Consider the following 255,371-nt stretch of genomic DNA (forward strand, 5'->3'; position numbering starts at 1 on the left):
AAGCCCACTGCTGCTGGCTTTCCTCAGCACAGCATGAGCTTGCTTCTGCCAGAGAAGCAAATGTAAGCTTAATACCAGCTAAATAGTATAGTACATAATAGTGAGATCATTATCCCATCTTCTAGTCAGCTGACTTTGTAATGTGTAAACGCTTACAGGGCATATCAAATCAGACTGCATAAACTGTTGTGAAGTGGAAGGAACGATTCTGATTAGTCTAGCAGAGTGCAAGGCCACAGGAATTATATTTTGCTTCCTTTCCTCCATCAGGATTGAGGATGACATTCTGGACAATCAATATGAAACAACATTCCTGTCTAAGCTTAAAGGCATCCATCCAGTCTTTGCAACTGGTCCTCTGAGTTTTCCCCCCATGCTACCTGCCTCTCAAGTTTTCCCTCTCTCTGCCTCTGCCTTCTAAAGCAAAGGCTGTTCCATCATAGATTTTGCCTCCAGAGTCATTAGCAAATATTGAGCATGTTTTAGCAAGATGTATCCTGGAGAGACAGAAAACCCACATGACTGCCTTTATTCACTTTTCATTACTACGTGGTAAGGATGAAACAACAAGCTAATTTAGAAGAAGCATTAAAGAGTGAGCTTAAGTGGAGGGAGGAGGTGTAGCTTGCAATGTAGAACTCGAAAAGGCATTCAAGTGTGGGCAATGCAAATCTTTGAAATTGCTTCCGAATCCACTGTTATAGGTTACATTAGCTGCTAGCTCTATGGATTATTTTTATGTAATTTATTCGTTAGAATTTCTGCTAATGGACACTTCAGGATCATCCTCTGCATTTAATGTATATAATACCCATTGATCAGGTCATTGGTTTATTGGTTATCTTCTCTGCTGCCAAATGATTCTCTATAATTGTTTTTTTCATTACACATTTTTATTCCAGGAGTAGCTTCTATTGTGTCCCATTACACTAATGGAAATTATTGATATGGAAATTACTAGGCACTGAGCTTAAGAATTCTGAGGTACACCATCACATTGCATTTCTTCAAATAGTAGAACTGTTCTTGTATTACTAGTGGTAAATATTGACATGGTGGTGAAATTAGTTAATTAATTCAGAACAGGAAAGAAAGGAAAACACCAAATATTTTGCATAGCTATGGATACTTCGATAAAGATTAAATGTAGCGAGTTTGGTGTTTACGTTTAACCCTTTGTGTTGAAAATTCTTTTGCACCTCTGGTTAGACCCAAGAGTGTTTTTGATTCTATGTGCCACAAACATGCCCATGTGACAGATGGGGAAGTGTGGCTAATATCCATGTTGTGTTGTCCAATGTGGTAGCTACTAGCGACACAGGGCTGTTGAACACTTCAGATATGGCCAGTCTGAACTGAGGCGCATTGTGATTATAAAGTATACAATGAATTTTGAAGGTTTTGTATTTTAAAAAGTAAGATATTTATATTTATATTGATGATATCTTGAAACAATAACATTTTGAGTAGTTGATTTTAATGAAATATATTATTGACATTAATTTCACCTTCCCCTTTGTCCTTTTCTTTAGTGTGGCTACTAGAAAATATTTAATTCCGTATGTGGTTCACGACATTGGTGTGGAACAAGTTCTAAGTGGGGGTGTCTACCACTGCGCTGCCCAGCATGGTGGCAACTGGCCTCACATGACAATTATATTTAGATGTAAATTATGTAAAATCGAATGCGCTTTAAAATTCTCTTCCTCATTTGTACCGGTCACATGTCAAGTGCTATTGCCGCATGTGTCTAGTAGCTACCATTCTGGACGACACAGATAGGGAAGACTTACGCCATCCCAGAAAGTTGTATTGGAAAGTGCTGGTCTAGCCCATCACTAAGCAAACATTGGAACTGAGAGCGCCCCTCCTGAGCCATTGTCCATGGAGACTAATAGGATGCCGTGAAAATAACTGTGTCGTATTAAAGGTAAGACTGTATGTACGAATAGAGATTGCACGCAGTTGGCAGTGATAGTTATTAAATAAGGTATTTGTACTTGGAAATTCTAATCTGTAGGGCTGCTCAGGATACAGCTTCAGATGCGTTGTTTATCCTAATTTTGTTAGAGAAGATGTAAATCAGATGGAAAAAAACTGGAAACACTTAGAGTGTCTTAATAAGTTTTAGTGAACAAGAACTTTCATGTCAGCTTTAAGCCCCTCTTCATAGAGTTTTGGTGTCTGAGGTCCAGAAAAGTTTGAGGAAACAAGGCCTGTGGTCCAACAGCCAGAGAATAGCAGAGTTTTTTCCCCTGGGCCTGCTGCCTGAGACTAAGAGTCATGAGGACTGTATGTTTGTTTAGAGGTCAGGGGGCTGGGGGAGGAAGAGGTCACAGATTTTTAAATAAGCACTTGAGAAATTTCTATAAAGTCAAGAGTCAAAATTATTTTTAAACCAACACCCTCAGAATCACAAGCCAAAATTAATTTTTTCAGTCTCTCTTTGCTTTTGGCTGTGACCTCTTTTCCCTAGAGCCATAGAAGGCCTAAGTATAGTTAGAAAAATATGGGGAAGGAGGTAAAGGGGTCAATGAACTTGAGTTTCTCACTTTTTTTCTTTGGCACACTCTGTTTTTTTGTGATGGTGGGAGATGTTTGTTCAAACACATCTACATAAATGTAGATATGATGGAACCCCTTCTTTTGTTAGGCTTATTCTGTTTGTCCAGAGATGAAAATGTCAAGGGAATTATCCCTTCCTGAGTATCTTCATGTTGTTATTGTCCCCAGTTTTCAGAAGGGAAAACTGAGCACCTGACTAGTTAAGTCCACTGTCCAAGGTCACCATCTGGTTAGTAGCTAAACCAGAATTTAAATCCAAGTCTCTCCTGAAACCAAACTATTTGCTTTACCTGTCTTGGGCCCCGGAGGTGGGGCACATTGGGATTCTCTGCCACCAGTATCAATGTGGGTATAAATGAGTTAACACCGTATAACCTTTCTGAGGTGCAGGATTTAGCCTGTGAGAGTCTCCACGGACTGGAACAGAGGCTAAGGATCTTTGTTTTGTCACTGATAAATGATCTGCAGGCTCTTAATCCTGATTCCATATTCCTCATTTGTAAAGCTGTTGGCATATTTGCACTGAACAGATCGCTCTCTCTGCCAACTTAGCTTCACATGACAGTTGGGGATTTTTTTTGTTTCTTTAAGATTTTATAAAGCTGCGTATAAAATGGGAATGTTTTCATAAATGCTTAAGCATCTTTAGTGAAGCTAATTTATAGAATTTAAATGTTCCTCTCCAGCAGTTTAGACCCAAAATTCTCAGTAGTGGGGGTTTGTGGTCGAGAAACAGGAAACTGCTCTGTTTCATGGTCCATGCTCTACAATAAAAAATTAAGCAGCCTGAAAAGTGCGAGCCAGAGAGAAGTTTTTAGAAATTCTCTTTTCTGAATCTGAGTGATGGTGATGGACACCAAACCTGGATGCTTCTCTTCATTTCCCTCCCACCCCTCACCCACCCGCACCCCACCCTCCCCGGGGACTGGCTGCCATGCCTTGGACCTCTGGAGTGACTCAGCCAGCATGGCACAAGTCCTGGGCATGAAACCCAGCACGTTACTCAAGTCACACTTGCCAGCAGCTTACCTCACAGCCCCTCCCTTGGGAGTGTACCTTGGGACTAGCATGCCTGGGTGGCGTAGAGCCTGAATTGTATAACCACCACAAGGCCCTTTTGCACAGTCTGCTAGATTGCTTAGCACTTGGGCAAAGTCGGCAGCAAGGTTCCTGTGGTAAGATTTTCTGGAGCTACTCTCTGCTTCTATTTTATATCCCATCCTTGTCTTAGTGTCTGCTTTCATTTCTGAATTACGAGATGGCATGAAATCTGCCTTCTCTGTTCTCAATGGACACAGGCAGTATATAAATAAGTAGATATTGAATGCATTAGATGGGAGATCTTCTCCTTATCTATGGCTTTAGGATTTCAATATATACTTTTTGTACTTTGTCCCAAACCCTAACACGGAGTGTGTGTAGATGCTTCACAGGACAGTTCCAGCTGAATGCAGCCTCTGAAACATCCCACACCAGGTGTGAGACACGTGAGGGAAGAAGCCTCCTGACAGTTCCTGCTCTTAACATTTCAAGTCACCTCCAGCTATTCCCGTCTTCCTAGCGAAGGCCCCAGACACTATAGAAAGAGATAAACCATCCACTGTGTCCTGACCGAAGCCCTGCTCCACAGAACGCATGAGCCTATTAAAATGGTGGTGGTTTCGAAGGTGGCTGTTTAGGAAGCCACAGATAACCTCTGCATACACACTGGATTTGCATATGCGGCAGGGTCTCACATTCAGGCACTCAAAAAACCTTTACTGAGTGCAGATTAGGAGCCAGACACTATTCTGAGCATAATCAGTGAATGAAACACATAGACTTGTCCTCATAGTCCATACTTTCTACAGGGAGAAGAGTCAGTGTTTTTTAGAAAACCATTTTAAGTATGTTTCCCTAGATACAAAGGTAATAGTTACTTATTCTATAACATTTGAGAAATACAAAAAATGTTTGGAAAATACAAAAAAATCCCACAAAAAATAATCATCATGTAGATGTAGTGCATTATTACTCTCTATTGTATGACACACATGCGCGCGCGCGCGCGCGCGCACACACACACACACACCCACCTTCTCCAAACTGGAGTCATTATATATATTCAGTTTTATTTCCTACCATTTTTTCCCCATTTAGAGTATATTGCAAACTGCTTTAGTTGATGCAGGTGGCTATAACTAAATACCTGAGACTGGGTAGCTTATGAACAACAGAAATTTACTTCTCACAGTTCTGGAAGCTGGGAAGTACAAGATCAATTTGCCTGAAGATTTGGTGTCTGGTAAGGACTCAGTTCTTGATTCATAGATGGCATTTTTTTGTGTCCTGATGTGATGCAAGGGGCGAGGAAGCTCGCTCAGGTCTATTTCACTGAGGGCGCTAATCCCATCATGAGGGCTCCACCCTCGTGACCTAGTCATCTCCTAAGACCTCACTTTCTAATACTATGACCTTGGGATTTTAAGATATGAATGGGGGTGGTGAACATAAAAATTCAGACCATAGCATGGACTTTTCCCCATATCACTGAAATATGAGTTTTAATGGCCGCTTATTGCTCTAGACTATAGCAATATCACTTATTTAACTATATGACATTTTAGTTGATTCCAGTTTTTCACTGTGGTAAGCAACATCTTAACAACCTTATACCTGAAATACCTGAATCTCCACAGCATCTGTGATTAGTTGCTTAGATATAATTAGAGAAGTGAGATTACTGGTTCAAAGGGTGTTCAGATGTTCAGGTTCTCGATAAATATTGCCAGGTTGCTTTCCCGAAAGTTGGCACCAATTTGCATTCTCACCTGTGTTTTATGAGATGCCGCTTTCATACTTTTGCAAATGTTCAGTTCAGTATTAGAATGTTTCTAATCTTTGCCAATTTGTTACATTAAAGAACGGTATTTTATTTTAAGAACTGGTTCACTGCTTGGGTTGCTCAATCATTATTGGGATTTGTCTGAACTTGAGTTGTCATCCCAGCTCTGGCACTTCTAACAAGATCTGTAACATCTCTAAGCCTCAGTTTTCTTTCTGTCAAATGGTAATATTTATTCTGACTTCATGGGATAGTGAGTAGATTAAATATGTTCAAATTTATCAAGTGTGTAATACTGTGCTTGTCACAGAACAAATAAATGACAGCTATCATTATGGGTGTGATAATACAAAAGTGGTCAACATATAAGAAATCCCGGCCTTTTTTTCTCCGGGTCTTAAAGAAGGTTCTGATTGCATGTACTACATTATATTTTTCTCCCCTTCTTCTCTTCTGAAGAGGGGGCTTCCATTCTTTTTGGCTTTTGTGAATTCAAATTAGGAGAATGAGAGAGGAAAAGGACAAAGAGACACATTGTCCAGGGACAGACCACTCAAAATCCAGTGTCTAACGACAATCACTTAATTCTCTTGCACATGGGTCTGCTGTTGGCTATCAGTAGGCTGATCCCGGCTAGGCTCAGCTGAGTGGTTTTGCTTCAGATTGGGGGCAGATTGAGCTTGGCTCCAGGTTGCGAATGATGAGTTCAGGTCTGTCCCATGTGTGCTTGGTCAGGGGCCCACATTGAATGAGCAGACGATCCCCAGGTGGTGTGCTCATGGTAGATCATTGGCACAAACAAAGTCAACCCACAAGCACACGTAAGGCCTCTGCTCCCGTTGCATCTGCTGATATGCCACTGGCCGAAGCAAGTCACGTGTTCCAACCCAGCATCAGTGGGGTGAGAAGTCTCTTCTTCCCATAATGGAAGGGGGGAGGGAGTGAATATGTGCTCAACGAATGATCATAATGGTTGTTTCTGGAAATTTTCGGGAATAGGTTGCTAGACAGTGTGTGGTGCAAGAAAACTGGGAGAAAAGGAAAATTATCACTAGGTACACCAGGCACGTGTACCTAGCCTCTAGTTAAGCACTTGTAAATTACTTTTTGTCTGTCTGGCCTGGGTTTTATCAAATGGTACTTCCCCTTGGGATTGACCTTATGGTGTGATGGCTTCAATAGTGTCACAATAAGGAAAATAATTACTCTCTCTTCTACTGTCATGACTCTACACAGTTCTTTCTCTTTGGGTCTGTTAGGCCTTTCAAGCATTTCCTGATGATCCTATTTATTGTTCTTCCACTAGAAAAAGTATGGCTAGTGGTTCCCTAATTGTGATTTACCATGCAGAGATACAGTTTCGACAGGAAATGGGTCAGATGTCCCATTGCCAACTCATTTAAAGTAGGACAGAGGTCAAGTCTGAGAAAGCTTGGACAGGAGGGCCCAGGCGTGGAGACTGAAGGCGGCCAACTGGGCCTCGGTCATGACGCAGAAGCTCCAAATTCACTTACAGAGCCTTCCTGTGAATCAAACTGATGGTGAACACAGAGCATGACACTGACGAGACAGAGCCAAAAAAAGCCACAATGAGAGAGCCCACGCCATTTTAGTGTTCTTTATCATCTGCGAAAAAAGTTTCCCCTCGCTTCCCTGGAGACCATTACCTGGAACCTGACAGGAGACTAATCTCTGGTTGCCGAGTTTGCTTAGCTCTGCAGACGGCTGGCATATCACATACATAACATTACCCCACCTTCCCAGTAGTACAAGGAGCTTGTTAACAAATCCATCCCAAGTTTTAATTCTCACTCACTCTGACTGTAGGTAGACCAGCTGAACATGAATGTATCAGCTCTGTTTCTCTCTCCAAATGTTATCTGTCTTTAAGTTTATTCACACCATTTTTGTTTTGCTTCAGAGAAAGCAATGTTCCCAACCTCTGAAAAAAAAAGCCAAGCCAAGAAGAATCATAGACTAAATAAATAACTACACGAACTGTTTGGTCCTCAGCCTTCCTGGAGCTGTGGTGTGGGGCATCAGTGGCCTCAATATCTGTGGGGCTTTCATTGGAATAATGGGCAACATATGTGCTTTTAAAGATTTGAGTGTTTGTGGGTAAGGAATCATCTGTAATTCTGTCTCCTCAGGTCATTAGAAGACCTTTTTCAGTTTTTTTTAAATCTATGGCCAGATTGACTTTCTTTCTTTATTTCCATAAAAAGAGGGGAGTGTGTATATAAAATTATCTCTAATATTGTTTCTCTTTCACTCCCATCTCAGCTTGAATAACTGCTCTTTTTTTTTTTTTTTTTTTTGCTTTTCTGAAGTTCCAGTATAGGCAATATTTTCACATGTTTAAAAGCTTAGACTCAGGAATCGGATAACACAGGCTTGAATCTTCAGCCATCTCCTAGCTCTATGACCTTTAATAAGTTTTTTTCTTCTGAAAATGAGGTAAATGATAGGACCTACCTGTGGAATTTAATGGAGGCCTCCTTACTTGGTCCATGTGGGGTTCGAGCCATGGCTACAGTGGGCAGGTTCCCCACTCCTTGGCTGGGTCCCAGCTCCATCATCTCCTGAGTCTCTCAGCTATTGTGCCTCAGGGTCTTTTCCAGAGTGGGGGGCAACCGGGGAGTACAAAGATTTAATGTGCAACCAATGGGAGATAGAATGGACGAACATCTCATTCCCTGATTCAGTGGTCTATGTGCATCCCAGAGAGTCCACATCAGGATTAGCCTCAGTTGGCCACAGCATTAATCAGCTCAACAAATGCACCTTTTATTGACTTTTCTCCTGCCGTTCTCCCACTATCTCCACTCCCTCATTTCAGCTTCCCGGAATCATTTCCCAATAAACTACTTGCACCCAAGTCTTCATCTCAAGTTCTGTTCAAGGGCATCCTCACTATCAAGACTCTCAGTCAATATTTGCTATTATTATTTTTATGGAAGGACTTTTCTATGTATTCCTAGGAAGACCAATTTTGGAACCAAAATTTAAGGTGCGTGCTGAGATTTTTTTGTTTTTCTCAGTTGCTACTTTATTTAAATTGAGAAGTAGACAGACTAATTCACACTGTCTCATTTAGTTACACATTTGGCAAATCCCATAATATCAGACTGTCCCCCTGTACTGGTAGTTCATGCTTTCTGTGCTTCTCTTCCTGCCTGGCCATTTCTCACTCTCGTTTTGTCATATGGACTTGCTCCTGGCCCTTCCTCTAGACTAGAAGAGGACAGAGTCTGAGTGATTCATCTTCCTCTTCTCTTCTTGCACCCAGCTAGGCCTCTGCATATAATAGGCACTTAATAAATATTTGATTAATGAATGAATAGATGGATGGAGGAAAGGGCACTGAGACCTCCAAAACCTACTGCCCCAATCCTCCCACCTTGGGGATTTGATTGATTTGTCTGTACTGCTGTGTCTGAACTAGACTTGTACATACTAGTCCATAGATCAGGGAGGTCCTTCCTCTTCACGCATGAAAACCACACTATTGATCTGCTATCACCATGGAAGGTACTCAATAAAGAATTGTTAAATAAATGAATAAATGATAGTTATTTCCTATTTTCTTGTAGTTATAATCAGAAACGATATTCATAAATTGAGCATCAACCAGTTGGAACTTAGCCCCCTGCTTTGACGAACTTTTTTTTTTCCCTCTTTTTTTCACCCCTAAGTGGACTTTGGATCACTGGGAGGCCCAGAGGCCCCAGGGGAAGAGCTGGGCATCTGGGGTGATGTTGGAGGCACTCAAGAGGCTTAGTGCTATTTACCAACTGGTCCAGGAGGGTTTTATTATTTCGACAATTGGCAGTCTGTATTGGTGTATGCTGCCTGGATATTAGCCCTGGTTGTCAAAATTGGTGTTATGTCCTCCAAACTCTTTTCCCCAATCCCTTTTTGATCTCAAATACTTGCATGGGCAAGACAACTGAGCAGGATGCAGATTCCAGGCAGTGACCATAGACCTTTTTCCCCCTCAGGTCAAAGCCAACTGGCCCCTACCACTATCAACCTCAACTGTGGCTTCACTGGCACTGTGCTGTGAGATTTGAGCCAATTGGCCTAGGTGGACAGCTTCTAGCATTACCGTGGCCTGATCTTTTCCACCCTGGAAATTTTCATTCTAATGACTCTGGAGTTTCGCTGTGATCAGGCTCATGGCTATGTGCAGGGAGCTGAACATTGCAGGGTGAGTTGGCACACCTCTTTCATGGGCAAATGTCCTCCTTCCAATTCTCTTTAAATTCAATCCTTTCCTGGCTTGGCCACAAGGGCACAAGCTTTGCCAAGGTGACTTTATTATGTGTATCCCAGAGTATACGATTCCCTTTTGTGTACGTAGTTCTGTTTCCTGGAATTATTATTTTTAGTAGGATTGGAGTTGATTTCTGCCTATCTATTACTTTTCCAGCTGAAATGGTTTATTCCTTCAGTTCGTCATTTCAGGAAGCTTTGTGAAAACATCCACCCTACTCTGGGAAGGTTGTTTTTCAGAAGATGTTTCTGCTCTCAGCTTCTCCTCCTTCCAGGCCATGGTGAGATACAAATTACAGCTGTGATGCTTATTGGCTGTAGGACTTTGGGCTTAAATCTTGACTTCTCTGAGCCTTTGTTTCCTCAGCTATATAGTGAGGATAATGATAGGATAAAAGAGATCATGTGAATCAAGGGACCAAACAATCTAACATATTCATTCGTTTGTAAATATTGAAGGAACTCTTGCCACATGTCAGCCATTGTTCCCAGCCTTAGGGAGCTATGGTTTGATGGGAGAAATAATGCATTAATCGGCAATTAAGATACAGACTCATAAATCCTACAGACAGGGATAAATGCTCTGGTGTTACAAGAGCACAAGGGAATCTTAACTCAATCTTGAGGGCTCAGAGGGCTAGGAAGATCAGGAGTTAATAGTAACATTAGTTATAACTAGCAGGGTGCTTACTGTTTGCTAGGTAGCATGCTGAGCATTACCTCATCTAGATATCATAATTGTGCTAATCTTGTAGGGGTCTTAACCTCCATTTTATAGTAGAAGAAACCAGTTCAGAAAGGTTAAGTAACTTGCCCAAGGACACACAGCTAAGTGGCAGGGTCAGACTTTGAAATTTAAGTTCGATTCCAGAATCCTTGCTTTTAACCACTATGCAAATCTGTTCACACATGTTTCTGCTTAAAACCAACCATAGTGACTTCTTATTGCTCATAGGATAATGAATAAATTCCTTTGCATGCCCTCAAATCTCCTGTCTGCTCCTCTGGTCTCACCCTTCAGCCCTCTCTCCAGCCCAGACAGCCATGATAGTCAGCCTCAGCAGCAGCTCATAAAGGATAGACTTGGCTAAGTCTGAACTTGTCCTGTGGGCAATGGGAAGACATGGATATTTGCAGCAGATTGAGCGGGAGCAAGACGAGACCTGCGAGGCCAGTTAGAAGGCTGAAAGAACCCAAGCACAGGTACATGGAGATCTCAACTAAGGGAGGGACAGGAAAGGAGGGGAAAAGGCAATTGGATTTAAGAGATATTCAGTAGGTAGAATCTACACATAGTGGTGACTGATCACGTTGGGGAGTGAAGGAAGTGAGGAGTCCAGGCCCATACCCAGATGTCTGGGTCAAAGGACAAGGTAGAGGGTGCCAGCTATTTGTAAGGAGCTGTGATCAGTGCCTAACTGAAACAATACCTATAATTCTGTGTTCGCATTACGTATATGTTTAAGGGTCATGGAAGCTATAAAATAATTTCCCTTCTCTGTCCTTTTTGTTTCTCTCTTCCACACCGGGTGTGGGAATTTACTGAAAACTCAGTAAACAAACAAACAAACAAACAAACAAACAAACCATCCTCTCTGCCTTCCCTCCTGCAAGCTGAACTACAAACCCACACAGCACTAGCCCCAGATTAGGCAATCAAACCGCACAGAAATTAAGGTTTTAAACATTAAAATCAATCAAACCCAAAGAATCAAGCTTGAAATGAAATGGTGTTTAAAAGAAGTAGGCTGAGGCACACTGAGAAAAACAACTTAAATTATTAAAGTGGAGTTTTCACAGTGCAGGGAAAATGTTCCAATAATGTCAGATCAAAAATGTAAATCTGTTTACCTTCCAGATGTTTTTTCTGAGTGCTCTCATTAAAGTCTGCTACTTACCTGTTTGTCTATGAACAAGAGTCGGTTACTTAGGGAAGGTAATCAGACCAGGGTGTGCTAGAATCATTTTCTCGCATTGTTACTGAATGAATATGTCCTGTGACTTTTGGCTTGTTAGTTAATTACTGTATAAATTTCCTTACTGAAAATGGAGATCTTATTCAATTTTGGGTTTATCTCAAAATTCAAGTGCCAAATGTTCATGTCGTTTAAAAAGATGGTTACTTTTTCTCTATTCATTTTCCTCCATCCCTTCTTCTTGACCGTGTGGTACATTTGTAATAGTGAAATGAAGACATTAAAATCACTTTTATATTAATCGACTTTGATGCCTAGAATATAAGGTTAAGTGGCTTCGGAGACAGAATTAGTCAGATGGCAGAATCGAGAGGAAAAATGTGCTTCTGATGTGAGTGGTGTTCAAGTGGACTTATGTTCAACTATGATGCAAGGAACACGGATGGGTCATGTGCTCATTTACCAAATAAAGTGTCATCTATACCAATGCTGCTTGAAGGAAATATATTGTGAGCGCCAAATGCAAACTACATGTGAAATTTCAAATTTTCCAGGAGCCACATTAACAAAGTAGAAAGAAACCTGTGAAGTTAATTTTAAGATTATTTTACGTAATCCTATATATCTAATATTTCAACTTGATCAATGTAAAAATTATTGAGACCTTTACATTCTTTTTTGTATTGTCTTTGAAATTCCATCTGTGTTTTCTGCTTAGAGCATATCACAATTCAGAATAGCAGCGTTCAGGTTCTCGATGTAGCTACCTGTAGCCACATGTAGCTAGTGACTGCCATATTGCGCACAGTGGATCTATAAAGTTCAAGGTCAGTTTTCCCCCTCAAACTGATAGACCAAGAGTTGGTTTATACACTTAACGGAATCCACTTTTCCCCCTTGTTCCAAATGAGTAAGGAAAAAAAGTGCCTGCGAGGAAAACTGGCAAAATGGCTGTTGATAAATTGCACATTAAATTCTTTTTCATATAATTGTTTCTTGGTTCCAAGACTGGTCGCAAGTGAATAATCGCCCTTTTAAGGGTGTAGACAACTTCATTCAAGAGGTAGTAAAATTGAGGCATTTAAAAACAAGTAACAAGCTGCATTGCATTTTTTTTTTAATGAGAGGTAAAATTTTTATCCTTTCAGATGGTGCAAAATTTTCATTAATAAATGTCAGTAGCTCCCTCGTCCGCAAGTTAGTGACTATATTAAACATGAGTTACAAGAACTCTGTTGGTTCCCAGCAGTATTTTCCCGTAGATTACTCTGGCAATTTAAAAAATATATATATGTACATTTGGCAGCTCTGGGATGACTTTAATTTCTAGCTGGGAGAACTCTCATGCTCAGCATATTTTGGGGGTAGGACTGCAATAATTAGATGCATCCAGAAAAGTTTTCTGAGAGTTGAATTGTATTACACAATAAATCAAGTTTTATTTGATGCACTGAGCATCTTTACCTTTCTAGCCTCAAACCCAGTAAACACATTATCTTTCAAGCTGCACATATATTCTGGATTTTATGAATTGGGAGTGGTTTTGCTAGCAAAGGCAGGAAGGTTTAGTATAGTGATGTGTGAATCCTTTGGAATCAAAAGGATCCGGCTTCAAATCTCAGTTATTTCTTGGGTAATTTTGGTCCACTCCTTAAAATCTCTGGGCCTTAGATTCCCCATTCATGCAAAGGAGATTATAATAACTAATTCAGAGATGGTCATGAAGTTAAATATCATCATAAATGTACAATGTCTGAAGCAGATACTTGATTAATGATAATTCTCTCACACTGCCTTCCCCAGGCTAACGGGCAAGTGAGATTCAATGATGTTAAGTGTTCAGTCTCAGTGTTTGCGGAAAGACTTTTGTATTAGTTATCCATCATGTGCAACAACATATTTCAAAATGCAGTGGCTTAATACAACAAACATACATATGCTCTTTCTGTTTTTCTGGGTCAGGATTCTGGGCACAGCTTAGCAGGATGACACTGCCTCAAGGTCTCTCATGAGGCTGCGGTGAAGCTGCTAGCCAGGACAATGGTCTCTTCTGAAGGCTTGACCCAGGGAAGATCTGCTTCCAAGTTCACTGTGCGGTCGTGGGCAGGATTCAGTTCTTTGTGGGCTGTGGGACTGAGGGCCTTAATTCCTCACTGGCCACTGACTGGAGGACTTTATAATACCTTGCCATTTGAGCCTTTCACCACATGACAGCTGGCAAGTGGAAGAGGGACAGACAGAGAGAGAGCGAGCTTGCTGCATAGTGAATTACTCTGAAAATTAGTGGCTTATAACAACAATAAACATTTATTATCTCTGATGGTTTCTGTGGATCAGGAATTTGGGAGCGGCTGGGTGGTTCTAGCTCAGGGTTTCTCACCAAGGTTATAGTCAGAGGCTGGGGCCAGAGGCTCCATTTTCAAGATGGTTCATTCCAACGGCTGCCAAGTGTGCAGGAAGCTCAGTTCCTCCCCATGCAGGCCTATCCACAGGGCTGCCTGAGTGGCTGGTATTCCTCAGAGCAAGAGATCTACGAACGAGAAAGAAACTGCTATTCTTTTTGTGACCTAGCCTTGGAGGTTACCCGATGCCACATCCACAATGTCCATTGGTCACACAGGTTGGCTCCATTCAGTGTGGGAAGGGACTACACAAAAGCATGGATGCAGAAGGCAAGGGTCTTTGAGAGCCATCTTGGAGACTGGTCACCACAGCAGTGGCCTTGTAATATGAGCCACAACCAGGACCCCAGCCGCAGTTACCTTTACTTGAGCAATTACCATGTATAAGTACTGTGCAGAAGACTCTACATACATTATATCATTTAATCCTGACAGCAACGTAAAGATCCAGGTGTTCTTAATATCCCCATTTTACAGCTAAAGGAAATGAAGGCTTAGAGAGGCTGATAACTTGCCCAAGGTCACAGACTTAGTATATGGCAAGTTAAAAGAACACTGGAGGAAAACTCAGACAAACCTGAGCTCAAGTCCAGCTTCGTGCTATTTTTACCTATGGTGTTACTGGAGCTGTTGGGAGGAGTAAGTGAGAAAATGTATGGGCACTACAAAACATTATACCAAAGTCCACAGAGAGACAAAATTCTTTGTTCTCTCCTTCAGCAATGAAGCCATGTCAGAACACGCATCCAGGGCCAGAGTCTCTCACTTTTGGTGAATAAGAGATGTAAAGCACTCTGGTTTTGATTTTTATTCAACCACCCATGAAAAGGGCTTGAGACGGACTCCCTGAGACCTCAGTGATTAGCATTGGAATCTATTATGTTTTCTGGAAATTGAGAGGCCTGTGTTTTTGATAGACTTCTAAAGAACTGGAAAGTAGGGGAATAATAAAGTATAATGAATGGTTTCACCTCCTGCCTGGCTTATGCAGTGAGGAGGTTGGGAATGAGTCAGTGCACAAAAACAACAATTGAACTTAAAGAGGGCTTTTGCATTTGTCCAAATGATTTTAATGGCATTAATGTATTTAGAAGTGTGTGTGTGTGTGTGTGTGTGTGTGAGAGAGAGAGAGAGAGAGAGAGAGACAGAGAGAGAGAGAGACAGAGAGAGAAAAAGAGAGAGAGAGAGAGACAGACAGACAGATAGACACAGAGAGAGAGAGCCAGAGGGAGAGAGAGAGGTGGAGAGTAAACCAGGTACACCAACCACATCTTTCCCAGAGTTGAAGTTCATGTGCCCAAAGGAACCTAAGGGAACAAGAACAACAGCACTGGATTAAGGTCATGGTCTTCCATGATCCTAATATTTGAAGGCAGATGAACAGCTGTAGGAGAAATTACTTGACTTCTAGGGTGTCATTATTAAATGTCAGGGGCCTTCCTCCAACTTGTTTCCTGGAAAAATGCACATAACCACATACACCTGAAATTTTGCATATAATTTTAGGGGCTTTAAAACTTCCCAAAGCTCATGGAATGGTCTCCCTGGTGTTCGTGGATCCCAGGATAAAAACTCTGAATGCTAAATCTTTGGGAGAATTTATTTATATTTTTTACACTTGCCAAACTACTTTGTAATATGGAGCTTGCTAAACTTGCCTACATCACATCACATTTTTCCATTACCTTGAACAGTCATTGGTATTTTTAACTTTTGATGTGATCCACTTTAGCTTTCATGTTTCCAGACTAGAGCAGACAATTAAATAGTAAAGACACAGACTCTCAGCATCTTTGAGGTTGTCTCCAGTGCAGCTTAAATGGGTCGTGGGCATCTCCTCTACAACCTCCCTCGAAAGTAGTGTGGGCACCCACAGCCTCTGGCTGCCTCCAAACAGGTACAATTTATATAGAGTAAAATTCACCCGTTAGGGATGCAATTCTATATATTTTGACAAATGTGTAAAGTTGTGCAACCATCACCATCGTCAAGATGCAGAACATTCCCGTTGCTCCTCAACTTCCCTTGTGCTCCTCTGCATTCACCCTTCTCCCCTAGGCTCAGACCCTGGTACCTACTGATATGATTTTGGTCCCAATAGTTTCGATTCCCTCCTCTCTCCATATCTGATAAAGGAAATCATACACAATTTACCTGTTGGGGCCAGATTCTTTCTCTCAACATGCTTTTGAGATTCATTCAAGTTGTGTTAACTGATATAGCACAATTTGTTTATCTGTTCACCATCTGATGTGCATTTGAATTATTTCCAGGTTTTGGCAATTTATTTTTTATAGCTTTCTTGCGGAGCAGGAGGGTGGGGAGGAGTGGAGAGTGGAGCAGAAAAGGGCCATCGCAGTCTTCCGCCATCTAAATCCTTTGGGAATTTTCCACCAGTGCGGTCTCGGAGCGCCAAATGCTTTGGGGCAGCTGTTCTTTTGTGCTTTTGGCGTCTGCCTTTATAATTACTTTCCTTTTCTGCAAATCGGGGCCCGAACGTTCCTCTGGTCTAGGTAGACAAGATCCAGATGAAATAACTCACAGGGTCAACGTTGTGTACCTTGAAGGTGTTAGCCTTCCTACTCCTCGCCAGGTTCACTGACCATCAGTCTCACCTAGAAGTTTGTTAGAAAAGCAGACTCTCAGGCCTCACCCCACACCTACTGAGTCGGCATTTTAACAAGATCCTCAAGTGTTTCGGATGCGTATTAAAGTTTGAGAAGCATTGGTCGTTTTCCAGTCTCTCCACTAAAAATAAAATACATGTTTTCTCATCATATTTGGCCCTTCCTTCCAACTTTTTCTTTACCTTCCTGTCGTAAATTTACTGTAGTTGAGTAAAGAATTCAAGTTTGAGTCTGGGGAGTGGGTGAGCACCGCATCCTCGGAGGATGGAGGAGGAAGGGGGAGAAAGAGAAGGCTGAGAACAGAGCTCGGGCCGCTAGGAGATCCTCACAGCCAGAGGGGCGAGGAGGCGAGCGGCCGAAAGGGCCAGCCCCTCCGCAGCCCCGCGGCGGCCTCTCCAAAGCGGGCCGCGGGGTGCAGGGCGCGGGCCGCGGCGCGCAGCCGGGACGCTTGCAAAACTTCACGGAGCGGGGCCGGGCCGCGCCGGGCCGGGCCGGGCCGGGCGGGCGGGGCGGAGGGCGGAGGGACAGCCGGGGGCGGGGCCGGCGCGGCGAGGGGCGGGGTCAGCGCCGAGGCCGCAGGGGCAGCGACGGCGCCGGGCAGCGGGAGCGGCGGCCGCGCCATGTGGCTGCTGGGGCCGCTGTGCCTGCTGCTGAGCAGCGCCGCCGGTGAGTCGGGGGGCGTCGGGCGAACTTCCTGCGGAGCGCGGAGCCCGGCGGCCGGGCTGCAGTCGCGCGCCTTGCCCGCGCCCAGGCTGCGTCTCCGGGTGCGGGTGTGCACGGAGGGCGGACCCCGCGCCGGGCTGGCGGGGACCCCGGCGAGGGGCCGCGGTGGGGTGCGCGCGGTCCTATTGTGTGGGCGTGCGCGCCGGCTTCTGCTGTGCTGTGTGTGCGCGGGCGGGGCTTTGTGTGCTGCGGGGCTCTGGGGAGCCCGGCAGCTGCCCCGATTGGGCGTAGCTCGAGTGAGTCTGTGTGCTGTGTGTGTCGGGGAAAGGAGGAAGGAGAGGGGAGAGGAGAGAACTCTTCCCCGATCTCATCTTCCCAGACGCCCGGGTGCTCGGTGCTGCCCTTAGCCTCCCCAGGGCCTCTTCCCAGGTCCCTCGGGTGCACTCTCAGGCCTCAGTTTTCCCACCTGGACCGCGCGGGTCGGGTGGTATTGCCTCTTCCTTTTACTCCTCCTTGGACTGTATTTAGTTTGGGCAAAGAGATGAAGCAGGGCAAGACCTGCGAATTATTCATCTTTCCCGCTGGTTCTGGAAGTAGAACATTGATATGTCAAATGGCCACCCCCACGCGCCCCTCAGTGGGCGCCCTGACTGGCGAGGTGCCCTGGGAGAGGACCCGGACTTCATCTGACAGCCGTTTGAATTAGGGCATCGCGGTAGCGCGTGCATCCTGAGGTCCTGAGGAGCAGAAGCCTCTTTCCCTCCCAGACAGCGTGCTGTTCCCAGGAACTTTTCTGCTGATGTGGGCACGCTCCAAATTCCAGCCCGGGAGCCCTTCCTCCTCTGTCCCTGCCCGCCGGCCACAGCTGTCAGCTGCTCCTCTTTGGCTCCGCAGGCCCTTGGCCCCCTGATGTTTATTTCTGGGTAGCTGATGCTCAGAAAGTGGGTGACAGGGCCCGGTGAACTTTCTTCGGCAGAAGCTTGCTTGCCTGTCGTTCGTGCGATCCGCATGTCTAATTTATGCCTAGTTTTCAAAAAATGCTTCTAGCTACTTGCCTCGAATGCGTCTTTGGTCGTGTGTTTGTTGGGGAAGTTGAGGCTCACTTCATTCTGAACTATCCTCCTCCCCAGGTCTGCACTTTGAAAGAGAAATCTCCCTCCTTCCTTGAAGTCCCTAGCCATCCTCAGAATCCACTGGGCAGCACTGCCCACCCCCCCCACCTGTGACATCATCCTCACTCCTCAGAGACTCCCTTTTGATGTCTGTGAATTTGCTGTGGCTTCCAGTGAGGGTCAGATACTTCTGTGGATTTTTAACCAGGTCTGGTGAGAGTGCCGTTTCTTCTGAATTATACTGGGCCACCCCAGGGAGAGAGTTCCAAGGGGGCATTGGCAGACACCTGTTGGTTCTAATGACCCTTTGGAAGCAGTTAGAACAGGCAGGTTTCCAGGGCATCTCAGGCACGAAGACCTGCCTGGATTAACACTCTCAATATGCATAGCGTGGTGTGTCCCGTGATAACACCCAAGTGGGACAGTCTGGACGGCGGCCCTTGTGTGTATCCTCAGAGAGGTGGCTCAGTGGAAACTATTTTTTGTGTCTCCCAATTGGTCCTGGTTGCTTCAATTGAGTCCCCCTCTCTGTAAAAATAGCTGTTAAGTTAATTTTGTCCTTCTCTGGTCAGTGTTGGTTAACATGTGTATGCATATAAAATAGAGCTAAAATAAATAAAATAGTCATAGTGGGGAGGGAGGGATTAGGGGTCACAGAATAGCCTAACTGTCCCAGGTAGTGGTTTTCCATTATCTGTGGTCATTGAGCCTGTGTGGCTTCAAATTACCTTTACCATTGCTGGTTTAGAAACCTCTAGGTAGGTTGAGGTGTGTGCACGTTTTGCGTTGCAGTAAGCATCTCCTTTTAGCATGCATGCTACTTTGACCCAAAGTCTTACGAGAAACAGGGCTGGTCATTTTTCCTGATGCTGGCTGGGTGCCCTGGACTCTCAGCTCAAAGAGAAGCCTGCGTGGTTCACTTTGCAGTTCATAGCAGGACCAGAGACCCTACCTTTCTATCCCACCTCGTACTCCTCAGTCCTCTCCTGGGAAGCTGATGGAATGAGAGATTGTATAAACCAGTACCTGAGATTTCTGTCTCCCTTTGATAGTCTGAAGAAACCTGGGGTCAAAGTTGATCCCCAGTCTGAGTCCCCAGACTTTCTTTGTAGGGCATGAAGGCCACTGACATTCCCAGAGCAATCTGGAGGCCTTTGTTATTCAGGAAACTTCTCAGACACCTTCATGTTTTTTTTTTTTTCTTCCTTTGTTTTTATTGTTTGTGTTAGGGAAGCAAAGCATTGATCTTTGGCTATTATTTTTTAATGTATCCTGTGAGAAAGACTCAGCCCATCTGACATTGTTTTTCCTTCATGTGGTGGCCTTGTTGGGTTTAAGTGCACTGATGGTGGGACAAGTTTAATGGTGGCCATGCCCTGTGGGAGGCCATCTTCTTACCTCCTCCCAGGCTGACCTTTGCTCAGACTCCCTGATAATTCTCTTTTTGTCAGTGAAAAGGCTTGATACTCCCCAATGTGTACTGCCCGGAGTGTGGGTACTGACATTTTCTCCTGGAAAGATTTGCTTAATAGTGTTAGCGGGTAATTTTATTATTATTATTATTTTTGCTAGTTGAGTAGCTTCATGCAGCCCAGGCCAGGTAGATCAGACTTTGTACACCGAAGTACAAATAAACACACCTTGTGCTTTTTATCTTCAAAGAGCTGTGACAAAGGCTCCCCACTGGCGTGTGAGGTGTTTTCTTCCTGACAGGCCACTTAGGCCATTTACCTTGGGATTAGTTGGGGAGGGACAGAGACCTGAACAGAAGAGATCAGGAGGGTGAATTTCCGCCTCCAAGACAGGCTCAGATACCTTTTGCCCAAGTCACCAGGGTAACTTGGAAGCGTGCTTGTTATCATCACCACCTTTGTAAAAACAGTTTAGAGAATCTGGGGATTGGGAAAGTTAATAACCAAATAATACCCTATAAAGACATGGCCTTTGCAACATTGCCTGTTTGCATGGGTGAAGCGGGCCAAGGAGTCCCTCCCTTATCTGTGGAACATCTCTGCGTGAGTTGCTTTGCTCTGCACCGCCACTTTAAACTCATGATCTTGCTGAGTTGCTGTGGCAGGAAGTCCTTCTATGGTTTGTTAGAAGGCATCCATGCGGGGTGCCAAAGGAAGGACTGAGGCTTGGATTCTAACTCAGGTTTCTCTTGGCTCCTAACCCGGGTTTTTCCCACTATTCCCAGGCATCCTGGACGGGCTTCCATGCCTTTCCTCCCACGTGCTTTTGTGAATTAACAGTAAATGAGATTGTTTCCATAAACGCTCTCCTCCCCAGATCTGTTCACTTTGTGGTCACTGCTCTGAACTCACTCAGCAGTTGGTGTTTTTGGTAAATACATAAAATAAATCTCAATTCTTGAGGAAAGGTGAAACTTTTCAAAATAGCACTGGGGCTTGTCGTGTACATGGTGAGGAGAGACCACAGGCCACCACTGTTGGGTTTCTTGACTCGAGTTGTCGTTATGCAGGGGTTTGTCTTCATTCATTAAGCTCTATAGTTATATTTTTTTTATATGTTTATTGTATTTTACAATTAAGAAGTAAAAGATACTATATGCCATGGGAGTGACTTAGAGTGATGGAACTGTTTTTAGCTATGAGATAGCCCTAGGGACAAATCTGTTTTTGGTTGTGGAGTTTTCTTGTGTTCTCTTTCCCCCTTTCTTTCTCTCTTTGCAATATTTTGGAAATGCTTGGGCCGTCTTAACTGTGCAGCTTTTTTCTGCCAGTGCCTTTACCTGACAACCCGGGAGATTTTTAAGATGGCTGCGTGTATGTGTGTGTGTGTGTGTGTGTGTGTGTGTGTGTAAGTGCCTTTCCTTCATTGTAATTGTTGTAAAAGAATTTACTCTCTTGCACGCTGAGGAGTGCCCTTGAAAATGTTTCCTGGGAGAGCAGCCAGGTGCTTTGAAGATGCAGCATTTGCTTCTCACATCCTTTACCTGATGTTTAATATTGCTTACCAGAGTAAGTGGACTTTTGTGGCAGGGAAACTGCTCAGTCCGAGGGATATTATTCATTTCAGGCAGGATTGTTAGGGTTTCTGGAGGTGGTTGCAGGGATGGGATTACTCTGGTACAGGGTTTTTCTCAACCTCTGTGCTGTTGACATTTTGGTCTGGATCGTTCTTTGGGGTGTGTGTGTGTGTGTGTGTGTGTGTGCGCACGTGTGTGGCGGGAGGAGAGGTGCACTCTGTCCTGCCATTGTAGAATATTTAGTAGCATCTCTGGTTCTGGATGCCAGTATCAATGTTCCACCCACACCCCTAGCAGTCACGACAACCATATCTCCAGATGTGGAGGGCAAAATCACCCCCAGTTTAGAACCCCTGGCCTAATGCAAGCAAGTCCCCTCACCTAACATCTCGAGCATCATTACTGCTTATCCTAAAAATGTCTTCTGGACGCAGTGGGTCAGGATTGCACCCTCCTCGGAAGGGTCTTTTAGACATCAGGTTTCTGCAGCCCCACAAGTTCAATGTGAAGATACAACTTAGCTAGAAATGCCCTCAGCACTGACTCTTGCTTCTCCTGGTGTCATAGTGAAAACTTCTGGAGTTTTTAGATTGTAGATTTATTTGGTTTTCTTTGAAGAGACATGCTGAGAAAGCAGGTGAAAGGCAGGTGGTACCCGACACCAAAAGCCACCTGGTTTTCTGAATGTTAAACTTGGGAGGTCCAGCGGCCCTGGGAGGTAGGGAGAAGCTGCCTGAACATTTGCCTTTGGAGTCCTGCGCTGAAATCTTAGCCCTGGAAGTCCCCCTTCCTCCACTCTACAGAGCAGTTATTGTTCCCTTCAGCTCCCCATTCCCTCCCCAGAATTCCGTTTCCCTTCCCATCAAAGGGCTTTACAACTTGAGTCAGTTCTGCAGGTGGTGGGGAAAATCATCTATACTAGGGGTAAGTTGGTATTTGAGAAATTTTCATCGTATGCTTTTTTCTCCCTGGGTCTTTTAAAAGTTATGCTCTGTCGCTTTATAACACGTGCATGTTTATCACACTTGGATTCTTTAAGAGACTGTGCCTTTCAGCTGCTGTTTCCCTTTGTTCGGAGTCCAGCCTTCCTTGAGTTTCCTTACTTTCTTCTCTCCTCAGATTAGCAACGTGCATTGTCTGCTGCTGTCTTGTTTTGTGCTTGAATTTGCAGGAAGAAAGGGGGCACCGAGAAGGTGGATGCTGGGCTTGCAGGGGAGAAGTGCCCAATGTCTTAGAGCAGACACAAGTGCCTGCAATCGTGCCTTTTTCTAAAAGCCTTCTCCAGTGAAGAGCTCCAGCTTCCCAAGCATGTGAAGATTTTCCCTTTTGATTTGGAGTAACTAGAACATTCCTCTCAGAACTTCATCTGGCTGTTCACTAGCATGGTACCAACTCTGCCACATCCAGACACTGTGCTGTGTTTAAGGGTGTAAGGGTGTAAGTTGTTCTTGGCTCTTGAAGAATCAGATGATCCAGTGTTGTAAATGGGGTTGTTTAACTTCTTCCGTTAAATGGGAAGGGCAGAGATACTTTTCCGCAAGTGGCATCTTGGAAGCATTCCTAAATGTGAGATGCACTGATGGATCTGTGACCTCAATGGGAGTACAGATGTGGGCAAATGTGGATACTCCCGTCTTTGGGGATATTTAATGGGTGGGTCATTCTGGAACAGGTTTCAGAGGTGATGACCTACATCCTAGCTTGCATCTTTAGCTTTCCAGGTAAAATGTTGGGGTAGGTAGGTATACTGGCGCTCTAAGACTCTTGTAGCTACTCTTTGTTGGGTTTTGAGATTTGAACAAGATATTTCTTCTGTGGCTTGTGGGCAACAACCTTCTTTATCTTATGTCTCGTTGGCCGGTCTATCCATCTGTCCGTCCGTCCATCCATCCATCCATCCACCCACCTATCCAGCCTCTCTCTCTAATCTATCATCCATCCATCCGTCCGTCCGTCCGTCCGTCTGTCTATCTATCTATCCATCCATCCATCCATCTATCTATCATCTTTCCTTCCTTCTTTTTTAGTCCCGAATCCTACTAGACCATAAACTCCTTGGAGGCTGGGGTCATATGTGAAATGTATACATCATATTTCTTACTTTTTTTGTAATGTCTAGGAGTGCAGTCTGGCTACCACTCATTGAAGATTTACTCTGTCTGGCAGGGCACCAAGACTGGACATGTATTATTTTGTTGTAATCTTCTTGCAGAAAAATCATTAAAAAAATAATACATTGAATATGTACTAATTATAAAAATTTCAAACAAAACAGAAGTAATGACGGTTAAGCATTAAAATCTTCTTTCATCCTCCATTTACATTTCTCTCCCCCTTTCTAAATTACCAGTAACTGTCTAGTATGTATCAATTTAGCTCTAATATGGCTTTATACACATACTCACAATGCATGCACACTCGCAGTTTAATGAGCTTATACTTGTTCATATTTGTAGTTTTTTGACTTGCTTTTTTACTTAAATACAGTATTTTGTTCTGCTTTGAACAAGGGATTGGTCACATCTGCTTCTCTTTAGTATAAACAGTTTTGGGTATTCCAAAGTTTTTGGCATTTTTCACTCACCTTCCCATCTGTCGCTCAGTTCGTGAATGACGCCCCTCTGTTCTCTGTTTCAGAAGCAGAATGCAGTATAATGTCAGCCCTCTGTGAGTGTCTTCCTCCCTTAAGTCCTTTGACGTGCTTGCTTGGCTCTTGCTTTGCAAGAAAATATGGAATTGCAGTCATTCTTCCATGACAGATATATACTATTACCAGATTTACGATGTTTCTTTGCCTTCTTGTGTATACAGTAATTTTTCATTTTAATGCCAAAGTTTAGTGATTTTTAAAAAAAGACATTCTACATAGCAGGTAAATACAACTTTTGTAGTACCAACAAGGGATAGAGTTAGATGGAAGTAATGAACCATGAGTGGCTGTGACCAAGTTCACCCAGTCACTGTCCATGACCACAAATTCACAGTTTCTGCCTACCCTGTGCTGTCATAAGATGCTGTTGGCTATTGGACATATCCTGATTTCAGAGATGTGATAATACCAAAGGCATGTGTCTTCTTGGATGTCTTTCTTTCACTTCTTGTGTATCTAGTCATTCTTTTAAAAACAGCTTTAAGGACATCTTCCAGTATATGTATATACTTTAATATATTTAATGCTTACTCTGCTGATAAATCTTATTTCATTTTCATAGCAGTTTATTCAATAAGATAATATGCTCTGCTATGTTATAGATGAGGAAACTAGAAGTTTAAATGAGTTGTTGTTTTTTTTTTTTTTTTCAGCTCCCAGACAATAAGAGGTGGTTTCAGAATTGGCATGTAGATCTGCATAACTGAAACTGGGCTTTTAACCACTGACTTGCCTGCTTCTTTGTAGAATAGACACTCAGGTACCATGTTCGCTGGAAGAAGGAAGTACCTTCTTCCTTCTAGCCTGTTTAGAGGATTCCATCAATGGGTAGTGATGTTGGTATTGACTTCATGCTTATCCTGTTGGATAGAATGATAGGTTAGAGAGCCATTGGAGTGTGGGAGGGTCATCCTAAATTGATTTTATTCAAGTGGCCTGTCTTTAGCAGATTGAAACAGATGTTCTGCCTTTTCCCCCCTATGGGGAATTTGTCATTATAGGCATTTAAATTGGCCTTCACAGAGGCTGGATTTATTTAAAGAAACAATAACAACATTAAACAAATTACTTCAGCACTGTGAGACTTGCATTTGAGTATACCAATGATGGAGAATTTCCCCCCCTTTGTTGAGAATATTTTGCTGAAATGCCAACCAAAAGCAATTTGTGTGTGTGTGTGGGGGGGGGGGGTCAGTACTTCCTCAAACAGTGCTGGGTGCCAAACAGAAGGACCCACTCTTTAAACAGCCTAGAGATAGGTTATTAAGGCAAAAATAATAGTGCTGATTATAATGCTTCATGTAAAAAGAAAAATTTCAGTTTTTTCTTTCTGATCTTGATCTTAAGCTTACATGGTTCACATATGAGAGAACTTTTTCCGAACTTACTGTGGAAGGTAAATGTTCATGTACTGCTCTAGAAAGAAGCTAGAAATAATTTGCCCCATATTGTTAACCCGAAGTCAAGGGACTCTTGTGGGTAGTAAGTCATGCCTTGTGAGAAAGTAATGCTGCAGGTCTGTAAAGTATTAACAGCATAGGCAGACCAGAATGAGCCCCAGGATTCCAGACTCTCCCTCCTTCTGTCCCTCCTTCCCTCCCTCCCTCCCATGTTCTCCCCCGAAACCAGCCTCTCCTTTTAGTGCATCACTGTGCTATTAGGAGACCATAAGTTGGGTGAATATGCTGATTCCCATATCCAACTGTGATTTTTGACAGATAAATAGCACAGTGTGGAGCCAAGGGTTGTCTCTGGCCTGGAAGAGAGGCCACAAAGGAGGGCGGCCATTTAGGTTATCCTGGAACAGGCCCTCAGCAACTGGAGACATGGGATTTATGAATAACTTGATTTAGAAGACTTGCAAACCCAAGGTGCCGGTGTTCCACGTGGGGCGTTTGTGTGTCTGTTGGCAGAGAGAAATGAAAGCATAAGGGGTGTTTAATTTTACTGTGTTAAAAACCCCTTTTCATTATTACAAGGCCCAGTGAGGTTAGCTTTGGGGATATCAGAAGTACGTTGTCTTTGATGGGTGTTACTGGAACGTTTTCGTCGGCTCTAGTCTTGAATCAGAGCAGTGTTCTCCGGGAGTCATTAAACTAATTGGACATGGCTGAAAAAGGAGCCCTAGTCACACTTGTAGCGCCACAGTCAGTTAAAAAAAAAGTCAATTGGTTTGGAAAGTTCTAAATTTAACTTGTTTTTTATTATAAAAGTAAAATGGGGTAGTTTGAGGAGGAGAGGAGAGTGATTAGCAGCCTGGGGTGTTTCCTCAGGAAAATTTCATCAGAAAAAATTTGAAGCCACAAAAAATTGTTAATGCTAAGAGAAGCCAGAACAGAACTGAATAAGGGGTTTCAAAAACAGATTTTATAAAAGCACAGGCCTAAGTTTGATGAAGAAGTATGAGAGGAGCAACTACGCCTAATTGGCGGGGGCCCAGAGAAGCAAGACCGGATGGAAGTAGTTGATGCTAACTCCTGTAAGAGAGAGAAAGTTGGAAAGAGTGACTTGCAGAAGGAGTATTCTGTGTTAATAAACAATAGAGCTGCCCTCATAAATGTTATAGAGAAACTGTAAACATTGGCAGAATCTACGAAGGCCAGCAGTGATGTAGAATGATAAAGGTTTAGCACGTCCAAAAGTTCATTTATGTTGTCCAGGTAGATGGGTAATGATGATGGAAGAAAAGCTAATGGATGTCGAAAATATAATAAGAACGTTCGGCTTTTGAATAATAAACATACCGGAGGAATTGGAGATACTCAGAAATCAGAATATGTATTCAGGGAAAAGAATGCTATCCAGAATTGAGGATCTTTTGAAAATACTGATAAAATGTGACTTGGCAGCAATACCGAACGGAAAAAAGAACTCTTTCTTTCTTGTGTAATTAAAGTTCCATGAGGCAGGATGGGGTCTGTCATGTTCTTCAATGTCTTTCTTATTTGCTATTATATTCCAGCACCTCAGTCAGTGCTTGGCATAGTGTCAATCATACAATAGGATTTCCTGTAAGTTACCTGGAAGGAATGGAGCTGATCACTGAAGATAAGTGACTGTGACTTTGAAGAAAGGAAGGAATTGAGGGAGAAATGAAATTAACCTGGCCAAGCCACGTCTGCCAACACATTGTTTCTCCTCTAGATTTTAAAACAGTCTCATTTTCCTCCGAAGACCTGCAGAGATCTTTACCAGAGATCTCTTTGGCTTAAAAAAGGCAAAGAGAAAAAGGCCTTTGAGAGGGAAATGGATTATAAAATTAGGTGGTAAGTTAGGCAATATCTGGTGAGACTAGCATGTGGCATATAAAAAGGATTTCTGACAGGTTAATGGGAACTGCTGTCCATCTGAATTCCATCTGAAGGGGGTTTGTATAGCTTACTTAATGAGTAGTGAAGTTACCAAGAGGAAAAAGCAAAAACAGCCTCTTTATGAAGTATCAGTGTTAAAAACGTTAAATAATGGAAAACTTAACAGTTATCTTTTTGTCTAATTTAAAAGGAAATTAAAATTTGCTGTTGAAGCCACACAAATGATTCAGACAAGGAAGTGCGTTAATAAATATAATCTCAGAGGGAAATGGAAGGTTATATATCAATTATAAAACCAGAGGTAAAACAAAATGTCACTCTTATTGAAAAAAATTACCCATCTACTCATTATAGGAGTCACAATAAAAACCAAGGGATATAAATAAAATGAAAAGTTAGGGGAATAAAACCCATTTTGCAAGGGCTACTTTTAAGGTATCAAATAAATAATTTCATCGCATTAAGCATTAAGATAGATAAACAGGATTACTGCAAATAACAGAAGGGTCGTTAAACACATGAATATCTGATAATCTCACATGAAAAGACATGAAGAATTAGGAACATAATTAAAGCGTGTCGAAGGTTCTTTGAGTATAAGATTAGCTAGTGCTTGCCAAATTTTGTAAAGTTAAAATATTTGGAGAGTACATACTTTTAATGTCTTGAAGAAAAAGTCTTTGGGAATAGGGAATTGCCAGATCTAAAACGTGCTGGTGACTTGGTGATAAGTGTCTGCAGTTGGGAGTGGTAGGTGAGAATGACTGGTTCCCCAGGACACCCTCCAGGGGGCCCTTCCTCCCCACACCTGCTCCCGGGGTTGTGGAAATGCTTGCTAATGGAAGCTTTGAGGATAAAATCCTCCCTGCTAATGAGATGAGAAGGTCAATCAGGCTTCCAGTTGGGCTTGGTGAGCCTGACACCAGTGGCTGCCCTGGGTGTGTCTGCGGGTGGGAATTTGCAAGACTTGTCTAGAGCCTGCCTTGGATAGGAAAGAAGGCTTTGCAAAAGCTCTTGAGAAGAAAATGCTTACTAGAAAAAGTGACTTATACATCAGTATGCTAAAGTACTATGCAGACAGAAAGAAGGATGCTACAGACCTGTGCTCTCCAGTAAGATATCCACTGTTTTATATATTAATCAGCATTGATATTACTTAAATTCTTAGAAAACATTTTCCTGGCCGAGTATAGTGTATTTTCTCCTTTAGGATTACTGTAGAGAGATTATCATGTAGAGCTTTAGGTCTCCAGGGCAACAGCATCAGCATCACCTGAATCAGTGTTTTAACAAGATCCTCAGGTGATTTGTGCACACCTTAAAGTTTGAGAAGCCCTCATGTGGTGGCTAAGAATACAGGCTTTCCAGGGAGTCTGCTTGGGTTCAGATCCCACCCACTACCTTAACCTTGCCCAGGTTTCGTAAACTTTTTTCAACCCACTATGTCTTCATCTGCAAATGGGAATAATGATGGTCCTTACCATGTGGAAATATTTTGAATGAGATAGTGCATGTAAGCCACTTAGACTTTATAATCGCCCACTAAATGTTATTTATTTTAATAATTATTCAGGTTTATTATAACAATCTGGGCAGATATTTAGAAAAACATAAGTTACAGTTCTGCAACCTAAAGACTGTTACTGTGTTGGTTTATTTTCTTAGATATTTTTATAGTTTTGATCATACTAGGACTATAACTCGATGTCTTGTTCTTTTCACTTGTGAATATAGCTTAAGCATTTTTTCTTAGTTAAACAAATCTGGTAGAACAAATGGTTAAACATCACAGAATGGCTGGGTGTATTTTTTGATGTTAGCTATAAATACCATCTAACACAACCAGATCAGTGGCCTGCTTGCCCACAGCTTGTTTTAAAAAACAAAATCATAGGGGGTGACATTACCTGCCTCATTTAATCCTACCTGGTAGTTGGGAGGATCCAGTGAGAATGGTGTTTGTGAAACCAGCTAGCGATAGGCAAAATGCTGTTCACATCCGTTACTGTGAGTGGTTGGTCCTGTTATGCAGGAAAAGCCTAGAAACATAGTTACCCAGTGAGTCTACAATTCCTCTTCTAGGATTTATTTCTGATCCATTAGTTTGAGATGTGTACAAACATTCAGACACGAGGATGTGTGTGGAAGCGAACAAAATGCTCACTAGAAAAGGGGACATCACATCAGTATGCTAAATATGCTAAAATAAGCAGGATGCTACAGACCTGTGCTCTCCAGTGAGATACCCACTGGCCACACGTGGTGACTTATATTGGTTAAGATAAAATGAAATCAAAAATTCAGTGTTTTAAATTTATACCAGATGTATTTCCAGTGCTCAGTAGCCCCTTGTGGCTCTCTTATTGCACAGTTAAGACCTATCGCATTTCTATCATCTCAGAAAGTTACTTTGAATAGTACTACTCTTGAATAATTCCTAAATGGACAGAAAATTCTTATGAAGCAGAATGATTCACATTTGTAGCGTGATTGAGAGGGAGAAAAGGAAGAGTGGGTGGGAGGGAGGAAGAGAGAGCGCGAGCGAGCAAGAGCCCGGAATTGCCCCTTGGTGCTTGGGGCACACATGGTATTTCTTCATCTTTCTAAATTCAGTCAGATCTGGCTCTGATAGCTGTCATCACCAGCAGCTAGAGATTTGGTGTCAGTTATGGAGCCTCTCTCCTGGGCGTTCTCTTAGAACCCCTGGGTGCCTGACCACACTGGTGTTTTCTTCCAAAGCCGGTTGCCTAGCATTGACCTTCTTGTCTGCCAAACACTTTAATCCACCCCTTTCCAGAAACTACCTTCCCCCGATTTGACAGCACTGACTTACAATGGTTGGAGGGATAGTGTTACCTATGGAGGGAAGAGGTTGAAACAATAACAACAATGAAACGGATTCGTTTGCTGTGCTTCAGTCTAGTTTGCAGACGCTAGTGGATGCTGCAAGTAACGGGGCTCTACAGTGGTGGGACCCTCCATCCTCACCCGCCCCTAGCAGCGTCAGGCTTTGGGGCACCCAGGCCTCCGTGGGAACATCTTCCCTTGGCCTTGCCAGTGGGGTCATCTGTGAAAAACCCATGCCCTGACTTCCTTGAAGATGGTGTTGGTGCCCATGTGACCCCTGTTTCTTGTTGGGTTTTTAAGTACGTGATTCTGGCCAGCTTGACTGAGAAGGGATGGTGTCTCCTGGCTCATTCCTTTTCCCACAGCTAAATGCAGGCTTTATGTATGTAGTGTGAGCCCTTGTTTACTGTCTGGTCTTACTGTTGATTTAGGCCATGCCTGTGTTTGCACAGTTTCTCAAAGAAAGCTTCCTATTCACTCTTCAGCACCCTGCCAGTGAATTGCCCCAGTCCAGAAAGGTGGCCTCCCATATGCAGCTCCCAACCACAGAATTAATCTCACTTTTTTTTTTTTGACTTGATTACCACAGTAAGTTTAGTTAACATCCATCACCTGACATAGTTACACATTTTCTTCTCGTGATGAGAACTTTAAAGATCTACTCTCTTTCACATGTACAATACAGTATTGTTAGCGGTAGTCACCATGCTGTGCTTTACATCCCAGGACTTATTTATCTTATAACTGGGAGTTTGTCTCTTCTGACCACCATCAGCCGTTTCTGCCTCCCCCACCCCACCCTCTGGCAACCACCAGTCCCGTTCTCCAGTTCTCCGTTTCTGTGAGTTCAGCATTTTAGTCTACAAATAAGTGAGATCATAGGGATTTGTTTTTCTCTCTCTGACTTATTTCACTTAATATAATGCCCTCAAGGTCCATCGATGTCATTACAAATGGCAGGATATCCTTTTTTTTTTTTTTTGTGGCTGAATAATATTCCATACTCTCATTTTTTCACGGCTGCCTCTACATCGAATTTGTTCATGGTAGGCTTAACACATAGTATTCTTATGCTCGTTCTCTATACTTAAGTGGTTATTAAACCTAAGTGACTGTAAGAGTAACCTGGGTATTTTAAAATATATCCTTTGTAATTACTTTAAATTCTGGTATCTTTCAAATAATGTAGAAGAATCAAAAGTAACATAAATACTAGTGTACCAGTCACACAGCTATCAGATTTTATCATTCGCCATTTTAATTCGGATTTTTTAAAAAGAAAAATATATTACAGGTACTATCAAAGACTTTCTCCCTCATTCCCTTACGTTCTCTTCCATCCAGAGGTCATTACTACCCTCAAGTTGGTGTTTATCCGTTCTGCCCATGTTTTAATCTTTAACACATTTATGCACATCTACATCCAACACATAGTATTTTAAAGTGTACATACGTGCTATCATGCCGTGTATACTTCCGAACTTACTTTTGTTCATTTATTCTTATAATTTTAGGCCCGTCCGTATTGCCACATGTAGATGTACTTTTTTAAACTGCTGCAGGGTATTCCATTATATAAATATACTGCAGTTTGTTCATTCATCTCTTAATAAGACATATGACCTGCTGTCGAATTGTAAACAACAACAACAACAAAAACAAGATGTTTAGGTTGTAACCATGTCTAGGCATAGTATAGTGAAACTGTGCACGAGAGCAGGACTTTATCATACTCTCGAAGTAGAATTGCTGGGTCAGAGGGTTTGCACATTATCCGTCTGCCTAGATTTTGCCAACTTACCCTCTGAGATGGTGCTGCCGATTTATGCTTCCATTAGTGGTTTATGAGAGTACCTTTTCCCCACATTTCTTCTGATATTTGGAATTAAGAGCTCTTAATTAGTTTCCCAAGGGCGCAAAATCACAAAATGGTATCTTGCTGTGGTTTAAATGTCCTTTCCTCTGATTGCTAGTGAGAGGAGTGTGGTAGGCTGTGGTCGGGCCTCCCTTACCCTCACCCCCTGCCCCACTCCAGGTCCCTTAATTGAATATAGATGGAAAACCAACAAAGCTGCAGAGAGCCACTTTCTGGACCTCACTTCTGATGGGGGTGTGGGGGAGCAATGCCTTGGAAGGCAGGCTCTAGAATCAAATGGTCTGGGTTCAGATCCTGGCTGTGTGACCTTAGGCCCGTTACAGAGTCTCTGTGCTTCTGTGGACTCTTTCTTTGTAAAAGGGAGATAGGATAATGCTAGCCTTGTAGCATTCTTGGGGGGAATGGATGAAATCATGCGTGCCGAGTGCATAGCCCAGTGCCTGGCAGTTTGTCTACACTCACTGCGTGCTTCCTAATCCATGCTCTGAGTGGGTGTGAGGGCTGGGAGTGTCTGTCGTTTATGTCAGAATCCCCTGTGCCTTGCCCAGTTTGGGCTCTGAAATGGGTTTTGGTGAATATTTGTTGAGAGAATGTGCATTCCTACTTATGTAAGTGCTTGTTTGTACAGGACTGCAGGCTATATTAAGACTTTTGAGTTTTATTCTAAGAGCAATGAGAATATTTTCAACCAGGGACTACTGTGATCCCATTTGTGGTCTTAAAACAGAGATGAGGACTATTGGTCCATCTGACATATTTAATGCTGAGATTTCTGGTCACCAGGTACTTGAAACCAGGTACTTCTGAGTCATTTTCCCACTGACTTTTACACTTGATCTTAGCCAAAAGGCAGAGAAGCAATCACATTGAGTTTTAAAATGTATTCTTCTCATTTTCTCTCTCCCTGAGATATTTTCCCCCTCCTTTCTTGGTCTTTCTGAAATACATTCAAATAGCTTTTTTTTTTTCTTTTGATGCTGCTGAAATACCCAGGTATTTGGGAGTTTGCATTTGATCTTCTTTAAATTCTGGAGGGTATGCTCCTTCATGACCTAGGACACACTGAAGGGTCAGTGCTAAGTTAGAATTTAGAAACAGAATTTAAGACATGTTATAGTTCTGCGACAAGGTCAAATGGCTCATCTCAGTCTGATTTGCCTCTACAGGACACCTATTTCCATCCTAACTTTTGTATTGGGGAGGGTATACACACCTTCTGGGGCCATCCTGTGACTAAGTGATAGATGGTAATTTTCTGCAAGTTGGTTCTGCTCTAACTTCAAGGGAATGAACAACTGGCTTCTGGGAGGTTCGTATGTTTCCGGGGTTCTCAGGAGCACCTCCTTTTGAATGAGTTCCTAAGGTGAATGAAAGAGCCTCCAAGATTTTGAAATGGAAATGCCCTTTCTGTAAGTCCCTTTAGAGGAAGGTGCAATGACTGTTCCCTTTTCTGTTTAAATAATTTTCATTTATGTGAGTGATGGAGAATGAGAGCAGAATGGAAGGAACTTGAACTCTCCATGGACTTGAGTTATTTGCATACATAGGGCAGCCTAACAAGGCCATTTAGTGGATTTAGAAATGAAGGGGGATGGAAAACAAAGCAGAGGGCTTTGTAAAATAAATAAATAAATAACACTGCCACCTGGAAAGGGTAACCTGAGTGAAGGTAGGGAAATAATGTGGTAGAGACTAAACCAAAAGAAGGCATCATCAAAACGAAAGAGATGTAACCATCTATTTTTAAATGATCTATTGGGGATTATGTCAGTGGCTCTTTAGAATAACTATTTATTGTTCACTTACTTGTGAGGTACTGCGGCAGGTACTGTTGGATGTACAGAGTGTCCTCTTGACCTTAAGTAATTGTTTAGCAGGAGAAGAAAAATGTGCAGATAGGTCTGAGCAAGGAAGGCATCGTGCAGTAATGTGGAGAGCGATGGAGCCCCAGGAGTGGCACAGACCAAATGCTGCCTGAATGCTGAGAGGACCCCTCACCCTCACTCCTTCTGGCTGATGGATAAACAAGGATCGTGAAGGAGGGTCCTTGACATGAGCTTGGAGGAAGAGGTAGAAATCAGGCTGGAATTCCAGGCTGGAATGAGCAGAGGCTGAGAGGTGGGAAAGTATGTGTCTAATTGGGGGGATCCACAAAGATTACAGTTTTGCTGGAGTCTCAAGGAGAGGGAGGGGGTAAAGCTAGACCGAGGGCATGGTCCGCTGAAATGCTCGTCCTACTTAACAGAGTGTCTGTTGCTGGCACTTACTGTGTCCCCAGCACTGTGAAAAAGTGCTTTATGCACAGATTTTTGTTGAATCCTCTCAAGATTCTTGTGAAATAGGGACTGGCACCATCACTCTACCCAGTAGAAGATGGACTCTCGGAGAATCAAAGCAACTTGCTGGGTCCTGGGCAAGAGCAAGGATGTGGGCTCTGCGCTTGCCAGTTCCACAGCCCATGCTCTCTCTCTGGTGGCTGGCGTGGTGACAAGGACCACAGACGCCAGCGAGAGCTTGGGCTTGTGTGCTTGGCTTCGGGAAGGCTTTGCCCTGATCAGAGTGGCCTGGAAAGCCTGGGTTGGCCCTTCGTACAGAGGCTCTGGTGTGTGAAGAGGTCCAGTCCTGGGCTCGCAGATGCCGGCTGGATTGCAGACCTCTGAGCGAGCAGTGGCCCCTGAATGGCGAGAACAGAAGCTGGGTTTGAAAATTAGGGGTGAGAGGCTGAGCTGGGGAGGAAGAGGAGGCAGCCCTGCGTCGCTGGTTCACGTGGCTGGGTGATTCCCAGACTTAGATTTTATGGACTAGGAAAATTATGAAAAATAAATAAACTAAAAAGGTTGAGTCAGATGAGAACAATGAACAAAAATCACTGTTTATTATATCACCATACCTAAAAGAAGTCACGTTTTAATACAAAAATATAGGAGTGGCTCATCCTAAAAGAACAAAGCACGGTCCTTTAAGTGGAGTACGTTCAGTTCTAAGAACTCTTAGAAATCGTTCCTTCAGTTTCTAAATCCACTGCTGACCAGTCAGCTCTTCTCTGCGGACCAAGGTGTTCTCGCAGCATCGTCCGGGAGCCGCTGAGCACAGGCCGTCCTGGCCTGAGGCGTGACTGCACAGGTAGCGAGCCGTCGGGCAGAGGCTGGGGGCAGTGGGCGGAGGTAGGTACGCAGCGTTCAGGTGTGTGGGCACTTAGGATTCGGGGAAGGGTCTTCTAGGGCAGGGAGCCCCGACTGTGTGGAGAGGAACTGGGAGGCGTCTTGTGAACCTCGGAGCGGTTGGGAAGTGCCAGAGGGAGGAGGGAGGCAGGCGAAAAGGAGCGGGGCAGAGCTCGCATCTGTGTCGCACCTGCCAGGAGCCCATTGGGAGAGACGCTCGCTTGACCCGCGTGAGAAGTCCGTGGGCAGAGGCGCTGTTACTCCCGTTTTGTGGGTGAGGACACTGAAGCCGCAGGTCTCTGACGTCCCAAAGTTGCCTCGCAACAGAGTCGCAGAGTTGGGGTTCAGATGGAATCTGACACACTCCTTTGTTTCTCTGCCCGGGCCCTCGACTCTAGGGTGGCATTGGCGTGCTGCTTTGGAACCGTTCTGACGACTGACTTAATTTATTTGGAGTAACAGCAGTGACACGTCGAGGGGATTCCGTGTTTCCCTTGGGGGCGCGTGCGGCTGGTCGTCTTGTGACTTGGTGACCGTTTTAGCTGGTTATATTCCTAAAGCACAGCCTTGCCGTTTGGCAGCTGGCAGATGGGACTGACCCTATCGAAAGGCAGATTTCCGTCGTACAAACAACGCTTTTCCTGAGTACATCCGGTACACGCACCGACCCCTGGCTCAGCGTCAGGGTTTTGTACACAGGTCTGTGTCGTGGAATCCATGTGCCTTACACGAGGGTGGCAGCTGGGGCTCCTGTTTCTGCCCCTCGGGACAGTAATAGGGCAGCGAGAGGGAGAGAGAGCCCCCGTATGCCAGGGTTAGAACCCTGGCCTCCGCCTTCTCAGTCCAGGCTCTTCTCACCTCACATCTGTGCAGGCTTCGCCTCCCCCTCATCGGCACGGACCCCCCAGAGGGCTTCCCGGAAAACTCATAATGGAATCTTTGAACAGCTGCCCAAGGACGGTTTTCAGATTTTCAGCTATTTTTCTCTCGTAATGGAAGCTCTGTCTGGCTAGTTGGTTAATGGGTCCCAGGTTCTCCCAGGCCACTTACTTCCTAATTTTCAAGCATTATCCTTGGAGAAAATCTGCCCTGCGGGAGCTTGTGACTTAATGAGCTCAAAGTCAGTCTCAGGTTGTGGGCTGAAGCTTTGATCATTGGCGGCAGCCGTCTTGGTTTCCACAGAGAGTGGGAAACGGGCCTGGCCCGTGACTTGTTCATCGCTGCCCTGGTCGGACCATCTCTGCTTGGGAAGAAGCACTGTGCAGGCTGCTCAGGATTCGCCTCCGCCCGGGGCTCCGTCTCTGCATACAGCCCGTGGGGCTTCCAGGGCTGTTGCTGGAAGCTTTAGCTCAGTGGGAAGGCAGCCAGATGTTGGAACCTGAGGTGCACACCTTGAGTAAACCCTTTTCTGCTTTTAGAGCAGCCCGTTGGGCCCCTTCTTGGCAGACCCGCTCCTGCTTGGGAGGAGGCATGTGGGGCCCACGTGCATGTGCAGGGTTTCCTCAGCGAGGTCCACTGATAAAATATTTACCACAGTGACTTGGTATCAAGCCCTGGTTTGTTTGTTTTAAAAGTCTTAACAACACATCGACCATCAGGATGTCGGCTCGTTAACTTTTGGTTTCTTGCCTTGCGGTTTTTGTTTTTATGAGGAGTGAGGAAGCCAGGCCTGATCTGGGCCAGAGCCTGCTACGTGGGAGAGAACTACTCCCTCGTGTGCCTAACGAAGACGCGATCGCCCACGTGCTGCGTGCTTACTGTGTGCCCCCCACCCCCAACCCAGCAATAGTCTTAGTGCTTTGCGTTGTTTTCGCTTTAATTCTCTCATAATCTTGGAGGTGGGTTGATTTGTGTCCCCTGAAAAGATATGTTGAGGTCTTGGTACCGGTACTTGTGAATGTGACTTCATTTGGGAATGGGGACTTTGCGAATGTAATTAGTTAAGGTGAAGTCATACCGGGTTAGGGTGGGCCCTAATTCCAATGACTGGTGTCCTTAAGAGGAGAGGACACACAGACACATACAGAGGAAGATGGCCACGTGAAGACAAAAGGTAGAAATTGGAGTGATGTCAGCACAAGCCAAGGAACTCCAAGGATTGCCAGCGACCACCAAAAGCCAGCAGAGGGGCAAGCGTTCTTCCCCTGGAGCCCCCCGAGAGAGCACGGCCCTGCCAACACTTTGATTTTGTACTTCTAGCCTCTGGAACTGTGAGAGAGTTGATTTCTGTTGTTTTAAGCCACCCAGTTTGGGATAATTTGTTAAGCAGCCCTAGGAAACAGTGCAGTAGGAATAGCCTAGAAGGGTAGCAGCCTCATTTTGCTGATGAGCAAACCAAAGCTCAGAAGCGTTACGTGTCCTCCCCCAGGTCACGCATGTGCCTGTGTGGAGACAGGCAGATGAGGGGGTGGTGCTGCTGAGCGCGTGCTTTCAAGGTGACTTCCTGGTGCCCGTTATCTAGGACACCTTAATGAGCAATTAGGTCTCAGAGGGACGTCACCGATTGCAGTTTAGATCTGCTTTAAATCCTGGATCCAGCTGGAAATTTCCTGTGTGTGGCTCTGGGGGAAAGCTTGCTTTTGCTGAGGCAACACAGGTGTTTTCTGAACAAGGGGTCTAAGGATGGGGTAGAGGTGCCACATCATCTCTATGACATGACGTCTGTGTTCAAGGAGGCTCATAGATAATCAGGGACCAAGCCTCATTCTACAGAGAGGTTAGGGAGTTTGCCCGAAGTGCATCTGTAGTTGGAAGATGGAAGAGAAATAACAAAAGGGTGGCTTTTCTCCCTAATATGTCTGATCTATTTCCAGCCCTCCTGTTATCTCCGTTTGAACTGCCACTCCCCGCCCTCACCCCCATTTTCGGCTGGGAGGGGTTATGTGTTAGAAAGACATTATTCCAGGGGGACACCAGTGAAGGTTTCTGTTGAGGGGAGTGCCATAACTTGTTGGACACTGTTATGGCTGAATTGTGCCCCTCACAATTCTCATGTTGCAACCCTAACCCCCGAACGTTGGAATGTGACCTTGTTTGAAGATAGGAGCTTCAGAGAGGTGAGTAAGTTAAAATGAGCCTGTTAGGGTGGGGCCCTAGTCCAGTCACACTGGTGTCCTTATAGGAAGAGGGGATCCAGACGCACAAAGAAACATCAGAAATGCGTGCACATGGAGGGTCTCATGAAGATGCAGTGAGAAAGTGGCCATCCGCAAGCTGGGGTGAGAGGCCTTAGGGGGAACCAAGCCTGCCGACGCCTTGATTTTGGCTTCGAGAACCATGAGAGATAGATTTCTATTATTTAAACCCCCAGTCTGTGGTGTTCTGTTATAGGGCCTGAACAGACTACTGTAGACATTTCAAAGATGAACGTAATAGCAGTGAGAAGAGAAGCATGGATGGCGGTGACCTTGTGGGCATTCAGAGGAGACTTGCAGGGAAGAAATGAAGGTGGTCTGGACTAGGGCGGTGGCCACAGATAAAAGTGGACAGCTACAGGACAATGTAGAGGTAGAATCCACAGGAGCTTGTAATCATTTACTAGGGAGGGGCAAGAGTGGGAGAAGGAATGTGTAGGAAGACCCCAGATTTCCGCCTGACAGATGGTGGTTTTGTTCACCGGGATACAGGGAACTCCAAAGGGACCTTAGGCGTGAGGATGAGGAGTCCGAGCTGTCAGTAAGGAGATGTTCTGTAGGCAGCTGGATTTCGTGTGTGGAGCTCAGAAGAGAGATCTAGGCAGGGATGCAGATTTGGAAAGCGCCAGCTTCAAGCGGGCAATTAAGTCTTGGGCTCCAGTGAGATAGCTCCTTGTAGAAGGAGAGATGAACTTGCTGAGCACAAAACTCTGAGACTCTCTAGCTCTTCAGGGAAGGCGCCACCAAAGGTGACCGAGAAGGGGAAAGGCCAGAGCGCTGCGCTGGGACGGAGGGGAAGGCTATTTCAGGACTGAAGTTGAAGTGGAAAATAGAGATTGGGAATAGTTAGCACGGAGATGTGGGCGGGTCATCGGGGGTGTTTAACGCCCCAGAGGAGGGTGTTAAAGGAGGAAGGACAGAAGACAGGAGGAAACACCCCGGCTTCATTTTTTTTTAATGATTTGTTTTTAAATTGGTAATGTATACGTATAATGGCACAAAAATTGAACAAAATACAGTGAAAACGTAACTCCTTGTCCCATCCCCTGCTGCCTCGTTACTCAGTTTACCAGTTACCACTTACACCATTTCTCCAGCCTAGACAGAAGAAGCCAGCCCTCAGACCCTGTGTGTCCTTCCAGGGGTAGCTGTTTATGTTTATGTAATGTATGATATATGAGGTATGATATGCGATACGTGATCTATAACATACAACATCTATATATGTTTATATATGTAATTATATATAATATTGTGTATGTACAGTCTAAATTGAATTTCTTCCTATCACCTGTACTGTTCTACAACATGTGTATATTTATTTATTTGAATTTTGCAGCCATCCCTTAGTCTCTTCCCTGGAAGCACCTCTGTTTTTTTTGTTTTTGGTTATTATTGTTGTTTGTTTAATAAATACATTTAAGAGATCTCGCTATTGGAACAGAAAGAGCCGCCTCATTTACTTGTGTGGTTCATGGCATTTTTGATCTATGTGGATGTGCCATAAATTAGTTCATCTATCTCCTGTTGGTAGGTAGGATGATTTACATCTCTGCTGTGACTAACAGTGATAGCCCACAGCCTTACACACGGGTTACTTTAAACACCCGTAGAAGTGGCATTGTTGAGTTCAAGAGTTAAGTGCGTTTGATAATTTGGTAGTTGTGCACAACTGTCCTCGGGAGAGGCAGTTCCCAGTCTACTCCCTGACTAGCCGTGAATGAGGGTGCTGGCTTCCCACAACTTTCCAGCCCACTGTGTTGTCAGACATTTGATCATAGTTATTGTCCCATTGTATTGCTTTTATAACGAGTGAGCATTGTTTCAAAATGATCTGTCCTTACTGATTTGTGGGAGCTACTTATATGTTAAGGATGTTAGCCCTTTGTGATACAAGTTGCTGATATTTCTTACTTTCATTAGATTTATTAATCCTTCTTTTCTAGATGAAAAAATTCCTCTAGATCGTCATATCATACTTAGGCCTTTCCCTGCTCCAAAATTACATATCAAAAAACTCGTGTTTTTGCCTTGTGATTTATTTTTCATATTTAAATCTTTAATCTTGTTATGTGAGTCAGGGATCCAACTTAACTTTGTTTCTGGATGGCTACCTATTCGTTCCAGTCATTTGTTGAATAATAATCCCTTCCTGCCCGTTGACTTGACCTGCATTCGATTTTTATTGCCGTGTAACAATATTATGACAAACTCAGTGTCTTAAAACGGCACACATTTGTTATTTCACAGTTTCTGTGGGTCAGGAGTCTGGGCACCGCTTAGCCAGGTTATCTGCAAGGCTCCCTCCCATCAAGGTGTCAGCTGGGGCCACAGTCTCATCTGAGGCTAGACTGGGGAAAGATCCATTCCCAAACTCACGTGGTCGTTGGCCGCATTCACTTCCTCGCAGGTAGCCGGGTCGAGGCCTCATCTTTTTGCTGGCTGTCGACCGGAGGTCAGTGTCAGTTCCTTGCCGTGTGGGTCCCCGATGTACAATCTTCTGTAACACGATTGCAGGCATCCTGTCACTTTTGTTACTCTGGTGATTGGAAGCAGGTCACAGGTCCCGTCCACGTTCAAGAGGATGATCAGAAAGGGCGTGACACCAGGAGGGGGAGATCATGAGGGGTCTTTTTAAGAGTATGTCTGTCACCCTACCTTTATGATACTTTAAATTTCCATATATGTTTGCATTCATTGCTTTTAAGGAGCAAGTAGAGGAAGAGAAACTCGCTCAAAGACAGGTAGGAGGTAGGTGCCGTGGAGCTCCGCTTACCTTTCCAGAGCCCTTGGCCTTGGACTCGAACCCTGGCCAGTTTCGGACTCTTGTTACTCTGAGCCCCTTTGGCTGCATTCCACGGCCACACTTGATACGGGTCTGCCCGCTGCCTTCCTGTCCACACTTCACGTCTCCAGGTCAAGATAACCTAGCGACTGCTTGTAAATAGTGGAAGTTTGTGGCCTCGCTTCCGTGCCTTTGGCCCTGGAATTCAGTATTTTATTAGAGATTACACTCATATGGATGGATATTACTTTCTGGCTGCGCCATTGCCTACCTTTAGATGAAATCAGGTCTGTTGCTGCCACTCGAAAATGTTATTCTGGGAGAACGCAGCAATAGAATAAGTCGTGGGGTGTTTGAGGTGCAGTTCCTTTCCCTGAATTACAAGAGCTTGCAGCACAGGCCTTTGGAAGAAGGGCGGAGACCCCGGCAGCTGAGTTCTCTACACTTTTGTTTTCCCCACACTTCCTTCCGGCAGTTTTGTTACCTATAGTCTGTGGCCAAAAAGAAAAAACAAAACCCATTCCCTTTCTCAAAAGTCATTACGGACTGATTGGCCTGCTGGGAGTAGAGGATTTGAAGAGTCATTAAAAAACGATGGGTTAAAGGAAGTTAACAAAGAACCCCAGCAATAAGAAACAGTATGTGAACTAGTGTGCTAATGGTGTGATCTCTGGCACAGGGCTTCGTAGGGCGGAGAGGCAGAAGATGATGCGGTGATTCTTGATGGGGCGAGGGGGTTGGAACCTCCCGGTGGGCGGGGCCAGGGAGCTGGCCCGGAAGAGGAGGGAACATTATTGAAAATGTGGAAGGATGTGAGACCAAACAAGAATTTTAGAGTTGTTTGGATGTGCCATTGGTGGTAGAGACTTCTCAGAGCAAGTGATTAAGGAATCGAGTGCCCAGACTTAGGAGAATGGCCATTGAGACGATGCCTTTCTTTCGTGAGGCTGGAGAATCAGTTACTTCAGAAAGAGGACCATTTTGATATAGGTAGGAGGAGTTGGACTGGTGTGGAGCGGAGGAACTTAGGTATCCTCTGCTAAGCACTTCATGGCCCACGGTGACTGCTCGATACCAGCCATGCCATCTGAATTCCAGCCTGGAGGAAGGAAGGAGACACTAAGCAGAATGAGGTCCCTTTTCTTAAGGATCCTTTCCTGTTCGTCACGCACAGTACAGAACTTCTCTTTACATCCTGTTGGCCGAAGCTTAGTCACACGGCCGCATTCTCTTGCAAAGGGGAAGACTGAGGAAAGTGCGTAGGTCAAATTGGGAGTCCTCTGAGCAATCAGAAGAGGAGAAAACACATATAGGAGGATGTATGCAGGGGTTAGTGATGAAAGGAAAAGGACCAAATCCCAGAGTTTTACTTCTGAAAACTTGTTGTAGGACAAGAAACAAGTTTCTCGTGCCTACCCTAGGATGGGGTGGATTGTGTCACTGAATTAGTACATCAGGGGAAAGTTGTCACATCTTCCCAGGCAGCTTTGAAAGAGGAGTAAATGCTATATTGGGAGAGCCCAGGTCGGGAGACACACGATAAGGTGCCTTAAGGTGGGTTAGGGAACACTGACGGTTTAAGCCTGGACCCCACGCCCACTCTGCGGTGCGGAGGCCAATTTGCAGCGTTTCTCGTGTGAAATGTGCTCAGGATGAGGGTTTTTTTTTTTTTATTGATTTAAGAATGGCTTGTGATGCAGGGTCGCCTGGCTAGCTTGAAATAAGCAGGAGTTCTTACAGTTTGGGGGAAAAAGGGAAACAACAGGAAAGCATCTCCCCGATTGCATCGAAGGCGAGAATCCAGACTGCAGCCATCTGTGAACTGGATTCCTACCTTTCTCCAGTCTCCTGCCTGCTCGAGGTTTGCGTGTCTGCAATACAGAGCTGCTCCAGCTGGTCCTTGTCCAGGGTGGTCCAGGGTGGGCCAGGGCAGTGGCCTCATCCTGTTCGTAACGTTCCTGAGACATGTGTTTCATATCGAAGTGTGTTAACTGTTTCCCTGCGTGCATCAGGTCTGCTGTGATGTACTGAGCTTCTTGGTTTAATTGGGACTGTTTCTCACACATCTGTGGGTTCCCAGTGCTGCTCTGCTTGGTATCTGTGGTTGGACCCAGTACCCTAGATGTCAGGTCCCCTCTAGGTGTCAGTCCTGAAAGGGTTTCCCTGTTTTCTTAGCCTCCTGGTCTCACTTAAGCAGGAGGCACTTCTTTACCTAGAGCAGATTACTGAGCTGGAAAAGCCAGTTAAAAGGTAAATTGATCGCCAGCTGAGTCCCCATGAGTCAGCTCATTGAAAAATGTAAATTTTTACCGCCCACTTTCAGAGTCGTTTCTCTTAACAGTCCAAGCCATGGGTTAGGGGAGGGAGGAGTTCTTTTAGCGTAAATGAGGCTTAGCCTTCCAGGGGTATAGCTTTTGACTGCTTCTCTGAAGTTGGATTTGTTTTGAATTTTGTTGACAATTTTTCACATTTCTCCATTATTAGTGAATACTAGCATCACAGATTTGGAAATGACGGAAAGGCTTCCTGCTCCTAGCTGTTTTCGTGCATTCTCTTGTGTTCGATTTTTCTTACCACCCATTGAAGAATTGAAGAATGCCCTACTTCGGGTCTGGGGTGTCTGCCTGGGGTGTTAGTGTCACAACCGTGATGAGGAAAGGCCAGAAGCAGAAGGTCCCATATGTAGAAATTGGCCTGGTTGCTAAATCGTGGGTGGGGGAAGGGCACCAGCAACAGGGTGATGTGGTTTCTGCTTTGTACATACTTCAGGAAGATTCCAGATGGGACAGGGAAGGTGTGAGAGTTTGGCCACAGGCCAGACCAGGCAGAAGGCTTTCCTGAGAGAGGTTTGCAGGAAAACACCCAGTTTCAGCTCCCTAATTTGCTGCTTGATTATCTTGGCTAGTTTGACTTTGGGAACTGAAGTTGCATTATTTAGCTCTGAGATGTTGACGGGCTGAACTATCCCAGGGTCTGTGCAAGGATGCTCTGCAGTCTGAGGAAAGGCATGGGTTAGGCCTCAGGCAGTTAGAGTTGGACCTCTTGGCTTAGTAGAGCCTTATTTATGTTAAATTGTTCTTTTTTATTATAGCCACTTAAGTTTTTTTAATTGAGATATAATTGACATTAGTTTCAAGTATATAATGATTAAATATTTGTATATATTAAAAATAATCATCACAGTATGTCTGGTTAACATCTGTCACCAGTTACAAATTTTTTCCCTTGTGAGGAGAGCTTTTAATATCTATTCTCTCAGCAACTTTCAAGCATACAGTATAGTATTATTAACTATGGTCACCTTGATGTATATTATACCCCCAGGATTTACTTATTTTATAACTGGAAGTTTGCACCTTTTGACCACCTTCACCCATTTCTCTCCCCTTAACCCCCTTCCTGATAACCAACAATCTGTTCTGTTCTCGGTATCTTTGAGTTCGGTTTTCCCTTCATTTTTAGATTCCACATGTAAGTGTGATTATACGGTATTTGTCTTTGGTTGTCTGGCTTATTTCATTTAGCATCATGCCCTCAAGGTCCAATGGCAAGATTTCCTTCTTTTTAAGGATGAATAGTATTCCATTGTGTGTGTATAACGTTTTGTTTATCCATTCATCCATCGATGGACATTGGTTTCTCCTGTATCTTGGCTATTGTGAATAATGCTGCAGTGAACATCGGGGTGCAGATACCTCTTCAAGTTAGTGAGCTTTGGATGCGTTTGAAACTGTGAGTCTCAGAGTTTCTGGTCCTTTTGTTTAGGTTGTTTGCTGTTCCTCTGCCTCTTCTGAAGGCATTTGGATAAGCAAAATTAAATTGAGTCAAGTTAGTTCAAGTTCTTTCCTATGATCATGCTTCAAAGATAATTGATAAGATACACTGGACCTTGTAGCTCTTTCTTTGCATAGTAATTTTGTGGTTGATATCATACTTGGGACAAGGTTCTTGAACCAGTGGCTGTTTCTTGGGAGAGATCTGGTTTCTTGATTTTAGTCTGGCTCTCCACTCTTTTACCAGAAATACCCTCTTCCCTTCTTATTAGCAAATGTTTATCAGTGTAGAGCTTTATCAAGACTGTTAGATAAAGGTCTTATATCTCTTCTAGAAACATCTAAGCTAGCTTTCAATGTCCTTTAAAATTACAAGGTGATGGAAATTTTTTTTAAATGGAGCCTCTTTATTGAGCCTTAATTTCCATTGAAGTATTTTTATAAGATTTATGACTGTGTTTAGTAACTGTCTAATGATATCTTTAGTTAGTATAATGCTGATTATCCAGGCAATTCAAAGTAATTTATAGTTATCCCTTATTTACCAGGTGGCAGATAGTATCCCCATTTTATTGCTGAAAAATTGAGTCTTCTTACAAGAAATAAATGACACATTGATGTGCTAATTGACTTTATCAGGAAGGGCATGATTTTGTTAGGGAACAGATCCACCTGTGATTATGTGGTTGATTTGAGTTGCCCCTCTTGGAAAATGGCTTACCGTTTCTCTCTATATATAAAATAGAAATTCATATTCACTTAGCTTTACCACCGTGAAGGTTAATGAATGAATGTGAACTTTCTTAAGTAGTTTGGGAGGATGACAGAATGAGGAGTGTTATTTTATTAAGGGTAAACTTGGGTTCTGTTACTGGGCTTTGTGAAGGCCCTTTCCAGTTTTCTGAATGTGGATGTCACAGGTGCCTGTAAATCTCATTCTGTTTACTTTCCGCCTAATCAAGCCAAGGACTCTTTTAGAATATTCCCCCACAGACCAGATGTTTTGAAACAGCTGTTACCAACCCACAGTAATTAAATAATAATTTGTATTGTTAAAACATTAATGAAAGACATTTATATAACTATTGAGAGATTTAATTTGAAGGAAGGAGTATTGTTGCCACACTAATAAGGTTTGATTTCAGCCAAGAACAAAGATATTTGATATGCTAATTGCCTGGCATTTATGCAAATGGACGAATTTGATTGGTCCTTTTGAACTATTCCTGGGAATGGTCCCTATCCCAGCCATCTGGGGACCTCAGTTTCCAAGCTGTTGATGGAGACCCCTCCAGCCGCTGCCGACCCCAGGGGAGTCAAGGCATTCCTATTTGGGTTTTGGTTTTCATATTGGTTGGGAAACCTCATATACACAAAAAAGTCTGGACAGTCTTTCTCTCTGAGGTCCATTGTCTCCTTCCACCCGGGACTGGGTGCTCGTCAGTTCCCGGCTCTCCATCCTCAGGCTCGTTAGGAAAACATGGAAGGCAGCAGGAAGGCAGAGGAGAGGGAGCATTTTACAGCAGCGACTTGGGACTGGACCCAAGCTGTTTCTCAGCTGTGCAACTTTGGCCGTGTCACTTAACCTCTCTGATCTCGTTTTTTCATCTGCAAAATGGAGGCATTAACTAACTACCTCAAGTGGATGGTTTGTGAGGACTAAATGGGAAAACATTGGTAAAAAAGGGGCGACTTAAGCTAGTACTTGGAAAGGCTCTTAATTGTTAAGAACAGAAAGTAACTCATGGAGTTACCCTAATGTCCTGGCGGCAGGTGACGTCCTGTTGAAAAGTTTGTTCTCACATCGTCATTTTTTTAAGCATACATTTCTCTAATGTTTGTTTAGTTATTCCTGATGCTGTGACCTTCACTCCTCCCTTTCAAGAGGGAAGTCAGTTTCAGCGGGGCCCTCTCTTAGCCTACACTTTGCCAAAGCTGCCAGTGGCACAAACAGCCCCCTGGCAGGTTAGACTCGGAAATCCAAGGATGCTCGGCCTCCCCCGGGTCGCCATTGCCGTGACTTCGGCTGTGAGCAGGAGCCAGCCGTAGCTCTGCTCAGCCCAGGCTGCGAACATGGCGTGTGAGGGTGTTCGAGCACACTCTGGTTGCACATCGGAAGAGCTGCATTCTCCACTCTTGGTTCTTCCACTGAAAGCTAGAGAAAGGTCACTTCTTCCTTGGCCTCATGGCCTGGGGGTTGGCGCTCCGCTGCCCTTCTGGCATCAGTTTCATCTCCTCAGCTGTTGTGAGTTGTAGCAGTTAGTCCCACCTTCGGGGCCGCCTCCTTGTCTTAGAAGACAAGGACCATGTCTACCCTACGTTGAGCATATTGGGTTAAATAAAATATCTGACTAAAATGAATTTTACCTGTGCCTTTTAACTTTTTCTGTAATGTGGTTACTAGAAACATTTAAATTACATGTGTGGTTTGCATTATATTTCTTTTAGACAGTGTAGGTTACAGTTCCCTTTATCCATATGGTGAACTTCATGGACCTGCCTGGGTTGTTGGGCTGGGTTGAGGGTTGAGGATTGAGGGTTGAGGGCAGAGGTGGGCACGAAATGCTCTGAATGGCTAGCTCATCTTCCAGATGGTAATGCTTAGACCCCTGTAGTAGGGTGTAGTGAGTTGAATGATGGCCTCACCAAAAGATATGTCTACCTGGAACCTGTGGATGTGATGCTATTTGGAAAAAGGTTTTTGCAGATGTAATTAAAGGATCTTGAGATGATATTCTCGGTTATCCAGGTTGGCCCTAAATCTAACAACATGTGTCCTTTTAAGAAGAGGAGAAGACATCAAGAAGAAGGCTATGTGAAGACAGGCAAAGATTGAGGCACCGTATTCCCAAGCCAAGGACGGCCAGAGATTGCTGGCAGCCACCAGAAGCTGCAAGAGAAGCATGGAATGAATTCTCCCTCAGAACTTTCAGAAAGAAACCCCATACCAACACGCTAGTTTTGGGCTTCTGTCCCCTGGAATTGGGAGCGAATAAACTTCTGTTGTTGAAAGCCACCTAGTTTGTAGTGATTTGTTAGGCAGCTCTTGGAAACCAATACATTCAACCAACAGTTCGTTGATTTAGCACATAAAAGCCCATTCTGTACTTACACAAAGACCCTGTAGGTGAGGTGATAGGAATGGGGAAGAGACTCTACTCTTAGTTACTTCATCCCAGGCCAATCAAGGCTCCATGCTTGGAACATTGGCACAGCAAGGGAACAGTTTGTAGGAGTTGTCATGTGCTGCTTTGTCCACATTTCATTGGCCAGAACTCATCATGTGGCCCCAGCTAACCTGGGAAATGGGGCAGTGGGGGGTAGAACAGATGGAATGTCAGATGAGTACTACTCTGCCACAGATAACACAGACAATACCTGTTGATGATGCGCTCATCGAAGCTGAGTAAAAGCTCAGGCATAAGTAATGCTGGGCCCATTTGCTTGATGAAAAAATGAAGGCCCGAGCCTGCATGTCTTTCTCTCTCATACCAGGCTCTCTTCCTCACACTTTGTCTGCACTTAGCAAATGTTGGTTGAATTGAATAAATGAGGCATTTAAAATCTGTTCCAATTTTTGGTCTGATTGACAGTGCTTGTTCTCTTAGAATATTCTTGCCGATAGAATTGTCTGCTTGGGGAATGTTCATGGTGGAGATGGGTCGAGATCCAGCTATGACAAGTTATTGTATTTGGTTAGTAAGAAAATACCAAAGCCATTGCATTTTTAAGGGATCTTCTTAAAACCTCATGGGAAGACCACTCTACAGACACAATAGCAAAATTTGATGCCCGTTAGCTAGTAGTTAGGGCACAGGATTTATTTAAAAGTTAGACAACCTAAGCCTGACTCCTGGTTCTTCCACTTGCTCTATATGACATCTTGAGCTAGTTACTTCATCATTCCAAGCCTGTTTTCTCACCTATAAAACAGGAGATGAAAATGCCTAGCTCTCGGGGTTGTCATAAGGATTTTATTGACAGCTGTATTAATTTTTCAGGGCTGCCGTGACAAATTAACACAAACCGAATGGCTTAAAAAACAGAAATTTATTCTTTCACAGTTTTGGAGTCTAGAAGTCCAAAATCAGCACGTCAGAGGGGTTGATTCCTTCTGGCGGCTCTGAGCGTCTGTTTCCACGCCTCTCTCCTCGCTGCTGGTGGTTGCCGTCAGTCCTTCCATCCCTTGGCTTGTAGATGCATCACTCCAATCTCTGCCTCCATCTTCACATGGCCTTCTCTGTGTCTGCATCCAGATTTCTCTCTTACAAGGACACCAGTCATTGGATTAGGGTCTGTCCTGATCCAGTATGACCTCTTCTTTACTCGATTACATCTGCAAAGACCTTCTTTCCAAATAAGGCTATATTCTCAAGTACTGGAGGTTAGAACTTGAATATATCTTCTCAAGGGACACAATTTTACTCACTATGATAGCATAGGTAAAGTACTAACACAGTATGCATACAAACTAAGCCTTCGATAAATAATAGTTTTCATTACTCTTCTGAGAATATTTGGGAAAACCTATATGGATGAAACTTCCTAACTGAATTTTGCTGTATTTTCAGACATTTGAGGTTATAGTATCAATAAAACCAGAGCATTGTCTGTTGTTGTTTTTGTTTTTGTTTGGTGATGTACAGCTTTTATTTTTGCAATACAGTGCTCTTTTAGAGTATGTATAAGAGCTGCCATGCATCTCAATTACATAATATGTTTGGCATTTGGCTTTTGAGAGACTTTACCCCAGTGCTGTCATGGTTTCCTTCGGGCACTTTTGTCTTGCTTAATGATGCAAAACAGAAAATGCACACGAATGGTTCCCCAAAATGAGGCTTGTCGTTATTGCTTCTCTTACCTCCGGGGCTCTAGACTGCAGAAGCTTATTCAATGCAAGGCAATGAGCGCTCTAAATCTCCCACCTCCATAGATTACATTCCATATTACCCTCGAACATGGCAAAATTAATTGTGGCCAAGGCAGGGGAGACAGGAAAACCTATAATGGTTCATCATATTTTGCAGGCTTTGTGAGGGCCGTAAATTTAAGGCATATAGGAATTGTATTTATTCCTTAGACTTCACAAATTTGTCACCTTCCCTCTGTCTGAGAACAATGAATTCTTTAAGACAATAGGGTCTCTGATTTTGAAGTAGAAAGAGGGGCGTGGCATGGAGCCCTTCCCAGTGTCCCAGACCATAGAGCTGTCCCTCTCGAGATTCTTGGATCACATGGCTGTCAATAGCTGAGTTATTAACGCCAGGGGCGCTGGTGGAAGGGGCTGCTTCTGACCATTGCCTCTCCTCTGACATTAGCTGTGTAATAGCCTCAGTTGTTTGAGTCACATTTCATATGGAATAGTTCATAACTTGAGCAGGGATGTGTGTGTGTGGGGGGGCGTGGAAGGAGCTCATAGTGACCTCTGACTATGTTTCATGAGTGTCCTTGTGTTTGAAACCTTGCGATGCAGGAATTTACATCTTGGGGTTGGATCCGTCTTGGAGCCAGCTTAAACAAGGAAATTTACTCACAACTGACTTCTCTTGACCATTCAACAGCCCCTATCAGCATGGAAAGGCCCCCCGCTGCCTTAATCCATTTGGACAATGAAAATGTATATTCCAAGGGTTGAGATTCCCAGAAATGACAGGTCCTTCACAATGACAGCGAAGCACATGTGGCCGCAGATGCCCTGGTGGCTATGTCAGCGGGGATGCAGCTTCGATTCAATGATCTTTATCTTCTTTTCCAAAGTGAAAGTCTGTGGATTGATTTTTTAAATCACAGAATGGTGTAACTGCCTCTCAGTAATCCTGTAGCCCACTGGCTTCAGACTTCATTGACAGCGACCCATAGAAACACATGTATATGTCCACACAAACTTTTGTACATGAATGGTTCATAGCCATGTTATTCATTATAGCCCCAAATGTCCATCAGTGGATGAATGGATAAACAGATGCATTATGTGCAGGCAGTGGAGGCTCGCTCAGCCATGAAAAGGAACAAAGTACTGATGTAGGCTATAACAGGACTGACCCTTGAAAATGTTATGCTAAGTGAAAGAAGCCAATCACAAAAGATCACATTTTTGAATGATCCTGTTTATATGAAATGTCCAGAATAGGTAAGTCCCTGAAGAAAGAAAGTAGATTGGTGGCAGCCTAGGGCTAAGGTGGGTGTTTGGGAAGAAGTAGGGAGCGACTGCGAATGGGTATGGGGTTTCCTTTTGGGATGATGAAATGTTTTAAAATTGATCGTGGCGATGGTTAAAATACCTCTGAAAATAGCAAAAGCCGCTGACTTTAAATGGATGATCTGTGTGGTATGTGAATTATATCTCAATAAAGCTGTTAAAAGTCAAGTTTACATGCAAACTAGAACATTCATATAAAGTTGAATCAAAACCTACTCTTCCTGTGTCCATACATCCTGATTTATTCCACTCCATTCCCAAATTGATTCCATACCCACACTTTTATAGATTCCTTTCTGTTTTTTACAGATGAAAAAACCAGAACCACCAAGAAGTGGGTTCAAGGTTACACGGTTTATTGGTGACTGAGTCGCAGCTACAAACTGGGTAGTCTCAACACGCATTCCACTGTGCTAGCCAGGAGGTTGGGTATTCTTTTGAAAGATTCGTTGGAATTTAGGATTTACAAAAGGTAAACAAACACCTTCGCCTTGGGATCTGAAATGGTTAGGGAAGCTCGGGGCACAGAGAAGGGCTGGACACCTGGTTTTTCATTAAGCACAGTATTCGATGCATAAACACTGCATGGACTCAGCTTATCCAGGAGGCCCCCCCCCCTTTTATTTTTTCAGGCAAAGACGCTATTTGCTGAATATTGCAGAATAGAAACAGTAGAAATTCCTAGCTGCCAGGCTGCTAGACCTTCTGTGGAAAGTAAACTTCAAGATAGGGGATGATAGAAAATTAGGAAAAATATAGGAAATTAGGTAGAAAAGAGGAGTTGAGTTCCCTTATGGCTCTTGAATTAGCCGATTGGTATTATTAATTAATTGTGCCCTAAGTACACAGCGCTGGCTGGAGATGCAAAGGAAAGAGACTTTTGCAAGGGAAAACGAGGGGGAGTAGAGGTACCCAAAAGATCCTGGATTAGTGTAGGGGCATGGCACGTTCTCTGCCATGGTCATTGCTGAGCCCTTAGGAGCCGATTCAGACCTGCCACCCCCTCCCATACCTGTGAGAGGCCATTTCATGGTCATGGCTATTTATTCACCAAGTTTTGTTTGACACTGGACAGGTCCCTCTACCTCCTTAGTTAATTATTTGCACAAATATTTGCTTCTTCCTGGCACAACGGTTTCCATGTTAAAAGGACGCTCACATGGATTTCAGGGTTTTCTTTTCTCTCTCCCACTGTGTATTTAGTGCTGGTAAAAGGAGTCCGCCTCAGGGACAGAAAACCTCCAGTTTAGGGAGTGGTCTGAGCTGGCCGTGGCAGGGGTGGTGGCAGGAGGAGCAGTGGCCTGTCCTTCCACAGCGCTGGCCTTCTGTGGGGGTCCCAGACTCCCCTTTGTACCTAGGAAGGAAATTGGCATTTTCCGGTTTTTGGGACAGCTGTGAGAACCCAGTGCGTGTGTTTCAATGTAGGGTGGAGATGTGTTCCTTGATCAGGAATTGATGTCCTTCCTGGCCTGTCTGAGCCAGCCAGGGGCAAGGAGCATGCTGAGGGGAATCGAAGCAGCAAATATAAATAAACATTAATGAAACAATAGCAGTCATTTTTGGTGTGAAGCCTCAAACTCTCCCAGCATCCCGGCATGCAGGCGGAGACGCTGCTGAGATTTGGCGGACCCGCCTCAGCACCTGACCCCTTCATTTGCTCATTGGGTAGCACTGGGGTGTAGCGTCTCCCTCTCTAAGCCTCGACTTTCTCATGTATCGAAGAAAGATCGTAATGCCCTCACCTCGCGGGATGACAGACAGCTGAAATAAGGCAATACACACATAGCATGTGTTCTCTGTGCTCAAAAATGATAGCTGTTTTTATGATGAGGTGGCAACTTTTCACAGCCCCATTTGACAGATCAGGAAGTTGAGGCTCCAACAGCTTCAGTTTGCTCAAGCTACTAAGTCGTAGGGCTGGGCCCTGATTCAGGTCTGTCTGACTCCAGACCTTGTGTTTTTTTTTTTTACCACACAAGTGTATTCTCTTCACTTATCATTGGAATCTGATGAATGGCTGAAGATGTTAAGTTTAGAGAAGAATCCGGGGCAGTGGACACTGCTTTTTCAGATGTACCGGTCTTCTCAGAAGGGGGCACACGCTCCCGGGAGACCTCAAGGATGTTCGCTGGAGGAGAGCGTTCACGCAGAATGTAAGAGTGGACCTGCCTAAGCCTCTGTCTCTAACTTCTTCCTCTAGTCCCAGAATTACTGAGACTGAGAAAAGCTGTTTTCCGCTCCCTTTTGAACTGAAGCCCTCTGAGCTGATTTTTTTTTCAGCTGCTCAAATGCCTCTGTCATTTAGTTTCACTACATGTGTGCTTTCTGTTCCTCTTCTCTGTTAGAGATTACAATCTGTGGTAGCAGATAAAGGAAGGCCTTTTTCCTTCCTCCCTCTTTTTTTGATGCTTGTGACATTCCCAAGGGCTCATAAGTGTTGGATGCATCCAAGAAATAGAATAAACACGTTTAATACTAGATTGATTCTCTGAGGCCCTCCCCAGTCTTCTTTTCAGCCATGGCTTACTCACTCTTTATCAGGTTTGTGCACTCAACTATGTGAAATCATCACTTAGTGCCTGTTGGGCAGGCTGATCAAAAACGAAAACAAAAACTGAAAAAAACAACCCTAGAGTGAACTTCTGGAGAGGATTATCCTGGATATTCTTGGGAAATATCCTCTCTGGTTCCAGGGAGGTCAAAGACGTGAGTCGGGGGGCCTGTGGTTTGTAAAAACAGCAGATTCTGATTGGAGCTTTGGTCTGATGGTTCAAGGAATCCTTTGGACTTAGTGTGGCAATAGTAATAGCAATTTAAAGTAGGCTCATTACTGGAGCATTTATTGCTTTTGTTCAAAATGGCCCTTCGAAGTCAGGCCCTATTAAATACAGCAATTTAACTGACATTTAGCGTCTTTAGGGAGATAAATTATCCTTTGGCCTGGTCACCTCCACTTTGAAATTTGATCATTGGTATGAGCCCTGGGAGAGTAGTTCAGGCAGATGGGTTTGCTCGTGGGAGCCCACGCTTCAGTCATTCGTCCAGCACACGTGTAGTGAGGACCTACTCTGTACCTGACACTGTGGAGCCCGGGATATGTGATGAAAGTAAAGCCCTGCTTTTAAGGAGCTCACAGCTTTTATTCACTCATGAAACTGATTGAGCACCTACTGTGTACAGAGCCCTGTGCTTGGCATTGTGCAGGAGACAGACTCAGGGCAGAACATGTGACCCGGAGCTGAGGCCATTACTAACTTATGCAGAGCACAAACTTGGAGTCAGTTATCTGGGTACAGCCCAGGACTAAAAATACTGGAACTACATGTTATGAGAGATACAGGGAAATGCTGTCAGCAGGGAGGAAGGAGTGAGTCCATTGATTGGACCGAGGAAGGCTTTGTGGCAGAGGTGACATTAACGGATCCTTGAAGGATGTCCTCTCTGATGAGTCAGCTAGAGTACTTTTAAAGCAGCAGTCCCCAACCTTTTCGGCACCAGGGACTGGTGGTCCTATCAGAATCTAACGCCTGATGATCTGAGGTGGAGCTGAGGCGGTGATGCTAGCGCTGGGGAGTGGCCACAAATGCAGATGAAACTTTGCTCACTCGCTCGCCACTCACCTCCTGCTTGTGGCCTGATCCCTAACAGGCCACGGACTGGTACCCGTCCGCAGCCTGGGGCTTGGGGACCCCTGCTTTAAAGGCTACTCCTCGGTAGCTTCTCCAGAGCTGAGGCTCTTCCGCTCCCCGTCTTTTGATCTTGCATGGTTGCCCCTTCCAGGTATTCTTGGTTTCCCTTCACACACCCATTGTGGCCCCCTCCGACCCACTGCTTCTTCAGGGCTTTGTGTCCGTACCACCCCAGGCCTCCCTCAGGCTCCTCCGGCTCAGCTCCCATGGCTCACTGGCCGGCCTGTGCCCTAATTCTAAAGACCCAGAGGGAGGAATGTGGGCCACCTGTTCATCTTTTCTGACCGCATCGTGCATGTCACCCCATCTTGAATCGATGGCCCCCTCTGGTTCAGTCAGCAGTGGTCAGAGTCCAGCATAAGTGACAGTGGTGACCTGCTGATCAGGGGCCCTGGGCACAGCAGTATTTAGAATGGGTGAGCCCTGTGTCCTCTGGACCCAGCACTGCCACTCAAGAGAATGTCTGCCTGTGCCTGCAGAGACACCTGCAAGGGCGTTTACCACAGCTCTGTTTGCTCTAGTGGAACGTTGGCAATGTCCATCTGAGGGGGCTGAGTAAATAAGTAATGGCACTGTCATAAGGCGGAGTGCCATCACTAAAGGGAATGGGCTGGATCTTCACACTGACATGGATCATGGATGGCGCTCTCAAGACCTGTAGGGTGGGAAAAGGAAGGATCTCTATGTCATGTGCATCTTCAGTGTATTTTGAAACCACATAAAACAGGATTGTCTGTCTACCCAATCTCTCTCTCTCTCTCTCTCTCTCTCTCTCTCTCTCTCTCTCTCTCTCTCTCCCCCCCCTCCCTCTCTCCCTTCCTCCCTCTCTCATCTATCTAAAGTGCGTGTATATATATGTAATTATGCATACATACCCATAGTATATGTAGTGTGTATATACACACACACATGTATAAACACTACTGAATTACACATATGTGGTAAAAGTAGAAGACAGAAGACACCAGGACTGTAGTCCTCTCTGGGGAAGCAGAAGGAGGTTGGGGTAAGGGTGGCTGGGAGGGTGCTCTCAACCATTCATCATCTCAGTGGTGGTTTAATCCTTAAAAAAGATACGAAGTATGATGAAATGTTAATCTTTGTGGATTTGAGGGTCTGGGTACATGAGAGTCTATTATGTTAAAATCTACAAATGCTTGAAATATTTTATATTGTTAAAAAGTATGTGTAGAGAACGGGAGATTATGTAGGATGCCCGGAACTTAGTTCGTGGAGAAGAATGTCCCTGATGATACACGTAGAAGAGGGATATGGACCCGGGTCATTCAGGCGGTGGATATTCTAGCTGGGGGCTTCAGGTCCTCAGCATGAAAAACGGCTGAAGGGAAGAGCTTGGGGCCCCCGAGACTGGGAGGTTAGCTGCCACGATGGCCCAGGCAGAGTGGATGGGGCCCGGACCTAGAGGGAAGGGGGCGGACCTGGTGAGGACAGATGTGGACGATCACATTCAGGGAGCCCTTACTTATGCTGTGAACGCTGGCCACGGAGGTCGCGGGAACTGGTTTACGCAGACTAGGGCTGTGCGTTCTAGCTGTTCAGTAGTACCTTCTTAGGAAACCGTCGGGAAAAGAAGACTGCGGTTGGGAAGACGGCTAGGAGAAAGATGGCTCTGAGGAGAAGGCAGTCATCTGCCAGTGCCTGACCATTCAGACGTCGGTCCGTAACGTTTTGTGATCTGAGTGTCATGTAGACATGTTTGAAATGTAGAGTTTCTGTTACATTGCCACGTCACACATTACGATGCCACTTATTACAGAAAGAGTCCGTAGGGGAATTCTCTAAATAATGGGTTCTGTTTATGCGTCACTGTGTGGCTTCTTGATCAAGGAATATCTTTCGAGTTATTAGGGGAAACTGTCTCTCCATAGTCAGAGCTGAACCTGCTTTGACTGCAATGGTCTCCGCCTCTATTAAAATTCTGAAAAATAACATTTATTGCTGTTCTTACTGTTACTTGTTGTTGAAGATGCAATTAATCAGAAAGAAGAAAAAAATCGGTTAATCTACTGTTTGGAAAAAATTGGTGTATTGTCTTTTCAGACATGTTAGATATGTGTGTGTATAAGTTTTTAAACTTAATTTTTTAAACTTTACAAATGCTGAACATTTTTCTATTCATTAAGACATTTTATTTATTTTAGTTTATCCTCAGTCTTCTGTATCCTAACTCTATTGGTCAGTATAACTTTTATGAGCTTTATTTTCTGTAATCTTATTATGAAAATGATGGGCGTGTATGTTATTCATTTCCCAAGTTAGGACGTCTAGTCTAAATACCGATTGATTCTTTGAAACCACACAGTGTCCCTCTGGACTGGGGTGCTTGTCCCCTAGGCCGATTGCTCCCACTTCTCAGTCTGTCCCTAGTCCTTTCATGCCAGTCATAGTGGCTGTATTGGATTATGTTCAGTAAATGTGCCATGATTTTTTAACCTCTCCCTAGTGCGGGTTATTATTTTGTTTCCAAGGTTTTGTTTATTATAATAAGCACCACTGTGGATAACATGTTTCTAGCTATTATTCATGTACATCTATAGTCATTTCTATAGATCAGAAACATTCCCAGAAGTTCCACAGCCATATGTACCCCCCGATATCGAATGGCCAGGAGCAGAGACAGTTACCTGGCACTGACTCCCACGAGGCAGGAGCCGGGTCGCTCACTGCTTTGCGCATGTTCTCACTCCTTCCTGTGCTGTCCTTATCATTCCGTTAACAGCCAGAGTAGCGACTCCTGCATTACTGTTACTGTTACTGCCCGACTGGAAGAGAACACATGAGATCGTTTCAAAGGACCCCATCGATACCCTCAGTGATCATCTCCTCCTGGTGCCCCTTTATTTATTTATTTTTTTTTAAAGCTCTGGCTGTTTGCCTTAGCACCCACCCAAGGTCACACTGGGTCTTCCTAATCTGGGCATCAGGCTCCCCCAGGCTGGGGAGGGTCCACCAGAATCTCAGCTGGCTTTAGGATGATGAGCCTCACTTCACAGTAAAGGTCCCAGGAGGTAGGAAATGTTGTTCCAGATGAATGGTTTTCACATGATTTTATCCTGGCTCGCTTAGGTGGGTCAGGGCCCCCATGGCACACCTACCCCATTGTTCCTCGCTTTTTAGTAGAAAAGAATTAGAGAGGGACCACCTAAGTATTTGAGGTGGTGTTTATGCAATCGAAGCTCACAGTCACCCTACAAATTTATTAATCTAAGGACAGCCATTTCCTATACAACTGTGTCAACTTTATTTATGAGCTTTCTGGCAGAGTGTAACCTTGCATGTGTTATTAGGTTACCATACACATTTTTATTAGGTAAAACCATACACAGTTCCAATTAAGACAAAGAATGTGCAATTTCCTGAAGTCGGGATTGAGGTCATAACCTTGAGTACTCAAGAATTCCAAGTTTAATTAATCCGCCAAATTATTATTACTAAGGGGAAATGTCCTATCAATATTAGATGTGACGAGACAGCGATCTGGCTGTGACAAGTCACTCTGGAGAGAGCCAAGCCTGATCTTAACTTATCTGGCTGGTCCAGGGAGTCTCTCCTATCAGACTGCACATGTCCTCTCTGGAAGCCAGCCACCTTTTCTCCGCATACCCTCTTTCTTCGCAAGTGTAGACTACGCTCAGATTTTATGGAAGTGTGCGTGTTGCTTTTCTTTCATACTACCTGTGTTTTCTCAGCCTCGCTTTCTTGCTAAAGTGGAAGTCCCTTCAGTTGGGAGGCCTGTGAGCTTTTCCCAACTGAGTGGCATTGGAGAGACTTGGTCTTCTAGTAGAAAGAGTCCTGTCACGTCTTGCTACGTGAACGAATGGGGTGTTATCAGTGTCTCTGACTCTCAAGAGTCACACTCAAGGAGAGCGCATCATCTTAGTTCGGCTTAGATCATGTGGCCTCTCCCTTTGGCTGGAGAGTGTAGGACTCTTGATTATGGTCCTGTTAAATCATAGCCATTGAGGGAGGAGCAATTCCAATAAAGGAGGAGAAATGGATGCTGAGTAACTTAAGCAAAAAACCACCCTCACTGTCCCCTACAGCTGTGACTTGAAAATGGTCTGCTCAGTCCCCTTCCCTCTGGAAGTATGAGCTCTAGGACCTTTTGATATTTTCCTCTGTCCCCAGCAGTTTGGTCTTTTTAATCTTTTTTCTTCCTAAATCGTGTCGGCTGCATAGTTAGCAGAGTTAGGTCTAACTCACAGGATAGGGTCTCAGTTTAGAGGGGAAAGCCTTGAATTTAGGAGGTGTATATGTTAAAATTTTGGCTCTGCTACTTCCTGGTTGGATGATCTTGGCTCTTCCCAGCCTTGGTTTCCCCATGTCCTCATGGTGCAATCAAGAGGCTGGAACACCTCCCAGAGCCGTTTCGAGAATTAAATGGAGCAGCTTGGCGAAAGCGCTGCCCTGTGTGCCTAGGACAAAGGAGGCGCTGAATCAGTGCGTGGTGTGGCCGAATGAGCCTCGGGGGCTGGCCGACCCTGGCCGACCCTCGGTGATGCTGCCGCACAGACCTGGCTCCCCTCCTCTCTGACTATGTGACCTCGGGTAACATATTTAACTGTCTGAGCCTTGATTTCCTCCCCTGTAAAGTGAGCGCTGGTTCCTTCTTCTCTCACGTGGCCATTTAAAGATGCAGGTCTTTGTGTGCCTCGCTCAGTGCCCAGCACGTAGACAGGGCTCTGTTACATGGGGTGAAATTTCCTGATAGGCTTGAGCCTGTGGATCCAGACCTCACTTCTCGTTGCTCCTGTGCTGCTGCACCTGGTGCCCGTTCTCCCTCTTGCAGGGGAAGTAGCACTTGAAGTTCGAAAGGGAAGGAAGTGCTGCTAAGACATCACCACCTGCCGAAATTTTGCAGCCCTCCTGGCCGCATTCTCGTGTCCTCACGCTGATCAGTCTAACCTCAGCGCTACACAGTGGGCTTCAGTGACTCTTCAGTCTGTGGGGAGAAAGTTAACAATTCACATCCCAAGACCTTTGGAAAAATTCCACCTCCCCACCAGGCATTATTTATTTATGTTTTAATTTTCGTAGGTGACTCCGAGTTGTTCGCAGCTCTCCCAAAAGTGCCGAGTAAGTGGAGGTAGTACATGCTCCTGAAGTAATTAATGCACTTTCTACTAGCAAGGGAACGTGTAATTTGCAGGAATGTGTGTCAGGACCCACCCTGCTAAATTTATACCCTGTAATTTGCAATGTTCGCTGGCACCAAATCGGCAGATTGGTGAGTCTGGCCTACCTGCTTTGCAATTATATCTGCTGGCTGGTATTGCAGGATTGAGTAACTGGGAGACGGAGATCTCAATCATTTAAGTAAATTAGAAGCGGCTTCTGGGACCCATCCTAGATTCTATAGAGGAGGCTGGTTAATGATGTTTCCTTTGTGCAAACTTGAGAGGCTCTGATTAGGGCAAGGAAGGGAAGAGGCCAGGATGCAAGTCTAGCCTTTCCTGGTTGGGTGGACCATGGACCTTGGGAAAGGAAAACACAGAACCACCGTAACAGAGGTGGTTTTATAATGGGCCCTGGGGAGGTTCTCGTTTGTTTTTAAACCTGGACGTCACTTCACAGCCTTTGCAGACCAATGATTTTTGTAAAATCCTCATACATTCTCTGTTTTGGGATACCTGCTGGAGAATCTTTTGCGCTGACATGCAGGCTTCTTGTTCTGTGGGTAGGTGGGAGGAGGGCGTGAGATGGCTGGGTTTTCCCATGGTTGTGTTTTTGTGGCTAGATGAAAGAATCCAGCAGAAGATAAAATGAAGTGTAGCACCCCAACCCTGGTACATCTCCCAGATCCTTGATTGCTCCAGTGCTACCTTGGGCGGACTGTTTTTTACCTCCTTGAGCTATGTCTCTTCATTTGTGAAATGGAGCTAATGAGTCCTTTGATTAAAGCCGTTATAAATATTAGATGTTTGTAAAGGCATCTGGCACATGGCGAACGCTCAATAAATGGTAATTATCATCAGTGCTATTTATATTTGGGGAGGACATACTATTTACCAGTTGTAAAGCTTGGCTACACAAACCTGGCAGAACTGGTAAACAAATTGGGTGGAATCCTTTTATTCTTTCAAGAAGCCTTTTGTGTATGTACCTGGAGGCCTGGAAATGTGGATTGGATTGGATGTAGTTGGTACTGGGGATGGGCATGGGCTTGTAGCTGAGGAAAAGGTGCTCAGCCCAGCTCCAGGGCTCATTGAAGAGTGTGGGGTTCTTATTTGGCCTTGGGACTTCATCAAGGCTCAAAAAATATAAGGAGGAATTTAGAATCTGGGGGAGTGGGGTGGGAGAGAGACAGAGATTCACCGATAGAAAGATAGATCGATTGATTGATTGGTTGATTGTTCCCCACCAGGAGTTGGTCGTGGTCAGGGACCGGAGCTTTAAATGCTCCTAATGCAAGATCAAGTTTGGGAATACATGGACAATTTGTGGGTTTCCCAGTCCTGCAGGGTGAGACAAAATGAATATTCTGTATGTGTGTGTGTGTGCATGTGTGTGCATACATGTATGATGTGTATGTGTGTGTGTGTGTGCATGTGCACACACATGTGTACCAGTGTCTCCTTCTACTAAATTTTTATGGGCTGGTACACTGCAGCTGGGAAAGGCCCATGTCTAACTGGCCAAATCTTAATAAGCGTGTTCAAGAGAATCGAGGCCTTTATTTTGTCTATATAACAAATGATTCTGTTCTTATTGACTGTTTCTGCAGGAAGCCGTGCTGTGCGAGGTAGAAGCGCTGCTTTGTTTTCCTTGTAGGCTTTCCAGCTTGGACTTCTATTTCCACTGAGGCCTTATTTTTGAAAACATGTTTGCGCAGCAGAATTACAGCTGTGGAGCTCATAGCAGTCTTTGGTTATGAATATAGTTTATGCAGTGTTTTTATTTGTTTTAATTGACCGTTCTCTCATCTTCCTTTTTCTCCACGTGGACTAGGTCATCTGTCTCCCTCCACTGTGTTTTCTTCTGCCCTCTCCAATACTTGAAATCCAGGCATAAGTACACACCCTCTCTCTCATCCTGCTTCCTGGCATCTAGTGAAATGGGTTTTGTACTGTTCTTGTGCTCCTCCCTTCCCCAGCTCCTCTGTGTGGCTGCTTCTCCCTTTTTCTTCCTAGAACTTCCCTGAAGAGTTCATTTTCTTATCTTGGCATCACTTCCTAGGAAACTCCCTTTTTGGCTCCGAGACCTTTTTGTTTCGTGAAATCAAATGCTTCCCAACTACAGTGTAGGTTCACCAGTTTGGCAGCAGTTGGCGTTGGCAGTGCCTTGGATGAATTGCATATGCAGGATTTGGTTGGCTGTCCTCGTCACCTGGCTCAAAACAAGACGAAGGAAAAAAGTACAGAAGGTAGTCCTGCATTATTTTTCACTTACATATCTGAAAAATTAGTTTCCGTTAGAATAAAGGTGGAGTTTATTTCCCCTGCCAGAGGTTTTCTGTTAAAAGGAGTAAAGCGGAATTGGGAGGATGAAATGAAACTCTTTAGGAAAGAATGGCTCTCCCACCCCTATTCTAATTCCTCCTGCGACCCCTCACAGTGGGTTTGGAGCTGCTGAAATGCAAATGCCAGTGCCATTCACTGTTAGTGATTTGCTTACAGAAGGTAGCAGAAATTTAATCCGTGCAGAAAATGCTATGAGTCACTTCATCTCCTGCAACAGCTTCTTTACTATTATTGCAGAAAAGAGCACATCGAAAGGCAGGTCTAGAAAAACACTTTCCAAAAGATGGTTTTATTTGTCTTACAACGCAGTCATTTTCCAGAAATTGTAACCAGTATCAGGAATTTTCCAGCTTTACGTATGTAGCCACTTATTCCTCTCCGATTCTACTCCTTGCTTTTCTTCTCTCTGGTTGTCTTTAGGGTTTTGGAGATTGGAAGGAAACTGGTCAGAATTGTTTACAGGGTGCTCAGGACTGCTGTAATGCCACCAGCGTAGCAGAATGTAATCTGCTCTGATGTATTTGGGTCTGGGTTATCTGAACGCTCAAGTTTGGAGCCCAGTGTAGCTTCCTTGGTGGTTACAATTTGGGATGGCCTGTCCCTTGCTCACATGTGCACGCTGAAGAAATACAAACAAAGTGCAGCATTAGCCTGAGCAAAACATATAACTAGGACAATGGACCCACTGCCAAAAAAGACCATCTGCTGTTTTCCAGAGCCAGAGATTGACGGCTTGGATGTCTCCTCCTCCAAATAGTCAAAAGAGACTCAGTCCATTTACTGATTTTAAGTTTCACCAGCCTTTGGTAGCATTTCTTGTTAGAAGGGGGGTATATGTTGACGTTAGTAAAGTAAGGCCCACTCCTTGATTCCCAAATAAATGCCTACGATTTTTCAGCAGCGTCCAAATTGGGTTTTCTTACCGTTTCCCCACCGCTGTGTCTCTGTCGGGCTGTCAGATCATCCTGCCTGAAGCATTACTCATCTCATGTCACTCTCCTGCTCAAAGCTGAGGCTGGTTTCTCCCTCTGACCAAATACAGTCCACACTCCAATACCTGGCTTCTAAAGCTTTTCTCAGCTTTCCGTTCTTCTTCATGACCCTTTGCCTTCATGTCTCCGCTTAGTTTAATATTTCCTTTGCGACGCGGGTCTGCATGTCACCCACCCTACAAAACCAGGCTGGTTGAAAACCGTTTCGTGAAACATTCCACACGCCGCTTCCCTGGACTCAATCTCCCCCTCCTCCGTGATTCCTGCATCCCATTTTCTACTCCTTTATTATGGTCCTTGTAACTTCAGTCTCTATAATGATGGCGACTTAGGTGCACACTCCTCTCTTCTTGTCAGCTGTGGGCTTTGAATGTGCTCAAACCTTATATTCCCCACAACCTGAGTATACCAGGCGCTCGGTAAGTTCTTTTTGAGTGAATGAATAAATGAATCAGTTGAATGAATGCTTTCCACAGACAGCACGCGGTAGGCAACGGGTAGCTATTCAATGTAAGTATCTTGTTCCATGGACCAATGCAGTGGCAGAATGTCATTGTTAAGGACAATGGTGGCTTAAGTGTTTTAGCAGTGAGAACAGTGGTTGCCTATGATGACCAGTTTCACATTTGGATGGTCCCCCAACACTTCAGATGTGTAATTAAGTTCGAATTTGTGGATCAGAAGTTTGGTATTTCAATAATACTCAAATTATGACTTTGAAAGGGTGGAGAGGTTGCCAGGTGGGAGGGGGTTGGCAGATGGGTGAAAAAGGAGAGGGATTAAGAAGTACAAATTGACAGTTATGAAACAGCCACAAGGATGTAAAGTACAGCATGGGGCGTATAGTCAATAATACTGTAATAACTCTGTATGGGGCTAGGTGGGAACTAGACTTATCGGATTGATCACTTCGTAAGTTATAATAAATGTCTAATCACTATGTTGTACACCTGAAATTAATATAATATGTCAACTGCAATTGAAAAAGAATTTAAAAAAGGATGGGGAAAGAACCATAGCAGTTTTAGCTCATGTGTTCTTCACAGTCAGGTGCACTGATTTAGCTGTTTGGGGAACACAGCGGTGGCGAATAAAGAGCACTTTGGGGAGCCCGCGAGTCCTTGATTTGCACCCTAGTTCTCATTGCCTGGTTTGTCCTCTTGACCTCAATTCCTTCACCTGTAAAATGGAGATAGAAGCTACTCCTCAGGTTTGCAGTGTGGATTCAGTAGCCAGCACAGAGGCACAGGGGCACTTCATTAACGTAGGCGCCACTTCTAAGAGACGTTCCAGGGGTGTCAGCCACTGGCAGTGTTTTTCATAGTGTGCAGAGCTGTCTAAACCTGCTCTTTATTGCTATTGTCCTTGATGGTGGTTTCTTATGACCGATTTTAATTAGTAACTTTAGATTGTTTTTCTTCTATAGTCTAAGTTTAGGAATTCTTCCTTCCATATTCACTAGAGGTTAGGAATTCTGAGTGCTATATCTCTGCTTAAAGATGTAAACCTATGCTAATTTGGAAACGGGGGAAAATAAACTATGGATGGAAAAGATGGAACAACCCCCCTCCCCCCCCCAGCCTCCATTTTCTGGGGGCAGAAAATGGAAGTTCATGCAATGTTTACGTTCGTACATCTCCATTATAGTTCTGAGGTTACTTGTTAACTTAGAAATATAAAAAGATGATTTTATTTGGCATATTTAGAGATAAAAGTGCTGTTCTTATTTATTTGTGTGGACACTCAGAGAAATGTTTTGTTTTCTAAATGTTTATGAGCTTTCTTCTTTCTCGTTCTGTAAGAAGTACTAAGGAATAGTGCCTGATTCACGAGTTCGGAAAAAAAATAAACATTTTCCTAAAATCATGCGCTTGTTAGCAGGGTCTCTTAGCCTCTTGGCAGCTACTTACACGCAGGGGCTTCGAAGTAATGATGTCTGTTTCTTTGGACAATGTTTTTACAAAATCTCTTCTCTTCTCTCCTCATAAGTTTGTAATCCTCGAGCAAGTACATTTGAGGCTTTTCTTCCTGTCTCGGAAAGATTTCAAAACGGACCGTTGTTGCCGATATCTCCCCGGGCAGGAGCCATCCCCGGCCGGCTGCCCTATGTTTGTGTGTATCTGCTAGGATCTGCAAGGCCCTGGAAGATGCTGATACAAGGCTGGGTTTGCTGGCACCCTTTTTTTAACTCTTGATAAAGAGACTATTTTTTTTTTTTAAATTCTTCATTTGGTTCTTTCTTTTCCAGGCTTTCTCTTGTGATCTTTAGGTATGTGACTTGCTGCTGAGCCGTGGGTCAGTGATTCTTGGGCCTTAGGTATTCCTCTCACACCTCACTGCCTCCATACCCTGGAGTCTGAGCTTTTCACAGCCCTTTCCATGTTTACACAAAGTTTGGGATTTTTCTGGGGGTTGGTGGGGTGGTATCAGGAGATTGGGTTGCTCTGGGGCTGAAGTTTGAACAGAAACTATTTTGTGGGAACGCCAGGAGCTGATTAGAAGTAGGGGATAAAGAAGGAGGGAAGGAGGGAGTGGCAGGGAGGAGAGAGAGAGAGAGAGACAGAGACAGAAACAGAGACAGAGACAGAGAGAAAGAGACAGAGAGACAGACATATAGCCGACAAGGGGATGCTTGACAGGAATATAACGCAACCGTGTAGAGAACATGGATGGGTGGTGTTGCCGACCTGGCCTTGAATGAAATGCCGTATTGTGGCATGACGCACCCAGTTGTGCCAGGAGAGCGGAAATCCCTCGGAGGGTGCAGTATTCAGACGTGGGCTGATCCCCCCCGATGACAGTGGAGTGCGCTTAGAATCAGAGACTCCCCTTGGCTGGGTGGTTCTCCTTGCCTGCTCCTTGCTCTGTGGCGGTGGCAGGTACCTTGCTGGTGGGCTAAGATAAACCTTCCTTTCCCGGAGCTGAGGCCCCCCCGCTCCCTGAACATCTGGGCAGTGGCGACTTGGCAGTGCCTCTCTGAAAGAGTGATTGTAGCAAAGGAGAGGGAGAAAGCCAGCTTCAGACTTCCCACTCCGCCTCGGGCAGAGATCTACCTTCAGTTGCCTAATTTATGGGCTCATCGAACATAAATCATTCTGGATTGCTTTCCTCTCTGTATACTTTTCTATAAAGTTTACGTATTTCTTTTTGTCAAAGATGAACGAAGCACCTTTTTATTTAACGAAAAGGGGGAAATCGTCAAACTAATCACATGGCAAAGTTCATTGAAGACCCCTAGCATCCCTGATAGCCAAGAATAACCTCAGAGGAGTTTGGGGAGTGAGGTGGGAGGTGATGAGAGATGGCATTGACTTCTGGGAGAGTCCCGCCCTGGTTCAGATCTCTTTTGGAACAAGAGCTGGAGCAACTGTGCAGACTTTTCCAAACACTTCCCAGAGGCTTGTTCTTCAGCCAGGTTCAGTAGATGGGACTACAGAGCCTTGTGCCAGGCCTGAGAAATGTGCATGCTTGTGGCTTATCAGGGTGTGGTTGATGCCATTTTGGGCACTGGGGAAAAGAGGTAGGATTATTTTGATATTAGGGGAAAATGAGCAAATCAATTGAAAATAAATGCCAGACCTTCCCCCCTCCTCACACTGCCAGCCCCCTACCCGCCACCAGGGTGTGGCAGGGTGGACTCTCGGACGTGGCGTGACTTGGACCAGTGAATTTGCTGGTGGCTCAGACGGTGGAGGGAAGAAAGGAGAGAGTCAGCCCGGCTCCAGAGAAGACGCTTATGAGCCAACTACGTGTTCAAAAGATTTTCTGTAATTATCTGAGTAAACTTTTTCTAGAAATTTAACGTACATACTGAAAAGTACACAGATGTTAAGTGGGGAGTTCCTTGAGTTTTTATGAAGTAAACACATCTGGGGAAGCAGTGCTCAGATCAAGAAACGGAGCCTTATGACACCCCAGAGCCCTCCCCATGCCTTCGCCTGGTCCCCCACCGCTCAGACCGATTCCCAGTGTCGTAGATCACTTTTGCCTGGTTTTGAACTGGCAAGAATAAGAGTGTCTGGCTCCCTTTGCTCAGTGTTAAAAAAAACTTCTACTTTCCACCCCCTCTTCCAGGAGGCGGGTTGTGGGATGACCCTCCACCCACTTAGGTTTCAAGGACAACTCTGAAACCTCGGCGACGAGACACCCCATCAGCCTTGGGCTGCGGGCTCCAGCACTCTCTCCAGATGCCCTTGAATGAGCTCTTTTGTCTTTCAGCAGAAAGCGTGGCCTGATGCCACCTGGAAGATCCAGTGGCGTGAAAGCGGGAGTCCAGTAAGCCTTAATTGTGGGCTTAGGGCGGGCGCAAGCAGGCCTTGGAGAGCCATGCCACATCCCTCACAAGAGGACAAATTCTATTTCTATCCCTTAATCAGAGCCCCCAGGACCCCCACAGTGACCACCAGGGTGGGGGTCTCTTGTGGGGAGGAGGGAGTGGAGACGTGGCCAAGGGGAGGTGGCTCATGGTCTCTTCTGTAGAATATAGAGATGTGTGTTCTGAAAGGGAATAATAAAAGGGAATGTAGGCCTTAGGCAGCTCCCCAAAATAACTCATTGAGGAGCAGCCATCCACAGGTTTCCCCAAATGGTTACCTGTTCAGAAAAAAAAACAAAAAAAAAACAAAAACTTTTTGTTTGGGACAATTGGTTTCAAACCTATGTAAAAGTACTCTTACCCAAACCTATTTCTCTTAAGTTTCAAGGAACGTTTTGTCTTTCTTATAGTTTATAAATTGGTGAGTAAGACAACCTTTCCCTATTGGCTTTTGCTCTTCGAGTTAATGGAGCCAGTCTCTCCTTCCCTCTCTCCCTTCCTGCCTCCCTCTCTCCCCGCCCCCCCATGTTTGTTTTGATAATGAGCAGTGCTGTGCAATGCCTCCCCCAGGTTCTCCAGGCATATTTACTATGATGATATTTTAAGAAGTTATTTTTGAAGCAAAGACACCAGTAGAAAATATGCCCACATTCTTCAAGGACCTCTCGGTTCCTTTGCTCGGAGTGTATGTTCTAGGACACTGCAGATGTAACCGTAAACGCAGGTGCCTCTAAATGATCACATACGTCTCTAGGGATAAATAAACAAAACTGGATTACGCTGTACATGAGCTGCGGCTTGCTCTCCCCCCGCTCAGACCTCATGGTAGGTGTTCTTCCATGTCAGGGCCTCTGGCTCCTTCCTGGTTCTTAGAGGCTGCAGTTTTCTGGTATGGATATGCCATAGCACATTTTCCCATCTCCCTGTTGGTGGACCTTGAAGGTCTTTTGAGCTTTGACAAATAGTGAAAACAAAAAAAGCCTTCTGCAAGTTTCTCTATACATTTATATAGTCTTAAGGCTAGATTAATAAAAATGGAATGGGTGAGTCCAAAGGTAAGGTCGCACGGGATAGTGCTGGGTACTGTGGGGGGCTGCGGAGAGGGTGGGGTACCAGTTCATGCCCTCGCCAGGAGCAGGACAGTGCCCGGGTCCTCTCGTCCGTGCCTGCTCACCATATCATCCATCTTTTTAACTTTTGCTGATTAGGTTGCTTTACCAAATGGCATTTCCGCTTGCGTCTGTTCCGCAGCCAGTGAGGTTGTGCATCTTTTCCTTTATTCGCATCTTTTCATTGATTGGCCCTCTTTATTTTCTGCGACATGCTTGTTTATGTCCTTGATCCCTCTTTCTCTTGGTTTGTTTACAATTTTCTTATTGATTTTTAAGGAGTTCTTTGCAATTAGGGACACTGAGGAGTGTTTTAAAAGACACGTTTAGGGAAAAAACCCATCTTGATTGGCATTCCTGGCTTCCAAGCGCCATAAAAGATCAAATAGTCTTTTTTTTGGCACTGGTTAAAGGCTTTAGTTTTCTGTTTTGTTTTTATTTAATTAGGTGATTTTTTTCCTCCTGGCAGCAGAGTGCCGGCTGTCTGTCAATATATTATCATTTGTGCGGCGCGGGGTGGATCGTGATGCGAAGTGGACAGTGAGCGGTGCCAGGCAGGGTTTGGCTCCTGGCAGAGCCGATTGTCATGGACATTCAGCGAGAAGCTGGATCCTTTGCCTCGTTTCTCTTAAAAACCGTGGACTGTCATATCTTTAGCATAAAGGCAGCTGATCAATAAAAGAGACAGGGAGGGTCTCTTGTGCGGTGTTGGCAGCTCCGGTTTGTTAGGCTTCTTTATTCCACTGGCATGCCCTAGATCGGCGTTGCTTCCTTAAACCCTCTTGGCAGGTTCCCGGGGAGCCAGTGTTCTTCTCTTCATGTCCAGAGCCTCTGGAGGGTTGCCATGTTTCCTATTGGTAAACAAACTGGGCTGTTTGTTCAGAGGGTGGCGGGGCTGCCAGAAACGGCGATAGCCGGCAGCCGCGTTCCCCGTGCTCCCTGTGGTGATCGATGGCAGAGGCGGACCCTTGACCGAAGCCCTCTCAGGCCCCTTCCTTCTGCCAGACCACCCTCGCTGCCTGCAGTGGCACAGGGCTTGCTTCTTCGCCTGCTCTGGGTGACAATCCCAGCCCAAAATGCCACTGTCTTTGGTGCAGCTGTCACTACTCCCTGGATACAGAGAGAAACAAACAAAGGCCAAGAGTAGGGTGCTTCTGGTTTGGGAATCACTGTGGGGAGAGGGGAAATCAACCTCCCTGAGATGGAGGCCTGAAGGCTTGACTGGGGCCGCCTCCAATGCAAGGCAGAGCAGAAATAGTGGGCTGGCTTTCGTGGGTGTTTTCAGCAATTAGATGCACCTGGACCTGGTTCCTCTCTGCAACCCTTCCCCCACCCCCATAACCTGTGTCCAGCCTTGATGTCTTTTGAGCTGTCTCTGAGGAAATGGGTCATCACAGAATGTTGGATTAGCCTCCTGGGCAGTGATGTCATATATTGCCGATAGCCCAAGTCATATGTAGATTGAGTCCTTGTGCCCAGGAGTACTGGAGGCAGGCTCTTCCCTGCTGAGGTCATGGTCTAAAGTATTGGGCTACTTTTGACTTTTTTATGTCCAGAGCCTCTGGAGGGTTGCCACGTTTCCTATTGGTAAACAAACTGGGCTGTTTGTTCAGAGGGCGGCAGAATTATTGGTTTAAACTCTAGCTAATCTAGAGGTGACGATGCCATCTTCCATTCCTCCATTCATCCTACCTTCCATCCCTCTGTGGAGTTGAAAGGGAGACAGCTGAGTTGGAGGTTGAACCTCATGGGAGATGAGGTGGCTTATCCAGGGAGAGCGTATCTCTCTCTGAAGCAGACAGGAAGCAGAAGTCTGAAGGCCATCAAGGGAGGGGTGGAGGGAGAGGAGCCTTTGGAGGAATGTTCAGAGAGCCAGCTGTGGGTGGGGGTGGAGGGGTGAGGGGTAGGGTTGGGGGTGGAGGTGTGGAGGCTAAGGGAAGGGAGTTTCAGAAGGAGGGAGTGATCCAGTTGGTCCAGTGCAACAGAATTGTACATAAGGTCGAGATTGAAAAGTAAGCTTTGGACTGAGCGATTGGGAGGCTTACTTTTTGAGGACAGAGTCAGGAAAGAAGAGGGGGCAGGAACCAGCTGGATGTCAGGGGATTCAAGGTGGCACAGACTGTAGGGTTTGAACCTATTGAAAGCTTAATCATGTCATTGATTGACTTCCGTCCAGTGTGTAGGTGTTGAGCTGCCCCCGTTAGCACTGCAGTGACCTGAGTTGGAGCCATGCTGTAGAGCATATTTGATTTATTGCAAAATCGTTTCTTAACGAGCGGATTCCTTCTCCTGATCTCTCATCTCACCTGGTAGGATTCTGTTGTGTTCAGTTTGAAGCGCATCCTTCTACACTTGAGCTCACCCTTCCTCTAAGGATTAATCATGGACTATATGATAATGGTATGTCTGGTGTAATGACGTGTTATGTACCTATAGTACACCTAGTCTTTATATAATAGTACATCTTTAATAGTGAATAATAATACCATTAACAAATGAACTCTGACTAATCTTATGGCCTCTATTAGTGTGTGTGTGTGTGTGTGTGTGTGTGTGTGTGTGTGTGTATTTTTTTCTTGAAAGGTTTTTGTGAGTGATGGACAAACAGCCTTTCAGTTACCCAGGTAGCTTATCCAGGTTGCACTGGGTCCATCTCCATTTTATAGAGGAGGAATGAGAGACCGAGGCACTGAGGGGTTAAGCCCGTCCCTGAGCTGGGAAGGAGTGGAATTTGAATTCAGAGTCTGTGGGCCACTGAGTGAGACAAGCCCTATAATCCCTCTTTAATTTTTAATTTGCTTTGTTTTGTGCACTGTCAGAAGCTAACCTCCGCGATCTGGAAAACCCGAACAGGTTAGTCTGCACGGTTCCAGCCCTTTGATTTACCAAATCCGACAAGTCTCTTGCAGACGCAAATTGCTCCCTGGGAAAGTGGTTCTCATTTAGATGTGCATACAGAAGCGGGGAGTCCAGCAGTAAATACCCAGTAAATACTGTCAGACGCTGGCGCTTGCTAGATGTACAAACGTCATTTGCTCAGGAATCAGCTAATTCCTCATTACGGAGGGCTCAGCACCAGGGCAGTGGGGTATCTGCATGAGCAGACTGCAGAAGTGAGATGGACCAGTTTAATGGCTTAAAGCTGCTAAAGAAAATGTAAAAAGAGGCACTGGGTTACTGCACATTCCCGCCTTGCTTGGCGATGCCAGTTTCATGTGTTTTATTTTCCTGGCAGCATTCCTCTCCTAATCGGAAGTGATAAGCCAAACCTGCTGAGACATGATGGAAGGCTGTGGTTAATGGCAGTGAACTGGAGAGGACCATGTATTATAGGGAAGGGGGAGCAGGTCAGATTCCTGGCCCCTTGGAGGGGGTTTTCTCCTGTCCAGGGGAATGCAGGACCAGCCGTCTCCCAGCGGACGACGGGGCAGGTCAGTTCTGATGTGCAGAGGGGCAGGGACCAAGTGTCATCCAGGCGCTGGAAACCTGGCCTCTCTGGCCAGCTCCAGCCCCACTTTTGGCCAGGCTGGTCGATCTGTGGGTCTTGGTCTCTCCGTATTTACAAAGGAGGAACTACCTTTGCCACCTGCCTGGCAGGAATGCTTTCAGTTCTTCGGGGGGAAGAGCCCTGGTTAAGCCCTAGGTGTTTAGTTTAAATGCTGAAGGATGTATCTGGGACAGGCAGATGGTGAGGGTTTGCTTGCCATGAGGACTGGGTATGAGTCCACATGAACGAGAATACCAAATTGAGCGTTGAAACGGAACGCGGATGTCGTCTATTACCGCCTTATTTTACACACGGGGAAACTGAGGCCCAGGGAGATAGAACGACGCTCCCAGATTCCAGTGGTGAATCCCATGTGTCTTTCCCTTGACCTGCTTCATAACCACCTGGTCTGGAAGGTGGGGTCATGGTTACAGTTTGGCTGCTGTTCATGAGCTCGAGGAATGATCTAAGCAGGGCTCACTGTTTCCCAGGAATAACCAAACCGAGGCTTCGTGTATTAGAAGACACACAGCCGGATCGCACTGTGAGCTCCTTAACTGTGTTCTTACAACACAGTGTCTGTCCCCACACTATACTTTCTTGGACCTAAGTGACCATGGGTCTCAGCTAGCCAACCTCATTTCCAGTAGGCTTACCACCTACCTACCCAGGCTGTACCCTTTCTAGGGAATCAAAAAGAGAAAAGGGACCTAGCCTTGTCTGAGTCCCACCGACGGTACCAGCTTTATGAGGGCAGCCAGGGAGCGTGTGCAGATGGAAAGAAGGAGCAACAAATGCTGGTACTAGTTATTGAACCCCAAGCATATGCTACTTATTTACTTTACTTTATCCCTTTATCTATTATAGATAGATAGATAGATAGATAGATAGATAGATAGATAGATAATATTTCTCTATACCTTAGCAACCCTGCCCAGGAGGCAGGGTTACCCCAGTTTTACAGATGGAGAGTTTTAGCTCAGAGAGGGTAATTCACTCATCTGCAGTCACATAGCTAGTTATAGTGACAGGAGAATTGGGCATGTGGCTGTGTCAAATCACAACCTTGGCTGCCTCAGCTACGGCCACCTTTGCTCTGCCTTCTGCAGCCCCATGCTGCGGGGCCAAGGAGACAGATGGCGGGGACTATTCTGAGAAAGCCAGCATTATTGTGGCTCTTCCCGCCCTTATTGAAAAAAATATCTGACCTTCTGGTCAGGCCTGGGTATTCTTATTTTTGGAATGTCACAGCTTCATAAGTTGGGTGGGTAAATCTGTCTCGTGAGATGTGTTTATTTTTTCCCCGCACGATCCGCTGCTACCCTGCAACTGTTGCTGCCTTTCAGAAAATGAAAAGAGTTCATAATAGACCGCATCTCCCAGATGGATGTCCTCGCCTTGGCTGTTTTTTTTTCCCCCCAGTGTGAACACTTGCCTCCTTTTTATCTCTCATTCTTTTATAGTTGATGGGGTTTTTGAAGCTGGAATATTAGTAGTAAATGGTTCCATATGTCTTTCACAGGTTTTTCTCAAATATTAGCATAATTTTTGTTGTTTATAATAAATTTTATTAATGAAACTTTTTTAAAGGATGGAGAAAAGCACCAGGAATCACATAAAGAAAGCCTGCGTGCCTTCCACGCAGCTCCGTTGAGTTCTGCTATTTTGTCTTGCTTGCTTCAGGTTGTTTTGCAGAAAAAGAGTCTTCCAGTCTCGAAGTTCATTATGTACCCTGTGATCCCATTGGCCAGAGTGTAACCAATCTCTTGAATTTGATATTTTTCTTTCCTGTACCTTTTCAAAACTACACTGAAGTAGTAATTTTTCAAGCTCGATTGAAGTGATACTCTTCAACTTGTTTTTTTCCACTAAGCATTAGGTTTCTCAAATTTTTCCATGTTATTTCGTGCCATTCCCAGTTGAGTAAATTGAAGCTCTGAGTAGTATTCCGTTGTGTGACTGCACCCTGATTTTTCATTTATTTTCTTTTTGATGAACATTGAGTGTGTGTCTTGCAGCTTTATGGCAGTAGCAGTGCTGCCGTGAATGTTCTCAGGCTCTTGTGTCTGGCGCATTATCCCCCAGGCAGAGAGGTGCAGGAGGGGTTCGGCTGGGTGAAAGGGTAGGAAGCGTCTTCAGCTTCCCTGGGAATTGCCAACTTGCTCTTCTGCGTTACTCTCCCACGGACAGCCTGTGAGTTCCTGTAGCTCCACATCTTCTCACCACTGGAGATTGTCAGACTTAAAAATTTTGCGAGTCTGCTGGGTGTGAAAGAGAACTTCCTTGTTTCGTTAATCATTCTTTGACTGCAGGTGAGCTTGAGTGTATATTAAGTGGCTGTCTGAGTTTGCTCATCAGCGACAGTACCTGTTCATGTGCTCTGTCCAGTTTTCCACTGGGTCGCCTGATTTTTCTTATGTAGTCTCGTATGAAAATCCTAGATATCGATCTCTGTGGGTTATATACGTGGCAGATACCATCTTCTAGTTAGTGGCATATCTTTGAAATTTGTTATCGTATCTTTTGATGCAGTTGTACATTTTAATGTGGCTGTATTTACCAGTCTTTATGGCCTGTGCTCTTCCGAGTCTTATTCCAGAGAGTCTTCCTTACTCTGAGCTCACAAAGATATGCTTTTGGACCTAAGTGAAACTCATTCAGCTTTTCCGCCCTCATTCCTTAATTTGCTTTGGTATTCTGTGCTCCCTCTGCCTGGGTGTCTCTGCATAGAGGAGAATATAGGCTGCAGAACAGTTCCCCGTGACCGTAGGAATTATTGCAACGGTCCCTGGGCAGATAGGGCTGGGCTGAACTTGGATTCGGAGCAAAATCCTTCTTCTTGACCCGGTGGCTGTTTCTGAGAGGTGCTAAAGTGCAGGGTTGATTGGCCCTCTCACAAGCCTGGCTTATCTGCAAGCCTGATAAAATTGGTCATAAAGTTGTCCTCTTCAGTGTAGCTCCACTGCTTGATTTGAGCTTCCTGCTGCTGCTGCTGATTAAAGCTGAAAAGACAGCGCATGGGGGACAGCTTCTGCTCCAGATTCTCGCCCAGGCCCGACATGCAGCCGAGGACACGAGTGTGTGTACGAGCACTCGTAAATGTTCACACGGAAGTCCTTCCTGTCTGCCCCTTTCCCCCCAGGAGCTCAGGAGATTTTCTGCAGACCCAGTCTCACTTATCCATTGTATTATGCACAGAAACATAAATGGATTCCAGCAGGGTTTAGATAAATTCACAGAATTAGGGACTGTGAGAACGGAAGGGTCCTCAGGAGCCACCGCGTCCATTCCCCGGCTCAGTCAACAAGCATTTGCTGAGTGACTGCTGGGTTCCTGGCACTTGTTAGTTGTTGAGGACACAGCGGGGAACAGGACAGCCAAAGTCCCTGCCTTCCTGGTGGGGGGAGCAGCCATTAAACCACAGGGATCATTTCAGAGTGTGGCGGGTGCGATGGGTAGAGAGGACATGCCTTCGAATCGGCACTCTTGCCGTTTTGCCGTTTTAGGCAGACCCACCATCTTCTGCTCAGAAGTCGGTAAACCAGGGCCTATGTCCCCGACCTAAGAACAATTTTTAAATTTTTAAATGGTCAAAAATAAAAATTAATCATCCGCAATAGATTTTGATAATAGCGAACACCAACTTTGAACCTCAGGTGAAATGTCACCCCCTCCCCCCACACACACACAAAAGGATTCCATTCTTCTCATTAATAGAACTCTATTGTGGGAAAATTGTTCTCAGTAAGATAATATTTTGAATTTCATCAATAAACATTTTGTAGGTTTTTTTTTTTCTCTCATATGAGTCCTTATACAATGTCTTTAATTTGGCCACCTGACCTGCGCAGCCTGAAATAGTCATTCTCTGGCCGTTTATAGAGTGTGCAGGCCCCTGTTGTAGTCGTGTGACTGTGGGCAAAGGACTTCTTCAGTCTTTGTTTCCTCCTCTTCAAAACAGGCGTGGTGCCTGTCGTATAGAGCTGTGTTGATGGACTGAGGAGACCACTGATGTTAGTTAGACTTCTGCCGTGGGGAGAGCTTCCGCAGCTCTTGGAACTTCCCCAGTGAAAAGTCGGTGATGACCGGGTTCCAAAGGGCTGTTCTGGGGTGGGGTGGGGGTGGGCGGGGCTCAGTGCCCACCTCTGTGGGTTGGCATCCTGAGGAGCAGTGTCCTCCAGTGCTGCTGTCCAGCCCCTGAGCTTGGACCTTGGACCTTGCTCTGGCTACATGCTGGCAGCTCTGTAAATCTCCACGACGTTAATGTCACTCCAACATAATTTTCCTCATGAAACGCAATGAAGCATAACTAAAAAATGTAAGTAACAGCTTCAGGCTCTTAATGAGGCTATAAATACAGGACAAAAATAATTTATAAAGCTATTTCCTGGTAAAGAACTATCCTATTCCTAGACTTTTTAACTTTTTTTTTTTTTTTTTTTTTTTTTTTTTTTTTTTTTTTTGCTTTTCTCGTTAATACTCGCCACCGGCTTTCTTTGGCAACTCATTTTAAGAAAGAAACAAAGCATTTATCATTTAGTAACGGTTGCTGTTTTGCATTTCACGGGAGAAGCAAACAAGAAAGCAGCATGAAGTACAGATGCTGAGGAGACAGCTAGGCTCACTCCCTGCCCAGGTGACTTGCTCCGTCCATAATCTGTCCCTGCAGTAAAATACTAGATCTTCCGTCAGGGTCGGCATAAAGATGATACACCTTATGTGTAAATACGAAATCTGTGCAAATATGAAATCAGTAAATGGGCTGAACCATGAGTCATTTTATACTTTCTCGCCAGTTTCTTCTTTGAACAGATGGGTAAACGGAGGCTGGGGCTGCTGGAATGAGCTCACGGGGCAGGGCGCTGTGTAGTCTAGACGGAGCTGGAGACCTGGCTGTGCTCAGGTGCTTGGAGCCAGCAGCACATCCTCACTTCAGGCTCGGACATCCACACGTGACTGCTCCCTTCGTGGTGACAGCCAGCGTGTTCCCCTTAGCAAGACTCCAGCAGGAAGCAGTTTGTTCGATGGGAACCAAATGACTCTGGAAAGTGCTTGGGACAAAAGTCTCTCATTCCATCCCATGCCGATGCCACCATGTGGAGCCGCCTGGAGTTGAAGGGACCCTTAGGATTTTTCTAGGGTGTTTACAGTAAGACAGATCACTGCAGACCAGCTCCCTCGGCACTCGACACGTGCCTGAGCATGGCACGTGTGTGTGTGTTTGAAGAAGCGAGTCAAAGGGAAAGCAGATGGTTGTTTTTAGTGACCTCATAACATTATGTCTGTTGGCACTAGGCGGTGGGAAGAGGTGTGTTAATTCTCCGGGGCGTTTTTAGGGAAGATCTATTTAAGATCTTCAAAATGGAACACTAAGCTGTATGCGTCTGTGCATATGTTTATGTATCTTGCTTTGTTGTTCATGGAGCCTGCAGGCAGGCTTGTCAAGGAAACAAATGAGAAAAACAAAGTTGATTGGACAGAAATCTGAAAGCAGGGCCTGTCAGTAGTTTGCAGATGTTAGTTTTCTGTTGCATCATGACAAGGGATATCCCCAAGGGTGGGGGGAGGGACAGAAGATTGTCAGAGGGGGCTGTGGGAATGTGGAGGACTCTAGCTGCTAGAATTCCCATTTCTCAGCTGGAAAAGTCAGCATCATTAACTGCCTGTTCCAGCTAAGTTTTTGCAGTTGTCCCAATCTTGCTTGGCCTCCTCATCGAATATAAATTTGTGGGTGCCAGAAATTTTGGAAGAAGCGGCCGTAGCACGCTATTTGCCTTTACCCAGTGGGGGAGGACTTGAGACTTTTTTTTTTTTTTTTCATTCTTGGTGCAGATGGTATAGTTATTTTAAGTAAGTGATGTGGTGCAGTGAAAATGGGTAACTCTTTTTCATTTTTCAGCTTAATGAAAAAAAGAAAAGGGAGGAGGAATAACCCCAGCTAGCCAACTTTGTGCTAATGCTTGTCTTTTTGGATTCTAAATGGGTCCCAAGACACTGAGATGAGATAAATATTTCAGCCAGTAGAAAGTCCTGCTGTCGAGCAGAAAAGATTTCTCACCTCTTTAAAAGCAGACAGGGTAGTAATTTACTTGCACAAATGCAGACACCCCCATGTACCTTATTTTTAACTATATATGTACAGATCCCACTCGCCTTTGAGGAGGATGAGGCAGGGGGTGAATAGAACTTTCTAAGGAACAGTGCTGGGGATGGGATAAGTCAGTAACACTTGGTGTTCGTCTTCGAGCATCCACACGTGTTTATTGGGGACATACTGAACACCAGAGTGAATGATGCAGAGGTGAATGAAGTAGTGCCTTCTGCCCTCCGGGGGCGTGCAGTCTAGTGGGGAGGTAGTACAGATGCATCAGTCAGCACAAGGTGGAATAAAGGAAAACATGAAGCACCACCAGAGTGAAAAACAAGGGGGACCAGTTTTAAGTTGAGTGTCAACTCAGAGGTCTCAGTCCGAGTAAGTGATGTAAAGCTGAGGTCCGAAGGATACGTGAGACTAGCCAGGTGGATTAGCTTGCTAGGGCCACCATTACAAAGTCCTCGGGATTGGATGGTTTAAATGATAGAAATTTACTTCCTGACAGTTCTGGAAGTGAGAAGTCTGAGATGAAAGTATGGGCAGCGTTGGTTTCTTTTTAGGCCTGCCGTCGTAGCTTGCAGATGGCCATCGTGTCCTGTGTCTCTTCACCCGGCCTCCCCTCTGTGTGTATCTGTACCCTAATCTCTTCGTATAAGGACCCCAGCCATATTGGGTCAGGGCCCACCCTCGCAGACTCATTTCATCTTAACCGCCTCTTGTAAGGCCCTGTGTCTGAATTCAGTCTCATTCTGAGGTACGAGGGGTCGGGGCTTCAACACATGATTTTCGAGAGGACACAGTTCAGCTCATAATACTGACAGCACCAGGTAAAAGGTTGGCGGAAGAATTGGGGTCACTGAACAGCATGAATGGAGGCCTCACTGCAGGAGGGACATTCTGAGGAAATGGTTGGGAATGACTTTGCAGAGGTAGGCAGGGGGCCAGATCATGCCAGGCCTTGTAAACCATGGCGGGAGCTTTAGATTTACTATAAAGGCACTGAGAAGCCATCAGCAGCATTTTAAAATCTCCCTCCTCTGTGAGGAGATGGAACTGGGGACAGCGAGAAGTGAAAGTTGGAAGGTTGGTTTCAGGCAGGATTTCTCAGCCTCGGTTCCACGGACCTTTCGGGCTTGGTGGGTCTTGGTTGCGAGGGGCTGCCCCGTGCACTGCAGACACTCAGCAGCATTCCTGGTCTCTACCCACCGGATACCACAACCAAAAATGTCTCTGGATCCTGCTGTATGTCCCCTCAGGGTGAGGGGTGCATGTGTGCAAAGTTGCCCTGTGTTGAGAACCACTAATTGAAAGGGGACAAGAGGTCATGGCAGCTTGGATTGGGTGGTGCCAGTTGACCGAGGCACACTGGATGAGTTTGAGGAAGATTTTTGAAGACAGAATCAATGGGACTTTAACCTTTCTTTGCCTTGGATTCTCCTCGTGCTTTTTAGTGCGATGATCCTGTCACTTCTCCCAAGTACAGGCTCTGTGCCCCCTGCATACATAATGAAGTTGCTCAGAAGCACACGAAGAACGTGCCTCTGCGTTATCATTCACCGGGCTCTGGGGATCTCTGGTCCTGTCCGTGAAGCTCTGAGCCTGTGGCTGGCAGGACCACCTGCGTGTAACAGATGCGGTGTTTAGTCTCCGCATCACACCCTTTCCTTTGTCGAGCCCGTGTGCCGCCAGCCCCACCGACTCTCAGAGCAAGCGCTTTGGAATCTAATCTGGCCCAGGTTCTGCCTCCAGAAATCTGAACAAGATTTCACAGTTGCGGTGACTTTTCCAGGGGACTTCCCTTTGAGGAGCTAGCTCTACAATAGCAAGTGGAGGCGATTTCCCAACAAAGCAGAGTGGCAGTTGCGTTCCAGAGCCCTGAAGAGCCCCCTGTGTGCTGGCGGAGCCCAGAACAGTCGCTGGGAGACAGCTGCACTGCGTGGGATTTTCTGGGTTGTGCACTCCATGTCTGGCCGGGATCCAGCACCTGCCTCTCCTTCTAAGTGTCCCCTTTAATTCCCACTCTGCCATCCTGAGCCCTCCCTCAGAGACAGTGACTTGAGTTCATGTTCTTCTCGGGGTGGGTGGTGGCTTTCAGAGTCCAGTCTTAAGAAGGATTCTGGTGTTGAGTGTGGGCTCAACGGACCAAGTGCTATGATTAGTGATGTCTGACTTGGTGATGGAATTGGTGGTATGCTGGCACTGTGTGTTTGCAATTCCTGACGATCACAGCTGCATGTTTTTTTATTCCAGACCCTTCACTGCCCTGGGTTGAGCCTTTTTGCATTGTGCCTTTGCTGTCTTTCTCTAGGCCTGAAGGGCCCTCAGCGTTCTATCTCTGTATCTGTCAGCATCCGCTGCAAATGCCACCTCTTTTCTGGAACCTTTCTTCAATGCCTTGAATTTTAACTTTATCTTAAGAACAGCGAGGAACCATTCTGTGGCTTTTTAAAGTAAGGGGAGAGGTCATGATGCGATTTGTTTTTTAGAAAAGTCACTCTGGCCACAGGGAGGCCAGGTTGGGTGATTGTGGCAGTAACTCTGCTAAGCGATGGTGGTGACCTGGGCTGGGGTTATGGCTTTGGAGACTAGCGTTCAGGACTTGGTTCTTGCAGAGGCCCCTCACTGTAGCCGCTTTTCTAGAATTCTTCCGTGAACTCTGAAATAGGAAAGCTCGTTTTCGGTTGAGAGACGTGCATGTATGTTATTAGCTGAGTACAGTGGTGCAGCTGGTCTGCGGTGATCTCCGTGGCACCTGGGCTGATGTGGTGCTGCTCACCTGTGACTGTGTCCATCCCAGGTAGTTGTTGCCCACTTGTTCCAGCTGTCCGATAGGTTCAGTCTCACCCCAGTAGTACCAACCATACCCACGCAGCAGAGTAAGTGCTCTTTTCTGCCTAGTGAAGTCAGGAACACTTCAGAGGGACGGCAGCATTGAGGTTGTATGCTAACAGGTGTGTAGAGATTTACTAGGAGACCCCCATGGGTTAAAGGGCATTCCAGGTAAAAAGAACAGCTCTTGTAAAGGATAAGGGCATGAAAGACATGACGTTAGGGATCTGGAATAAGACGCTTCTCTTTGGCAAAGCTTGTGAAAGAGGATCGTGGGCCTTGCTCTCCCTCTGCTATGTCCAGGCAGGTCTGGTCACCCTTCTTAGTCCATGGCAATAAAACCATTAGTACCTGGTGTGCCTTTCCAGCCCTGTGTTTCATCTCCACATATTTAGGACCTAGCACAAGAATCTGGTCATAAATATGCAGTAAATGCTCATGGATGACTGAGGAGAAAGCCCTGGGGAGACAGGCCTTTTTCTTCTTTTCTTTTCTTCTTTTCTAAGACCATTTTACTTCCAGACGGCCCCTTATCTCCCAGTCATTGGTCGCTCTGTCTGGGAATGATGGGATTGATCAGATTCTGGCTCCCTCGAACATCCGCCCCCAGGGTGCATTGGTGGATAAATTCCGCACCCCGCCCCCATGTCCTGGCCTTCGCTGCTTTCTAGAATAAGAGTTAGCACTTTTGGGGGAGGGCGCTGGCATTTTGCAACTATTTACTGGAGTTTCATCTAAACTTGGGGCTTGGTTTTAAACCTCCAGGAACTCTGGGCAAGCAGTTCAGTGACCTTGGAGTTCCCGTGGGACTCAGACGCCTGACTTCAGTTTCAGTTCGGTCTTTTCTCCCCGTGCAACCTGAGGTGGATCGATTTTGTGGGCTGGGGCTTCCATTTTCTAAAATGAAGTTATCTGCCAATATCCACTTGGCCCAAGTTCAAGGATTCTGTGATTGTAGGGCCACAGAGTCGGAGACCTGGCGGGAGCCCGCAGTCCCTACTGCTGGAGGCTTCGGGAGTCCAGGGCACCATCACTACTGTCTTGAAACCTTCATTTTCAGTCACTGATGATGGCCAGGAAAAACATTTGGATTTTCAACTAATCCTTTTGACAGAGAAAGCAGTAAAGTCCATGAACACCTAATATGTGCCAGGCACCCACTAAGGGCTTTCCCCGTATTTCTCCCTCAAGTCCTCTCAGAATCCCCAGGGGTAATTTCTCATTCCATTTCGGCTGAGGCCGAAAGTGGTCAAGTCACGTACGGGAAGCCTCACCCACACAGCCCATGCCACCATGCCAAACCAGAGCGCTTTCGGTCGAGGGGCTCGGGTCCTTGCCACCTTCGCCGCGCCGGCTGATCTCTCTGTCCCCTCTGCCCCACAGAGAGCCAGCTGCTCCCTGGGAACAACTTCACCAACGAGTGCAACATTCCGGGCAACTTCATGTGCAGCAACGGGCGGTGCATCCCGGGCGCCTGGCAGTGCGACGGGCTGCCCGACTGTTTTGACAAGAGCGACGAGAAGGAATGCCGTGAGTGCGGGGCCCTGCGGGGCGGGGACGGGGGTGGGGCAGGGCGCGGGGGTGGCGGAGGAGGCACCATCCGTCACACCCTGCGGGGGGCGGGGGGGCCGCTGGCCAGCAGTCTTGCCCTCTCCTCGCCCAAGCTCGTCCTCAGAGGAGCATGGCCTGTGCAGAAACAGGGGTCTTGGTGGGGATGGAGCCACAGCTGTGGGAGAGCAGAGGACCCCTCCACCAGTCTCTCCTAACCCTCACTCTGCGGGACTGTCATTGCCTTCACTTTGCACACGAGGAATCTGAGCCCCAGAGGTTATGTAGCTGCTGCAATATCTACCAACCCAGAAGCAGCCGACCTGGATTTGAACCCAGGGCTGCCTGACCCCAAGGCTCAGGCTGGTAACCATTTCGCACATCTCATACCTCATGCAGTGTTCTTGACGGTTAAGTACCGTGTAGCATCATGCCAGGGGTCAGGATCCAGCATGGAGTTGGTACTGGCTAGAAGTAATTTGCTTCCACGTGCTGCTTTCCTCTGCCCAAAAGACCTGGGCATCATCTTCAAATGGGTACCACCAGGGCCTTAGCGGGGAGGGAGGAAATCTCTTTGATCCTTGCCACCCCGCCTCCTTTTCAGTCTCTTATCTGTTTTGTGCCCCTAAAATATATGTGAGATTTGAGTGGGCGGTAACCTACGAGACAGGAGGCCCCGGGCTGTGAGTGGAGGGGCATGAAGGGGTCCACTGCCCCTGCCCCCTGCCCATGCCCCCTGCCCATGCCCCTCTTCCTTCCCAGAGTTTGGTGCCACAGAGTGAGCTCAGCCATGGCATCCTGGCAGGTAGGAAGCACACTTGATGAGTGCTGAGACCTGGGGTTGTCTCATGGGTGGCTTCCTGGGGACCACACAGCTGTACAATGGTCCTCGCCTCTTTCCTGGGCTTTGGGCAGTGGTCCACAGGGCCTTTCTGACAGGAGAACTGCTGTCTCTCTAGAAGCCAGCTGAGAATATGGCTGAGGATGGCCCAGTTATTTGAACTTTTAACAGAGCTGGTACTGGGATTTGGGGCCCAATCTGTTGACCCAGGGGAAGGAGCACTGAGTTTGGAGTCTACCTCCAGAGCCAACCACCCTTGCCTTTGTGGTATGCTCCTGGGCGAGCTGCCCACTCTGAGACTGGCCCCTCACCTGTGCAAGGGGTCCAGCATTCCTGCTGTCTACCCCTGCTCTTCAGAGACGTTTTGGGGGGTGTGGATTGGGAGTATGTTCTTTGATGGGAACTGTTTCATTTTGTTTGTTGCATGATTTTTTTTTCTGACTAGACCACTATACATAATGCATTTTTAGTTTTGCAGAGTTTTTAGAAAAGTTTTGTGTCTATTTCCGCCTTTTCTATTTCTAGTGTGGCTTCAAAATTACTAGACATTTGTCATTTGAGTATCAAATGAGATAGCACGTGTCCAGTTTTGAGCATTATTAACACTATACAAATATGCAGAATGACCATTTTTAGGAAGAGGTATGTATTTGAACTCCAGTAAATGCAAATTGTCGTTCGAGGAGAAGGGAATGACTATTCAGGACAGATACGTTTGGAAGAATGTGGGGCTGGGAGTGGAAACCTGTTTTATTTCCAGCTTTGTTGGTACCAGCTGTGTGATATTAGCGTCCTCTGACATTCAGTCCAGAGCCGTGATTTCAGAATCCATGTGCAAACCGGAGGGACAACATGGGATGGTGCGGGCAGCTCCTCGGTTTCGTTCGGAACAGTGTCACCTTGGCTGTTGGCCATCATTTTTTTCCTCCTCATTTTCTACCCTTAACCCCCAAGTGTAGTGGAGACTTGATTGACATATATGTAGTCTTTTAATCAAAACATAATTTTAAAAACCCATACACACAAACAAACACATGCATTGAAAAAATCCTCTCTGTTGCCCTCTTTGTTGTTGTTGTCTTTAAATGATAAAAACAGAACGCTAGAAGGTTTAGACAATAGAGGGAAGGAAAAGAAGTCATTTTGTAAAATCAGTTCTATTTGCATTTTTAAGTTTCTTACGTATCGCTTTCCGGTCTAGGAGTCTTGGGAGTGAGCACCTGGCTGTCCAAACGTCATCCACCCTTCCGCCCTACTCCTCCCTTGCTATGTGGTCTTAGGAAAGTTACCAGCAGATTCTACAGCTTAGCCTTTGGAGGCTCGCATGAGGATTCCTTAACCTCCTGGTGCTCCAATTCCCTCCTCTCCAAAATGAGAATAAAAGGCTTCTAATAAGTATCGCTGTGAAGTTCGAATGCACATTACGCACACAGCACAGTGCCTGGGCGTGGTGGTGACTGGTAATCATGAAGCGTTACCTACTGGTCAGTCTACACAGCCCCTTCTGTCTGGTGGTTGTCATGGGGACCTATGATTGAGTACTCGCTTTTTTCTGCCTCACCTTGGGGTCCCTTTGCCACATTACCATATTTAGCATTTATAATTGTTGCTTTGTGAGGTTTCCTACTGTTCCATCAAGCGGATGCACTGCTGTTGGGTGTTTAAGTCTCTTGTTTTTTTACTTCGCCGATCAAAATGTTCAGTGTCCATTAAGGAATTTATCCATACCCAGAGGACACAAAGACTGTTTCAGCCAGAGCCAGGATGGGCTGACCTGAGGTCTCCAGGGGACCCAGTGGGCCATCTTTTCAAGGGCACCCCAAGGTTTAGAATTTGTACCACCTCCTCTGGTGTCTTGCCCAGAAGTTACAACACCCTTTCTTGGATTCCTTAGAACAACTCAGTACTTAACGGGGAAGAGAGTGAAGGCGGCTGATGGTCTCACCATAGAGGGGTGATTGCCTCAAGTGCCCTTTGAAACAGCTTTGGTGTTTAGGAGATAATGTACTTAAACAAGGAGAATTCTTGCCGTTTTCAAGGAATGAGAGAAGAACCCAGAGAGGGGTTTCATGGTGGGGTGTGAGGCAGTGAGTGGCTTATTCTGCATCTGTGGCAGAGGAGAGATTTTTGTAAGATAGGGAAAGAGAAACTTTTTTTTTTTTGTCATAAAGGTAATGAAATAACATATTGTAAAAATTTTGGAAACGATGATAAAAAAACAGAATCACACAGAGTCACTGTTCTAACAGAACTATTAGCATCTTAGATGTTTTCATTCAGGCATTGCCCAGCTATAATAACCATGGACATACAGTTTTATATTTTGATGTTTTTTTCCAGGTAACATTTCAGCATTTTAATATTTTCTATTTTCTATGCTTTTAAAAATAGTTCTCTTTACCATTTTTATTGCTTAGATAAATAGTCCATTCATTCGATACAATATAATTGATTTACTCATTATTTGGCATTTATGTTTCCAGTTTGTCACCCTTAGAAATGGTGCTCACTGTTGTGCACATGAGGGTGGGCGTGACTCCCCTTTGGGAAACTCTCTTAACCTAATCTAGAGTCTCAGAGAGGAAACACTGGGTTGAAGGACAGAGGCCTTTGCGGGCCCTCGATACAGACTGCCCGCTGGTCCTCCTGCAAGTTGGCACCAGCTTTCGCTGCCACCGGCAGCGTGTGAGAATTCCGACTTTGTTTTAGTCTTTAGTCTTGGAAGTATTGGGTAATAAAAAAATATCTTAAAACTTTTTTTTTCTGGTTTATGTAATAGTTTGAAAACAGCAATGTGTTTTAAGATTTATTTTCTATTTTCTAAAGAGTTTGAATGTTTTCCCATACCCCTGTTTACTAGTTGTATTTCCAACTTTGTGAAATATCTATTAATGGACTAGAATAAATTTCCATCTGGGTTGAGTCATTAAATTTTCCGCCTCATGAATCTGGGGAACCTCTCTCTCTTAGAGTTTTGAGAGTAGAGGCTCATTTTGGGATATTTTGAGTGTATTTCTGCTCTTGATTAGTGCCGTGCCCTAAAGGGTTGTTTATCTAAATAACTTTTTTTTTTTTGTAATAAAAGAAATAGAGATGTGTTTTAGAAAAAACAGGGAAGCATCATGAAAACACTAATTGTGATGTGCCCTTACTTGAGCTTCCTCTGGGCTGCACTGTCGCAGACACGTTATGTTATGTTAACTCATTTGATCGTCACAAACCTTACGAGGAAGGGACTGTCATTATCTCCAGATGCGGAAAATGAGCCACAGAGAAGTTACACAGAGCTTGCCTATTGCTCCAGAGAGTAAGTCCTCTTCCGCTTCCTCCTCCAGGAACCACCAGTGGGCTCGGCCTTTCTCTACACAGATCTGTGTTACTTTACTGAATGAGGTTTTACTTGATGTTATCATGACTAATCAGCCTGTTTAAAAACATTAAGAAATGTTGCTAATGTTTTTTTCTGTGTCAACAATGTCTGCAATGGCTGTTAGTCCTGTGAATCTCTGAAAGAAGAGACCGTACTTTCATTCCTGCCACTTGGTGTAATAATAAGATGGCAGCCCAAGTTTCCAGAACCCACATGTGGCCTGGAGTCAAGAGCCGTAACATCTTCTTCCAGCTTTGTGTTGGATTGTAGCTGCCCTTTCTGCATCCTAACTGGATGGGGGAGAGAGTGTGGAGGTTTGAGATCTGTGTCACAAGGTGGTTCATTTCCTTCTTGAGAAAATTATGTTGATTCATATCTTTGACCAAGCATGTACAGGTGTGTGTGTGTGTGTGTGTGTGTGTGTGTGTGTGTGTGTGTGTGTTGGGGGGGAGGAAGAGAAAAAGAGATGGGGATAAATTCAAGGATCTTGTCAAATGATAAAATTTTGGTGAATCTCAAAGCCCAAAGACATCCAAATAGGTGCAAAAATGGAATTTAAATTTTATTTGCTTTTACTGTTCCCAGCCATTTCTTGAGCATGACTTTTAAGAGGTCAAGTATGATGGCCAATCCATGAACTAGGGTTGAGAGGCCAAGTTTGGAATAACGATCACCAAGAAATATAAAAAGGGGAGAGTCATGGGGGCAGAAACGCTTCCTCTGTATTTTTCATCGTCCTTCTCATCTTCTGCCTCTAGGTGGCGCCACACATAACATTTTCTTTTAAACCTGGTACCACCACAGGGCAAACAGAGATGAGGGAAAAAACTGGATTCTGAGCTCTTACGCTTTCCAAACTTTAGCAGTAATTCAGTTATTTCACCAAGGAACCTAATGTTTGGCTCACACACTATGCCCCCAAGAAGTTCCTGAAGTTCCTGAAGGATGGATATGGTTTGGTTCTTCTTAGGCTGTTCTGTCTTTTCTCAGAGAATGCGATGGTGAGAGCTGATTTTCTGTGGCCTGGGAAGGCAGCTGTCCATGAACTGTTAGATGCAGCCACAGTGGGGATTATTCCTTATCCTTGGTTGTATGTAAAGCAAAACTGGCAAAACTCCATTGTTGTGGGTTGACTTGTGCCCCATCCTCACACCTCTCCATTTATACATGGAAGACCCAACCCCAGCACCTCAGAATGTGGCCTGATTAGGAGACTGGGTCTTTATAGAGTTAATCAAATGAAAATGAGGTCATTAGGATAATATGACTGTGTCCTTGTATAAGGGGGGAAATTTAGATGCAGAGATACATGCAGAGGAAAGAAAATCTGAACGGATGTAGAGAGAAGATGGCCAGCTACCAGCCAGGGAGAGAGACCCAGAACAAATCCTTCCTTACAGCCCTCAGAAGGAACCAACCCTGCTGACACCTTGACTTCATACTTCTGGCTTCGAGACCTATGAGACAATCCATTTCTGCTGAAGCCACCAGTTGTGGCACTTCCTTATCACAAACTTATCCTGGCATCTACCCATCGTCTTGCTTGCTTTTAAACATTGTGACATAGTGAATGACAGCTGTCCCACAGGAGGGCGGGCATTCATAGACATCCTGCTGCCATTTTTTTTCTTTAACAATTTGAAAGTAAGACTCTTATTGCTGTGGGTTGAATTGTGTCCCCAAAAAAGATATGTCAACACTCTAACCCCCGGTACTTCAGAAAATGACTGTATTTGGAAATGGGAGCATTGTGGATGTGCTTAGTTAAAATGAGGTCACACTGGAGTCGGGTGGGCCCTTAATCCAGTAAGACTGATGTCCTCATAAGAAGACAGTGTGGAGCTATAAGGGAAGAAGGCCATGTGACAATAGGGACAGAGAATGGAATGATGCAGCTGCAAGCCACGGAATGCCAAGAATTGACAGCTGCCACCAGAAACTACAAAGAGGCAGGGAAAGACTCTACCCAGAGTCTCAAAGGCAGTGTGGCCCTGCCGACCCCTTGATTGCAGACTTCTGGCCTCCAGAAATGTGAGAGAATAAACTTCTGTTGCTTAAAGCCACTCAGTTTATGGTACTTCCTTTGGCAGTCCTAGGAAACTAATATACTTCCTGGGGACAGTTAAAGCCATTTGGGTTTCAGTGGCTTGGCTCAGCTCAGTAGATGCAAGCCTTCTTTTATTAACCTCCCAGTCCCCTGCCATAGTGCCAGGCCTCCGCGGAAGAGTCATGCCCTCCATTTCTGCTCGGGCACACTGCCTGGTCATGTGATCGAGGTGTCCCTTTTTTCTGGGTCTTGTTTCTGGCAAGCTGTTGCTAAGTGCTGAATTTCAAAAGCCTTACTGAAGAAGTTGCACTTCACAAAACAAAACTGGCTCTTAAAAGGGTCTAGAGAATATCACCGCGGTTTAGTGCTGTGTCTGCTCAACACTTGAGAATGAAAACGCACCTTCCCCACGGCGCTCATCGTACAGAAGAAATCCAAGACCTGTGTGTGTGTGTTAATGTTGCCTCTTTCCTAACTTAGTCATTTTCTTTGTATATTTGTTTTTAAAACATTTCGGGTAATACCGGGCATGCCTCCCACTTCACAATTTCTTCCATCTCAAATGCGAAACCATAAATTCTGTCCTTAAGAACTGGGGTTTGTGGGGCAGACAGGGCTGGATTCTAACCCCAGACTTTTTGTGTGACCTCTGGTGACCCCTGGTCACCATTTTCCCTCAGTCTACACCTTTTTCCTCCTCTATAAGATAGGGATAACGGCAGTAGCTACTCCAGTGGTATGTGCTATGCCCAGGCCATAAGCCAGTTAGAAACGAGCTGGCTTTAAGCAGTAGGCCCTGTTTCCTGGTGCAAACAGGCTGAAGATCAGCTCTGTTGAACTACCGAGCTCTGTCCTAAGTCTTAAATGAGTTATGTGTGTGGGGCTTGGAGCTGGGTGGCTGGTTTGGGTTAAGCATTAGGGAAATGCTAGCTGACATTATTCCTTCAATAAATGCTAATGACATTATTCTCAAACCCAAGTCACTGTGACGTTCCTGACTGGGGCAGTGCTAGAAATCACACTGCTCTAGCCAACCCCGGGCCCGGCCTTCCAAGAGCCACACTTTCCCTTGTCTTCCACCCCTTCCCTTCCTGCTCTCACTTTGAAAGCCTGAGCCATAGAAACACCTTCCTTGGCTGGGTCAATATCTTCTTTTCACTTGAGAGAGTCTCGAACACACAGTCATGAGCAGTTATGAAATTCTCCAGCTTAGAGCCCCAGGGAGCCAGCCAGACACTGAAACTGGTACAGAAGGGAAGGAAACAGATATTTGGGGGCCCGAGATGAGCCAGCCAGGCGCTCTGGGTCCCTGGGGGTGGGGGCTGGGTTTGGAGGTAGCTTCTTTGCATTCAGTAGGGGGACCTCTGAATGAGTCTGCAGTTGTCCCCCACCAACCAGAGGGGCCACCGTTGGTGTGTTCCCAACTCTGCTGGAGCCCCACACAGTTAAGCACCTGAGTGGATTTCGATGATGGTATTTTGCTTCATGGCTTGAACTGTCTTCTCCAGTCTCCACCTTGATTACGCTGGACTGAAACCAGAACTGCTCCCTGCGGCCCCTAAGGTCTTCGGTCTAGAGCTTGTAGAGGTTACAGACTTCCAGATCCTTCCCCTGCCTCCAGATGTGCTCTTTGTGCCTGTGCTGATGGCGAGGAAAGACTTGCAGTACAGATGTTGGAAGCACAGCATAAATTCCCAGCTTGTCACCTGACAGCTACATAGAGTCACTTCCGGCTCGTCAGGCTGCACTTGACCTAACACGACTTTGATCTTGTGTAAACTTTTCCTAAAAGGGGGGAAAAAAAGTAGCCGTTTGAAGATGCCAGCAGTTTTATACGAGATAGAGAAATGCAAACTGTTCTGAAACTCTCTGGGTATATTAGTTCGTTAGGGTTGATGGAACAAAATGCCCCCAATGGATGGCTTAGAACAACAGAAATCTATGCTCTCACAGTTTGGAGCTAGATGTCTGAAATCATGGCGTCAACAGGACCATGCTTTCCCAGAAGGCTATAGTGGGGGGTCCTTCCTTGTTTCCTCGCCGGCATTCTGTGGCTTCTTCTGCTTGTAGATGCAACACTCCAACTTCTGCCTCTGTCCTCACGTGGCATTCTCCCTGTACATCTGTCCAAGTTTCCCTCTTCTTGAGAGGATATCCGTAATTGGATTAGGGTCCACCTTAATCCAACATGACTTCATCTTAACTTCATTATGCATGCAAAGACCCTATTTCCAAATAAGGTTGTGTTCACAGGTCCAGGACGCAAATAGCCAGCGACACTGGGTACCTGTTGGGAAGACGGGGTGCCCCGTGCATAGCAGCTTCTACAGGACAAGGCCTTCACACTCAGCTCCGTGCCTGTGGGTGCTCACTGCATCTGTTTGGGAATTCCATTGTTATTTACGTTACCCTCGTTTTATATAGCATAGTGGTCATGGAACAGGACCAGGTGTGTCAATAGAACAGGAGTAGTTTGGAAGCCTGGGAGGAGTGTTTTATATGAGAAAATAAATTAGTAAAAAAGAAAAGTCAGCCATATGTAGTCTTAACTTCCGTCACCCGACACCTTGATTTGGCCACTTCCATGGGGAAGAAAGGACTCTGAACACCAGTCCGTGCTTGTGGCCACCTGTGAGTCTTCTGTGCCTTTAAAACCCAGGGGGATGGGACGTGCAGTAACTAAACTGGTGTCTGCAGCTCTCTGCCTGGCAGTCCACCTGGGAGGAAGCGGGAAGGGCCCCCGGCCAGATGGAACAGCCGTGCCTTCTGCACAAAGACACTAAAAACTCAAATTAGTTGCCAATGTTTCTAAAACTTGCACATAAAATTGGGATTATCAGGTTTTCTTGAAAAGTCAGATTTAGCATCTGGATACTCTGCACTCAGAAAACCTTGTTTCCGCCCTGGTTCTGGTATGCATTTGACCGCCTTGCTCATTCGGAGGCCTCCAGTATTTAATTGTGACCCGCACCTCTTTTCTCATTTTCAGATCTCGGAGATGCCTCCTATAAGTGACGGGATCAAAAAACGTGGTGTCCAGGTTTAATGTTGTTTTTTTTTTTTTTTTCTGAGTCGTACATAAAATAGTGGCGAACCTCACAATCGGGGGCACCTTGGAGTCAATGAAATGCATGTGACTTTCTCTGATCGTTAACACGGGACATTTCAACCAAGGGTGCCGACATTCCCGAGCGGGTAGCCACATACCACGCGTGTGCGTGGCCCTCCGTGTGCCGTGCTTGAGGACAGGAGGCGGGTGCAGGGCGGGAGGGCACTGGCTCCGAAGCCACACCACCCGCGTTGCATCCTGGCTCCATCACGTGTGAGTTGTGGGACCTGCGCAAGGTACATAAGCCTCAGTTTCTTTAACTCTCATGGCATTTTTATGAGGCTCGAATGAGCTAAAACCTTGAAAACCCTTCAAACAGCCCCTGGCACATAGTTAAGTGCTCAGTAAATGTTTGTACTCTTAATGGCAGTGCAGAGTCTCGTTTTTGGTTTACATCCCATCTCTGCCACTGGTTAGTTAGTTCCCTTCTTGAAGCCTCAGTTTCTTCATCTGCAAAACGGGAGCAGGTCTGCCCCAGTCGAGTGTGATAATCTGATATGTCAGTGCAGACGGCTGGTGCATAGCAGGCACTTAAAATACGTGTTCCCATCTTCGTATTTGCTCCCTTCCCCTGCGATGCATTATTCCCCAGAGTTGCCAGAGCACTTTTGATCCAGGCTCCCTCGGGCTCCTGTGGTCATTGAGGGTGGGCTGGATGATGCTTCGTAGATTCTGTTGTCTGAGCTAGGGAAGGTGGACCATTTTGTTTCAGAAATATTGTCACTGTCAAGATCGGCTGCATATTAGTCAAAATGAGCATCTCCCCTTCCCTGAACCATTTTCAGAAGACGGGACCCTAGGACCCTGTGATAGCCCGATTTTGAGGAGTGTGTTGTGGGGCATCCTAGGATGAGGGAGCCCCAGGCCAACTCCATGGGTGACCTGCATCAAACCGCCATGCAAGCGGGCCGGGCATCTTGTCTCTCCATGCTCTCAAGCCCAATCAGCCACCGTCACAAAGTGAGAAGAACCGGACTTTCTACCTGGGGTCTTAGTACCCCTCCCTTGGAGCTGGGACAGAAGACCCCAGACTCTCTGGTTGGGGGAGGAGCAGAGGTAAGGCATCCTGGAGCCTAGAAAAAAAAACTGGGAGGAATTTGTCTAATTTAGTGTCTGCCAGGAGGAGAGCAAGACTTTTACTTCTGAAGCCACCCCTATCCCTGCTGGTGTCATTTTAATTCTGTTTTAGCGTTGACACTTGCATGGCATCTACCGGAAACGCCACCAAGCCCTTCTGGTTTCCAGCTGCTGTTTGGGACCTACCCCTGCTTTCCTGGAAACTGGCAATTGAAATGCATATACTGTCACCACCTAAGCTAGTGGCATGGAGTCATCTTAAAGCCAAAGCCATCTTTTAAATCAACTCTTTTGCACAACTGTCAGTCTCACATCTCGCCAGTCACTCCTGCTGTCTCCGGAAGTGCGTCGTCATCCGCAGTGTGCACTGCCCTTCCCCCACCTGCAAGGGGGCATCTTAATGAAGTGGCCCGAAGCCGGGAGGCTCCGTGTGCCTGTGTTGCTGGGATGAGCGTGGCCAGGTCACCTGGGCCCCTGCCGTTCAGGCATGGTCTCATTGCCAGGGCTTGGCTGTAACTGCAAGATGTAGTCAGTGGTAACAGGCTCCGTAATTGCTAATAAAATTTAAATGGCTGCAAAACTCACAGGACATCAAAAAAATTTTTTTCCTTGGCACATCCAAATCTTGCTGATCCAAGTTAAGCTGTGACTGTGCAGTCTTTTTATTTTTATATTTGTATGTAGATTTGCACTTTCATCTGCGACACCACTAGTTTGCAGTTGCCTACTGGCTTTTAAAAAATTAAGGTCTACAGCCACGCCACCCTGAACGCGCCCAATCTTGTCTGATCTCGGAAGCTAAGCAGGGTCAGACCTGGTTAGTACTTGCATGAGAGACCACCTAGGAAGACCAGGTGCTGTAGTTGTTATAAAAAAATAAATAATAATAATAAATTCAGAGTCAGGTGAGAAAGTAATAATTATAGAAAGAAGATGTGATGCATTCATATAATTCAGGCATGTGAATGACCAGAGAGATTCTTTTGCTTTTGCTAGTGACACTTGAAGATTAGTTTTCTAACAGTTTAGAATGGGCGGAGGGTCTCTGAGGTTGAAAGGTGACTGTATACCCCTGTTGAAAAAGCATGTCAGTAACCTCCAGCTTTTGACATGGTTAATGCCATGTCCTTGGTTAAGATTGCTGCAACAGGACCCCCATGCAATGGAGCCACACAGGTCGAAAGGTTTCCTAGAATCAGTCGTTGGCGGGGAAGAGACCGGAGTAGGTCGCATGCATGTATTCCTTGATCTGCGCGCTGCAAAACTTCAGGTTAATTCCAGACTAGCACAGGGTCTCTGACTCTTTTGGAAAGGCTTAGTTTTCCTGTACCTGAGTTGTTATTTTGTCATTAAGGCCGTTGTTTGCAGAGGATGAGGCTGTGGAGGCAGGGAATCACTGTTTCCTCTTTTTGGTGGGATTTAAGTCTGCAGGGGATTTAAATCGTGGCTCCTGTTGTCACGGGTTGTTTGCTTCTTCAGTGTTTTGGGATCCAAAAGTAAAGCCCATGATTTTTACTGACTTGAGCTAAGAGAAGGTGCTTCAGGGGTGGGTGGGGCTTGGGGGGAAGTGAGTGACTCCGGTACAGGGGCTTTCAGGCCTGCATCGAGAACATCAAACGTCCCAGCGAGTGGGACGGGTAGCCCGCTTGCACGCGATTTTATGGCGTTCCCCTAGCACGACAGACTTCTCCCTTGGCCGTTTTGAACATTTTGGCCAGTGAGAGGGTCCCTCGTACCAGGAGCCTGCCCGTGGCCCTGCGTTTGTTCCTGAACCTGCATGAGGCCATCGCCTTTGCTGCACCGCATGCGTCGGGCCTTTTCCTGTTGAGCTCCTGGCACAGGCTGCTCCTCGACGCACAGCCAGATACAGGTGCCGGGCAGCGGGCCGGCGGCCCGTGGGAAGCTGAGCGAGGCTCTGTCAGATGACGGGGAGCAGATGGTCTCGGTTTGGAACGCGGTGGGCCTCCGCCGCCTGCTGCCTGACATTCAAAGCCAAGCCAGAGTCGTTCCCAGTTCCCTGGCACCGAGGACCCTGGCTAGGACGACGCTGGGAGGTGGCGGGGGAGAGGTCGCCTGCTGCCACAGGAGGCATGTGTTCCTGCAGTGCAGCGGTGACAGTGCCGGGCCAGGCACTGCGGCCACTTCGTCCCCCACCCCCGCACTCCCCCCACCCCACGCCCCGCCGCTCAGGACCCGCCCAGAGCTGGAAGTGGAGGCGAGGCACCTACCTGCCCCCTCTCCATTCCCCGCTTTGGCCATCTCCGGGCAGTGTGCTGGGACGTTGGCTCTCGTGGTGACTTGAGGAAGAACCCGTCTGGCCATCCTGGCTCTCAGGACGGGCCGCGGAGTGGCAGTTAGGACCCAGGCTCTGCCACTGCATTGTTTGGGTCAGCTGAGATGCAGACGCCGAGGTGGGATTCGGTGTCCGAGAGCTTTACTGGGGGTGGGGACAGAAAGCAGCGAGAGCGGTAAATGGGATTGGCATTTGTGGATGGACAGAAGGAAGGAAGGAGGAGGAGGAGAAGGGCAGGGAGGGCCTCAGACTGTAGCCCCATGAATGGTTTGGTCAGGCCCGTGGGATGTCCTGGAGCCAAGGCACCTTTTAGAGGAGTCTCGAGGGCTATACCTGGGACCATCGGTCATGCTTCCTGCCCCACAAGATCTGAGAGGTACATTTTCCATACCCCACAGACACTGATGAGCTGTGCTCATGCATTCCTTAATTCCTTTAACAAACATTTAGAGAGCGCCTCCTATGCGCTTGACACTTGGTGGCCCTGGGGAAAAATGGGGAAGAAGGAAATCTCGGTTTTACGAGACGCCTAAGACAGGTGATGGGTTAAATCAGTGAACAGGTATTTGCAGTGGGGACTGGTCCTGTGTGCTCGGGGATCCCACAGGAGGGACAGCTCATCTCACCTAGTGCATCCAGGGAGTGTCTGGGAGACACTGACTAAGCTGAGACTGGCAGGGTAGGGACAAGGTCACCCAGTAAGAGGTGGAAGAACTTGCAAGGACAGGGAAAACCCTGAGGGTAAGAGAGAGAGAGGTGGGTGTTGAGGCCCGCCTGTAGAAATTCCTGTGGCCGGTGGGAAGGAGCAGAGATTTTTAGGGGGTATTTAGAGATCGTGTGGTGGGGGCCATCAGACAGGGCTTTGTCAACCAAGGGAAGGACATTAGCTGTGTGCCCAGTGGTCAAGAGCCTGATGAGTTGGTCACTTATGCGCTACCACTTCCCCGCTGTGTGACTCTGGACAAGTTACTTAACTTCTCTGTACTTCAGCTGCTACCTTCGTAAAATGGGGTAGAAATAGTTCCAGTTCACCAGGTTACAAGGATTAAATGGCTCTCCGTAGAGCTCTGGGAACAGTGCCTGTCACGCAGTAAGCACTCGACAAAGGTCAGTGGTAGCTCTAGTCGTCACTCCATGCTTTAAATGTTTCCTATACAGAAGTCCAGATAAAACCGTCTTAAATGCTTACCTGCCATCATCAGACAGTCACCGACTTATCAAAATGACATGACTGATCAATTTTCTGAATGAATGAAGTGGTGTAGTGTTTTCTCGATGGCTCAGCATGAAGCTGCTCTCTACATGATATTGCCAAAAATGAAATTAAAAAAATAAGAAATAACAAACCTTAATAAGTAAGATTTCTCTGAGTTTTCTCTTGAACAGTAACTGAATGAAGTCCTAAGTTGTTGATCAGCTGGGGCTTCTGGGCTCTTAGGGACAAGCCCTCAAGCGCAGTTTCCTAAAGCGTGCTGGAGGGTCACCTGACACATGTTACTGTAGATTTGGGGATTTCTCAAAACCTGCCAGCACAGAACCTCCATGGGTGTTGTCCAAGGTCCAGCATCTTAACAAGTGGTCCAGGCGAGTCTTGTCCCCACTCTGAGATTCACTTGTCCTATGATTAGACTAAAAGTCTCAAGGAAAGAGGAAGTTACATAGGACAGCTCTTGCATGGTCAGCCTCTTTCCATATCAGGGGAGGAGGGGTTCCTGATAGAGCATCCCCTCTGAGAAGCCCAGGCAGGTGAGAAGCACCCCAGCTGGTATGTTGGCCTCCAGAGCAAAATGTGAACAGATAGCGCTAAGTAACACGACAGACATGTGCTAAGGGTTAGTGCTTTATTTGCTTTCAAGGGGCTTTCATGGGCATTGTCTCCTAGAGAGGGCAGATGGATCCGCAATGCTGTCATTGCACTGCCCATAAAAGAAATGCCTTTATGTGAGCCAGAAATGGAATTCTCAGTCCAGGGTGCCTGGCCACCAGCAATCTCAACAAGTAACACCAACAAGATTCCCAATAACAGTGGGTATCTCTGGAAGGTGGAGTAATGGATAGTTGTTCTTTCTAACTTATTTTTGCTTGGGAGGCAGGTGTGGAGTGCCTCAGAGTACAGAAGTCTGGCACAAGCCTTCCTGGATTTGTCCTGGTTCCTCTGCATCCTGGACAAATTAGTTTATCTCTCTATACATCGATGTCCTCATCTGTAAAATCAAATAGTGTCCACATCATAGAGTTTGAGTACATTTATACTCGTTAAATGTTTAAGACAACTTGGCCCTTTGTAAGCTCTTGAGAAGAATTAGCCATTATTAATAACATAATCTTCACATACATGCAACAGGTGGTCCTTGAGTGACTACAAAAAAGTGTAATGAGAAGAGCTGCCTAGATCGTAGACACTATGTGCGAAGGGTCTGGAATGTCTTAAGGACCGATAAGGATTCACTAGGATCCAGCTCTGACTTGGGGCCTGATTTTCCATCTCCGCAGTGAGGGAGGAGACTCCTCTCCGTGTTTCAAACTGTGCTTCTTGGAGTGCTGAGGGCTAGTGTCACAGAGGGAGAAAGGAAGGTGGCGGAGCACAGGAGACTTTGCACTTGGACTTGTCCGTCTGTGAAAGCAAAGCAGCTCCAGGTCTCTTAATGCCTAGTGGGCTTTGCGTAGTAAGATTTCATTCTGCAGTAAACAGACAAAAAGAGTTGAGTCCCACTGGGCCAGATCCCTAAGGAGCTTTTCCCCTGAGTCTCTTCTTGACATCTGTGATTCCAAAGATTGTGCCATAATTGTTTTTCCCCAGAACAAAGGTCACTTTTCACCTGTCATGTCTTGAGAGTACTCAGAAATGTATTTCTTATAATTAGACAAAATTTACTTTCTGAAACTCTTTTCGTGGTAGCTTTGGGGTGCCTGAGATGCTAACAACTTGTCCGTTTTTAGAAATGCTCAGGCTTATGATGATTTCAAGTTCCGGCTTCACAAATCGCTGGCCTTGTGACAGGGCAGGTCTCTCTTCCTGTCTGAGGAATTGACGTGAGGATATATGCAACGAGCTTTTGTGCGGTGACCAGTGTTTGACAGTGACACAGCTGCTCCAGCCATCGGAAGTGACCAGAGAACATCCGCTTGGCATCCTCTCCCTGTGGCCCAGGAAGGGTATTGCTCAGATAGCACAGCAGGCGTGTTCTTGGTTACAGACAGTTTCGAGGTGATGCCATTCGGATCTCCTTTCAGCGCCGTTGACCTTGTCAGTGGGTCATGGGCCCTCGGGAGCCAGGCCTTTTTCCAGGCAGAGGCTGCCTGGAAACATTGTATGAACATCTCTAAGAAGTTGTGGATCCCTCTTTAAAAACAGTCACCCTCATGCTGGCAATCACACACACCCACAGACAAGGCCGTGGACGTGGTTCCCATAGAGGCCACACTCTTCCCTCTGCAGGGCGTAACATCATAAGAAAAACATAAACCATGGGTTGTGTAATCATTCTCCGATGCAAACCAAGTCTTGGCAAGTGTGGAGGACCAGGAAAACAATCCATATGCGAAACATACTTTCTCGAGGTCTCTAGCATTCTAGTTCTGTGCCAGGTACCCCACCCCCTGCCCCCTGTCACGCATTTCAAAAATATTTTGTTTTTCATTTCAGACAGTGGAAGTACAAAGGCAGATTTGTTTCTTCACTTCATTTGCTGATTCTGCCAGGCTTTTCTCCCACTGATCAGCAGTCCTCCTGAAAGTCTTATATTTAAGTCTGACATTTAGGAAAATTACATAGGAACAGTAGTGTCATACCTACCCCGTGTGTGGCTGCAGAGCACAGGTGTAAAATCAAACCAAAACACACAATTTAGAAAACAAAACAGTGCCTCTGCGAGTGAATTCTGGAGTAGGCGGGAATGCCGCAGCTGACAGGGTAGGGGGGCGGACCTCTTTTTGTTCTCGACCCTGCGTGGTACTGAGGGCATGTCATTTTACGTTTCAAGCCTTCCTTTCGTTCTAAGTAGAAGTCTGCCCTCTGGCATTTGCCCAGAGATGCTAGTTACTCACAGGATTGACATTACCTCGTTGTTTGGCATCCCTGCTGATGGAAGAACAGAACTATAAAACAGCAGCAGAGGCTGCTGGATAAGGATGAAGATGGATGGATGGATGGATGGATGGATGGATGGATGGATGGATGGATGGATGGATGGATGCATGCATGCATGGATGCATGGATGCATGGATGCATGGTTGCATGGTTGCATGGATGGATGAATGGATGGTCTGATGGATGAATGATTGGATGGACGAATGGACGGACTGGTTAATCAATGAATGAATGGATAGGTGGATGGATGGATGCTTGTATGAATAGATCAGTGAATGGATCGATGGATAAAAACAGGGACCTCCCATTCTGTAACCGCATGCCTTCTCAGAAGCCTTTCCACGCCTCCTCCCCAGGCTGGGTTGATGCCTCTTGTTCGTTTTCCCATAGCCTTCCTCTACCTTTGACTTGTAAACACGCAGATAAGTAATGGGTGATAGGTACCATCTTCCACGTGACACTGGAAGCTTCAAGACAGCCAGGTTAAGATCTTGCATACATCTTGCTAACTGTTAACCTCACATCAAACAATATCAGCTCCTGGCACTTGGAAGATGCTCAGTACACATTTGTCGAATGAACCAATGAGAGAACAGTGACCGTTTACGAGGACTTGTGGGGGCACATCTTTGCATGCCTTTTCAGATCCCTCTCACACTGCTGCTCTCTGAGCTGGTTTTCGCTTACCAGGGAGCCAGATGGGATTGCTAAGCGGGAATAGCATTTCTCCCACCTGTAACACACACATAGCCTCACTCCCTCAGGACTTTCAAAGAGGTCACCTCACTGATTTGCTTTAACAGCCTGCCCTCATAGCCTCCCTTGCTGCCTCCCAAGACCCTCCTTATTAATGAATCATTCTTCCGAGGGTAAACATTCCTCCGGATTCTCTCCTTTCTCTTTGGATTCCAAGGGATGTGACCTCATCTAGGTAGAGTGCCCAGCGCTGGGGCTGCTATACTGTGAGTACTCAGTAGAAGCCTGCTTTGAGTTTCTCTAATTACTATTTAGTAATAAGGAACACGAATAGTAGCAGCAGCCCTGCCGTGGTTCCGGGTCACCTGTGGAATGAGGTGAGACTCCGAAGCGTGCCCCACAGAGCCTTCCCGACCTGGCCACCCGTCTCGTCGGCTGCAGCCTCTTCCCTCCTGCATGCCTCCCCAGCCGCCCTGTCTTACACCACTGTGCCTTTGCACATGCTGTTCCCCTCAGCGCCTCTGCCTTCCTTACAAGCCTTCGAGCCCCGTGGGGCCCCCCTGCCTCCCTCAGGGCCCAAGGCCAATGCACCCCTTCGTGCTTCTGCCCAGTCTCGGGGGTTCTCCTGATGCACGAGTCCTGCTGTGCCAGCTTGATTCGCGTCTGTGTCTGTGTCCCAGTCAGACTGTGAGCTCTCTCCGTCTTGTTTCATCCCTGGCATCGGGTGTGGCTGACACTCGTTGTGGACTGTGGCACTCGTGGAATAAGTGGATGTTTGAGTGACAGTGAAAATCAAAACCAGCCCACTGACGTAGAGGGCAAACTCTCCACATGTTTAAGATTATCTTTGCTCATTATGGATGAAAAGTTAGGCATCATCCCTGAGGCCTCTTCTACTGGCTGCTCACTCTCCCCAGTCTGGTCTGTTAGCAAGCCCGGTCAGCTCTACCTCTAGAGCAGTGAATCCCAACCAGGACTGATTTGACCCCCAGGGTCACTGGGCAATGTCCGGAGACATTTTTGGTTGTCACAGCTGGGGATGTTCTCGCATTTAGTGGGCAGAGGCCAGGGATGCTGTGAAATATTCTACAATGCACAGCACAGCCCCGCACACCGAAGAATTCTTCAGACCAAACATCAGTAGTGCAGAGGTCCAGACATCCTGGTCTAGGTGGGTCTGAGTCCATTCGCAGCTCTCTGTCTCCTTCGCTCCCACAGTAGCTCAAACCACTCTTGTCACCCCTTGGACTGCTCTTCCTACCAATTCTTCCACAGCCTCAATCCATTCTCCACTGGGCAGCCAGCCAGCTGATCTTTTAAAAAGGACAAATGAGGTCCCTTCCCTGTAATGCTTCCCATCGCAGTTAAAATCAACCCCAGACTCCTTAACCAGGCTGAGGAGGTCCTCCCCGACCTTGCTTCCGCTTCCTCCCACTCATCACACCCCCTGGCTCCTCGGCCCTCAGCTCCAGCCCCACCCCGTTGCCCTTCTTTCTGGTCTAGATTCTTTCTAGTCGTCTTCAACTTCAAAATTATTGACATTATTGACATCTAGGCAATTCTTTATTCGGGGGAGGGGCCTTCCTGTCCTGTGCCTTGTAGGATGCTTAGTAGCATCCCTGGTCCACGCACTAGATGCCAGCAGCACTCCCCGCCCCCCACCCCACCCCTATGGCCAAGTGGTGCCTGGGGAGCAAACCAGAAGAACTGGGGAGGAATCTGGCCAATTTAGTACCTTCTTGGAAAACAGCAGCTCTTTTATTTCTGATGTCACCAACCCTCCTAGATTTCAGGAGTTCTCAAGAAGTTTCGTTTCTTTCTTGAGTTATGTTCAGAGAGTCGTGCAGCTCATTGACACCATCTAATTTGGGGGGGCATTTTCATCACTCCCAAAGGAATCCTTCTGTTATTGATTTCTCGTTTTATTCCATTGTGATTGGAGAACACACGTGCTATGAGTTCATTCCTTTTACATTTACCGGGGTTTGCTTTATGGCCTGGCATTCGGAACCCCTGGAGAACGTTTCACGTGCACCTGAGAAGAATGTGCATTTGGCTGTCGATGGGTGGGGACGTCTGTGGACGTGCGATGGGTCTGCTCAGCGGATGGTGTCGTCTGTGCCTCCTGTCTCCCTGTTGACCTTCAGCCTAGTTATTCAACTCGTGACTGAAAGGGGTATTGACGTCTCCAACTCTTTATTGTTGAAATGTCTATTTCTCCTTTCAGTTCTGACAGTTTTTGTTTCGTGTATTTTGTGGCTCTGTTTTGGGGGTACGTATAATTATGTCCTCCAATGGTTTGATTATTTCTTTGTCTTTAGGAACATATTTTTGTTTTAAATTCTGGTGTTTTTTTTTTTTCTAATATTAATGTAATCATTCCAGTGCTCTTGATTTTAGATAGGTTTTTTTTTTTCCCTCTTCTTGGGGTATTCTAATGTACAGTCAGGATCGAGGGTTGGTGCTCCTGTCGGATAAATTAGAAGCTGAGGATGGATGTTTTGTCTTTAAAGTTAGCCCACAGCTGCCAAGAGAAGATTCCGGTGGGATGATGTGAGTCCCGTGGCTGGTGCCGAGGGCAACGTAGAAACTCGGGATATCTCCGTGAAAACCTCTCCTGAGCAAGATTGGCAGCGGGTTAAGTACTTTCCTCAAACAGTTGTGTTTTGTTTACCTCGTGACAGAGACCACGTTCTCCGGCTCAGCCTGTCGCGGCAGCCGGACAGCCGCCTCCCTCGCCCTGCGCTCTGTAGACACCGCCACACGAAGGACTGCGCCCCTGAGCGCCCTTGTCCCCTTCATGTCCCCACCTTTCATCTTCACATGACGGGCCTTTCTCCGGAGCTCTTTGCGAGGGTCACGGTAACCAAAATCCTGAGCTCCGAGCCCTTCTGTGTACGGGGATTGCGTGAGGAGGGACGGGTAAGCAGGACGGAGGCCCCTCTCGAGAGCTAGTGAGAAATGAGCCTCCTCTTCACAAGTCTGAAGGTAATGGACATGCACAGACACAAGGGTTAGTTTTAAGAAGAAAAACCTCAGAGTTTGTCAGGGGTCCAGCGGGAGGGAGAGAGCAATGCCTCTGAAAAGTAAGGCCTTCTTTGTGGCAAAGGTGACCCTCATTTGCCCAGCAAGACGGAAGGTGGTCTATGAGGTATTCTTCTGTATTCGTTTTTCTTCAAACCTGAAAACTCAATGTGATTCTCACATCCCTCCTTACCCACCCCTTTTTCTTAGTTTTTCACCTTCCCGCCTTGTTTTTCTCAGGAGTTGTCCCTTGGGTATCGCCTTTCACGGAGCTGGATGATGCCCTCCTTGAAACGCTCCTTTGAAGGCGGGCGCTGTTCTGGTCTAGCCGTGTCTGTTCCCACGTCTGCTCTTAATCCCGGGGACCGATCCACCGTCAGGAAGTTTTCCCTGCAAGCTGTGAAGAGCCTCCGGAGGCTACGTTATCTGACCCACATTTATTTATTACCTTTTTAGAGCTCTTTTTCCCTCAAGGTTTGTCTGTAGAAGAATCAGTTGGGGATTTCTGGGTTTCCTGCTTATAGATTCTTTGGGTTTTCATTGCAATATACATGCACACAAACACACCTTCATACCCACATGCACATGCATTAGAAATAGCCAAAATAAATAACCTAAAAAAACCCTTTAGGTCCTAAAGATAATTTTCCTACTCCCAAACTTGCTAACTTGTTTTGCCTTTTTTCTTATCCTCTTTTGTTGTTATTTTTTATTTTTAATTAGGTTTTACATTTAATATTATTTTATATTAGTTTCAGGTGTACAGAATAGTGGTTAGACATTTATATAATTTAGGAAGCGAATCCCCCGATTAGTCTAGTACCCACCTGGCACTATACATAGTTATTTCAATATTATTGACTATATTCCCTATGCTGTACTTCACATCCCTGTGACTGTTTTGTAACTACCAATTTGTGCTTCTTCATCCCTTTACCTTTTTCACCCAACTCCCTTCCCATCAGGCAATCGCCAGTTTGTTCTCTGTATCTAAGAGTCTGTTTCCGTTTTGTTTGTTCATTTATTTTGTTCTTTAGATTCCACATATGAGTGAGATCATATGGTATTTGTCATTCTCTATTTGACTTATTTTGCTTGATATGATAACCTCTAGGTTGATACATGCTGCAAATGGTTAGATTTTATTTATTTATTTATTTTTTTGTGGCTGAGTAATATTCCGTCGTATGTATGTACCACCCTGTCTTCATCCAGTCGTCTGTTAGTGGGCACGTAGGTTGCTTCCATATCTTGGCTGTTGTAGATAGCACTGCAGTGAACATAAAGGTGTATATATCTTTCTGAATTAGTGTTTTAGTTTTCTTTGGATAAATACCCAGAAATGGCATTGCTGGGTCATAAGGTAATTCTTTTTTAAATTTTTTGAGGCATCTCCAGACCGTTTTCCATAGTGGCTGTACCAGTTTGCAGTCCCACCAACAGTGCATGAAGGTTCCCTTTTCTCCATATCCTCGCCAACACTTGTTCCTGCCATTCTTAATAATGAAATTAATTTAAAGGGCAACAACAGGCACTTTGAATTCCCATATTGTTTATAGTCCCTTTCCTCCTGAAAGCCCAAAGAATATTACAGACTTAGCTCTCTTCAGTTCCCTCAGAGCCTTTTGGGAATGAGGAGGATATTTCCTTGACTTACAGAGTCTCACAATATCATTGTCCATTCATAAAGATTCCCTTCATAAAACAAACAAACAAACAAAAACATCTGACTCATTACTTTCCTTTACGAAGAAGCCCATTGGCTCGAAGAGTAAGTGTCTAACCTCTTGTCTGCCTCTCTCCCAGCCTCACCTCCTGCCACACGTTCTGTGTTAGAGATGCCCTGACTTCGCCCCGATCTCGGTATAAGCCATAGCCGCTCACAACTTGGAGCTTTCGTTCATGTCATTCATTTGTCTAGAATGCCCTTTCCTGTCCTTTCTCATCAACACACTTCTTCTAATCTTTCACACTCAACTAAAATAGCACTCTTTTGTGCCTTGTTTCCTGGGTCCTGCAGGCCGAGTGAGTCATACTCTTTGAGTTCCTCTTAAACTCAGGCCACCCCCTCACAGGTGGAGTGAGTGTCCCCAGCTGGGCAGAAACTGTTTCAAAATAATCATAATAAGTGATAAAAGTAATAGTAATAGCTAGTACTGTTGAATAATACTGTGTGATACTATATAACACTCCTACATAATACTGTATAGTATAATATCAATTAATAGCTGATATGTAATATATATAACAATAGCTAATATAATATTAACTATCACAACCAATGCTGTATTCCAGAGGAAAACTAAGCAAATGTTATAATGTCTCATTTAATCCCCACAGCTACCTCACAAGATAGGTACTGTTAATATCTTCATTCCCTGATGAGGAAAAGAAAGCACAGAGAGGTAAAATAACTCATCATGACTTATATAACCAGTAAGCGGTAGAACCAAGATTTGAATGGAGGCAGGCTGATATGTAACTCTGCATTCTTAACTACTATAATACGGCGTTGAAAGGCAAATGTTTATACACCTTATATAGCACTTATCACATCTCATTACAATTATCTGTTTATTGTCCTCTTCTTCTTCTTCTTTTTTTTTCATCATGACCAGGTGTTCCTTGGCTAGGAGCTTCTTGCTAGCTGAAGTTACGTGTGAATGTTTGATTCTCTTTGCAACCCCCACACTTGGTCCTATGTGCGGCATAAAGCGTTTGAGAATTAACATTAACGGAATGAACAACTGAAAGAGTAAGATCTTGTTTAAACATTACATTGGCTCCGCATCCTTTTTCTCTGGGCCATCCATATATGTGAAGGAGACCTGTTTGCAGCACCATGTTAAGGAAGGCAGGATATTATTGGATTCCTGCTAGATAGCAAGCATTGTGCTGTTTTCTCTTCATGCAAAATCTCCTCTTATTTTCCAGCCACTGAGTATATCGGTACTACCTTTATGCTCCTTTTAGAGGGGACACTGAGGCCAAAGGAGGTTAAGTGACTTGTTCAAGGTCTTAGCTATTATGTGGCAGAACTGGGGATAGAAACCCAGATGCTTATGAGCACTCTAAGCCCTCTGACTCTTAGTCCAAAGGGTATAGGTCCTGGGTTTGTGCCCCAGGTGGAACCATGATCTGGGCCCCAGTATACCAGGACCCGAGTGTATGCCGGGAGCACGTGGGAGGGGACACCCCGCCTTCAGAGATCCAGTTCTTGAAGGGAGACAGCAGTGTCCTTATGTAGGTCGGAGGTGGAAGTTGGCGGGCGGGGCGGGGGCAGGATTTAAAGAGGGGGAAAATACAAAAAAAATGTAATACTTTGTGATATTTGATCAATAAAACTTGATGTCCACTTCAGTGGTCATGTGGAATTGAACTGCTGGAACAAGCAAAGAGCTTTTTTGACCAAACAATAATGAATTTGTAAAGGCTGGAATTCCGGGTGTGGATTTGGCTTCCTGGGCTTTTTGTCTTTTGTTTAGAACAAGAATGAAAGACGTATTTTTTTTTCCCTCCTAGACTTCTTAGAGAATCTGGGCGTGGCACTTTTTACAAGTCTGTTATTTTATAAGGCCTTTTTTTTTTTTTTTTTTTGCTTTCCCGCTTCCAGCCATGAAATCTTTGTTGACTTTAAAAAGGAACCACAATTTGACATTTTACAAAATGTACTAGGGGACTGCATATAGTAGCAACGTCAGATCCCTTACTTTTTGCGAAGTTTTAGCCAATGATGGCTTCATGTGGTCAGTCACTTTGGGGGTGCATGCATGTCAATTCAGATTATGTGAATTTTATAATTTGATTTTTTTCTAATTTATACTTTAGTATGGCACTGAAAATTCTCACATCTTTAGCATGAGTTGAATTGCAGCTAGCTCATAGCACTATTTTTTTTTTTTCCGAGAATAAGGTTCTTAATTTTTTTAATTAAAGAAAAAGATACTGGGTACTTTTACTGATATGAGAAGCAGAGAGGGTTCACGTGGCCTCCCTTTCAGTTCTTCTGGTGACACATCGTTCCTGCATGTGCTGTTCCCACTTCCTGGCACAACCTTCGCTCCTCGGTCCCACCCGGACTGAATTTTCATCTGTGGCACAGCCATCTCCTGTGCATCCCCGTTCTTTGCTGGTATTGCTCTGGGTTTGTGAATTAATGTTAATGGAATGAATAATTAAATAAATAAGACCTCAGACTGTCTAAGAATTACATTGGTTTCACCCTTAGGTGTGTGTGGAGTATCTCCCCTGAGGCTGGCTTTCCTCTGAGAAGTCTTTTCTGACACCCACCTTTCCCCCTCCTCTGCCCCCCTGCCAATTTGAGATAGGGTGTCCTCTAGCTCCCCCATCAGAGCATTCACGGCACTGCATACAGAGGCTCACTTATCTGTGTCCCCTGTCACTTAGGGAGTGCTGTCGAATCGCCTCTCAAGGGACTCAGTGCCTGATGGGTAGTAGGATGCTCAGGAATATTTTGTTACTGGCCAAGAGGGGTCAGTAAAAATTCTTAGGCCCCTTAAGCCCTATTTTGTAAAAATAGGTAAAATATAAAGCCTTAAAAAGTGGTCAGAACTGGTTCAGACTTTTAAAGCTCTAAAAGTGCCTTTTTGCTAGGACAGTAACTGTTTGAATATGAGCCCACAGCTTTTTGTGTATAAAACAGAGTTATTCGTTTCCTGCACATGAACGTGGAGGAAGAAAGAACCTGCTGAAAAGGGGAAGGATCATAACAAGGCCTGGGGTTGCCTTGTGCATGGTAACTACACGATCTGAGATGTGAGTGTTAGACTTGACTCAAGGAGGGTGATGGTCAGAATAAGCCCCACATTGGTCCTGTAGCTAGAATTCTTGGCAGTGATGCTATCAGGAAGAAAGGACGGATGAGGTCATTTGCTTTCTGGGCATGAGACGTAGGTAGACTCTGAGTAGGGTATTCACATGTGTGTGTGTATTGGAATCCTCTGTGTGCTTAAAAATCCTCTGTGGAGAGAGACCCAGGAACGTGTGCCTTCACAAGCATTGCTGAAGATTCTGCTGCAGGGGGATCACTGACCCCCATCTTCATGAAAGACTGCCACATAGGACAGGAGATTCTGGAGAAATACTGGGAAATGGGACAGTCAGCAGAGCGAGAACCTGCCCTTTGTCAGCATCCTTAGATGGGAAAGTACAGCCTGGGGAGGTCAGCAGTGTGTCCTAGAAGGAGGGATGATCGGTGTGACTCAGGGCAGTCGGTCCCAGCAAGATTGATGCCCGACACCCAGTGCACATTTAAAAAGATGAGAAGAGTCATGGTTTCCTTGACAAGATAGGAATGTCTCCTACTCTGCAAAGTAATGAAATGCACAGATGTTAAAATGAAGCGAGACAGAGCTAAATGGAGAACCATGAGCACCGGCAGCAGGGAAGGACCGACAACATAAACCTGGAGGACCCGTGGGGTAGCCCCAGCCTGGGCGCGTCCAGGAGGATCCCTGCCAGCTGAGGAGAGTGAGTGCATCTCAGACAGTCCTGGGCGGAGGCCTTCCCTGCGGCCGTCTGTGGCCAGAAGGCAGTACCAGCTCCTCGGGGAGGAGGAAGATGATCAAAAGGATGCCAGAATGTGAAATATGTATGTCCTTTGACTTAGCGGTTATACCTTAAAGAAGTATTATACAAGTGGGGAAAATAACATAAACATCTGGATGTGCACTGTTTCTTGAAAACGCCCCAAATATCCACCACTAATAGGACCTGTGGGTACTGAGATGCAGTAAAATTACCCTTAACCATCAAAAGCGATGGTGTGGACCTGTAGTTGTCAACATGAAAAGATGTCACAGTGTATTTTTAAGTGACAAGAGTAGGATTCAGAATAGCATGATACTTCATGGGTGCATTGAACCAGATATACTCTGACTTCTATTGATTAATTCTGTCAGTAATTACTGAGTAACTTCTGTGCCAGGCACTGTTCAGAGCATGGAGAACGGAGCAACGGACAAGACAGTGGTCCTTTGCTAGCGAAGGAACCGGCAGCATCAGTGTTCCCTGGGAACGCATTAGGGGTGCAGAATCCCAGGCTCTACTCCAGACCCACTGCATTTTATTTTAACGAGGTCCTAGGGCTGTCCATTTGCACATTATGGTTTGCGAGACTCCGCTTCAGGAACGCGTCAACCAAAATGGCCACAGTGGGTTTCCTTTGGCGGCAGCAACTTGGGGTGATTTTTACATTTGTTTTTGTACATTTCTCTTGTCATTTGAATTTTTCACAGCGACTTATGTCTTGAGTTTACAAAGCAAGGATGGCAATTTTGCGGAAGAGCTTAAGGCTCCTGCTTCTGGTTATCTGGGCTACCGCCGGTACACACCGGCAGCATGCTGGAGCAGGGAGTGGAGGTGGCGGCTGTTGCTTATTTGGCCAACCACAGAGGTTTGGAAGAGAGACCCTGAATGTGGGTCTATGGCTGGGCTATGGCTGGAGCTGTTGCCTCAGCCTGAGAGATGCTGCAGGTCTGACGAGCTGAGATCATGGCTCTTCTGGCTAAACAGAGAGAGGCTCTGGCGTTGCAGCCCTCGTCCACCCCTTTTTTCGTGATTACAATGGGGAGTCTGGGTAGCAAGAGCAGACCACAGGCCCACACTGCATCCTTCATCATCTCTGAGGACCAGGGCTGCCATGAACCCTTTCCTTGTTAGATTGAGAGCCACAAGCATGCCTGGTGGAGATTGTCACTATCCAGGGCTTGGAGAGTTCTGGTCCTGTGGAAGAGGGACTTTCTTTCTCATGACCCCTTTTCTTGGGGTGTCTCCTGGATCTGATCCCTGATGTGGGGTTGGGCAGGGCATGACCCTGCAGCACCCTACCTAAAGCCTAGTGTAGCTGAAAGAGACTAGACTCGGGGGCATGAGGACTGGATTCCAGAGCAGCCTGATCCTAAATAGACATATGACTTTGGGTAAGTCCTAAGTGGCCTTCTTGGGCCTCAGTGTGAAATGTGAGAATGAATTATGGAATGAACCTGTGTGGATTACCTGCTGTGTTCCAGCTGTGTGCACGTCAAGATCAGGTCTTTGTTCTGAGGGTGTCACCGCCTGGCGACACTGAGGCGTCTCCCAGTTCCCTTCCAGTTCCGACATGCTCCCCAAATACTGCATACTGGACGCTAAAGCAGCTTTTCATTTAGGGCAGCGTTGAGCAGAGATTATTGCGCATATTCGTATGTCCTCCTTGCTGGTAAAATAAAAAGTTGGCAATCGTGTTAGTCCTTTGTCCACTTCCATCTAGTTTAAACATTTTTTTGTTTGTTTGTTTTACTGATCAGTGCCATTCAGAACTATAACAGCCAGGCTCTAAGGAGGGAGAGGATCAGGGAATAAACCAGCCCCCTGAAGAGCCCTGATCCCCGCCTTGAAAAGTTCTTGGAGAACTCCTTGCAAAGTGGTGAATTGAAATATAAAGTGGAATGGAGACCCCCAGCCCCCAGCCCTCACCGGCCTTTGTCGAGGTGATTTTAGACAGTCAGTCTTCTACCTAATCTCCCCTTTGTGGAAATGGGGGTGTGGGGGGGGGGGATACAGACTTTGTCCAGAGCCTCCCTGAGCCTCACAGCGGGCCATGCAGGCAGGCGGCCGACAGCTGCTGTCAGTGACTGGCTTCTCTCTGAGCCTCTGCCAGGCGCTCGGCTGGCCGCCTGCGATCTGCTGGCAGTTGCCTTAGCAGAGTCTGATGGTGCAGATGTAAATCATAACAGGGACAGACTTCCTCTGACAGAGACTGCAGCTGAGCATCCCTGACAAGGCAGGAAGTCTCATGAGTAATTCTTGAAGAAGGTGCAAGGGCAGAGCCAAAGAGCTGCTTAATTGAATGGTAGCTAATTCATTTATAATTAGTCATGTTCTCACTCTCTTTTCTCTTTCTTTGTCTCATGAAGGCTAGTCTTTTGGAGCTGGACCGAGCCTTACAAATATCTAAAGAGGCAGTGGAGCAGATGAGTCAAGAGCAAGGTTTGACATTGTTTATTAGCAGTGTCAAGCTTCTTCAATTCTGGGCCTCAGTCTTCTTATGTGTAAAATGAAATTTGGTGAGGAGTCAACGAGATGCTCTTTGTAAAATATAGGACAGAAGTCTTAGCCCATGCCAAGCATTCAGCAAGTGCTAGCTATTATTACCCATTCCCACTCCCTTCTTTTATAGGTTCTTTTGTATATTCAGCAAGTATTTGTTAGCTACCCGATGTGGGCACTATATAGTGCAGCTCCTTCGAAAGTGGTGAATGAAAGTATTCAAGTGAGAGTGTCTGTTCATCAAATAGCGCAACACAAAGTTGACGGCTTTTCCTGTGAAAGAAAAGGAAGAAAAGCAGAGTAACAGCCAGGGTAACTGAGGGCGGAGGATGGAGTTTCTACTGTAGACAGCGCAATGGTGAAAGAGACCTAAATAGATGGAGGAGTGAGCCATGCTAACCGCTGGAGAAAGGCATTCCAGGCAGAGGGAATGGCAGGTGCAAAGGTCCTGCGGTGCGGCTCGAGGAGGAGCCAGGAGGCCAGCATAGCCAGAGCACGGGGAGCGGGTGGGCATGAAGTCGTAGTGGTCCCCTGGGGCTGCATGGCGCTGGGATGGGGACTTTTTTAAGGAGGTGGGCGGGCGGTGCCATTCCGAATGGAGGAGTGATGTAGTGAGGTTAGGACGAAATGCTCTCAGATGTCCAAAAGCCTGTAGGCAGCCTTTCTTCCCTGATCCCCGACGGGCGACCTGCAGGGCTGATCCCTGTCACGTGCGCATCCGTCACTGGGTCTTGCCTCCGACAGTTACTACTATGGTGTTTGTTTAATGGCGACTTTCTGTTTCCCACATCCCTTCTATGGTTATTAACTGGAATTCTTTTGTAACAAAGAACTTTCCCTTTTCCCTCATTTACTTATTTATTCAGTAATTTACGGTATTCGTATGGACTCACAGATATTTATTTTACTCTCTGGGTTACAATCTAGTACTACTGTTTATTTTCTCACTCAGATTGTTCTAGCTTTGGCCACTGGGGGCACCTCCGGGTTGACTCCTGTGCCCGTTTGATTGAGCCTTCATTAAAGATTGAGCCCTTCTTTACTTTCCGGCAACACAAGGCACTCCAGGTTCACCTTGTATTTTCCCCCTGGAATCAGCCACTTATCCAAGGAATCTTGGTCTCCTCTCCTCCCCGCCCCTCCCCTCTCCTTCCCACCCTTCCATCTGAACTTGAGTTCATACCGATGTCTTCAAATCCAGTCCAGAGTCTCAGGGTTCATTTTAGCCTTCCTACTTTCCTCTGATAGTGAGAACTCGCTCTTACTATCTACAATATATTTACATATCTGTTCGACCCCAGTGCACACAAAAGGTAGTTTCTGAATTGCTTGTCCAAACCTCTGTGACAAACAAATATAACTAGAGTACTGTACCTGTGTGCAATTCTTTGTTTTCTTTAGCTTACAGAATCCAATCAACGTAATGGTTTGCTGGGCGGCTTAGGCTAGTTCTTTTCCTTCCCACCCCCTTCACTGTGGTGTTATTCATCTGCAATACAGTCAACGTTCATTCGTTGCTGTTTATATTGCATTTCGAGTCCGCGCACACACAAGGTTGATTTTAATTGTTTATTTTTTGAGTATGTCAAATGTCGTCATGGTTCTAAGCGTCAGAGCTCTGCAAATAGACACGGAGAAACGTGCAGCCTTCCCGTTGCCACCACCCGTTCCGTTTCCCCATCCTTTCCACCCCTCTCCCACCCACAACCTCAAGTAACCAACGTCTTTGGTGCCTGGCTTCTCCTCCTTGTATTTCTCGTGTACAGATGAGCCAATACATGTATATTTTCCTATGTCGCCTTCTCTTGCTACGTGGAGAGTTAAAGTACTGAAGATACTCTTTTGTGCTTTGTGTTTTTTTGTGTGTTCATATCAATACATAGAGATCTTCCATAATGAGCTTTTTTTAAACTTTGGTAACCAGAAAAATAATCAGCAGCCCAAGGATCAGCTTCAGAATGCTATAAACATAGTGATGATGATGATGATGATGATGATGAGTATAAATAACATAAGCATTATTGTTTAGTGAGTATTGTACGCTATGCTCTGTGCTAAGCATTTTCTATAGATTATTGCATTGAACCCTTCCTAGAGCCCTGTGAGATAGATGTTAGCTCCAATTTACTGATAAGGAAACTGAGGCTCAGTAATATTTAGAAACTTGACCAAGGTCATTAAAAATAAGAGCCATAATTTGAACCCAGACACTATCTCCCAAGTTTGTGCTTCATCAAGGGCAGACCAGTACCATTATACAAGTTCCAGAAAGAAACGTGGCCATGTGGGTTTTTAAAACCCAGGCATGTCCCGGGCCTAAAAACCCTCTTGATTGTAGATCAGCTGCTGCTAACGTTGGCATGTTGCTGATGCCAGGAAAATGAACGTAATTTACTGTTTGTTTGTTCAAAAAAAAAAAAAATGGCCCTTCCTTTTTGAGGACCACGAGTCCTGCCTGTCAGACAGGAGACAAGGGACACTGGGCGGGATCCGCTACCTGAGATGCAGTAATACATCTGACCTTACACCTCATTTATTGCCGGCCAGGGTGGCCAGCGCCCTTCACGGGAAAGTATGTTACCCCACAGGGCTGTTCGGTTGGTATGACACTCAGTCAAGCCCGAGATACAGCAGTTCCTGTTAAAACTGTTTGCACAGCAGGAATGGAAGAAGAATTTCTCGGAGTAGGAGTCTGGTTTCTGTCGTGAGAAGGGGCAGCCTTTGGCAGCGCAGTTGAGCGGGTTGAGCGTGTGACTTCTGGAGCCTGTGTGTGCCGGGGTTCTCACGCCAGTGCCGGATGTTCCAGCCGTGTGACTTCGGGCAAGTCACTTCACCACCCAAATCTCATCTGTAAAATGGGGATGAGAACTATACCCACCTTTGTCAGGGGTTCCCAAGACAGCCCCCGGGGTCAGTAATTTGCCAGGAGGATTCATAGAACTCGGCATATAGTCACACAGCTAATATTTATCACAGCGAAGAGACAAAGCAAAACCAACAAAGGGACGAGGTGCCTGAAGTCCAGGGGAAGCCAAGTGCAGACTTCCGAGATTCCTCTCCCAGTGCAGCCGCACAGGACGCTCTCAACCCCCCAGCAACGAGTTGTGACCACATGTGTTAAATGTTTTCTCTGGATAACCTTGTAAGACTCAGGGTCCAGAGGTTTTACTGGGAGCTGGTCACACAGGCACCCTGTGCCTGGCATGTACCAAAACCCCAAACGCACAGAATAAAAACGGGTGTTCAGTGTAAACTGTACCGTTTGCGTAATTCGTTTGGGTACAGTGAGCCATTCTGATAAGGGAACGGTGCAACCCCTCCCAAAATCCGAGTTCCCACGCAAGGGTTAACCCTGCCAGCAAGCCTTTCTAAGGAGAGCAGCCTCAAGCCTGTTAATGTTCATTTTTTTCTGCACACCGTCCCGTTGGGTGGTTGCTGGGTAGATTGAAAGATGTGATCCGTGTGAAGTACTGGCCACACCATCTAGTATCGTAAGCACGCACCCAATGTGGGTGATTACTTTCACAGTCAGGGAATGAATTTTGAATGGCACATTGGCACCCTAGGAGCGAGCTGCATCCATCATTCGTTTACTCACCCATTCCTTCCTTCCTTGTTCAGAACATTTTGATTGATCCCTGCTGGTGGGGTGGCTGTGTCAGCCTCTTTGGGATTTTTGAAGCAGAAGGATTTATTTAGCTCCTTCCTTCCTAGAGGATGATGTGCGTGGGCTTCCAGTCTGGCTGGGTGTTGGAGGTGGGTGGCGGTGGTAAGAAACTGTGGGAGACTTCAGGGTAAGTGTAAAAGGACCCATTTGCACACTGAGAGTTAGCGGGCTGGGTATGCAATGGGCAGAAAACTTACCCTGCTGCCGTCTTACTGTTTGTCCTGTGTCTCCCCCTGCAGCCAAGGCTAAATCGAAGTGCGGCCCGACGTTCTTCCCCTGCGCCAGCGGCATCCACTGCATCATCGGCCGCTTCCGCTGCAACGGGTTTGAGGACTGTCCTGATGGCAGCGATGAAGAGAACTGTAGTAAGTGTTGGCAGCTCGCACGCGGCGACCCCTCGTTCCTTCCAGCCGCCCACCGCCTCCAGACTGGCCCCGCTCACCCTCCTGCTCTCAGACTCATTGGCTCAGGCCTTTTCTGTTGTTACCCAGATTCTGTTCTTTACTTCTTTTGTCTGGTGTAAATGTGTAAATGCTCAGCTACCGTTTATCAGGGACTCTTCTGAGGCTACTATTGGGCGTTGGGCATACTTTGTTTTCAGTTCTGACAATAGCTCTGCAAATGCAGGTGTAATTTCCATGTTAGCAGATAAGGAATCTGAAGCGTAGAGAAATAAATGAACTCGTCCAGTGTCTCACAGCTCATTAAGTAGCAGAGTCAGTAGTTCTGGGCTCATTCAGACCCTCATCTGATTGAATCTCCCACGGAACACCTCAGGTTTATATACTTGCTTTCCTTCTTACTGTGAATCCTTTTTCTAAAAAAGCTGTTTATATATTTATCGTATACGTACTGTAAGAATGTTTTTTGAAAAAACATCCGAATAGTATAACAAGCTAAAGGTTTTGTCTCATGACCACCTCGATTCCTTTTACCTGCTGTGTAATGTTCCATGGTGTGAACACAGACACACACTCCCTCTTATTCTCTCCGGCCCACCTTACCTCTTACTAGTCTTGGTGTTGGCCTGAATACCTGCAGTCCCTTCCTGGCCAACATCCCTGTGTCCAAAATCACTTCACACGCGACAGCTTCAGTGACCTGCAAGTCACTGAAGGTCGCCGAAGGTCTTCCCACCTCTCATCCTGATTCATCTCTCCCAGCAAGTTGCTTTGTACCTGCTGCTGCTCGCTGCTCACTGTTTCTTCTTCCTTTCCTCTTCCATGTTTAGACTGCTAGAGCCTTCGGAACTGTGGTCAGTGCCGGACAAGTTTACACATTTATTTTCTATGCCTACCTTTTTTTAATGACTTTTTTCCCCCTGATTATTATAAAGAACTTGCAAAACATAGAGGAGTAGAAAGAGGGAAACAAAACTGCCCAGAATGAAACACTCTTATTATTCGGCTGTTTTGAGCCAGTCGCTTCTCCTCTGTCTCTCTCTCCCCCTCCCTCCCTCCCTCTCTCTCTCCCTCTCTCCCTCTCTCCCTCTCTCCCCTCTCTGCTGTGTGTAAGTAAGATGTCCTCTTTAATGTGACCATTTTCTCATGTTATTAATTGTTTTCAAAACATACGTTTTAATGACTTCAGCGATTGTTTTGATAAATTGATTTTCCCTTATCCCGTTGGTTCTGTTTTAAGTCCCTGAAGAAGAGGGTGGCTGTCTCCTGTGTTATTTATGTCTTTTCAAGGAACAGTCATTGCCGTACCCTCCCAGCAGGACACAGGGAGTGTATAACTCTCCCATGTGCCGTCTCCTGTTGCCTTATTTCATCTTCTGGGTCTCTCATGGCAGAAATACGGCAGAGCTGCTGGATTGTCGAATGGTTAGTAGAGTGGCTGAAACCCACCTTCGCGGGAAGGCTGCATGTCACTACCGTGGTCGGGGCCTGACTGAGCAAGGTGACTGTGCAGCGGGAGCGTCTGGCTTTGGATCTGTGTTTCCCCTAATTAAGCATGAGACGCGCATCCTACATGATCTCTTTGCACGGTCACTTCCTTGCCTCTGAAAGCAGCGCTGAGAGCCTGCTTCCTGGGGTTGTTGTGAGAATTAGATGAGATAATCTCTGAAGAGTGCTTAGTGTCGTGGCCGGCATGGAGCAATTGATTTTAAAAATATATAGTGACTTAAAACTGAGTAATTAAAGGGAGGACCATGATGACTAGGATTTTGCCTTTGGCTTAGGAAGTTCAAGGACACACTTCTTTTATATTTCATTTAGTGTATATCAGCTTGATCTCTGCTTTCTACTGTCCATGGGGATCTTACAATCTAAGGGGAGAATTTTATATATATCTATATGCATGTATACATATATATATCTGTATACATATACATGCATATAGATATATATCTATATATGCATATATAGATATATATATACCTGTATACGTATACATGCATATAGATATATATATGTATATATGTATATATATACATGTATATATGTATATATGTATATATATATCTATATGCATGTATACGTATACAGGTATATATACATATACATATATATATACCCACACTCATAACATACATACATAATACAGACTAGAGAGTAATCCAATGGCAGTAAAAAGCAAGTGTGACACATTGTAGTATGTACATTTTAAATGATGGTGTTATCCTACATGCGCTCTGCCTTAATTAAAGACTTTGTATGATTTAAATGTTTGGATATTGGTCTTTAATTGTTTAAGTGAGTAAATTATATTCATTCCAAATTAAATCAACAGGTATTAAGCCAGCATTTTCCTCTGGCCTATGTACCATTTTAAAATAGTGGTTCTAACTCACCGTTTTGAGAACTGGGAAATAAAAAGAAAGAATCTATCATGTATCCCCCCTTTCCTAAATGAATTATACTTCTGGGTTATTAAATACCCAACTTAGGTAAGTTCTCTTTTATCGAAGAATACCAGCTCTAATAAGAAGAATGAGAGAATTAGAGTGTCTCTATTTTGTAACCCTTAATTAAAAAATAGATCATCGATGGCTGCTAAATCCATTAGACGAAAAATTGATGGGGGGCTTTATACTGGATGGATCAGGATGAAAAATCCTGAAACCAGAAGTCAGTCTTTTCACAAACAGCTTTGAATCAATATTGTACCACTTCAAGTAGAATTAGAAACTCTGTCACTCTATGTATTTCTCTCTGTTAAAAACTCCAAAAGATAATGTTTTAATTTTTGCTTTAGATTTTCAAATATATTTCCAGGAACTCTAGAGAAGACGAGCCTATTGCATTTACCCAGATATTTACTGTTTTGGTTTCTCTTCCATCGTTCCTGATGTTCCGAGCCTAAGTCTCCTGGTATCGTTTCCCTTCTGTCTGAAGAGCTTCCTTTAAGCAATTCTTTTAAAGCAGAGCTGCTGGCAACAAATTCTCTGAGTTTTCCTTCATCTGTGAATGTCTTTATTTCACCTTCGTCGCTGACAGATATTTTTACTGCATATAGAATCCTGGGTTGACAGTTCCTTCAAGCACTTTAAACATGGCACGCCACTTCCTCTGGCCTCTGTGGTTTCTAATGAAAAATTTGCAGTCATTTAAATCGTTTTCCATAGAGAACACATCATTTTTCTCTGGCTACTTTGAAGATATTTTTGTCTTCTTTTTCAGCAGATTATAGTGTGTTTGAGTATGTGGATTTCTTTGAGTTTATCCTCTTTAGGGTTCTGTTTGAATCTGTAGGTTTTTTCCTTTTGCCATACTTAGCACATTTTCAGCTACTTCTTTAAATCGTTTTTAAAAATACTTCACTCTTTCTCCTTTTCTTATGGGGTTCTGATAACTTTATATCTTTTGTTATTGTCCCCAAAGTTCCTGAGGCTCTGTTCATTTTCTAATCAGTTTTCTGTCTTTTTACCATTCAGATTGGATAATTTCTGTTTGCCTTTGGTCAAGTGTACTTTTTCTTCTGTCATCTCCAGTCTGCTTTCAAGCACATGCAGTGCAGTCCTTTATTATTTTGGTTACTATATTTTTCAGTTCTAAAATTTCCTTTTTGGTTCTTTGTATCTTCAGCTTTTTGCTGAGACTTTGTATTTTTCCATTTGTTTTGAGAGTGTTTGTGATTGCTTGTTAGAGTATTTGTATAAGCTGCTTTAATGTCTGCATTACATAATTTCAGAATCTGTCTTATCTTGGCATTGGTATCTGTTGATCATCTTTTGCCATGAGAATTGAAATTTTTCATATTGTATCAATTGGATCAATTCTGGATACTTTGATCGTTATGTTTGGCATTCTGAGTTTTGTTTAAATCCCATGGAGAGTGCTTATATTTTGTTTTAGTAGGCAAATGACTCTGTTGGGTCAGGCTGCAACTTACTGGCAGCCCTCTGTGGGATGTGATTGTAATATTTTTCAAACAATTTTTGCAGTGCTGCTTGGGTCTGTCTTGCATGTACACCTCCCAGTGGTCAGTCGGGGACCCGCTCAGTGGCCTATGAGTTCAGGTCTCGATGTCTTCGGTGTGCTGATTAGGACAAAGCCCTGCATATGCAGCTTGGGGGTTAGCCTAGGAGTTCCTGAATCACTTTATGGAGTCGCTTTCCCAAGTACATTCCTCTCCATGATCTCTTTGATACTTTCTGGTTTCCTGGGACTCTGAGAGGGAAAAATATAAGTACACTTATCACCTGCTCAGTGATTTCAAGGATAGAATTTTGGTCTTCTTCCCGAATTGGCCTGCTCCCATTTACTTTTTAGAATCTAAAAATAAATGCTACAAGTATTCTGTCCAGGTTCATTTTTTTCTTTTTTTGCTGCATTCAGTGGGAGAGCCAGGGTGGGGTGTGATTACTGCGTCTGAACTGGAATTGGAACCTCCCACGAGTCAGTTTTAGCATTGCAAGAGACAACCAGATGCTATTTGTTTTTGCCTTCTGATATGACCTAAAAGGAACACACATCACCATTACGAGGTATTTCTACTTAAAACATCCAGCCTGAATCTGATTGAGCCTCCACATCTGTCTTAGTCAGTTTGAACTACTGTGACAGAATACCATAGACTGTGTGGCTTAAACAACAGAAACCTATTTCTCACAATTCTGGGATTCCAGGATCCTGGGTACCAGCATGGTCAAGGTCTTGGTGTGGGCTCTCTTGCTGTTTGTGACCTCACGTGGCCCTCCTTGGTGCATACACATGGAGAGGGACATCCCTTGGCTTCTCCTCATCTTATAAGGGCACTAATCCCATCATGAAGGCACCTCATGACTTCATCTAACCCTAATCATCCCCCAAAGTCCCCATCTCCTAATACCATCCCATCAGGGATTGGCATTTCAACATATGAATTCCAGGAGACATAACATCAGTTCATGACACTAATCATCAGTTTATAGGAAATTGAGGGCCAGAGAAACATGTTGGTGACCCCATGGGTAGACAGCCTGCCACATCCAGGATATGGGACGTTCTTCAGGACCCACTTTCATCCATTAATAACTTCTAAGGAAAAATAGAAGAAGAGAGAACCTGCGGATTGAAGGGGAGGGGGAGAGGGAAGGACACCATTTGCAGACATGCAGAGTTCGAGGTGAGGGGGTATTCGAGCAGAGATGCCCGTGAGGTATCAGGAGAAAGATGTTTATTGCTAGAGGAAAGGTTTGGGGAGCCATCCACAGAAAGGTGGAAGTAGAAGCAGTGACATTGGATAAAAGGCAGGCTCGGGTGTTGGATAGAAGGTCACCAGGAAGCTTTTATGGGGAGGAGGAAACGAACTGCCATCAGCAAACTGGCTCTGAGCTGAGTCTAGAAGGGTTTTGAAAATTCAAATCCTCTGATTCCTTAGAGGCTGGGAAAGGGCAAGCAGAAGTGAGGAATCTTTGCCTCTGGCCTCCTGCCTCTTGCCCAGAGTGGCGGCACGTTCCCCTCTAGCAGATGCGGAAGAGGTTCTAGTTCCAGATTGTGGCTGCATGCAGGTCTCGTGGGCATAGGGCTGCTGGGAGGGGCTTCATCCAGGGGATTCTGAAAGCAAGGCGAGAGCTTGCAGCTGGCCACAGGCAGACCTACTCATCTCCTTTGAAGGTCAGGGCTGTGAGCATTATTTTCCAGGCCACAAAGAGAGCAGTGCTCCTTAATGGGATGGATTATTTGCAGAGAGGCTTGAAGCCAGGATCCTTCTATCCTCAAACAGAGGAAGTCTTGGGGCAGCTCCATTTCCTCCGCTTGCCTGGATTCCAGAGGAATGGAGCTGAGAAGACAAGAGCCCCATGAGGTGGGGATGCTGGTTGAGGAAGTCAGCGACCCACTGAGGAATGGGGAGCAGATGGGAAATGCGGGGGCTGGTGACGAGGACTTTCTCATTGATGTATTTTGTCAAGAACTCTTTGAGGTAGAAGAGCGGTTGACTTCACAGACTTCGAATAAATTAAAGGCGACATTTCCTACATCCTGCCGGAGACAGATTGCTTCATTTCCTGCCTTGGAGGCGGTCAGTTGCTTTTGGGAGAATGCAGTGAGCCCTTGGTCTTTCCTTCAGATGTGGTTGAAGTAAACGCAGCCAGTTTAATTAACCACCGAGCGTAACCTTAACTCATTCCTCCCTCCCTCTGGCAGAGAGAGACGTTCCCTTTGCTGAGTCTCTGGGCTGGAGAACAGATCCTCAGATCCCAGAGTTTGTTGTGGTAATAACAGGAGCTTTCAAGTCCACAATTGAGTTTTTGAAGTTTACGCTGCAATTTTCTCAATCCTTGTTGAAATAAATACTGTAAAATACAATGTTGCTCTCCCTAGTTAACTGAGTTAAAATGATACATTTTTCAGTGACTGGTAAACTGTAGGAAGGATAAAGAAAACTTACATTTGGAGCATATTTGTTACTGCTGAAAGATTCAGAGACAGCCTTAAGTTCAAAGCATTTCCTGGCCAGTTTATGAGCAACCCCTGGAGAAGTTACTGTTTCGGGATCCTGGGTGAGGCTCCATGGGACCACAGGAATCCCTAAGACCTGACCCTCGCCTGTCCAGAGCTTACCGGGTTGGTCCGCCATAGTCTCATGTACACTCGCCCCGAAGTTAGGCTAAGCCTGGTAAGTAGCTGCAGAGGCCCTAGAATCTGAAACGAGCTGTCTGGGGGCTTTGGGGGAGATTTGCACTCTGGCTAAGTGAGTCTGCTTAGTGACTGAGCATTTATGCCTTGAAGGACCATTGTTGACAGGGATTTCTCTGAGATGTGTTGCATCTTGGCCTGACCTGTGTTTGCCTTTGCTGGGAACAGTGCAAGGCCATTCTTAGGAATGATAATTTTTAGACCAGGCTATAATACAGGATTGCCTTTGGCTCCTTTTAGAACTTTCTGGTTTCTTTTGAAACTATCTTAGGCTGCTGTGCTTGTGGAATTCTTAAGGTTGCTTTTTATAGCTTTTCTTGTTTCCTCCCATGGTTGTCAGCTTTTATTTCTTGCTATAGTTTGTCTGCAAGGTGGCAAGCAGCATCCTCTCGCCCTTCTAATTTGCTGTGTCCTTGGGAACCAGAACACAAACCTCACTGGAATTTACATAAACAGAGAATCAATAGACCCTGAAGCGGGGGTAGGGCTTGCAGGCAGGTCCCTGAGGCAGCTCCCCGCACTCACTCGAAGGGCATGAACACTGAGATGTGTGTTTTGATGATGCTAAGGCCTTTTGTTCTGACTTGCTCCTGGGTTTGGGGAGTGTTCCTCTGACATCCTCTGCCTCCATTTCTCTCCCCTGCATTGGGGGCGGGGTTGTGGGGACACAGTTTTATGAGGAGCTGTTGACAAGGAGGAATCTCAGGTGTGGTTGTTTACCAGCAACTCAGGTGCCTAAGTGTGAAAGATACAAAAAATGGGTGTTTGTTGCGGGCCAGGGAAAATTTTGCAAGGGAAGAATAGAAGGAAAGTGAGTGCTCACTGAACCATTTCTACCAGACTAGACTGTTAAAATTTTTTTAGTATGGTCTTTCAAACATACTGAAAAAGAAAAGTGAAATTACATGAACCCCCACATTCCCAACACCCTGTCTTAAAAATCATGTTATCTATAGTTATAGTATTGAAATTGTGTTAACTCTAGTTAATAATACTATATTATTAGTACATTATATTATAAGGATATTATAACTATTAACTATAGTTAATCATATCGTGTTATATATTTGGAAGTTGCTGAGTAGATCTTAAAGGTTCTCTTCACAAAATAAATTTCGTAACTGTGTGGTAGTGAATGTTAACTAGACCTTTCGAGGTGAACATTTTGCAATATATACAAATATTGCATTACCTGAAACTAATGTCAATTATATCTCGATTAAAAAATCGTGTTATCGTGTTGCCTGATTTGCTTCAGATTTTTAAAATAATAAGATGTCCCAAATATTAGAGGTCCGTGGTGATGGACCACAGATTTCTAATGTGGATCCTGTCCTTCTCCCTTCTCTACAGAGGCTGCCACTGTCCTGAACTTAGCATTGTTTCCTCCAGGGCAGATTTTTTTCCCTTCAGTATATATATTTTTATCCATCAAAAATAAATAGCATTCTTTTGCGTAGGTAACTTCATGCAAGTATTACAACATTGGACATGTTCTTCCGTAACTTATATTTGTGAAATGTATTCATCTTTGTCTCTGATTCATTCATTTTTCACAGATGTTCGGCAAGGGTTGGCAAACTATAGCTCCTGGACCAAATTTAGCCTGCTACGTGCTTTTGTAAATAAAGTTTTATTGGACATGCTCACGTCCTTCCTTTAAGAATTTTCTATGGCTGCTTTGCATGACAATGGCAAAACTGAGTAAAGACAGAGACATAGGCTGAATGGTTAGCAAAGCTTAAAATATTTACTCTCTGGCCCTTTACAGGAAGAGTTAGCCAACCCTTACTGTAGAATTCAGCCATAGCATTGTAGCACATCATACCCATTCTAATGTGGGTGAACATTTGAGTTATTTCTAATTTTATAAATTTTACAAACAGTGTTTGAGTGAATAAACATTTTTGTTTGGGATTCTCCCTGGAGTGTATGGCTGGCAGTGAAATCGCTGGGCTGGAGAGCATATGTCCCCTAACTTTACCAGAAATTATCGAATTGGTCTCCAAGGTGGATCCACCAATTTGCACGCCCACTGGTAGTCTATGAGACTTCCTCTCTTTCTGCTTCCTCAAATACCTTAAAATACTAACAACCTGGTATTTTAAGACCTTAAGTTTGGCAAGTCCGATGCGGTTAAAGTGGTACTTCATTACGGGTGACAGTCAACATTTTTTTTTCGTTTTTTTTATTGACCATTTGCCATTATGGGAATTGCCCAAGAATATGCTTTGCCCATTTTCCGATTGAGTTGTTTGTCTTTTTTTCCTTCAGAGTTATGAAAGTTCTTTATATATTCTGGCTGCTAGTCCTTTCAGTTTTATGCATTAAAACTCACCAGTGACTTGGTTTTCAGCCAGTCTGAATTCTTTACCGGAGCTGTGTCTTAGTCCCCAAGCCTTGGGCTGCAGACTGGTTCCAGTCCGTGGCCTCTTAAGAATGGGACCGCACAGCAGGAGCTGAGTGACGAGCGAGCAAGGAAAACCTCATCTGTATTTGCAGCTGCTCCCCAGCTCTGACATCGCCCCCTCAGCTCCACCTCAGATCATCAAGCATTAGGTTCTCATAGGAGCACAGGTCCCTGGTGCCAAAAAGATTGGGGACCACTGTCTTACAGTATAGTCAGTCTCAGTACATCTCGAAGATGTGAGTGATTTGTATATACACATATATACATACATTCTCACATATTCGTAGTGTGCATGTATGAACACGTGTGTGCACACACACATACATAAGTGACTCATTTTTCTTGAGAAGGTCTGCAGCATCTAACTTTGTGAGATTTTAAGGCTGAAGAAAAGTGAATAGTCGCCGGCACACAAGGTTGATCCAGCACAGCCTTCCCCACTACGGTGCTCACAGAAGCTTGCAACCACCCCATCTTGGAGCAATTAGTGTCTTCCCAAGGCTGTCTGTTTGAGCGAGCCGATTGTTGCTGATGCTTAGGCTGCATGCTCGTGACCCACTAAGTCCCAGAGAAGCCGAAGGCCACCGTGGTGGGATGCGACGGGTTTGGAGGGCTGCCTCGGACAGAAACCGAATGTGATTTGTGGTTTTGGGTTTCCCCATTTTGGTTTTGGCTGAAGTCAGACCTTGGTTTCAGCTTAATCAGGTTGAACCATTCTCTGGCCCACAGCAATTTAAATAATTAAAACTTCATTTTCAGGCCAGACTACTTTCGTTCGACTTTGTACTGGTCCGTCATCTTCAAAACTAAGAACACTGGCTTCCCCTATCCCTCTTCCTCCTCTGACCTTTCAAATCAAACTTTCTGAGTTGAATAGTTAAAAAAATAACTTTGCAATCCTTCAGGTTCACGGAGCCCTGTGAAATTTAAAGTCCTCGCAGCCATGATTTCTGTGTCTCTTAGCCATAGCTCAGTGAAGCATACGGGGGAGATCTATGACAGCTGCCATCTTGCAGTTAAGGGCCACTGAGAGACTCTGCAGCTGACTTCCCCTTCATCCCATAGCAATCTTCTGTGCTGGGCCCGGCGCCCGCTCTCGTGCTCTTCCCGCAGTGATTAGTTCAGATGTGGGCTCAGTTCCTCGCTCAAGATCCAGGATGCCCCCTCTTCATCATCACCAATACCTCTCCTTCAGAGAGGACCAACCTCTGGGGGGCCGAGACAGACATAACTGGGGGAGTGCATCTAATATTCCAAGGTCGTGCTGCATTTCAGACCCTGCTCTAGACGTTTTGTTACATGTCATCTCAGTTGATGCTCAAATTAATGCTGTGAGTGGCAGGAGCAGCTTGGCGGGCCGGCGACTGGCACAGCCACACGGGGCTCGTGCTTAGCTCAGAAGAGTGCCATGCTTGGGTTTATGCCCTGCTTCATCTGTATTTAAATAATTTTCGAACAGTTGGCCCCACATTTTTTTCAGTGTGCACTAGGCCCTCTAAATTATGTAGCTGGTCCTGTCCGCAGATCCAGAAACCGAGGCTCGAGAGGTGAAGTAATTTGCCCAAGATTATACAGCTAATAACTGCCAGAGCTGAGACTGGTGTAATTTCTACTTTGCCACTTCATTTATTAAAAATAGAGCCCCGGAAGAGCCTTGTTTGAATTGCACTGCAAGGAACAGGTAAGCGAGGTAAACTGCGCTATAGAAATACTGATTTTCCATGGAGATTTGCTTATAAGTAGTTTACGATGACCTCACACTGGCCAGTTTCCAGCCTTGTCTTTGACGGTGAGGTTGGGGGAGGGGGAAGGGGGGGAGTCATATCTGTCATTTCTTTTAAGGTTCCTGAAAGCTCCTGGAATAGGAACCCTGACAGGGAAGCCACTCAGGCTGACCAAGTGGGTCAATGGGCTTCTTTGGTTGCAAAGAAGAAATTGAGACCACTGAGTTTACTTGGTGAGCCACAAAGACACAGGAGGAATAGCTATCAGACCAGATGATGCCATCACCCTCTCAGGGAGAGACTTTTTCGAATCCTTGATCAGCCGCTTCTTCTGCCTTCGCTTTTCTCTGTGTGTCTCGTTTGCTCCACCCATTCTACTCTCAGCTCTCCTGGGACATTCAGGTTTGCCCAGGCCCCTCAAAGGCTGCTGGTCTGCCTAGAGGTTGACCCCCTGGGGCGAGGCGCTGCGCTCTGGCCATGTGGGTATGGTTATAGGATGTCAGCATGGTGACTTGGGTAAAAGGGGCTTTGAGAATGAGGCAGAGCGAGTCTTGTCTGTCCAGGTCATTGGCTGGTTAGTGTTCGAGGAAGGGCTCTGAGTCAGCCATTGTAGGTGATGAGCTCACTGCTTCCTGAGCAAAACACACTGCTAGCTGGAGAACCTTTTGGGGTGTCCCGTGGGGACTTGCTGGCCTCCCTGATGACCTGCTCTGTTTTCCCCTCACAGCAGCAAACCCTCTGCTTTGCTCCACCGCCCGCTACCACTGCAAGAACGGCCTGTGCATTGACAAGAGCTTCATTTGCGATGGGCAAAATAACTGTCAGGACAACAGCGACGAGGAAAGCTGCGAAAGTTCTCAAGGTAGGAGACGCCCGAGCTCTAAGACATGATGGCAGCACCACGCCGCAGGGAGAAAACAGCACCCACGCCCACCTCCAGATACAACAGCCGTCTTAACTTTCGCACTTGACCTTGCGGTCCTCGTACCATGATTTTAACTATGATGCACCTACCGTTCTGTTCTTCTCATGTCTTAAATATCAAATACACATTTTCTCTTCAATATTGGCATTTGCCCCTTCTGCCTTGCACACTGTCATGGTGCTCCACGGTGGTTTTCTGAAGTACCGCGTTGTTGGGGGCCATCGAGGTTGTTTCTTTCCATCGAGTTACTCGTTCAGGGCGAATTCCGCCGCGTGCGACATCTGCGTGGTTCATGGCTCCACCTTGTCATACAGCTGTTTGAAATTATTATTATTATATTTTTTTACTTTTCACGGCTGCTAGCATTGTCTGCACACGTCAGTTTCCCTGTAACACCCCAGGCATTCATTGCCATTCTGTTTTTTTTTTCTGTGTTTGCTAATTTGGTAGTCATAGAACGATAGTTCTCTAAATGCTTTAATTTGCATTCTCTGACTATGAGCGAAGTTAACATTTTCCCCCATGTGTTTGTTTACTACTTTGTTTCCTCTTGTGTGAATTGTCTGTACTCATATTGGGGCTCTCGGTCTCAGAGCTTTTTTCTGGAAGCTGAAGGATGCAGTTGTGAGATGGAAAGATGAGCTTTTTAGGGGACTCAGAAGGATACAGTGGGGTCATATCCTCTCTTGTGAAAACCGACCGGGTACGTTCCTTACTGACTCTTTTTCAGTAAGCATGTATTTTCTTCAACGGCGAGGGGAAAATGCAAAGATTTAAAAATGTGCGTCCATTTTAAGACATACTAAAAAGTATATATTTCTGTTATAAACTGGTATCTGTATGCAGTCTTTTTTCACTTAATATTATATTGCTGTGATTCACCCCTATTATTATTTGTTGGTACAGTTCATTTTCTTGACTGTTATTCAGTGTTCCACTGCTATAAAGGTACCGCAGTTTATAGGTTTAATAAAACTGTAAAAAAGAAAAGCCAGAGAAAGATGGTTAACTGGCTAACCCATTTGTCGGGAGATAGAATACATGAGATTAGCTCCATGAAGTTAGATGTAGGTTCTTTTTGAGGTCCTAGCTTTTATTTTGGTTTGTGTTTATTATGTTATTAAAAATGAATGAATGAACAAATGTGTTATGAATAGACCACTGGCGAGAATGGGTCACAAACCAGGGATTATGATTGATCCAAGTCTATACTCCGGAGGTCCATAGACAAGAAAATACAAAATATACATGAGCATAGACTTTGCCAAAATCTGTGCAGAGAATAGCTCTGGGAGGTGAGTCTTGTATAAAATTTGCCTCCGATTGTCTTTGCTTAGAAAATCCCCTCCTTGGGTTTTTGCTTCAACAGAGGGTCTCAGAGTTTGAGCCTCAGAACAGCAGCATCAGCATTGTGTGGGGAGTCCTTGGAAATGCAGAACTAAGGCTGCACCTCGTACAAGCTGAACCAGCTGGGGAGCAATCTGCATTTCCACAAGCCTCCCAGGTGATGCGAATGCACTTTAAAGTCTGTTCTCACTGTTTTACAGTGAGAGGTTTCTAATCTTGCCATTTGCCTAGAAATTTCTAAACTTCTTATCCTTAGACAAAGTTAAATTTTTATAATATAAAAGTATTGCCAGCATACCTCCTGTGGCATATGCCACCGACAGTGATAGATTCCAAATGCGGGGAAGAGCAGTCACAAAGTCAAGTAAATATTAATATAGAGAGGAGGAACTGAGGAAAATTTCACGTAAATATTATTGCTTACATAGTTTCTTATGTGTTTACTAGATTCACTTACAGTGCCCTGAGATGTTCAGCAAAAGGGCTCCCAAGTCTAAAGCTTGGAAGTTAGAGAGTTCGTCCTGATGGTTTGGACAGTGCCTCCCGACTCAGGTGCCTGTCTCAGCATGTGGCTGAGGTGGAATTTTGCTTGCCCTAAGAACTGTCCCTGGGTAGGCTGGTTAAGTTAGTATATCTAAATCCAGCTCATTTCTCTCTATTCATATTGTACTTTCATAATACAAACACGAGGTATAGGACAAGTTGGTGGTGGGTACGTACACCTGAAGCAAATTCCTTACTTGGAGCAACCTTCCTTAGCATCTCAGCTTTGAGCTTTCCGTACCCCAATGACAGTCCTCTTAGAAAGTAAGCTCTGTTTGCACATGCTCTCAGAAAACAAGTCCCATTAGGGTGTGGGTAACAACTGTTGGTTGCCATTACTACAACAGCTTCCGAGCAAGGGTGCTTATTGTGAAAGGGTACATTGTCATTAGCTACCTAAAAATGGGAAGCCTGCCTCATTTTTTTTTTTTCCTTTCGAGTCCCAAAGAGTCCTACTGAGTAGCAGAGTGTCCTGCACACAGTGGATTTCATAAGTGCTAAAGAGTGGAAAAGATCTTTGTCGGGTGTCGTGTTATTAAGCTGTGTTCAACGTGTACCCTATGTGGTATTATGTCGTATGTGTTTTTAAGATATGTGAATTCAAGAATCCACAATCTGTTAAAATAATCATAGTAAGTATGATTGTGATGGTTTAAATAAAGTAGATGATTCTGTTGTTCCCTCAGGGGAGCATGCCCTGCAGTGAGCGTGAGATGGGGGCCCGCTGTCCCCTTGGCCACCCTGCAGTTCTGCATCCGTCTTATGATAGGACATCCCCCTGCTCCACGTGTGACTCCAGTACTGAAGGGTGTTCTTTCCTCCTATCAGGTATCCTCTAAATGCAAACCGAAGTCTATGGCCATGCCACGCTGAACAAACCCGATCCCGTCTGATCTCAGACGCTAAGCAGGGTCGGGTCTGGTTAGTACTTGGATGGGAGACCACCTAGGAGGACCAGCTGCTGCAGGCATTAAAAAAAAAAAAAGGATTATAAACTGACAAGATCCTTGTATCTGTGAGGTCAACAAGGGTTGCCTCGCCTATAAATAAAGTAAAAAAATAAATACAAACCGATCCCTAATTTTGGTGCTTGAACAAAGGAACGCCAGTGTAACAGTGCTGGAGGAAAACCTGCCACATGGGCTTTTGAGACCCTGGGCTCCATGTGGTGTCTTCCTGAAGAATTTCAGAGGCATCTCAACTAGACAATACGTCATCTTGTAGCACATCAGATCTGACCCACTGTCAACATTCTTCTAGCCTTACTAATCGCCGGGGACTGCGCTCAGCACCCTCGATGTGCGAGCTCACTTAGTCACACTATCCTGTCTGCTTCTGCCAGGCCGCCAGTCCCTGAAAGATGCATCTTCGCTTTCGATTGATGTGGGAGAAGAAAATTATGTTTTATAATGTTTATTTTGATGGAGCGGAGAAAACTGGCTCTGAGACGGGAAGTACGGCGTTTGAAATGCTTCTCTTCTGACATGAAGCGGGCGCGGAAGGGCAGTGTCCCCACGCTGGCGACAGCAGCTCTGCGAGCACCGCCCCCGCCTTCTTCCGCTCGTCCGACTTAGTTCCCTTCCTTCTCCTTGGCCTGTACGGCCTGACAGTGAACTGTCAGGAATTGGAAGTGGGAATGGGACTGTGAAAGTGGTCATTACCATGCCTTTCTAGTCCATGCGGGATGTATTACAGGAAGGGGAACCCACTGAATTTTAATTAGGGCCTCATTGATTGGAAACATAACCTGTTTACCAGGTAATTCCAAAAGCGGTGGCTTTGGAGCAGGCTCGCATATGGATTTTCTGTTGCCTAGGATGTCTCTTTGGGGTGGGGGTACATCTGAGGGTCAGCAGGTGCTGCCATGCACGTGTGGGGGTGGCCAACATTCAGAAGGCCTTAAATATGTTGAATTCAGTCCTAATTAAACAGATTCTTTCCAACTTTGGATAAATGACTAAACGTGGCAGGCAGCCTTTAATGATCTCCACCTCCTGGGGTACACTCCCCGGTATAATCCTAATAACCCTTTGAACGCAATCAGGACTACACTGTGACTTGCTTTTTTTTTTTTTTAAATGGCAAAATACACGTAACATAAAATGTACTATCCTAACCAATTTTAAGGGTACAGTTCAGTAGTGTTAAAGTATATTTACATTGTTAATGCCTATCTCCAGAACTTTTTCGTCTCGCAAAACTGAAATTCTGTACCCATTAAATAACACCCCTCCCCCACCAATTCTCTCCCACCACCCGCCCCCACCCCACCCCCTAGCCCCTGGCAACCACTGTTCTACTTTCTGTCTCTATGAATTTGACTACTCTAGATACCTCCCGTAAGGGGAATCTTACAGTATGTCTTTTTCTGACTGGCTTATTTTTCCCTTAGCCTAATGCCTTCAAGTTTCATCCACATTGCAGCATGTGTCAGATTTCCTTCCTTTTTAATTAAGGCTGAATAATACTCCATTGTATGTCTGTACCACGTTTTGTTTATCCATTCATCTGTTGATGAACGCTTGAGTTGCTTCCGCCTTTTGGCTATTGTGAAAAACGCTGCTGTGAACATAGATGTACAAATTGTGACTTGCTTTTAACAAAGAGAATAGCGTCAAAAGTGATGGGATGCCAGTTCCATGATTAGATTACAAAAGACTCTGGCATCTGTTTTGCTTACTCTCTTTCTTACTCGTGCTGATGGAAGCCAGCTGCCATGTTTTAACCTGCCCTACGATGGGCCCATGTGACAAGGACCTGGGGAGGGCTCCGACCAGAGCCACCCTCCAGAGAACCAAGGCCTGCCTGTAGCCACCTGCTTGAGCTTGGAAGCGTCTCCTCCTCTGGTCCAGCTATCTGAGCCATCTGAGGCCCTAGCAGACACCTTGAGTGTAGCCCTGAAGAGGCTTTGAGTGAGAGCTAATCTCCCCCTGGGTTTCTGATCCACAGAAACTGTGATATAGTAAACATTTGTTTTTTTTTTTTTTTTAAGTCTCTGAGTTTTGGGTTATATGGTAAGTAGTCAGTCATAGATTACTTATACACGGAATACCTCTCAAGTGGGCCCCGATTCTGATCGCTGTGGTCACAGAGAGCTTATGAAGACTCAGGTAATGTGCGGGGCTCAGGCCTTCGGAGGGAGATTCGGCAGGGCGTTTGCAAAGATTGCTGTGACGTTGAGTGCCACCTTCGAGTCGAGCACCATGCCAAGCATTTGACGTATGTTTCCCCATTTAGTCCTCATGAAATCTCAGTGAGAGAGGTCCTTCTCACAGAAAATGAGCCCCATTTTCTAGATGAAGAACCTGAGGTCCAGAGAGGTTGTTCATGGTCGCGCCACATCTACATAGTGAGTAAGTGCTGAAGTCGGCATGGAACTCCGGTCATCCAGCGCATAAACCAATGTTCTTCACGGTTCTTCATGGCTCTCCGTCACACTGTGATACTGCCGTCTGGTCGTCACTGTGCTGGGACCAGGAACACCAGGCAGCCGGCGCAGCCCTTGGCCCTGCACGCTCAAAGGGGGCGAGGGGCCATGTGCGAAAGCGGGCGTGTTCTCCCTCTTTCAGTACTCAGGTCTTCCTTTCAGTGCGAAAGATTAATGAGTCCTTTCCACTTTTCTGCCTCGTGAGGAATGCTGGGATGTTAAGCCCATCCGAAGAAGCCGCCAGTGCCAGGATAGTTAATTGAGTATTTTGGCAGTTGGGTTGCAGTTTCGTTATCTTGCTTCCTGTTTTCTGGTGATAACGCTTAAGAAGAATCTGGAAAGTTGGCAGTGAGGTTTGGCACCTCACCAGAAGCTAAGAGACAGCTTTGTCCTGTTTCTTCTGTAGAATTATGTGTGCATGTGCGGTGTGTGTGCATGTGTATATGAGAGAGAGAGAGAGAGAGAGAGAGAGAGAGAGAGAGAGAGAGAGAGAGAGAGAGCGCGAGCGCACGCGCGAGCGTGCACAATTGTTACCAGCATTTTTGTTCATGGGCAGGTAATGGGGGTCCCTTTCTGCCAAGCCCTGCACTATATGCAGGGGATACGGAAGTGCTCTGGGCTCTTCTCCTGTTGTGTCCTTCCCCTCAATCCATGTGTCGAAGTCCTAAACCCTAGTGCCTCAGGATATGACTTCATTTGGAAATAGGGTCATTGTAGATATAATTAATTAAGATGGGGTCAGCCTGGAGTAGGGTGAGTCTCTAATTGAAAGTGACTGGTATCCTTATAAAGGGCAGATTTGGGCTCAGACACACACATAGGAAGAATGCTATGGGAACATGAAGGCAGAGATTGAGGTGATGTTTCTTCAAGATAAGGGCTGTCAAAGATTGCCAGAAAACCACCCGAATCTGGGCAAGAAGCATGGAATGGATTCTCCCTACGGCCCTCAGCAGGAATCAACCCTGCCCATACCTGGCATCCAGAACTGCCGTTTAAGCCATCGCTTTGTGGTGCTTCGTTACGGCAGCCGTAGTAGCAACTGGTACAGTCCCCAGGAGGTCACACTCAGGCAGGGCACAGCCATACACAGGTGCCACAGTAGACTTATGGTCAAGGGGATGCGAAACCACCAGTGAGTGACCGAAGTACAAAAGCACAGACAAGGACCTGTGAGGAATGTGTAGAAAAGGCAAACTCGGGATGCTCTGGAAATGAATGCTACAGGAATCTGTAGGGTGCGGAAGGCCTTCTTGAGAAAGGGGTGCTGAGCCCGAAACCAGAAAGATAAGGGGGAGTTCACCGGCTAAGAGGAGGGGCGGGTCGGAGGGGAGGAGGAACTACACGTCAGAAGATCCAGAATTGAGAGACTGCAAGGTGCATTTGAGGAACGAAGACCCACAGGGCGTCCTTGGGGTGGACAGAAAGAGAACACCAGGGAGGGAGCTAGAGTGATCGTGCTGGCCCGTGGACTGACTGGTGGCCTCCTGGAAAGCCACGTGAAGGATTTTGGGCTGTCTCCAATGGGCAGTGGGAAGTCACAGACAAGACATGTGGGAACAGTGGGAAGAGACAGAGAAATAGCTTCAGCAAGTATTTGAGACTAGCATTGCCAAGGTTCGACGATAAACCGGATGAGGGTGGCAAGGGATAGAAATAGCCCGGGGAGGTTCGCCATGGGTTCGCTAATTCTGTGGAACTAGAGGAACTGCTCTATTTTCCAGGTGTGCGTGCTTTTTGTCCTTCTCCTCAAGGCTCCCCACTAGGCGAGCTAATTGAGAGTAAAAGGAGCTTGTGCTTTTGGAAGAGACCTTTGCTTTCTGTTGTAAGAAAACTGAGTGACTGAGCAGCCAAAAGATCATTTCTGGAGAAATCATGGTGAGCAGTGAGATGGGAAAAGGGCTAATTTTTAGTTCAGTTTTTCAAATACGAAAGGAAGAGAGCTTTATATATTTTTTAAAATAGTCTGGATTTAGGGGATCCAACCAAAAATGTCACAACCTAAAATTTGATGGGCGGTCAATATTTACCATAAAACTCGTGGCCACCAAGTGATGTCAAGAGCTTTGTTAGAGGGGCCCTCAGAAAGAATCGTCACCCCAAAAGAATTCATTTGGCTTTACTTAGAATAAAACTGCTGGAGGAATGCAGAAGTCTTTCCCCGCCACCCCCCCCCCCCCCAACTTTTAATTTGAGCGTTCGAAAGCCCAGCTGGGCTGGGAAAGGCAGAAATGCTGACTCCATTGGAAGAAACAGATGGAGGTCAGGAGAGGTTGATTGCCGCCTCTCTGTACCTATGGGGTTTTCTTAGTAACTGAGCTTTTGCAACGGGAATTTGAGGATTTCTAAAATGTCCGTCATTTAGAAGCAAGTCAGAATGATTCTGCACTGAGGACAGTGATTGCTTCCTGACCTCATAGTCCCTGTAGGAATCTTCAGGGCTTTTAGTCTCCTCCATTCCTTGCACATGGCCCTCCTTCTCTTCCTCTCCTGGCTCCATCTGTCCCTTTCTCTCCGTGGCATGGGTTATTAGAGTCCCACATGGACACCTGGCAGAGTGTGCCTCTTCCTGAGGTGGATGGGCCAAGTTTTAGGGCAAGGGGACCAAATGTGGGACTTGCTGCCTGTCCTCAGGTTTGTTCTGCAAGTATTCTAAGCTGCAGGATTGCTGTGCTATATGCTGCTTGGTTATGCAAGGGACCTTGTCCGTCCGGTCCATGGAGAGCATGTGGCCCTCAGCTGCCCGCACCACCCCCAACATTTCTGTTCTCTTGACTCTTCCTCATAGTCATTCAAACTCAAGTCATTTGCAGAGTGCCTGCTATTGTCCAGCCCCACTCAGGTTCTGAAAGAAATACAGAGCTAGACCAGATCAAAGCAGCTCACTGTCTACAAGGGAGAAACATAATGCTCTGTCGATAATGACCCTAAATACTCTGATAAATGAGCAGTATCCTGTAAGAGACACGAGGACATGACTGGGCCAGCAAAGAATGACTGTTTTTCCTAGGGGAATATGAAATCTCTGCCCAGAGATATGAAATCTCCACTCAGTCTTGAAGAATAAATAAAAATAGACCCATAAGCAGGCATCAGGCCGAGCATCTAGCCAGAGAAAGTAGCGTATTCAAAGATAGATACCTTACGACTAGAGCACAGTGTGCATGTGTATGTGGGGTGGGGGGTATGGGGGCACGTGAAGCTGTCGGGATAGGTTGAGGCCAGCTTGAGAAGGCCTCCTGTTTGCATGCTTCAATTGGAAGGTGGAGCCAGAGGAGGAAAATCAAAAGAAATGAGATGCTCAATCCTGGAAAAAGAACTCACAGGAGGGCCTAATTATCAATGCACACAGTGAGAATTTGATTCTCTGCAGGTCTGATTGAGCTCTGCTCTCCCATGGGCAGAAAAAACCTAATTGAGACTTGGGGATACTGTACATGAATCTGGGGGATTATTATAGATCCTGTGAGTTCTCCAAGATGAGAGTAGTTTGGGAGGGCAGAGGTGATGGGAACAGTCTAGATATTCCCAACCTCCCCCTCTTGACTAGTGTCTTGAAAATCTTTCTTGGGTTATGCAATCCAGTAATTATCTTCTTTTCTCTTCTCTTCTCCTCCTCTCCCTCTTCCTCTTCCCTTCCCTTCTCGTCTTTTTCTGAGGCTGGCTCCCTGAGAGCTCTGTGGCCTGTGAAAAGTGGAAATGTGCTCTTGTGTTGTAAATATCTTGCCATACCCACCCCAAAACATTCCCAGCACTTCTTTCTCTCTGTTTCTCTCTGGAAACTCAGTGGGCTATCAGTCTGTGTAAACTTTGGTTCTAGAATGCCACAAAATGACAGTGATCTACATTCTCCTTCTATGAGTTTTCTTCCTTGAGATCTTGTGCCCTCTATAATGTCTGCACCACTCCAATTTGCATCAATAGGTCAGCTTTTATTGAGGGTCTCCTTTTGTAGAACACACTGCTCGGTGCTGTGTGAAGTCAAGAGAATTCCTAGGCTGCTCCATTCTCTAGTAGCTTATTTTTCAGTTGGAGAGGAAGACCAGGGATACACAGCCACCCCTTTGACTAGCACTACCAACTTGAAAAATGTCACGTTAAACATGAACACACCACATATTCTGGGTGCCAAGGTGTAGTAGATGTGTTATGTTAGCTGTCCTGTCCTCAGTTCCTTTTAGACTGTCCACTCAGGACCTTAAGGCAGAAGGGCCAGCCTTCTGCTCTCCAAGACTACTCCCAACACCTCAGCCACTGTCGACCCAACTATGCATGGACACCTGACCGTAGGCCCATCAGTTTACGGGCTGGCCAACAGTGTGTCAGAGTATCTCCCTCAAACTCAGATACTCAGGGCTGAATCAGCCTCAGGAGGCTCAGCAAACATGTAGGGATAGGATACAGCCACCTAGAAGCCACAGTTGGGAAGGGTAGAATTCATTGTAGAGGGTGCTAGTCTGCCTGGATGTGTAAGAGGCCGAAGGTAGCAGATGGAGAAAGTATTAGCTTTATCCTGGATGGCTTCCCAAGTCCCCGCTCTAGTTCCTATGAGGCCCGACGTCTCTACCTTCAGTGACGCTTCTGTGTCCTAGAGTAAGCCTTTCCTTCCATTAGAACTAACTTGGGTTGCATGAGATAATCTATTGCAGGTGCTCAGTGTCAGTCATTCATGGTGTCATGGGAGACGCATTACATACTTCAGACAAACAAAAGAGTGGGAAGATGGGAAATGTACAGAAAAGAAGGCTGTGTGCCAATCCCTTGGGGACCTTCTAGATCCAGTTTCTAGTGTTCCTTCTCTGATTCCTTTTAGCATTCGGTTCTAAAGTGGTCTAGAGATTCTCTATTAGTTAGGAAATAAGCTAAGCTGCTATAACAAAGAGACCACATTATACAGTGGCTGAAATAAGATGGTGGTTATGGTTTAAACAAGTGCCTTATACAAGTTGCCGTTTTTTACATATGACACCTCAGAGATGAGCAGCCTGGGCCAACGGGGAGCTCTGCCCGGCTCAAGCCTCTCAAGGCCACTCCATGGTCATTATTACCCAGACGTTGGGATGAAGGAAAAAAAGGGAAGGCCAGGCCATGGTTCATTTTTAAGGCGATGACCCCAGAGTTGCACACATCGCTTTTATTCATAATCCAGTGCCTTGAACTTAGTCCCTGACCGTACCTAGCTGCAAGAGAGGCTGAGAAATGTCTTCTTTATTGTTGTGGGTACTTATATGCTCAATGAAAACTCAGGAAAACCTCTTCTGAAAAGGTAGAAAGGGGGAATGGATAGACACTAAGGAATAATTAGTCACAGTCTCTGCCACAGACTCTTTTAAACTGAGCCGATAGTTCAAAGGTTGGTTTAGGCTAATAGCATGTCCTTTGGTTTTTTGCACTGACCACTTTGAGAACAGTCTTTTCTCTGAGTGTCATTAAATCACACAGCCTGAGAGGGAACACTCGGTGTACGCTTTGCCTCCTTGGGCCCTCTCAAACAAAATGTGTCTGAGCTGCAATGCTCTGCAGTGCCAACAGGAGAAACTGAGGCACACATGCAGTAGGGGCGACCCCCTTCGTCCTAAGTGTCTAGTTAAAGAGGTGCTGCAAGGATTTCGTTTCTTCTTTTATGGACCCTTTCGTTCTAAACCTGTAGTGACCCTTTAATGGCCAAGTTTTTACCTTGATTTTGTACTTTGATCAGGGTAATAGTTATTCTTTTGATGACAGGAACCTGACTTTGATTTTGCTTTTTCTATAGAAGTCAGTGGGCCGCAGACTTGGGTCACTTTGAATCTGAGGGAACTCTCCAAGGACATATTCTTTGTCCTCATTATCTGATTTGTTAGGCAGTCTTTCCCACCATGTGGCTCAGAACCTTTTATAGATTTTCCTTCCAACTCTTTTGATCAACTAGTGGCTGCCTACTTCCCTTCTGGAAATAAGCTGTGTATTTGTGGGAAGTGACTCTATGGTTCTTCCTCATCCCTATGCAATCCACAGCCCAATTCCTCTCTGACTTTCTGCCAACCTCAATGTGGCAGTTTTAAAGTACCCCCAACAACCCTTTGACTTTTGTCTCATCAAGAAGTGGAGCTTGTGTTCTTCCCTTGGAAACCGGGCCAACGTATGTGCCTGTTTTGACCAATAGAATCCAGAAATGATGCTATGGGACTTCTACGGCTTAGGATGTAAAAGGCTGTGCAACTTCCTCCTTGCTCTTGGAACACTTCCCCTTGAAAGCTTCAGCTGCCATGTAAATAGTTCCACTTTGCTCAGGCCACCATATTGTAAGGTAGCCCAAACTAGTCTTCTCAGAAGCCATGGAGATGCCCATGAAGAGAGAGAGAGAAGTGCCTGGGCAGCCCCTGGCTGCTTCAGCCACTGTCTGACTTCAAGAGTATGCGAAACCTGGAGCCGCAACCACTGCTGCTTCCCTGAATTCCTGAACCACAGTCACTGTGAGAGGTAACAAAATATTGTCGTTTTGAGCCATTACATTGGGGGATGATTTGTTTTGCAGCAGTAGCTAATAAGAACCTCAGTCGCTCAGAAAGCATCTCCCTGCACCATTAATCTGCAACCCAAGGTAGAGAAGCTGCTTGGCTCAAACCCTCCAGTGGGCCCCCATGCTTCCCAAGAGGACTTTCGTGCACCTTTATGTTCCTAGGCTCACTCGAAGATGGCCTTACACGTGTAGGCCAGTAAGGCTCTCAGGCCCCAGACTCTACTGGGTCATGTCTCAGTCGCAGAATGCTCTGCCCGGTCACCCCACAGTTGCATTCCCCAAATGACACCTCAGCCCTTCCTCCCCTCAGGCATAACCCACTGCACTGCGTGAGGTGCTTCTGACAGAAGCTGAGCCTGCGTTCCTGACCCACCAGGTCCTCAGCAAGAGACTCACACCTGGGGGTGGGGGGTTTGCCCTCACTGCCAGCCCTGTGCTCAGCGTGGGGGACACAGAAGAGACCATTAGCTGTGAGAAAGTTTTAAAACTCTGTCAGGCTTTGGGTATACATTTTAGGAACAAGCTGATTTCCAAGACCTCTCCATCACCTTAGCAACGGTACCAGCCATATTCATGATATAACACATTAAGAGCCCAGACTTAGCATGCGGTCAGTCAGTAGCTCTGTGACTCTGAGAAAGTTGCTTAACCGCTCTGAGCCTCTTCAGCCCCTCGGATTGCTGGAAGGAAAATGAGAGCAAGCCCTTCGCTCAGAGCAAGTACCCCTGAACGTGGGTTCCATTCCCCATGCGTCAACAGCCCCTCCACATAACCAACAACTTTTATAGCTACCAGCCTGAGCCTTTTCATCTTTGGAGAAACACCACGTGCAGAAGAATCAGCTGAGCTCTCCAGGGTACTCTGTCTCTGACAACTACCAAGGTTTTTCTCCTTCCACCTACCAGCAAGGAGCCAGGCTCCAGGCTTGGTTCCATCTGGCATCTTGCTTCCTGGTCTGATAAAAGAGGAAATAGCAGTGGAATGTTCCAGAGTGTGAAACCATTCAAGGATGGTGTGGTTGGAGCAGGGCCTTCCACCAGCTCAGTGGGGATGGGGGATGCTTAGGAAGGACATTCGTTGTCTCAAGTGTCTCAATAATGACATCCTCTTATTGTAACCGTCTTATTGGTACGTGATGGAGGTGAGTCTCGTGTTGCCCTTTGTTCATTCAGCAACCGTCATGGAGTGTTAGACACTTGGGATTCATCACTGATTAAGGGAGTGCCCTACATTTTGTGGTTCTCTCCATATCTAAAGAATGGCACCAGTGTAAAAGCTATGTGTAAATCTTGATTAGTTGAGAGGAAATCACTTTGATTATTGACCAGGAAGAACAAAGACTTCCCTTCTTATCGCAGGCATAACCTTTTCGAGCAAAAGTTGTGAGGTAGACTCTGGACGAAAAAGGAGAAAAACGTCTCTAGTGTGCTATCATCCATTCTAGACGATCATACTTGGAGACATTTGGGAAAGACGAGTTGCCTCATGCTAATTTATGGTGTGTTTTCTATTAGAATTGCAAAATTCACACACAGTCAGAGGGTGTTAAAATATGGCTTCATATGATATTTAATATATGCTATATTTAAAACTGGTATATGAACTGAAATGTGAAGCAAAGACTAGAAAAAACTCTACTAATTTGCTGGATTCCAAATTAATCTTGGTTCTGCTATTGTCTTTTTTTTTTTGTTTCCATCATTGTTCCTTATTGTTTTTCATGAAAAATATTTCAAATCAGAACCATGCCTTGGATTTTCAAAATTAGTCAGCCAGATTGAACCTGAAGCCTCTCCTCTCTCCAGTCAAGCTGGAGCTGAACCATCGTTGCCCGAGTCCCTGACTCCCTGCTCTGTCTGACGGTGTGACAGGAGGTCTGACAGCCAGGGCTGCAGCAGCGTCTGTGGGGCCGAGGTTCCTGGGGGCCCTGCCAGTTCAGGGGCCGTGTCAGTATTAGAGGAAATGCCCTAGGGGAAAACGGTGGTTTCTCTCTGCTTGGTTGACCCTGCGGCTCTCAATCTGGTGGTAAAATTCAGATGATTCTGTAAGATGTTTATATCTTCTGCAAAAAAGGTCTGGAAAATAGAATCAGGGTTCCGTGGAGATGGAAGTTATTAAAGGGGAAGGCAGTGTGGCCAGTGTCTAGGAGTGTTTGGAGCTAGAAGAGTACCCTAGAGAGTAGTTACGGAGATGTTTAACCAGCGTTAAGAAATGTAGGGGGGAGAGAGAGCATTGGAAAATGTTGGTGAGCTTCAGAATGCTGGGGCAGAGGGTGGAGACACGATGGGCATTTACTGGGTGGGGTCAGGGAAATTTAATACCCTTCGTCGTAGGGCACAGTCTCACAAAGCCAAGAATTGTGTCCCGCCCCACCCCTACCCCTGCAGAAACCCATAGCCCTCTGCTTGAGAAACTCGAGACCAACTCTTTCTCTTTATAAAGAGAAAATGGAAATGGAGGCCCAAAGAAGTAATGCGATTTGTCCAAAGTCACACAGCTTAGAAATGGCAAGACCGGGCAGGAACTAAACTGTTTAGACCCTAAAACTCAGGTCTTTTCCCATTATGCTCCTTGTTAAAGGGGAAAAAAGAACTTAGAATTATGGGAGGTGGGGGAGAGGGATGTGCTTGCTACTGGGAACAGTATTGGCACTTTACACACTGTGGCATTCGAACATGTAGATCTTCAATCAACAGAAGCAAAAAATAAATAAACAAAGGGTATGTGTCTAGAATACCTCACTGTCTGCCAATTGGAGGCTCTACACCGAACTCCATATTCAATTTGAAAGTCCTGAACACAACACCAGGAGGTGTTAGTCTCAAGTATATTGGTGTGTTTGTTTGTTTGTTTTTAAAAAACAGCTTTATTGAGATATACCCCATACACGTCACCCATTTAGGTGCACAATTCCGTGTTTTTGAGTTTATCCATAAAGTTGGACCGTTATCTAATTTCAGAACATTTTCCTCTCTCCCAAAAGAAACCCCGTACCCATGAGCAGCCATTCCCCACCGACCCCGCTCTCTCCTCCCTCCAGCCGACCCTCCGTCACTATGGATTTGCGTATTCTACACATTTCGTGTAAATAGAATCTTATAACATGTGCTCTTTTGTGACTGGCTTGTTTCACCATGTGGTAGCCTGTATCAGTGCTTCATTTCTTTTTATTGCCAAATAATATTCTATTGTATAGATACATACCACATTTTATTTACCTCTGGACCCGTCGATAGACATCTGGATCGTTTTCACTTTTTGGTTATTGTAAATAATGCTGCTGTGGACACTTGTACATAAGTTTTACATGGACCTATCTTTTCATTTCTTTTGGGTATATATACCTAGGAGTGGAATCGCTGGGTCGTGTGGTAACTCTGTGTTTACTTCTTTGGTTAATTGCCAGAGAGTTTTCCAAAGTGGCTACCACGTTAAGCAGGGTCTGATTGTTCCATATCCTCACCAACGCTTTTTGTCTGTTATTTTTTTTTATTTTTAACAGTCATCCTTGTGGTTGTGAAATAGTACCAAATTGTGGTTTCAACTTGCACTTCCTTACTGACAAGATTTCATTTTTTTATAGCTGAGTAATATTTCATTGTGTGTGTGTGTGTATATATATATATATATATATATATATATATATATATATACACCACAGTTTCTTTATCCAATCATCTGTTGATGGGCACTTAGCACTTTCTTAATGACTAATAATGTTGAACATCTTTTAATATGCTTACTGGCCATTTGCATATCTTCGAAGAAATATCTATTCAAATCTTTCACCTTTTTTTTTTAATTTGGGTTATTTATCTTTTTATTGTTGAGCTCTAAGGATTTTTTTAAACATATTCTTCAAACAAGTCCTTTATCAATAATTTGCAAATATTATCTGCCACTCTGTGAACTGTCTTTTTTGCTTTCTTGATGGTGTCATATGCAACAAAAAAGTTTTTTAAATTTTGATCAAGTCCAATTCATCCTTATTTGCTGCTGTTGTTTGTGCTTTTGGTACTGTATCTAATCATTGCCTAATCCAAGGTGCCAAAGATTACTCCTATGTTTTTCCTACGAGTTTTATAGTTTAGCTCTTCTATCCAGATCTAGAATGCATTTTGAGTTCATTTTTATGGATGGTGTGAATACATTCTTTTACATGTAGGTGTCCAGTTAACCCAGCCCCTTTTGTTGAAAAGGCTGTTCTTTCCCCCACTGAATTGTCCGGGTGCCTCTGTCTCTTTGTTTTTTAATAAATACACTATCTAGATTCCCTCAGCTGTATTTCTAATTGAGAGACAAGTTCACACTCCATGCCTTCTGGGGATTTATATTCCATTAGGAGGAGCTGAGAAAGGAGACAGAGCTGTGATGATATAGCAAACATTTTTTTTTTAAGTGGTCAGATCCCTTCCTCTTTAGATGATTTCATAATACCATGTACCTCTCCTTCATAAATCCATTGGCAATTTCTTTCAGCAGAATGATAATATATTTGACTCCACAGTTAATGGTTGTTGTAGCTGGAGTTATATTAGGTGGAAACTGTCATTTGAGTGTTTACTGCATGCACTTCTCTGGCCACTTTATACATATCATTCATAACTTGCAAGAACCCCATGAGGCAGTAACATTAACCCACATTTTATCGAGGAAGAAAATGAAGCCCAGAGAGGTTAGTTCTTTTGCTCCGGGTCACTCAGCGAGTAGGTGACGGGGTGGGGTTTGAACCCAGCAACACAGCACCCGACACCAGTCCACACTTTGAACATTTCCACAGTGAAGCTAACTGCCTCTCTCATTCACCGTTCTATCTTGGTACCCAGCACATAGTTGGCAATCAAGAACCATTTGTTGAATGTACAACTGGATGAAATGAATAAATGACTCAAAGAGTAATCCAGACAGAACAGCGGTCGCCAAGGAAAGAGAATTGATTTATGGGGGAAAATGAGAGGAATGAAATCCATAGATAGAGTTTGTCTAAGTGAGAGTGATGACTGCAGCCGAAGGCACCCGAAGGGAGGAACTCTTCAACAGGGTAGTGAAGGGGGGCAGGAGGAGTGATGGGCGCCGGGTTGCAGAGTCCGGGCTAGAATACAAATGAGGACCACAAACTTACATTGTAGCCCGTGGAGCGGTCTGTGTAAGGAAAGTAAGGAAATCCATCAAGTAAGTGTAGATGCCAAGAGCATCCAACCATTTAAAGGGCGAGCCTGTGCTCTGTGGGGTACAGGGCAGGCCAGCGAGGGCTCACTTTGGGTCCAGCAGCATGTCGATGGCTCTGAGAGGATGGTGTAGCATGTATATCAAATTATAATTGTTCTGGCAAAATGTTGCTTGCTTATCATGGAGTCAGGAGAAGCAATATCCCAGAAAAGAGGCATTTGCAGAAGTGTTCATGTAGGGAGAGCAGGGTGTTGTAAACGATGAAGGCTTGGTGGGCTATCTGAGGTGACTGATGCTAGGAATTTTTAGCCTCTTGCTTCTCTCATCGTACATAAGCCAGAAGGCGGCCTCCAGCTTGGAGGGGTGAGGCTGTGCCAGGGTGAGGGCATGGGCAAAGCCAGGAGACTGTCATGCTTACAAATGCAGTTCCTACCACCTGCAGTAATCACTAATATTGGGTACTCACTGTGTGCCGGGCACCAGTCCTTAGCATTGATACACATATTGTAAACAGCTGTGAGGAAATTCTCCTATTATTGTGATCCCTTTTTTACAAGGGGAGGAAAATGAGGCTAGGGAGATTGCATAGGTCATCACGATGGTTGCTTTTATGTGTCCCCTTGGCTGGGCTAAGAGATGTAACCAAGGAGCTGGTAAGACATTTCTAGGTGTGTCTGGGAGGCTGTTTACAGAAGAGGTTACTGTGGTCAGTAGACGGATTGAAGCACATGGCCCTCTGCAATGTGGATGGGCCTCACCTAACCCACTGAGGATAAGAAGGTAGAGGAAGGAAGGGGTCAGGGTCACTCTCTCTGCTTAGCTAGAAAACCCCTCTTCTGCCTTCAGACTCCAGGACATTGATGCTCCTGGTCCTTGGGCCTTCGCACTCACAGCCATATACCGTTGGCTTCTCTGGTTCTCTGCAGAGCATTTGGGTTTGGACTGGAAAGAACTATACCACCAGCTTCCCTGGGCCTCCAGCCTGCAGAGGGCAGATCGTGGGACTACTCAGCTTCCATAATCACTTGAGCCAGTCCCTCATAGTAAATGCCCATCTGTCCGTCCATCCGTCCATCCAGCCATCCATCCTCCTATTCATCCTGTTCCTCCGGAGAACTCTGACTGAGTCATCTAGTAAACGGCAGAGCCAGAATTTGAACCCACACTCTTGTGACCTCAGAGGCAAAGCTCTTAATGACTACATGCTAAAGACAATCCCAGGCCCCTAGGAGCTTACAGTTTGGTTGGGGTGATCAAGTGAACAAATAGTGACAAGTAAGAGCTGTTCTGTGTGACTAAGAGAGCAAGGGAGGGGTCTAGATGAGCAGTTTGGAGACGCTGTCCGAGGTGGAGCCCAGGTCAAGGGAATGGAAGTCTGGTGTGACAGAAAATGGAACGAGCTTGCTTCATGCAAGAACTGATGAAGTAACCTCTCCAAGACCCCAGTTTTCGCCTCTGAAAAACGCAGACCAGACCCATATCATTTATTGTGACTACCAAATGAGATAATGTTGCCAAAGAACTTAGTGTAGGGCTTGGCACTTAGGAAGCACTCAGTAGATAGTAGGTGCTATTATTCAATATTGTTGTGGTTATTGCTATCATTAATATTAAGCAGGCACTGTCTTAGGTGCTGGGTGACCAAGAGGATTAAGACCCAGACCGAGCCCTTGAGGAGCTTAGAGTCTAGTGAAGGGGTAAACGTGAGAGCAGATCATTCACACACTGCTCGCGTACTTTTTCGTGCACTCCCCACTCCCTGGTAGTAAGTACTCAAACAGATATTGTCAAATGAGTAAACCATCAGTCAATATTTTTAATGTAATGTGATACGTACAACATGAGAAGAGTAGCCAGTCTGTGGGTTGGTAAGGTCCAGCTGATCTCAGCCAGTCTTGGCTCCGTTCTGCAAGTTGGGTACAGGTTTGTTCTACCTGTTTCTCTTTGTTCTGGGAGAAATGGGCTACGCAGGGCATGTTTTTCTCCTGGCAGTGTCAGAAGTGCAAAAGCCCATGCCCATCTGCAGAGCATATTTTAAGCCTCCGCCCATGGCACATGCTATGGTCCTGTTGTCCAGAGCAATTCACATGGCCAAGCCCAGGGTCAATGGGGTGAGAAATACACTCTGCCTCTAGTGAGAGTAATTGCAGGGTCGCATGCCCCAGGGTATGGATGCAGGAAAGGTAAAGAGCTGGGAACAGCAATGTGTTCCCCACTGAGTTTGGAGGTGAAGTAGCGTCTAACCACAAATGACCACCCTTGGCATGGCAAATGTCCTGTTTTCCAGGAGACTCGCCCAGCTGTGGCGAAACACCTCCCCACCCCACCCCAGCTCTCTCTGCCAACCACCCCAACCCCTCAAGGCCTGCTGCGGTTCTAGAGCCGAACTCTGGCTCCAGCCAAGTGCTGCCTTTTATTGAGTCTGCCTCTGACTCATTATTTACATAGACTGTAAAATAAAGCTTAACTCAGAATTACCGTAAGTCAGCGCATCCGAGCGAAGCCAGCAGCTGGACCTTCACAGTTGGAAGCAGACTAAATAAAAGGGGGAGGGAGTAAAAAGAAGGGCTGCAAATAAAGTGTCAGGGAATGCTTAATTATATAAAGGTTATGCATCTGCCCACGTAATTGTCTAAAGCGGCTGATGGCAACAGCTGGCAGAGGAAGCCTGTCTTCGGTTCTCTTTATGTGTTTATCTGGTGCCTGTCACCGTAATGGCTACAGGCAATATTGATCACAAATTCATTTTGCCTCATTCCTTCTTTTTCTGGGCTCTACGTGTATCACTACTTAGTCCACCACTAAAATAGGAGACCTATTTACTACTACATGGTGAAAACTGGAGTTTTGGGGAGGCAGGGTCTACCAAATAACATCAAAATGGTTTTTGTTATGTGTACTAAATAAAAATATTGGACACTAGCCGAGGTGTTTTTTCCATATGTGTAAGTGACCCTTCGAATACAGGGACCCTATAAGGTAGGTATGATTATGCCCAGAGAGAGTAAGTAACTTGGAAAAAGTCCCACAGCTTGCAGTGGCCTGGAGACTCACTTACCCACCGTCCTCCTGCCTGGGCTCTGCAGGTCGGGTGGTGTTCTGAGAGTTCTTTCATGGCACTTGGAGTAAAATCCAAACTCTTTACCAAAGACTACAATGTTGTATGGTCCAGCTCTCCAATGGCCTCCATATCGCCTCCCGCTGTTCTCCTGGTCCACCTGGCCCTGGCCACACTGGTCTCCTTCCCCTTTTTTAGATATACCAAGCTCTTTCCTTTCTAAGGGCCCGTTGAGGTACTGTTACCTCTTCCTAGAACTTCACCCCTGCGAAGATCATAGCTTCCCTGGTCACCCTCTAAGCAAGCCGCCCTCCCCTTGCCCTTAATCTTGATCACAGGGTCCTGTGTATTTCTTCCTGAGCTGTCTTTAGATTTGTTTATCAGTTATTTCAGGTCTCCCCTCTCATCTTTACATTCCATGCAGGCAGGAGTCATACTTGTTTATTCACCCCTGTGTGTCCAGACCCTGAAATACAGAGGCAGTGGGAGGCTTCAGACCGTGGGTTCTGGAAGCACCTGCCTGGGTTCAAATCCCAGCTCCGCCAGTTACTGTAGACGCTGGGATCTTAGACTGTATCTTTCTGTCCTCTGTTGTTTCTCCATCTGTAAAATGGGCATAATGATAGGATTTTATTTTATTTTTTTAATGTAGAGTGAATTAACTAATGACATCAAAATGCTTAATAGGGTGCCTAATACCCAGTAAGCATGTAGTAAATGTTAACTGCTATTATTTTTGTCGTCATCATCATCATCAGCAGCAGCAGCAGCACATATTAGGTCGTCAATGTCTGCTGATAGATGAGTGAATTAATTTCTCTTTGTAGAGGCGGAAACAGGCTCTCCCCAGTCCATCAGTCTCCTTGCACCCCTTGGCTCAGCGTAAGACACCCCGCTGAGATGACTCAGCACAGTGATTGTGGGGTCACTCTTGTGTCTTGGGCTGCTCTCCATGTCCAGCTGTCTAAATCCAGTCCCACTGTTTTAAATAAATGGGTTTGGGAGACCCCTCCCTCCCTGCTTCGTGCAGAGTTCTGTAAATCCTTTTGGCAGAGTTGGGCAGGTGGTATTGTTGGTGGAGAATGATATTTTCCTGTTCATGCGGAGGGTAAGATGATTCCACGCCAGGTAGAAGATGTGGCTGGTAGGCTCTGTGGCCCTGTTTCCTCCTCTCCAGTGACCACCCCCCCCCCCACCTTCCCAGTCTAGTCTGAAGAGTGATGCCATGTCACCGTCACCCAGGAAGGTAACTGCAGAAGCTGTAGGATTGTACTGGGGCCCAACCTGGAACGAACAAGGCCAGTTTGGAGCTGCTGCAGAACAGGTTAGACAGACAGTGCATGGTGACCTGCCACGTGATGGCCCTCCTACCCCTGCACTTACAGTGTCTCTTTGGGAGGGTCTAGTCCTCTCATCTGTGCCTTCTGATCTCTCAGACTTGAGTAGGTTCCCAGCAGGAAGCTTAGCACTCTCCCGATGCCCTCCATTCCTTTCTCCTCCCTCATGTTGGCCTCTCCTGCCTGCTCCTTCCACTCCCCTCCACTGGCTTCTCAGTGGCACACGTCACCCTTTGGTTCCTGGATGTGGGCCTGCTCTGGACATCCTTCACCACCTCCAGCCCTGTGCCCAGTTCCTAGACCAAGGGTCATACCCGCCGAGAGCAAGTTTTCCTGTCTCCCAACATAATCTCTCGTCCTACCCGAAATGCCCAGTTCTCTTATTAAAGAGTTCGTTATCGCAGAGACCCCTGCCAGCCTCATTTCAGCCACTCCCAGCTTTCAGAGAAGTGGGAGGGGCCTGGCCCTTGAAGTGGTCAGGAGCGGGAGGGTGGTCCCCGGAAGAAGCCAGATGACTGTTGGTCGTGGCTTTGGGACAAGGAAGTCCAGTGCCTGGGTCAGCCACGAGGGCTGTCAACCTCCCTGGGGTTTTCCAGTGGAAGCACATTAACATATCCAATACCAGCCATGCTGGGTCGGCCCAGGTGCCCTTTGGTTATAGTCTTCAGGAACTGTGGCATCCCTGGTGTGATGTGGCATGTCTGTGACTTTAATATCCTTTTTAATTTCTGTTGGAAAGAAGAAAGAACGGCAAGCTACAGACGACCTATGTTGTAAGACCAGTGGGTGTCTTGAATAGCTAATTAATTTGAACATGTGTAACCACCAGTGTGAAACCCACAGCCGAGCAAGTGGGTCCTGTGAGCTCAATTCTGTAAACAAAATTGTGCAGGACTAGCCTGGAGGAAAAGTCACAGAACATGAGCAGTGGTCATTTTTGGTGGTGGACCGCTGGGGACTTTCGTGTCTAGTTTTAGGCATTTTCCATTTTTTTTTTAACCTTGAGCACATTGCTTTCATGTTTTGAAAGAAAAATATACACATTAAAAAATAAATAACACTTATACTTCTAAACACTTGATCTTCGGTTCTTAACAGCAACAAAAAAGAACACTGGGAAAATGACTATTCGAAGTTAAATACACAGGTTTTAAAAACTATATTTTATTTTTTATGCATATAAGGAAACATGAATATAATAAAACTGCGGGTTTGCATTGGAGTTGGGAATTGGTTGAATGGAGGTTTGAAAGAGTATCCGTTATGAATAGGTTATCGTGAAAGTTAGAATCAGAACATAAAACAGTACTGGAGAGGAAGGAGTTTTACACATATATTTTTGAACTTATATAGTAAGTACTGTTTAATCCTGAGCTTAATCTCTTTGTGCCTTAGTTTTTTTCATCTATAAAATGGCGTAAAATAGTACCGATCCATAATGTTATTCTTGGAATGAAATGAATTAATGTCTGTGAAACTCCTAGAACGGGGCTGGAACTTAGCAATTACTCAGTAAGTGTTTGCTGCCTCCGGGTTACTCTGCTGATAATTAGGCTTCTGACTAGTTGGTGCCTTCCTATCAGAAGTAGCAACGGCAGTAAAGTCAGAATAGTAAATTCGGGAACATGGATAGAGTTCCGACCACACATGAGCCTCGCCGCCTAGTTTTTTTATTTAGATTATCGCATTTGCTCCTCATATCTAACTGGAACCATTTGTTTTCTTACTATCCTTGCCTTATGAACTAGGATGCAGAGGCTCAGAGAGGTTGAGTAGCTGCCCAAGATGGCGCAGCTTGTAAAAATTTGACCCCGACTCCAAAAGTCATGCTCCGAATCACCGTTCCATGGTCTCGTCTTGTGTGTTCTCCTGCAGCGGCCGAGATGGGCGGTGGCCGTTGCTTTCCCTGGCATTCTTCCCATGGGTGAGAGGTCCTCAAGGTGAGGTGTTTTAATGCCTTTCCAAAGGGATACGCTGGGGATTTCTCCAACTGTGTCCCCAAAGCAGAGACTTAGCCCCCTCCTGGTGCATATACATTGGGGGAGACAGGGACCACTCCACACCCACCCATCCGAGGCATCAAACCGCAGGAGGGTCATACCTCAAATGCTACATGTCGGTGGCAACAGATGTTCAGAAGTGTAAAGCAATTAAATGGCTTGCAGGTAAACTCAGAATGAGAATTGAAAGTTGAATGGTTAATGTCCTGTTTGTTTGTAGTACGGTGTCTAGGCAAACACTTCAGCGGCATCTGTATCAATACCCACCGCAGAGGGACTGGGCCTGGGGAAAGGGGCCCCTCTGCCTCCTGGCAGCTGCAGGTCGGTCTGTGTCACACATTAGCAGTGGCTCACTCTGCCTAGCTCTGTGCTGGGCGCTCCCACAAAAGGTGACTCAACTGTCAAGTGTATGGACTCTCCCCCGAGGCCCTCGGATGGAGATACCGGAGAGCTCTAATGAAGGGCCACAGAAGCCCATGGGCCGTGGAAATGGGACTTTATCCCAGAGCAGGGGCAACCCCAAGGGCAGAGAGACAATCAGATTTGCACTTGGAAAAGCCACTCTGATTGAAGGGTGGAGCAGTGATGAAGGCCATGTGCGCTGACCCAGATGCAGCCTGGATGACGCCCAGGGCTGTGGCAGGCAGGCACCTGTTTTGTCCTCTAACCCAGGAACACCCTTGAGCCCAGACCGTGCCGTATCCAAGGTTCTTCTTTAGGTCCCTCCAGCTCCCCTGTCATTCTCAGCCCCAGTCTGAGTGCCCGCTCATTGCCAGCCACTCGCTGGGTCCTTCACACAGATACACCCATGTGATCCTCACACCAGCTGGCTCAGGAGCCATTATTCTTATCCCTACTTTGCAGCGGTGGAAACTGAGGTTTAGACGCTCTCCCAGCTTTACTCTTCCAGAAGGCATCAGAACTGAGTTCAAGCCCAGTGCCCGTGACTTCTTCGTGGCCTTTCATGGCCTGGCTCTCCTACTCTTAGGATTTCAGGGACCTCACCCTGCCCTGCTGCTGGCCATAGGGCTCTGCGTGGTCCCTACCCATCCTGGCTCCTCTTGAGGTAACACTCACCTGACCTCCGCGGGAATCCAGCCTGAGCCTTGCAGGTCTGAGCTCGCTGGAATGGTAGAAAAACAAAAGGAGCAGCTCTTTCCACTTTAGCGTGGAGGAAGTGAGGGGCTGTCTGGGCAATTCCTCTCTCCTCCCAGCTCTCCCCCAGCCACTGTTAACATGTTTCAACATGGTCCGTTGGCTTTCAGCACCAGTGAGCTGCGAAGTGAGGTTGGAAGCAGCATCGGGCACAGTAGAGAGTTAGTCTGGGGCACGGGAGCTTTCTCTAGGAGAACAACCCGCTTGGGATTCTTCTCAAAGATGGGAAAGTCGGCATTTACACGAGGTGAGGTTTTCATAAGATACCGAGGTATGAGGTGTCTGGCAGTGTCCTGAATGGTCCCGGAGGCAGCCAGTTTGTGGAATAACTACTTTTTTAGTTACTTTGGGGCTAGCGGACATTCTACCAAAGCAAGACATGGTACCTGACAAGCATTTTTATGAATGAAAATGCTGTTCCTGTTATTACAGATGATTCTAATTCATTTTTTAAAATTCTGGTAAAATATATATCACATAAAATTTATGATCTTAACTATTTTTAAGTGTACAGCTTAGTAGCTGTTCTAAGTATATTTATGTTGTTGTGATGATTCACCTTTTGAAATCCAGAAGACAGCCTGGGTATATTTTGCCCGGAGAGGTAAAAATAAGCATATAGTATCACGTCCTTGACTACTACTGGCATCTGACTAGTTCCTGCCGTTTGGGTAGTCTGTTCAGTTTGCACAGTCCATCACACGTCTCGTCTCACTGAACTCATCTGGGGAGTGGGCGGGATGGGTGAAGGGCTGAGGAGGCCCAGGTGTTGGACACCTCGGTTTTGAGCATGTTCTAGTGCCATCTAGTGTCTGTGGGGCCATGTGCCAGCCAGGCTAAGGCTGTGGGACTACCCTGGCTTCGGGCGGCAGCTCCGTAAGCCCACATGGCTTTAAAAGAGCACCAAGGAGGTGTTCGCCTTTTTAGATCACTGTTGTTCCCCCGGCTCTGATCTCTTGGAAACTTGCAACTGAATCCATTTCATTAACAGAACAATTTGTCCCTTTGATGCTCAGGCAGGGTGAGATTAGTATGAACCCAGTAGTAAGCTATTAAGCATCAATTTGGCACACCTATTTATAAAGGAGAGCTGGAGACAGAAAATAAAGAAGGCTACATTGAGGGGTTCCTTTGCCAAATCCTCTCTCTCTCTCTCACTGGAAAATGTGACCTGGTCACCAGTTTTTGTGTGAGAGAAGAGAAAAAAGAAAAAGTGTGTGTGTGTGCACATGCATGTGCACGTGCATGCACATGCTTTGATGATGTGTGATTATTCCGACAGTTATAATAAGAGGAATAACGCAAAGTAGCTAAACCTATATAATGCTGACAATGTGCCCAGTACTCTTCTAAGTACTTTATATTTTAAATTGCTTAATCCTCAAGACAACCCCCAAAGAGTAGGGGTTAATACTTGCCCATTTTATAGATGAGGAAACTGAGGCACAGAATGGTTAAGTAATACAGCAAAGGTTACAAAATCATAGTGAGCGTGTTGCAATAGAGGAATTTCTAAGGACTTAGAAATGCCTGGATTTTAGTTGAGGTCCCAGGGTAGCCTCTGGCGGTGGCCATTGGCTCCCATCTCAGCGTGTACCTTCTGGTCCAGAGCACCTCCTGGTCCAGAGCACCTCCCAGCCCATGCACGGAGAGCGCCCTGGTAGTGCTTGTTGAGTAAATGGAGCAGCTTAAGCCTGTTTGGTGTTTTTAGTTTCTTTGCTTTAAGGAACTGTGAAGTACAAGGCCATGAAACCTCCCCTCACACCTTAGTTCCTTCATTCGGGGAATAATAAAGTGAGTTTCATAATGTGTTGTTGTGTCTGGCATATACTACGTGCTCATTAAATTTTACCTTTGTTTACTTTCGATCAAGAAGGTTAAACATACTGTAGCTTCTGGCATCTCCGGCCATGATGGCATGTCGGCCCCGTCACCCGAGAAGGCTGAGTCCATTTTCTGTTTTGGCAGATAGAATGGTCCAGCTCCGAGTAAACATGGCTTCATGTCTCTTCTAGCTGGAAGAACTGGAAGCTGAGAAAGTTGGATTTGTCATCTCTTCCCCTTTTTCAGAGCTGCTATATGCCTTTGTACATATAACATCGATGTACACACATACATAGACACACATGTCCACCTGTATTTGCACATATGAATACATATACATCGCATGCACATATGTGTGCACACATACATATGTGCATATCAACTTGGATAATTTTGGATGAAGTATAACAAGAACGGTGATAAAACCAGAAGGACATCAGACCTTTAAATGGATGACCAGACACTGGGAAACAAATTATGTTAGTCTGTGTGTTACCTCCTACAATGCAAAATAATAATATCAGCATCTTATGGAAACTGGGAAATTTCCTGAGAGCAGGGGATAATAAATTCCCGCGCTTTATACAGCCCTCGTCATTGCAATTTAAGATGTGTAAAGTGCCACCGCTGTTCTCCTTAACACGCAGCACGTGTGGTAGTTTGGTGAACTAACGATATTAATAAGCACTTTCTTAGGTCCCCACAAAAACTGAGTCCTCCTAATCCTGTTTCCCTCATCATGTCTTAGGCTGCTCTGTGACATATTTTCACTCCATGGGGTCTGTAATATTTGCATGTCTGAAGGAAGTGATTTCTTAATCCAAAGGTATGAAGCTCTAAGGGGGAATTTTACAGATTATCTTTTTTTAAAAAAGATTTCTTGCATATTATCTGAATGGCAGTGTGGGAAATGGGATGTTTTTGTTCAGGACGCTCTTGTGGGTCCCCTTCTAAGATTAGGGAGGAGGCAGCAGTGTGGACATGCAAGCGTGAGGCCAGGCTTTCAGCCGAATGGCAAAACTTTCAGCGGGAGCAGCAGCTGAGGGCATCTGCTACTGACCATCATGGAGAAATGGAACCATCCATCCATTCCCTCATGAGCGCATTCAGTTACAGACGGAACCTCCCATATGGCTGGAAATGTGTCATTTGACCCGAGCAGCAAGAATCGCATAGAGTTGGCAAGTTGGTGGTGGGTACCTCGGGCGTTCTGGGTCCCCCGGAGAACATCATCTGCCTGGTACCACGAGGGTGTTAAATGGGGTGAAACACTAACTATTGCTTCCAGTACTCTCTGCTTCTGGTCCCCTCTGTCCTCACCTGGTCTCTCTCACACCCCTAGTCCTCCACTTTGTCAGCATTGTTCTCTCTTGATTGTTCTTCTCTTCCCCCTTTCTTTTCTCTCTTCTTCCCTGTTATAGATGCAGCAAAATTAGGGTGATGTTTGGTGGATACTTGGGATGCCTGAGATTTCCACCTTTTGCCTCAGCCCAGAGACGCTGCCTCTCCCCTCTCCGTGGAAATCATTTAACCACAAGGCTTAATAAGCACACCGTTTATCTGTGGTTTGTTTCTGTAACCAGCTCCCCCAGGTCAAAGCCAGAAGTCTAGGGGAATGTCTGAAAAAAGTTAGGCCTGTACATTTCAGTTCTGTGCCATCTGATTTCTGGAAAGCTCCTTGCCAGCTTTGTCCTTTTTCCTGGGGCAGTCAGAGACGGTTGCCACTTCCGGCCCCTAAGCCCTGGGAGGTGGGTGGTAACAATTCTGACTCTCCATTCCTCTTCCTACCTTCCGTTCCCAGCCTGAGTCTTTTCATGAACCTGAGTGTCCAAAATGATAACTTTGTCGTGCCTTTTCTCCCCCCACCCCCAGAAAAGTTCTGTGATTTAAGAAGTATGGGAAGCACTGGGTTAAAACCAAATTAAACCATTTTCTTAGTTTGGGGACTTCGGATGCACGTGGGCGCCTTAGGAATCCCTAAGTGGGGCAGGCAGCATCTGACATCTCCTGAAAGTCCTCAGCCACAGAATTATTTTTTTGAGTTCCATGTCATAGGTAGAGACACTGCCAAAGTCTAACTCCCCAAAGACTTTCTAATGTCATCCCTTCAGAATAAGATGCTCCTTCCCTGAAACCCAGCTCTTCATCTTCGTGCAGGAACCCATCACGTGGGGGGGCCCTACGCTCTGTGGCAGTTCGGCTTCGTGGGTGTGCGTGTGCTGCAGTGGGCAAGCTGACCATTTGTAGAAGGATTAAGTTGTGGCATGAAACCCCAAATGCCTAGTATGGCCCAGGTATTTCACATGCACTCTCGTGTAAACTTCAAAACCACTCTGCAGTGTAAATAGGCCTCACTACCCTGCTTCATAGGTGTGCGCACTGGCAGACAGAGGGGTAACCTGAGTTACCTGGAGCCCTGCAGCTGGTAAATAAGTGGAAGAGCTGGGATTCAGCATAAACGTCAGGAGGCGTCCACGCAGCATGACTAGGCCATGCTAAGCCTCAGTTGTCACTGACAGTGACCTGAACTGAGGGTGACCAGGGAACGGAGATTCGTGCTGGAACCGTTCTCACACTGTTTGTGTGTGTGATAAGGGGTATATGTCCTCTGCTGCTGCCAACATGACATTTGTGTCTTCCGGCTACCTGAACGCCTTTTAAAATGCGGGACTCAATTCGATAACCTTCAAGTTCAATTTTTATCCCCCCAACGTCTAATGTCCTAACCACAGGAGTTCCTTTTTACCTATAATTTCTCTTGCCAGAATTAGCAGATCCTCCACCATTTGGGGACTGTAGTCAAAATCAGGGAAAGAATTTGAAGGCCACGTATCCAGTTCCAGTAGCCCCAGCAGAACCAGTGTCACCACTGGCAGTTGGCCCGAGACACTGGAACTGGTCTTCAGGAAGGTGTGAGGTTCACGAGAACAGTTCGGCAGAGCTAAGCTGGCATGAATAAGTTCCTTCCGTGGGCCCACGTGCAGCACTGTAGATCAATACAGTGTATGCTCCAAATGCAGATGATAAATGGGCACCATTAGGACCTAATTAGCAAGACTCTTATTTTTAATGGATAAATAATAATCCCGCCACGTTATCCTAAACCACTTCCTGAGAAACGCCGCGCGTGCTGCGCTTGGGGCCGCACAGATGGCGGCGGGGGAGCAGGGCACCCATCTACGTGTTTATTTGCCCCGCTGATGAGTCGCCGTTCGGCCTGTGTGCACAGACCTCTCTAGCTCAGCTGGACTCTTTTTTTTTTTTTTTAAAGGTTACATAATATTCAAGTGTTCATGTGTAAAACGAAAGAGCCAGACTGCCTCCTGAGGGTAAAATTTATTGGATTATACGTAACTCAGGGGGCCATACCCTTCCCCTGTATTCTGCTGCATTTGAGCCACAGCAGCCTGAGTACTTGACTAGAGATCACAGCTTTGGGTCCAAGGCTGGCAGCGAGTGACACCAGCTGCCTGCCCACTGCAGGAGGGCCATCGCCTGTGGGCAGGAACGTGGGCTCTGGAATCACAGAGACCTGGGTTCAAATCCTGGCTCTTACCTTTCTGAATCTTTCTGAAAGGCAAGGGAATGAGGATGATAATAGCACCCACATTCTTGGGTGGCTGGGAGGATCCATGATATAATGTGTCAAGTGCTTAGCACAGTACCTCACACGTGACAGAGGACTAGGTCAATGTTCGTTCTTATTAATAGTTTTCCTGGACCTCAGGTTCATCTTCCATACGATGAAGTGGTCGGAACACATCATAGGTTCCCAAAGTGGGGTCCTCAGATTCCTAGGGTTCCACAAGCATACGGATGGGGTGGTCCACGTGGCATTTTCATCTGAATTCAAAATCCCCGATTTCCTTGCTCTCGTTGGACTCATTTCAGCTTGATAGCAGCCCCATTATCTCATGCCGATCAGAGGCTCAAACTGGCAGTTCATTTGTTCGCGGTTAATAAAAAATGCGAATCAGATGCAGTAGTACTTAATAACTGCATTATGGTGACAGATGTTGCCACCAGACTTCCCTCACACATCTTATTTGAAACATGCCTGTGGTTCGGAAGACGGCAACTGCCAGAACGTGTGGTCCTTGGGGGCCGGGGGGATGTCTGGACTATAAAGTGGATTGCGGTGGCGGAAAGTTCGGAACCATTGCGTGGGTGTTATTTTCCAGTTTGCCTTCTCTGACTCTGTGAGTCCAGCCCGCCTAGAGAACACAGCCTGCGAGCCAGCAGGGCCTCCCGTGACCTCAGTTTATTGCTTTAATAGGAATCGTGACCATTTTGACCTCTTCGCACACTTCGCCTGCCCCCTCCTCTCCCACCCATTATCCCTCAGCTTGTGGCTTTGGTTTGAGTCAGATAAACGTCCTTACAATCTCAGGAAAATGCCGTACTCACTTTTGCTCCGTGCCCTGGAATGCCCTTCTTCCTCCCATGGCCTAATGCAGGTTTCTCAACCTCACACTGCTGACATTGGGCTGGCCAGGCCTTCATCGTGGGGACTGTCCCATGCAGCATCCCTGACCTCTACCATTAGATACCAGTAGCACCCCATCCTCAGGTTGTGACAACCCAAAATGTCTTTAAGACGCAGCCAGGTGTCCCTGGGATAGGGGAGGGGGACAGATCCAACTTAATATCCCATGTTCTCCACAAAGACTTCATTTCCAGCCCTCCGAATCCATCAGTTAATTCTCGATGATCCCGTGTGTGTGTGTGTGTGTGTGTGTGTGTGTGTGTGTGTGTGTGTGTTCATTTTCTTTCCCAACTACCGTCTGGCCCACATTTTAACTTCTGTATTCGCAGAGCTGATCCTTGTTTGATGTATTGATTTTAAGGGCCTTTTGGCTTACTGCTGGTTACCACAAACTGAGTGCCTGATATTTTCCAATCACTTCATTCATATTTGTTCTTAATTCTCACAATAACCCACATTTTTACTGGGAAGGTGTCCAAGGCTCAGAGAGGGTAGATAACGTGCCTAAGTCACACAGCTGATGAAGATAAGCCTGCGCCCTTCCCACTAAACCACCCAACCTTGGCAGTTCAGGGAGGGCAGCAAGAAAGCAGCAGGCATCTCTGCCTGACTAGGGGTTAGGAGCTCGTTTGTGGCCAGTGTTTAAATTGTCTCTAGGAAATGAGGGTGAAGGGAGAGCCTTTGTGAAGGGGTGTCAGGAGGAATTAGTGTGGAAAGAATGGGTGACAACCTCTCTTCCTCTTCCTTGGGAGCAGGAAGCCTGCCGAAGTAGCAGCATGCTCTGTAATAATAGTAGAGTTGGGTGCTGGGTGGTTATCAGTGCTGCAGCCCAGAGGGCTGTGTCTTGCCAGCTGCGGGGTCGGCCTGCCATCCTTGGGGATACCCTGGAAAATGACATGTCATATTGACCTAAGCACCATGCCAAGGAAGAGGAAATAGTCCCTCGCTCAGCCTTGAAAAGAGCAGTCAAGAATGGTGAGCAGGGAAGGAGAAGTGATTTGCTTTGCCTTGGAAAGCCATGCTTGTTAACGCTGCCTGCGATTTGTTTGTTCTTAACAAAAAGTGACATGGGCGGTTCACAGAAGAGGAACCCAATGAAGCGCAAGCCCATGAGAAGACACTCACTCTTTCCAATCGGAACAGCAAAGGCCGCTTCTCACACTAGAATCTTGCCATGTGTACGAAGGGATGTGATTAAGGATATTCTTGTCCTCATTGCTTCTAATGATGAAAAAATTCCAAACAATCTAAATTTCCATTGCTAGAGCATTAGACAGATGATAATGGAATACCACAGAGCCCTTGAGTTTAAAAAAAAAAAAGAGCAAGATGTTTATTGATAATGTAATAATACAGTTTTTGTAAACTTTAAAACACATGCAAATCAACCAATGCTATATATCAATTACAGATGTAACTATGTATGTGAAAACATTTTTAGATGATTTTAAGGTTGCAAAACCAATTCAAGAAAATGATTACCTAGAGTCAGTGGGGTGAAGAGGAGGGTAGATGGTGCAGTTTGGAGGGGCCAGATAAGGGGACCTTCACTTTAACAGAAAGGTATATATATATTTTTTTGGGTTAGTGGAAATGTGACAAAGTTCTAGCTAGTTTTAAAACCGGGAGCTGGTGTGTGTGTGTGTGTGTGTGTGTGTGTGTGTGTGTGTGTGTGTAGTGATTTTCTATATAATTTTTAAAAGTCTCCACCCTAAATGAAGATACATGTTACCAGCCCTGGCTCTCGTGCGGGGTGGTGAAGAGGCTCTGATGATGCTCGTAGGTGACGAAAATGCTCTGTCATCCAGGATGCAGGGCAAATATCAAGTAGCGTTTATTTAACAAGAGTAAATCACCTACCGGGCTTTTCTTTGGTTCTTGGCTAAGTAGCGTTTGTAGCTTTTGGAGGCCTGGGAGGATTTGCAGTGATTTACACTCTCCATACCTTGAAGTTCATGTTCGTTTGTTTTGTAAAAACTCCCCAGAGCACAGAGGAGAGATAAAAGTAAAGGGAAAGCAGGGATCGGATTTTTATGTGCGTCTCGGAAGGCTCGGGAGGATGTGGGAGATGCTTCCTTCCAGAGAAACGGAGACAGCTGTCCTGAGGTCCTGGGTTTGATGTCCCCCCAACAGTCCGATTCTTTGGAGCAGATCTGATAGCTTGCTGGGCTGCAGTGTATGCAGCACCCAGGATTCAAGCGAAAGGAGAGTTTGGTGGGGTTGGGGGTCGGGAGTCTGCTGGGGAGGGTTGTCGGGAAGGAGGAGGGATGTAGTTAACCTGTATAGATGAAGGGCAAGGTGTTCAGATGGTGGTTTCTATGACAACACTTGGACTGAGCCCGGTGTCCCCAGCCAGAGACAGACAGTCTCACACAGAGCTCTTTGCGTTACCTAAAAAGGTAGCCAGCTGGAGCCATCAAGGCCATGGGAAGTCAACGGAATTGTTGAGCAGAAGGCAGACGGAGACTCAGAGCATCGCCTCATCTGCATTTCTGAAGGCAATAAATTCTCATTTAAGCTGCAGTATTGATCTGCTCTGTGAAACTGCAGCATCAGTGATTTTTTTTTAAAGCCGTACGATTGGGACCTTTCTCTGAATTTCAGAGATGATGCGCAGGGGCTAATTTGTTCCATTTTCTGAAAGAAAGAAATCTCAGTTGCTTACTCCTGATTCCCGCCCCTTCTTCACTCTGAAGGGAAGCCATGTGGCAGCGTTCAGGGGTCCCTGTGGCCTTCTGTTAAGGCCACTCCGAAGCGCAGAATCACTCTGAGCTTCATGCCGCGGCCGTGGCCTCTCTGGTGGTGTTGCTCCGACGGAAGGGTGGGCTGCAGTCTGGACATCCTTCAGATATCCCCACTGGGCTTCTGAAGGGAGCTGCAGAAGAGCTAGACACAAGACAATCCATCTGTCGGTGCCTGCTCTGTAATTGTAATCACGTTTGATTTAATAGCTCCTGGTGAAATCTTGAGGTGAAATTCTTCCTAGTACAACCAGCCCACTTTAAATGTGGCTCATCGTTAACTCAACATCTATTGCACAGCCTTTAGTCAGAGGTGGTGAGGATTCGGTTACCTGACCCCAGGTGTAAGGCTGAACCCATTCTATGGTTCTCATGCCCTTCTCTCTGCATTCCAGTCTACATACAAATGTCTATAAGAGGCCAGGCAGGTGGCACCCATGCACATTGGAGGCACACGCTCCATGAAGGGGAAGCCCCAACTCAGCCCTAGCCAGGCACTGCCATGGAGGAAGACACTTTCTATATTGCTGCATCTTCCGGTTTTTATAAAAGGACTCAGACTGGAATTTTTGTTTGGAAGCTGTTGATTTTTAAATGCTAGAGTAAAGAAAAATTCAAATTCTTTACACTATGCGCCCACACAGAAACCCAGCCCGCCGGGCTCATATAACCTCAGGGATAAAACCCTGATAGGATTTAAGTGCAGCTGAATAAAGGAGCCAAATTGGTGCAACCTTCTCACTAATACAAATAAGGTGCATTTATGAAGCACCTGCTGTGTGGTGGGCACTGTGCTGAGCATTTGACATTGGGCGTATGTACCCACCCAGCGAGGCAGGTGGGGTTAGCTTCACTTCACAGATGAGAAAACTGAGTCTCAGCCTGGAGAAGCAGTTTGTCTAGGGTCACATAGGAGTGACTGAAACCAGTATCTGCACCCAGTTCGCTCCCAGAGCCCCCACTGCCATGTCCAGCCTCCTGCAGCCTGGCTTCCGCCATCCGGCAGTAATGAAGGAAGAGTCCTCTGGCCTGAAAGGAAACCCAGAGCTGCCCCCACCCCTCCCCTCACAGTGCAGGCCTGTGGTTCTAAACCAGAAACCAGAAGAGGCTGGTGCGTCTGGTGAACGTGGCCGTAACCGCTCTGCCTACCCACCGGGCGTGGCAGACATTCTCCAGCAGATTTGCCAGAAGCCCTGGCTATTGTCGTTAGCCCAGAAATAACCTCAGGAGGCACGTCGAACCCGTGGCTGGGAATTTTGTGTTTTCCTGCTTCCTGTCTGAGCCCGGGGAGGATGCCACAGGAAATGGAGAAATGGGCGTAAAGGCTCTATGTTCCAGCCTTTCTAAGTGTCTTAGTCAACTCAGGCAGCCGTAACACAATTCCCTAATGGAAATTTATATTTTCACATTTCTGGAGATCAGGGCGTCAGCAGGCCTGGTGTCTTCTGAGAGCTCCCTTTCTGGCTTGCAGATGGTTGGTTGCCTTCTCCACGTCCTCACACGGTCCTTCCTCGTGCGTGCAGGTGCCTGATGTGTCTTTTTCTGCGTATCCAAATTTCCTCCCCTTATATGGACACCAGTCAGGATGGATTAGGGCCCGCCCTGAGGTTTTCATTTTAACTTAAACACAGCTTAAAGATATTAACCTCTTGATACAGTTAAATTCTGAGGTGCTGGGGGTTAGGGCTTCAACATATGAGTAGGGATGGGGGGCACACACGTTTCAGCCCTGAGCCCTAAGTAAATAGCCAAACAGATTGGAGATGATGAGAAGCACCGAGACCCAAAGTCTTATTCACACTCAGCCTCCAGCTCAGCCTGTTGGTTACACTCCAGCTTCAGTTGCTCATCTGTAAAACTGGGGGAACGTTGCCCATGCTGGTATTCCCCCATGCTATTTTGAACATCAAATCTCTGGTGAAAGTGATAACTATGACATAGTAGCGAAGCATTGCCGTTAGCTGATCATCTGCGGCAGGACGACAAATTCCTCGTGTGTTTTAAATATTTAAAAAGCAATATAAAGCTAGATATACCCATTGTCCATCTCTTTTACATAATGGAGACCATCCTGTAAATAGTTATATAAGCTGCTTTTGCTTATACTAGTACATTAGTTTCCTGGGACTGCCACAAATGTCCACAAACTCGGTGGCTTAAAAAAACAGAAATTTGTTCTCGCATAGTTCTGAAGGACAGAATTCCAAAATAAAGCCGTCACCTATCAGGTTAGTTCCTTCCAGAGGCTCCGCAGAGAATTCGTTCCATGTCTCCCTCCTGGCTTCTGGTGGCTTCCGGCATCCCTTGGCATTTCTTGGCCTTGGGGCGCATCACTCCGATCTTTGAATCCATCTTCATTTGTCCTTCTCCTCTATGTGTCTCTCAGCTCTCCCTCTCCTTACTTATAAGGACACCAGTCATTGGATTTGGGGCCAGCCCTAAATCCAGGATGATCTCGTCACAGTCTCCCATCGTGTGGCTATGGTATAATTTATTTAGCACTGCACTTGACTTCATGCCGGGCTCCTGTGATTCTGACCTCCTCCATCGCTGCAGAGCAGTACGTGGCTTTCCTCTTGCCCTGTTGTGCTCCTAGGCCGAGCCACAATACCTGACTCTAGAGTACCTGGTCTTTTACTTCTTCTCCTTTTTTTTTTTTCATTATTTTTTCCCCTGACACTAAAAGTGGTACAGTTTGGTAAACAGATTTTAGAAAACACAGAAAAGCACGTTGAGGAACCAGGGGTGACATCCCCCAGCTTGTCATGCCTGTGGTATTTATGTCCCAGCACCTCCCCTGTCCCTTTACAAGCAAGACAAAGGGACGTGTGGGTGCCTAGCCCGCCACCTCGATGCGCTCGGCCTGTACCTTCTGTCCGAATTTCTTTGGAGACTCTGGGGGCATCTCATTCCTGGCAGACCCAGCTTTTCTCTTCTCCAGCTAGGACATCGCTGCCTTTCTTATTTTTCTCTCATCACCTGCTTTTGGGAAATTCTTCTGACAGTGATATTTACCAGTGGGACCGGAAGGGATGGCTTCAGTCTGATAGCCGTGGCGATGAGACCCATGTAGGATTGGGGTTGGAGGCCTAGATGATGGTCTGATGATGGGTGAGACCAGGAAGGAGGTAGAGCCATCTTAGGGCTTTCTGCTGACTTGAACTCTGGGTCTCGATGACCTTTGGGCACATGGAGCAACCAGGGAACTGAACCAGGACTGCTCCATCTCAGCAAGGCTCTCAACCCTTCCATTTCTTTCAGGTTCTGAGGGACATAGAGAATTCACGTGTCTTTGCCACCCATAGATCACCAACCCTGTGAAAAAGGAGTTCCCCTGGCTTGGGTTGGCAGAAAGTATTGCTAATGAATTGAAATAATATTTTATCTTGAAGCTTTTATGATAGATGCTCTAGAATGGGGCAAATGAAGTTAGTGAAATGGACCCTCATTCGTTCCTTCATCCATCCATATAGCCACCATTGTTGGTACCGCCTGTGAACTGGCCCCATGTTGTTCACTGGGATTTAAAGATAAATAAGATCTGAGCCCTCAAGAAACTCTGAGTCTAAAAAGAGGAACACACAAGGTCATTTAATGTGTTCTGTTGAGTACCAACGTGGCAGATAAGGGGAGTGGTTAACTTGGTTTGGGGGGCCAGGCAGGGCAGCCTTTCTGCAGGATTCATGGGGATGAACAGGCATCCAGGACTGGGAGGGGAGAAGACATAAAATGTCAAGGGCCTCTGTACAGGAGGTAAGGATATGAAACCTTCGCCATAGAATCTGTAAAGGAACGGAGCGGGGCAGAGGAGCAAATTTAAAGACTATTCTGGATAAAATTAAGGAGACAGAAAGCGAGAGGGGAAAAGGAAATAAAGCATCAGCAGGTAGTAAATAGGAAAGAAAGGACAAAATAGCCCAATTTGGAAGGCCCTAGAAGGACGAACAATTCAGGAGGCATCATCTTTGGCTCAGTAGCTGACCTCGCGCAGCAGTGTCTGCTGGCTGGGGAGAGGGAGGAGGCGGGGGGTTGGAATCTCACCCCACTCCTCTTTACTTCTCGTTAAAAGGGTTGGAACCAACTTTGAAAAAAACACGTGTAATAAAATCGATTTCAAGAATGCTAGTTAAAAAAAGTGTTGGAGCCAAGCGTCTGCTTCTGTGCAGGTGGCCAGGGGCTCATGTCTGCTTCTGTGCAGGTGGCCAGGGCTTCGTGTCTGCTTCTGTGCAGGTGGCCAGGGCTTCGTGTCTGCTTCTGTGCAGGTGGCCAGGGGCTCATGCCCGCCGCGCCACACTGTCGGGCCTCGTTCCTCTCAGACAGGAATTGAGAAGAAAACTGTCGCCTGAGTCTCAGCGACTGGGGGTGAGCGCACAAGCACGGAGCCAGAGCTTCCTCGAGGCGGGAAGTACAGAGGCGGGTGCCGTTCTCGCCAAGAGCTGGCACCTGATGGCGGCTCCACACCTGCTTCCATTGGACTTGCATTGCCAAGTGAGCGTGTGAAGCCCTGCTTCTTTCTGTACTAAGACCTGGAGCAAGATAGGCGCTAGGGTAGGTGAAGTGCAGTAGGGTGAGGTGGAGAGAGTGGGGGCTCCTTTTCCATAACTAGAACCAGATTTTTAGAAATTACCACCAGGCTAGAGGTTGGTGTCATTTACCTGGAGGCTAGGTATAGTGTCACATCTAGGGTACAGATGTATCACCGCCCCGTGGCCATGTCTATCTAAGACACCACCTATCCCAGGACTGAGAACATTATCTGTCGAATGAATGAGGCACGAATTGCCCCTTTAAAAAAGACCCTGTTGGAGCTGGGTGCCTGTGCTCTAATTCTGGGCTTTTTACCTCCTGCTCCAGCTTCCTAGTGAGCTTCCTTCCCCCTCATCCTCCTGACCTCTAATCCATTCTACTCCAAAGCCCAGTCCCAATCGCCTTGCTCTCTGTGCCAAGCATCTTGCTCGATAGCGAAGGGCCTCCACATCTGTCGTGCTCACCATTGCTGTACACACTCTTTGGCTTGCCACCTTTTGCTCACACTTTTCCCTCTTCCTGGAATGCCCTCCCCAGCCTCCACCACGCCAAACATTTCCAGTTGTCCAAATTCTCATTCAAACGGCTCCTTCCGGTGAATCGTAATCCCATCTGGGAATGGCTTCCGAATTCCATCCCAGCTCAGACAAACTGTAACTAACTCTCTTAGGGTCCTGACTTACGCAGTGGCACCGTCGACATTAGTGTAGTGTCGTCATTAACTGAGCACTTACTACATGTCCGCAGCCAGGGCTGCCGTGTCACGCGATGTCAGGAGAAGCCATGCACACCAAAAGCAAGACAGAGGCGCCGCCAGTCGCGGTGCCAAGCCTTTCACGTAGACACTCTCAGCCCTGAGCTGTGATGCAGTTTTCTCCATTTCACAGATGAGGAAACTGAGGTTGCAGATGTTGAGGCTTTTGCCCAAAGCGCCGTAACTGGTAAGCGATGGGGCTGGGCAGTCGTTAAGTCAGGTCTGTTTCCAAAGCTCACGTCCTTTCCATGACATTTTGCTGCCTCCCTAAGAGATGCTGCACTCCCCAAGGTCAGGGTCCCACACCTGATTTCTTTATAACCTTCCCCCCTCTTCCATGGAGCTTAATAAATGCTCATTGGCCAAAACTGTTCTTGCCGTTTAGTGCCAGTTACACACTCATGTCTGTAGTAGAGACTCTGGCCATAGCATGGATTCAGCCGAGCAGGCCGGGCTTTAAAATCAATAGAGTTGAAGGAAGGAAGATGTACATTGCTCTCCTGAAAAGCCACGCCACAAAGTCTGTTACCTTTTTTAAAAATTTATTTATGTAAATTAGTTTCAAGTATGCAGTACATTGGTTAGACAGACATCTATATAGTTCATAAAACGATGCCCCCAATTGCTCCCTCCCTCCCCGACCCCCACCCAGCCATCATATTAATGCTAACCGCATTCCCCCTGCCGTGCTCCCCATCCCCGTGACCATCATCAGCTACTAATTTGTACTTCCTTCTTTCACCCTTCACCCCATTCTCCCAGCCCCTCAAGCCTCCTCCCCTCTGTCCGTCACCAAATTGTCCACTATATATTTGCGAGTCTGTTTTTCATTAGTTTGTTCTTTTTGTTCCTTAGATTCCTCATTCAAAATCTGATATCTTATCTCTTGGTAGCACAACAAGGGAAGTCTGGATTGCAAACAGAGAGACTAGGGATACCTGGGAGCTTCTTAGACTCGGCCCCAATACCTGCAACTGGGGGACTCTGAGGAATTGACCCCAGAGTGACTGCGGTGCCTTCTGCGGCCACCACATCTCTTCCCAGATCAGTCCATCTGACTCCCCTTTCCTGTAAACAAAGCACAAACTGGTAGGACCAAGGAATGCTGAATTTTGAAACACTCCCCGCCCCCCCGCCCAGGGAACTAAAACCACCACTTGGATAAGAAGTGCACGCACCCCCCATTCCCCTTGCCTTTAGCTAAGGAATCCACGAGTGTCTCACTTCTTGATATATGTGCTCCTGAAAGCTATGTGTAACTTGAGTCATATTCTACATTCACCAGGGGTTCTCCCTGTTTAAAGGAAGCTGCTCATCAGTCATAAAACCAAACACTGTCAGAGGTGGAAGGAGCCTTAGAGAATATCTAGTTCAGCCTCCGCCTCCTACAAATGAGAAAACCAGAGAGGTTAAGTGACTTGGTTAACGTCACACAGCTCAACTGAGATTAGAATGTACCATAAATCAAACAGAACTTTAAGTCTTACTCTGATGCTTGTTAATGCTTTTCTCTCTCGAAAGTTTGTTTTTTAATAGTCGTTCTGCCTGTACCCATGGCCTGTTCACTCTCACCCTCCACGCCCCCGTACACAACATCTTCAACATGATCTGTTTTAAAAACTCGTCAGTTCTTATGTCAGAGAGGGTTTCGTCTAGACTTGCGGCTCTGCCTGCCTCATACCAACATCCTTTGGTCATCTTGTGCTGACCAGCTCTTCTCAGAGAAGAAGGGTGTGTGTAAAGGAGTTAACAGTGGCAGCCTTGGGACTGCTTATCCTTAGAAAATCCTGCTTGCGAGCTTGGCCCTTGGCTGGCACCCAGGAACTTGGGTGTGGGGAAGGTTCCCACCACCCCAACTGCTAAGAGTGGCTCCCTGTGCCTAACCTGTGTGTGCATACAAGGAGGTTTAAGCCATACACCTGCCTTCCTTGTGAACTGTGGCACGTGCTAGGCTCAGGGTGCCTGTGTGACCAGCCTCAGATAAAAAACGTTGGGCACTGAGTCTCTAATGAGCTTCCCTGATTAAATATATACATATAATATATTTACCACATGTTGTAACAACTCATTGCAAGGGGAATTAAGTGGGGAATTAAGTGCGTGGTGTGTGTGACTCCACTCAGAGAGGCTCTTACAAGCTCATATGGTTTCCCCCAGACTTCACCTTTTCCCGTTAGTAATTTTGTTTTGTGTCCTTTGGCTATAGTAAATTGTAACCATGAGCACAACTAAATGCTGAGTCCTTCAAGTCCTCCTAGTGAATCATCACATCTGGAGGTAGCCTGAGGGACCCCCCAGTGCAGGGGGCCGATCACTTCTCAGCCCAGGGTACAGTCGTCTTTTTCTTCTCTTAAGGGAGGCAGGAATGACTAGGGCTTATGAATGTAGACCGCAGGGTCCTGCTCACCCTTATTCTAGTCCTGACTCTTCTATTTACCATGCATTTGGGACAAGTCATCCCCCTGCTCTGGGCCTCGGGACCCCAAGGAAGAACTCAGTGCAATGCCTAGTATGGAGGACATGCTTAACCACTGGGGGCTCTGCGTCATGACTGCTGTACCCCCACCTCTGAGAACAGGCCCTCCCAGCAAGTAGTCAACCCAACAATAAATATTTGTTGGATTTGCACTCTAAGATGGAATAAATGCCAGCTTGCGTTGCTGCTGGAAGCACTGGAGAAGCACAGAGGTCCGGGCGGAGCCCAACTGTCTTCAAGTGAGGTGTGTAAATTCCGTGTAAGTTTCTGTCTGACCGCTGGCTGGCCTCTGGCTGCTGTGGGAGAGAACGTTTAATGGAACCCCCGTGGGGCGGAAGTGAGGGGGCGTGTAGCTCCCTTTACCCAGTGCTCCTGCCAGGTCAGCAGGCTCATCTCCCCAGACCTAAGAGAGCTCCCTTTCCCGCCAAGGGCACTGAGGCTTCTCTCTAGAGTTTCTTGGTTAATCTATTTCTGGATCAGTCCTCGGAGTTGTTGTATACATAGACCCAGTTACCAAGTACATGATCTAATTAGCAAGGCTCGTTTTAAATGGCTAAGTGGAACATCCCCTCATCACAATCCCAGTGACCCATTTCCCAAATGCTCCCTTTATGCCGTCCCCCCCCCCGCCCCCCCTCTGTTTCTTGAACAGAGGAAAGGGGAGGAAACAACTATTTGCATATTTATTTGCTCCAGTGGTGGGCAACTGTTTGTTCTCCCTGCCTTAGGGAGTTTCTCCAGCTTGCTTTCTTGTTAATGTTTCTTTTACAGGATAAATAATATGCAAGTGTCATTATAGATCATCAAGAGGTGACCAGCTGTGGAAAGTGGAATTTACTGCCTCCCCCACAGCCCAAGGACAGAGTTCCTCCTCCTGAATATTTTAAACCTTGGCTGGAGCTGCACTTTCTGCAGGAGGCTGGGTGGCTGGGCAGCCGGAGGAATGAGGCGAGCTCAGACTGAGGGACCCCAGGTTCTAGTTTCAGCTCAACCGCTGACTGAGTTGTCCCTGAAACTTTGTCTGTTCCTCTTCTGTGAATTGATCCAGAATGTTCCCTTACATCGCTGGCATTCTTTCAGAGAGTCAGACGGCACACGGAGTCCCAATTTAATCCCTGAGACTATCACACCCAATGAAAGTCACACTTTAAACACAAGGCAGAATTAAATGCAAAGAATGTACTCATCTGCCACCGTCACCAGCGTCCCCAAGCGGGAGGTGAGGTGGAGTGGGCAACGGCGACTCACTTTAGAGTCCAAGGGAGGACAGGACCCCATATGGCACTGCTCTTGGAACCCCAAAGCTATAAGGAGCGCCACTCGTGGTCACCAGAATTTAGGAGACACCGTCCCACTCTTAGAAATCACAAAAGAGATTTGGGGACATCTTACTGAAGAAACCTGTTTAACATTGTGGGACTAGTGTTTCCTGAACTTAACTGACCAAAGAACCCGTTATTTCCACCCGTTTTCATGCCACCTTTAGCCTCCTGGGCAAACCCTTTCCTGAGGCTGTGGCTGCGGTCAGCCAGGAAACTAAGTCGGAAATCTTTTCCATGTCTCACCATCCGTCCTAATTTTCTGGGAGTCTGTGTTGGAGTATTAAAAACCAAATATTTGTTCCCCCTGCCCCGAAATTCAATGCTGAAATTTCTAGTCCCAAAGCGATGATATCCGCTGGTCGGGCCTTCAGGAGCTAGTTAGGTCGTGAAGGTGCAGCCCTCGCGAATGAGCTTAGTGCCCTTGTAGAGCTCTGTCACTCTCCTTTTGTGCCATGTGAGGATGCATTAAGTCATCAACCTTGAGCCCCAAAAAGAGTTCTCACCAGAGCCTGGCCATGCTGGCACCACACTCTCGAGACTTCCAGCTTCCAAAACCAACTTACAAATACATGTCTGTTGTTACAAGCCGCCTCGTCTGTGGTCCTTTATTACAGTAGTCCGAACTAAGACACAGAGGGCTGTCCATGTGCATCCTACTGGTGATCGTGTTTGGGACAGAATTCTCCATCACGGAGCAACAGATCGCCAGCTGACCCCAAGCAGATGCCACCTGCCCTGCCCGCAGGTCCCTCTCCTGGAGTGTCCCTCCTGTCTTCATGCTCAGTCTGTCCATCTGTGTGTATCTGTCTCTCCTTCCTCAGCCCACACCTCTTCTTCCCCATTCCCCCAGTTTTCATCCTCCCTGTCTCCTCCTTAGTTTGAACTCTGCTGGGAAAGGGGATGACCTTCGACCTCAGACCCACAACTCTTCCAGGTTTGGAGTGTTTCATTTGCCGTGGTTTCATTAGACATTGATCAGGAATTAATTGGTAGTGGACTGACTCCTCAGAGTACATTGTGGCTGTCTAGGAAATGTGCTGATCTAGAAGGATTTTCAGATGTTGTTAACAACCAAGTGCACACTGTCAAGTGTTTTCTTTTTCAGCCCGTTTTTGGCATTGCCTGCGCATGATTCAGCCACTCTGCTCCGTGTCCTTTCGGTGACATTCATTATTTATTCAGGGGCTTTCAAGCTATGCCTCAAAATGTCATTAAGAATTCTAAATTATTTGATGTTCTGCCTCTTTTGTTTAAAGAATTGTAATTAAAAGCTTTGTTTTGAGACAACCCAGTTAAATAGTAGTTATGTTAACTTTTGCTTCTATGTCCCAATTCATTTTTGCTGCCTCTTTTCTGCCCAGTCTGGCTGTGAGGTTTAGAAAAAGTCAGATTGGTATCATTTTCTAGTTTTGTGACCCTGAGCAGTTGCTTACTATTCCCAAGCCTTGGTTTCATCTTCTGCAAAATGAACATAATAATACCTACCTCCCACATTGGTGGTAAGGATTAAACGAGAGAAGCAGAGAATGTAAAATACTCAGCACGGTTCAAGAGCATCGTTTTCTGTAGGGGAAGAAAAACTTTACCCTCTTAAGTGAGTAGATGGGGGCCTGCAAACTAAACTGACAAAAGGCATGTTAATAGGAGCAAAAAAAATTGTTGATGCTGATATCTTTTATGTACACAAAGGCCTTACAGAAAAGAACGAAAAACACAAAGAAGTGATTAGACCCAGTCCAGTGGTAGTCACATAACATTTTAACAAAGGGCAATAAACTGTAGAGAAGTGACTAGAAAAGGAAAAGAGGTTTGGGCTTCTAGGGGTAGTGAATTGTGGGAAGGTAAATGTTTGGGGGAACTAATGGTAGGTAAGAGTTATTAAGTAACATGCGTTTATGTGGACTGTGTCATCTCCATCTCTGGTGGTAAGAGTTATTCTCCTAGTAAAAGAAGGGAGGACACCTTCACGAGGGAAAGTTAAGTCACCTTTGCAGAGGGAAATTTATGCCCTGCTTTTACACAGATGCTTTTAGACAGGCAGAAAGCTACTCCTACAATCTGCTGTTTCTCAGTTGTCTTAAGCTCAAAATAATCCTTATGCCAAAGTGGCATATTTTGGGGTGGCTTCTTCTGGTCCCCTTCATATCCATCATGTAAGGAGAAGGATGGGACCTCTCATTCACTCTCGCATTCCCAGTAGTGTCTGGCTCATAGTAGATGTTCAGGAAAATGGTTATAATGGAAAATAGAGGAGTGGGACAAGCCTCTTGTAAAAACCTTCTACCGGAGTCTAGTCTAGGCCCTCGAGAGTCCTGAACCTGTCTTTATCCTGGTTTTAAGGCACTGAGCCTGCCACAGTAGCCAGGAGGCCACCTGCAGGGTTCGCTGGAGGAAAGAGCTTTGAGCTGGGCAGGTGCATTCCTAAATACATCATTTTCTGGCTCTCCATTTCTTTAGCCATTCTCAGTCCTGGTTGCACATTAGAATCACACAAGGAGCTGTTTCAACAATCTCGCTGCCAGGGCTGTCCCCAGAGACAGACTCTGCTGCTCTGGGTTGGGACCTTGCAATTCCGATATGCAGCCAGGGTCGCAAAGCCTTCGCCTTAATCGAGGAGAACTGACTTGAGTGGAGATTGTATACCTCATTGACTGCTGAGCACTTGAGGCGATAAAAAAGAACTCTAGTAGTTTGCTTCTTATTTGACGCTTCAGGATTGACTCAGAAGCGGTGAATTGTCTCTATGTGTCGACACTATCCCCCAATTTAAGAACAGGTTTGTACATCCACATTGTCATTGCAGACTCAAAGCCCAAGTTTGTTCACCCAGCAGGACCCTGAGTAGGGCCAGGTGCCTTGGCAGAACATGAACCAGGTGATCCAGGGCCACTTGAAACAAGGCCACCTGTTTGTCATCATTACCAGGCGCTAAAAGGAGTTGCAAGGCAGTTCCACACCTCATTGTCTTTAAATAAACACAGATTGAGTTTTGTTTGTTTACCCACACAAAGCTTTCTCTTGAGAAGAGGTTAAGTGAGGAGGAACACAGTCTCAACCCACTCTCTGATTTGACATTATTTAGAAACAATGACTTGTTCATCAGCCACCTCCCTCATGCCACCCACTCAACTGATGGAGAATGGCAAAGGAGGGAAGGAAGGTCCGCATTCATCATCTTCAGCGTGATAAGTTTCCAGAGATTTTTAGCATTCGATTTGTAACATTTTTCGGAAGGCAACATAAATCATGTTGGTATTTTTTTTTTTATCGTGTTATTAAAAAAAGAAAAAAGAAAAAGGGAAAGCCTGAATCCATTAGGGAGAGCATGTATGTCAGTCAGAGCCTCTTCGGATCTGGTTGAAAAGCTGCAAATATTTTTCTCCATACAAAGTGCATTCGGGTTTTGTTGATGATGTCGTTGTTCGTACAGATCTCCTCAGGGGCTCTGAGTAACTCTGGAAGGAGAATGGGAACTGGAGCAAGGCCTGTAATTTTCAGCCTGAAATAGAAGCAGCAATTTTAAGCCATTTAAAAAATTCTATTAAGGGCAATCTGTTGGTCTCCTGCTGGAAAGAGACAACCTCGTTCAGAATGCTCTTGGTAGTATAAGGAGCCGGTAGGGTCTCCAGAATTTGTACAGCCTCTCGTACCCCCAAAGCCATTATATAGGGCACACTTCCCATTTCTGCCCCCTCATGCCTTTCAATGAGAATATTACTAATTTCTTGCTTAGTGGAGGATATATTACAAAAACTAGAAATGAGTTGTCCAGATAAAGTGAGACTCTAGGAGCTGCCAGATAAACTTGATTTTGTCGGAAAAGAAAAAATTAAGGGAGTTGACTGAAGAGTTTCCCACACTGCAGCTTGTGAATGGTTATGTTGTGCTTTTGTTGATTTTTTAAAAAAATTCTTTTTGTTTAGTCATCATGTTTTAAAGTCCCAGATGAGCCTTGGACTCTTGGCCAAGAGAACAGATAAACATTGGTTAGGCCAGGGAGTTATTTTCCAGCAAATTGCCCATGAGTTAGACACCACTCTGTGGGGTGGATATCATAGGGAAAGGGAACGTCATCTTATTATGTGAGTCTGCTGTCAATGTCATAACATTCTAATGGAGTAGGACCCTTTGGGGCCATCAGGTAAGGACTTACCCTGTAGTTAGGAAGTGGGGTGTCTCCGTGTCAGTCATTCCTGACAGAGGCCCTGTCAGGCGGGGGCAGATGCTCCCAGGAACTGAGGCCAGAACAGATTCCACATGGAGGCAGATTGGGGCTAACTAGAAGGTAGCCAGTGGGTCAGTTGCTTTCAAGCTATTTTGACCCCAACCCACCGTAAATTCTTTTATCACAGTCAAGTATACAGATGGGAATGCATTCCATATGCAGTGCACTGATATATATTTTTATACTATTTATTATTATTATTATTATTTATGCCTACAGCACCTGGTCTTCCTAGGCAGTCTCTCATCCAAGTACTAACCAGGCCCAACCCTGCTTAGGTTCTGAGGTCAGACGTTGGGCTTGTTCAGGGTGGCATGACCGTAGACCATGGACCGTGGCTCCACTGGGGCGCGAACCTAGGACCTTCTGCATGTAAAGCAGACGTACTAACCACTACACTATGGAACCACGTCCAGTGCACTGATATTTTTAATATACTCTGTTTCCTCCATTCAATTTTATGTGGGCCCTGACCCAGTATGTTAGTTTCTCTGCCTACCATTTGGTTGAGACCTAATGTTTTAAAAATGCTGCAGCAGGGTATTCTCTGAGCACCTTAGCACATGAGTTCTGAGAGCAGCCTCAGCTAGACTGTTTCCAGGAATGTTACTTTCCTGGGCTCATTCCCTTTGTGTTCCGTTGGGTTTGAAGGAGTAAGCCTCCTTCCATTTCTCAAACACATCAGGGACCCTCTCACCCCAGGACCTTGGCGTGTGCTCTTCCTGCCACTTACCCTTCTTCCTAATATCCAGGGGTCCATCATCAATCCTTCATCAGGTGTCACCTTCTCAATGAAACCACCCCCCTAGCTGCCCCGTTCAGAACTTTAACCATCCCCCACCCACCCGTCCTCACTCTTCATTCCACTTCCGGTGTTCCGGGTTTTTTTGGTTGTCATTTGGTTTTCACCACAGCACTTACTATCTTTCGACAAACAATATAGTCTATAATTTATGTATTGTGTTTATTGCCCGTCTCTCTCAGTTAACTCCTAAGTTCCCTGAGGGCAGAATATTTGTTTCGTTGATTGATACATCCCAGATAGCTGGAGAAGTACCTGCTACATGATAGATGCTCACTAAAGACTTTGTCGAATTAATAAAGGAATGAATGAGCGTTTTAAAATTACAGCCTCTTACACAGCTTTCTTAAATTGAAGGAAAAGCAGAGCCCTCACTTGGGTTAGAATGGAAACAAGGAGGATCAGCGATGGTAGAGAGTGAAAATCCCCAGAAAAAGAGGTCAGAGAACCAGCATCAAGATGACAAGCTTCTGTGGCCTCTGCCCACAAGGAGAACCCACCCCTCCCCCTCCTGTCATTCTGCCCCTAGCCTGAGTCTTCATTCATTGAGTGTCCAGGGCTGGGTCCCGCAGCATCTCATCAGCAGGGCCCAGCTGCAGGGCTTCTGTTGGGACCGCCTTGAAAATGTTCGGCCCCTCGGCGCTGCATGTTGCTTGTGGTTGATAAGACCATTGGAGGAGAATTTATAAATCCGATGCCTTAGTGGCTGTGACTGAGACAGATAAGCTGCAGTCTGACAAAAATAAAAACACCTCCTGCCCCTTCCCTTTCCTTGCGGGAGATGCAAAGAGCAAACCTGAATCTGTGTGGTGAATGAACATCCTGGGGAAGTGAAAAAAGGATAAAATTCCAACTTGCTGCTTTATGGGAAATATTACGAGCCACCTCATCCTTGTTCTCAGACCCCTCTGTTCTTCATACAGGCCCTCCGTGAGGGCCTTTGCCCACCGAAACCTGGAGGGACATTTCACTCACAGAAAGCCAGCACGATTTTCCAGCCATAGGAGACACGGCTGTTGAGGAGCGTGTTTCCGTTAAGCTCTGCCAGTTGGGCCAGATCCTACTTGAAATGTTTAATTACAAGATACACGAATGCATATCCCAGCAGTTCTTTTTTCCCTTTTAAACTTCGTTTAGCCTCGTAGCCAAAATAAGAAAAAAGGAGGGAGAGAAGAAGGGGGGGAGGGAAGGAAGGAAGGAAGGAAGGAAGGAAGGAAGGAAGGAAGGAAGGAAGGAAGGAAAGAAAGAAGGGGAAAAGGAAAAGGAAAAACAAACCCTGTTTCTGGGATTTTATCTTTCCTTTACTTAGGCTCTCAGAGGTCAGTTTTTAAAATATTTTTTATCCTATTGTTCAAACCAGGGGCCTTGCTTGTCAAAGGAGAGGATTTTTGAATAAAATAATGCTGCCCGATTTCCTTTGTAGTCATAGTTTATCCTTTCACATTGGTTTTCAGTTTTAAAAGAGCATTTCACATAGAAGAAATCAGGGCTGAAAATGTGCTCATGATCTGCCCGGCGTTGTTTGGTGACAGGGTAAGAACCCAGTGGGAGCTGAAGCTTTAACCTCCTGGAGCGCTGGTCTGCATCTCTACCCAAGAAGGCCCTCCGTCTCTCTGCTCTCTCTCCCCACTAGGGGAGAGGAGAAGAGCTTTTGGGGTGCCAGGCACTGCATGTGAAGTACCTTTTATATATTACCCCACCGGCTCCTCCCAGGAATCCTATGAAGCAGGTTCTCTTAGCCCCATTTTCTAAGTTGACAAAATAGAAATTCAGAATTTTATTGCAAATAGAAGTCAGGTTTTGGCATCTGAGCCCCTGTAGGTGAGGTATGAACTCTTTTTTAAATGGCACAGAGCCCACCAATAAATGGAGATGTATTTATAAATGGAAAAATGGAAAAACAGATAAAAATCCCTGACCTGCGGAATCTGACTTCTAGTACTTCATTTTAGGATGGGTGGTGGGATAGTCTAACACTACTCAGAGGCCGACTCCAATTCCACTCCAGGAATAAGAATTAGCCCTCTTTTAACAGGCCAGAGCAGGTGCATTTGTAGACAAACACGACCTGGACTCCAGCTCAGGCAAGTTTGAATTGCCAGTAATTTAGTCACTGTGGCAATACATCTCCTGTCTCGTAAGATGCCTGAGAACAAGTGTAAGTTTTTTGAAGGCAGAAACCTTAATCAGTTCTATATGCCACACTGTACTTAACGCTTCCTGGGTGCTTATCGAATGTTTAAATGAAAGAAACCTGTAGATCCGCTAACATGAGGCTCTCTGAGAATGAATTAACATCTATCAAGAGTCGTGTAGTCCGGAGACTGAGATATATCCAAAAATAATCACCCCTAGAGAGAGCTCTGAAAATCAGCAATGAAAGAGCTAAACGAAGGTGATACATCATTCCATTACAGTTTCATACATTTACAAGTAAGCGGTTTTGGAAACAAGATAGGTGTGTAAGCTGCATTTAGCTTTGGTGTGCTAAGCAAATTCGAACCAAATATAAATTCCTGGCGTGTTATTTTTAAGCCTGGGAGGGGGAGTGCTGGGGTAGAAAGAGAGTTGGAGAAGCATCAAAGCTATATTTGCAAGTTTAATCTACATTTTTAGAAAGATGTGTTTTTGAAGAATCGGAATATCAATCACCTCCCACTGGCAGGATTCTTTATCAAGAGAGAAATGACAGCACATCCGATCTTCCTTAAGTCTCTTCTGATCACATTATTAAAATGGTTTCTGTCGCTGTGCACCACATGTGAGAAGAAGCCCTTCCTTGGCATACCTCCCTGTCCTTCACCGCCTTATTTACTGCCTGCAATAGACTTGTTGAGTATGAAGGGAGAAGCCGGACGGAATGTTAATGCAAAGAAGTGACTCACGAGCCAGTGCCGCCCCGGGCTGTGAGTGCACATGACAGACAGGAGGCCCCGCCAGCTGTGGCTCTGCTGCTTGCATTAGCTCTGATTTGCGAGACGTCGTGTGGAGAATGAATCGGACGGAACCTCAGCCATGAGCCCCTCATCTGGGAGCTAAGCAGGGGCCCTTAAGTCCGTAGCATCCCACCTGAGACCACTTAGTTAGCCAGGATCCTGAGCTTCGCTACTGCTGGGTGCACCGAATGCTTGATTTGCAATGGAAATCCGCAATTTAATAGGAAGTCTCTGTTTTTAAAAAGTATTGGCTAACGTCACAGCTCCCCTCATTTTCTTCTCATGACAGTCTTCCTTTCTGGAATATTTTAAATGCGAGGAATGAAACGGGATTATCATTGCAACTAGATCCTCCCCAAGGGGCCTCAGCAGTTGTGATGATGAAGAGGCCAAAAGGTATCTTCCTCCCCAGGTAGTTAAAACAAAGGTCTGCTCACCATCCCGCCGGCGTGTGTCTGCCTGGGTGGACGATATCAGGGGAAGCTGGGGGCTAAAACCCGGGACGGAAAAAGCAATGCAGATGCATTAGGCAGGAAGCCAGAGTGGATCAGGAAAAGGTCTGGAATTATGGAAGGTTAAAGATAAGCGATTTTGGTTGGTTTCCAACACGGGCAGTTGGCTGCTTTAATGTCTGGGTAAGAACTTGCTTGTAATTGGTAGATGGATTACTTAGATGTAAACGAAGCCTGAAAAGAATGTATATCCCCTTCCAGCAATTAAATGCCCCCCTCCCCCACTTTTTTCATTCTAGTTATTCAGCAGACCCTTTCTCCTTAAGAAGTGTATCCTAGCCCAGCCTGGTTTAAATTAGTTTATGGGCTCTACATTAATGAAGTTTTCCTTACTTGTGACCAAGTATCGTATAGTACCCAGTGAGGAGAAAGGGATTTTGGAGAATGCTGGTGTAAGATACCTAACAACCAGATGTGGGGTCCTTTTAAGTATCCCTTCCCTCGACAAGACAAGACAAGACCGTAAAAGCAGGAAACCATTACTCCCTTGCCCTGGGCCCAGCCCATCACTGCCACGCCCATTTGGTAACCCACGTAAGTATTTAGAACAGTTTTCCAAAGAGGAATGTGTGCGGAGTGATTCTTTAGGTTTCTGGTAGGTGTTTTACACCTTAAAGAAAAATACAGAGTTTTTTCCTTGGTATATGGATTGATGGAGGATCATGTATAATAAATCAATATGTCTGTATTAGGGGAATACAGGCATGTTTTAAAAACTTTATTAATAAGAATATTTGATGTCCACTGAGTGGAGCCCCTAGATTTTGCTCCCCTTCTCATTTTGTCATGAGTGCTAGAATGACTTCACTTTTCTCTGCTTTCATCCTGCCTGACTGGGTTAGGAAAATAGAGAGACCCAGAGCATCTGGGGAGAAGAAAGGAAGTCACTGACATGACTAAATTAAGACACCCCTCCTCCATAAGGAGGCTTCCCTGCCTCTGTCCACTGCCCTCAGGGATCTCTGGGTTTCACGGGAGCTGGACATTGTGAGTGCGTCCTGGAGATCTCAGCCATGAGCTGCCCCCAGGCTTCTCGTAGAAGCTCCTGGGGCATTTTAGAATTGTGAAGATGCTTTATATGAAGCACATGGCATTGGGTTTGCCCATCACAAAAGGCCCAGTTCTCTGTCGTATGCCATGCTGCTGCTGCTACTACTAATTGACCTATTTAACTCACCCAAGTGTTGTTTTATTTAAAATTGAACACAATTCGATTCAGCCACTTAGAAAATCTATCAATAAGCTCATCACTAGAATGTTGCTCTTACCCTTGCACCCTGCACCCAGAAACAGATGGCTTGCTTCAAAAATCTTGCTTGAGCAGGGTCAAAAAGCTGGAGATGATAGCTTTCAAGTGCACGGATTTGCAAAGTAAGGAGAGTGCTATGATTGGGGATGGTTTCTGGCAAGGAGAAATGTCCAATCCGGTCCGCGCCTGTCCCTCCCTGTCTCTGTTCGTTGGTGCTGCACTACACAGCAGATCTCTTTCCCATGAATGAACTTCAGCAGATGGAGTGTCTGTGACAGATATTTGACTCATCCTAGAGTCTAGCAGTGTAAATCTGACAGCTCTGACTCTTTGTTTGACTTCTTAAGTACAGTATTTGGGACAGATATAGATGCTTTGAAAGCAGGCAGCAGGCCAGATTCTTCTGTTACCCAGATCTAGATGTTACGTTAAAAAATTTGGTATTTACAAATATGTTTCATCTTGAATTAGCCATGATTCAGTTGTTATTGTTTGAAGGGGACATCTCTTAAAACCTTACTTATACTACTGACTTGCTTTTCAAAAGCACAATAAAATCATATTCCATTATAAAAGTTCACACACTCATTATAAGACTTTTGGAAAATATAGAAGAGGGGAAAATTCACCCATACTTCCTCCATCTATTAATAATCATTATTAGCAATTGGTGTATTTCCTTCTATATTTTTTCTGTGCATATGTAATGAGGTCTTTTGTTCTTTGCAACCATATTACTTACTCAGTTTTGCATCCTATTTTTTCCCCACTTGCATTAAGTATTTTCCCATGTTGTTTTAAACTCTTAATAAGCACTCTTAATGACTGCATAGTGTTCTGTCAAACGCTCCTTATTTTACTTACCCACACATTTAAGTTTTACCATTGAATTATTATAGACAAAACAGTACAGGTCTTTAAAGCTTTGTTTTATTACTTCCTTATAATAGATAAGATTACTTCCTTATTATAGATTTCCATAAGATCTGTACTGGGTGTAAACACTTTTAGGATTCATTGTACTTAAATTACTAAATTGTTTTCCGAATAGGTCTTCTTCTTTTTACACCCCCACAAGTAATTGCTAACATGGGATATTATTTTTTAAATCATTCCTGCATTGCTAGGCAAGAAATGATTCTAATCGTTTAATCTTGCAGCTCCCTGTTAAGTGTTGATTGAGACTTTATTTAGGAAGACCCTGCTGTGTTTTGCATAGTTCATGAAAATTCTAGGAAAGTGCTCTTGAAAAAGAAAATAATTTCTTTTCATTCTACTTTTTTCTAAGCTGCTATCTTTTTTCTCCCACTTTTAAGTCATCTTACATAAAGAAATCTATAACCAAACTATAGGTAATTAATACTCCAAAGATTCTTGTGATTGAGATTGCCGCCCAGTTTTCAGGCAGTAAACCACATTACCTGAATTTGAATTTTTCTGATTTATGCTGTTTAGCCAGTAACCATTGAGTGCCTACTGTTTACAGTCCTTCCTTCCTTCCTCAGTTTCATCTACCCTCCCTCCTTCCCTCCCTCCCTCCCTCCTCCCCTTTCTCTCTCCCTGTTCCTCCTCCTATCCTGTGACAGCCTATGCTGATAGAGAGAAATTAACTGGCTAACCCATGTGCTACAGCCCCTGGTTCCTGTTCCTTTTCCTGCTGAACATGATTTATAGTTGTTTGGCAGAAAGTCAAAATCTGATTCCTCAGAGTGGAGGTAGAGGGGGAAATATTTGATTTCTGTGACACAGTTCATTAAAAATTCATACATATGGATCTGAAAATGAAGCATTTCTTGATGTCAATGTGAGTTACAGTGGGAGCCTAGAGCGAGACTTCAGTTTCAGAGTGTGACACCATGCTCAGGTAATCACATCAGCATAGTGGTGCTTTTCCATGTGACAAGAAAGGGGAAAGGTGACTTGGGCTCCGGATGATGGAAATGAAATTTTTCTTTTTTTTTTTTCTTTTTCTTTTTTTTTTTTTTTTGCCTAAGGGCTTTTCTTGTAAGTAGAAGCCAATTTATTAGGAAACCTCTCTACCTTAAAGCTTAAAGAGCCCACTTTATTCTTTTATTCTTTTTGTCCACTTGGTTGACAAACATTTTCTCTAGTCTCAGCTATTGGTAAGGTGCATATAAATGAGACCTGGGTTGTTTATAAGCTCCCTGCTATTTCTACTTCCTTTCTTAGTTACTCTTCCCCGACCCTTTACTTTAAAGTCGTCTGACTTTTGCACTCCCTAGACTCTGAGCCTTTCATTGTAAATACGGTAATAGTTGGAAACATGATCTAGCCCAGTGCTTCTGAAACTGTAACGTGTGTACCGATCATCTGGAGATCTGTTGAAATGAAGATTCTGATTCACTAGTTCCGGAATGGGGCCAGAAAGATTGCATTTCTACCAAGCTCCTAGGAGATACCACTGCCACTGATTCATGCCCCTCACTTTGAATATCAAGGCCCTCATCTGCACACCTCTTCTGGGTCAAATAGGGTCCCCCCAAAATTCCTGTCCACCCAGGACCTGTGAATGTTACTTATCTGGGAATAGTCTTTACAGATGTAATCAAGTTGAGTGTATTAGTCAGGATTCTGTCTGTCTTGTCTGTCTGTCTGAATGCCTGTCTGTCTATCTATCTATCTATTGAGAGAAAGAGAGAGAGAGAGAGAGAGAGAGAAGAAATTGATTAACTGGTTTTAAAGGAATGGGCTCACGTGATTGTGAGAGCTGGCAAGTCCAAAATGTCCAGGGCCAGGGCCACAGGCTGGGGACCCAGGGAAGTGTTGATTTTGCAGTCTTGAATCTGAAGCCATCTGGAGGAAGAATTTCTTCTTCGTCAGAGGACATTAGTCTTTTCTCTTAAGGTTGTCAACTGATTCGATAAGGTCCACCCACATTATGGAAGCCAATTTGCTTTACTCAAAGTCTACTGATTTAAACAGTAAAAGAACTACCTTCACACCAACATCTAGACTGGTGTTTGACTAAAACGTCAGTACCGTAACCTAGCCAAGTTGACATAAAATTAAATATCACAGTGAGGTCGTATCAGATGAGGGTGGGCCCTAAAATCCAATAAGACTGGCCTCTCTCTAAGAAGGAGATTTGCATACAGAAACATAGGACCGTGTGAAGACAGAAGCAAAGGGTGGATTGCTGTATCTACAAGCCAAGGAACGGCAAGGGTTGCCAGCGACTACCAGAAGCTAAGACAAGTCAAGGAAGGATTCCTCCCTAGAGCCTTTATGTTCTTTTAAACCACCCAGTTTGTGATGCTTTGTTACAGCACTCCTGGGAAACGGCTTCAGTATCCTAAGTAATAGACAATAACAAGCCCAAGAATGTCATCATAAATGCTTGACTTTTCTGGTAATCTGCTACCTGAAAAGATGGACCTAGAGTCTAGATCTAGAGCTAGGGCACAAACTAAAGTATTTTATCATAGACGAGCTGTTCAGAGCTACCGAGGCTGGGAATGAACTGGCCAGGGCTCCTCTCTCTTTCTTCAGCTTGAGAGTTTATCTGGAAATGCTCGTGTGTCTTCTCTACTTTCTCTTTTCAATCTGCCTTCAGGTTGCAGGGCAGCTGGGTGACAGATGAGGAGGAATTAAATTTGCTTTTCTTTCAAGGAACTCTGCTCATTAAAATGTACCCCACTGAGATTGCCATTTGCCATGAGTAATGCATATTTCATTAACATTTGCTTTAAAAACCAACAAGATCGTAAAGTCAAGATTACTTTAGCCTAAATGCTGCCCAGATTTAATATGCATGATATAACCTCTCGGTATAGCAATAAACTTGAGCAGGCATTTTTGGTGCCTTGTTGATGCTTATTTTTAACCGAAAGAGAATCAATACTTGGTGAGAGTTAGATTAACAATGGGAGCTGTCAAGAACCAAAGAAATAATTAAAGTTATAATATTAACAAAGCAACATGGTTGTAGGAAAATGGATAGACAGATTTATTCTGTTGCCCTGCTCCCCCCGCCCCACCCTGCCTCAGGCATGTGTGTTGGCATTTTCAGAAGGAGATGGAATCAGGACGTATTTTTCTGCTCAGGAATGTTTAAGTAAATGTCAGTTGTGATCAATAGGGTAGCCTCCACAAGGAAAGCAAAGCTGTAAATGTCACTCATTTCACTTTTCAGAAATTGTGTGTGTGTGTGTGTGTGTGCGTGTGCGTGTGCGTGTGTGTGTGTGTGTGTGTGTGTCTGTCTGTCTGTGTTAGAGCTGAAATCTGAAACCTGTAAATTCAACTGTAGTCAGGGGTTAGCAAGCAGAATTACCCCGAAAAAGTTGAGCTTCTCTCAACAGTGAGAATGTGGAGAAACCAAGCTCCTAGGTATTGTGATTTCTCTACTATCTAATTCAGCAAATTAAATGACTCTTAGGAATGCTTCGAGGTGGTCTTCAGACAGAACACAGCTCACGTTCTTTGAGCTTGAAAACGATGCTTTTAAAAGACTGTTGACATTTAGGTCGAAGTGTAGCTCTAAGGAGTGGCATGTCATGAGTAGTGACTCTGTGTTCCCATTGTAGGACTCACTCTGCTTTTTGACTCCCCTAAAAAGAGTCTTCTAATTACTGATTTGGGTCAGTGCAGCCTTAGCTAGACCCTTACTAGTCCTACGGTGAAACAAGTCCTTCCTGTTGATCTCCTGGGAGCTGGTGTCCCACCTACTACTGCAATTTTAAGTCATCCACACTCTCAGTTCCCCTACTCCATTTTACAGAAGCTTGTGCTTCACGTTTTATGGAGAAGACATGAGTTTCTCCAGCTTAGGGATCTTGCGTTCCTACTGCTCCTCCCCCTCCACTGTTGAGGATTTTCTTTTGAAAAATGTCACCTTTCTTTGCCCTCCATGGTTCCTCTGCCAACGGGTCTTCCCACCTCCTCATTCTCCCTCAGGAAAATCCATCCTACACTCAGTGTCAGATTTATTATTCTTAATCTTATCTCTCGTGTTAACTCCCCCACTAACACCTGTTCCAAAGACCACGCTCCCCCACTTTGTGTTTGAGATTATGAGTGAGCTCCTCACCATGGCAGCCAGAGTCCAGTGCACTTCTTCACACCCTGACCCTGTGGCCCAGCAAAATTCGACTGTTCATCGTTCCCCAAACGAATCTTGCCATTTCCCACCTCCCACCGGCCAGTGCTATTTCCCTTCACATGGACTAGTCTCTTTCCATCCTCACTTCCTAGAATCGTTTCCATTCTTCAAGACTCATCTCACATAGCACCTACCTCATGAATCATACATTGATCCTCACACTACACCAGAGACCATCATTGCTCCTGGCCCAGAACATCCATAGCATTTAATTCGTACTGCTTTCTCAGCATGTTTGTTGGAGTGCTTATATTCCTGAGATGTGTTTCCCTTTATTCTACATATTTGACCGCAAGCTTCTGAGGTCAAGAGCAATAAGAGAGTGCCCTGTCACCTGCAGGATGGGCCGTCTGCCTTAGCTGGCATAAGCTCTCTCTCTTTATTTGTGAACTGGATTGAACCATTGATAGGACAGAGTCTGTCTCTATTTGTAGCTTAAAATTTTTTTCTGGCTTGAATAATGATGAGTCAGAGGCAGAATGCCCTGGCTGATAAGGGACTCGTGGGGTATTTGCTAAGCACAGATTCTTGGGCTGAATCCCTGGAGATTCTGAATCAAAGGGTAGAGCGAGGAAACTTCTATTATTAACAGGCATCTCAGAAGTTTGTTGGTGCTAAAACTCCTTGGGAACCACTGGTGCAGTGGACCATATGGATCTGAATTTGAATCCACTTCTGCAGGTTCCTAATTGACCCACCCAGGCAGCCTCCCTGTCTGTAAAATGAGCATAATCATGCCTCTTTTTTTAAGGCTACTTGAGGGATTAAATAAAACAATGTGTTCGGAATACCCAGCCCAAAGCTTAGATTGGAGAAGACCCTGTGAGTGTTAGTATCTTTTTTAAAGTGCTACATCCAGTTCTGAATCCTGATTCTAGGTGGTCTTACCTGCCTCAATACGCTATCATTTTCTTCCCCAGAACATTATTTATAACGTCCCTTCCATCCTAAGGCGGCAACTCTTCTCCAGCTGAGATTTGTCTTTTTCTTCACCCCGTTTGGCCGCTTGCAGTCCCACAAACCTGAGCGGCTAAGGACACAACTTCAACGCTGTTTCTCTTAGAATACCTTTTTGTTGGTGTCATTTCTTCAGCCTGTTGTCGAGGATCTGCTTGTGCCAGGCACCGTTATAGACACTGGGTGGGCATAGAGCAGTGGGCAAAATGGGCAAAAATTCCTGTCCTCAAGGGACTTATAGTCTAGGCAGACTAGAAACACGATAAATAAATAGGAAGGCACCCAGACCTCTGAGGCTGAAGGGAGGAGAGTACAAGGAGCCCAGAATGGAGGGGACGTGAGAACCAGATGCCGAAGCTTTATCTTTATCTTTTACTCTCAGCGAGATGGAGCACGGAAAGGGTTTTGAGTAGAGGAAGAACACAAGCTGACTCAAGTTTTCATAGGCTCTCCTTGGCTGCTGTGTTGAGAATGGCATGTTGAGGGCAGTAGTGCAAGGGGAAAGCAGGTGCCTCGAAGCCGTGAGGGAGGGAATGGGGCCAGGACCGGGAGGTTACAGTGGAGGTCACGAGGAGTGGTTCAGTAGAAACGAGTTATGTTCTGAAAGTGGGTTCCCTTGGAATTGCTTATGGATTTGATGTGGAGTGTGAGAGGAATCGAGGATGACCCCCAAGGTGTTTAGCCTGAGGAAACGGGAGGACGCAGCGACCAATAACAGAAATGGGGGGTACGTTGCAAGAGGAACAGATCGGGAACTCAGCTGGAGACATACAGTCTCTTGAAGTTAAGTGCGGCCTTGGGTAGCTGATCTCTGGCACATACTGGACTCTGTCAACCCCCTATGTGGCTGAACATTAAATTTTTCAGGGTGCAGGACTGGGATGAAAAATAAGTCTTCCTCACTACCCGTGCTGTCCTGAATAATGACTGTTCGATTTTGGTATGGGTTTTGGGAGGGTTTTGCTGATAATCCTCTTCTACACCTTACCCATACCAGGCTTGATAAGCATCTCCTCAGAGTAATCCTTTTATCAACTCTTTGAAATGTAGGTGCCTTTATTATCTTCATTTTACAGATGAGGAAATGGAATTCTATGGAATAACTTTCCCAAGGTCGGTGAGGGCAAGGGCTCATGGTAGGTCTTTAGATTCAAAAGCCTCAGCTCTTGAGCAAGCACTCCAGGCTTTCCAGAAGAAGCCTTCTGAAGCTTCTCTGGCATCTCCTGCTACAGGGTTAGATACGAGCCATTTTGTGTAGACCCTACCTAAATTAAATTAAAATCGACTAATTAAATGTGGCCTCTTTCAGTAGACTGCCTTATTACTAATTACAGCTTTCCTTCTCTCTTGAGAAGGCAGCTTACCATTGTTTTTGAAAAGTTGCTCTATTATTAATGGTTGGATAATACTTTGAAAATGTAAAGTGTCATTAGATTGTTAATAAGAAGGCCCTGAGGGGGAATAGGAGTCTGTGTTGCCTGCCTGCCACACACATACAAACCCCCAGCTCACAATTGACCCCAAATATTAGAAATAAACGGTCAAAGTGACTGATCTTTGCCGCTAGGAAACAGCTTATTTTGCCTTCCCCGACTTTGGCCCTAACACTTTGATCTGAGCCTGCAGATAACAAAAAAGAGAACTTATCTAGACAGGGGCAGTGGAAATAGCTGGGAACAAATCATCACAGTAAGAAAGAGAACTAAGGAAGATAAATTGATCAGCTTTAATGGGTCTCTTCAATACCCTACCCATGTATTGTCTTTTATGTGAGGTTTTCTTGACAGACTTCTGACCAAGAGAAAACGAATTATTCCCTTCTTTGTGCTTCCTTTGTATTTTATGTATGTTTTTCTCCTAATATTCATTAGTCAGCATATCTTTTTCAACTTCTCTATTGACTACGAGCTCCTCAAGAGCAAGAACCATTTCTAACTCATCTTCGTGCCAGCTGTCCTGGGGTTTGTTGAATTAAAAATGAGTGAATTCTCCCACCATAAAAGATTTGCTCATACACACGTTCAACAAAAAGGTCTTTCCAATTCCAGAGCTGTCCCTAAGGGAGACGAAAACAAAACAAAACAAAAACAGACCTTAAAGAGTTGTTGGCTTCCGTGCTTGAATTCCCAATCCTAGGCCACATGCCTCTGTCAAGATCAAAGTGAAAGCCATTGCCTTCATCGCGAAAAGCGATGCCAGGATGCTTAGCGCAGGGCAGAGGACACCCGATGCTGCCAGGAAGACAGCGAAGCCCCGCATCAAAGGGAAACCAGTGGAATGGTCCGCAAAGCGGTATTGTGGCCTCTGAGTCTCCCGTACAAGGGGCCAACTGCATCAGGCTTTCAGAAGACCTGCTGTTCCATCTGTTAAGAGAAGCATGCAAAGTGCATTTACTTCCAAGTGCCCAAGCCGCTGTGCTGAATAATAAAGAAAAAAAGGAGAAAGGAGACAGAGAATGCAATTGCTCTGGGACTACAAAGCTCTTTAGCCCTCTCAGCCAAGGTGGCCAAGCTTTTTCTTACCTGGGACTCTCTTGGGCCCAGGAAGACTGTTTTCCAGAAGGACAGCAGGGTTATGTGAGATGATACAGTGTACCTTCACCTTCAGACATTCTTGATTATTAATTCAAATTCTGATATGTCAACATTTGGCGGGAATGTGCTTATGCTGTTTTAAAATTTGACTTTAGCAAATCTCTCTGCTTAAAAAAAATAGGGTTTTCTTTTCTTTAATTTTGTTTTTTGTTTTTTTTTGCTTTTAGTATATTGCAAAAGTCCTTTGTATTCTTACTAAAAGGTTTCTATTTAAATAGATTGTTTCTGTCTCACATTTTAAAAAAAATGGATCAGCTTTAAACAGGAAGTAGCTTCACATTCATCTTGCTTGGAAATGATCCCTAGGATGGAATTATGTCCCAGCTGGGAAGTTTCCAGTTGCTTGTGATCCAGTCCTTTCCAGACAAAGTAAATGAATTTTAAAATACTGTATATAATGCTCATCACCAAGAGGTGTGCAGGTTTGTGGGTTTCGGAGCTCCATGCCCCCCAAAAATGACAAAAAAGACTTAGGAAGTTTGTGTGGAAATGTAGGCAAGAAGTAGAATGGCTTTGAGTGACCCTCAGAATTCAGTTTCCCAGGTTCAAAATTTAACATCATTCCAACTTTTTTTTTTTTTTTTTTTTTTTTTGCTCTCCCTGTTCACTTCCACCCCAGCCTGCTGAAGATAAGGAGTTCTAATCTCAGCAACATCTACTGCTTATTAGTGTGTTTGCACGGCTGGGGGACTTGCTCCACTTGGCTTCAGAAAGTCCACAAAAGCCCCTCACCCACTTGTTCTGGAGTAGGGACAACAGAAACTTGCCAGTCACCTTCAGGTCCCTGTTGAAACTCTTGCAGGCCCTTGGCAGTGCCTAATACCATTCTGCAGGGAAGAACATGATCACAAGCCACAAAGTCTTTCTTCCTTCATCTGTCATCATCTGCATCTTAGGGAAGGCGTTCTAAGAATTACCAGGGACTATGTGTCTCAGTTTAATGATTCGTGCTTTCAGTTTTTGTTAGACACATGCGAAGCCTGATATTAAGCATTAAGCAAAGAAGTCGGGGTAAGACAGCGTGGCCAGAAAGTTGCTATCTTTGAAGAAGCACAGGGAATTTGGAGAGAAAACAAGAAGGGTGTCTCCAAGGTAGGGGGCTACAGTTCAAGAACTGGATTCATCATTTATCAAGAATGGTTTCCAGTTTTTGAGAACTTACAGAGTACCAGACACTGTGCTGAACACTTCATGCTTGTCTCCGGGATATAGATGGTGGGATGCCTGTGTTACAGGTGGGTAAAGTGAGATAAAGGGTGAGTGAGCCATCCACAGACACACAGTGGTAGTTAGGCAACTTTTGAGAGGTACTTTTCACAGGAGAGCAGCATGTAATTTTACCAAACACCAATTTAAGTCCAAGTGATAAATTTATACACACTCAAAGCAAAATTTTTTAAAAAGTAAAATGTCATTGGCTTTGGAAAGATAGAGATACTGGACTTCAAATTATGTCTTGATGTGCTTGTTTAAACCCCACTGAATTAAAAGTAGAGCACATTGATCATAATACAAAGAGAAATATTGCACATTCTACCTAACTCTTCTGGGCGAGAAGGGCACAGTCAGTGAGAGGTAAAAAACAATCTAGTTTGGACAAAAGGAAAAAAATTGCTTCTAAAGTCTGCCACCCAGAAGGCACAATTTTAATACTTTTTAAAGTATAGATGGCTTCCACACCTGCTAACATTTGTATATTCCTGGAACCCAGCCTAGTCCCAAAGAATCAAAATAAGTGGATTACAGCCCCAGAATCCATGTTGTAACAGGCTCCAAAGGTGATTCTGTTGTATGCCATAGTTTGAATTTCCTTTAGGCCACCCCACCCCATGGCTGTTAGTCGCTCGTACATAGTTCTCATCTTTTTGTGTGTCTTTCTGTTGCGTTCTAAATAATTTCTCCTGAGCTGTCTTTCAGTTCATTCGTAGGCATACCTCGGAGACACTAGGGTTTCGGTCCCAGACCACTGCAATAAAGTGAGTTGTAATCTTTTTTACCGATGAAGACTTTTGCCTTCAATTTATAAAAATGCAATATGTGAGACGCGCAGTGACGCAAAGCACAATAAAATGAAGTAGGCCTACATTCTCATTTCATCTGTTTCCAATCTATTCAATGGGTCCATGGAGTTTTTAATTTTAGTTGCAGTATTACTCACATCTAGATATTCTGTTTGGTTCTCTTTCCAAATTTATTTGGTCATTTTTAATAGCTTACTGTTCCCTGCAGAGAGATATATTCAAGCTTTTATGCCTTTAAACATAGTAAGAATATTTATGACCTGGCCTGATAATTTTAATATCTGCGATCTTTACGTGTCTGTGTCTGACGTCTGCTGTTTCTGCTTGTTTATTCGTAGTGCCTTGGTTCTTCAAGTACTTGGTATTTTGGGCTGTATGCTACTCATTGTCTTTAAAAATTATTTGTCGGGATTCATCAAGGGTTACGTAAAGATGCCTTTATCCAGAGAGCTTTAGTTTGGCTTCTGCCAGGTGCCAGGGATTACCACTGGTATGTTATTATTCCAAACCAAGTTTATGAGGGTCCCTGGACAGTCTAAGAAATGCACACGCAAGGTACGCAGTCCAGGATGGGACCACCCACAGTGGCAAATGCCTCTGTATCTCCCTTGTTGCACCTGTTGGAAAGATAACTCTCCCTGCAGTCCCGTGGACAAGGGGGAGGAGGTTTGCCTCTGGTTCCTCCTGGACCCCAAGAGTTAGCTTTTTGTAGTCCTACCATAAAGGAGGGGTCTCCTTTAGACTCCCCACTTTGGGCAAGCCCTGGGTCTTGACTCCAGTCTTTGGCAAAATTCAAACCTAAGTTTGGTCCAGATCACCATTGCTCTTGAGGAGAAGTCATCTCAGTTTTCCAAATGCTTACCCTTTAATTTTTATCACCTCTTCAATGATATTAAGGTTTTTTTAAAAAAAAAATGCTTTACTCCAGCGTTATGTTTGTTTTTTTCCCCAATGGGCAAGTTGGTGTGAAGAAATAACCCACCATATTACTACAACTAGAAGTCTCTGTGCTAGAGTTTGATAACCATGCTTCTGTCAATTCCAGTCCACATTAATAGAGAGATAGAATGAACGCTTGTTATTGGGAAGAATGCTACAACTTACTTTTACCCAAATCTTTCTCTTTTGTTTTCCCTAATGTGTCTCTAGGTATCTCCAATGAGATGGGCTCAAGTCTCAAAGCAACAGTTACCTTAATGCAATAAAAAGATCAAACAGTGAATTCTTAGCTGGGAATTCAGGGAATAAAGCCACAGCTGTTCAGATGAGCTTGGGCTAATCTTTCCCCTCACAATCACTGTGCGCCTCCAGACAGTAAATGCACTTTGATTAATGCAGTGGCACAGGATGGCTTGTGTTCACCGCAGAGACTGATAAATGTGAGTTGGAAAGAGCACTCTAGTTTCCGTCATTGAAAATTGGGTAGACAGTCTGTACCTGGGTTCTTTCGTTCTTGTTTTCATTCTTTTCTCAAATGGATTAATTGGCCTCTTGAGGTGAGACTGCCTCTGGTTCTGAAGGATGCCTCTCTTTGCCACATTATTGCTCGCCCTTCACTCTGCTCCTGAAAGTCGCTCTCGAAAACACACATCCCTCTCCACCTGAGAAGCCTGATTTATCAGCCAGCTCCTCAGAGAAGAAACAACAAGATAAAAACCCCTGGCTATAAAACACCATTATGCATTATGCTCTGTGGGTTTTGTGTCTAGACAGAGCTAAGAGCCTCTTCCGTGGCCCTAGCAATACCTCGAGATTACTGTATATTTACCTCTTTGTCGAAGAAAGATGGACTTGACAGTGTTATGTATTAGACAGAGGCCACGGAGTCTGGCAAAGAAAGCTTTAGCCAGGAAGTCAGGAGATGACACTTTCAGCCGTAGTTCTGACAGTCGGTCCCCCAATGAGAGAAAGCAAGGCCTCGTGGGGTTCCAGTCTTGACACTATCACATTAATTCTGTGACCTTGGGTAAGTGACTCACATCTCTGCCATGGATAAAATAGAGATAGATAACGGCAGTACCTAGAGCATGGTGTTGTTGTAAAGATAAATCATGTAAATTGCTTAGAATATAATGCTTGGCTGTAGCAAGCACTCAATAAATGTGAGCTATCATGATTATTATGCTAGCCCACAGGGACTACATGCAGGTAATGTCAACGCCTGGAAAATAGCCTCCTGTTCCTGTGAGTCACAGGAGCTAGGAGCTCCCATTTTGAAAGGAGAAATGGACAGTGGTAGCTGGTTTATTTGAGAGGGTTGGTCCGCCTCCAAGGAGCTTTGCAGCTCAGTACATCCTTGCCAGACTGATTGCACGTGTGGTCTAGAGTTATCATGTTCATTGCCAAGAGACATGTGAGTTGCTGAGCCAGGAGACATTAGGAGTATACAGAATCAGAAAGTCTGGAAAATGCAGAGAGAAGACTAGATAGCACCAGTAAGAGTGTAAAGCTCTTACTGGACCAGCCCCTGACCATTGCCAGCTCTTGGAATTGAGACAGCCCATTCCTGTGTTTCACCACAGCCGAGTGAGTTAATTCCCTACAGATCCACACATCTGCATACAGCTAGGAGAGTGTATTAAAAATGAATATCCTTTGTGGGTTACCTGGCTATATACATTTGTCAGAAGTCATTGAATTAAAATTATGCAAATTTTTAAAAAGTTTTTCTTCCCCTTAAGTTGGTATTAGAGTTGGCATAGGTGCCCAGGTGGTTGTCATGGTCTGAAGGGGATCTTTTTGTGGGTACCAGGTGGGAGGAGGTACACCTGTCGTATGTCTCTAACAGAGGTGTGTGACCCGCCCCCAAGTCCTACCAACTCTGGCCCCTTCTTAGCTTCCTCTCTACCTTTCTCTGACTTCTTATTACCTTTACTTTTCTTCCTAGATTCCATTTTCTTTTTTACTCTTTTAATTTAGATTTAGATTTTTCTTTTTTACGATCAGAAATAATATATACACGCTTTAAAAAAAATTAAATCGTGTAGAAGTTTATAAAGTAAAAAGTGAAAGTCTCTCCCCACCCCAACTTCATTTCCCAGAAGTAACCACCATGAGCTGTTTGGTGAGAATGCAACCAGTCTTTTTTTGTGTATGTACCTACGTATGTAATGTAAACATAGAGACAGGTAAACACATACATACACATATATAAGGTTTTGTTGTTTTATATAGAGATGAAGTCATTCTCATGGTCCTGCATCTTGTTTTTATCACTTTATAGACGGTGGGTATAGAGCTGTGGCCCATTCTTTTCAGCGGCTATAATATATAATATGTTGTTTTGATATATTTAACTACTCTCTTTGCTGTATTTCTAATTTCAGTCAAGATGGAGATATATATACATATATGTATGTATGTATGTATGTATGTATATCTCAGCTGAGAGACAGCTCCATTGTGGAATGGACCCCCAAAAAGAATTCCATCTCAGTCGTCCCTTTTCGGTAACACTGTCTTGGATTCTGGGGTGTGTTTGGCTCGGGTGCTATGGAGTCGGCTGGCTTTGGACAGTGTTGGTGGAGTGAGAAACACTATTCTATGTCCCACGTCTGTGTGACTAGAGGACATCCTTTTGAACGTCAAAGGATGCTTTATAAGATTACTGGAAACAAACCTCTCTCCCCCGAAGACAGGCCGAGAAATGTTAGATTGACTTTCAGGAGATGAAAGTGAGATTTAAGTAACAGCAAAGCCTTGTGTTTCTATAGTACTTTATGCTTTTTGAAGTGCTTTCATAGTCATTATCCTATTTGATCCTACTTAGAACCCTGAAAGTACATAGGTTGGTGGTTATTATTCTGAAACTGCAGGTGACACCAGGAGTAATAATAAGTCGGAATCAGAGCTAGAATTAATCCTTTTTTTCCTACTCCTGGCCCAGGGTTCTTTCCACACTGAAAAGTGCATCTTGCCAGGAAGAGATTGGTAGCCACAGCAGAGACACCTGAGATCCCGTTAGCATCCAGGCACACCTGAAAATCCAGGCGCCCTAGATGGCTGAGGTTCAAGGGAGTAAATTGTAGGACTGCCTACATTTAAGACTTATTTAAAATGGTAGCTTAGACATACACATTTACCTCTGTTTCCTCCTAAAAAGCTACTCAAATGATAGTGTTTAAAGAGTAAGCCCACAAGGACAAAAGAGAGGCAAAGAAAAACCACCAATAAAGATGGGGAACAAATGAGTGAGCAGTCACTGACTTAGTGGGCTCAGAAAATGGAATTTTCACTGGCACCCAGGAGAACCAAAAACAAACCAGATTTACTTCCAGAAGGCCTCGGGGATTGGCAGCATGAGATAACTCTGGAAACAGAGGGGACAGTGGGGCTGAAAACAGGACAATTATGTGGGAGCTGTCACACTGCCAGATCCTCTCCTTACCTGACTCAGCCAGGTAACTGCCCCTTTCTCACTCAGGCGGAGGACTAGGGTTTATTCTCTGGTGATGGTGAAGCTGAGTGTTTCTGGAATGACACTCAGGCATCATAGTGAAAGATGGGGTACCTTTCCGAAAACGGATTTAGTGCAAGTTGGCATAATGAAAGTTGAAACCCCTATATCTTTTCACCAAGTGATGTCCCAGAACATGGTCAGCCAGGCTCAGGTGCCTTGCAATCGGGAGATTAGAGGAGTGTTCTTTGGGAGAAATCTCATTACCTTCAGGGACTGGAGATCCCCAGGGAGATGGCCCAGCAGAATCACCTCATGGTAAAGCCTGTATTCAACAAACCAGACCCAAGAACTGTGTAGTGCCCCGTCCTTAAAAATGAGTGATCAAGAATCACCAGACACTTGGGGGATGGCCTTGAATGTGAAGAACGGAGCACTCACACACACACACACACACACACACACACACACACACTCACAGGCACATACGGGGCAGGGGAGAGAGAGGGGGCAAAGGGCAACATACCTTAAAGGAAACAACCTGTACAAGAGAAGAAAACTTTAAAAAATTCTAAAATATAACTGAAGATAATGCATTCTTGAAATAAAAACCAGGATGCCATCCCCCTTCAAGGAGCAAATAGGAAAGAACTCAAAAAATTTAAATATGAAAAAGCTGAGATATAAATTTGAGGATATATCCCAGAAAGTACAAAACCACAAAGAAGTACAAAATAAGATTGAAAAGATTAGAAAAATGTAGGGCATCGTTAGACTCACATTCAAACAATAGGAATTTCAGAGAAAAGAGAAAAGTGGAGGAACTGAAGGAAATACCTCCAGAACCCAGGGACCGACGTTTCCGAAAGGAAAGAGTTCACCTCGTGTTCAGATCCTAATGAATGAAAGTAAACCACACCAAACAGATCAGAATGAAATTTCAGAACATTGGGCAAAAAGGTCTTACAGGCTTTCAGGGAGAGCACTAAAAAAAATAAACACACAAATAAAAGCAATTTTTATACAAAGGTTCGAGAATGAAAATGACATCAGACTTCTTGGTAACATTGGTCATGAGTCAACAGTTCTGAAGGCAATAAGTTCAAATTCTGCACCATAAACACAATTTCAGAAATAAGAGAAAAGTGACTTCCATACAGCCCTTTCATGAAACTACTAATGAGGATGCTCTACTCAAACTAAAGGAATAAATCGAGAAAAAGGAAGACACAAGGTAGGGAATCAGGATCCAACATAAGAGAGAGGGAACCTCCAGCCATTGATAAAATACTTAATGGATTTGAATGTATTGAGAGATTTACAAAGCTAGGGAGGTCTCTGTGTTTAAATTAGTGAGGAATACACACACACACACACACACACACACACACACACACACAATACTAAATATATATTTACCCGTGAGAATTATAGATAATACTAAACAAATGGAGGAGGAAAATCTAGATTAAGCAAAAACATAAAGTTTCACCTAGAAGAAAAGTGTCGAAACCATAATATACGACATGGTGTGTTAATGAATAACATTTTCATGAGCAAGAAAACAAAAACACTGATTCTCTAAAATTACTGTCTAACTAGGGGGCTCGAAAGTGGGCTTGAAAGTAGGCATGCACGTGGAGGCGGCTAAGATGGTGAAAAATGAGTTAAATCCTCCTCATCTTCCAAAGTGGAAAGTCAATTACTTATTCCTAAAACTGAAAATCAAGTACTCCCATAGGCATGTTATTTAGAGATGTGCAGTGAAAACAGGAAAAAAATTTCAACTGAAATAGTAGAAAATGATTGCTTGTGGCGGAGGAGGGCCAAAGAATGTGATTTCTTTTATCAAGCCTCCTATAACTATTTGACTCTTTAAATTGTGTGCACATGTTCCTTTGATAAAAATAAAAATGGAATTTAAAGAATGCACTGGGAGGAACAAGTGGTCGGTAACAGCACTTGTACTGTCAGAGAAAAAGCCTTTTCAAGTATTTCTGGCCTCGCCACAGATGGCCCAGGCACGAACACCTCTGTACCCCCACTTAGCTCCCACTCTTGAGCTAACCTTAATGATGGAAGGCACAGATGCAGACGGATGACATTTCAGAAGCCCGTGACCTGACTTTTTTTCTCTGCAGGATGAGTGGTTTATTGAAAAATCTAATTCTGAGCATTTTGGTCTACCACAAACCAGAAGAGGTGGCCAACGTGCCCTCTAAGTGGGTGTGGGTCACACGCAAAGTATCACAAGGCCCCTTTGTGGAGTAACTCATAATTCTGCCCTGGTTTTTAAAGTAAAACCACATGGTTTATATCTGGGGAGCAGAATAAGGATTTATTCTCTTTTCTGCCACACTTCTAGGCAGCCTGGACTTGGGACACTGGTTGTGGAACCTTCCTTTACAAGCTCCCAAAGCAGAATGTGTTATCTGAATTCATCACCTGGCACCCTCTGGGGTGAATGGCAGAGCCTCCTTCTCTGAGATGGGGTCCCACCCTGTGCTCCAAGGCACGTAGCCCAGCCAGCCAGGGCCACGGGGGGCCAAGACATGTTCTCATTAGCATTGTCGTTCCAAGCATGAGCTTTGGAGCCAAACCAAACTTGATCTTGATCTTGCTACTGACGACTGACTTAGAGGAAGAGACTTCACTTCCTTGAGCCTTTATTTTCTCTTCTGTAAAGTGGGGATAACACTAGTTCCTAATGAATGACAGGGCGTAGGTGTGCCCATAGAACAATGCCTATCATGCACTAGCTGTTAATATTAGCTTACCTGCTTCATATTGGGAGAGTCACTGACTCTCTGAGGCTCAGTTTCCTCATTTGCAAAATGGGGTAATACTGCATCTCCTGAGATTATCGTGAGCGTTCTGTGAGTGGATGTGTACAACTTGTTTAGCCCAATTCATGGCAACTAGCGAGAGCTCGCTTCACAAAGGTAATTATTACTTCCCTTCCTTTTCACGTCCGCGGCCTCCGTACTCATTCAGGCTGACCGTCCTCTTGCTTAGCCACCAAAATAACTTCTCTGGCCACCGTCTCTCATTTCTCCCTCTCTCGCGTATAACTCATCTTCCATACGGTTGCCAAAACAATTTTTCACAGACCCTGTTTTTATCACTTCCCACCCCCGCTGAGGAGCCCACAGCAGTTATGAAATCGGACGCCGCAGCCTGTTACGTAAAGCCTCGCCCGGCTGTCCCCTTCACTGCTGTCCTGCTTCGCCTCTTTTCTAAGGGGCTGCCTTCTTCCTCGTCCGCCCTCGTGTCTACTGCCTCTGTGGGCTGTGCACCATCACGTGCCCTCCCCAGCTTCCCTTTTGAGAGCCTCACCCCTTATTTTAAGAGTTGATTGGAAACTCGCTTCCATCAGAAAGTTTTCTCTAATCGCCTCTTTATGCCACAGCCAGCACTGGTCTTGAGCAGTTGCGGGTGAGTTTCCCTGGCCGAGAACGCTACTAGGTAGTGGGACAGAGCGTGAGGCTTTGGAGTGTGACAGACTAGGATTCAGATCTTAGCTCTGCTGCCAACTAACCTGAGAGACAACAGGAACATAATTTTACATAAGTGTCCTCACTTGTAAACTGGGAATTTGTGAAATGGGAATAGTGTCATTATTCCCTGTTTACAAATGAAGACATTGAGAGGTGAAAGAATGCCTGACATCCTTATGAAATAACTACATCTCTCAGTATCACGTCTAGCCTTCAGTTGCTTACATATGAATTTTCTTCCCTCCGTTGTTTCAGATGTGCATGTTTTATTGCTTTGATGCAACACGAGCTCTAAGGTGCAGGGCCTGGATGTTTTGTTTGAGTAACTTATCCCTCTGTATCAGTCAGTATATGCTAGCTAACGCTGTGGTAACATGTAGGCCCCACGTCTCTCCAGTTTAAAACAATAGAGGTTTAGTTCTTGTTTCCCTGCACATTCATCCTGGATTAGTAGGGCAAGCTCTTCTCATTTTGGTTATTCAGGAAGCTAGGCCGCTCACATGTCATTGTCCCAAGCAAATCACATGGCCGAGTCTAACTTCTAAGGGGACAAAGAAGTCAAATGCTACTGTGTATCTGGAAGGAGAAAAATTCAGGAACGTTGGTCAACCTCCTAACAACCATTACATCCTCCAGCGGCCGACCTCAGGCTTCATGCATGGAGATGCCTGCTTGAAAACCTGGTTTTGCTGCTGAGTACATAGTTCTCTGTCAGGTACTTGGAATCTTGGTGATTAGGTACAGTCCTGTTCTCTGTGAGTCCATGGTTCTCTCACTGCAGTCCATAACCTTTGCCAGAAACCCAGAACAAATCCTCTTGTCTCTAGACTTAACCATTTCTCCAAGCACTGAGGACACACAAAGAAAGGAACTTAATCCTGTCTGAAATCATGACCAATATTCGGGGATCCTCGTTCTCTAAAGTCCTGTCATCCTTGGCTCATTTATTCATTTATTGAACAAATACTGTATTTATAGAGGCTTGCTATGTGCTAAGCACTGTTTTATTTACAAGAATATATGTGATAACCAAGATAACAGTAGGGATAACCAAGACAGACATGGTCCCTACCAACTCAAATTTGACAGCTGGACAGGGAGTGCCATAGACTGCAATGGTTGAGAATGGGCTTTGGAGTCAGACCACCCACCTGGGTTTGCATCACTTCCTAGACACTGTGGGCAAGTACTGAAACCTATGCTTCAGCCTTACCATCTATAAAATGGGAATGATAACCATATTTTTTAATAGGATTGTTATAAGGAGCAAATGAGATAGAGAATCCAAATAAAACTTTAATAAAGATGTTGGCATATGGAAAGCCCCTGGTAAACGTTAGCCACGACTACTATCGCTATCACCATCATCATCACCATCACCATCACCATCACCATCACCATCACCATCACCATTAGTATTAGGAACAGCAGTATTTAGGACAAATGGCAACAAATCTTCCCAAAAGGGAAGATTTTGCATTTTCCTATAAGGACCATATTGAGAAGGATTGTGTCGTACGTGAGTCCTTGAAAGCCTGTTTCGTGACCACCTGAAGCATCTGTGAACACTGCCGCTGAAGTCACACCTCACCACTGTTTATGACATTGTGCTGGGACCAACTAATCCTTATGACTGGCCATTTATGTGATTTCAACCGACCCACTCTGATTGGCTTTCTGAAGTCCCACTGTCTGAATGCCTTTTGAACGTTTAAGTCGCTATTCACTATTAAGGCTCGGAACATGAAAAGAACAGCAGAATATGTAATCGAACAGTTTAAAACAGAGAGAAAATGGCTAATAATTCAGAAAGCCAGACTAAAGGCCTATAAAGAAGCCCCGTGATACATCAGACCAGTGCCTGGCATGCTAGTTTACAGCCATTGTTCCCAAGGAAAAATACATTCTCAGTCCCTTTGGGGCTCCCTACCCTCAGTCACCCAGGACACTTAACCAGGCAGTAACTTGGGTTTGGCAGGAAGGACAGGAGAACCAGAGAAATACCATTTGAGTGTAAAACTCACACACTTCTGGGTCTGTGTGTACTCTCGTGTAAAACGGCAAGCGAAGCAGGGGAAGTCACCGCTCATCAGCCGGATGTCACCTGAATCAGGGGCACACCCGTGCCACAGTCAGCCCAGCCTAACCTGTTGCCAAAATGTTTATCCGGTGGCGGGGGGGGGGGGGGGGGGGCGGGAAATGTGCCCCATCCAGAAAGCTAATTAAATCCTGACAGATTGCTGCTCTGCTCACAGCTGCCTGGTGGCTGGATCTGTTTCTAAGCTCTGGCAGGAATAGGATACATCTGGCTTCACTGAGTTATTTAATAGCTTTGGCCTGAGCCAAGGAATGGTAGAAATGGTAGAAAATGTGTGCTTATCTCACTCGAAGACACTAGGGAGTGGGGAAAAGTATCTTCTTTTCTTTTTCCACCACTTAATTTTAAAATAATCAGAACGGGAGGGAGGGAGGGAGGGTAAATTCATCTGCGGCTGCTGGAGTGTACTTTGCATTCCATTTGTAGGACAGGTTGGCAGCGTATGGTAATTCCTGTAGACTCTGAGAGAGGGTGGCAGTTTAACCATATCAAACGCTTAATGAAGTGAGGCCCCAGCTCATCAGTATTCATTGTGGCACTGACATTACATTCGCTAATCCTGAAACAATAAGCTATAAGGAGACGCTTTCTTTCTTGGTGCGAATGAATGGAGCAGGCTGATTTCTTCCAGTTTTATCCTCTGCTTTAACCTGGAAGGATGCCAGCGTGTTGGGTTTTACCCCGGGGAATTCATATCATGTGAAAAAACTTAAATCAGGTCTGTCCGCCGGTACCCGCGGTCCTAATCCATTAAGTATTTCGAGCTAACAATGCACATGGGGCCCTTTAGCTCCATAGACAGGCATGTTCTGCTAAGACCATGCAAATATAACTGCTTCTGCCTGCTTTTTAGGGAGGAATCGATAATTCCCCAGGCTGGCATAGTCTTACCCAAATCCCTCAGTCTATGCACGAGGTACTTGGCACATATTAACCTTATTGGTGTACACTTCTCATTCTCCGGGGTCAGGTTCTCTGTGCGCTTGGGAAGGTTTCAAATGAAAGATCATCTTTCCCTTTGATTAGCCACTTACAAGAAACCAGAACCTTTGACTTTATCAGGTTATGGGAACTTGAGTCTAAAGTCCTGCTGTAGAATGTGTAAAAAGAATGGCCCGGAGCCCTGTCAGTCCCTAGTCCCTTCTGGATTCAGGAAAATTAAAACACTGAGACTTGTTTCAATGCATGAGCCTGTGTGGAGCGTTTTTCTTCAGAGTCAAGCACTGCTGTCTGAAAGGAAATTTCTTTCCAGAAAACTCTGGTTTTTCATAACTCGCATTCATTCTGCTGGTTCATTCCCAAGGGTTGTTTTTTTTTTTTTTTTTTTTTTACCCCTCTTCATCTAAAAACGAAGATAATGTTTTTAGGATTCTAAAAATGAATCCGTGATAGATCTTTCATGAACAAATCTCTATTGGGTGCCCTTGGGTGCTAAGTTGAGTGCTGGATAAAAAGGAAGGTGCCACATAGTTGTTACGAGCACAGACAGACCCAGGAGCCCGGCGGCCTGGGTGCAAATCGTTGGCTTCGCTCTTTAGTAACTGTGTGAGGTTGTGCGAGGTGCACAGTCTTCCTGTGTTGTGATTTCTCCTTCGGTAAAATGGGGGTGTCAGCCATACATACCTCATTCTAAAGTCCTCAGAATAGCTCCTGGCACTTAGTAAGTGTTGTATAAGTGTTAGCGGTCACCGCCACTTTTACGGCTGCTGCTGTTGATAGTATTATTATTTATCATTACTATTTATAGGTGCTGGGAACAGAATTGTCCACAAAAACGAAACAAAACAAAACCCACCATGGTCCCTGTCTTTATGGAGCATGCACCATGCTCCTGGAAGAGGCAGACACCACAGAAGACTGTAGTGAAACTGTGACTTTAGTATGTGCTATGGTGGAAAAAAGATCACCAGTTCCAAGAGAACAGAGACAAGAATTGTCCTGGTCAAGAAAGTGAGCAAAGGCTTCCCAAGAGGAGGGGACGATTGACCTGGGATTTGAGGAAGGGGAGACATTAATGTTGACAAAATAATTAAGTCAGAAAATACAGTAAAACACCCACCAACGTCATCTGTAATTTATCCATCCGATGATAACCACTATTAACATTTTCCTATATAGGCTTCCACATCTTTTTTTAATGAATGAATAGAAATAGACACATACACACATTTTGTCATCCACAAAAATAGCATCCTGTTCTTATAAAAATTATACTGTTCACTAAAGAGCATTCTTTTGCCTTTCTGTATCAGCCACCAGAACTGACTTCTGTATTGCTGAGAGCCACCTGGACCTTCCAACTCAGCTATGTACCCACTTACCACCCTGCCCCATCCCCTCCTCTCCCTTCCTAGACAGGAGGATGGGTCCTCTCACAGAGCCAGCCCTTCATCACTCCCACCTGTCAGCTCTGACCACATGCCCAGTGACTGAGCTTCCATCTATCTGCAAGGCTACTTTACTGCACCATTTAAAGCCTCCATACTCCCTGCAGCTTATTCTCCAGGAGCAAGTAGCATCCAGAAGCTTTATCGCTGTATCTGAAAACCTAACTTGGGTTTATGACTAGCGTTTATGGGCCTAGCTGGAATGGGAGGCTCTGTTTAACATGTGGAGGAAAAATGTATACACATATGCATCACCGTATTTCTTAAACCACCTCTCATATTTTGGGAGCCAGAGCTCTAAAGATTTCCTATTAAGGTTCATAAGAGATCCCCAAACCGATGAGTGTCTTGGAGGATGAGTTGTTTGTCTGAAATTGCTGAAGGCTCAGGTCACTAAAAGCCACCTTTAAAGGAGACGCTTTCATGGACTCAGAAACAATAAAAGAAGGAAAGAAAATCAATGGCCGCTCCTACCTCTTTCAACCCTCGCCCCCTTCATCTACTCAATGACAGGATGATTCATTCATTCCCTCTGTGGTGCGATGAAGACATGTCTGCTCTCAGGATGAGGACCCTGTTAGTGTGTGTGTGTGTGTGTGTGTGCGCGCGCTTGTGCACATTCTGTCTCATCTGGGCAGGGTGACAGCAGCTGCAGAGCATGTGCTAAGCCTTTGCCTTTTAACAGACCCTACCCACCCTCCTTTGTGTCACAAAGACTTGTCTTCCCCCTCTTGACTTGGTTTTCCTTTATTTTTTTCCTTCATATGCTCACAGCGTCAGCTTGAATCATTCCAAAATGTGTAAGGTGTGTAACCAAGGTTATTCAGTAAAACTGTGGGACAGGGTTAGTCTCTTCAGGCAGCCATAACAAAATTCTGTAGACTGGAGATCTTAAATGACAGACTTTTATTTCTCATAGGCCTGGAGGCTGCTAAGTCCGAGATGAAAGTGCAGGCCAGTCAGTTCCCGGTGAGAGCTCTCTTCCTGGCTTGTAGGTACCCTCCTTCTTGCTGTGCCCCCACATGGCAGGGAGAGAGACAATAAGCTTTCTTGTGTCTCCCTTTTATAAGGACACTATTTGTACGATGAGCGCCTCACCCTGATCTCATCTAACTCTAGTTAACTCCCACAGTCCTCACCTCAAATTCCATCACGTTGTGGGGTAGAGAATTCAAGAGATGAATTTGGGGAGGGGACACAAATATTCAGTTCTTAACCAACAGGTTTCAGGACTTGGGTTAAGAACAGCATGTTACCAAGAAACCAGGGCTGACAGGAGATCAAATCTGAACTGTCAAGACGGCAGGGCATCAGGAGGAGGATGGAGAGGTGGGTAACATGGCGTGGTGGAAGGAGGGTGGCAACAGATGTCAGCTTCGCCACTGACGGGCTGCGTGAACTGGAGAGGCACGCTTAATCATTCCGAGCTTGCCTTTTCCCTCCATAAAAGTGAGACTGGTGATGCTCATTCATGGGCTGGCAGCGAGCATTCTTTATTCAGTCAGTCAAAAAATAACCATGGATTGGTTGATTGGTTATCTGTGATGTGCTGAGCGCTGCGTTAGTGCTGACATTAAATGAAACTCATGCGTGGGCCTAAAACCAAGTGTAGGACAGGGTAGGCACTCAGTAAATGTTTCCTTCCTGGTCCCACACAACAGATCACAGAAACAGGATTAGTGGGACTGAGGCAAGTACAGGAGCGAGTGACGGCCGAGTGCGGTGATAGAATGGGAAGAAGAAATGTTTTGTTTTTTGTTTGCGTGAAAGCAAAGTCTCCTGGTTGCCATGTTATAGTTGGGTCCTCAAAATGAGTACCAGTAGAGACATTTGAGGGAGAGAAATGGGTGGTCATGGAAGCCATATGCTGTCCTTCCTTAGAGATGCAATTACTGGAGCATAAAAAGGCAAGCCCACAGCCAAAGATAGCCAGACCGTTGGTAGACCTTTCCATCCATCATGAATCTTGTCTTTGTTGCTGTATATTAGAAAAATAGAGGTGTGACTCCATGGACATTTATGGGACTGGCCTTTTATTATAGCTTGACACGTACAACCCCGCATTCAGATTAGAAGTAATCACCTCGCATTTTTAATGCACATCTTTAAGTCTGAGTAACCAGGTTTGCCATAATGGCCGGTTTTTGTTGTGTGGCTGTTGGATTTTTGTTTTTTTGTATCTTTTAAATTAATTTTCAATTAAGTTTTGAAAGGACAAAGTATAAAATTAACTAACTTGCAATTAATTTCAATGGTAATTATGCAAAAATTCTAGGCATATGAAAGATGGGAAGCATGGAATAATTAGTTGTGGTTTTTTTCACCACCATAATTACAGTGATGAATATGTATGAGGCCATTTGGGAGAGGAAGGCTCAGCAAGCAACTATATGTAATTAAACTTTTAGCCGGAGCCTGCGTTGTGTCTTAGTCTTCACAAACCATTAGTGAAGTCTTCCCAAACAGATAACCCCAGAAATATAAAGGAGACAGTCCCATGCATTTTTTTCCTTAACTCTTTTTTTTTTTTTTTTAATTTTGCAGACGTCTAGCTTTCTTGGACTTTTGACGTGGCATGCATTATTGACCAGAGTGTGGCCTGACCATACCTTGGATTACCATTTTTATCTCAGAGGCCAACCCTCTTTATTTCAGCCTTTGTCAAAGACCCCTCGCTGGGCAATCTTTGTGCATCCTTATCTGTGGCACTCGATACAGGAATTGGCTTATAACAAGAATAGAATAATAACATCATGTTACAAACCAGTCCCTGGGTCGAACTGTTACTGCAGGCCGCTCAATGTGCGGAGCACTTAGCGTGCATTACTCTCCCACCCTCCTACCCACTGCGGTCTGAGACTTAAGGAACTTCCCCTGAGGTCCCTTGCGAAGGAAGCGGCAGAGAGAGATTGGATTCCAGCTCTTTCTGATCCTAAGCCCTGTGCTCTTTGCCACTCATTCACTCTCTTGTTTCTCCAAGTCAAAAAAAAGACAGGAAATCTCTTTATAGTCCCACTATAGTCTGCAAATGGAATTTATTCAACTCTCTGTTGTCCTGAGCTTGCGCTCTTGCTACAGGTAGACATTCGAGGGTATCTAAGTCAGTAGAGCAACGTCCCAACAAGAAGCCCTGAGCAATAAATAATACAGCAGAAGTGGTGGTAATGCCGGTAGCAGCAACAAATGTGTATCGAGTCTTCAGATTGTTCACCAACCACTGTGCTATGTGCTTTATTGTGACCATGTCTGATCTTCACAAACATCCCATGAAATTATTCCCATTTTATAGATGAGAAAAACCATGGCTCCAGAATGTAAGTAATTTGCCAAGATTGCAAAGCTAGCAAATGGTAGAGCCAGGATTCAAGTGCGGTTCTGTCCAGCCTTCAGAGCCCGTGGTCAGTGCTGGATATCAGTACATCATCTTCTCTATCCCTTTTTAATGCCGGCGGGAGGCCGCCCACCAGGCAGGTAAACATGGCCCTATAAGGACAGTCTTCAGTCTAGTTCCCCAGTGGTAAGAGCCAGAGTCTGAGTATTTGGGACTCTTGGAAAATTTCCTCTGGCTGCCAATGAGGTGATTTTTGGAAACTTGTAAGGAACTCTTTCTAGAATCTCTAGAAAAAAGAATTAGAGTGCATCGAACTATAATCATTGCAGGATCTTGTTTTCATTTAACACAGAGCACTTTTTTGGAGGTTCCATTCCCAAATACATAACCCCGAAAACGCCTCTCAGCCCTTCCCTCTTCCTGTTAGAAGCCAGTGACTTCTTTTGATTTTTGAAGCACTCTCTTTGTGGTCAGTGGTTTCTGTCTAGAATAGGGTGTGATTTCTGAGGCAGTTACAGCCCATCAGAAGGGCTGGGATGGGCCCCCAATGAATGCTGATTCCATGGCCCTTTTCCAGTTTTTGTTAAGCTCAGTGGCTTTAGCTAAATATATATATATATCTCCAATCACAAACGCACATACCAGACTGGCATTAGCCGAACTGGGAAGAGCCTTTCACCAAGTGAAGCAATTTCCTCATTCTGTAATTAAAGCAATTTGGGGCTGAATGTATTTATGAGCATAGTTGCTGAAGTAAGAGAAGCAATTTACAATGCACATGTCAGAGGCAAATCAGAGTCTCTGGGCAGACATCCTGGGTGTCTCCTCATCATAAATATGGTGTTACAGGTGGGTCAGGTCTGACCCAAATCGTCGTTCTACATCAGGTGCAGGATAAAGAGATGAGGAAACTGAGACACAGAGAAAGTAATCAGTTTCCCAGAGCTGGAGAACAAGCCACGCGTGGCCATGCTGGTCCAGGCCCGGCCGTCCTCCTGCTCCCATGTCCCTTCCAGGAGGTATAATGAGGCTGAGCTCATGAGGCCTGTGCTTTCCTCCAGACATTTTTTTGAGTCTTCTTGTCGTCATTGGAGTTTCTTTATTAATGGTTTCAGTTCTCTTCTGGTTCTTACATCTGCAAAGTTTTCCCAAGGTATCTTTTCCCTGTTACACATCAGCTCTCCTGCCAGACAGCCCGTTCAGGCCATTCTGTCAGCCCTTGCTCTGCAGAAGCCACAGGCTCACGCTGCCTGTCGTGTGACTCCCAGACCTAATGCACAGCCCCATCTGCCCCCCAGGCTCCCAGCTCCTTCCTCCTCTTTACTAACACGTGACCAGAATTCTCTGGAACTAAGATTTATATTTTCTGGGCTCAGCTGGGGCTCAAGAACAATGTTCCATTCAATTTGGATTTGCCTTATTCTTATTTCTAACAATACCTGTGAATTTAGGATAAATTCAGGCAACAAAACGCCGGTCCCTTCTGTGGACTCCAGGGGTGTAGAGATTCATGCCATCAGTTTGGGCTCACTCCACCGTCGACTGTCGTCATGGGAATGCCCAGAGGAAGCTCACAGCTCATCCCTGAGTAGAGAAACCCCACCCCAGTGCCCTTTACCTTTTCCTTCAGTGCCTCTGTTTCTTCTCTGTGATTCTTGAAAAGTAGCTTTCAAAAAGTGTAAGAGTCACAGGATTCATGGGGCTCGTTTTGGGCCTCAGTGGTACCCACATCAAGAGGCTGTTTACATGGCATCTTTTATCAACAAAGAGAACCGATGATGGTGGAAATGCCACAGATGACTTTAGCTTGGCACTCGTGGTCGAAGAGTCTGCTGCACCAAGGGAAGCAGGAGCGTTTACAATGTCTCCTCTTATTCTCTCCAAGTCTTCATAGACCGAAAGGGTTGAGTGCTTGTTTTCCTGCCATCAGACAAGATGCTTCAGAAAGCTCCAGTTTAGGTCTGTGTTGTGGAACCCACAAGGGGAGTTTGTAATCATGACTGACAATGAATTTTCCTCCTCTGAAGCCAATAAAAAAAATACAGTTAGCTGAGTCTGCCTTTATCTCCCTCATTTGTATATTCAATTAATGCAGTTGGACATAGATACCGTTGCAAAAGGCACTTTGCCGGGAATGATAAGGTGCTCAGCATACCCTCAGAAATGATGAGAATATTAATGGATGTGATTCTTGCACTGCTCCCGCCTGGCGGTTTCTGGTCTCTGAGTCTTCAGTGTAGGTTTGAGATCTGTAACCACAGCAGTGTCTCCTTGTTGCTCTGGGTGGAGGCATCACCAGAAGCAGCATCTGATATATAAAAACAATAGAATTAAGCTGAAGGAAGGCCCTCAACTTTGGACCAGGAGTTATTTCTCACTTCCTGTAAATTTGGAGATTCTAAAATTGGGCAAGAAGTTCATGGAGAGTCTAAGAAGTTAAATCCTTGTTAGAGAAAGGTGCACTTACTCATGAAATACTGAGTAGTGATAATAACACTTAACAATAGCTAATGCTGTGTATGGTAAGCACTGTAACTACCAGCAGATCCTAAACCCATAATTTCAGGCTTATTGTTACTTACTGGTTCTGCAGGCGTTATAAAGCGCCTAATGTATGTGTGCAAGGCCAAACTTAGTGCTTGGAGGCAGGAGGGACCGAGTAGAAACCTGACTAAAACAGAAGCTCAGTCCTAAAGAAATTTAGGGTTTTCTTTACAGGAAACTACATAGGTCAGTAACTTTTCGACAAGGAAGAGGTAATAAGAAGTGCCATGACATCAATCAGGTGAAGTGCAATGGGAGGCTGGAGCGGAAAAAAGCTATTTCTAGTCGGAGAGCTAGCGGGAGAAACCAGGGAGAAGGTGGCTTAGTGGTCATTTGAGTCTTAAAGGCGGGACAGGACATGGACAGGAAGTCGTGCTGGGAAAGACATGTCAGGCCACGAGAGTAGCAGTCTTAGGAAGGAAGGACTTCTAGAAAGATTTACCTGTAGACCTCTAACTAAGAAGACTATTCTCCACCCTTAGCTCTTCTAAAATCTGAGATGATTTTGCCCTTTGTACCTCAGTGACTCTGGCTTGGGGTGGCTCGTAAGGTCACAGTTATGCTCTTGCCTGGGATGCAGTCTCATCAGAAGGCTGGGGCAGGATCTGCTGGGAGGCTCACTGGCAGGGATGTTGAACGGATTGAGTTCCTTGCGGACTGCTGGAATTAGGGCCTCAGCTCCTCAATGGCCGCCTGGAGGCTAGAGGCTTCCTTACCACCTGGACTTCTTCACAGGGCAGCTTCCATCATGGCCCTCGGAGCAGGTAAGTGAGAGGGACAGAGAGACCACGTGCCTAAGACAGAAGAGAAGCTACAGTCTTTTTATAACCTAATATAAGAAGTGACCACTTATTATTTCTGCCATATTCTGTTCATTAGAAGTTAAGAAAATAAGTCCAACACCGATTCAAAGGAAAGAGATCACGCAAGAGCTTGAATTCAAGGAATCCTTACAATTCCAAGAATCAGAGGAGGCCGTCCCTGAGGCTGCCCACCACACTAGGCAAGAGGGAAGGAGCAGCAGGACCTGGGTGGGGTCAGAGAGAACAGGGGTGCTGCTCAGAAGTCTTTCGAAAGACTTTAGATTTTACTTTAACAGTTGCTGAACTGTAAAATGACCTATCTGCAAAGGTTTTGGGTTTTGTTTTGTTTTGTTTTGTTTTCATTGTAAATGATTATAATAGGAAAAGATCCTAAGTCCATATCAAATGGGTTCTGGTTAAATAAATGATGGCAGCTCTCTACAAATAGCACACTGTGCAGCTATATATTAAAAAGAGTTGATGGCAGGCTTGGGGCCTGAAAGGCAAGAGGAGCCTGGAGCATCCTCTGCTAGAAAGCAAATGAGGAGTCCAGAAAACAAACAAACAGAATCACAGAAGTGTGTCAGAAGGTTACGGGAGCCAACGGGAAAGATCACCCACCGCCAAAATTGGAACGACTTGAGTAACAAATTGAATAGGAAGAGTATCGGATTATAGCTCAGAGAGTAGAATACATATTCGTGAATCTATCTGATGAAAATAACTGAATAACTAAATAATTGGGAGGAAGGGGCAAATCTTCTCTACAGAAAAATTCCAGTTAATGAATATAGGAGAAATGAGAGAAATAGAAAATCATCATTAGAACAACACGGTGATAATTACTGCAGGCAAGATCCTCGACGAATGCGAAAATTAGTGGGTTAAAGTCTATGCAGAAACAGGATATTTCCATAGTTTCAAAGGATCTCCTCCAAGCTATTCATTAATTGAAAGGGAAAAATAACTTTGCAGTGTAAAATCTAGGCAGATACCACCTTAAATTAACCAAGCGATCATGCCGGACTTCATCAGTAAATGCGTATCAGGCCTCCCCGCATAGGACATGCTGAGGACACATCGCCTCTGTGATACTCCTCTCAATAATATATATCCTCGCTTTAATGGTGAAACTGCATCAGAAAAAATCCTAATTGGGGGACATTCTCCGAAATAAGTACTCAGTCCTCTTCAAAAGGATCAAGGTCAGGAAAGAGTGAGACTCTGTCACAGATTAGAACAGACAGATGCAAGGTGGAATGCTGGGCTGGGCACTAGGACAGGAAAAGGCCTTTGATGGCGGTGGGTGGGGGGTGGGGAGAAGGAGGACTGGCAAAATCTGAATAAATTCTTTAATTTAGTTAATGTAATTGTTTCGAAGCTAATTCTGAGCCTTGACAGTTGTTCTGTGGTTAGGTAAGGTGCTAACATTAAGCAAAGCTGGGCGTGGAGTATATGGGAACTCGCATACTATTTTTCCAGCTCCTGTGAATCTAAACTTATCTCAGAATAAAAAGTTCAATTTATTTTAAAAAAGAAGAGCCAGGCTTATAGTAAGTACTATATAGGTATTTATTAAATAGGCAAAATGATACTTGGTGTAAAAAATAGTATGTATTGATGTGGTTTGTTCAGTGAAAAAAAATTGAAACGACCATGTGTGTTACAAATAATAAATATTTGCTAATACATGCCTGGACTATTTCTGGAAGCAAAAAGAAATTGGTACCAGTGGTTGCCGGGAAAGGGCGGGGGGCAGGGGGCAGGGGGCGGGGTGGGAGGCGGGGGTTAGGAATGGCCAGAAGACAGATATAGGAAAGAGACTTACTTTTTCTGAAAATCCTTTCTTACCTTTTAAGTTTTTTACCATGCATATATTTTCCATTCAAAAAAATAATTAAAAAACATATATATCTAAGCAGCCATGGGAGCTTTGAGATTCCCAGGTTCCCTGTCCATTCCTCAGTCCCTTCTGCCCCATATTAGTGACCCAGAACCTCCTGGCCCCCTGCTGGCCCTCAGTAGCTGCTCAGTAAACGGTTAGTGACTGAGCAAGTGTTCTCTGCTGCTGGCCCTTCACAGAATTCATCTTTGTATCACATCGACCCGTGCGGGCCCTCTTATTACTCTTGCTAAGGAGGCCAGCTTAGGATCTCTTTCAATGACAGAACGCTTATGTTTCTCTACTTGCTGGTTTTAACCCAACCCCATGAACGTTTAAAAATGCCTTCCTGAGCTCTCTGGCCTGTCTTTGTGTCTGGAGAGCTTTTCAAGCTTTTCACTGGGATACATGGATTCTAAAACGGCCCCGGAGATAGTTGGTGATGATTTTGTATTTAAACAAAATCTCGAATTCTTCACTGCCCCAGACCCTATAGTTACTCTCCCGTTGTGGAACAACCAGGTTCAGTGACCCGCTGCCCAGGAGGCCCTCTGTGTTAGAATGGAGCCCCCAGCACCTTGTCTTGGAAAACATCAAAGCCTCTTTCATTTCAGGAAGCATAAATAAGTGGCATCCTTGCACCTCTCACAGGTGGATCACACAGTCAGGCAACATTGCCCAGCCCCCCGGGGAAGGGATGCTGGTGACAGAGAGCAGACAGATTCTTAACCACTCAGGTATTTCATATCCAAGATTAAAACCAAGTTTTCCATTTCCTATGGGAACATTTCAGCCACTCCTACAGACAACAAAAAGCAAGAGCCAATGGAAGCATGGCCAAGGAGGGGTGTGCTTGATTCCTTGACTTCTTAATTTCACCATTTACTCTGTGATGGTTATAGTCACCTTGTCATGATTACCACATTTTATTAGAATAAGTTCCCCAAAAGACTGTACACTGGGTAAAAGCAGCTAGTATTTCTTTTAGCTCATTGCTTGTTACAATTCCTGCTCCAGGAATCAAAATTAGACATGTGTGTGCCAGACAGTCAATATTTTTGGCTTTGTGGGCCCTAGGTCTCTTGTCAGAACTATGCAACTCAGCTGTTGTAGCATGAAAGCAGATGTAGACAATATGTGATTGAATGGTCATGACTATGTTTCAATAAAACTTTATTTATAAAACCAGTCAGAGGGTCAGATTTCACCGGCCCCTGTGATAAGTATAGGGGTGCTAGAAGACAAATGGCTCAAGATCAGGTTATAAAAAGTCAAGGGTCAGATCAGAGAGGCCTGTCTAGGCCATTGTTAAGAGGTTGGATTTTGAATGCAATGAGCAGCCATCTTATTTACCTCCTAAAGAGTGTTTCCTGCGTGTTGTGCATAAGATCGATTAGAGAGAGGAGCAAGACTAGACATTGGGAGAGCAGCTAGGAAGTTCATGTGATAATCCATGCAACAGACGTTGGTAACTGGTCCCAAAATTTGGAAGCAGAATTAGCAGGACCTTGACCCTGGACATGAGTTGCACATGAACGGAGATGGGTCGGACAGAAATGAAAAGGAAAGGCAGGGACCAAAGCCGACCCCGGCACTTCTTCATCTAGGGTGGTTAGGGATGCCGTTGCGGGGTCATGATAGATACTCAGTGATGACATTTGATTTCTCAGCCACCACAAATATGACTTTATTTGCAGTGGCAATGGCACCTCTGGGGGAGACTTTGCCTCTCCCTGGATTTTAGGATTAGCTTTTCGCCGCAGTGCTGTTCGTGTGTGACACTACAGCACTCACGGACTGATTAAAGCATCGATGCTCCCTCCCTCCATCCCACTTGAGTTAGCAGTATTCGTTCCGGCTGCTGACACTGCAGGCTCAATAAACCATTGTATTGTAACCGTCCAAGCTTTATTACCAGACCAGAAGCCAACTGACCATTGAGTTCAAAAAATGTCTGCTAAGCATTTAATTTTGCCGTTTCCACCATACATTCCAGGTAAATAGATATAGGAAGCAATAGAAATAGTAATTCTGTCCAGCCCTCCTTATTCAGCAAATTCCAGGAGGCGCGTATATCCATTTGAAGCACGTTGCCTGCAAGAACAGCCCAGGATGTCACATGCAGGAGCCTGGGTTCGCGGAAGCCACTCTGTGCACAGGAGAGAAAGGTGCGCTGGAGGTCTCTGCTTCGGTGGTTACAATGAACAGAACATTGACCTTGTCCTTGAGCTCATTACCAAGCTGCACACCCCTCCCCTGCCAGCTCACTTTGGCTTTTGCTTTCTGCGTTCTGCAGCAGAAGTGGTACCAAAGAACCGCTGCCCCTCGCCCCCCACCCTCTGCACTCTTCTGTTGACATCTTTTAGGCCACTACGCAATCGAGCAGAGTTCTAGCAAGGCCACTGGGCCCTGGCTCCTAATTGCCGTCATCTCTGAGTTTTTCAGGCAATCTGAATTTCTGTTTAAAAATGCCCTTTTCTACCTTAAGTCACCAATTAAGTTTCTTACCCTCCAGCCAGTTCTGAAACCGCCCTTGGCCTGTTTGTTAGCGAAGAGGCGCGTTTACCTACCGCTCGTCTCCCTGGGTTATCACTGCGGCCCTTCCCCCTCAGAGGCTGAGAGCCAGCTCCGAGGGCACAGCAGCTCTTCGCAGGCCTCAGAGCTCCAGAATCACGCGGGGACTTTCCTCCACACCAACATGCTCTCCTCATCATCAGTTACGGGCCACCAGTAACAGCTGGCTGTCTCTATAGGACTTACTGAAAATGCGGGGGCCTTTCAGGGACATTTCCTGTCCCGTTTTCCCAAGGATGGGCCCAGCGAAGGAGGGGCGGATAAGCACCCCTTTGGTCTTTTGGAATAAGGACAACTGAGAATTCCCAGGGAGATGTCTGCCTCGTTCTATTTTCAGTCTTAGAACTTTCTCGTTGTGTTCACCTCTCTCCTCTCTCTCATTTTGAATTTAATCATGTGGTGGGTGCTCATCTCCTGGTTCTGAATGGTCCGAGAGTCCTAGTTCCCTTCTGGTGAATGGGTCGCCTCTCTGACTTCCCAACGGCCAGGATGGCTCCTGCTGTGGTCCGGCTGATGCTGGGCAGGCTGGCAGCAGGGATTTTTCCCATCACCCTCCTTTCAGTTAATTTTATAAACTTGAGTTGCCATGGTAATGGTTCAGTGGGGTTTTCATGGCTCTCTTTTGATTCAGTCATTCGCCGGTCTGCCCTTTAAATTAAACTTTTTCAGTCTGCATCTAAATTGGAACAGGAAGTGAGCTTGGAATAGGATCCCCAAAGGCGCTGCAGTCCCGCGGGGTGTTTTTTTTAAACAGGTAGACGTATGATGCCCTTGGTTTACAATCACCAGGACAGCACCTGTGACGGGCTGCAGGAGTGGCAGAGGAACCTCAGGGGTGTGCCGCAGAGAGGCAGGCCCACGGCCTCTCCCCCTCACCTGAGTTTCTCCAAGCTCAGGTCTCTGCCGTTTTGGCTTCAGAACCCCCAGCACTGAGCACAGGGCCTGACCTGCAATCAGGTCTTCGCTGGCGGATAAGCGAATGTGCCCCCGGCTAGACTTCCCTTCTCAGTTCTCAGCACAGCCCTTGGACGGCCAGAGCCTTCGTGCCCCCAGTTCTCCCTGCCTCCCTCTGGGCAGCGTGTCCTGCTGTCCGCCAGTCCTCACTCATGCAGCCCCTTTTAACGGGTACGACGAGGTCAACATCTCTGCCCAGGTTAAAGGAAGCCTCAGAAGCAGGCTCACAACGGGCTCAGGTTTGAAAGAATAGTCAGTAGTGTTAATAGCAGCTCTGGGGTGGGTACAGGTTTTTAATCCCAATCTTACAGATGAGGCTTAGAAAGGGACAGGAAATTGGGCGAAGTCTCTCACGTGGTCTGTGACAAAACCAGAACCCTCAGGCAGTCATTCAGACTCCACACGCAGACTAACCACCATGCGTGCTACCTCTTTATAACTGGATAGACTCACCCACATTTATACTCACATCTTACTTTCCTGTGCGTGTGGACAGGCACATGATGATATTAGTGGCTCTTTCTGCAGACTTCCCACTCCATGACAGGGACATCACCTACATTAGCTCTGAGCCCCACAACCACTCTGGAAGGCAGTGCGCGTTATTCCTACTTTGCCGGCGAGGAAACTGAGCATTAGACTTGCCCAGGTGTCACGAGTAGAAATGGGGGTTGGGCCAGATGTGGGGACATGGGTCCGATAGTCAGTGAGAGACTGAATATACAGACGGGCACTGGCCAGACCGTGTGTAAAAGCAGAACGCTGACCCACAACCTGAAACAACCTGAAACCCGCCCAAGAAGCCAACCGTTATCTGCCGTAACCAGCCAGGAAGCCAAGCTTAACCCCTTAACAATGGGCCTGAGACATCCAAGGCTTGATTAATAACTGACAGTTTCCTAATTTTTATACCCATTTCCAGCTTAACATCAGTCAGAGAAAGCCAAATATGCTCCCCTAACCAATCACGCAGGATGCCCCCGCTTCTAGTTAGCCTGTCTCCAGCTCCCCGAGGCCCACAGCCCCCAGTCAGGACACACCGGAAGCCACCCCTTTTTCCCACTGTAAAGCTTCCCTACTCCTCTGCCTGCCTCTCGAGTTGCTGCCAAAACGCAAGTGACAGTGGCTGACTCCCTTGCCACACAGCAAGCTCTAAATTGCTCATCCGGTTGGTTTTTGTTTATTTGCACATCAGGGTGCAGCGGCCTGGGTGCCAGCTCTGATGGACGGCGCTGCCCTGAGTGGGTGGCGAGCACGGCCGTGCAGCGCCGGTCAGCACTGGGCCAGAGGGGCAGCCGCTGTCCTCCTAAGCCACCAGTACGTTGTTAAACCTGTGGCATAGAGCAAGGTGTCCTCAGAAGCGTAACGGGGAAGGACAGCGTGTGAGGAGAGCACAGACAGGAGCCATGTCATTCCAGCAGCGAGGACAGTGCAAAGCTTCATGAAAGCGGTGGCATCGGAGCAAAGGCCGGGAGGATGGGAGGACTCGCCCAGCGGAGCCGGGGAAGCGGGGCGGAGGTTGCCACAGAGGTGCAGGGAGCCCTGCCCTGGACGTTCTCTGCGGGCCAGCCGTCTCCAGCCGGTCTCCACGCCTCTCCCTGCGGGCACTGCCAACGGACGGCTGCACCTGCTGGGCCTCTTCCCGTCTGGCTTACGGGTGGGTTTGGTCAGTAGGAAGCACCAGCAGGAGGGCAAAGGATGGAGGAAAAGATCAGGACATTTGTCCCCTCTCTGCGAGGCCACCGGGTGGCAGTGGGTGCGTTCCCCACCTGAAGGCCTCAGCTCCTGTCCGATCTCACCCAGTTGTAGAAGCCACACCTTCACCCTGCAGGCCTGAGGCCAGGAGCAGCTTCCCACTGTCTCTTTCTTAAATGATTTCAGTCACCCCTTTTAAAGCAGGAGACTGTGAGGCCCAACTCTTACCGGCAGCAGGCACTCAGCAGGAGAGTTGTGGGTGTGTCTGAGGAACTGGGCACCTTATTCTAGGCCAGTGTGGCCAGCACGCGGCAAGGCAGGTAGAGAGGGAGGAAGTAAGAAGTGCGGGGGGGGGGGGGGGGGGGGGGGGAGGGGGGGATGGGCCTAGTGGGAAGAGCTGGGTATCATGGTGAACTGGGATTTCACCTTAGGGAAGGGTTATGGGGCGGGGGGCAGAGCCGAGTCAAATCTGCCCGTCCCTCAGGGTTGGCAGGCAGGCCTGGGTCTGGGCGGGATCTCAGCCACTTTGGAAGAGGAGACGGCGTGTGCTGGCTCCACACTCCCAGCCTGCGAGGTGATGGATCTCTACATGATTCCAGGAAGCGTTATATCGCCCCCACCTAATTTGTGAGAAGAAAGACTCTAGAAGGATGGGGCTGTGTTCTTGTACAACAAACACGAGTCTTCTCTATAACGCTGAGCTCAGCCAGCTGCCTGTCAAAAACAGTATGGCTGTTTTTACCACTGGAGTGGCTTCCCACTCCCCAGAGCAGATCACCTCAACAGGCTTGTCGAGTGGGACCTGTCCTTATACGATGTGCATCTCCGGGTATTGGTAGGACAGACTTGGGCTCACGGCTCAGCTCTGTCACCTCCTGGCTATGTGACCCAGAACACGAGACCTTGCTTTTCTGAGACTTATTTTTCTCACCTAAATGAGAAAAGTGGAGCTAAATGAGATCACAGCCATGGAGCACTTGGCGTGTGAGGCACTTAGTCTCATGCGAAAGCTTCAGGTGCTTCTGGCAGGATCATAACACGCTTAGACTGAGACTTACGGAGCCGCAGAGTTGGAGAGCCTCCTCCCACTTCCCCCACGAATGTTTACCGAGCACCGTTTGGGGTACTGGGGATACAGCAATGAGTGAGCAGAACCCGGCTCTGCTCAGAGTTACATTCCAGTAGGAAAGGGATGACGTCATGCAAATACAGTGAGCAATGACGGACAGTGACAACTGCTGCAGAGACAGAGAAGGCCAGGGTAGGAGATGCAGGAGGATGGCGGTGACCCAGGGAGTTCTCCCACTAATCCTGACCTAGGGGCAGAGACCTGAGTGGAAGAGGGTAGAGGGTGTGGGTGATGCAGAGGGCATGGCGGGGGAAGAGACCTTGGGACGGGTGCGTGCTTCATGTGTTCTGGAACCGCAGCAAGGAGGCCGGGGAGTGTGCAGCGGAAGGACCCGGAGAGGGGCAGGGATGGCGGTCGGCGTGCTAACCGACGAGATTCTTCGGGGCCCAGGAGGCCGTGGGGAGGACTTTGGACTTTATACTGAGTACCTAGGAAGCCACTTGATGTTTCTGAGCCGAAGAGTGACATAATGACAGAATTTAGGTTTCAGAAAGAGCACCCTGCTGATAAGGGGAAGAGACTAGAGAGAAATCTGTGGCTGGGACGAGGGTGGTGATAGTGGAGGGTGTGAATCATGGGTGCTAGGGATGGGATCGGCCAGGCGTGCAGAGACCTGATTGGGACCAGAGGTCATGCCCTGCCATTTGAGGGGTCCTTGTCCTGCGAGCTCAGGAACTGGAGCACAAGAGCCCACTGCGTGCAAAACAAATAGCCCTTCTCTCCAGAGTGCCAGCCACGATTGTCGTGTTAAGATTTTCTGAAATCTCCAAAAGCCATGAACTTGTTCATGGTCAATAAATCTCCCCCTTGGGAGTCTCGCTTGTAATGCTTCTGTTATCAGCCCTTTTCCTTAAATTGCTCAGAAAGTTTTCTGCACACAGGAGCTCCAAGTATGCACACTCAGCATCTCCCCGGGTAATAACGCTCAACGGGCAGACGCGGCACCGATGAACCAATTATACGGGGACCGAGACGAACTCGAGGACTTGGAGAACGGACCCAGGGCAGCCTCGGGCTCCTCGTGCATTGGAACAGAACCAGCTTCTGCCTATACTCTGTCTTGTCAGGAGTCAAGATGACAGGGTGTCACACAGCCCTCCCAATGGGTGGGATCTCTCATTTCACACTCAGGAGCTGCCGCACAGTCGCAGCCTCCTGGCACCTGGCAGGCTCCAGTCAGCGATGGCGACGCTGAGCCTCACCTGGGCGGGAGTGGCCCGGAAGGCGAAGGCCGCCCCAGCACTGAGAGGGCAGGGGGGTTACGGGGCTAAGGCGGTCGCTTCCCAGCTTCTGCTTCGTAAGCTGGCAGTGCGGCCACAGAGCTTCCTCTACCAGCACACCCAAGGGCCAGGGACGCCCCCGTCTGCTTCGTGAAGAGACGCCTTCCAGAATGTTGGGGATGTGCTTACTTGGAACGTGATGTATGTTCTGCTCATCGCAGCATAGCACCAAGGTCGATGAAATAACCACATCCTCTCACGGAGTGTCACAATGTACATTTGCCTAGTAGAGGCTCTGAAAAGTCCTCTAACAATACCATTAATAACAACTAGGGTTGATTATTTGCTATGTTCCAGATACAGAGTAAACATTTTTAAAATGTATTTTCTCTTTATCTACAAAACAACTCTATGAGGTGGATTCAACTGTTATTCTTTTTCACAGACGGGGGTTTCGAGGCACTGATAAGTAATTAATCCTACATCACGCAACTAGTAAGCGACAGAGCCAAGGATTAAATTCTAGATGGGTTGGTTCCAGAGGCTGCGCTCTGAACAGCTACAAAGAACGTGGTTTAATTTGTCGGTTTCCCTCACGCCTATTTGACCAAGATACTCTTTTTCATGAAATACCTTTAGGCATCTCACAGAAGACACTTCAGAATATATTGATCAGAGTCTAAGATTGAGACTGCATTGGAGTTCTTGGATAAAGGACCTTATTGCAAGAGCAGTAAGATGGGGTGCCAGATGGGCAGGGGGCGTGAGAAAGGGGAGAAGGAAAGGCATAGAGAACTACCCGGGACAGTGCGATGGCTTCTGGCATCAGACGCCTGGACACAAGTACTAGTTATACCACCAGCATCACTAACTCTGTGACCTTCAGTAAGTTACTTAACCTCTCTGGGCTGCAGTTCCCCCATCTAGAAAATAGGGTTGTTATAAGGATGAAGTAAAATCATGCGTATAGGATGGAAATTAGCAGCAGAAGGTCCAGTCCTCACTCCTCAGCTTCAGGGTTGCCCTCATCTTCTTATTCAGTGTGTGACTCTTTTTCTAAATGACGGGATTGTGAATTATTATGTTTCAGAGTTAGCTTACAGATTTAAAACAAACAAACAAACAAAAAACTTATGAAGCACCTGCTATACTTACAAGGTTGCATTTGGCCCTGAGTAGGAGCCTAGGAAGGAGAGAGAGCTCCTGACCTTTGTCCATCAGGAGCTCCTCTTAATGGTGAGAGGTGTGTGAGAAATGGAAGAAAGTCATGGGTTCAGAGCAGGGATTCTGGAACCGGGCTTCCCGGGTCCCTCCAGCCTCCTCCACGAGCTGGCCCTAATGGTTGCAATTAATAATAACTGAGGTGTGTGGAGTACTCGGCCAGGTTACTTAACCTCTCCGTACTCCCTTTCCCTCGTCTGTAAGATGGTCTGCTTCCTAGGATGGTGCATTAGTTTCCTAGGGCTGCCATAATAAATTACCACCAACTTTAGTGGCTTAGAACAACAGAAATTTATTCTCTCACAGTCATGCCTGTCACCTAGCCTCAGCTGGCTACATGCAGTTCTTGGCATCTCTTGGCTTGGAGGCCACGTGACTCCAGCCTCTGCCTCCGTCTCCACACGACTTTCTCCCTTGTCTTTTTCTGTGTCTTCTCCTTTCCTGTCAAAAGAAAACTCATTGGATTTAGAGTCCACTATAATTCAGGATGGTCTCACTTGAGATCTTTACCTGAAATATATACACAGAGACCTTTCTTCCAAATAAGGTCACCATCTGAGACTCTTAGTGGACATATGTTTTGATGGGGACACCATTCAACTCACTAAAGATGGTGTAAGGATTATAAAATCAGAGTTAATGTGGGTAAACGCATAAGATATTGCTAATAGGATGAAAGCTCCTGTGATAATTATTGTGATGATATTATTATTACTCTTTGTTTTTGAGATAAGTCAATACGGGTGATGGTGGTGGTTAGTATTGTTTATGGTATTATTTAGTTCAGATCAGAAGTGGGGGACAGCTCACAGGCAAATAGTGTTCCATATTCCGACCCCGGCCTTCTATCCCCACACCCTCTGGGTACTGGTGCTAGGAAGCCCGGGAAGAGATGACAGCAGAGTCTGAATGCCTGGCCAGGGGTCGTCGTGTGAGCCATCGAGGGTCCTTAGTCTGAAGAATTTTACAAGAATGACACAGCGACATGGAGCTGAGGAACATTAAAGCTGATGGGAGTCTTACCGCGAGATTAGAGGACAAAGGGGCTGCAGATGGTGAGACCTCAAGGAGGTTTCTCTTCCTGGCCTGGGCCTGGGTGTCGTCATGAGGATGGAGACCGGAAGAAGAGAATGGAGAAACAGCGCACAGTAGAAGTTGAGCACACTTGGTGGCTCAGTGTAGACAGAGAAAAAGAGAGAGCTCAAAACAACCCTGAGTGTTCATACCCAGAGTCCAGATGGCCAGGGAGACGACCACCACTTAGGAGTCCTCCTAAGAAATCGTACCAGTGACCACAGATCACTAGTTATTTCAGCATCTGTGTTGGGCACGGACTATAGAGCAGTGGACAAAGCGAGCCTGGCCCTCCCCTCAGCGGCTCTCACAGTCGAGTTGGTCTGCCTATATGTCATAGTGTCGTGGGTAACAGTGCAAAGAAAGTTTTATAAAAAGAAGCAACCTAAATGTATAACAGTAGGGGGTTAGATGTTCCCACTTCCTCCCTCAACACATAAGAAAATTGCGATGTGTCTGTATAATGGGACAATACATAGCTACTCTTTAATGATGGTGTGGGTGGGTGAGGAAAGATATCCATTTGCAGAAATATCTGTATAGCATGAAGAAAAGTGTGTGTGTGTCTGTGTGTAAAGAATCGTTTTTGAAGGATCAGCGTGTGCTGTGAGTCAGCAAACTAAGGCCGATGGTTCGAATCCAATCTGCCACCTGTTTTTGTAAAAAAGTTTGGGACACAAAAACACTCATTCATTGACGTGTTGTTTGTAACTGTTTTTGCACTAAAAAAGCAGAGTTGAATAGTTGCGACTGAAATTGTACAGCACACAAAGCATAAACTATTTACTGTCTGGCCCTCGACAGAAAAAGTTTGCTGACACCTACTCTAACACCAAATTGTTAACCGTTTTTCTCTAGTGGAATTCTAGTAAGCTTATGGGGGGAATTTTGTCTGTCTTGAATGTTTCTATATTACTTTAATTTGAATAATTAACATGGGTTTTTATAATCGTAGATAAAGTTCTGATTATAAATCAGGACTCATACTACGTAATTTTGAAACACTATAAAACTGTAGTTATCAACACACTTATTGGCATAAGAATTGATATATAGCTCAATCGGACAGAATAGAGAATCTAGAAATAACCCAGAGTGGTCTGGTCAATTGATTTTCAACAAAAGTGCCAAGGTAATTCAATAGGAAAGGGTAGGCTTTTCAACAAATGGTGCTGGAACAGTTGAATATCCAAAGGGAGGGGAAAAGAACATTGAAATTCACCTTGTACCAAAAACAAAATGAACTTGCAGTGGATCATAGATGTAAATGTGAGAGCTAAAGCGATAAAACTTCTTCTGGGCAACGATTTCTTGGATGGAATACAAAAGGCACAAAACATAAGAGTAATAATTATACAATGGACTTCATAAAAAAATTTTAAACACTTATCTTCAAAAAGACACTCTAAAGTAGATGAAATGACAAGCCACAGAGTGGGAGAAAAAAATTGCAAAACATATTTCTGGATATATAATGGACTCTTATGACTCAATAATAAGTAGTCAGAAAAACTCATTTGAAAATGGGCAAGAGATTTAATAGACATTTCACCAAAGATTACAGATGACAAATCAGCACATGAAACTCAAAACCATTGATCACTGGGAGATGCAACTTAAAACCTCAGTGATACCACCACACCCCTAGTAGAATGGCTAAAACTAAAAAGACTGACCATGTTAAGTGCTGGTCAGGACGTAGAGCACCCATGGAAGGCAAAAGGCTATAGACACTTTGGAGAACAGTGTAACAGTTTCTTGTAAAAATAAATATACACTTCCCATGTGAGCCAGCAGCCTTACCCCTAAGTGTACATTCAAGAAATATGGAAATACATGTCAGCACAAAGACCTGCATTCCGGAAACGGGAAACAACCCAATTCCTTCCCTCAACTAGTGAATGGATAAACAATTGTGGTACATCCTTACAATGGAATACTACTCAGCAATCTAAAGAAACGAAATAGTAATACACACAGAAACATTGATGAATCTCAGAAGCTTTTTGCCAAGTGAAAGAAGCCAGACACGATAGGCTGCTTACGGTACAATTCCACTTACAGGACTTTGAGTGGTTTCCAGTGGCTGAGAATGAGGGCAGGGGGTTGACCGCCAAGGAGCTCGAGGGAACTTGAGAGGGATGCACAAGGTCTATATCTGTGTGTGGTGGTGATTATGCAACTGTTTTATTGTGTTAAAACTCATCTCACTTTACCTTTTAAAAGGGTGAGTTTTATGGTGTATAAATGATACCGCAATAAACCTGACTTTTTAAAATATTTAACCTGGAGAAAAAGTAAACTTACAAAGTAAATTTTTTTTAAAGGCACACAAGAGTTGATTTTTCAGAGGAAGGATGAGGAGTCAGTTTGAACAGGGCAGTGAACATTCCAGAATGGGAATTCTGGACTCCAGTGGTCTAGCCGTAGGCTTCAGAGCCATCCTCATGTAGTGGTGAGTCAGTGAGGGGTCTCAAGTGAACGAGTGACAGTGGGGTATGAACTCAGAGGAACCCTCACATCACAGGGAAAGAAGGAAAGAAAAACAAAAAAATCGAGATGCGCTATCAGCCAAGGCAATGCCAAAGGAAAAGGACGTATACATATTTTTAGTAGATAACTCAATACAAATATGTAGCACAAAGTAGAAGAGTAAACAATGAAGAGTCTCCCTCTTGCCTCTCTCTGTGCCTTTCTCTAGAAGCTACCGGTGATGCCAGTTGTGTGTCCCTGTAGACATAGTCTACGCATCCTCTACTGAACTTTGCTTTTTTTTCACTTACCGTGATATCTTTCCAGATTGTTCCATCAGTATATGTAGAGCTGCCCTAATTTTTTAAAATAACTAATTGTGCATGGATACACCATAGTTTATTTAGCCAGGCTGCAACTGATAGACATTTAGAGCTTTTCTGATATATTTGCTATTATGAAGTATGCTTCAGTGAATACTGGTATTAAGGAATTATTTCTCATTTGTGGGAGCCTGTTTGTTAGATTGCTCAGAGTAGAGTGGCTGTGTCAAAGGATGTGTACATTTTTTATTTTGATAGATATTTTTAACCCTGTCACCACCCTGAGTTATACCACTCTATCCTTCTGTTAGCCATGCAGGAATAACTCAGCCTCTTTTCCCACATCCTGACCAGCAAAATGTAAAATTCTACTTTGCTTTTGCTAATTTAATAGGCAAAACAAAAAACCAAACCAAAACAAACAAACAAAAAAACACAAAAACCAGGTATATTGCAGGACATTTAGTGTGCATCTGGAGGAGGGAATTTTTGAGAAGCAAAGGAACAGAAGAACGCCAAGTCGCAAGTGTTGCCTGCTTTAGTCCCTCCAGCAGTCCAGACAGCACCTCTGTGTGAATTTTAAAAAGGAACCCTTCTTCAAGACACTACTGCCATCTGCTAGAAAAATGTTATGGTAACTCGCAAATCCGTGATGACTCGCCGGGGAAGGAGTGCCCCTGGAGTGCACGACGGTCCGCTCCACCAACTGGCGGCATCGGAGCACAGTGGTCTCTGGGTAGTAACCAGACTGCCGGGAATTAATGTAGTAGAAGTGGCAGATACAGGACAGGAATTCAGGCCGTTTGACAGTGGAGCATGAGGGCATTTGCTTGACGGACAGCCAGAATAAATGGAAACTTCATTATCCGTGGATTATGCACTTGGAACTCGGGTCCCAGGCAACTCTGATATTAGTAATTTGGCCAGTGGGCTCATTAAGCTCTTAAGAAAAGTGAGTCTAGTTAATGAATTAATACAAGATGACATTTTACACACAGAGCAAAAACGAGACCAGGCACCCTGAGTTATGTAGCATCATAATTTCTCAAGTGAATGTGATTGCCGCTTTTCGCTTGCCAAAGCAGGCAGATCTGGAGAGAGCCTGCTTTCGGAGACATAAATGCAACTGCTAAGATCCACAAGCATTTTACATTTTATTCATTTTAAGGAGCTCCCTCTTAAAACCGCAAGTAGTTACACAGAAGTCAGTGTTTTAACATTTCTGGACCTAGTTGTTTTCCATGTGAAAATCCAGCCACTTCACTCTTTTAAACATATCTCACTGGAAAGAAACTCACCCCATCTTTATCCTCTCCCCAATTCTGTCCTCCAAAAGCCGACTCTCCCAGGCTCTGTCTCTGGTCCAGAGAGGTCGATGAAGACAATGGGAAGAATGAACACTAAGAATCAGTGTTAACTAGTTTGGGAAGGTGAACAATTCTGGAGGTGGATGGTGGTGACAGTTGCACCACAGTGTGAATGAACTTCATCCCACTGAACTGTACACTTAAAAATGGTTAAAATGGTAAATTACATATGATACATATACATATACATTTGTATATATATCACATAAAATTTACCACAATAAAAAAAGAAAAAGAACTCGCATTAGCTGAGTGCAAACCTTTACCAGACACTTTGCTCAGCACTCTGCAAATACACTATATTATATTTTACCCTCCCAGCAACCCAAGGAGGTGGCTCCTGTTACTTACTCAGCACCACCACCGTTTGAAAGATGAGGCATCTGAGGCTCATAAAAGTTCAATAACTTGCTCAAGCAACAGCCAGAAGTGGTGGCCCCAGGATTCAACTGCTCAGCTCTATGCTAGAGATAATAAAGAGGATATTATATTTTATGTCTGAATTCTGAGACGTACACACACCCAAGCCCGCACCCAGCTTTTAATGATCTAAACTGGCAACAGACAGAACTCCAGCAGAAACCCTGAGTGACGGCTAATTGTCTCCAGAACAGTCCAACATTGCCTCCCTCCCTTACCTGCCTGCAGTGTGCTCCTGCCTTTTTTTGTCTGGGATTTTTTTTGTCTGGGATTTTTTTTTGCTTCTTTCTGTACAGTCAATCATTGAAACGGTGATTCATGGGAATGTCCTGGCTTTTCATTCATGTTTAAGTGTAGCTGGAAAGAAAATTTACACAAAGCCTGGAGCTTGAGAGGGGAGATCTTCATTCGTGGTAGATTATGATTTTGGGGGGGCAATCGGGAAATTTTGACATCAGGAAAGAAGATAGTGTGTTTCACAGCATGTGTTTTTTTTTGAAGGAGAACTATCTGGGTTCCAGTGCTGACTCTTATACTTGCTTTTATGTGACATTGGACAAATTAATTAACCTCTTTGAGTCAATTTGCTCATCTGAAAAATAGGAATAATAGAACAATAATAGCACCTACCTTACCGGGGTGTGTGAATACACAGATTGTTTTTCATTTTCAGAGTTGTCTGCATTTATCGAGTGTCTACTGTGTGCCAAGCAAACACCAGGGATATAGCGATGAACAAAACAGGCACATACCAGCGATGAGGGGTTAGTTAGCAAAGCTCTGCCCAGCTCCAGGATGTGGGGCCTGAGCAGCCAGTGGAAGCTGCTGCTGCGACTTCGCCTGTACATTTTGGCTCCTGTGAACCCACTAAAACTTCCTCACTGCTTCAGAGGTGGAAGGAGCGCCGAGCGTGGTCACCAGATTGTTTGGCTTGTGTTGCCTTTATCCTTCCCACTGGGCCATGGCTGGTTGTGGTTCTTGCACAAAGATGAGGGGTCTCCAGCTTTCAACGAGGAGGGGCCACTCAGGTTTCTTGTGCCAGTCTGGACCTTGCCGTGGTTGCCAGGTGTGTCCTGCTGGCTGGGAAGCAGCTTACCTGAGCATTTGAGGTGTGACTCATGAGTACATGTGGAGGACGGGGTATTGCCCACCTGCAGGGTGGGACACATACCAGACCTTCACCCAAAGGCCTCTGAGGAAATGCCTGCAGATTACCCAGCAGGTAATCTTGGGGCTGCAGGGCAGAGTATTAGGGGCAAGGCTGTGAACTCTGACCTGGCCTCAAATCACACATGGCCCCTCACCTCCTAGCTGTGACCAAGGTCACAGCCCAGCTCCAAGATATGTGACCAAGGTTACAGCTTGGAGGTAAGGGGCCATGCGTGATCTGAGCTTCACTTTCCTCTTCTTAAAAAGAAGGCAGTTAATAAAGAGGCAGTTACAGCACCTACTTCCCGGAGCTACTGTGATAAATAAAGCATGTATTTGTGTGTCTTGAACACGCACCTACACAGCACAGTATGTCAGCTGTTGTTCTAAGTGCTTAGCAATTATTCACACATATCATTCTCACGATAGCCCAGGGAAGTGAGGGCTATCACTATCCCCATTGTACAGATGAGAAAGTACTGCACAGAGAGGGTGACCACTTTCCAAAGGGTACACAGCCAGAAAGTTGAGAGGCTGGGATCTGAACCTGGTCTGGCTCCATAGTCCATGATTCTAGCCTGTGATATGCCGGCTCTCTAGCTTGAAACCTTGGCATGGCCTGGCATAAAGTAAGCACTCTGCAGACATAAGGAACGCCAGAAACACAACCAATGTTCTTCGTGTGTATTGTATTAGAAATTTCCATTGAAAAACTGATGTATGCCCTAGGAACTATCACTCCTATTCTCTGGATGTTTCCCGGGGTTGATGTTTTTTAAACAACTTTATTGAGGTATCATTAATGTAACATAAAATTTACCTATTTTGAGTGTATAATTCAATGAGTTTTAGTAAACGTATAGTTTGTGCAGCCATCACCATATCCAGTTTTAGAGGCTTCTCATCCCCCAGCCAGATCCCTGGTCCCCTTTACCAGTTAATCTCAGTCCCCTCCCTCTCCCTCCCTCTCTCAGGCAACCATTAATCTACTTTCTGTCCATAAATCCATAAATTTGCCTTTCCTGGACATTTCATCTATATGGAGTTATACAATATATGGGCTTTCGTATCTGGCTTATTTTGCTTAGTCTAATGTTTTTGATGTTCATCCATGGTGTAGCGTGTATCAGTACGTTACTTTTTATGGCCAAATGATGTTCCATTGTATGGATAGCCCACATTCTGTTTATCTACTACGGGTTGATGGACATTTGGCGGGTGTCCACTTCTGGCTGTTGTGAATCCTGCTGCTCCAAACATTTGCACGTACATCCTGGACCTGACTTTGAAGCGTAAGGGGTGAGCCGAATCGGTAACCTCTCTCCTCTTCTCTCCCTTCGGGGGTTCCTCAGAACCAGGCAGCGGGCAGGTGTTTGTGACTTCGGAGAACCAGCTCGTGTACTACCCCAGTATCACCTACGCCATCATCGGCAGCTCTGTCATCTTCGTGCTGGTGGTGGCCCTGCTGGCGCTGGTCTTGCACCACCAGCGGAAGCGGAACACCCTCATGACGCTGCCAGTGCACCGGCTGCAGCACCCCGTGCTGCTGTCCCGCCTGGTGGTCCTGGACCACCCCCACCACTGCAACGTCACCTACAACGTCAACAATGGCATCCAGTACGTGGCCAGCCAGGCTGAGCAGAACGCGTCAGAAGTGGGCTCCCCGCCCTCCTACTCGGAGGCCCTGCTGGACCAAAGGTGCGTTCTGGGTGGGAGAGACTGGGGGGGATGATTCTCCTCCACTGGGGGGAGTGGCGTACGTGCACACTGGGCTCTTAGGTCTTGCCAGGAGCCCACTTCAGCTGCTGTAGGCAGCAGCAGCGTCTGACATTTACTGAGTCCTTGCTAACAACAGTTCACACGTATCATCTCATTTAATCCTCTCAACAACTCTCTGAGGGAAGTTCTATTTTTGCCCCTTTTTTACAGATGAAGAAACTGAGACTCTGGGATTTTAAGTTACCTGTCTGAGGACATATAGTTAGTTAGGATTCTGGCCAACTTAGAGCCCTGCTCGTCCCTGTTAATGCCACACCGACACATGTTTGGGCCATGGACGTTCATGCTGAGGAGTTTTTCCCGCTACTGCCCAACTGTGCTCAGCACATATTGGCGGTTTGGTTGATATCTGTAGAATGAATGAATGGACGAGTGAGCGAGCAAGTGAATGAATGAGTGATCTAATGAATTAATCTAATGAAGTAAGCCCCTTACCTTTCCTTGGCTTCATTTATAAAATAAAGGGGGTGGAACAGAGAACTCTCAAGCTTCGTTAAGCAGTAGATCTCTCATTACCAATGGAGTCAACCTATAAAGTCGAGGGCAGAGTTCTGTAGTTGAAATGGGTAATGGCCCTCAGTCCTGCCTGTTCAGCCCTTCTCTGCCCTTTGGTGACCTCCACGGGATCCCAAAGAACCATTTCGGAAGTCCCCAGACTAGTGCTCTCCGAGCCCCCTTTAGTTCTAAAATGTCCACGCCCTCTGCAGGGCCCTGCTCAGGGTCCCTCTTTTCCTGAGCCCGGGACTCACCATGTGTGGTGTGAGGCGTTTTGGAAGCCGTGTTCCCACAGTAACGGAGTGCCCTTGGGACCCTCTCCTATAGTAGCTTTTGTCTTTGTTTAATCTTTGTTTTCCCTGCTCATAAAAGGTAGTTTTGGAAGGGGAAGGTACTTAGGGATATCTTCAAAAAAGTGTAAGAATGCAGGACCTCACTCACCACTCATACCCTCTTCATTCAGACCATCCATTGTAGAGTAAAGTTAAAGTCACTGAAGCTGGAGACAGGAAGCCAGATCCAAACCCCAGTCCAGCTGCTTACTAGTTATTTATGATCCTATGTGAGTCGTTTAATGTCCCTGCCTCAGTTTCCTCCCCAGTACAATGGGCATAAAAGTAATGCCTACCTCTTCTTGTGATCATTTAGATAAGGTAATGAATGTCAGGTACCCAGCGTGATCCGCAGTGAGCTTTCAGTAAATGAGAGCTGAAAAATGAAATGTCTTATTAGTATTCCATTGCAGGCAAGGTATCATTATTATCCCTTTCTACAGACTGAGGTGTTGAGAGGATGCCTTCTCACTCACCCAAGTTCACACAGCCAAGGAGCATTGGCTTTCAGTGAGAACCCCAGGTTCTGTGGCCTGTCAGAGGCTGCATCCAAACAGGCCCCCCAGCTGACGTCACGAAGCCGCTCTGCCAGACCACCCAGGACGGGCCGAGGGTGTGCTTGGCGTCCTCGCTCTGGCTCCACCCCTCTGAGGAGGTGGTTTTGGCCCCGCCCAGTCGGCACAGGCCAGCCAGGGCACACTGACCCGTTCCTCTTCCCTTTGTCTTGTTTCGTGGTCCTCGGATTGCCCCTTCTACTTGGAGGGCAAATCTCCTTCCTCATGTCAGCATCTGCTCAGAAACCGGTGGAAGTTGGCGCCACTGGCCCAACCTAGCCTCTCCTCTCACCCTCTACGCTCCCGCTTCATCCTGCCTTCTCCGTTGCAGACCGGCGTGGTACGACCTTCCTCCGCCGCCCTACTCTTCCGACACCGAGTCACTGAACCAAGCCGACCTGCCCCCTTACCGATCCCGGTCTGGGAGTGCCGACAGTGCCAGCTCCCAGGCGGCCAGCAGCCTCCTGAGCGTGGAAGACACCAGCCACAGCACAAGGCGGCCTGGCCCTCAGGACGGCACCGCTGAGCGCAGAGACTCCGTGCTCAGCCGGGGCACCGAAGAAGTATAAAATCCAGTTATTCCAAAGTCCATATAGGTTAATCTGCTCTGACTTGTTACCATCCTAACAACTCACGCTCATGGGAAGCTCCTTACGGCACCCGAAGGAGTGATTCGGGGTGTCAGCTGCCTGTCCATTCCCCTCCTCCCCCAGATGCTCTTTGGAGGATGACCTGGCATTTTCCTGGCCTCTTAGTCGTATACACGGTGTATATTGTGCATCTTTTCTGGAAGGTTACTCTTCTGTCAGGGCCCAGGATCACAGCTTCATCCTTTACGTCATTCTTCTGCCCCCATTGGAGTCTTGCTGAGTAGGCAGCAATGAAAAAGCAGGATTTAAGTAGTTCTTGAGAAAGCATTGTTTCTGTGCCATGTTGGATGTTCAGAAGGGCAGAAGACACTGGACCACATTCTCGGTGGGCTGCCATGTTATAGCTCTATTTGGGGATTGGGTCGGATGGTCCTACCAGGAGGCTATCGCTGGGTGGCCACCAGGAGGCTGTCACTGGGCGGCCATCCTGGAAAGAAGACAGGCGGGCATCGAAGCTTTGCACCACCATCCTGCACATTGCTCTCGATCTGCAGAGGCAGTGGCCAAAGAAAACTTCTGACATGAGTAACACCCTTCGGTAATTGGCAGTGTCATTTTGGTTTTGTAAATAACCCTAAAACCATCTATTCTGGATAGATTCTGGCTTTAAAATTTTTCCCCGAGAATCTTGGTTTTGAGAGCTTTCTCCGGCAGCCTACATTAATCAGCCTCATCCCAGCATAGGTGGGGCGTCCCTGCCAGGAGTTTTCCGAGTTCTCAGTTCCTGAAACGCAGACTGCCAAGAGCCTAGGGCTGCTTTGGTCTGCAGTCCCATCCCTGGTTTCTGGAGTGTCAACTTTCCAGCTGGGACCTGCCTACAGCCAAGGGATGGGCACCCAACTGGAGTTGCCCTAATAGCCAATCTGGCCCTTTGTCCCTGTAAACCACAACCAGCCTTCCTTGCTCATTCATGAAGCTTCAACACTAGCCTCCTGAGTTCCCTTAATGCTCAGAAGTCATTTCACCTGTGCATTTGGACTTGACACTGTGGTTTCTTACACCTAGAGAGCCGTATTCAATACCTTCCACCGGAGCTCCCAGCTCCCTGCACTACACACACTCCCTTTTCCAAGGCCCAAATACCGGTACCCTGGTTTAGGATTAGGGTTAGGGTTAGAGTTAGGGTCAGGCCCCTCCTAAATTAGAGAAACATCCCATAGTTTCTCCCTTGAGAGACATGGACAATAGACAATTTGGAGTGAAGATTTGCCATTTGGACTTTTTTTTTTTTTTTTTTTTTTTTTTGATATTAGAAATGCATTCGAAACAGTGTGTTTGTTTTTTCCCTTCTAGTTAAGGGACTATTTATATGTGTATAGGACAGCTACCTTTTTTTGTTGTTATTTTTCTTTAGTGAGGTCCAAAGAAATCTGCGAAAGGAGGCCACACCTTTGTCCTGCCGAGCCCTGATAACAAGTCACTCCAGACTGATCTGTGTGCCAGGCGTTTGTGCATTGTTGCACTTTGAATTATTATTTATCAAATTCTCGAAGGATGCTGAAGGAGGGACGCCTGTCTCCCTCCGTCATAGTCTCTGTGTTTCCGCTAGCTTTCCTCTCTTCTCTGTGCCCCGCCAGCCGCAGGGCCCACCCCCTGGGGAAATAATGGGTAGAAACACAGGCTGTTATTTGGCAAGAAACTGTCAGGGGACAAAACTGGAACCAGGTGGAGCCACTCTGAGAAGCTCTCACCCGTTCAGAACTTTTTTCCATAGCTGAAGAAACTTTCAGCAGCATCTTTGATGCTAATTTAAATGGAGCCTGCAGAGGGGGGATGAAGTGGATTTCAGTGATCCTTTCCTGTAGACTTTTTTTCTTTTGAAACCAAATCCAAAGGATATTATGGGAAAGTTAACCACTTGGTGATTTTTTTTTTAAGGGAAGGAACGTAGTTGCTTTCATCCTTCATTTTTAAAATAACACTTGAGTTATTTTCTGAGTAATCCAATAACGAATATTTGATGGCAGCCAGAGTGTGTTAGGAACTCTGGCTGAACATTTCATCTCCTGTGAGTCAGAATGGCTTTATTTCTCCCTCTGATGGTCCCCTGCTTCTGTGTGATGCTCTGGAAGTTCTTTAGAGGAAAGGATTCTAATTTTAATTAATTGTGGTGTGAATTAATCTTACGTAATTTTCTGCTTCCAGGCATTTTAGGAAAACAAATGGTGTTAGTAGATAAGGGGAGCCTATTAATGGTTTTTAAAACAAACACAGGGACATTTTTATTATAGATTTAATTTTTTTAATGAATGTTTTTAAAAATATGTAAATAGGACACCAAAGCTGCAGATGTTTGGGGTTTTTGTTTTCCCCTACTCAAAATAGCAAATAAGTGGCCAGCAATATTTTTAACTCATTCCAGTCAGGATATTTTTTTTATACATTGTCTAAATCTATGCCAACTTGGAAAACCGTCTCTGCTCTCTCTTCTCAAATGACATCAGCGAGTCCTTTTGATTTTAGCATTAAAATAGTTTCACTGTGATGGATAGCTTATCACCTGACTTAGCCCCCTCTACTTTGAAATTGACATTTTTTAAAAAATGCAACTAAGTGGTTAGTAGTGTGTGATGTTCAGAGTTGATGTAAACTGGAAAGGTTATGTGCGGTTGCTTTTTATTTTCTGGTTCGTTTTTTTTGTTTTTTGTTTTTTTTTTAATTTTATACTTTCAAATAAACTTGCAGTTTCCTTTTCTCTATTGGTACGAATGGTTCTTAACCTACTTTTCTCCTCTATGGCACGTCACTTCTGTCATGGCTTCTGCAACGAATTTATGCCATAGTAAAGTAAGAAAAAGGAAGACTATATTGATGGGACCTCAAAATATGATTGGCATTTAAGGATTACACACCTGGCGTGGTTGGAATACAGAAGTGAAGTCATGGAAACTGGGATATGAAGTCATGGGCCCTGGGATATCAGTTCAGAAGATGGGCATTAACTGCTTTCACTATGGCCCTATTTGAGGGTAAGGGGTAAGCGACTGCACTAATCATAGTAGATCCTGACCGCATATTCAAGAGGTATGCTACAACCCTCATACAAAGATGCTGGTAATTAGTTTTGAACCACAAATGGTGCAGATTGGCCCTACCGGTGATGGGAACATCTTTGTGCTCTTATAAGTCTCATTTTAGAACCGTGTGTTGACTGATGCTACAGGGACTATTGCACAGGAAGTCAGGATGCAGAGGAGAGCACCATGTGATAGGAGAAGTAACCTTGGCCTGGGCCAAAGCTGAAATCCACATGGAAATCTGAACACAAGAGCTACAGAATCTGCATTTAGCTCATATGTTGGTGCTTAGGCGTCTCAAAAAGAGGACCAAGCTATCAGACAGTGCTAACCTAAGTGTGTGCCATGTCATGTTTTGTCCCATGAGGTCAAGAATAGACCTTCCCAAGTAGGGTGTCTGGAAGATTTGTCAAGATATTAATTCCTTCATTTCTCAGGGTACTATTTTTAATGAGTGCTGGGATGAGGAAATGATTGAAAAGCACTAATCTAGAGCAGAGATCAGTAAACTTTTTTTGTCAAGGGCCAAATAATAAATATTTTTATCTCTGTAGCCATAAGGTCTTTGTAACAACTATGAAAGCAGCCATAGACAAAACATAAATGAATGGGTGTGACTGTGTGCCAATAACTATTTACAAAAAGAGATGAGCAGTTGGATTTGGCTCATGGGCTCTTGTTTGTCAATCTCTGATCTAAGAGATCATTCCCACATTGTGTCCATAGATCCAAGGCTAGAGGTGTTTTAGAAAAGAAACCAAGTTAATGGCCTGGAGTATTAGAATCCTTGAAATGGCACCAACCTCAAAAAAATTAAAAGTAGAAGAATGTATAAAGCAGACAATTCAAGGACCTGTGAAATTAATTTTAATTGACCCTATTAGCTCTTTTCCAGCAAATAAGGAAATGCAGGCTGAAGATGACTGAAGGCCTTCCCAATGAGGTCCCTAACAATTAGGTTGAATGCAGAGGCACTCATCAAAAACTGCTCCCACTAGGCCCTCTCTAAGGTGACAAACTGACGCAACAGTCCTTTAGAGAAAAGTCCATGAGGATGAGTGATCTGAGAGGTACTATCTGCTCTCTTTAGCTTGCCACCCTCAGGCAAGGCAGTAGATTCAAAGAGTAAACTGTAAGAGAAAGGACTGTTAGATGGCCACAGTGGTAAGTATACATAGCACAGGAAATGTACCCAGTGAGACCCTCGGGAGAAATGTTGGCAAAAATATGCAGACTCCTTCGACATCCTAGGGTTAATCAAGTTTAGGGGAATCCCTAGTTGTAAGTGATAGAAATCCAAGTCAGACAAACTTAATTGTATTAAATTTTGGAAGATGCGTCGGCTAATGAAACCAAGTTCAAGGGTATTGGACTATCGGTTTGGGGTAGAGCTGGATTCAGTCATTCAACAATTTTGCTTTAGAAATCTCTTTCTCTCTGTCCAGCTCTTCAGCCCATGGCTTTACACTGGGTGGAAGCAAGCGTCACAGAATATGCAAGCTCACAGTCTGAGAAAAAGAGATATTGTCTCTTTTCGAGTCTGTAGAAATTCCTTAAAGTGGACTTGTGATTGGTTGTCATCCTTAGTCACATGGCCACTACCGTGGAAGAGACAATTTCTATGTGGAAGGGGCTAGTCTTAGACAAAATGCCAATATGTCTACTTTAGAACATCGCCAAGGAGTGGGACCCACCCACAACTGGCTGGCACAATTTCTAGGACAACTTAAGAAAATAGCATACTAATACAAGCTTCAGGCCAACACAGACAGGTCTGAAAGACACAGAAGTTCCCTTCAAGGAAGTTTTCAGGAGACTCAATTACCTCTCCCTAACCTTAGGAGACAAGGTCAGTTTCCATTGCAGGCATGTTGGGCTTGGCTTAGGTGTGCGTTTATGAGATAGTCATCTGGGACAGGTCACAAGGATGTGGTAAATCCATAGAGACGGAGTTCTACTCAAACCTGAATTACCTTGTGAGCTCCAGAACTATCCCCAGACCAGTGAAAGTACTGGAATGGGCGATTACCACCTGGAGTCACCCGTACCCCTACCCTGCACAAGATTTTCAAGTTGATGGATCAGAGATACGTTCCCATTTGTCACCCTTGTCAAGCTACCCAGAGATTTAGTTAGACTCAACTATGCATGCTGTTAAGTAGCCTTTACATGGTTAACCCTTTTATTTACTCCATAAGAGTTAGGATGATGCATAAATATCTAGATCACCACTCCTGGGGAATTCTGGGACCACTGGTGCCATTGGAGCTGAAGGGCTGAATTCCCCTTGGGAATTTGGAATTTGAAGGCATGACCATGGGGGACTGGGATGCAATATTGGAAAAGCTTTTTTAATTTTAATATGACTGGTGCTTTTGTTGGGCTGACTTTGGGTCTGTGGTCTGAGCAAGGGTGGTTCATGTTAAGTTCCAGGATCAGGCAATATTTGGCTTAACTTGGCCTTCGAGTACACCCTGGTGAATCATCCCAGTGAGCCAGCAGAGGAAAAGGCATACAAAGGAGCACACGTGGGCCGTGTTCATGGGCCAGGCTTGGAAGTAAAACACACACCTCCACTCACATTCCATTGCCTAGAGTGTAGTCAGTCTCATAGCCACACGTACTCACAAGAGAGGCTCAGCAGGGAGATGGGCTGTGTGCCCAGGAAGAACTGGAAGAGGGTTTTGACACCAGTCACCAAATACCTGTTTGCCCTCCTCAGCTTGTGCATAGAATACACTCACCCCCTCCTGGAAGAAGAAACCCAACCATCCCATCTAATCAGATTCAAAGTCTAGGAGCTGGCAAAAATTTCTATGACAGGTCCAAATTTGGCTTTCCAGGAAAGAATTTCTCAACCCTACGTAGCTCTCATTGTCTCTCTTCTAGACTGCCTCCCTTCAGCCTAGTCTCAAAATCCTTGAATAACTTAAAAAACTATTCAGGATAAAAGTCAAAATCACAGTCTGTTGGACCTTACGCCATCAGCTGCCCATCGCCTAGCTCGCCTCATCTTCTGCTACTCTCCCCCTCTCCGTCAGTCTGCTCCACCTGCCTTTGCCACCTGGGTGGTTCTTGAACCCACCAGCCACACTGTCAGCTCAGGACCTTTGCTCTTGAGTTCCCTCTTGCCTGGAACACTCATTTCCAGATACTTGCAGTACTCTTCCTCCTTAGAGAACCATCAGGAGCCACGTCCACTTAGAATCTTGATATCGCTGTTCGTGAGACTTCAGCTATAGCCACATAGAGACTCCTGAAAGAGAGGAGACCAGAGCTCTCTCTCTCTCAACCAACATGAATCTGAGTAGTGATTTCTAGACCAAAGCAATACATGGATGCTTGGGAAGGAGCCTTGGAGAGTATGGTCAAACGGTATAGTACAGACATTTAATTTAACTTGGACCAAAGTTATCCACAGATCAGGAGGTGAAATGACTTAAGAAATACCTTGAAATTTGAAATAATACACTGACATGTGTAGAATAGAACCCACCAGGGAGCTTGCTCTTTTGGTCACCCTGCATGAAGTGTGACTCTTTTGCAAAAGGGCCCTAGGCAAACCTTTGTCTTGAAGTGTGCTCCCGGTATGCCGTCTGTGAATCCACCAAGGCCACACAGACCTGCATGGAGACCCCAGGACCACAGATTATGTTTGGAGGTGGTGGCATCCCCATTCAGAGATGAAGAACCTACCCCAGCTCAAACAGGAAAAGAGTTACAGAGATACTCTAGAAAGAGAAGAAGGGATCAGCTTCCTTGTACGTGAAAAATAAATTGCTTAACTAATCCCTCAAGTTGGAATCCATCACCAGGAAATAACTGATAATATGAGTGTCTTGACCCCACTTGCTGGCATGGCTTAGATCGAATAAGTGGCTCTTTCATGAAAATGATGTTTATGTTTGCCCAGTGTATCAGCAGGAATCAGTCAGAGCCACTGTGAATATTACAGGAACAAGGGATTGAATATGGAAATTAGGGCTTACACTGATGAGGGCAGAGCAGGCAGAGGGATGCCTACAAGGCTACAGCTGGAAGATTCCAGACACAGTTACCAATGACAGCAGCCTGAGCCTGGGACAGGTGGAGAACCAGAGCTCACAAGAAAGGCCAAGAAGCCACCACATGGACCCCAGAACGGAAGTGCAGCGAGTGAGCTGGCGGAGAGCATGGTGAGCTGCAGGTCTCATTTACCCAAACCCCTGAGAACGGTGACTGCTGCGCTGCTGCCTCCAAATCTCATGTGAGTGCTGTTCATTGGTTCTTATTTAACAAGAAAAGGGAATTTCATTTTTGACCTTTAATTTTGGTAGGCATGCCCAAGAATTGGAGTTCACAGTTTTCAAAATTATAATGATTCCATTATGTTATTTGGTTTACTCACTAGTAACCTGTTTAGATAATTTGTGCTGGGAAATAGAAAGACATGGCTTAGGAGTTTATGAATGATCTGTTTTGACCCTCAATAGAACTTTTTTCTGCCCTCTGTGGATCCCAGGGAGACTCGGAGAGGGACAGTTTTAAGTATTGAGTGAGCAAGTTCATGAAGTTGGAAGTAGGATGCTGTTTCCTTGCCTGAGAAAAAGGCCAGTTGGTGGACCACAAGTTTGGCTGTGAAGCCATATGAATTAGAGGAGAAAAAAATGTTGAAAAGTGTAAGGTTTTTGGCCTCCAGTCCATGGCTTTCTTCCCTAGTTTACTATTACCTTGTCATAAGATCAAATTTACTAAGTAAAAATCAAGTAAAAATATCAATTGGTCTTTGTCAATCAGAAACCAGATTGCTCAAACTGGGAACAGAAGTTTCAGAGATTCTAGAAGGAGAGGGAGTCAGCCTTGAAAGGGGGATGCAGATCGCCTTTCTCTCCTACTCACTCCCTCTCCTCCTCACTGTCCCTTCTGTCACTCTCTGTTCCTTGGTTAAAGACTTTTTAAGACAGACCTCTCCATGCTCTTTAGAGCAAGCAGGGCGGGTAAGTGCCCTCAGTTCAATCTGAGGTCCTAGTTCTCCCCACAGGAAGATCTGAGGGAGTTTAGACCTGGGAAATAGAGTGTAATAGGAGATTCTCATTTTGGTTTTGGTTATTAGCCATCTTTTTCTTATCAACCTTTACTGGGGAGACCTACACTTTAAAAAAATTACTAGGCACTTATATCCACTATTAAAATTGATATCTTCATTTTATCTTTGGTTCTTGCCTCTGTACTCAAACTCTGAGTTTGCAAGACGGCAGCCCAAGGGTGGTAGTATTCAACCTACGGATATATTTTAATTGGCTTGTAAACTCCTCTTTTTTTTTTTTTCTTTTTTTATTGTGAACCTGTTGTCAGCAATTACAGTTCAGGAGATTTCACATAAATTCCTGGGCATCTGGCTTCTTTTAAAGAGCCAGAAGATATAGCAACACTGGGTTCCCGTCCCACATGTCAAACTCGCCAGCGCTGAGAGCAGCTGCCCAGTTCAGATGAAACATTCGCTCTTCAGCTCATCACAGCCACCGTTTCTCCACATTGTCTCCCATCCAACTCACTCGACTCATCGAATTGCTCGCCTGGCCCCTGTCCTCCTTGTAGAACCGGAGGCAGCAAGGCTGAAGAGCTGTCACCCAGACTTCTAACAGTCACCGGCAGTTTCTTTCTGGAAGAAGCAAGTACTGAAGACTTTGACAACTGCCAACACTGCCACCGATTAGCCTCGTCACTTTTTAGGTCTCCGTCTCCTTTCTCTAAAAATTCTTATGGACATTTGTTATGTCCTGCATGGTTGGTTGGTTGGTTGGTTGGTTGGTTGGTTGGTTGGTTTGTGGGGGTGAAATATACATAACATAAAACTTACCATTTTAACCCCTTTAAAGTATGCGGTTCGGTGGCATTAAGCACAGACACATTGTTCTGCAACCATCTCCAGCTTCCATCTCCAGAACTTTTTCATCATCCCAGACCAAAACTCTCTGCCCATTACACCATCATTCCCCATTTCTCCCTTTTCTCAGTTCCTGGAAAACACCCTTTCGCTTCCTGTCTCCGCGAATCTGGCTACTCTGGCTACCTCACGTAAGTGGAATCATTCAGTACTTGTCTTTTTGTGTCTGGCTTATTTTAGCATAATGTCTTCAAGGTTCATTCGTGTCGTAGTACATGTCAGAATTTCCTTCCGTTTAAAGGCTAAACAATATTCCATGTATTTATATAACATACTGTTTTATCCATTCACCTGTAAACAGACATTCGAGTTATTTCCACCTTTTGGCTAGTGACTGATGCTGCTAGGAATGTGGGTGCCAGTGTCTCTTTGAGTTCTCGTTTCCAGTTCTTTTGGGTGCACACACAGAAGTAGAGTTGGCCCGGCACTTTCTGCACATCTTTCCTAGGTTTGGGAATTCCTAGGAGTCCTGCCTCCCCAAGGAAGAAGTTAGGAACTCATGTTCTCAGGCTCCCTGGAAACTAGGGCCCAGGCCCATGATGGAGGCTCGGCTGGTAGGACCCTCGAGTGAAGACCTGCGTTTGAGGGCAGTGGGAAGGAGGTACCATGCAGAATTGGTTCTCAGGGTGGCAGAGGGATGTTAAACTCCAGGCTGCAGCGAAGGCAGGCATCCCAAAGCTGCCTGGGGTCGGTGCTGCCAGCTGTAGTTCCCATGCCAGGAATGTCTGCAATGACATTATCATCCTACACAGCCTCAAGTCTGACTCTCTGGTCCTCCCAGAAATTCTCCAAGCCACATAACAAATTCCTTTTCTGTTTAAACCAGCAAAACTATAATTTTCAGCAAAGATCCTGACTGATTCAATACTCAGCATGGCTGCAATGTGGGGGGACCAGCACTGAACTTAGAATCACAAACCTGAGTTCTAGTCTCAGCTCAGCTCCCAACTCCCAGCAGGACTACACAAATCAGTCTGTCTGACAAGCTCAGCTTCGTATCTGGCATATGGCTGTCATCTGTACCTCCTCAGCCAGTAGTGCGAAATCCAGGCGATATTGCACATGGATCCCTTGTGAAGGGCAATAGAAAGGTTTCATGGGAGGTCACATCTTTCGTTACCTCACTAGGGATCCAGCTGCCCTTGCTGTTGTGGGACCAGTGCTCTAACCTTGAGCTAGCTACAAGCAGCCTTGCTTTTAAATACTAAGCAGTTTGGGGATCTGCATTAAGTAGATCACTTCAGGGCAAAATCTTGAATGCACTGGTACCCAGGGGTTTAAAGGAATTCATCCAAGTCCTCTTTTTGGTAAAGACAAGGAGAGGGGAAATGGAGGAATGTATTAGGCAACCTGATGAGCCAAGTGGCCAAATGCAGTGATGATGATAGAGACAACAATGATGATGATGATGATGGTGATGATAGAGACAACAATGATGATGGTGATGATGGTGATGATGGTGATGATAGAGACAACAATGATGATGGTGATGATGGTGATGATGGTGATGATAGAGACAACAATGATGATGATGATGATGATGATGGTGATGATGGTGATGATAGAGACAACAATGATGATGGTGATGATGGTGATGATGGTGATGATAGAGACAACAATGATGACGACGACGACGACGACCATGACAGCACGTGTTGGTCATTTATTTTGTTCCCAGCTCTTTTGCTATCATTTACATTGTCTCATATCATCCTCTGGATCAGGAGTTGAAAAACTCACAGGCCAAATCTGGCTCACCACCTGTTTGTAAATAAAGTTTTATTGGGACAAGGCCATGCTCATTCGTTCACTAATTCTATGACTGCTTTCATTCCACAGTGGCAGAGTTGAGTAATTGCAACAGAGTTCATATGGCCCAGGAAGCCTAAGATGTTTGCTTTCTGGCCTTTCGTAGAAAGAGTTGCCGACAGTTGCTCTAAATGAAGCCTGAGAGCGGTGTATCATTATTCCACCCTCTCTCCAATTGGATACTGAGAGCCAGAGGTATAAAGAGCTTGGTGTAAGACCTAAGCCTAGTAAGTCCTCAATTTCAGATCTGAGCTCAAAGGGCATGCTCCAACCACCAAGTTTTAAACCTTCCATCATTTTATGGCAGTGATGTCTCCTCTTTTCCTTTCTGTTACCTGTTCCCTCTGAGAAAACATGTGGGTGACAGTCACTGCCTTTCACCTTCAAATGATGATATTAGGCCTGAATTGAAATGTCCACTTCCTGCCTCCAGGCTCTTGTTCAGAACTGGATGTTTCCTCCCTAGAGGTTATTTACTGCCTTGCTGCTATCAAAACCAATCAGTTCCCCGGAAGCCAAGGTGCTCTCGGTCTGTAAATAGTAGGAAGCCTGTGCTGGCTTGGGAGCTGAACCCAGGGACCCCAGAGAAACGCAGCTTCGCCAGGCAGGGCGGGTGTTGTGGAAACTCTTCCCTCTGGAGCAAGCGTTCCCAGGGTTTCAGCTCTTGTCACTTTGGTGCCCCTTTACCACACCGCCCACATGAGTGAGCCCTGGGCCCTGGAGGGTGTTTCCGCATTCTGTTCTACTTCTCATCTGAGCTCAAAGCTTACTGAGGATGGCTGAGTCTCTGACAGTAAACAACCACAGGCTGTGGCTGGCCACCGAGCATGCTCCCTCGGAGAGGAGCACTCAGGCTGGGCACTCGCTCACCCCCCGTCAGGTAGAACTAAGAAGGAAGGAGCCAGAGCGTAGCCTCTCTGGAGGATGAACTGTCCGCACTGTGCCAGCTTCCGGTTCAGTGGCTTCCTCACCTCTGTGGTTTTCAATCGACTTCGCCATCTTAATTCTGACGTCTGTGTGACACGTGCAGCGGGTTCGGGCTTGGGGGAAACAGGCGGCAGGAAGCAGTCTGGAAGCCCCTGATGGAATGGGTCTGGCAGGAAGGGCTTGGCCCACTGCTATGGAGCCTGGGAAAGTGAGTTTGCGCCTGGGCTCTGCTCAAGCCCCTTTCGGGCAACTGAATGCTGATGGAATGATTCTGATTTTGAAAATGAGCTCCCCCCACCCATACTACGGCTCAGAATTGGCGTTTTTGGCATCTCAGGGTGTGCCAGGGCAGTACCCTGTCATGCATAAAGTCCAAAGACAGACAAGCCCATGCCAGTCCTGGCCTCAGTGTCCCCAAGCCTATTCCCACGTGTAAGGCCCTTCTCTACGCCTCAGCAACCCCTTCTGTAAAATGGGTAAGCAGCTGACCCAGGAAGCCTCCCCATTCCAGAGAGCCTTGGTCCCAGGAGACAAGCGCGGGGCGTGACAGCACTGGCGGCTGTGCAAGTCTGCCTCCAAGAGTGAAGGGAAGTGGGTTCTGCAGATAGTCTCTCCATAGACCTTAGATCTTGAATAAATTGCATGTTGGAATTTAATTTGGAATCCCTGCTGTTTCCTTGATGAACGCAAACCGCACTGCAATTAGAGTGATGAAGCAGGCTGCCGCCGCTCCTGACAGGAACGATCTGTCTGAGCAAGCAGAGAGGGGGCAAGCGGTCGGCAGGTAGCTGGTGGACACACGCGGGCACGTTCCCTGCATCTCCCCCGGAGAGAAAAGCCATCAGTGACAGGGGGCGTTCACTCCGACCTCCGCCGAAGGAGCAGGGTAGAGGGGCAGGTTTCAGGGGGACTTTCTTGGTTCGCATCCCATCTGACCCCCCGCTAACACAGGGTACGTCATGCCTCAGGTCTCAGAACCTCGCCTCCTTTACCATCCCAGCATGGAAGGAAACGAACATGTACTGAGCAGTCACTAGGTGCCAGGGACTGGGCCGAGTTCTCCAAAGGCATTATCTCATGGAATCCACTCGGCAACTTCATGAGACAGGCACCCTCATCATCTCCATATCACGGATGAGAAACCTGTGACTCAGAGAGACTAAATATTGCAAAGCCACACAGCTCTTAAGTGATGGTGGCGGGTAGGATTTGAGTCTGATGGTCTGGGTCCAAGCTCACTTTCCACATTACCCATGCAGTCCCAAGGCCCTGACCTTCCAGAGACCGATTGTTTGCTGCCACCTCTGAGGATCGCTGCTCCAACTATCCCCGCACTCTCATAACTGGCTCATTGAAAGAATCTGCTCTCTCTACCCCCTCACTGGCTCTTCTCCCACAGGAAGATGACTGGCCATCCAGAGGACCATGTGAAACAGGTACGGGGAGCATGCCCGGCCTTCCCAGGCTTCAGATAGAAAGCAGACTAGAAGCCTGAGTCAGGTGTTTGCTTTCCTGACCCAGCTCCTCCACGTGGGACTAGATAGAATAGTTGATGTGGCCCTTTTTACAGAGGGAAAGTAGGAAGAAGTGGTAAAAAGCCTCACTTTGGCCTCACTCCAGGGTGCATACTCTCAAAGCTGATTTTTGAGCCCCATTTTATCCAGTTGTATAGATACACTAAAGGCTAGAATTCAGAAAAGGAAGAGAGGGACTATCGCCTCAAACCAACCCATGACTTGCAGGCACCAGAGCTGAATATCCAGTTCTCAGGCTGGGGGGCACTACAGCAGAAGAGCCCATTCCAGAAACAAAGGTGAGTGCCCCCGACACTCTGCTCCCTGGTACTCAAACCCAAACCCTCAGAGACAAGGTGTGTACAGACCCGGGGCTCCCAGATCGGGAAGCTGGGAAGAATGGAAGAGATTCTGTTGGAAAGTCCACATGCGGACAATGGGCCCAGAGCAGCAGAATGAGCCTCGATCTCATAGTCGATAGACCCAAATTCAAATCCCGGCCCAACCCCTATCTTGCTGTGTGGCCTTTCTGGATTTAGCTTCCAGAGTGAAACTGTGAAATAAGTGAGACATTAGAATTCTGTGATTCTAGTGTGATTAATGGACATATGAAAGCCCAAAGCCACAGGTCAATAGATCCTGCCTCCTCACGGTGACTCCCTGCCGGAGACAAATGGCAAATATAGCTCATGTCTCAGACTGTCACTCCTCCCACAAACACGTGGTAAAGGCTTGCAATGTGCTGACTGTGCCAGGGGGTCGGAATTCATTACGGAACGAGAAATTTTCTGTCCTCACGGGATCACGAGTGAAGGGAGGAGAAGGACAAGAAAACTGCCTAAGCCCCCCAGTCACGGCGTAGCGGGGGGAGAGCCGCGGAACGGGAGCACGCACGGCTGACCCCACGCAAATCTCCACCTCTCTCGATTGTGTTGTGATAACAAGAGTCCAGGTTTGACTGCTTGACTGAGAACAAAATAACACTTGCTCGAACAAGATGGATGTTTTATTTCTCCATCATATAACAATCTAGACATAAGGCATCCAGGGCTGTTAGGATGGCTCTGGAATATCAGTGACTGGGTTTCTTCCATCTCGTGGCTCTGCATCCCTGTATATTGCCCTCGTCCATGGGCTGGAGATGGCTTACCACCATGCCCACTTTTCAGCCAGCAGGAAACAGGAAGAGAAAAGGAGAGCGTGATCCAGGCATTAGACACATTACTTCTGTTCGTGTTCTGTTGGGCAGAGCTTAGTCATATGGCCATACCTAGCTGTAAAGGAGGTTGGGATGGGTGGGCTTTTTCTGCACAGCCATGTGAAGTGACTGGCTAAAGACTTGGGATTCAGTTACTATGTAGGGGAGAATGAGAAATGCGAATTAGCCATCACTGCCATACTTGCTTTTCTCTCTCTTTGAATAATGACCGAAACAAATAGAGCTGACTTAGCCCAGCACAAGGTCAAGTGCTATCGTAGTTCCAGAAGATAGAATCCCTATTCTCAGAGCCTGTGGAAAGGCTGGAAACCAAAGAATGTAGGACTGTCTGCAGTGTCTTTGTGGAAAGTAGCCACTCTAGGTATTTCAAAAAGAGGGCAGTTAGTATAGGGAATTGATTTATACAGGCGATAGGATAGCTGAGAAACCAAATAGCTCAGAGATTAGCAATCACAAGATGTCATTTCACTCCCAGGCCACAGAGGACAGAGGAGGAGCCCAGAAACAGAGACCAACGTGCAGAAGCCAAAACCATGGTGAATGATGCCCAGTGGGACCTAGGACCTCAGAAGGAGCGAGAGCTGTGGGGAGATGCAGCTGCAGCCGGAGATGCCGCTGGGGACAAAGCGAGAGAGAGCGCTACTCTGGCTTTTCCCCTCTGCCCATCCCCTGTCGGTGCTGCCCATTGGCTGAAACTAACTGGTTGACGCGATTGGAAAGAGATTCTTGAAAATACAATGTTCTGCAGTGCAGAGCTCAGCAAGGGAAGGGCAGTGGTTAGATATGAGCACAAACAGGCTAGCACAGGTTACACAGAGCCTCAGAAACACCCACGGGACCGGCCTTGTAGTGTATTACTGGAAAATTGTATTTTCTTCAGGCTAGAACTAATTAATATAACGTACTAGGATTTGACTTTTAGGGAATAAGACAGAAGCCGGAGTCCTGATTTCCAAAATGAATAAACGAAAGTAGAAGGTAATGGATTAGTTTCCTATTGCTTTTGTAACAAATTGCCGTAAACTTAGTGGCTTAAAACAACACAAATGTTATCTTACAGTTCTGGAGATCAGAAGAACAAAATAGTCTTTCTGAGCTAAATGCCAGGTGTTGCAGAATCATGTTCCTTCTTGAGACTCCAGAGGAGTGTTCACTCCTTCCCTTTTCCAGCTTCCAGAGGTTGCCATATCACTCCGACCTCTGCTCCCATCCTCACATCTCCTCTCGCTCTCCTACTTCCCTCTTGTAAGGACCATGGTGATTATACTGCACCCACCAAGATAAATCTGAGATAATCTCTCTCCCTCAAAATTCTTAATCTCATCTGCAAAGTTCCTTTGACCATGTAAGATAACTTACTCACAGGTTCTAGAGATTAACACGTAGACATCTGGAGGAGGGCCGTTATTCTGCCTACTGTAATCCTCATTTCCTATTTCTCCCAGATTTGAATCTAGGACCTCAAAGACTAAATCAGCATTTAAAAGTTGCATAGCCAAACTACCCATAGGTAGTTTAGACCATGGCTGCAGTCTGCAGACTAACGCTTGGTGCTTCTTTGGAGGATGTGCAGGGGGAAGCTCATTTAATGCTGGTTTCATTCCTGATTATAGTGGAATTGGGTCAGTTAGGAATAATTTGGGCTGCAAGCTACTGAAAATCTGACTTAACTAACATTTTTTATTCTTAATAACCAAAGTCTATAGGTGTCTCCTGGTTCGATTATGTTGGGGGTGGGGCATCTTCATGAGTCTCATGACAATTCCCTAAGGATTTTGCCTTACTCTCATTAGATGTGTGCCCCAGCTCTGGTCATCCTGTCCAAAGTCAAGGCAAGGAAAATGGAAGAGATAGCACCGTTTACTCTTGCGCTCATTATCAGGAAGCAAGTTTTTCCAGACCTTCTCCCTGCAGACTTCCACTTACATTTCCCTGGCCTGAAACAGTCATGTTGCTACCCCTGGAAGCAAAGGAGGCTGGAAAAGCAAATAACCGGCATTTCTAGTCTCTATAGTGAAGTCTAACAAGGGAGAAAGAAGCGAGGTATTAAACAAAAGAGTCTGTCGTCACTACCTCTTTTGGATGCACTTGGTTCTTCTCTTTGAATGTGAGCATGAACTAGATAGTTGATTTGGGCCGATTATGTTTAGCAGCAACTTTCACGTCACCTTTCCTCTTCTGACTCCCATGGCAAAGTCAGCTTTTTGGAAAAACCCATGACCTCTCTGTCTATTTTTGGGGATCCCAGGGGCCTGGCAGGAGAGAGCATATTGCAGATCTGGAGCATGGAGGATAATAATTAATGATATTGCTGGTGGTGATAAAAACAATTATATGAGGTAAGTTCTATTATTCTTCTCATTGTACAGATGAGGAGACTAAGGCTAGGAAAAGCTGTGTACCCTTTCTCAAAGTGACACCAGTACTAAGACCCTGAGTTTTTTTGGTCACTATACCGTACCACCTTCCGAAAAAGGCAGCAAGTCTCTAAGACCTACAAAAGCCAGAGGAGGAATGTTCCAAGATCAGTGATCCAAAAGATGCCACCAGGGTCCAAAATTTGTTGCACGTATAAAATAACATCAGTGGCAATGGAACATGATCTGGGGAGGCAACAGGCACACCACACACTTAGCATCGTACCACAGTTCATTAATCACCCTCAATTCAAAAGCATTTATCATGATTAGATTCAGCCCAGCCCCTGTGGTAATGGATTTTTTTTTTTTAAGTAATGCAAACAGAAAACCACATCTTCCCTGTGCCTTCCATAGGTCATGATCCGGAGGTCGGGCTCATTCATTCATTTAACAAATACTTATCGTGCACCTTCTGTGTGCCAGGCACTGTTCTAAGATGCTGGAAATTTATCAGGGATCAAAATAAGTAAAAAATCCTGCCTTCATGGAGCATATATCTCTCTCTCCTCCTGTGGAGAGACAGGCAATAAACAAATAGGTAAAATATAGAGATTGTTACATGGTGTTTCTACACTCCTAAGAAAGGACTGACTGTCATGGTTACAAGTTTCCATCACAATTAGTTTTAAACCTGTCTAATCCATCAATGGCAGTTTTATAATCTTGGTATTAAATGAACCAAGAGCTAGTTTTAAACTTGACTAACTGATGAGTGACAACTCACTTCAATGAACACAACTCTGAAAGTCAGGCAGTCTGTGATAGCCTTGTGGTATGGAAGTCAGCCAATTGCTGGTGGACTCACTTCTGTGAATATACTTATAAGGCTGACATCAACCCACTCCGGCCTCTAAAACCAACACGACCCAAAATATACTGGTCCCAACACTCTATAAAAGACCAGCAATTTGCTTTGCTCAGAGGAATTTGTCTGACCAGCGTGGCTCTTTCTTATTTCACCTTAAGAAAGATTTTCAGATTTGCGGTACTGGGCTCCTCCTTTGATAAATCGGGAGGTCCCAATGAGATTATTTTAAAACCCTCAGTCCAACAGATCTTACCAGGTCCTTGGTTCCCAAATTCACTTACTCTGGATTTTCCTGATATGTTTCATTAAAATGTCTTTTCTGAATCTATTTTGTTATTCTAGGATTTGTAACCAAACTGTTCTTTGTAGAGGAACATCAACCTTAATCATTATATAATTAGAACTTCTTTTTGGATATACATCATTAATTTGCTCATTTTTTTTCCTCTTGCTTTATAAAGATGCCATTTGTGTGTTTGCTTTTCCCCCCTGGATTAGGACCCATTCTAATGACCTCGTTTTAACTTAATTACCTCTTCAGGGCCCCTATCTACAAATATAGTCACATTCTGAGGCACCGGGGGTTAGTGCTTAAACAGGTGTATTTTATGGGACACAACTCAGCGCATAACACTCGTAACAACTGATCTTTTGGGAGAAATTTTGACGTGTCAATGTTAAGAAATTAATACGTTTAGTAACAATAGCTCTAGAAAGTTACGGGAAAGTATTTAAAAATCGGTGTCAGCTTCTTTGATTGATTTGATGCTGAGGATGCAAAACAAAATGCTGACTCCCAACAGAGTCTGTCTTGATGACTCTCTGCTTAAACTTCATTCCTGCTCAAACTCTCAGAATTCTATTCTATTAGCGCTACTCTCTCTGCTTCACCGTCACCGCCCACTATTCACTCTCTTCCTTCTGCCCTTTCTCCTGACTTTCTAAGTGAGTTTGTCTCAGGAAAAAAAAAATAATCCCCCTTAAAGTTCCTAAACCAGAAGGCCTAGCTAGCTATAGAAGTTGAATTTCAACCATGGTCTACAGCTAAATTGAGGGCTATAATTAAAGTATGTTTGTAAACTTCAGGAAGAAAGACAGAAATTTGCTGCAGAATTCATGATTTTGTCGTATCGATGGCCCTGCTTAATGTCAGATCCATACCAATTAGTTCATGTAATTGTTAGTCTCTCTAAGTAACGATAGCTGAGGGATAATGTTAAAAGCAGCAGTGTAGGAGGAAGAAAGAGAGAAACTAAGTGGCCCAGCTATGCCACAAGTGTTTAAATGGCCCTGAAAGGAGAAGAAAACGAGGAAAGTTACTAAAATAAGGCCATTTCAGCCTTTTCCTTAGAAGCAGTGGTACGCTGGTAAATGTTTAGCCACCGTTTCTCTTGAGGGGGCTGTGAATTGTATTGTTTGCGAGTTTCTATGTGTAAATACTCACCCCGTGGTCACTTTCAACATGACATCAGTGAATGCAGTTGAGAGTCCGTGCAAGCCGCTTCCGGCAACTCACTGGTCCAGGGTAGCTGGAACAGATTTGGTTTTGTGAACAACTCTAGCCCCTTGGTTCAATGATGGGCAAGTGTCCCAACCTGGGCTAGACAGTGTCCTACTTGTCCACAATTTTCAGGAGAGATGGTAGCCCTTCGGTGGCGTTAAGCTAGTTGCTAAGCTAATGAGAAGGTATCCATTTCTCCTTCTACCAAGGGCTTGCCGCCACTGGGGTGGCTCATCTGTTCTTTTATATTATTATTAAAATTTTAATTTTGAGCAGTTTAGGTGCATAGCCAAATTGAGAGGAAGGTACAGAAATTTACCATAATCCCCCACCCCCTCGCATGCATAGTCTCCTTCATGATCAACATCCCCCACTAGAAGTGTACCTTTCTTAAAATCTACGGACCTACATTGACACATCACCACCCAAAATCCATAGCTCAAATTAGGGTTCACTCTCGATGTTGTACATTCTATACGTTCGGGCAAATATATAATGGTACGTATCCACCATTATAGTGTCAGTACGGAGTAGTTTCATGCCCGCCACCTATATTTTAGCCGCTACTTCTGTTCCTCCCGCATTACTTTCCCCTTCTCCCTCTTCTCGCTATCTCGTAACTGCTGCTTTTTCATGGCCCCCGATGCTTCCTAGGTCTTGCCCATTGCCTTTGCTTTGTGCCTCTCCTCACTTCTCCTTATGTCACCCTGTGAAAAAAGAGACCGTGCCTGTTTTCAATACTATTGCTGGGAATACTTTCATGTAAGTGAATGATTTTTGTCTTTCTCAGAATTTTCCATTCAGACTTGCCAAGAAATGGGGCCTGATGGGACTGAGCCCCATTGGTCAGGCATTCATTCCCCCCTGTCCAATCCATCATGAACAATGCACAGCAGGGCCGCCCATTTAAAGAATTCCTCGCAGGTAATCTAAAGTTTTCAGAAAGATGGAACTACAACTTTAAGTTGCCGCCTGTTCTCTGCAAGCAAGCTATGATGGGCAGATCCCGACATGACCCACAGGGACCCCTTTTCCTGATAGTCCTGCCATGTGTGATTCTCTCCTCTTAAGTGCAGGCCAGACCTAGTGACTTGCTTTTAACCCAGACAATACAGCAGAAGTGATAAGATGTCACTGCCGTGATTAGGTTACCAAAGATGGCGACATCTGTATGACTGGTATTCTCTTTCTGATCCTTCTCATACGTTTGCCCTGATGGAAGGATCATCTCTCAAGAAACTGTGGGTGACCTTCAGCCAACAGCTGGAAACTGAATCCTACCAAGAGTTACATCAGTTGACAAGTGTACCTGTCCCAGCAAAAACTTTGAATGAGACCAAGCCTCACTCAACTAACACCTTGATTTCAGCCTTATGAGAGACTCTGAAGCAGAGGATTCAGCTAAGATGTGCCTGGTTCTCCATCTATACCAATTATGAGATAGCTATTTCTAGTTACTACGTTCGGGGATAATTTGCTATGCAACTATAGATAACTATACACACACCAAATGATATCTCGATATCACTTCTACCATTATTTCTTACTTGCTACCTCTTTCTTGATTCAGGTCATTCTGAGCTGGGGATTTGGGGCAACAGAACCGGCTCTTCTTTAGAACTTTGTTGTGTTTCAAGGGCCAGAGGCAGTGGATGGAGAATAAGTGTCTGTAGGAGACATCCCAGCTGAGCCCATATCCATGGAGGAGACTGCAGCTCCTGGCATCCCTGGCTTCTTGCGCCCTATAGCACCAATGCTATGGCTTTGTTTTCCTAGGGAGTGGGTGACTAACCCTCTGGAGAGAGGCCCGGGGCCAGCAGATGCCAATGACAGTGAGAAGATGACTTGAGGCTGAATCCTCCTTCACTCTCAGAGAATGATTTATACTTTGGCCTAAGATGGCCGCTGGAACCTCACATTCTGCTCTGTCCTCACTACTTATCAATTTTGAGACCATGGATACATTATTTCACCACTTTAAGCCTCAATTTCCTCCCATGTAAAACAAGAATAATAATACACCATCTCCACCAAAGTCATCGTAATACAGGTAGCCTGTCTCAGAGCAAGTGCTCAATCAGACTGGTTGTCGTTATAGCATCATTTAACAAACATGGGAATCAATATGAAAAACTCCCTTGACTGGGCTGAGGATCAAACATGCTGGCGTTTTGCGGCTGCCTGTGCACTGCCTTTGTGAGCCCTCCAGATAAGCTGCGTCTGCCAACTCTCTAGATCATCAAATACACAGCTGGCCCGGGAGCCTCCGGCCTGGAGCTGCCTTTGCTGCTGTGTCTGCTGCCATCTGGATATTAGAGGGAGCACGGAGAGAAGGGGCTGGTTGCTGAGGTAGTAACAGCTGAGGTGGGGGGCCCAGGAAAGCCCTGGGCTGCAATCTGCTTGCTGCACACTCGTTTGAGATGCATGGTTTTCAGCAAGGAACAAAACGGCTTCTCTAGGATACAACTAGCCACTACCTGCCTTCCTCCTTGGAGTGCAGAAAGCCTGGGGCTCTGCCTCAGTTTTGACCAGTGAGCAGCACTGATGGCTGAGTTGTCCAGTTTGAGGAGAGCTCAGGGTGCAGCTGACCCCGACAGGCCAAAAAAGAGCACTTGCCATTTGGGGTGGAGTTTTTCCTTCTGATGCTTCTGGCATCAGAATCAGGAAGAAGGGTTTTGAATAGGAGTTATGAGTAGGTGACAATTTGTTCATTTAGGAAGCTTCAGGCACTCTACTGGGTGCCAGAAAGATTAACGCCAGGAGAGGAGAAGCAGTGTGCTAACAGGGTATGGGGTTCTCAAACTTTAACTTGTCTCAGAACCACGTGGAGCGTTCATTAAAAAACAGAGTTTTTATTCAGTAGGTCTGGGGTACAGCTGAAGGGTTTGCATGTATAACAAGTTCTTAGTGACGCTGCTGCTGCTGATGTGGGTATCACACTGACTACTGACACTAGTAGATATGGGCTCTGCTGGGTTTGACTTGAAACCAACTCAGCTATTAATGGCTGTGGGATCTTTGACAGCTTAGTCTCTGAATCATTGTCCCTGTAAAGTAGGGATGATGACAATGTGTACCTTGTGGGCTTCAGGTGAGCTGTATGGGTGAAAGTACCCAGAGCAGTGCCCAGATTATAAGTTAGGAAGCCCATGATACACATTAGCGATGATGATCCGGTACGCGTATTCAACATTTTATGGTGAGAAAGGCGAGTAAGAAAAGGTCCCTATGTATTCATGCATATACAAATGTTTGCATGTGATTTCAAGGGGTTCACAGATCTTCGAAGGCTCGTCCTTCTTCATGCCCCTGGTTTGCTTAGCAGATCATAATAGCCACTGTTTTGGAGCCTCTATTATGTTGCTTGGCAGGTAATATATATTCAAAATTATTTCATTCTGTCCTCATAGTCACTTTGTAATCATCATTGGCAGTCATCACCATTCCTATTTTATAGACAAAATAAGTGAGTCTCAGAAAACTTGCCAAGAGGGTGGTGGAGTAGGGATTTGTACACAGACCCATTAGACCTCACATCACATGGCCACTATTTGCATCCTTAGAGGTATTGCATCCCCAATTTATCTAGAAGAATGTATTTAGCAATGTCTAAGTGCTCAGACCTACAGGGAGTTGCCCTTGATAAAAGTTGCCCTTGACCTCAAAGAACTTATATCTAACTGAGGAATCGAGAGAGGCACAACGTTTGTAACTAGTACGTAACTGCAGGCCGATTAATGGGTGTGGCAGAGAGCTGACGTGGTTCATGAGACGGTCGTTTACACGTCACATGTCCCAGCATCCTTTGCAGCTACCCGAGTGCCATCCTGAGTGGACTCCAACTCTGTACACGTCTGTGTGGCCGCTGTGCACTGGGACCCTAGGGGACGGGACTCTCATCTGGGTCCCTCGGTACCCCTGGCATAGAAGTGCTGCCATAGAAACATGGAGAGATGCTAGAAGTGATGAATAAGGAATTCCTATATGATGGTGCCCCATCTGACAAGGCTCGTCCACATTGATTATGTTGCCTGAGAGATATGTGGTGGGGTGGTAAAGAGCACAAGATCTGGAATGAGACCGTCTGGAGAAAATTCCAGTTCTCATCATTACTAGCTGTGTGACCTTGGGCAAATTACCTAACTTCCTTGGGTCCCACTTTTCTCATCTGTAACAAATGGGAATAATAATGGCTCTTACTTCCCAAGGTCATTAGAATATTTAATGCATGAATTCAATATTCTAAACATCTAAAAGGCTAAGAATAGTGGCTGGCTCATAGTAAATGCTCAAAAAGATGAGCTATTATTCTTCCTCCTCCAATCATCCAAGGGTGGCACGTCAAGGACGCGGCAAAGAGACCAGGAAATCTAGAGATAAGTGACCTCTTCAGACTCCCACTACCGACTCCTCAACGATCCCAAGACAAACCTGGTGTTTAAATGTCACCTTTCTTCCGGGACCGTCCCCCAGACTCTGTAGCTCAGTTGAGTGTGCTGGCCACACTGTGCAAGCTTGACTAAAAGCGTGTCCGTGATCCTGTGAGTCACCAGGCCAGCGGCTGGCACCCTGCTCCACGGACTTCTGTGGCTGTGTCTCTTGTAGCGCTGTTTCTTCTCCCTCCATGTTTTCTGCTTCCGTCTCCCTTCCCTAGTTCTTTTGTTTGTTTCAGATGAGCTCAGGGGTTTCTAATAAAGAATCCTCCTTTGCTGGGGGAGTGAAAAGGGAGGAGGGGCTGAGGCCGAGCGCTCTGGCTGGGGAGGCGGATGAAATGAGGCGGGAACCGGCAGGTAGAGAAAATCAAAGGGCTCCACTTCAGAAGGAGGGAGTTGCCGATCGGCTGGAGGATTCTCCATCCTCTGAGATGGGATCTGTGCTTTAATTTGTGAACCTTAGTTAAGTTTCAGAAACCAAAGCTAAGCGGCTGCTGGGCCTCTGGCTTCACAAGGGTGTTTATTGAAAGGATTCTGGGATGTGACCAAGATACAGCTCCTTTGGAGCCCCAAGGAGAAGGGAGTTAAAGGTGGGGACATCGCAGTGAACATGACAAACAAGGTGGTGGCTCTCCTGGAGCTCGCCAGGTAGGGGAAGGGCACAGGCAACACCAGACGAGATCATTCCAGCAAGTGCGCTACTGGATGAACACACTGCGGAAGGTGCCTGGAGGGCCGCCTCTGATTGGGTAGTTAAGGAAGCCTCTCTGGGAAGGTCGAGTTCAGACCGAGCCCTGAGCATGTGGGTCTGGGAGAGAGCACTGTGGGGAGAGGGAAGGGCTGTCGCGAAGGGCTTTATGCTGGTGCAGAGAGAACGAAGAACAGGAGCTCCAGAGAGGGGCCCGGGGCCTCGGGCTGGGACAAGGCGTGCAGCTGTTGTGGTGAGCCCTGCGGCAGGTTTAGGTGTAAGAGTGATGACCTCTGATCACTTGGCTACCAGGTGAAGAACAGATTTCAGGGGGCAACAGAAGAAGTGGGGAGGCCTATTAGGAAGGCTCCAGGAGTCCAGGAAAGACTGACAGTGGACATGAAGGGAGCGAGCAGGCTGGGGCTGCATGATGAATGTGGGACCAAGAGAATTTGCTGCGCCCTAGATGTGGGGGATGAGGAAATAGACAAGTCAGTTAGGTTTTGAGGTTTGGGACTTGAGTCCAGTGGCCTGTCCATCCACAAGGGATCTGCCTTGGGGTCGTTCTCCACCCTGTGGGGTAGGCAGACGGTTGCAGCTACAGAGAAGAACTTCAGAGAAGAGAACCTTTACTTGCG

At 45.6% G+C, this 255,371-nt stretch overlaps 1 protein-coding gene and 2 pseudogenes across 4 annotated transcripts; all 3 read left to right on the top strand.

Moving 5' to 3' along the window:
- The first annotated feature begins 17,122 nt into the window (after positions 1-17,122).
- LDLRAD3 (low density lipoprotein receptor class A domain containing 3) lies at positions 17,123-233,170 on the top strand. 4 transcript variants are annotated; one of them, XM_016123214.2, is made up of 6 exons: positions 17,123-17,275; positions 82,489-82,635; positions 115,156-115,281; positions 126,845-126,979; positions 228,014-228,359; positions 230,153-233,170. In XM_016123214.2, the coding sequence occupies exons 1-6, from the start codon at positions 17,230-17,232 to the stop codon at positions 230,388-230,390; spliced, it is 1,038 nt and encodes a 345-aa protein (XP_015978700.2). In that variant the 5' UTR covers positions 17,123-17,229; the 3' UTR covers positions 230,391-233,170. The 4 variants fall into 4 exon arrangements, with proteins under 4 accessions (XP_015978700.2, XP_015978701.2, XP_015978699.2 ...); XM_016123215.2 differs by lacking the exon at positions 17,123-17,275 and adding an exon at positions 17,515-18,592; XM_016123213.2 differs by lacking the exon at positions 17,123-17,275 and adding an exon at positions 57,681-62,182.
- Positions 93,845-93,963, top strand: LOC118603690 (annotated as a pseudogene).
- Positions 129,784-129,902, top strand: LOC118603514 (annotated as a pseudogene).
- Positions 233,171-255,371: the final 22,201 nt, after the last annotated feature.

This window comes from Rousettus aegyptiacus, unplaced genomic scaffold (genome assembly GCF_014176215.1).
Source record: "Rousettus aegyptiacus isolate mRouAeg1 unplaced genomic scaffold, mRouAeg1.p scaffold_m13_p_5, whole genome shotgun sequence".
Classification (NCBI taxonomy): domain Eukaryota; kingdom Metazoa; phylum Chordata; class Mammalia; order Chiroptera; family Pteropodidae; genus Rousettus; species Rousettus aegyptiacus.

Bases quoted from the DNA above. Each gene is read 5' to 3' on its own strand.
- LDLRAD3 (XM_036221869.1), top strand. From the start codon at position 72,018: ATGTATTATAGGGAAGGGGGAGCAGGTCAGATTCCTGGCCCCTTGGAG. The intron at 72,127-82,488 runs GTCAGTTCTGAT...TCTGCCCCACAG, and splicing joins CCCAGCGGACGACGGGGCAG to AGAGCCAGCTGCTCCCTGGG. The intron at 82,636-115,155 runs GTGAGTGCGGGG...CTCCCCCTGCAG, and splicing joins GAGCGACGAGAAGGAATGCC to CCAAGGCTAAATCGAAGTGC.